Source organism: Drosophila mojavensis, unplaced genomic scaffold (assembly GCF_018153725.1).
Source record: "Drosophila mojavensis isolate 15081-1352.22 unplaced genomic scaffold, ASM1815372v1 contig_231, whole genome shotgun sequence".
Taxonomy (NCBI): domain Eukaryota; kingdom Metazoa; phylum Arthropoda; class Insecta; order Diptera; family Drosophilidae; genus Drosophila; species Drosophila mojavensis.
Window position 1 is genome coordinate 778,714 of NW_025318772.1, and position 251,456 is coordinate 1,030,169.

A 251,456-nucleotide genomic window follows, 5' to 3' on the forward strand; every position below is an offset into this window, starting at 1 on the left:
GATACAAAATATTGTATATCTTTCAAGCTGATTTAAAACTCAACGTTAAGGTATTTTCATACCGTGAATTGAACCCATTGATTGTGGGAAATAATATAAGGGTATAATGGTTTTGATAAACGTATGTAACTGGCAAGTTCCCTTGCAGCCTGATGCGCCCGATGCATGCGTGTGTACGTATGTGCGTTTGCGTGTGTATGTGCAAGTGCTGTTATTTGTGTCAGCAGAAAAATTAAGTATAAAGTATTCTAAATATTTTTTCTAAGTAATCCTACTATGTATTTGTTCTAAGTGTTTTCTTCCAAGTGTTTCCTCTAAGAATTTCTTTTATGTATGTGTTTAAGTATTTCCTCCCCTTCATGAATTTCCTCTAAGTATTTCTTCTAACCTGGCCTGGACGACTGAAGAAATGCTGCAGCTGCTGCCCATTATATAGAGCGCCATTCACTCAGAAACTAAGTCGCGCTCAAATGTTGAGCCCGACGCCAAGGAGAGATCGGGAACACTCTCTGCTGCTGCCAGCATTCGGGCTTCGTTTTACTCAAATATAAATACCGAATGAATACTGCTGCATACTTATTGACAACTTAAATTATGTTCCATAGTGTTTTGTGTTCGTCCCCTGTTTTTGTTAGAGAGAGAGAGAGAGAGACAGACAAACGGAGAGACAAACAGTAAAATAGACAGCGGGACAGGCAGAGAGACATATATACGAATAGATACATAGGTGAACAAACAATCATAGTTAAATTAGATTTTCTCAAGAATATATCTATATATCTATATGCTTGATGCATATATGATGTATTTCATCCTGTACATTAATATTCATAATTATCAGTGCTTATGCATAGTTTGCATAGTTCCCATACTCATGTAAAAATGGACCATAATCATCGATTGTAATTTCGAATCATAGTTAAACTTCATCTCCCTTCCTTTTTGCTTGAGCAACTCTTTCATCTAGTTTTCTCTCGTTTAGGAGTCGCAATTCAAACAGGTGCGGAATGCGAATTGCCCATATAGAGACTTGGCCAAAAACAGCGCTATGGCTGTGCCTTAAGCAAGATTAACGATGCCGTTGGATGCGTTGACGGCTGCCGAGAAGCACGAGAAGAAGCAGCAAAAGTGGTGACAATAATAATGTGAAGCAAGAAGGCAACAAGCCATGTCTGCTGGCAGTGCCACGCCCACGCCCAGCCATACGACGAGCCTTTCATTCGAGTGACATTTACGTCAACAATTCAACAAACAATTGGCAAATGTGGCCATAAAACCCATGACAGTTGCCGCCGTCGCTGTCTCTGTTGGGTTATACCCTGTACTCTTTCAAATTTTAAATGAAGGGTAGTTGTAGTGCATTTTAAAGGTTTAGAGCTGAGAGTTAAGAGTAAGTTTTTCTTTTCCTTTCAGCGAAGCCCGTTTACTTAAAAGAAATAAAAATTGATAATTATAAAAATCAGTGCGAAATTTTTAAATTTGCTTTAATTTTATATTAGTTATAATCTCTCATAAAAAATAACATAACATAAAAATAAATAAATCACAATAAAGTGAAGATAAAGATTTTTAGAATATGTATATTGAATGTCAAGCTTAGTCAACAATAAATCAATAACAACAATCAATAAGTAATGACAATCGATCAATATTGATTTTTATATATACATACATATATTATTTTCTGTATGGTCCTTCGACTTTTGTATCAATTGTGAACCAATTACAGAGTATCTGGCAGTTGAGTCAGCAGCCGTAGCCTTCAGCTGCTGTCGCTTATTATTGTTGTTGCTGCTGCCGGCTGTCATTTTGCCTACCACTCAGTGTCTGTTGCTGTCGTAATGTTTATGGGCGTGTGTGTCTGTGCGTGTCTGTTTGTATATGTTTGCTGCCTGTTTTCAGTTGCTTACCAATGCACAAAGCGGAAACGGATGCGGATGCGGAAATGCATGTATGCGTGCCGTTGCAACTGGCTGTTGTTATTGTTGTTGTTGTTGGTGCTGGTGCTGCCACTCCTGTTGCTGCTGCAGCTGTAGCTACTCCCAGACACACAGTCGGGCAGGCGTCAGCATCAACGTTGGCCATCGCTGTCAGCGTCAACGGCTCAGCCATAAGCCAACATGTCGCCAACAGACTAAGCCCCAGTGCGGCCGCACATTTTGCCCGGCTAAGCCTTCAGTCAATTGCATTCAAATAAACGATTCGCCGACTACTGCTGTTGCTGCACTTCAAAAAGAGACTGTCGAATGACTGGCTAAAGGGCTTCCATGGCGGTTATAGAAGCGCTTACTAGTGTGCCGAGATACCGAGAGAGAGAGAGGGAGAGAGAGAGAGACAGAGATATACTGGCAGATAGAGAGAGAGAGGGAGAAGTAGCTAGGGATATCTTTTGCCTGCTGCTGCAAGCCGTCAGAAGTGCGCTTTCGGCCCATTTACATAGAAATAAGCCAAACAGAAGCTTTCGTTAGAGTCAAGTCGACAACTCTGCCCGGCTACTCAGGGAAAAGTTCAATTTCCCAGGGAGAGCGGAGCGCCAGGAGCGCTTTCATGTAGCACTTTATGCTTGGTTGAGCGCAGCAAAGGGGGTTGAGGGGGTGTATAGCAAAACTGCGTTTAAAAACTTTAAACAACGTTTATATTATCTGACGCGCGCTGCGCAACCGTCTGGCACGCCCGGCACGCCCACACTTCAGCATTCAATCCCAGTTGGCATAAAAAACTGCGTAAATATGCCAGCAAGCAATACAAACAACAGCAGCAACGGCAACAACAACAACAACATCGGGAGTGACAGCCGTTTCGCTGGCGCCGCTTTAAGCTTGAGCTGCTGTTCTTGTGGTTGCTGCGTACTGTGTGTGTGTGTGTGTGTGTGTGTGTGTGTGTGTGTGTGTGTGTGTGTGTGTGTGTGTGTGTGTGTCTGGGTGTGTATGTAATATAGTTTGTTTCATAACTAAAAAACCATAAAACAAAATTGTGTACACTGAGAGAACACAGCCAGCTCAATGCTACACCACAACAATCGCTCCCCATGGCTCCCATGGCTCACTCTCGCTCCTGCCAGCGGATATGAGAATAATAAGCAGGCTACTGCATGGCATGCAGCATATACAATCATATACATTCATATCCACACTCATACACTCATGTACATGTCTATACATGTGCATTCTCTTTTTTCGGTAGTTACAGTGACGATAAGCTTAATGGAAATCTCTTAGCGGGCAACATGCTAAAGCATAAGGTAAAACAAGCATTTCCCTCAGCCACTCTCAGTTTGCAGAGTTTGCGAGGTATTTGCTTCCTCCTTTTTTCATACTGTTAGCAACAATTTTAACATAATGCTAATTAAAATGCATTTGCTTTAACTTTAATGAAATAACTCAAGCGTTCAACTGAGCGGAAGAAGTTTTTAGGTAACGCGTTTCATGAGTAACGGAAATTTGAGATTAAGGCTAGATTGAAATTGTACTTTAATTGCAGCAAGCGTGTTCACATCTGAGATTGCTGAAATGCACTATCAATTGTGAATCGGACAAAATTAGATATTATGACAGCCAAAGATATTTTAGTTAATTTTGAAATAATTACTCAAGTGCTTTGGAAATAGATAGCAATTATTTGATATGGCTTTAATAGCTCGCATGGAAGATTTTGGCTTATAATATATATTAGGAGAAATCCATTCAATTTAAAGCACAATTTCCATTAGCTTTAAGTTATAATAATAGAAATTGCCTTAAACATCTCTACAAGCTGAATACGGAGTCCGCCTTTGCCATATTTGCGCAAGATAATTTAATCTAGGGCAAGTGTGGAAATTCGGCTGAATAACATTTTCGTTAACTCCGAGCTATTCGTCTCTTGCACCGTGGGTCAACCGCAGACTGGGTTTGCTTTGTGTTCACGGGATTTAAGTGCCGGCTAACCTCCCATCTGTTGTAAGCCCCAGGCGATGGGATAAATTAATCACTCTGTCAAGTAATTCCTGATTGAATAGTCTCTGGTTTCGCTGTTTGGCTTTGAGCATAAAGTTTCATACAACATAATTATATTCCATTTATGTTGTGTGATCATTGAAATATAAATTCATTTACTTCGTAATTGCAGCTCATAGAAAATTGCGTAATGATTTTACTATTTAATTCCCATAGACTATATATATTTGTGTGCTTTCATCCTTATGCAAATAAACATGAAATTAAATTAAACAAATTTAAATTTATTTGGCCGTGCAAACACTCCGGCAGTTACGCGCCGTATTTACATTTCGTTATTTGATTTTTATTTTTTCGTAGTTATATATATATATATAAACTCGTGTATATATGTATATAAAGAGAGGCTGCCTTTGACTCTGCCTGCAGGGCTTTTCCGAGCACTTTGGTGTTGGATGATTTTCACACCGTGCTGGCTCCCAGACGCTGCCCCATGCCCCCCACCTGGACTGGTGTTAAGTTGGCGAGGTGTGACCGCAATCCAATTGACGGTGCATAATTGTTGAGGTGTTTGTTGACGTGTTTTATTTTTGTTTTGGGCAGCTGGGCAGCTGGGCGGCTGGGCGTGACAGCGTTGCGGACGATTCGCCATTGCAGGAGTTGCGGTTGCTTGAAACTCCAAAGGGAAACAATGGTAGCTGCGGCAATTAAGCCCGCATTTGACAGTCATCTGTGCCGTAGCCATCCATTTAGTTAAGTTGGCTTTAACATCGCACAGGAGTTGGTCCATATGCTAGATTTTCAAATAAGCCCCAGTTTATCGTTGGCTGTTTAGTTCCGTCCAAGGCTTTTCGCACTGTTTATGCTGTTTGTTGCCCGTTTTATACTCGGTTTATGCTCGGTTTTATGGCGCTTTGTCGCAAAGTTTGTTCAAAAAATTAGAATTCATTTGCAGCATGGGTACAAAACACTCAAAACTATGAGTGCTCATACAGCTCCACTCATACACACACACACACTCTCAGTGTGAGTGCATATATAAAACTGCGCAACAACAGTCACAACCACAACGAACAGAACAACAACATGAACTAAAACAGAGAGAACTTCTGAATCAAGGACGATGACATACGCTGTAAATATAAATATTTGAGATATTTTGCGCTATTTTTTTGGTTCTGATAAAACTTGTTTACGGCATAGTTTATATATATAACATATAACTGTAATTTATACCTTCTCTTCAATGTGCTCTCTCTTCACGTAAATGCACTAAATAATATATTAGGAATTATTATATATATATATATATATTTTTTTAGTTTTATGTATTTAATATATATTATTTTATTTGCTTTAATTGGCAATCTATATTTTATATCGCAATATGAATGCCTACAAATCAGTCGAGAGCTTTTACCATTTGAAGTGCAGATGATTCATTGAATGCAAGCGCCAAGAGTTGAAGTGGGGCTGCGCTGCGAGCTCTCCTAACCACGCAAAAGTAATTTATTCGTTCTATTTACTATTTCCAATGCCCAATTAACAAATGCAGCTTAGCCACAACCAATTAACCCCATGCTCCGTTCTAAGGGGTAGCAGCTGGCGCGTTGCGAAACTGTAGCAATTGGCATGGCAAACATATAAAGCTCTCATTCGGTTATTTTGCATTCATAAAATAGCACTAATTATACAGTTATACGGCTTATATAGGGCTCTATGTATATATTAACTGTGAGCGGGTGCGGGCTCTGGATGGTTTGTTGGCCTATAAAAATTTTTGGTCACATTTCCTGCCAGCTATTAATATCTGCAATGGGGCTGCCCAGCCAAGGGGCATGCCGGGCCGCAGTCTCTCTCTTGCTGCCTCTCTCTCTCTTTCCTTCGCTCGCTTTGTCTGTCGCTCTCTTATTTGATAGCGCCTCGAAACGGTAATTAACGAGCTCGAACGGAACTGGCGACTTTGAAGCACTGCCGCTGGAGCGCCGGCTGTGGCTGAGGCTGAGGCTGAGGCCGTGCCTGAGTCTGTGGCTGCGGCTGTAGCTGTGGCGTCAGCTGGCAGCCAGCAACAGACGCAGCTGCAACACCTGCAGGTCGTATACGTAACTTTTGTAATTAAAAGCAGCGCAGTGCAGCAGCAGCAGCAGCAGCAGCAACAGCAGCAGCAGGCAAGAGGCAATGGCAACGACAACAAAAGCAGCCATGCAAACGAGCTGCAGCTGCAGCTGTTGTGTTCCGAAAGGGGCGTGGCAGTTGAACAAAAGCATTGCAAAGGCTCACAATAGTATTGGGCTGTGCGGATTGCAGGGGTTTAAATGCGGTTTTGCGGCTCTGACTGACGCGGCGGACTTAGCTGCGTCTTAGCGTTGTTTGTCTGTGCAGCAGCAGCAACAACAACAGCAGCAACATCAACAGCAACAGCAGCAGCAACAGTAAATGCAACAGCCGCAGCTGCAGTTGCTACACTCAAAGGAATAAAACGTTGCTGTCTGCGTATTACAAAATTAAAAGTAAAGACGCTTTCACTGCTTCGGGCTCTCCTTCAGTTTATTTTTACTGCTCTTAGAATACAGTTAAAGCGCATAGAAGTTCTAAATATGTATTAGATTTGTTTAGACTAAAATGTGTATGAATTCTTGGCAAGATTCATTAAAAAGTTTATGAAACAGAAGTTTCTATCCGAGTGCTTTCCAGGCATTGTCTATACAGATATGTGATAGATCAATATTGATAAATGTGCAAAGTTATTTCGCCAAGTGTATTTCTTAAACTGCTGCACTGTGCGCTGCGTGAGCTGCACTGGGCGCTGAAACAATTTGTTAAAGTGCTGGCAAAGGAGTTGGCCAACGCACACCTTGGCAAATTCCAGTGAGTTTTCTCAAGAAAATCTAGCATTGCCAAATAAGCTTTGTTGCTGCTGCTGTCGCTGTTGTTGTTGTTGTTGTTGCATCTTAGGACTTACAGTTAACATCTGCTGGCAAAGCTGTCAAAACCTGATTATCATAATGAGGGCCTGCCAAAGTTGATTGGAAATTGATTTTGACCGATTCGAAGGTAAACAGAGCCAGTGCCTTAGCCTCATGTCTGTGGATCGATAATGTCCTATATCAGATACAAGCACTCAGCTAATCGGCTTTTGGTGCTGCATTATGTTTAAGTTATACTCGATACAATACAGCCCACACACCAATGCACACACACACGCACACACATACACACACACAGGCTAAGCAACATGCCTACTAAGCGGCTTGTATTTTAAGCAATTTGTGTCTTTGTAAATACTTCGAGCTCGGTCAATGGCCCAATCCACTTATATGGGAAATACCCTTCGCTTTGTCTCTATGTTACATTAATTTGATTTAAATTTGAGATATTTGCATTTCGGGCTCTTCGAATCTGTTGGAATACTAGTTTGACTTTTGTGGCAAACAGAAGGCAGATGTTGCGCATTGTTAGAGTTGATAATAAATAACAATGATCCATGCTTATTGTTCTCTTCAAATTCAAATTAAAGTGTTAGCCCCTTGAGGATAAGAAGTCGTCAACATATGTCCTGCTGCTGCTGATGCTTTTTCAAATTGAATTGAATCTTATGAAACTTTTATATAAGCATATCGAGCACTTGAAGTAGCTCAGCTGCCACTCTATCTCTATCTCTCCACCCTAACTAATACAACTGGTGAAATTAGTATACATTCTTATTATAATAAACCCTTGTCGGCTTGTCGCATATGAAATAACTCACATGTGTATAATAAAACATCTTATATGAAGGCCTACAAGGCTATTTTGCCATGGACGTTTAGCTATTCCCCTATTTTCATATGGACATTATTTATAGCTTGTTATATTTATTTTTTACATTTTTCAAATATTTTTATAGTCACGTCTAACGCGTCAGCATGTTGCGAGCACTTGAAAATTACACGTAAATCAAGCTGCTTTGCATACATTAAATGGGATTAGCTGCCATATTTATAATTTAATTTTCGTTTTTATAGCTGTGAGCAGAGATAAAGTGTGTGTGTATGTGTGTGGTTGTACGAGAAAATTGTCATCAACTGCGGAGCAACAGGATGTTGGGTGTCGCATCCACCGCTGGTCACATAGTATCAGTGGTTAAAGTCTGAGGGACATTGTGTTTTTTCTCCTGCTTTCACTCGTTTTCATTTACATTGCCTACAAGTGACCCACAGGCCTGCGAGCAGGACCTGTGCGCTGGCGTCCTGGTGTCAGCAGCTTGCTGCCATAGTTGAAAACAAGCTGCGGGCTGCGTGGGCAAAAAAAAAAAAAAAAGCGGAGAAGAAGAAGCAGAAAAAGCAGGCGCTGGCCAAGTTTAATTGATAAAGTTTGTGATGATGCCATGACGCCGCATTAAGTCCGCAACCAGGCGGCCCATGGCTCTAAGGGACGCGCAGTTGCCAGCACCCCAAACGGCCATTACCCGGCCAACTGGAGGTGGCCCGAAATAACTGTTTGTTCAGCTTTAAGTTAAAGCATTTACGTGTGTCCCGTGTGCGCATGCTATGCTCTGCACTGATTCCCACAGCGCTCGTTAAATCAATCGCATTCAAATGGCAACTACCAGGACTCAGGGTCTCCTGTCTCCAGTCTCCCGCCTCCCGCCTCCGCTTTCCGTTCTATTGCCTGCAGCCATTCCTAACCGGACGACGCAATCAATGCAAAACAACAACTACAACAAATGGAAAAAGGGAAAAACAAAAATAAAGAAGCTACAACAACAACATTGTTTTACCATCACTTCATTGAGGACATCAAAATGTATGAGCCTGTGTGTCCTGTGGAATGCCCATCAGGCGCACACGTGGTGTCATCGTCATCAGGTCGATCCACGAACTCCTGCGTCTGCCTCTCTCTCTCTCTCTCTGGCGCTGGCTCTGTCTCTGGCTCTGGCTCCGGCTGTTGCAGCTGGTCACGTTGTGCTCTGCTCAGCTTTGCTTTTATTAAAAACGCTATGCAGAGCACATTACAAGTTAATAATTCCCGTGCCGAGTAGCGCGTTTTGCCACGCACACACACAGCAGCCCACACACACACACATGCACACTTACTCACAGTTCAATATGGTTACACATGGCAGCTGACAGGCACGAACCGCGAGGGGCGCAGATGTGGCACATCAGGCTGGGGGCATGGTCACGGTCACGCTGCTGCCATATGCCGCATATTCGCCGCTGCTGAAATATATATTTATACTCCGAGCCCCCATCGAAAATGTATCAACTGGGTATAATAGTTTTCTGCACATGTAAACCACGAGCTGAAGCTGGGTCTAAGAGCTCATGAAAAAGCAAATGCTTCTATAAAACGTAGATGCCATAAATTGTCACTTTATGATCGTATGTCTATATCTAAAGATAATGTTCTCACATTTGCTTGATATTGGTATGATATAAGATGATTTTTGTGCAGACCTATATATAGCTGCAAAAATTAGTAAACATTACTTGAATGATCTATTAGAAATTGCTCAACTATGCTTGCCTTCTTTTCTATATATTTAGGGTATCTCTCTAGTTCATCATTCCCATTTACGGCTGCTTTGCCTGCTTGTGCTTTGCGCTTGCACCGCAGCTGCCTCAAACCTACTCACGATTTCAGCCCCCCAATTTGCTCCCAGCATCCAACATGAAACGAATAATTTTTATGATGCTCAGCTACACATTGCACGAACCGAATGAATGGCATTTGTGTTCGAAAATACATTTATTCGAAGGCGTTGCTCTATGGATATTTAGCTGAGTGCTCGACTATATACTGGGATCCCCACTGAGCTGCCCTTTGCTCTGCGGCTGCGGCAGTTGACACAAATTGTCAGTTCATCAACGCCTACCGGGCGTATTGGTGATGTGACTGGAGCTTCGTTAGGCAGCAACTCACACACAGAGACACACACTGACAGTCACAACAAGGGAGGGCGACTAAGTGTGTGACTGAAAATCATTGATGGAGACAGGGAGAATGAGACACGGAGAGAATGAGAGTGAGTGTTAGAGTCCGTTTTGTGTAACAAGCTCATATAAATCCTGCACGTTAGCCCATAACCATATTGAGGAGCCCTCCGGACACATTGTTGTTGTTGCAGTCAGTTTGATGCTGGCCGAAATGTCATTGTTATTAACTTTATATGGCTTATTACATAAGCAAGCGCAAATCCTCACCTTACGTGACAAACGTCGCACAATAACATACAGCAAGCAAAAACGAAATCTTGTACACTAATTAAATCTAATGCCAATCAGAGTCAACGAGCCAGACCAACTTCTCAAATGAAACCCAGAGAAGCATACGAAATGCAAAAGAGATTTACAGAACTTGGATTTGAGCTCAGCTCGTGTGTGATTAGGCAACCCATATAATTTTGGCACTTTAAGAAAATGTTAAACTTTAAAGGTTCTTGAATATCCTTTACTATGAGATTCGATTTTATAGCTCAAATTTTGATCAATTTTAATTTAGCTCTGATTTAATCACTACATATTTTATAGCTCTGCAAAATATGATAGTTTTCAAATGAAATCCCGTTTTACGATTTCCATTCTAGTCCGAGCTATCTAATATGCACGTAAAAATTTCTAACGAATTACCAGCAACAAGCTGTTGGGATGTTAAATTTATTATTATGCCAGAGATAGGTCAGGCTTAAATCGCTTTAAGCCAAAATCGATTTGCGGTGCGGCTCACAATTTATGTAGACCCACATTTGGCTGGCCGGGACTCTGGCACCCCGAATATAATCAATTGACAAAAGTTATTAAAAGTTTAAGCGAATCGTATAAAAGTTTTTTGTTGTGTGCCAGAAATCACAGCAAAAGTCGCACGCCTCCCATTAGATGGCAAACCAATGCAAATCAATAATGGACGTGAGGGGTGCGTGCCAAAGTGGGGCGTGGCTGGATTCGGGCTGAGACAAGTTTATATCGTAAATTGTGCGCAACGAAAATGAGATACGTAGAGCGCATACCAAAGGATTTCTAAGTAAAACATTTCTGATTAGCTCCAGCCCCAAACGTTTACTGTGGCTTCCAAGTGTTGGTCCTTGCGGAGTAGCAAAAGGACACAAAGCGACAGGAGCTGCCTGCAAGAGAGATAGAGAGAAAGAGAGAGGGATAATGAGAGAGACACAGATAGAGAGAGAAGACTACACTGGGTGCTACTGTTAGGGGGGTCCGGTCCGGTCTATTTGATGTTTTGTGCTGACCTCGCTGTGGTTTGAGCAGTGCGCAAGCATAATAAAATCAAGATAGAAACAACCCAAGGCAAGGACGTATGGAGAGTATCGAAACAGCACTGTAAATAAGATTTGGTGCAGGGCGCGTGCTAGATGAGTGGTCGTGAGTGGAGCTCGTGTGTAAATGCAGCTTTATATTACCTTAAATGAGCCATTCACAATGCGACTTATCCCGACTAATCACGACCCCACCGTGACCTACGCATTCCACTATCTACTCAAATCAGTTTTGTGGGAGCTTAACGCAACTATTTAATCGGCTTACAGGACTCATAACACCAATGCATAAGTCAACACGGCCCTCCATGTAATACAGCAAGATTTAACATGTCTTAAGCCGACTTTACACGACCTAAGCCAAGACTCAGCTCTATTTCATGTTATTTGACATGAGTTGAACATTGTAAAACCCAGCCAAAGCCATAATCTTAATAAATACATTCAGATTTGTAAAATAATTTTAGTCAAGTAATATTTGTTGAATTCCAGCAAACATAAAACGGGCGAGATTTCAGATATTCTCTGTAAAGTAAATATTGAGAAATATGTACTTCATTAAATACGACCATCTCTAGCTGAGCTCTGATGAGCGCAAGACGAGAACCAGGCCAGGATGAAGCTGTCTGTGGGGGGTGGGGCAGCTGCGTACTGGCTGAGGACATGGACTGCCTCTAATTGAGCTAGTGTGGGGAAACGTATTAAAGGCGATGTGTGAATGTTTATTTGTTGCCTGTCTGACTGCCTGCCTGACTGCCTGGATGGCTGGCTGGTCGGTTGGCTTCGACAGATTCGATAGTGCTTAGGGCTTTGTATGAATAAAAATATTGTGTTAACTCTGGTTAGTAAACTCCCAGTGAAAGTCAGTGGCCTGCGGGCATTGTCCCATAAGTGTGAGCGAGTCGCAGCCATACTCATCTCGCCGTCTCCGTCTCTAAGTGTATTTGTTTCATTGCGCTGAATGCTAATGATGGGAAAATTTGCGAATTTGTGCCAGGCGGGAGGGAAAACTCGCCCCTGAGCTGAGCTGAATTCAGTTGAGCTGCTCGGAACTGAACGAAACTGAAATGCTAATGATGTAAAAAGCTTCAACGCTGAAACAAACGACAACATTTCTGCCAGAGCGACAAGGGAACGATGGCGTGCAGGAGAGGGTGGCGGGGCCAGCGGCACACCCCAATGTTGTCCTCGAAATGAGGCAACTGACTTAACTTAATTGAAGTTGCCTCTGCTACTGTCGCCACTCTCTGTCTTGCCAATTGGCTGATGGACTCGCTGCTCCACTCGGCTTCGCTCTGCCCCGCTCCGCTCGGCTCCTCGCTTATTTACTCTTCTGGCGATGTCTTCTGCATTTAAAAGCCATCGCCACTCGTTCCATTTGGTACCGTTGGCCTGCCCTGTCTGAGCCATTTTGGATGATGTGATCGGATGCTCTCGCTCGATGTGATTTCGTAATTAATGAATCCAGGGAATGGCCGTAAATGAAGCTTAGCGGTTTACTTTGCCCGTTAGCCATCGCCTCTCAACGAGCTGGCCAAAACGTTTAGTTTGCCCTCACGAACCTGTCAAGAAAACGCACTACACCCATTCGTCGACCCGCCTAATGGGCACTTGGCACTCGCAAGTGTCGGCACCCAGTGGGATGTTCTTTGTACAAGTTTTCTATTTAATGTCAGTCAGTGTCATTAGAAGTCCAACTGGAAAGCGTTTAGCATTATGGGTCTTAATTGAATTGACTTCAAATCAAGGCGCGCTCTCTCAACTGGAGCGAGTAATTCGCTTAAGCAGACTTACAGCTGCAACTGGAATCGATTCGAATTGAATTATTTCGCATGTATGCAAATTGTGAACATGCGAAAACGATTCTCTATATACTCTTTTGATTCTCGCAGATTTTATATTCAAAATAAAACTTGTTAGCTCGTTCAGTACGTCTCTCACTTATAAATATATATGTGAATATATATGATATATTTAGCTCGTTCATAAGTGCAGCTTATCTTGTATACATTTCATGGTTTACTGCATGAGTTGAGCGAGCTTAAAAGTCTTGAACACATTATATGCATAAATAAAATATTTTTTCTTTTTAAAAAGCTCACCCATCAAAGTCGTAGAATAATGCGTCAGTTTCATGTTGCAAAGTCGTAAACTCTTAAAGTACTCTTAAGTTTTTCTGCTCAAAAGTCAAATTTGTTTGTTATTATTTTTTTCGGTGGCTCTTCTTCTGCTACTTGGCAGCTTCTTCTCTGAGGGCGGCGGGTCGCTCGACCAGGCCGGATGTTCGGTTCGCACTTTACTGCTTTCTCCATATTTTGTGACGGAGGGAAAGCTGCCTGATGACTCGACATATTATGATAAGCAATCGTTTGAAAGTCGAGCGGTTTTCTCGCTTATCGCGAACGCGTGGAATTGTTCTCCCCACTGAAATTTTAGCAAATGCTATTATTTATAGCTAGTTGATGAAGTGAGTGGAGCAGGCAATGACTGAGAAATGGAAAACACAATTTACATATATATGTTGTAATAAACTATAAATGTAAAGTTGTGGTGCGATAAGTCAGTTTCAAGAGAGTCCGATTTATATGGAAACATGAACATCAAACACTCTTAAATTGCCTTAGAGAACATCTCATTAAATCACAAAAAGGTACAAATATTAATTAAAATCATTAAATTTTCTTGGGAGTAGTCAGAGACTATAATATATTATATTGTACATTCCTATCTATTGTGGAGAGTAGACAAGTCAAGAGTAACAAAAACTCTTAAGTTGCATTAAATCACAATCAATTATAAATTTCAATTCTTAACTTTTCTTGGGAGTAGTCGCAGAATATAATCAATGCTTGTTCCGAGAACTGTTTTCGACAAATTTGCTTTCGCTCCACTACAGCTTCAGGCGAAACCACAAAAAACACTTGAATTGCAATTTGCAATTATGACGTTAGCAAATTTGGCTCGTCGACTGTTTCTAGACGTTGTCTGTAGAGGCGAATGCTGGGGGGCATCTCAGTATAATATTCTCGCTTCGGCTGCCTTTTGTTCTCTAGACGCTTTAATCACCCGACTTTAATAGCTTTTATCAACTAGATGCAGGCAGCAGAGTCCAAGTCCAAAAATGTGCAGCACTTCCGGCTCGTTAACTTTGATGTAGGTGCAGTAGGAGCAGCAGCAGCAGGAGCAGGAGCAGTAGAAGCAGCAGCAGGAGTAGCACAAATAACGTTGATGTGAATCCGGATGCTGGTCTGGCTATTCGCACTTGGCCAAGTGGCAAGCATTTGTGGCAGCCACTGACAATGCTCCATTAGCATGCAACATATTTTAATTAGCCAAATAAATTGTAAATGTCCGTTGAGCGAAACAAGCCGAGCGAATTTATGCCTGAGTGTGTGTGTGTGTGAGTGTGCGTGTGAGTGTATGTGTGTGTCCTCTGGCAGTTCTGCTAAATGCTCCAGAGAGAAGTTGAATTTGGACACAGAGTCGTTGCCTGGCGCTTCTCGAAGTCAGTTGAAGTTTAAGTACCTTTTTTTCCTACCTAAGATTTATTGTGAATGCCAGGCCAGGGGAAAAACAAAAAATGCAAAAACAAAAAGAGGAGGAAAAGTATTTTTTATGTATATACATGGTACAGTCGGCAGGGTCAGTCCCGGGCGTCTGTTTAATTTCACTTAACGTTTAACCTGATGTCATTAATTGAGCGCAATTAACGCGCCTTTAATGACGCCCTCCGGTCGTGTCCACGCTCTGTACGTATGTACAGTTATACCTACATATGTATATTTAATTAGCGGGCCACACAAAGTCAACACTTAGCGAGAGCAGCAGAAGGACTCGTTGCGTCGAGGCCACTGGCAGCTATGGCCGCCGACGCGTCGCTTGATAAATAGCCAATAATTCTTACAGTGCTTTAGAGGCGCCTCGCTGACTGGACGTATGGGGGCAGGGCACAGTCCAACAGGAGCCCCCTCCTGCCGGCCGGCCGGCTCGCGGCCTCCTGCTGCTGTGCTTATGCTGAAAATAAAATAAATGGTCCGGCATATAACCTTGAGCGTGTGTTGTGGCTATTATCATTTGTAATTTGCAGCAATTAGTTTGGGGCTCAAAAATTCTAAAGCAAACTTTGTCGACAACAGCAGCAGCAGCAACTGAAAAGGAAGCAGAACAGAAGTAGATGAGGGGCACTGGGGGGAACTGGGGGCACAGGAACAACAGGGACTAGAACTTTGCTAGCGGCCACGTGGCTCACAAACAATAAACGAAATAGAATCAAATAAGTCGGTGCTGATGGAGAATGCCAGACGGCGAGATACCTAAATTAGACTACTCTGTGCATAGACTGGAAAGTGCCTAAACTAAATTAGTGGACTCACAGTATATATTGTTTAAGCTACGTATTATCGATCGGCTGGTCATTAAAAGACTTTACTAAACACATTTATGATGTGTTTATTAGACTTGCTTAAATCATAGCAAAGTGCAATCGATCATCTCTGAGTTCTATAGACTAGAATACCCCATTTGCCAGTGCTAAATTGATTAAGTTTGTTTTAATTTTATATCAATTCTATACATATATATATATAATAAATAAAATAAAGAAATTTTAAAAGTTCTTTCACACATCAACACAGAGACGCCGGAGGACCTCTCGAATTGTTTGCCTTGTTTCCAGGGTAGAAAACTGAAAGAATTTATTGAGCTTAGGTCGACTTACATATTTATAAGGAACATTAAATTAATTTACGCATGTTTTGCCATGTATATACAATATACTTTGCTGTTGCCCAACACTGGCAGCAACCTTGGCACCGCAGGGTGCTTGGGCCAAACGGAACTTGTTTGCCAGCCTGTTTACACACGGAATCCAACCGGGGAGTACTTAAACATTCTGCGTAAATACGTGCACCAGCTGAATAACTACAATAACAGGCATAATTAGCTCCATTGATTGCCGAATATTTGATTAACATGTGAGGTTGCATTCCACACACACACACCCAAGCACACACACACACCCACAATGGTTACTTCAGCTCGCGTTGTCCTTTCCGCTGTGGCAACGCTTAATTTAAAGTCTCCGTTAAGTATTCCAGTCGCTTCTGGTGCTGCTTAATTGGTCTCTGGGGTGTGCTCAAAGTGTTCCAGTTCCCAGGCGAAAGGACCTTGAATATCATTTTTATTATTACAATTTTTCCCTACTTAACTTTCGCCATTTTAAAAAGTTATTTGTTTACTCCGGCTTCGCGCAAACTCATTAACTTGACATGTCTCAAGTTTATTGACTACACTCAATCTTAAAGCAATTTGTGCTCAGCTTTTGTTTTTCCTACACTTTAAATCTCATTAACAGCTTTTCGCGTCTATTTTGTTGCTCACGAAAGTTTGTTCAACCTTTTGAACTTTGAGTTTATATATTAAAATGAAAAATTAATATTTATATTCTTCTAAATTAAATTTGATTCATGTTTATTTTCAATTATATTTGACTATCTGCCTTTCTAAGAGATTCTTTATTCTTGTTTCTCAATCTCAATTGATTTAGTATCTCAAATTATTTCAATGAGTTTTTTAGTTGTATTATTTTAAAGCCATAAAACTACGACCCCTTCTAAGCGATATGAAACTCTTGCTATAAGCCTTTCTAGGCGATTCTCAATTCATGTTGATGCCATCAATAAACACTTTCCAAACGCTGCACAAGCACCTGGGCCGTAAACCCTTCTCAGTAATTCTCACGACTTAAATCAACTGCTGACAGCCTAATGAGGCAGCATTTGCTGTGCTCACGCTTTAAGGCTTAGCAGCAGCTTAGCGCTTAGTAAGGCATTAAGCCAGCAATCAATTGAACATCTGGCTGCCTGGGAGCTTTCTTTGAACTTTTTGAACTGCAGAGCCATAAGCCCTTTCTTTGCGGTGCCCAGCCCTTGGGGAGATAATCGACTAATCCAACAATTTACACATAAATGTTTCACTCGGCATGTGACTAAATACACAAGCCATACACACACATGCACATTTATGTTGAACGAGTTTGAGAAAGAGGGAGGCAGACATATGTTACACTAGCACAACAATTAGTTCTATTGATATATATGTATATATTTATATGTGCTACGACGAGTCGGGGCTTGGCCATATGACACATGGCTCCCCATATGAATAATAGATTCAAAGCCGCGCTGCACAGATGCAAAGTATTCGTATATGTCCATATATATACATATATATATGTATATTATATATTTCCCTATTTGCCCCAGTTAAATATATAGTCGTACCTCCCCAGCCTCTGTCTCAGCTCGAGTCGAGTCGCAACTCAAAGCGCAGAAAATGGTGTGCAAACTTATGCGACGTCCTGCCTCGCTGCTGCCGCCCCGCACTCGCCTCGGGCTGTCTAGATAAATTGCAGTTTAAACCCACTTGGATGCATGTGTCGGATCCTCGGTGTCCCTATATCCTGCTCCTGGATTGCCGTACAACATATCTGGGCGCAGCCGGAGCTGAGGCCAGGGGATGCATGCGCAAATCTACGCCAAACGTTGCATGCGAATGCAATTTTCTTCGTGCCGTTGCTGCTGCTTCTTATTATTATTTGAACCGTTGCCAAAAGTGGCAGGGCCAAGGAGGAGCAGGCCCAGATTGGAATAGACTTGTATTTTAAGCGGCTCAATATATTCTTAATATACTTCAACCAGTTGGCGGTAAAAGTTAATACGATTTAACTGGCGCACAATTTTCCGACAGCCAACAAAAACAGTCCCGAGGAGGGCGCCAGGGGCTGCGGTACGCCCACGCAAATATGCAAAACATGCCAAAAAAAAAAAAACCAAAAAAACTAAACAGACGGAAAGAGTGAAAGAGAAATTCTGGCTACGGGCTTTTAGAAGGTTGGGGTTAAAGCCACTTTGGCTTGCCAAAAATATGTATTAGGCCACTTGACTGCGTCCCGGTACGGGCGGCGGGGGCGCAACCTCTTAAGAAAGGGCTGCCCGAGGCTGGCAGCTGAGAGAGGTGAGTGGGAGGGGGAGAGGCGAAACGGATTTGTTGAGCTCATTCGCTTCATGAATAATTTGCGCCACAATGTCGCTGCCATTGCTTTCTTCTTTACTCGCCTCGGAACAATAAACAAATAGCCAACAACATATGCAAAACTCTACGCATAGGTTCTTTAGAGAAGTTGCCTCTGTGTGCGGGTGGGGCTCTCTGTGGGGTTTACACATACTACTCGAGTTGACAGGCCAAAGACAACAGCGCCGCGTGCGTGTCATCAATGGCGTCACACTGACCCGACAAAGTCAGGGTTCAAAGCAAAAGGAGATGGCAGTCAGGAGTCGCAGGCTGCCTAGTCGTCAAGTCGGCAAGTCATCAAGTCATCTAGTCATCAGTAGCGTCATCAAGCGCAGCAGCAGCAGCAGCAGCAGCAAAATAAATGACTCTGCCTTAATATACCCTAACTAAGAGTCTTAAAAAGAGAAAACCACTTTGAATATATAATCTATATCAGATGAATGGGAAACTTCAAAACTTTAGATTGCTCTGTGAAGAAATTTAATTTCAAGATCTTTGAATGTAATTTTGTATGCATTAAAATAAATATATGTAATAGCATTAAAGTAAACAAATTTAAACAAATATTACTATTTATTTATTGATTTATTATATAATTAAATATAAATTTTAATTTTTGGTAACGTCAGCTAAATGCAAAATATTTCTTGACTATTGCCAATTAAATTCATGGCTAGTCAAATCTCAGCTCAACAATATGTGCAATTTTCATTAGCATGTCAACTAGACTGGAATCAGATAATGAAATGTATAGTAATCCACAGCTTCAGACGATAAACATAGGAGCATATACCCAAGAGCATTAAGTATTCGACAGCCCGTAGATAATAAAATTCGTTCATGTTTAGTTTGTTTTCGTGTGCGATAAAAACGTGTGAAATGCCATTTGGCAGGCAGGACACACGAAACGGAGCACAGAGAGAGAGAGAGAGACAGAGCGAGGCGGACGGAGCTCAGGTGGATGGGATCACTTGGCTTTAACACTGGCCATCTTTACAGTCAGCTTTGGCAAATGATAGTTTTTATCTCAGGCGGCAAGTGTTTTGGCTCGATGAGTTATGGTTGCTGCATCAAAAAGGCTTTGCAGCACTAGCAACAGCAGCTCGATTGGACTGCGGGCTAGGTGTTTATGTGTGTGTGTGTGTGTGTGTGTGTGTCTGTGTGACAGCCCACATGAGCAGCAGCATAACCATCAGTCTCAGCCTCCATTTGGCTTGGAACGTGTGCACAATTCATCACATGCTGTCATTGTCGTCTTGGCAGCCTCCACAGCAGCAACAACAACAGCAACAACAACAGCAGCAGCAGCAACAGCAGCAGCAGCAACAGTCTGTGGCTTTGCTCTGCCAGGCTACAGTGTATTCAAGATAATGTTTATTGAGCTGCTAGTTGGTTAATTTTAATACCTTCTCTCTCTTACACACACACACACACACGCGCGCAGCTGATTTATGGCTGGCGCTGTCTGTTGGCCAATTGAAGTATCCGTCAATACAATAAACTGCACTTGCTGTCAGTTTTTCTTCGGTTTTCCTTTGCAGCACTTGCTTTTTATGTGCAAAATGTCTCATTAAGTAAGCAGCGAGTGGGTGGCAGCGGTCACGCCCCCTCTCCGCAGTGCCCTTTGGCTGGGAACATAAAAAGCTCGTTTACCTGCATTAAGCGAAACACTCAACAGACGGTTGGAGCATAAAGGAAATGTGACAGGACCAGCAGCTAGGGGCGCCAGCGAGCGGATGCCACAAGTGTGCCACGCCCACCGACCATAAGGCAAACGCTGCCAGCTGTAAGCTGAGCTCCGAGTCAAGCTGCTACAACAATGGCAACAACAACAAAGAGCCGAGCTCTTATGCGACGACTGCTGCCACCTGCAGTGCCTGCCCCAAAAATGCAAATCAGCTGTAAAGCGCGAGCCAAGCGGCTTCCTGCGACTTGCGTCCTTTCCTTTCGCATTCCTTTATTTCATTTTTCCTTTCCTTTCTTTCTTTTTTTTTTGTCAGCTTGGACTCCCGGGTCGTGCTCGTGCCACGTGGCTTGCCTGTAATTGCGCACACTTGGCGGTTAATGGGCGCGACACAGGCAATCTCAAAAGAAATGTATGAAATTTGTATGAAATTTCGACTGGCAAAAGTGCAACACATACACAATGGAGCAGAGCGAGGGAGTGAGAGTGGGAGAGTGGCAGAGAGGAAGGGAGAGAGCAAGTATGTGTGGCAAGAAGTGCTGCACAAATGAAACCCAGCCAAAACCCACTTCAATTTTCACACACGGCGTGCGGGCTTAGTGCTTGAGGCGAGCTCCCTCTCGCTAAAGGCAGCATATGGAATTGAATTTATGGAGTGCTCTGTTTATTTACATACCATAGAGTAAAGTATTGTTAAAGTGCGATGCGGTGCATGACAGCTGCCAGCTGAAGAAGTGTGCACGTAAATACTTATGGCCAATATGCAAAGTGTGCAGACCTCAACGTGCGATTCGATAAGGCTGCTGTAATTGCAGCAGATGATACAGATGCATATGATTAAGAGTATTAAGTGTACCAATTGGAGCAGGGCAGCAATAATTAGCTTACTCGACCACATATTAAACATGGAACAAAAACGATTCGTTATGCATTGAAGCAGAATCTAATTAGCATCCCACACAGAAATTGAAAAAAAAAAAGCAGAAATTCTAAAAGCAACGTCCGTTCGATGTCATCAATTGCACCTAATCAGTCTGTGTGTGTGTGTGTGAGTATTACGATATACATTTATGCGGATGAAGAGCGTTTTTTATTGCATTATGAGATACACTATCCTGTATATAACTTACTTAGCTATACGAATCGAAACCCTTTTGCTTTTCTGATAGCTCCGCTTAGTTGGAAAACTCATCTGTTACGCATGGCAAACTTATCTAAATTTTTGTATTGATTTTTCGGAATATTTTTCGCTGTTTTTTTTTTTTTCCTCTTCACATTTCTAAGATTTTTAGCCCCTTTTTTATTCGTCCGGCTTTATGGTTTGTGACTTTTCTTTTTGCAGAGCCGATTCACATCATTTGCATTTGCATTTGCGGGGCATTTGCCTTTATTGAGCATTTTAATATGACATTTAGTTCTTTCAACTGTCGTATATGCAATAAACCGATCGAAATTGGGTTAGCGACAGCAAGATATGGACTTTATTTATTTTACATTTTTATTTTTGTATTTTTAGATAATATGGAAAGCTCACACGTGCATGAATTATATGTAAATATTTAAATCATTTGAACACAGAAAGAGTTGACACATACAAAAAATAAATAAATAAATAAATAAAAATACTGTAAAAATAAAAGCAGTAGATATTTTATGCGCCATACATATTATAAATTAATAACAGTGAACCGAGTAAGCTTAATTGGCTTGCTCTACAGTTACACAATTCAGTTGAATTGTTTATCCTAAATTGTTGACGTAACTTAAAAATACTTAAAATAAATAGTATTAAAATAACCCAATTGTAAATATCAGGTGCATATTGATTGGCCAAGCGACAATGCATGCCATACAGACCGCAAAAAATGTGTTTACAAAGGAGAGTGCCCATGGAGCGTGCATATCAACTTGATGCAATAACAATTAGCACAGTCAGTGATATTTTTTCATACGAGCTCAATGATAGTCGAAATGCCCTTTTTGTGCTGTTGCCAAAATGGAGATTTCGATTGCACTCGGCTGGAAACTGTTTTTCACACAGCAGGAGCTTAGCCGGTGACTGTGTCGGGACTCCGGGCCGCATCCTGCAAAGTAGAGCCATTGTACCTTTTTTCCAGCTCGGATGTGAGTAGGTTTAATGTGCTTAGAATTATGCGGCAAGTGCTCCAGTTAGACGCTTGTCAGCCGCTTCAATTGGATGATGCTGTAAGGGAGACCACTAGTGCTGCAGGTCCCCTTACACCCATTCCCCACCCCACTCTCCCCCTTTTTACGTTGTTATTGTGCGCGTGCAACGCTGCGTATGCGTGATTTACATGAGTTTTGTTTACATTTGGCTCGCTGCAATGGCTATTGTTGTTGTTGCTGCTGTTGTGCGCCTGACCCTGTTGACGTGTTATTGTTATTGCAAGCGCACGGCCAAAGCCAAAACATGTGAGCAGCTCTTGGGAAACAAAAATTAGCAAAAACAAGACAAACATTTTGCCTGAACCTGATCCACTGACCCGTCCAATTACCGTCGGCCCTGTCATTTCGCTCTTCTGATGGTTGGGTGCCTTGGCGCCTTTTGTTTTGTCCTAGACATTGACTCGCAGCTGGATGGCAGCAATTTGTAAGCAATTTACAGTTTGCCACCTGCTAATTAACCAGCTTTAATTTCAATGAGCTGCAAAGGTTTCAATGAGCTGCAGTCGAGTGGGTAGCTACGTCATATAACCTATACGACGCATTCGGCTCTGACCCACTGACTCGGTGACAGAGTTCCATGTTAACCCGTAGATGGTGCAGCGAAGGACCGAGCTTAACACTAAGAGCGCAAGAGCGTAAGAGCGACACGCCGCTGAGAGAGAGAGAGAGAGAGCGACTGGGAGAGACGGCCAGCAACATGTTGCGGCTGAAGACGTTGGCAACATGTTGCTGGCTGCATTCAATTATGCGTTAGAAAATTAAAATAATGAACAGCAGCATGAATAAATGCACACAAATGACTGTATACCAATGTACACACACATACTAATACACATACGTATATAAATTTAAATAAATATATATACTTGTGGCGAGGCATGAAAAGAGTGCTGAGGCACATCTGCGCTCCTGCTCATGTATGCAAATAAATAGAATTGAGTGTAGTTCGAATTGAAAATGAGTGCGACATTTATAGGCAGAAAAAAGTATTTGTTCGGGCCATGGCCACAGCCGCATTCACAGTTGCTGCTCTATGCTGTCCCATATATGTGTAATTTGGCCAGTGCTGTAGCTGCCAGTGCCACTGCCACTGCCGCTGCTTTTTCCATTTACTTTACCTTTTTTTTTTTGAAGTTTTTCCTTTTTTTCACAGCTCATCAAGCAAAACATTTTCCATTTTGATGGTCTGCCGTCTGTCATAGGCACATAGACCCAAAATAAACATAATCTGAGCAGAGAGTGCGTGCGCGTGTGTATGTGTGTATATGTGTGTGGTGGTGTGTGTACATGGAAATTGTCCTAGTCGAGGTCTCAAACGCTAAAAGCGTCTGCCAACATCAACAACAACAACAACAGCAACAGATAACAACATGGCACATTATTTAATCAAGCGTAGAAATTGAATAGGCCCTTAAAAACTTGGCCCCGGGCACTTAACCCCGCTGTGAGAGTAGAAATTGACGACATCGCCAAAGGACACGACTAAGACACGTAAAACTTAGCCCTGAAACAGCCCGAAAGCCTAGGCTAAGAGCCATGTTGATGGCGGCATTGGCTTCTGTCTAAAGAAAAAATGAGCTGATAAGAGAATTTCATGCAAAATTGGTAAGCCAACAACCTGATTACTTAATTGGCGTTCAAGGTAGCGGGGGCGGGGCACACGGTGTGTCTGCCTGCCTGCCTGCGAGTGTGTATGTGTGTATGTGTTGTGAGTTATAAAATTTTGTCAGATACTGCATTAGCAGCTCGTTTATGGGCCCGCAGCTGTTGATGGGCCAGAAATTGTTGTTAGGGTTACGCCCAAAAGAGTTTCACAGGTATTCAATCTGATGTTTGCCCCTTTCAAGGCAACAGCACAAGGGACATGTTCTTTTTGTATATCATATAAATATAAAGAAATATATAAATATATATATATATATACATTGTATATATTTAAAAATGCAGGTAAAGCCAGAACAAAACAAGTTGCTGAATCCGTTCCGACAAAGATGACTTGAAACATGACTCTTCATACTCTAGATATATTATTTAATAAATTTATTTATAAAATGTTATTGATGAAAATATCTTTATTTCTATATACATATTTTATTTTACTTTCTAAGTGAAATGTAATACTTGTGTAACGTATTATATATTTATTTCGCATTTGTTGCTTTGCTTGCTTCCGAATAAAATAAAACTGTTTCAGCTTAATTGTATTTTAAAAGCCTGCAATTCTTCGAACATGCCTGTTAAGCTACAGAACTCAACCCACTTGGCGTGTTACTTTAGCAGGTTTATTTAAATTAAACAGTTGTCAAAATGCCAAACAGATGAATAAAACGACATCCGTTTCGGGTCGATCTAATAAAAAATGTACATGGCTTTTAAGGCGAATATGCATATTAGGCCGAGTTTCATTTGTAAGTCACTCGATACTTTTCCAGGAATTTGCCAATTTTCATTTGATACTGCAAAAATTGGACGCAACAGCGAACAGAGAATTATAACAACAAAAATATGAATGTCAGCAAATTAAATTTGCGAGAGTTTGCGTTTTCGTGAAAAAGAATATGAAGCACATTACAGCAGTACTCACAGCTCACAGGTCAAAGGCCAAATTTGGGGTATGCTAAAAATATCTTACGAAATTTGCTATATCAATCGGTGTTGGCCAACAATGCCTCAGCTGCGACTTAAGTGACTGACTTTATTTTCTATGCCTTATTTCCACTTCTTTATTTATTTATTTATCCAAATAAGTGAAGCTTTGTTAGGTGTGCGTGAAAAAGGTTGATCCCAAAACGAAGGATGCAGGCTTACTTTTAATTCCGACGCCCCATACATATGTACTTTAGAGCTGGCCGTTGCCTGGAGCCCCATGTCAAAAGAGCTGAACATTGGCAGGAAGGAGGCGGCAGGCGGCAGGCGCAAGTCAGCAGGAATGCTTTGCCCCTTAGGCGGGGACAGGGGTCACACTCAGCGAGCTAGTCCGGTGGCGTCGGCTGACCATTTCCCAGGCATCCGGTTGGCCCCGTCTCCGAGTGTAGGCTCCATATATGTATATGTACAAGTAGAAAACGACGAGTACTATTTGATTTCAGCATTGATTTATGAGCGCATCCGCTACACGTACGCTACGATTGGTAGGTACATCCACAGCTGCGGTCGAGCAGGCAAAGCAGGCAGAGAAAGCAGCGGGGCAGAGCGCGGCATGACTGTGCCTGCCGTTTACAGAACTTGCTTTGCACTTAACTTGGCCAACTGAGCTTGGTCTGTTCCAAGCCAAAGCTGACTACCTCGTCTGGCAGCTGATGGCCCGAAAGTCAGTAAATTAAAGTTCCCACTGCGTAGAAGCGGCCGCCTGTCCGTCCGCGTGGCTGGGCATACAATTTGTAATTTATACGTTGGCAAAAACCGCAAAAGCAAAATAGATATTCATTAACATATAAATTATGCATGTGATTGGGGCAGCATGAGCCTCGAGTAGCCAAAGCCTAGGCCCATCATTGCAAGATGATTTATTGACAGCTCCGCAGCTATTTAAACTGCTTTAAATTCGAGGCACATTGCATCTCTTAAATAAATTCAATTGACAGCTCTGCTGCCATTTGAGTCCTTTAAGCTCGTGGCGTTACGCATCTCTTCGCTAATTTGTGAGCGATAAGTGTGTTTTTTAAATTCCCGCTAGCTATCAACATGTTAGCCGCTCAATATAGAGGCGAGCGCATAGTTTTCGCTTGTCACATAAATCGGATCAATAAATGATGATATTATGCTACCGCAGGGAGCCATTGAGCTGCCAAGCGCACCAACAGCCAACAGCCAACAGCCAGATAGCAGGCGAGAGGCGATGCCACCAAGTTGTAGGTGGTAACACATTAAGATAAAGTGACAACGCCTTCGCTCTGCCAGGACGTTGCGCCCGAGTACCAGAAAGGGGTAGCGCGCATAGCACGAAGGACATGCTGAAATCAGACAGCAAAAATCTAGAGGGGCGACTGCTGGGCACACAAATGAATTGTCTGAATGTGTGTGAGCTGTGCTGTGCGTGTGTGCGTGTGTGCGTGGGGCTTTTATTTTCGCATGACATTTTATGCGCATCACGCATACGCACTGTTACACACACAAACACACTGCCATAGATAGATGTGTGTACACAGGCGACATGCATGCAAGCAAACAAGCTTCTCCCCTTTGCCAGTAGCAAAAGCAGCCACTAGAGTGGGCCAGGGCGGTGCAGGGTGGTGCTGGGCGATTCCCGGCTATAATGACATTTAGCTTTGGAACAATGTAAACAGAGGCCAAGCAACAGCTACAACGTCGAAGTTCAAAGTTGGCATGCTGTAGGCCGCCAAAAGTTTGCGCTAAGTATGTATATGTACATTCTACACACACACACACGCACGCCCACACACATACACAAATGCATAGAGAAAGCACAATATTGTATGAACTGTAAATGCTTCGCTCTCATCGCTGTTACACAGACTTTCCGACCGACCGCAAATAGTGACGCAGACCCAAGAGCAGAGCCGTCAACTCTGCCTACTTGGAGGCAGTTTAACTGGTAAAGCAACTACGAAGCCATAAATTCATAAAGTAAAGGTAACCCAACGTGGGCTAAAGGACCAGTTAAGTTCAGCCGGTGAGCGAAGCCAGCGGGCGGTTGACATTAATAGCGACTGATATGGAGACAAGTAGGACATGCACACGCACACACACACACACCTACACAGAGAGACACCCAGCCATAGCCACAAACACGAACACACTCTTGTAAACACATCAGTTACGGGAATCATTGTTTGTGCCAGGGCACCAAAGCGTTTAGTAAATGGGCCTCTGTTAATGGCGGCTTTATGCCCCATGTCTAACAAAATACAAGTGTAATTTTATCTACAAGTCATAAAAAATATATAAATGCTATTAAAAAATCTGCCACTGAGGTAAATAAATTAGCATTTAGATTGTTTTTAGCTGGGCGCTAAGGCAATCAAACACGTAAGCCTTTAATAATGTTTTAATTGGCCACCCCACAAAGCGGGCGGGTCGGCCTGACAGTTGGCTCTTGAAAGGAATCCCTAATGATTGCGTGTCAAACGAACGAGTTGCTGAAGGTGCAATATATAGTTGGAGTTAGTTTACCATTTCAGTAATGTCTGTATTCCCTCTCCGAGTATGCATTGGAATTGTTGTTTAGCAATTGGAACTGCTTGCTTAATTACCCTGCTTACAGCAAGCAGTAAAATTATTGTGGCGCACAAAAGTAGGCAATGAAATTTTTATGGCCAATTTTATTTGTCCATCGTGGACGTAGAATGCATTTGTACGAAAGCGTATAAATGTATTTAATGCTAACAGCTTTAGTAGCTCAACTTCTATCGTTATTATAAGGCTCGCACTGAATTCCAATTATGATATACAATCCACCAATAATTAAATGAAAATGTTCAGCAGTCAAAATTGATAGGCACACTACTCAATATTAGAATTGTGAGTTGAATAGCCTTTTATTTAAGCTGATTTGAATAAATAAGTTAAGCAAGCTCTTTTAATGCGAATTTGGGTTTTAAGTATTTGCATTCAGCTTCATCTATATTTTCGTAGCTCAATTTCCTATCACAATATTATCAGAGCTTGGCAAATATCGGTCTTTATTTCTAATTCGGGCACATTCTTTATCTCCATGTAAGTAGCTATTCTATGCAGGAGAAATCATTTGCCGGAACACATTTGTTGTGGTCAGATATGAAGTGGTCTTCGTTTGTTGTTAGTGAAATTGATGAATTGATAGCTGGGCTTTGGAGCATTTTATATATGCACGCTCCATTGTTGTCTGCCGTCGAGTGTGGGTCGCATTCAAATGACAAAGGAGATGCTCTCGTGTGCCCATATAACATTGTGAGAACATTTACAAGCTCGCTTGTAAATATTTCAATTTATTTTATGTTGTGTTTATATAACTTTTATGTGTAACTCTGATGCTCTCCCACTCAGGGTCTCTCTCGCTGAGTCTCTTCTGCGGCGCTGCACTTAGCGACTGTTAAGAGTAGGGCATAAAAAATGGGAGCCCATAATCATATGCCAATAAAAGTCGGTTAGCATGCCGCACGCTTATTGGGTGTGGCATTGACAATGTGTATGTGTGTGTGTGTGCTGTGTGTGTTTGTGCTTGAGTTTGGGGGTTAAATGATGCTCCGTTTTTGGGATAACATTCGAGCCACGTTATCATTATGCGCTACATCACATACGCATGTGGCTCGCTGCTCACAGTCTCCCAGACCCACAGACGAGCTGCTCGGAATGGTCAGCCAACTGCTGGGCTCAATGTGAATCTGAATGGGAATGCGAATGCGTTTGTAGTGCGACCACCTATGGTGCGGCTGCTGTATAATACATTCAATTCATGGCTAGAACAAATGATGTGGAAATGTAAAATAGATGTTGGGCTTACGACTGTGCGCCTGTCCGTCCGTCTGCCATCCGACTGTGCCTCCGTACAAATAGAACAGACGCGCGGCATGTGTGCAATGTGCGGATGATGCTGAATTCTGTGACTCTGCCTTAGGCATGTGGCATGCATAAAGCTAAGGCCAGGCGGAGAGTGCGGCAATTGTCTTTCGTGTGTGTGTGTGTGTGTGTGGGTGTGTATGGGTGTGTGTGTGGGTGTGGAAGCGACAAAGTGAAGCATCATAATGCTGGAATAATAGCCAACATATGCACACTTCAAATTAAAGTGAGCAGTCATCACACACGCTTCGCTGTCAGGCCTCAGGTCTCTCTCTCTCTCTCTCTCTCTCTCTCTCTCTCTCTCTTGCACGTCTGTCTGTCAGTCTGACTGACTGCCTGTCACGTCGTTGCCGTTGATTGTCTTTCGGTTTGGGTTTCATTAGCTGCAACCGGCAACGTTTAATTTTTATGCTCATGTGCCTAAATGCAATCGCCCCAAAAGCCAATTGACTTGGTTCAAATCACAACTTTTATGGCTTCGAAGCCATAACGACTTTTAATTAAACAGTACTAGGAAAAAAGGAACGCAATCAGCTGCTGCAAGTACAACCGTACAAAATCCAAAGGCAGCTACAAAAACAACCAGAAAACGACAACAGCAGCAACAACAACAATAGCAACAAGAACTAGGCAAACGGATACGGTGTCATGGCCAAAAGGCAATACCGGTTTCTAATTGGCCTGTATTGTTAAATGGATAATGGCCAAAAGACGGGCATTGATACAAAGCACAACATAGACAAGAGAAACATGACAAAAGGACTTCACATCCGTTTACCCTCTTCGCATATCCTGAGGCCTGTCCCCCAACAATTATTGAAGCTGCCTCGCCACTCAGCCCTAATGACGAAAGTCATTTTCAATCAAGAAGAAATAACAAAAATTCTCATTCTTATAAAATCACTTATCAAATTGAATGACAAATAAAAGCTTTGTTTGTATTTTTCATATTTCTCCGATGACGTCGACAAAATCTCTGAGAATTTTCAGAATGACAATGGCAAATGCTGCATTATTTATGCGCTTTTCGGTATTGATTTGTGCGTGAAGAGCTTTCACAAGTGACCAAACAGACGATTCCATGGAAACTCAATTAATGGTAATTGGGATACCTAAAGGCTAGTCATCCATAAATAGTTTATTGCAATCCTGAACGCACTTTATTGGTATGCCAGGAATGGACGATTTTTAAAAATAAAATAAAATAAAAGACAATTATTCTTGCCGCAAATTGAAAATTTACTCGTGCTGCAAAATGGCTTATGGATTGCTTCAGCTCTTGGGACTTAAATATTGCAAATTTTCATTTTCCATTTGGCATGAAATTGAAAGACATGCCAGCAGCTACAGTTACTTGCAGTCTTAAAGGATTAAAATACAACAATATATTTGATTAGAACAAAGCAATAGGCATTTTGAATATGGGCTTCCATTTGAAAAATATGAATACCTGTGTGTGATCCAATCAATGTGGTAAAAGCCAGAAAGCACTCGCACCTAATTCCATGCTATTCAATTTAATTAACAAGTCCACGAAATAACAGATTTATGTATCATTCGATTTGGCTCACATCCATCAAACACACATGCAGCTCATGACAGGTGAGCAGCTCGTTGGAAATATCAAGCGGTCGCTTTCATTTATTGACTAAATATTCATCCATTCAGCTGACAGAGCAGTGCAATATGCGCAGTGTATGTACGCAATGTTGTGTGCTGTTAAATCAACCATTTAACATTGTTGTAGTTTTATGTTTGCTTGGAAAGTGATTGAAATTTGCTGCAATTACTGTACTCAATATGGACATATTTATGGGAATGCCCAGCTGCGCATTAAATGCTGTCAAAGCCAGTCGTTGGGCATGTTACGCATACGCAGCGTGTGACAGAAAGAGCTTTAAGGCGAATAATGCGAAATGCGAAATGCGAAATGCGAAAAGCGAAAGGCGTCTGTCATTAAGTGCCATGACTGGGTTCTGGCTGCCGCTGCTCCTGGCTCGCTCTATCTCCTTTCTCATGCCTTTAATGAGTGATAACAAATGGCAGCATTCACGTGCCCCATAATCTTATTATGTATGTATCAATATTAGCAAATGTCTTACGGCCGCATTGTTATGGCCCCACTGCATGGGGCGGTGGGTCACATGCTATTAATTGTGCTTAGTGTAGTGTAGGGGTGTACTTAGTTGCTGGCATTTTTGTTAATCGCATGATGTACAAGCGAGCGCACAAACGCAAGCCAACAGGGGCTGTGCCGCCCGATAAGAGCCCATTGCTATATATACTTTTATATTTTGTATATTTTTGTGTCTTTGGTTTCCTCATATTCAGTCAGTCGTTGTTCTGATGACTTGCATATGAGCACCTAAGGGACTGTATTTGAGGTTTTGGCCAGGTTGCTTTGCTCACTCACACTTGACCGCATTCGACTGACCTTTAAACTTGTTTTCAATTAAAACTGCAGATCCAGTTGCTTCAATGTGCGTGTGTGTGGGTGTGTGTGTGTGTGTGTGTGCGTGGGTGTATGGGTAAGGGCCTCTATTTGTGTCTGGCTGAACCTTTTAGCATTTACTTAGCATTTAGTTTTATACCCAACTACCTACATTTATACATATATAAAACTATAAAACATGAAAGCAAGTTTCATAAATCACAGCTCAAAGCCGAGCAAAAGTGAAAAATCGTAGACCCCCATTTTAATTAAAAGCGTGCAAAACACGATACTCTACAAACACACCAACACTCCACACACAGACACACCAAAATTTATATGTATATGTATATATGTATAGTAAGAATCTGGGCAGCTCGTATACAATGTTGTTTTGGGGCCAAAGCCTTGGAAAAGCCTTTTCCTGAATAATGATTGAAAAACAAGCAATAAACGAGTTGTGCTCGCTCAGACTTCTTCGGTCTTGGGCTACGTGGGTCTGAATGCCGTCCTTAGTTCTGCCACAACCCCTCTCGGACGCCCCTCCCCGCCCAGACAGTGTCAAGCGAGCGGCAACGAGTTGTACAAACTCAAGAATGAAGTTTGCTTAAAATAATTTGCACGCTGTCCAGGCTTATGCCTTCAGACAACCCCCTACCCGCTACCTCACCCCATGGAATCGGAGGCTAGGCTTTGTTTGCTTATTTACAAAGCCCATTTGTTTCTGGGTACGTGCATTCTCTCAGAGCGTGTAGGCGACAAAAGTCTTTAATTTTGCCTAATAACAGCGGCGCTGGCAAAGTTTTCGAAAAGCCGCCAAAACGAGGGCGTTAACAAGCGCCAGAAACACACACACACACACACCCAAACATACACAAGCACACACATGCACAGGCAGATAAATACTAAGCAGAACTTGCTGTTTATTTTGCAACTACAATACTGATATTTACACTAGATACCCTGTAATAATAATCAGGAAAGTCTTGAGCCACTTGACGCAATAAAGAGCAGATAAATATATTCATGCACGTATAGAAGAGTTCATTAAAATTAAATATATTAATATTTTATTTACTAAATTTTATAAATTTTAATTTTCTATTTAACAACGTATCAACATTCAGCTTTTTAAATAAAACATGAAAATTCTAAAATATTTTAAAATAAAATATTAAAATATTTCAAGTGCTAACTTCATATTTAAGAAATGTGCAGCTCTTTAGCTAACGAAATTGATATGTCTGTTTCGTGCTCTATTCAAAAATTCAGTTAGTACGAACCCTTTTAGGGTATGCGAGTAGTCAAAGTAGTTCAAGTATTCCTGCTCAAGTACGTGAGCATAAGTACGTATAGAATTAAAGAGGCTTGGAGTCGCAGCGAGGAGGTAAAGAGGTACAGTCATCATCGTCATGCCATAATAGCGTTTTGATACCCGCACATAAACAACAATGGCAACAACAGCAACAACAATAACAATAAGAACAACAACGAACAACAAGAGGAACGACAATGAGCGCAACGTTTCGACAATAAAATGCAAAGAGCCAAGGAACAGAAGATACCAGCAAAGCAAAGACCATGCCCCCGCCCAGATCCAGCTCCGTCTCTCGTGGCAGGCTTCCTCATCGAGCTCGCCCATCTACGCCGAGTCTAGCCGCCCTCCGCCCATTCCAGAGCCGTAGCTCTGCTTCATTCACTTTTCTAACCCGCCTTCAAGGTGAACTTAACCTGATGCTGTCTGCTTTGTAGCTGCGGCTTTTCTATCTATGTCTATGTATTGTGGCTTTCCCTCCCTCTCTCTCTCTCCTTCTCTCTCTCTCTATCTGTGTCTCTTTGTCTATTTGTGTACATGTGTGTGTGCTTTGGCTCTTTGGGCGGGTTAATCGCAAATGGGCAACCGTGTAGGCAATGGATTACGTAAACTCAGAAGCTAACGTACTTATTATGCTGGCAAGCACAAGGAGCTGCGATTTATTGTTTGACGTTTGCCGCCGCGTGTTTGGTGCGACTGCTGCTGCTGCTGCTGCTGCTGCTGCTGCTGCTGCTGCTGCTGCTGCTGCTGCTGCTGGTATGCCAGCCGGCGCAGTAAACACAAATGTTGATCTAATCCGCAGTCCAGTCATGGCAAGGATAGACGCCATGACAGAGCCGAATAGCAAAACAAACTCTTCAACGAAACGCTTCAGACTTGATGAATGTATTCGGATTCTGTGAAATTGCAGGACGCCAATGAGCTGCATGACGCTGCAGCCAGTTAGTCAATCAGTCAATCAGTCCATTAGTCAACCGGGCAGGCGAAGGCCGGGTCAGGCCAGTCAGTCCAGTGAGGCAGCCAGCCAGCCAGCCAGGCAGTCGGGCAGTCGGGTAATCTACGGCCGTCCACTCCGTCCACTGTTTGGAGTGTTGAATTACCCTGTTAAATGGACAACACTTGCCTCACTCACACATTTCCGGCTAAACAGCTAGCTGAAAGTATACTCTAACAATGTTCTCCTTCAACATTGAGTGTATATTGCATTTAAGCAGAGTGTTGACAGTTCACTTAAGCATTGACAATATTCATGATCAATCGCAAAAATTCTTTAAAATTATTCTGTATGTGAAATGTAAATTTAAAATTGTCAGCATAATTTATTTACTCTGTCTTTGTTTATCTCCCTCGCCTTAGGCATTAATATTCATCTATTATGATCTCTCTATTCCACTCTCTCTCTCTCTCTCTCTATCTATCTATCTCTCGCTGTCTTTCTCTCACTTACTATTTTGCTTTGTCTATCTCACATAATTTTGTATCTCTGTCTTTTTTTATTAGAGATATACTCTTTCTCAAATATTACATCAGCAAATATACTAAATTATAAATAAATCATTATATACGTTTTTAAAATAAAACTATAAGATCATTTTAAAATATTTATATTTTTTATAAAATTAGTTTTTTGTTTATTTTATTTTTAACAATTATTTCTTTGGGGTAAAGATAAGAGTATTAACAATTTGTTGGTGGCAATAAAGTTTTGTGTGTGCACCACAGACACATCCTGTTGACGGTTGATGTTGATGGTAAGAGGGGCTTATTGCATGCAGAGCCGGCTGAAAATGCTCGTAATCGCTGAGATAATAGCCTTTCATGTGGGCATTCCAATCAATTCATAGGCTCCAGAAACGAAGCTAAAACAAAAAACAAAAAACGTAAAACAGAGCAGCAACTCGAACCACTTAATGTCACAATAAAAATGTAACTAACCATGAAAATTACATGTTTCCCAGCAATTTGCCGTTTTGACATGGCGATGTCAACCCAGTAATAACCGAGTCCAACCAAACCCAACCAAGGCATCAGCTGAACTCAAACCAAAATTTTGGTCAAATCGAGCCCAGCATCCGCCCACTTGTATTTGTCCTTGCTCGGCACTCTGGAACCAGTCACTGTCTGAGGCTACTATACACATATATATATATATCTATATCTATTTATATATATGTATTTTTACCCAATGTATGGCTTCATATTGGTAAGCCAATATTTATCAAGGAGCGTTCGTGTTCTCCGCCTGACGCAACTTCTTAAAATGCTTTCGAATTATAGAAAAAATCAAATAAAATCGCATAAAAGAAAACGTTGCAAAATAGCTGAAGAAATTTTCAATAAAATCGACTTTTGTTGGCTGCCAAAATGAAAATACATACGAAAATCTACAAACACACGCACATACACACACTCACACTGTTGCCCACACACTGTCTGAGGGGCACTCGCATATAGCAAATAAATGCGAATGGCACATTCCTGGGCATTGGTCTCTCATCTCCGCTCTTTGGCTCTGGCTCTGGTTCTGGTTCTGGCTCTGTTCTGTTTCTGGGTTTGGTCTCTGCTTTGCGCTGTTTCCTATTCTATTTGCCGATTTTTCGTTGATTTTCTTTCTTTGTTCACTTTTTGCCTTACGTTTTTCACTCCAGCTTTGCATCGCAGCTCGAGTGGAAAATTGACATATGTTTACTATGTTGTTCCTCCTGTTGTTGTGCTGCTGCTGCTCTGTGTGTGTGTGTGTGTGTGTCTAGTTTTTATTTCTTATTTTCATTTTGGACCAGCACCTACTGGAAGTCAAGCATCATTAGATTGGCACACCCCACCTGAAGCTGGGGGCATACGAAACATGCAAGTGCTGCAGGCAATGCGCCATAGCCAGATTCGCTTACCGATTTCACTCATTACGCCAATTTAGTTGGCTCAAACACAAGCTAAGCCATAAAACGGTAAAAAAGCTTGCAAAAATTAGCCAGAAGAACGTGACTTCTATGTGTATCTAATAAAAAGTAAGTAAAGTAAATTGCGTCACCAATCTGTTCATACGAAATGTTATGCAAACATAAACACAAAATATATGTATATTCTAATTTAATTTAGTTCCTATGAATTTCAATTATAAAATAGAATTTAAACGTTAAAAAATGATAGTATGGTATTCAAAATAAAGCAGAAAATTTATATAAATTTTACATGCTTAGTATATATATTTTTTGTATGTGTATATGAGATTGCGCTGATGCTGATGTATCCGCCGTAAGCATTTCCGTCTCAATTTTATTTTCTATTATTCAATCAGGCCCAGAACGTAGCGAGCTACAATTTTTTCTTGCCTCCATTCGAGTATGCCTGATCATTCAGCATTTTTTGTTAACTACATGAGAACTATTTAGAATTTCTAACATACACAATTGGCAGCGAAAAGTTGTTGGCACCTTTTGACTGCCCTATTTAGCACGTGCACCACGTTAAGCTCAACTATTTAGAAATTTCACAAAAAAAAAAAAAAAACAAGTAAGAAGGCTCCAGTCGAGACTGCTCGACTAGGAGATACCCTAAACCCTCCAAACTGATATTCTAATCATTCTGGACTTCTTTTATGCACACATACATACACATGCACGTATAAGCACGCGCTCTGCAAACTGCGCAGCTAGCAGCGGCTGCGCTTGGGCTGCACTGTAGTGTGGGCAATATAATGAGAATTTATTTGTTGAATAATTTCTTTTGTAGACATACGATCTTAATGCAACTTTTAGAGCGTAATCATATGGCTAAAATGTGTGTACATTCCAAAGCACAAGTTTCTAGTATTTGAAATCCGTTTTTTACAAATTGGGGGCGAAGGGGGCGTGGTATCCAAAATCTGTAAATTACAAAATCTTTGTATACATTAACTTTATATACAGCGCAAATTTGAAGTCTCCAGGTCTAAAAGTGTTCAAATTAAGCTGAAAAAACAATGTCGATTTTTCGATTATTCTCGATAAAAAAGTTATCGGATGAGTTATCGAAAAAATAAAGCAAACTTGTACTGCCTATGGTATACACGAGTATGCATGTCAAATTTCAGCTCTCTAGCTCTTATATCTTCTGAGATCCTTTTGCTCATACGGACGGAGGGACGGACGGACGGACGGACGGACAGACGGACAGGGCTATATCGACTCAGCTCGTCGTCCTGATCAAGAATATATATACTTTATGGGGTCTGCGATGATTCCTTCTGCCTGTTACATACTTTTCACAAAACCATTATACCCTGATTTCCCATTTTCAATGGGTTCAGGGTATAAAAAAACAAAAAGAGCAAATGCAATATGCATTTATGTTACATTGCAAAATGGAATTCCGTGTTTAGTAACTAAACTAAAACAAACTTTGGTCAAACGAGAGTTGTAAATTATTTATAATTTTTTATTTCCGCTGTGTGCCAACTGTAGCGTATATAAAATGCTCAAAGGAACTTTTTAGTTGTTATTTTGTAGGCCAGTAAAACGAAATGAAATTAAATTCTATTATTGAGGCATTTTATTAGAGTCGGGCGACCTTTTTTGTTATCGCTTTAAACTGCATATTTCGTAAGCCGCAAGGTTATTAAGAAAACTTATCTAGATATTTGCCACGAACGGAACAATGAATGGACCCAGCACGAGGCCAAAAGCCGCCTACCAAACTAACTATCTGCCACTGCTTCTGCTGCTTGGAGCAGAGACAACTCTATCGTTGGGGCCGAGTTGAATTGCCCATTGAAAGCGCCTGCCCCAGGCAAGCAATTGTTACCATGGCGGTCGTGGCAAGGCCACAAGTTGCAACAACAGCGTAAGGAAGCTGAGGAACAAGTAGAGGCAACTGCAATTTAAGCTACCGATTGCCATTATGTTAAGGTCCTGGCTCGCTCGTCCTTCTGCCAGTCCGGGCGTGGCCTATAAAACTGCATTGTGTGGCAGAAAAGTTGTTGAAATATATATTGAAAAACTGCTAAAGTGAAAACCTGAAAAACTGAAGCGCAGCCCATAAATGATTAATGGGCCGAGTTATGCGTTACGCGTTACGCTAGATGATGACCCGAACGTTCATGCACTTTATGCAATTTCCAGGCACTCGAAATTAGTCACACACAAATACACAAATACACACATACACGCATTAACTAGCATTCACATTAATGAGAATTTGCTGGAAATTTTGGCAAACGATTTTGAAATGTGCCACTGCAAATGAAGTGTAAAAGAGATAAGGGAAAGGGATGTGGCTGGGCTGGCTGGGACTGTCACATTCGTAAGTGCAAACGCAATGAAAATGTTTTTTAAAGTTCCAACAACGAATCAGAGCCAATTTACATAACCCAGAACAACAAATAGTTACAAATTGAAAACTTTTCTCTGCCAAGATTGTAAACGATTGTCTCCCAGTGTCTTACACGTCCCTGTGCCCCAGACCCCCCGCACCATCCCGCCCAGTCAGTGGCAGCTCTATCGCAGTTTCAGTTTGCCATTGTTATAATCAAAGTGGCACAAATAACAAAAAGAACCAAAGACTGAGGAAAAGACAACAACAACTACAACAACAACAACAAAAATAAATGTAAGACGAGAAAAAAACTGAAATTGACAGCAGAAGCAATATGAAAACCCCAGCAGATACGAGCCATACATAGCTCAGATACAGCTCCACAGCTATAGATACAGATACATTTGCAGATACGGATGCGCGGCGTACTCGCTGATACGTTAGATAGAAGAAGCAGAAAAAGTATCGACAAGTTTGACGCTTTATGGCATTGTTTAGTGCCGCACATTTCGCCAAAAACGTTTTTCAACTTTCACACAATTGCGCCATTTGCCGCGTCTTATGATGCCAGGCGATTGCTGGGTGCGCCAGCGTGGGCTGGCGAGGGCTGGCGAGGGCTGGCGGGGGCTAGCGAGGGCTGGCGTGGGCTGGCGGGGGATGGCAGAGGGTGGGCGTGTACGACACAAATCTGCTGACGGAAGCTTTGGATACGTTTGGACTAGAGCATTTTTTATACGTAAAACGTGCGGAAAGTTTGAGTGTCAGCTTAGAGGGCGTGGTGGGGTCTATTCAAGCAAAACTGGAAGCTAGGGATAGAAAAAGTTATAAAACAGTAGATAATAAAATAATAAAATATATGTATTTGAATTGCTCATGACGCGGCAACACACACACACACACACACACCCCACACTCACACAGGCACACACACACACGCGCATGCATACATAAAGTTTTCGTTTTTGTTTGCAGCGATAAAATTACATGTCAAATTGAATGTAACCTGCCATTCGAGCGCATTATGTTGGCCATAATTAAACGTCCAGTTGGCCAAAAGCCACCCGCCGTCAATGGCTGGTCAATCATTGGTTGATTTTATGGTCAACAGACGTTTAAGCTTTGGTGTGAATGGCTGGGGTGCTGGGACTCATTAAACTGGCGCCTCGCGTATGACCTCAGTAGATTCGCAAGAAACTCTTGTCGAAGGTCCTTGGAGTCACACTTCAAGCCCGCCTCAAAAGCGACAGAAACTTTCGCAGGATGCCAACTTTTCAATTAGTGAAATCATCCATTTCATCAGCGGTTGTTAAATTAATATTTTATGATTATGCCAGCTCCTTAAATTGGAGAGCAAGCGAATAATTTATGAATTTTTACACTTATATTTTGTTATTTTAATTAAGTCGATTCGCAATGGCAACAGCAATTTAAAATGAATTTTAATTTTATCATCAATTGAGGCAGTTACACGATTTATCTATTTAATTATGCTTATGGATCAATTTATTATTTATATGGTCAATATACGACAGAGAAGTACCCTGGATTCCAGAAAAAATTATAATACAATTAAAATTATTTAAATGAGAATTTAATTAAGAAAGTATTTAAATAATAATTATTAAACTTTCATTTAAAAGGCAGAAGAACTAGTAAAGATTTTTAAAGATTTCTAGATAGACAAACATATCCATTTCTAAAATGGGTGTGTGTACAGGGTATTTAAAAAGAGATAAGCTTTATTGTTCCGCTCGATTTATCGAAAATGTTTTGATTGTGTGCAATGAATTAGCACTAGGCAAAATATTGTTCCAAAAATATTCTAATAAATATAATAATTAAATACTCGAATTTCGCTTAGACTGAAATGGTAAATTAAATTCCAAACGTTCATTTCTTCATAAAAATAATATTTATAGAATAAACACATATACTCCACATTAAATTAAAGTCAATGGCTATTAAATATAATCAGCTTCAACAAAATGAATGCAACAGAATATAATTAGCATTCAATTTCAAGCGGATGACATATCCTTTTATGTCTTTTATAAAGAGCTTCCGGCATGAATCCCTTAAACAGTTTAACATTTTGATTTAACGGTTTTTGTTTTGCTATTCGCATTCGAGTTATTTGAAGATTGGAAACGACAGATTTTTTGCCAGCTCAAAGAACTATTGACGTAGGAAGGACATCGAATCCCTTTCTGATGGGTGCTCAAGTGAGCGAAATCAATGCGTTTTCTATGTTAATACAAATCAATCCGTCTAATCGAATCAAATGTTTTTAACAACTGAGCAGTTCCGTTGACTTTGTCTTTGTCGCAAACTTGTAAAACTAACGAACAAATCAGGAACAACAACGACAGCAACAACAATGACAGCAGCAATTGCGCAATATGCATAAAACTTTATATGGCATTTAAATTGTGTGCGTGGGTGTGGCATGAGGGGCGTGACTAGTTGGAGCAGCCAGACCCAGCGCCAAAACAAAAAAGAAGCAAAACAAAAGAAAATAATAATAATAGAGCTGACGCCGTGCCATCTTTCGACAGCTAACTTCGATTGTTAACTCAAGCATCACAAATACCGGAAATCGAATACAATTTGTAATTCTGATGAACAGTTGTGCAAAGCTTGAAGCGCACTCCTGAATCCTGGACCAGCAACAAGGACTCGCATCTGGATTTCCTGTGCTTTACGCAACAGTCTCTACTTGCCACAATGTCTCTTTGGACTGTAGCTATTGAAATACCCTATATTCAACTATCTACAAGCTAAGGTAGCAACAAAGCAGCTTCAAGGCTTCCCAATAGATGAGATGGCAGAGATGAGAGCTAATGTATAATTAACTAACTTCAAATGAAGCACTGCTACTGGGGACTTTGGCTGCAGATGGGGTTATATATATTTGCCAATATTATATTATATTTTTTTAGGAGCTATAAGTCAATTCGAATAGCTTTTAAATATTATTTGTAGTACACAATTGTTTTGAATTTATGTTTTACAAATTCTCTTATAATCTTAGAAACATAGTAAGTGATAGTGATTGCTCCGCAATCCATTAATATATATGTATGCATATGCATAGCCAATGAGCCATGAGAACAAACATGCATGTGAGTGATAGAGAGATAATGGAACGAATAACCGCAATCGCATTATAAATGTGTTTCTCTTAAAAAGCAACTTACAATGTCATACGTCTGCTGGGTTGCCCAACAGATGGTCTTCTATTTATGGGTAATATTCTTGGGCAATTGCAATACCTGATAATATTTTTAGGCAGGTGCGATACATAATATGATACATAGGGAATATTATTAGAAAAATACATTATACGATATGCATGAGCTTTGCAATTATTTCGTTAATGCCTTCTATTTCAATTGAAAATCTATTATTATCGATATTTCAATCGAACTGAAATAAAAATGCGATTGAAACAATTTCAAAGAATTTTTGTATGAGCTTAGAAACGAAGTTCATTGCACACTCTTAGCCAGTTTCAAGCCAAGTTAGAAAAGTCTGACATTTAAAATTTCCCTTAAGCTTCTTATAGGGTAACTTCTAGTCAGGCATAATTAATCGTTTGTTGTAAGTGTTGCTGTTGCTTGTGTTGCTGTTGCTTCAGTTGTTGCTGCTGTCCTTTTGTGATTGTTGTTGCTTTTGCTTTTATTGTTTATTTTGTGCGCTCCTCTCTCTCTCTCTCTCTCTCTCACTCCTTCTCTCCTTCTTTCTCTCTATGCGCTTTGCTCTCTATTTTCGATTCATTTCGTTATCGACTCAATGTCGACAACAATGGACCAAAATGTAATGCCAAATTGGGCAACATCGTTTTATGTGCTATTGCTGGTTGCTGCTCCTTGTTGCTGCTGCTCCTTGTTGTTGTTGTCAGTGCCGTTGTTGTTCTTGTTCCGGGTGCATTTCGCTTTTGAAAAAGTAAAGCATGGCGTGTGCGTCCACTCATCATCAGGTGCTCACTGTTAAATTTCGCACACGTAGCAGCATAAAAATTGACACCGATAATTCGCATGGTGTGTATGCGTGTGCCTGCGCGTGTGTGTGTGCGGGTAAGCAGAGGCAACGTTACGTATGCGCGATAAACACGCACACGTAACGCACACATACATCATGTCGAGTAAAATTTGTCGGTTCGACTGAGGGGTGGAGCTTTCCAGCTGTGGAGTGGTTGAATGTCGCGACGCTGTTTACACAAACAAAGTTATCAATTTTACACACGCCCCACATTCAATTTCCCCGTGGATGGGCTGCCCGTCGGGATAACAGCGTGTTATCACCCCATATCCCCCAGCACTGGGTCGTTTTCTACCCCCCTGTGGCCCGGCGGCGTGTCGGTATTTCCATCAATTCCGTATGCAATCAATGTCCAAATCGAAGACGCAGCGCGTCCAAGCCTCTCAGCAACAATAACAAATGGCGTATCAAAGGTCGGCCGCCAGGGGTTGCTCAACACATTCCCCAAAACAAGGGGAGGCCTACCAAATGCAGTTATATTTTTAAGCCGAAGTTTACACAGGTCAATGAAACCAAATATGAAGCTTTTCCATTCCCAATTTATTTTCAGGGCATCCATTTTTGTTCATAGCTATATTTACAGCACTTGCGTTAGGGTAGACTCTCAAGGATAATACCAAATTTATGTGTATTACATATCCAAAGTTTATGTACGAATACGCATTAAATATTTTAATATATAATTTATTTTGTTTCAATAACACATATTTTACAATGTCTGTAGACTCAAATTAAATCTTCTTTGTTTCTTTTGTAAGTTGGGTACCACGACAAATTTATACTGCTCAGCATGCTGACAAATTATTTTGCTTATTTTCTGCTATACCTTGGAATATTTTCTAATTTTGTTGCAAAACAAGAAAGTAATATATTGCTCGCAGACGAGCAATGGGCCAGAACAAGCTTTTTCCATCCATCTTGTTCTATGTTAATAGGTGTTATATCATTCCAGGCAGTTAAATTGAGGTCGGGCGGCTGCCTGCCCAGGAAAACGTTGCTTAAAATTGAAATACGCGCTCGTATTTATTTTGTTGGCCAATAAAAAAAATACATTCATATAATAATAATTAGTTTAAATTGTAAACAATTGCAAAGCAAATATGCAAACAATCATAATGAAACAACTTTTTTATCACTTGTGTTAAACTATTAACATTTAATTACAATGTTTATAGAAGAGCTGCAAATGGAATATACGTATTGCAATTAGATTAGATAAATATATTATTTATTATGGCAGTTATGATGTGTAAGCTACAGCTTAATTTAATTGAGCTGTTGGATAACTGGCATGAATTGTAATTTATTTAAAGCGATGCGCAAATGATTTCATAACATTTTTGACATTTTATGCGAGGAATGCTTATCCACCCGCGTACAGCACCCTCCCTGGCATTCCCCCTAACCTAATGCGGAAGCCATAACACGCGGAGCTACCCACTTGTGCATAAAATTTCACTTAGAGTATTGAGCGATGTGTTGCCAGGAAAGTGAAGAAGTGGGGGATACTGTGCACGGGAGAGGTGGGGGATGCGACTTTCTCTGGGGGGTCTTGGAAAAGTTGAGGAATGTTATCGTCTTGTTAGTGTAAAATAATAGATGCCAAGTGGGCTAGTGTACAGAGCATTGAGTGTCTTGGGTCGGATGAGCGGGCTGAGCGCCTGTTGGGCGACAATTTTTGGCAATTCGATGATTTGTTTTTCTCAATTTTTCTGCACGTTTTAGTGGCAAAACAACAACAAGCCGAGGAAGAGAAATATGTTGCCTTATGAAAAGGAAATGCGCGTAGGTAAAATGTGAAAAATTCCATTGAAATTACATTTATCCGACAAAATATTTATAATAACTTTGAAAATTCAATTTCTAAAGAAAATATGCTAAACGAATTGGCATTAAGGGCGACACGTTTATGTGCGTGTGTGCGTATGTGTGTGTGTGTGTGTATTGGTGTCGCTGTCGTTGTCCTTGTCGCTGTGTGCATGCTAGAAAATTAAAATCGACCATATGTTGCCTCATCGATTTTGATAAGGCGCTGCCACCAGTGTTGCCACCCAGCTGCGACAGGCTTCATATCCGTTTCCGCTCTAACATAATGGGTCACGGTATTTGCATATGCGTGTGTCACTATGTTCATATGTGTGTGTGTGTGTGTGTGTGTGTGTGTGTGTGTGTGCGCTTTCCGTTTTCAATTGAGACGCGCCCTGACAAAACTTGTAAAACGGGCCTTGTCATGCATGAGTTTTTGCCATTTTATTAATGTTGTTCCTGTTTCTGCTTCAATTGTTGCGCCTCCGCCCTGCTGTTGCTGTTGTTGTTGCTGCTGTCGCTCTTTTCATTGTTGTTGTTGCTTCTGTAGCGTGACACAAATCAAAGGACACTTTGAAAGTGTTTCTCGCTGCGTATTCCAGACCTTGTTAAATATTTCAAAGGCACTTCCTTCGCCAAAAGACGCATGGAATGCCTAGCTGCATGGGGGCCTTTACATATTTATATTTCCATTTATACGTATGAATATTCTCAAGCCGTAAGAGCCAACATCGCAGTGGCCTAATGGTATGTGTTACAATTAAATTACGCTTACGATAAATGTTGCTGCAACATGTTGCTGCCACACGGGGAGCAGGGCGCCTGCGCAGGAGCCGAAGCATTCGCAGCGCCACTCTTTGCGTAGGTTAGTTTTCTGAATGCTTTCAGTTCTTTAGCGCGCCTCAAGCCACACAGAACGTAGTTGTGCGAGGAGATAACTAAGTGACCCGGTGACTCACTGTGACTCGCCGTGACTCAGTCACGAGTTAAACACGAAGCAACACGCACCGTAACAAATCGGGCCGCTCGTTGCACTAGCGAGCGTTGTGTTCAAGTTCGGGCAGGCAAAGAAAAATCAAAGTAAAGCCGAAATTCGCGTAGCGTGTAACGTGTAACGTAATACGTGTACGACGTATAAGTAACGCAACGCGCTTGAATGCGTTACGTGACGCATGAAATGGCGGCACGCAATTCGCGCTACATTGAATCCGAACGCATCGTCCACAAATTGCTCTAGTCCCTCGCAAAAGGTAGAAATGAGAATATCCCCATACCGCACTCGAAAACTAAGACTCATGAGTATCTTTGAGTGTCTATGAGTGTCAATGAGTCGGAGCATGGGTGCTCGTACAATTAAGTGTATTAGTCGGACGTGACCAGACCGAAATTATAGCCACGGGCCAAAAAGTAAACGTCCACCTACCGACTGCCCCAGCAGCTTAGTATGTAATGAAGAAATTATTCAAGTTTGGCAGCTCCCCTTCCCCTTCCACTCTCCCCGCCTGCGGCCAACCGAATCACTCCAACGAGCTGCCTGCGGATGTCATGGTGATTGAAAACTCAACCGCAATGCGGCCTTGTCATCATTTCAAATGAATGGGACTCCGTCTCCGATAAGACTTAAGACTTAGAACTCAAAATCTAATCCCTTCCGCTGCTAACGCGTCCGCAAACGGCAATTCCTTCCCCTGCCCTCCTCCCGCCTACGTCGCTCGGAGTCGTGTGTCCTTATAAATCGAGTCTGGCGGTCGTCGGTCGTCGGTCCTTGGCTGACGGCTGGCAAAACAATATGGCGTTGACTCATTTAAGTCGCTGGCAGTGTCTTTGTCTTGAGCTTTGCGATTGCCATCATTTATTTTAATTAGTTTTTACTGTTGTCGCCTTTGGTTGCAGTCATAATTTAATAGCATCACAAATTGCGCATGAAATGTTGTTGGAATACTTTGCGGCGATGCTTGTGATCATGGGATTAACCACAACATTCGATAAGCACACAAGCCACATGCGACACTTTGGTAAGTATCCAGCAAACACATATATCTATATATGTATATACTCTATAAGTGTATATAGAGCAATTGCCAACTACAAACTGCAGAGCACGAACGAAACTTTTTGAGCGAGAAATGAAAGTGGTTTCGCAGCTTGAGCAGTTGTCGAAATGATGACTAATTTATCATGAGGCTTAAACTGTTTCAATTTGACCAAACGAACACGACAGATGCTCGCCTGGGCGGAAAATTATATTTAAGCTGAGTCAGACTCGAGTGCAGCTAGATTGAGCATAATTATTATTTCTCTCAGGAGAATGCACTTAATCAAGGCAGCAATATGGGCACTTGAGGTGTCTCAAGTGTTTCAGCACAGTCATCATAGAAAATAATAAGTCTTCATACTGCACTGAGCATTTAAATGTAGATAATTACATGAAGTGCTGAGAGCAGAGCTATATCTATTTGTAATACAGTCGAGTCCCGATAATTCGAAATGGCAAGGTGTTAAGCTTTTGTTTCGACTTACACAGGAATTCAAACTATCGAGAATTGTCGAGAACGAATTTTGCAATGGAAGCCAATTTTTTTCGATTTATTGCGATTTTTTATTTAGGGGTTCCATTTAAATTATATATATATTGCTCTTCTTATTTGTATGGGCTCTTCAAGGACTATGCATATTTGCATTTCTTTATATTGGATTTCTGTTATGTAAGCAGCCTATTTGCACAAAAACTTAAATGCAAAAAAAGAAATACAAAAAAGCTAATATTACATTTATATAATATTTACATTTATATATGTGTAACTTACATTTAAATGCAAGTGAGGTAAGTAATGGAAATATACGTTAAAAAATGTAATTTAAATTTATATATATTAGCTCTTTGAATTGTAAAACAATACCATTTATAACAAAAAAAAAGTTTGCATACCATTTTTTATTTTTGATCGAATTATAAATTACAATGTAAAGGCTTATCTAATTTAAAGTGAAATTCGATTTGTAATTTAAATCATTAATTGAAAAGCAAAGGATTATAGAACTCTCTTTCAAATACACATATATATGTTTTTTTATATAGTCAATACAATATGATATTATTATCAAGTATATGTATATACATTCGCAAGCAAAAATTTATTGTGTGTAAGATATTCATTCCAATGTCTCAGTTCAATTAATTAATGATTGTTTATACTTTAAACTGATCTTCCGATTTTTTTACTAAGTCATCCCAATAAATTGCTGCCTGAGTTCATTAACTCCAATGTGGCTTAGCATTACTTCTATATTGAATATAAGTAAATATCGTAATGCATTTTTGCATATCGACTTTTAAAAAGTGCTGTTAATAAATTTAGTAAATTTTGCTCATTTCGGGAACTTGTGAAAACAAAAGAGCTATTCGCTTGGGTGTTTATTTGTTTTTCTTTTGCTCTCGCAAAGCAGGGGCAATTTCTCATTTATTATTTATGGCACCTGGCCTCAGTTTTAGTGCTGACTGTGGTTCGGGCATGGTCGAGCTTGTTGCTGCGGTTGAACTCAACAGTTTGAAAAACCTACAAAAAAAAATACACACAGAGAGAGAGAGAGAGAGAGAGAGAGAGAAGCATAGGGCACTGGTTACTTTTGAACGGCGTCTGGCACTTTGTATGTAAATACAAAAGTTTTATTAAAAAAAGAAGAAGCAGCGCATTCCATATTTATTTTTTATATGCGTGTGTAAATTGTGTGAGTTTTATTGTGCAACACACACACAAAAAGCAATTTCATTTGTAAAATGTTTGGCGGGGGCGGCACGTGTGGTGCAGGTTGCGGCTTCATTGTAACTGTAACGAGTGTAGCAACAGTTTCAATTAAGTGTTTAGCGGCATTTTATTGCTCGATATTTGATAGCTCACATGGGCTAATGGGCGTGACAATAAATCAATACACTGAAACATATATGTGTACACACACACATCTATGCGTGTATGATGTATGTTAAGTAGGCCCATGCTCGCATTCTCTCTGTGTGTGTTTGTCTTTGTGTTGGTATTTGTTTAGGCAGTCGTGGATTATTAGCGGATTTGTTGGCTAATACAGAACGTTGATAAAGCGGCCTGCACATAAATCACTCGCCTCAAGTGAGGCTCCAATGATGGATCATAATGCGAATTGGTCTTAGCCATTCAGACACACTCACACACACACACACACAAATCCATATGTGAAGTGTATTACGAGTATGTATGCCAATAAGATGGTAAACTTTGGCATAAATTAAGCACAAATACTCGTTAATCAAATGAATGTTGATTCGTATGTAGTGTGGCCATTCATTCACTGGCACACAGACAGACGCAGACGCAGGCACAGGCACAGACACAGACACCCGAACACTCACACTCATTCATATCCATTTGCCGAGCTGTCTTTTGCAGCGTGTTGGCCCATCATTCCGATTTGGATAGAAACGTAGACGTTGATGTTGAATATAAATGCACATGAATACATTTAGATTGACATTCAGATACAGTTATCTAATACCCTTTTCAAGTGTCTAAGGGGTGTGTGTGTGTAAGTGTGAGTGTGCTTGATGAAGTGTGGCAAGTCTCGCATTGTTGTAGTTTTTAGGCACTTGACAAGCGTTTATTGACACCAGTCACTGACCACATTGCAAACCAACTTCTCCTGTCCATCCGCAGCACGGGCCGAGGAGCTCTCCAATCTGATACCGGACGAGTACGAGCCGCAGTTCGACAACAACACTGAGCGCGAGATAATTGCCGCCCTCGGCACCACGGCCCGCATGCATTGCCGTGTCCGCCATCTGGGAGATCGCGCCGTTTCCTGGATTAGGCAGCGCGATCTGCACATCCTGACCATTGGCATCATGACCTACACCAATGATCAGCGCTTCCTCGCTCGCCACATCGACAACTCCGACGAGTGGGTGCTGAAGATCGTGTCCGTGCAGCCGCGCGACGCCGGCGTCTATGAGTGCCAGGTCTCCACGGAGCCCAAAATCAGCCTCGCCTACAAGCTGATGGTTGTGAGTAAGTATCTACGGACCCACAGTGAAACCTGCTCTTGGGCTTTGTATGGGCCAAAAGCTCTAGAGACATGAAAATTTAATATCGAGGCAAGCATTGGCGTTTGACTCCTTAGCTAAAAATATGTAAGAGCTCAGCTTGACTCAAGTGACTTAACTCTCCCATTCGTTAAGTTAATTTGTAGTAGAGAAAATTGTTTTTAAAGAAAAACTTTAATAGGTAAGGACTTTTTTTCGTCTAAATTCATTTATTTCTTTGTTTATTATTATTATTTTTATTTTATTTATTAAATTGTTACAAAAAATCAATTCTAAATAACAATTTAGTTTGAAGACAGAGCAACAAAGGCCTTCAGGCTATTATTATTTTTTATGTTATATTTTATATATATTATATGTATATATATATATATATATATATATATATATATATATATATATATATATATATATATATATATATATATATATATATATATATATATATATATATATATATATATATATATATATATATATATATATATATATATATATATATATTTTTTTTTATATTTTTATTACAAGTAACTTAAACAACGTTGAACTTTTGTGGGTTGCACAGTATAATTATAATGAAGCAGAAATGCAGTCGAAATAGAAATATGATTATAGGAATGAATATATTAGAATATATCAGGTAAATATTCTAATTATTTCGAATTTTATACCCATTCTTAATTTTGTATTAATAAAAAAATAGAACAAAAACAAAATAAATTAAATAGATGAATGAATCAACCTTCAATACGAAATTCCTTGGAATTGTTTTGTTTTGATAGCCCAGTCATGTTTCTTTTCGTATTTCTTGTTTTAAGAGAGAAAATAAATATACCAAAATTAGCTGGTGTTGAGGGAATGACGCAGAGATTAATTGGCATCCTGTAGACAAGAAATAGTGATAATGAGATAAAAGTAAACTAATTATGTGCACTATGCATAAAAAGAAATCAAAGAAGCCGCCAAAACAGAAATAATAATAAAGATAATAATAAAAGAAAAGTGTAAGGCTATGCCAGGAAACAGACAATTGAGTCCGAGTATTAAGCAAAAAGGGAAAAATATGAACAGGCAAATCAAAGTGGGAAACAGGAAAATATGTGCAACTAGGTCAAAGGACGGCAAGAGGCAACAGTGAAATTACGAATGAAAAACAGAAATATATTAAATTTACTTACTTTGTATTACTTCTGTTATTAACAACACTTGGTTAAACTGATTAAAGCTCGGACCTTGGCTAGAATTTTAACACATCACATCATACTGAAACAAAACTAAAGCTAAAAAACTAAAACTGGAAACTAAAAGTGAAAACTAAAAAAAAAAAACATAAACTAGCATTTAATACTCGAAAAACTAAAGCTTTTGCATTTAAATTGAGATTGAAAACAATGTCTGTATGGCTACCTAGGAGAGGGCGGGACTAGGGAGTGGAGTAGGAGGCGAGGCTAAGCATTAGTTTAATGAGCTGTGCAGAAGCAGGTGCGATAGTGTAAAGCAGCAACGAATGATAATGAGTTTAGTCTGAAAAGCGATGTAGGACAGTGTAATTGACAAATGTCTTGCGTTCCATTGACAGCATCAAAGGCACAAATCCTGGCCAATCGTGAACTGTTCATCCAAAGCGGCAGCGACATCAATCTGACATGCATTGCGCCCCAGGCGCCAGGACCCTACACGCACATGCTCTGGTACAAGGACACGGAACTTGTTAGCGACTCGACGCGCGGCGGCATACGCGTCATCTCCGAGCAGCAAATAAAGACGAGCAATCTGGTCATATCGCGTGTACTTCACACGGATTCCGGCAATTACACATGCTCCGCGGATAACTCAAGTGAGTGCCCGATGACCCAACATATCCAGCACACACCCACTTTGACACACACACACACACACACACACACACACACACACACACATATACGCATATATATTACCCACAACGCCCCCATTCTCGTTTGCAGATAGCGACAGCGTCTTTGTGCATATCATTAAGAGCGAGCAGCACGCGGCCATGCAGCACGAGCTGGGCGTCAGACTGGTGGCTGGGCAGAGCCTGTGGCTGCTGCTCGGAATGGTGCTGCTGCTGCAGCATATGCCACGCCCCATACTTCAGCTGCAGCACCAGCTCCTGCTAGCTGGGGCCTAAGTAGTCTCAGAAGTCGCAGCTTATGTTTGATGTCTGCTTTGGCGTTGCCCTTTGGACGGTCGGCTGAATGGACGGGGGGAGGGTGAGTTTGCGCTGCGGTTGCTCTCATGGGACATTGCAATTGATTTTATTACTCAATTTACAGCTCTGGCAGGAAGAATGCCCACATGCCCACGCCGTCCACACCGCCCACACCGCCCACTGCGCTGCGCTGTACATAGAAGAGAGGCACACCTGTGTATATAGTGTAAATCGTATTTGGGTTTTTTCCGTTTAGGCAGCTTTAAGTATTTTTATACGTAATTAAGTCACTAATAATCGATAGGTCGATTTGTCGATTGATTCATTCAATCGTGCAATCGACTAGCCCATAAGCCATTATAGAAACAGAAACGAAAATGCAACCATAAAATCGAATAAATGTAAATAAATGTTTAATCTTAATTAACAAATGACAAAAGCCATGTTGAACTGTCGCTTTGAAGGTGCGCTCAACCCATGCTGACCCACACACACACACACACACACACACACACACACACACATACATACCTATACTGTCATCTAGATTAATTATGATTAATTATGCCAACGTGAGTGTAAAATTAAATTTAAATAGGCAAAGAAAAGAAAAACGAATGATTAATTGCAATATGAATGTGTATTTACAGTGAGAGTTAGGCCCGCCTTTTCCAAGCCATTGCACAACATTTACGACTCTGATTTCCCGCCGTAGATGCGACCCCGGGCAATAACCAAGATTATGTGACTTAATTGCACTGAGTTGCGCAACGGGAGGGCGTAGCTGGAGGGGGGTTGGCATGCCTCGTTATTTCGGTAATTGAAAAGCGATAAAGGCCTTCGCGCACCTGTACACATCCTACACATAAATACGAGCATGTGTATGTATGTGTGTGTGTGTGTGTGTGCTCGGACAAGTGTACAGAGAAACCTGCAAATTGAGCGCGGCCGATGCCTGCGGCGCAGCTTTGCCAGCCAACACTCAGCAACAACTCGGCAATTGATAAACGAGAAAACTCAGTAGCCCAAAGCAAACAACAACGAAAACACATTTCGAAAATAATAAAAACGTTTATATACATATGTATGTATGTGCATATATTTATTTGCGCTGCCTTCAGTTTGACATATTTATTTCAGGCCGTTAAAGGATTCGTTGTCGCCCTTGCAAATAATAATAAATATGTTGGCTGAACACGCAAATAATGAGCAGAGATAGTTAATTTTTTTAAATATTGATTAAAAGCTGAAAAGTTATTTAAGTTGTGCAAATATTTATATAAATATACAATATATACAATCTATATGTATATAAATTTGTGGCAATCGTAGAAGAGAGAGAAAGAGAGAGGCAGATTTTACTTTTGCAATTTTCACAAAAATTCAATGCATGTTTTATTTATTTATTTCATTTATTTATATATATAATTTTTTTCATTTAACTATTAAAATTCTATGCATATTTATGATGACGAACTGTGAAACTTTTAATGGATTACGTTCACAAAATTGTCTTAAATCCCATGGAAATTCATAACCGAGTTGAGCTGGCATTCGTCAGCAATGAGGCATTGCAGCGCGAGTTACGCCTCTTTATGGAAAGTCTCGAAATTGAATTTTAATCTGAGCTCAAAAGCGCACCACTTGCAGTACTTGCGCCACTAAGTAGCCGCAAAATGCATTTGTGGCATGCGCTTTAATTTGAAATACCAAAAACCGAAAGTTTCACGCTGCCACAGACTCTGCTAAGTAGGCAACCTATTGTCAACTAGACGGGCGGAGGGGCGCGGCTGGCACGTAGTGCTGCTTAAAGTTGCAGTGCATAAGCTAAGAGGGATGAGTAAGCGAGATAGAGATAAAGTTAAAGAGAGAGAGTGAAGAGTAAAGAGGATGAGCACTGCGGATGAGCCAATACTAATTGAAATGAAAGCCGTTATGAACAGTAAGTGAAGTATCATGCATAATGCTAAGAGGTAGCCACATCCATCACAATGGCCAAAACAAGATATGCCTGGCGGTTGTTGTTGGCCCGGTTAGCATGCTGTGTGCTGGGCCAGAGGCGCTTCAAATCTTTTGGGAATATTTTGCGTATCTGCAGTCGAGCGCGCTGACAAGTCCCAAGTAACATACATATTTTATACAGATATATGACTGTGTGTGTGTGCGTCTGTGTTGGTGCTTATGTATAACCCATTGGGCCATAGCCTCGGCTCAATGAATTGCAGTTGTTGTTGGTTTTATTGCTGCTGTTGCTTCACCTTCACTCATAAATTGTTCAGCGTGAAATAAATCAAACTCAGACTCTCCCTAGAACTGGAGCCTCTGCCTGAGACGCTGTCAGTAACAAATCATGCTCAGGGCTGCGGCCCACAACGAGCTCTATGGCCTGTAGTCGGAGCCGTTGCCGTTGCCGTTGCCGTAGCTGATGCTGGAGCATAGCCGTATACTTGTTTACGGCCTTAATACGCACCGACTCAAACAAGAAAACAAAAATTGCGTATACGCTGTGTGTGCCAGCAGCAGACGTAGACGCAGCAACGCTCCAACGGAAGTGCGGAAGTTCCGACAGTGCGAACACGATGACAGCAACAACAAGCGTTAAAGAACTACAGGGCGTTGTCGCTGCGCCGGAAAATATTTAATTACTAATGAGTTTTTCGTGCTGCAGCAAAATCAACATTTTCAAATACGTGGCAGGAAAAACAAGCGCGCACAAAAAATAAAAGCGAAATCTTTGTAACATTTTTAATTTGCTAATTAGCAGGCCCAATTTGATTGATAGTCCAACGTGCGGGTACTTCAACACACACACACAGATACATACATGTATATATGTCAGCTGATCACACAATTCATTATTTAGTTAGTGCTGTTAGTCAATTGATTATCAGGTATTATGCTTGACAAATTCCCATCCAGCTCTGCCTCCAAGGCAACCAATTGGTTTCAATCTGATGAATATTTGCTGGCTCACTGCGTAACGGCGGCGTGTTGGGCAGAGGGGGCAGTGAGGGCAGATTGGCAGGCCAAGAGCTAGAGGGTATCTAGCTATAATAAATTGTATGTACATGCATGTGTCATGAAATATAGTACACGCACATTCACAAAAGCACACAGACACACACGCACACACACACACACGCATACACATATACACATCCGAATACGTACACACGTGAATAAATTATGATTGGTATTCACGCAAGTTTGGCAAAAACAATGACAACTCTTAATGTTTAAAAAGGCCTTAGTCATCGTAGTCGTTAACTTATCCGAGAAAGAGATAGCAACAACAACAACAACAACAACATCTACAACAACAACGACGACGAGCGACACACTGGAAGCTGAAAAAGTTTATCTTTCGATATTATTGGGGCATAACTTTGCGGGCCATAAATCAAATTAGATGCCCGCTGACACTTAGCAACACATAAGAAGTGCAAACGATTTTATTAAATATATAATGCAAACCGCAAGGTCTACAAAAAAAAAAAAAAAAAAAAAAAAAAAAAAAAAAACATCCAGCAGCAACAACAATACCAACAACAACAAAGGTCTGATTGAATCAGTAGAAATATTCTTCCTAGAATTTTATTTGTTTTCTGCTGGAGTCCATAGATTATAGAGTTTGTGCTTAGCCCGACATTTAAATACTCTTTAACATAAATTATTTATGTGAAAGATAAAATAAATAAACAAATAATAAACTAATTTTTACTTTATTTTAGCTTATTATTTAAATACTCTCTAAAATAGATTATTTATCATAAATAAAAAGAAAAAAAATTACAAATAATTGTAATAAATTTTAGTTTCCTACTTAGTTGATTTATTTTTTATTTTTAATAAATATAAAATAAAATAAAATAAATTAGCAAATTGTGGAATACCTATATATGCTACAAGTTAAAATTTATTTGATGTAATTTAAAAAAGGATTAATGATGAACGTTTAAAATAATTATTACTAGTTAAAAAAAAAAAAAAAAAAAAAACATTTGTGTGTTTTTTTATTTTTTATTTCAACATAAAAATATATATAATTTTTTTTCTTTTTTTTTCATTTATTAATTATTTGTTTTTACTGTCTTTTTATTTACTCAAAATTATTATTATTTTTTTGTATTAACCAAGTCCAGTAACTAACAACCTTATCGAGTCTAGAGTGGCATACAAAATAATCTCTTTCTTTACCACAACTTTAAATTATGTTCAACAAAAATAATCCCTAAAAGCAACTGAATAAACAATTTGACTAAATAATCGGAAAGGGCTCTTTACAAGCGGTACAAATCGGATTAAATAGCAAAAGTGCCCGGAGCAAATCAATTAAACTGAGCGTAAATGCGTTAGAAAACATTTATCATGCGATTTGCTCAGCCGGAGAAGGCTTTAAGTTGGCAACGACTTTTGCGCAGAGAGAGATTTAAGTGATTTGCTGACTGGCTTTAAAATCCAAGTCAGTTGTGAGGGTAATAAATGGCCTGGCACTATTTGAATAGCCTTAGCACGAAAATCAACATTTTCGGTTTGCTTTCGTTTGGTTTTGGGTGGTTTTACTTATTTTTTTTATTTTTTTCTTTGGCTCTAAGTCTGGGTTTGCATTTGGATTTGGGTTTTCGTTTTCGTTTTAATTTAAGTTTTGTTTTAGCAGCGCACAAAAGTGCAAAGTGTCTGCAATTTCAGTTGGTTTTCATTTTATAGAAGAAACCACCAAACATTTTTTTTTTATTTTTACATCTGATTTTGTAGCTCGTTACTGTCAGTTTGTTGCATGCGACACGCGATGGCCGCGACGGAGTTTTGTAGGCCGTTTTAGCACTGGGCCCCAAGCGCCATGGCTCCAGCTGCAAACAATTGCTGCAATGCCTGCCGCATATAGTTTAATCTTCAAACAAAATCGTTTGATCCATATCGCACGGCCTGGCCGAACCAGGGAGTAAGGGTTGAATGTAGAAAGGGGCCGGCGGGGGATCTATGTGACAGCTAACTGCACGCTACAATTGCACCCGCTGGCAAGAGGTTAATTTCCCCCAGGAAGCGCACAACTCAATAACCTTAAGCAGAGAGCAAGAAATGGGGCGCTAAGTAAACCACAACATTAAGAGGACGCATAAAGATGAAAAAGGCCAGCGTTCGGGCGCTGAGAGGATGCTGCCCCACCTGGTCCACCCAGCCGAACAATATGAAATTACCGCTTTGAAATATGAACCACCCGCTGAGATTTTATAGCAGTCAACTTTGAATTATTAAATATGTATTTCCCAACCGAACACCAAATGCCGAACGCCGAATGCCAAAGCCAGAAACAGCGGCAAAGCAAGCAAAGGCGAAGAAACCTCTAAATGTGCTTCAACTTTTCGGTTACTTTTTGTGTCTATGTGTGTGTGTGTATTTGCATAAGTATGCATGCGAAAGCGGGAAATTATCGCCAGGGAAATTATTTGAAAAATTGCCCAATTGCCATAAATGTGTGCTATAAAAAGGAAGCTTTCGCAAGTTTTGTAACCTTTAGCCGTGACGCCATTGCCAGAACTTTACACCTTGGAGCTTTTCGCCTCAAGCTCATGTTGGCGCATAATGAGCAAAGCTTTTGAGAAACATAATGAGCCACAGCTTGCGACTAGCCTGTCTCTGTCCCTGCAGCTCTGATAAAATAGGAGCTACAAATGACAGCCCATTAGCCAGTTATTGCGACAGCCTGACGGCCAAAAGCACTAAGCACATTAACAGCTTTCGCTGACTACAGCCGGCTCATAAATATGCACCTAAGTAATTTTCATTAGGCCCAACCCTAGTATCCCTTGGCCTTATGGAAATTCATCACACACAGACAGACATACACACTACAATTTATATGTGAAATATATATACATATATTTATATGTGTATATAGGGGTGTGCATATCTGTTATGGTGCGCCTGCTAAAAATAGCTTCATATACATAAATTCTCATCTCTGTTGCATTTCCTCGATCGTCGTTTCTTTTCCTTTTTCGACTATTTTATCTTTTCGGCGTCTACATAATTTCTTTCCGTGTGTATGTGTGCGTGTATGCGTGCAGGGAAACTGCACTGCGCAAAAATGATACGTAGCATTGGCTTGTTTATTTGTCAAAGCACAGCTGACATTTTTCAGTTTGCTTATTTATTTGCTTAGCCGTGCTGTAGTAGATGTGCTTTGTGTGTAGAATAAATGTTGCGAGTACTTGTTATTTCTTTCTCTTTGCCCCCATGAACCACTTTCATTGGGAGAATCGAACAGTTGCTTGGCAGTTGTGCATTTAATTATCGCCTGGATTTGCTTTACACTTCCGCTCCAAGTGTCATCTGCAAACTTACTTATTCTATATTAAAAATATTCTTATTGTGAGTTTTATGGCTCTGAATGGGTTATATTAGCTGCGTGATGCCAAAGGTGCACAGTATATATTTTAATCATAATAAAATTCGTTGCATATGCATACATACATACATATTTAATTATTGGCTAAATTGATATGAATCTCAGATTTTATTTTCCCGAGCTTCCATTTGAGCTGCAGGGCAGTTTGTCATATTTTTTAATTGAAGCAGTTGCTTCAAGCAGTTTACTGCTTGACAACTCTAATTTATATGCATATTTGAGCAAGATTTTGTATTATTTATTTATATGCATGCATTTGTTAGGGCATTCGGTGGCTCGCAACACGCGCCCAGCTGCACTGTTGTTGTTTTTGTTGCTTTTCTTGCTGCCTTTTCTCACAGTGCATGAAGCTTGCAAGTGGCTGTTGCCATTACGTTAGTCGGCGCTGCCGCTGCTGCTGCTGCTGCTGCTGCTCTTGCTGCTGCTCTTGCTGCTGCCGTTGTTGTTGTTGTGTGTAGTTACTCTTATGCTTGTTCTCGTTGCCGTTATACTGAGTCGCTTTTTTCATTTGCAGCTTCGGGGCTGCCATAATTTTTTTCATTTCTTTCGTTTCAGTTTTTTTTATTTTTTTATTTCTCGTCTTTTTTAAGTTTTGCACAGTTTGCACGCATCGGTCCGTAAATTTATGCATTTGGCTATGCGAGCGTAATAAACAAGACCTTCAACCGACGTCGTCGACGACGTTCCGCTCTTGCTCGCTCGCTCGCTCGCCTGCTCGCTCCCCGTCTTTGTCTTGCTTATGTTCTGGTCAGGTCGCTGTCGCTGTCGCTGTCGCAGTCGCAGCTATGTTTGGTCACTTCCATTGCCGGTGCTGCCAGACTTTTATTTTTATGCGTAGATATTAAATGTGTTTCCTGGCACTTTATTCTTTAGCTGTTGCTATTGTTTTTTGTTGTTGTAGCTGTTGCTGTTGTTGCTGCCCTTCTTGTTGCTGTTGTTGGCGTATTGTGCCATTTTGCACCAACATCGGCGTCAACTGCGCTGCCAGCGTCGGCACATTGGCGCAAATGTGCGGATATCATTTTGAAAAAAAAAAGCGCAAAAAGTGAAAGAGAACCCCCGGTAGCAAAAACGCCAAAAGCTCAAAACGCATAAATAGGCAAACCGACTTTGTGGCTAAAATGGGGCTAAAATGGCTGCGGCTGCTACTACGGCAATGGACGCTCTGCTATATGATTTGAGCAGCAAGTCATGGCCACAGTTTCTATATACAAAAAAGGAAAAAATAGAAAAAAAAAATAAGGAAACAACTACGAGCGCACATAAAACTTTGCCAATTTCAATAACAACATTTCATTTTCAGTACGCAGCTCCGCAGTACGCTGCTCAGCCAAAAACGCACACTGGGGAGCTCGCGCCTCGACTCGACTCGACTCGAGCCGCATCGAAGCTATTGCCGGGCGTTTTTCAGCTTCTTCTTCTCGTTTTTTATTTTGAGGGTTACGCCTTGGCGCCAGTGTGCGTTCTGCAATTGCAATGCTGACTGTGCCACCGACTGTCATGCCACACCACATGCCGCGGCTGCGTTCGGCGCCCTTCTGCTGCTCCTTCGAACCGCTGACACCACAATGCGCGCCGCTGAAAGGAAATTCATAAAAATGTTAATTTTTCCGCCGGAAATATAATTTATGTAAAGCGCAGCGGGTGACCGAAGGTATGGTTGGGGCTGGGCTGAGCTGCAGCACCACCAGCAGCAGCAGCAGCAGCAGCAGCAGCTACCGATTGCAGCCTGAAAAATATATCCGGTGCGAATTACAGAATACAATCCGCGCAGTTGAGGCTCAACTGAATATTGCCTCACAATAAAATGCACATTAATTTGCATATAATTCAAGCATTTTTTCCGCACAAATATGCATGAAATACGGCCGCGCCCACAATTATCTAATTAATGCAACACGCCCCAACACACACGCACAGCTGACATACCATATATGTGTGTGTGAGTGCTGGTATGTGTGTGTGTGTGGCTCATTGTTAGCATTGCGGCAACATTTTCAAGTTGTTGCCATGACCATTAATCTTAGCAAGAAGGTAATTGCTTAGCAATTACCCTTTTGCAACTTTGCCCCCGATCCCTCCCTTCCCGCTCGCTGGCCTAGCCTTCCTACTTCCCAGGCCAGGCAGTTGACTTAAACCCATGCCGCACACCATGACGCAAAACCCAAGCCCTTAGCTGGCTTGCAAATTCGTCTGTCCCGGCCAATGCATAACCACGGGTTGCCGCTTCTACTATCTCTTTTCCTCGCTCCCTCACGCTCTCTGTCTCTCTCTCTCTCTCTCTCTCTCGCTCTTGTCCTTTCTGTGTGAATCTGTCCTGTTTTGTATCGCTCTCTCTGTCTCTCATTCTGGCATTATCTGACTCTCTGAGTGCCGCTTTGTCGCTGTTGCTGTTGCTGCCGCTGGCTCTGCTGTGGTTACATTTCAGCGGAAGTCCCACGCAATGCCCGCCGGCAACAGCTGCAGGCAACCAGCTGCCCCATCCCACGCCCAGCACACCCACCATGCCCACCACGCCCCATTGTTGCTCGCTTTGCCCACACTATGTACGACAATGTCGGTACATAACACGACCCGCGAATGCTCCGACTCCAGTAGCAGCTCCTGGTACAGCTGCATGTCCTGTGCTCCGAATCGTAGCCCTCGTCATGCTGCGCCTGCATTGTGTTAATGCTTTTTGTTAAACTGCAAGGAGTTGCGCGAAGCGGTGCGGGGCTCATGACGGGGACGAAGGGCAGGCAACTGGAGGCGTTGGCAGGCGACACGACGTGAGGCCGGACGAATGCGAAGCAATGAGGAGCTATGTGGAGCTCCATTGTACAGTTTTGCAACGTGTGTTGCTTTTTGCAAATGTTTGCAGCACACACACACACCCACAGACACATTTGCGCTCACACACACACACACACAAACACACAGGAACACACAGACAAAGGGAAAGAAAAGCGCAACGTCAACAATAACAACAACAGCTAAAACGAAGGCAACATTTGAAGATACTTTAAAATTCGCAGCATAAAATGCAGCTGCCTAAAACGGAGAGCAAAGCAAAAGAATTTCAAATCTGAATCAGCATTCGCATTTGCATGGCAAAAGCAAAGGCACGCAGGGAAACAGCAACAAATGTAATTTAAAGTGAACCCGTTCCACTAATCGGTTTAACGACCGGACCTGTGCACCCACCACCACCCCCACCAACAACAACAACAGCAACAGCAACAACAACAGTACAAGACTTTTTACATAACCCAGTTTGCTGAAACTAATCAAAAGAGTTGGCTGCACACTTGAAACGTTTGTTAAATTATTCAGAGTCGGAAAGTTGGACAAATTATGTAAAACACCTTGATGGAAACTGGGGAAAATGCCCCAAAAGTTAATTAGTTCACCCGTTGCTTAGTTGCTTAAATATTCAAATAAAATATGAAATTGATTTGGTTGCGCATGCCATGGAAATGAAATCAAAATGAAAGAACAAAAAAAATAAAAAATAAAATAAAATAAAAGACCCCAAGCGAACAGTGGTTGCTAAATAAATATGTCTAAAATAATTTACAAACTGCCTTCGAGTTAAATTTTCTATTATTTAGATCTTAAAAATACGCACTTCACAAGCCTGCATGAAATTCCTGGTATTTTAATTGAATAAATTAAGAGCTACATGGATTGCTGCCCGTGCCCCGAAAAGTATGCTACGAAAAGTGAAACACAATGCCTGCAACTGTTCGGCGAAAACTCTAGCACTTGGGCACTTTGAATATATGAAGCACATCAAGTTGAGCAAGTAAAACTCCGATTTATATAAGGGTCATGTACTTCAATAATTGAAATTCATCTGTGCTCAAGTAAAAACAGCTTCAATTTGCATATAATATCTGACATAAATGAATGAATTAAGTAACAGTAAATCCATAAAGGCCCAAAGCTTATGGAATTGATTGTTATTCAATATCGAATGAAATTATTATTACCAGCCAGTGAAGTATTTATTCGTATTCAGGCATCAGCATCAAATTTATATCTTACCAAATAAAATATCTGAGCCAGGCCATACGGTTGCACAATCCTGCAAATTAAATAAGCTGTTTAGTCTATATATTAATAATTGTAACATTCGGCTGAATTAAAAATGCAATCTAACCTCGCCTCGCATGCGGCATGCCACTCTGTGCTGTTGGCTATTATTTCCATGGAAATCGACAACGTTCTCTACTTACCGTTAATATTCAATAACCAATTTGTAATTATTGCCTCTAAAATAACTGACAGAGCTCTAATGGCATTTTATTGTAGCTGTACATCTGCCCTCGCTCACCTTTTTTTAATAATTTAAATAGTAAAGTATAATTTTAGGTTGTTTTAATGCCATTGCCATATGCTGGTAATTAAATGAAGCAATGCCTGCGGATATCGGATATTCTTGTTCAGGCTAATGAGATTTCTGCATACGCAGCGCGGCGCGGAGGTAAAATTACAGCATGTTCAAACAATTGCTGATGTCCAGCTTAATAGCCGGTTAATTCTAGACTTAACGCTGCATAATGGTTCACTTTGCCCTGAAATAAATATAAATTGTCGTCGCAATTAAGTTGACTCATTTGCAAGTCAGTTACATTGAAACTAGTTCCCTGACTCTGGGCGGAGCCTTTTCAATGGCTCTCATTACTTTTTGTTACGGGCACGCATCGTCAACGTGAACGGAGAAGTTTCAGCAGAATAAAATGAGTTTCATCTATTAAAAATTGAAGGTCAAGACTAAGGATACCCTGTTCTCAAAGCTAAAGTATATCCATAAGTTATAAAAGATCTGCCAAATACTTACTTTACTTACTTACTTTTCTGACTCTCTTTAACTTAATTTATCTAAAATAAGTAATGACAAATCTGTCAAAGATTGATATGCTCTACTTTATTTTCTGACTCTCTTGATATTGATTGATACTGCAAATATTCCACGTCACAAGAAAACATGCATATGCATGAGTATATTGTGAAAATATTACCTTTTTCCAGGGTACTTAGAAGGTAGTCTAGAGTGATTTGCATACCCTCGACCTGTTTCCATCGGTCATAAGAATAAAGCAAATTAAAAAATTCCTGCAATCAAAACGAGAATGAGAACGAGAGCGACGAGAAGGAGAGTGGAGGGCTGGAAAGTGAGATAACGCTTACAAATTACAATTGAAGCCATGAAAATAAAAGTTGAGTGTCATTGGCAAGCACTTAAAGATAAGCGAAAACTTTGTTCCACGCTTTCCCATTGTTCCATTCAGCTTAGAAGTATTTCTGCTGACCTTTCTTGATTTGTATTTTTTAATTACCCAAAGGGCGAGTAGCAAATACCAAAGACAAAACAATTCCAGATAATCATATAAATGTATACATATACACGAGTATAATACAAAATTCACTTTAATTCAATTAATATATGAAACGTTTTCAGTGTGCGTGTGTGTATGGGTGTGTGTATGTTTGGCTAGTTATATAACACAAGCAGGAATCTGTTAGGTAAATACCTCTCTGCGTCAACTAAACTCTGGCTGTCAGAAAGTTTTTGCGAGCGCCACCTAGTGTGCATATCTTTAGTTATTGCTGTTGTTGTTGCTGCTGCGGCTGCTGCTGCCGCTGCTCCTGCTGCTGTTAGTGCTGTTGTGCACACACACACATAAGCGCACACAAACAGACTCAAGCAAACACAATCACTCGCACGCACACAAGCAAAAACTTGCAATTTTCCAATAAGAAAAGGTAACGCCGAAAAATTGTTCAAGCACAAACAACGCACGTTATAATATTATAAAACGGCAGCAGGAGGCCAACTTACTGAAGCGATAAAGTCAGCTGGGATGGTGGTAAGCGGTAGCTGGTGGGGTTCCTCGAGGTGGGACCTGGCTTACTAGACAGTCCCATCAAGAACTAAAACAGCTGCTCTTTGGACAATGACTGGGCCACACACAGACTAACACACACACACACAAAGAGAGTGAGAGAGGATGAGCAGGAGTCTGAGCCTGCTGCTGTTGTCGTTTTGAAAGCTGGTTCTGGTCTTGGTCCTGGTCTTGGTCTTGGTCTTGGTCTTGAGTCTGGGACTGCTGGCTCTGTTTCGTCTCAGCCTGCTGCAGCTCCTGCAGCCGTTCTGCCCTGGCAACAAATCGTTGAAATAAATGAAGCGCACTGGGCGAAATCAGCAAAAGTTTTCTACAATTTTTCTTCACTTTGCAGCAGGCAGTTGCTTCGGCTGCTCCTCCACCCACACCGCCTCAGATTGCTCCTCCAGGTCGCATCTTGAAGTTGGTTTTACTTTTGGTTCTGCGACATTTTCGGATTTCGGCTAACGCTAAGCCCCAGCCCCAACCCATCCATTGTTGACTTACAAATTTAGGTTGCTCGACGCAAAAGTTTGTTTTGAATTGTAAGTAATTTTTGATACCTTACATACTTACGCCGCAAATAGGTAGAGCTGTTTCTATGTGGCGCTGCGCCACAGTGAGTCGCATTTTCCTCGGTCTGAGGGCAGTCACTCAATCAATTAAAGCTAAAACCTAACCGCCCCACGCCCATGCCCACGCCCACGCCCCAGGGCCTCACAGCGAAACTTATAGCTAGGTTAAAAGTAGCCCACCCAGTGTTTCTTGTTCCAGTTCCTCCATTAAGTCTCATAAATTTATACATAACTGTCAAAAGCAATTGCCCTTAGCTTTTGCAGCAGTTTAAACTTCGATGATATATTTGTATATGCTAACGGTGTATGTGTATATATATTTTCTTTATATACATGCATAAGTACATATAAATCTTAACAGCTCTAGTAAATAGCGTATGTGCGCGGGTCGATTGTAAAATTTTGGAAAGGAAATTTTATGAAAGTAAATGGATATGGAAAATGATGTATAAATCTATTTCTTGAAATCTTTACAAATAAAATATATATGCAGACAATTTATAAACTGCAAGTATATAAAATATTAAGTATTATAATATTAACTAAAGAGCCTTGAGTCTCACATCACCTCCAGCCCATCGAATGCCACATAAGACTTTTGGTGAATTAGCCCATTTCCCAAGCTCCTTCGCTCACATGCTATAGATATATCTGCGGAGCTGCCAGTCTGCTGCTTATGAGCTAATCGTAGCACACAATATCAATTACCGCCTGCCGCAATTCCTTGCAATATGCTAAACGCTTTAAGCAACCCTCGAGTGTAATGCAAATCGGCATTTTGTGAGCTGACAATAGCAGATATCGTGATATTATTGTTGTGGTTGTCGCTGTCTTTGTCGTCGTTATTGTTGGTGTTGTTGTTGTTGTTGTTGTTTTTGTTGTTGGTGCTGCTGCTGTTGTGGTCTGGCGTACTCGTTGCTCTATTGTCTCGTTTCCAGCATGGCAGGCCTATAGAGTGTAAGTGTGAGTCCATTTGTGTGTGTGTGTGTGCGTGTGAGCGTATGCCGCCTTTTGGTAGTATTGGTGAGCGTGTGTGGCACTCAACATGCCAGTCAATTTATACTAATTGTAAGTGTCAGATACATTTGTCAAAATTTAAGTTATGGTTGCGGCTCGGGCTGCTGTTTTGCGGTTTCCCCAGCGGATTGTTGTCCGTGCCTCGTGTCCTGTTTTCTCTGTCTCGTTATTGTTGTTATTGTTTGACAGGAAAAATTGTTTATTGTTAAATATGTGCTGTTAAGGAACTCGACAAAAAGATATATACACTCGAGCACGGCCACGACCACGACTCATGCAACAGCCGTCGCTCAAGTCCACTTTTGATGACAACTTTGAAGAAGGCCCTTAAATGCTATTGCAGCCTGTTTACCAAGTGCAAAACTTTTGCTCCATTCGCTGACAAATTCTCTTCTCAGAAATTACAACAAAAAGCCGTAAGTTTCATAAGCTGCTTAGCTGCTAGTTGCGATTAGCACACAGAATTCCACAGCAGCTTGTGGCTGCAACGCCCTGCGGCTTCCATTAGAAGAAAAAAAGAAAGAATAAAAAAATAACATAAAAAAAAATTAAATAAAAACCACTTTGCAAAAAAGCAAATTCAACACTCGAACAGCCCACAACAACCAGCAAAAAAAATTGAAATAAAATCTGCACACAGCAAAAAAAAAAGTACTCACTCCTAATAAAAAACATATGAAAATGCAATTTCCTCTAGTTACAAAGAAGAAGTAATACTCTAAAAAAATATATATATGAAATATAAATTTGTTATATTTTTTATACTTTTATTACCGTCTTATGCAATAATATTTTGAACATTTTAAATTTGAAGCGAATTTGTTAATATATTTATTGTAATTTCAACATGTAAATGTGTTTGAGCTATCTTTTTCTGGCAGTGCTATCAAATAATATATACATACATATAAATATATACTAAAAAGAACGCAACCAGTAAATGTTTTAAAATCAATTAAAAGATCTCTGTTAAAAAATAATTAAAATAAATAATAAATAATTTTTTATAGCTGACCCAGCCATTGATTGTCACTTTGTATTTCATTCAATATATCGGTATGTAATTTGCAAAGAATATTGTACTTCATTATTTGAAAGATTAATATAAAACAATATGTGAAATATAAAAAATATAAATATAAAACATAAAATACAAAATATAAAATATAAAATATAAAATATAAAATATAAAATATAAAATATAAAATATAAAATATAAAATATAAAATATAAAATATAAAATATAAAATATAAAATATAAAATATAAAATATAAAATATAAAATATAAAATATAAAATATAAAATATAAAATATAAAATATAAAATATAAAATATAAAATATAAAATATAAAATATAAAATATAAAATATAAAATATAAAATATAAAATATAAAATATAAAATATAAAATATAAAATATAAAATATAAAATATAAAATATAAAATATAAAATATAAAATATAAAATATAGAACATAAAACATAAAATATTAAGTATTAAATATAATATAAATATATTCATATCATTAATTTCTTTTTATTATGAGATTTTTCGCATATCTGAAATTATTTTGTATATACATACGTACATAATTTTCCTTTGAATCATTTGAGCTTATGAATGCTCAGTTAATGGTATTCTTTCTCATTCCAAACGCTTCGACTTAGCACAAATGCCTAAATATGTTTTTGGTATTAGTATGTGGCAAAAAGTTTTTTTATTTAAGGTTTTTTCTTTTTATGTGAGTGTGTTTGTGTGTGTGTGTTTTTTTTTTTTTTTTTTTTTTTGGCGGGTGGCTGGTTAGCAGTCGGGTTTGTGAAAACCGTTACCTCTGCCGCCCGTCCCAGCGCACTGGGCGAAATTTAAATGTTTTTAGTTAAAGCGGATTAAAAGTTCGCTGCACGCCGCACATACATAACCCATGGAATCGCCCAGTTAGCAGGCGAGGCCTGCTTCTGCCTGCTGCCTTCTGTTTTCTGCCAACCACGCGGTCCAGTCGGGGGCGGAGATGAATGTGGGGGCGCGACCCCTTCAGCTATAACCATGTGGCCTAGTTTGGCCCTGGCTGCTGCTCTGCTGCTGCTCAGTCTAACCCCGTGCATAATTAACGTGGCCAAGCATTTGGTCCGCTTTTTAGCCCAGAGAAATTGATGGCCAATACGAGCGGACGTGCGGACGTGCAGACGGAAGTACAGCGGGGCAAGAGAACAGACACCGCACGCTCTTTATTGGCAGGATATAAATTATGCAAGCGCAACCCAAAAACTTTGTAAGCCGCTGGCTAAAATTTTGATTGTCTTTTAAGAACTATGCAAGGCGCTTATCATAAAAGGGGGCGATGTGGGGCGGGGGGCGCGGCGGGATGGCGACTGTCATAAATTGTGCGGCTTACAATTGAAAATTAAATAGTGCGCCATCGACTATGGCCCATTGACAGGCTGGACAGGCGCTGATTTAAGAGTGAATCACATTGCATTTGCAATTGATTTAAAAATCCAACACAAAAGCCAGCGCTGACGTCGCTGCCGGCATTGACGCTAACGGAGAAGCTGACGTTGTCGCAGCCGCTGCCGCTGACGGCGACTGCACACTGTCAGGATGTCATTTGAAGGTACCCGACCAAAGCCCCTGCCGGCCCGCTAGCCCCACCCCCACCACAATCCCTTCCGGCGCAATGCAGTGATAACCGACACACAGCCAAAGTGTGAACCGTTGTTATTGTTGTTGTTGTTGTTGGTGGTGGTGGTGCTGCTCTCAATGTTGTTGTTGTGCAGCAAACAAAAATCGCAATTCTATGTGCTCCGCACGAGCTGGGTTATATCACAGGTGCCGGGCAGGGGCGCAGGGCCACGGCTGGGGGTATCGAAGGGTAAGTGCTTGCTGCAAACGTTTACAGTTTTCAATAAATACTTTTGCATATATGTGCGCCAGCTATCTATGCATGTGTGTGTGCGTGTGTGTGTGTGTGTGTGTGTGCGTGCACCCGATGTGTGGCCAAAAAGTTGTTCATTGCTCGCTTGACGGTTCCCCAGGCTTTTACCCTTGCTTTGTGGCCAACACATTGCGCTTTGCCACGATATTTGTACAGCTCTTGGAAACTACTTTCGGTTCATCATAATCCACACAATTCATAGTCCTGCAATATACCACAATATAACTAAATCGATATGTTCAACTACTTTTTGGACGCGCATTAATCACGAGTGGCCCTGTTCCCACAGGCTGTGTCGATTTTTGGGGAACACCTCTTCTTGCTCTCCGACAAGTTGGTGAGGAGAGAGAGAGAGAGAGAGAGAGAGGGAGGTGTGGGTATGCGTGAATTGCTTCGAAAAAAGTTGGTAATTGGAATATAATGAGAAACTAGTCGTGTGGTTACAAATCAATGAATTTATGAAGGCGGATTATGTGGACACGTGAGGTAAGCGACAAAAGTGCCAAGCTCATGAATATATAATATATTGAATTTGTCACATTTACGATGTCACATTTATAATACAATTCCATAGAGGCCTTTTCAATTTCAAACATGTTGCTTTACTGAAAAATGAGTAGGAAGTTGTATATAGTTTAGATATATTAAGATCCATTCCTGAGAACTGAAACACTTGGTCGACTTTCAGCTTAGAGAAAGCGAATTAATTATACTAAACTAAAAGCCATGAATGAGCGTTACTTAACGCAATTTGAGTTAACATCCATGATTGATGATAATTATATTTAAATTATTTTCAAATGTTTTCATACAGCTGCAGTTAGAGATAGTCGACTAGCACAGGATAATTATTGATTCAGGTGTATTTATATTACGAAATAAATATTACTTATGTATATAGTTATTTATTTTACTTTAAGCTTGCATGTTTATTCATATAAAGATATATTCAAGTGACTATTAACATCTTATTCAATTTATTATACTATTTATTTCTCTTTTACTCTTCAATAAATTTCCATTTTCAGGGCATTTCACAATTCGCTTGGCTGTAAAACTAATTTTCCTCACTTTCCGCATTCTGTGTGTTTTTTTGTTTTCCACGTTTTTTTCCTGTGTCGACTGCTCATTTCCATGACGCGCAGTTGGCATTGTACGAGGCGTGCCCATAGGGGGCTGGAGGCGTGGCGTGTGCTGGAAAACTTTACGCTTTGTAATTGTGTAATTATGGGAAATTAAAACTGTTGGCGAAACTTTCTGCACACGTGGGTCCATGGGCGCAAATGGGACGGAGGACGGGGAACGGGGTCGGGGACTGTTGCTGGAGCTGGGACTGCGTTGGCATTTACTGATGAACGGAAAGTTGGATGGCTGCGCTTCGCATGTGCGGAAATCTGCATAGATAATTTTTCGGGTAGAAATCGATAAATGTTTGTAAATGCAGCTAGTTAAATGTGTAGATGTGGCTAAGGGTATATTTGTGTGCATGTGCATACACATATGTATATATGTGTGTGTGTGTGTGTGTGTGTGTGAGGGGTTCCTGCTTACAGGGTTGCCAGGGCTGCCAGATCCATAGCAATGGCGCATTCAGTGTTCGTTTTTATGCAACTGCTTTCAATGAGTGAGCGATTTATGTTAAGTACACATGCTCTCATTGGATTCCATTGCACATACTGCAGACACACATACGCACACACACACACACTTGCATACAGTCTGAGAGAGACACACACACGAACATAAAGGACATCTGCAGAAAATGAGTGTCGCAAACACGCAAACAGATACAAGGACAACAAGCAGAAGAAGAAGAAGAAGAAGAAGAAGAAGAACGTGTGTGCCCCATAACAATAAAAATTTATCTTCAACTTTTTATCTCAGCCCCACCGCTCATCCCGCGCCACATGCAGCCCCATCCGCTCCTTCCGCCCCTTCCGCCCCTTCCGCCCAGCCCGGCCGGAAGCAGCCCTCCAGTCCGGCACTTGGCCCGTCCTTCTGTGCATACGTATACATATTATTATAACGCATACGCCTAGGTGTACCAGAGACATTCCACACCGAAGCTCAGCCGCCATCCCCATCAGCCAACGTGAATTGTGCTTAACTGTTTTCTGCTTGCAAGCGAGCATGTGTGTGTATAAATATTCCGACGCCTGCAGCACAGGACCATCAAATTGTATTTGTAGCCAATACAAATGAGCATACGCCAGCCCATTTGCCAAGTCATTTGGGCCAGTCAGTCAGACATTAAGGCACAGTTGGCCACATCCCACCAGCCAGCCAAGCGACCACCCATCGCATATTTGCTCGCTGCAATCCATGTATTTCACTCGGCCCAGCCTCCAGCCAACATGTCGTGGGCCAAAATAGAGCGATTCCGTCTGGCAGTTAACCCACTAACCAAGGAAATATTTTCTGAATTTACCAAAGACACAGCCGGAGCAACAACAGCAGCAACAGCATCAGCAGCAGCAGCAGCAGCAGTAGAAGCAACAGCAACAGCAGCATATCAAAATATATTGACAACCCTCTGCCATGCAGGAAAATTAGGTTAGGTTACGCCCACATTCAAGTAGATTTCTGGGAAGAGAAAAAAATCTCATTTTAATATAGGCAAAGAAGTTCAGAAAGAAATATGCAAATGAGCTAAGGGATGGCTAATATAAGCTCCTCTTGAGCACCAAAGTATAGTTGGAGCTGAAACTGAGACGAAGAAGTACAAAAGGAAAATTGAAAAAATTATTTGCTTAAATTAAAATCTTATGGGGTCGCAGCACTAAGCCGGGGGAAATGTTTTGTGATGGAATGAAACAAAGTCAAATAAATGAAACGTATATAATATATATTTATGTATTTATACGCACAATAAATGTAATGTATATAATATACACTTATGTATGTATATACCTATACATATATACTCGCATATATTATCTCTCTAACTGTACCTTTCACCATTCACATAACTCGACCGAATACCATTTTAATTCCAATTGCATTGTTATTCGCACCAATTAATTCATTAATTAACAAAAAATAATTATAAATCTTGTTTTTTTCACGCACGACTGTCCATAAATATTCGAATTAGCAAATAGAACGCAAACTTTATTAATGTGAACAATCGAACAAAACGTTTTACTAATTTTGACCCCACTTACTAGTAAGCCGCTTAACCAGCCCCAGCTGCCAACGGTCTATGCAATAAATTAATTGAATTTAAATATAACAAATGCAAATATGATGAATGAATAATAAAGATTATCATTTGGCTGAAATGTGTTAATTACAGATACCCAGAAAGTCGTTCGTACCAAATGCAGCGGACATAATTGCCATGTCACGTAGAATCAATTGAATATTCACAAACGGATTATATATTTATGTCCCGCTGGAAATATAAATATTTTCATATATTTCAATGCAAATACATTTATATACAAACGCAGATATGCATATATACGTATTCATGTGCAATGCTTGCATAAGTAGTTTGGCAAATCTGATTGGTTTAAGTCGCTTGATAATTCAATCGCTCAGCGACTGCCGAGCAGCTGTCAGGTCTTCCGGCGACAGCTTACCTCAAGACACGCCTACCGCCTCATGAGCCGTAGCCAGCTTTGTAGCTGATGCTCCACTTTCTATGCCCGCTCCCAGCTGAGCAGCTGAGCAGCTGCCCTGCCCCATCCATTCGTCATCGCAGCCGGCTGCAATTTGTTGCAATGTTGCATGTCAGCTTAGCTCTTGTTCGGTCTCTTTTCAGTCTTTCAGCGCGTACATCGTAATAAACGTCGGAGACATTTCTGCCGTTTGGTTTTTTTTCTACGCTAATTGGCAGTTTTTCGATGTTCAAAGCTGCAGAGGAAATCTGACATTTCGAATCGGCCAAAAGCTGATTTAGCATCTGGCTCTTCTTTTTTCGTGTTGGCCCATAAATTTTAATACAGTTTCAAACATTTACCCGTTTGTAGCAACCTGAACACGAGCGTGGCTAAATGTGCTGGCCATTCCATTGGCCATACACACTCACACACACACACACTTACACATAGACACATACTCATCCATTCAGTCACATGCACGCACACACGCACACACGTACATCGCTTGTATAGACGCATTTACGCACACCGCAATAATCCCTGGCATAAACATTGGCAAATCCGTTTGCGTTTTGTACAAACATGGTTAAAACGTATTGGCAACAAAATGCCAAAGCTGGCTAGGCCAAAACCAGGGTTAGTCACGGTCCAAGGGGCTTGCGAGGCAAAAAACCCAGTCCGGCGGAGTGCGGCACGGATAGGGCTAACAGCTGCACAATGAGCCAAGTCGACAGAAAAGGCAGACGATTATTTTGGCACGTGGGCGCGTTTGTTAGCATTAAGTCATAAAAACGTGTCCCATGGACAAAATCACACGCACACACGCACCCACACGCACACACCCATGCACACACACACACACACACACGCCGAGCGACAGACATATTCTCTGTTACTCTTACACACACATGAGCGCTTACAAATGAGCTATAGGGCCAAGTCATTGCCCGTTTTCTATGCAGTCTGCAAAATGGCCAAAAGCAAAGCACAGACCGAAACATGCCAACTGCTGTTGGCCTACCCTCCTCCTACACCTGGCCACGCCCCCAGCAGTCCCCAGCTACATCTGCTGCTGCCAGGTGTATTGGCACTTTGGCTCCTTATCGCTGCGCACAATTCGACAAGTCGCAAAGTCTCCTCAGCCTCCCCACACAATAGCAAACACTTCTTAGGGGAGCAGTTCGGCCTGCCTCCACCTAGTCGCCAAGACAACTGCTGTTGCTGCTGCTCCTGCTGCTGCTACTGCTGCTGCTCCTGCTACTGCTGCTGTTGTTGCGGCTTTCAAACTACGCAGCTTAAAAAGGTTTGGGGCTAAGGCGCAGTGCGGTGCCAGCAGCTGCCACCGCCAAGAACTTGAGCAAGATTCAAGGCTTTAGTATACCCTCTAATCAGCAATAAAATGGAAAGTGACTGAAAGCAAGATACACAAGTACTTGAGGTATATACAAATAAATTTGATCCACCTCCACGATCCACGATCCACCTCAGCATATTAAGCAGGTTTGCAATAGCTATAGATGATTTGAGATATATAGGTATGTAGTATATTTATAGCCCAAGATCTTTGCACATTTATATTGGACCTTTAGTCATGTCAATACTCATCCTATAATATACATTCATTAAAACATTTTACGTTCACCTTTAGTCGCCTTCACATATACTCATTTCGTCAGCACTTACAGGGTATTTCAAGTGCATGCTTTATTTTTATTGACTTATTTAATTTTGCTTGCAGCTTGTTTTGTTTTTGGTTTGCAGCTCTTATCTTATTATTTTGCTTATTGTGCTTCACTCATCGGTTTGGAATGCAATAAACTTCTAATTGGCCTTATTTGTGCGCTTTAAAGACTAAAGTTAATCCAACTGAAATATATAATTAAATTTCCATTAAGCTAAAGTTGGCTATCCAGTAAAGCAAGTACATTAACTTGAAGTGCTGCCCTTTGCCTCAATTGAATTATTGAATAATGGCTAGAAGCATCTTAAAGAAGAAGTACTTGCTTAACTCTAGGATTTTCATTTATACATCAAATACAATATAAACAATTTTATTTCGAAATGAAAACTTCAAAAAAAAAAAATAATATTTATACTAATAATAATATATAACAAACTCTCCCAGACGCACATAGACCTCTTAAAAGCAACGATGGAGACTATCATATCTTAATATGATGGATATTCATTTTTGTGACAAATCGATGGAAAATCTTCGATGTTTAAATATAATCGATATTCATATTTTTATTGAATTATATTATAGATTATTCTCTTCTACATTTTGCAAATAAATATCTATTTTTTATCAGTTGTACAAAAGAAAATAATTTCATAATTTCATAATTCATAATTTCATAGCGTGTCATAGTTGAGCAGGTAGGTCACTCGCTATGATTTTGCACCAACTTTTATAAAAAAGCCTTCATAGAATCCAATTCTAAGTTTCAAGATCCTTTACTTAGCAAATCAAAATCCACTGAAACTTCTGTTGCTTAATTCAGCATTTCGAAAGGATATGTGAGCCTGGCGGTAAATCAGAATGTCTGATAGATTTCTTAACCAAGCTCTAATTCATTTGCAAGTATTTATCGATAATATAATAACAAAAATTACATACAAAAAATCAGTTCGAAAGAAAATACTTTCACTTCGAGTAGTTGTCAGAAGGGCCGAGCGATTAACTTGATTGTCACAAGCTGCTTACACACACACACACACACACACACACACACACAAACACACACACACACACACACAGACACACACACACACACACACACGCAGACACACACACCCACGCACACTCAGTCACGCATGTTTCGTATGGTATCTCAAGTAATCTGATATCTGGCTTATTCAACTTTTGCCGGCTCGTGTATTGTGAGCTGTCTTAAAGCCTTGTTAACTGTCGCAATGGCTTTTGGCACATCCGTTGCTCACTTTCCATGCAATTGGCTTAAGCAATTTTCATTTGGTTGTGGTCTTAGCTGCTGCCAAATCCTTCTCTCGCACGTCCCCATTGTCTCTCTATGGGCGCCAACTCGTTTCAGAGCATTTCTTGCACATCCGATTAGCAATTTCCATGCACTTGCACAATTTCGATTTCTTTCACTCTCCTTCCGAATGCTGTTTCTCCCATTGGTTGCTGTCTTAGCTAAGGCTCATCCACAACCCACCTTTTTATGACCATGCTCTAAGCTGTAACTCTTTACCAAACTCTTTGCCAATGGCCTCTGCTCTCTATGCACCGTCGCATGTCCCCTCTCCCAAGTCCTATGTCCTCTGCCGTCTGGCGTCTGTCGTCTATCCTCTCTCCTCTTTCCTCTCTCGTCTGTCGTCTGTCGCCCCCTCATCCGTAAGTAGCTCAAGAAACATTATGCGCACATCCCACAAGCACTTTCCATGCGTTTAAACAATTTCCATTTTATTTCATTTTTCTAAATGCATATACCCAGCAAACGCGCTGCTTCTATGTGGGGTATATGCGACTTTTGATTCTGATGATAAGTTGAGATTTTTATTAAAATTATTATTTGTATATTATTTTTATATCCATTTTACTTAAGGTTTTTTTACTCCATACTTGGTATTTTCTCACATTTTGTATTTAATTTTGAGTATGACCTTAACTAGCATCACTTGAAGACTTCATGACAAGTAAGAGCCTAACCCAGCTGAGTGTTCCATTGACTAAAAGACGCCATAGGAACTCAAAGAATGTAGTATATAGAAACTTGAGTTTCCATTGAATACATCTTTCAAGCAATTATGCACTTAGTGCTTACAGGGTAAATAATACTACATATATACATACATATACATATACTATATACACAGATATATATATGTATACATCTTCAAAATTTGCTTACATACACTGCGTAGCCAATATTGCGGTTAGTTGCTGCTCTGCCAAGTGGGGCTGTTGCTGCCGCTCAAAAGCAAGCAAATATGTTGGTATTTATGGAACTCGATGCAGGGGCAGAGCACCCGAAATGTGTCGAATCTTGTTGTTGCATTCTTGGCTGGCTTTTTGAAAAATGATGATAAAAATTTCATAAATATGCCCATTGCGACGTTCGTTATTCGTTTTATTCCATTCTAAGCCATTAACTTGGCCCAAGCCTCATGCGTTCTCTTTCTCAATGTCCAAATATATATATTTATATATATATATATAAATGTGTATATATATGGGAATATATCATAAAATATTTAATAGCTTTAAGTGCTTGCTGGCGCCGGGCGCGAGGCGCAGGGCCGACCTGCTCAGCTTCAACTTCAGCTTTGGATTACCTTGGCCATTACGTAGTCGTGGCAACGCGCTGGCCATCATTTGTCTCCGTCTCAATGGTTGGCAGCAATTTTTTATTAAATTTTATAAAAATGGAAAAAATAACAAAAATGAAATGCATCTATAAAGCAGAGAAATATCGATATATGAATATTCTGACCTATCCCTCAATAAATTTTCAAAGCAACGCATTGAATAAGACGTGATTTTCAGCTCACGCACACATAGAGAGACACGCACGCACCCATACACACATACAAGCACGCAAGCACACGCTCATAAGCCACACCTAAACATGGCCAAGGTTTGAGCCGGAGCTTGTGGTGCTTTGGGTTGGGCTTCTGGAGTCAAGCGGCTGCTGCTGTTTACTACTGCATGGCACGTACTTTGGATTTCTGCTACATTTGAACTTAATATTTTGTGTCTCTCAGTGAGTTTGCGAAAAATTTCCTCTCTTTGAGTCAGCAGAACTGTGGGCCCGGTGTGCGGCTGCGGCGGGTTGCGGACTTTTAGCCAGGGGAATTTCGCTCTGGCGTGCTAATGCCTTTTGGCTATCAATTGGCCATTATACGCTGGATTCTTGAACCCAGCCGCTCGCTATTCCGGTGCCTCATCCGCTACATACCCATTACCAGTCTGTAATTCCGTTGTGATTTGGGATTAGGTCTGGACCTTGGCGCATGAACACGCTATAAAAATATCTTGGCCAGGGCAATTGAATAAATTGTGACCTTTACATTGATTCCGTTCGGTATTACCCTTCGACGCTCTGCCCCTACACACACACACACACACACACACACACACACTGCTCTCTCGAGTAAATAAGACTTGAAAAGCCATTTATTTCCTTTTGACTTCTGCACCCTTTTCTATTTTTTCTTTATTTTTTGATTTCATTTTCTTGTTGTGCTCTGCTTTTTGTATTTTGTATTTGCCGCCCCCCTCTCCCTCTCTCTTCTTCTTCTGCTTCTTCTCATTCTGTATTTTTCTGTGACTTCCCCTGCGGCACCGGCACGTAAGCTGCCAGAGAGTTTTATAAGTCCATTTGTGTGTTTGCTATTTTTAAATCGAAATATAAATAAATGGTCAGAGCTATGGCCAGCGATGTTTGTTGCTCTTATTTTTATTGTTATGGTAGCTGTTGACCCACACACACAGACACACACATACCCGCAGACACACACACACACATATGCAATCGCTTACACACAAGCCGACCACAAGTTGGTCTATTAATACGCACAAATAAGCCGCTTAATTAGTCTTTCATTTCGGGTGCACTTCAGCCGCAAAAACTGTCGGCTTTTTGGGGGCGAATAGCATGCGCTATATATCGTATACATAATGAAGAGGATCGAACTGAAAAGGCGTGCCAAACTCGCGCATTTGGCTAGTTAATTAAATATTGACATAATAGGATAAATAATACGCTCCGTTTTTTGCTCGTTAGCATCGATCATAAGGCCGCAAATTAATGCCGCCTGAAAGGCACACAAATTCCCGGCTTTAACTCAATTTGCCAATGTTACCTATTAATATATTATTTAACTCTGGCTAATAGTGCCATCTGGCACACATCTTGTTGCCAACTTACCTCCATTTGAAGCGCACCCACAAAATTCGCTTTGTGCAGTCAGCACAGCACAGCGGCTTAGCAAAACTAAGCGGCTTCCACTATTGAGTGTGAAATTTGTCGAGTTGAAATTTCCACGTAAGCGTGTATCGTCCATAGTGAGGAGCTTAAACTCGGTTGAGTATAAACTCTTATGATGAGTGCTTTTTGTAATTGCTCTGTGGCAAATAACAAAGGCGTTTTGACGCACGCAGCACTTAAATACATTTGTGTGCGACACACACACACACATATGCAGGTGAGTTGCTATAGCTGCTGCTGCATCTGACTCTCCCTTTTTCTTAGCGTTCATCTTAGGGCAGCTTTGCTTAAGAGCATCCAAAGCTTATCTCCCATATTGAATTTTCTTTTGCCTAAGCACCTAAAATCCAAACATTTGCATTTATATTTTAACCATAACCATACTTTTATTATGGGAAAACATTATTCATTTAATTATTCTTATTTCTTTTTTTTTTTTTTTTTTTTTGTATTTAAACAGAAAACATTATTTATTTATTATATTTAATCAATTTTGGTTTTTTTTTTTTTTTTTTTTTTTTGTGATTTGAAAGTTGTCGCTTAAAAGTCTTATCAAGACCGCTTAAAATCGAGCACTAAATTTACAGTTATTAATCATCAATTTTATAACTATTTTACACGTTGATGGACTACACAGAGCTTGATGGCAGACAACCAGACAAGATCTTATAGATATACACAGATTTGAAATATTTGTAAATTTTCATTTCGTATTTTCCAAAAAAAAAAATAATAATAATAATAATAATTATAATAAATAAATAATAATCAAAAGAACACTTAAATATCGTTATTATTGTGGTTCATTTTGTAGTAGGATTATCTTTTCTTTATTTATTTATTTTTTATTTTTTTTTTTTGGAATTTGTGTGCTTGTGTTATTATGCAATAGTTTTATTCAAATAATGAATGATGCAAGCCGATAAACAACAAATATTTATACTATATACACAGTAGCTGGCCGCACGATTCATTACATTTATTATTTCAGTATTAATGTTGCTATTATGCCTAGATCCAAAAGGAAAATCAAAATTAAATTGCGTGTAATTTGGCTGGACTTTGCTGTGAGCTGAATTGTTATATATGTATGTATTTTTACTATATATTATGACAAAGAATTACAGTTGAGTTTTGTATACAAAAGTCGCACAAAAGCTGAGCTGGAACATAAAACGCTTTTAACTCAAATTTGCAAACTTTTTACTGCACACTTCATGGGGCGCGCTCGAACAAGTTTTCCTTTCTCTTTTGTTGTTTTTGTTTTTCGTTTTTTCGTTCATATTTTATTTTGTTGTAACATAAGCTTGTATTTCCAACATTGTTTATGTATTAATTCTTAGCAAGCTGGATCAGAAAAGTAATAATGGAAATTGTTTTCTATATTTGCCAAAATTAAAAATGAAAAATGAAAGACTTTCATTTCTGGATTATATGCAATGGATGAATGCAATCTTAGAACTTAGCTTCGGGCTTATTCGTTTTAAAAATGTTGCATCTTAATACTTTTTTTAAGTCAACTTGACTGGCATATCGTATTTGGATTTCTTAAAGATAATACTCGTTAAAGGACTTTTGCATTATGTACACACCTTTTCAGTTGATGAACCGCATCGAGCTGCTAGCACACACATACACACACATTAAATGCATCATCATTAACACTAAACAGAAGATAAGTGCAACTGCCCCAACTAGGCCGGGGCTGCTGTCATTTAATGCGCCGCAACAGCTGCTCCACCATCAGCTCAGGCTCCAACTTCTGCTCCAACACCACTTGGCAAGCGCCGCCGGCAACAGTGCGGTTGATGCCACAAAGCAACCGCCGCTGCTCCAGTTCCAGTTCCAGTTTAAGTTCCAGTTCCATGTGACAGCCACCGCAGCTGTCGTCGTTGTGATGGCTAGTAAAGGCACTGGGCTCCACATCGAGCGCAAGGAGCTGGCGCTGCTGTTGCCATGCTGCATCGCAGCCGGATGCTCGCCGTTTATGACGTGCACCACCACCGAGGCGGAGTCTGTACATAGGTTCAGCATAAGATGAGGACATAAAGTAAAACACACAAAGATGCTGTTAAAGGAGAGTGCAACGTGAGGATGGGAGGCGCGAGAGCATGAATGACGCCTGGTGGTAACACTTCCCCACGATGTCTATGTGCTAAAAAAAACTATTTTCATAACGTGTTCGTGCCGCTTAGTGCAACACAAGAGAGGGCAAATATGAGTCTCTGTATCGCTCACTTTACTTACAATAAGCTGATAAATCTAATTTGTTGAGCTGACAAAATAAGACTTCAACTAAATGCAATCTGTGACAATTTTCTTGCAACTCAGCACGAGATAATGCGCGTCAAAGTGAGCTCATACGAGAATGCTTAACACGAAAGAAAACAACTTAGAAGCAGGCAAATTTATCTCAAATATCAGGACATTGAACAGATGGCAAAGCGCGAATCAAAACTCACACGACTCAACAAGGTATAATACGACTTAAACCCGACTCGGCACGAATGCCACACATATCAAAAGCGAGCAGAATGTAACCTAAGCACGACCTTTGCACGTACCCATCTTTATGTTTGTGACCTGCCATAAAAAAGCGACACGTGCGCATCTCTAGGGAGCGAGGGTGGTGAGGCGACACGAGGTGGCTGTGCTGCTTGTGTTGGTTGTGCTGGAAATGCCGTTGGCAAGCGACGTTACATTAATTGCCAGCGGGCATAGAACGAGACTTGCAACTGACATACAGACACTCAGACAGGCGGATAAGGACGTTGGTGCTAAACTAGATGAAGATGAAGATGTTGAAAGCGAGGAGAGCCAGAAACAGGCACAAAGACAGAGAGAGAGAGAAAGAGAGAGGAGGAAGAATGAGAGGGAGAGGACAGCGTGGATAGGGAAATGACAGTCACCGCAGCTTGGCGGAGACAACTCACCTGAGCTACTTGGCGAGCACGTGTAGTTGCCGGAATCGGCGGACGTGGCCTTGGCTATCAGCAGCTTGCTGGTCCGCGTCGAGCGCTCGGTGATGACATTAATGCCCCCGCGCTGCGAATAATTCATGACCCGCTTGCCTTTATACCAGTAGATAAACGACGGCGGCACCGGCGACTGCATCGCCAGGCAGGTGAGATTAATGTCGCTGCCGCTCTTGATGAACAGCTCCGCATTGCCAAGAATTTTAGCGCGCGACACTGTAAAAAACCGCACAATACAAATAATTGCTCCCGTGCTTAAAAGTAAAGGGCTTACACACACACACACACACACCCGCATAGCTACTTACCCACAACATTCAAGCGAAATCCTTGACTGATTTTCGGCTCTGTGGATACCTGGCACTCGTAGGTGCCAGAGTCCCGGGGCTGGGGTGAAGATATGCGCAACGTCCACTCGTCGGAGCCTTCCGAGTGCAGCGACTGAAAGCGCTGATCGTTCGTATAGGTCAATATGCCCACGGTTAAAATATGCAGGTCCCGCTTGCGTATCCATGACACCTGCACAGGAAAGGAAGCAGAGGAAATAAAGGAAGCGCCCACGAAATGAAAACTCATTTAACATTCAAACAAAAGGCAATTCAAAATTGTAAGCACTATTGAATCCAGCTTGAGCTAAGCCGATTATTCATATAATGTTGTCTTATATATATACGTATAATTAACTGTTCACAGACTCCGGCACTTAAGCTTCCTGTGGGGTTGCTCGTACTATTTTTTTACCTCTATTCAAAAGGGAGATTAAGTAAATCGTTAATTAATGGCAGCAAAAGAGTGGAGTGCTCTAAGGAAACTCGCTAGGAAAAATGTGTATGTATAGCTCCCTATTTAAATACCAAGTAAGAACCTTTTTATAAGCTTGCAAATATAAATGTATATATTTTTTGCAGTCAATAATGATTTGCAAACAGAATAAACAATCTGGGCACAAAATAATTATTTTGAGTTGCTACTTATGCAAACTTTAGGGCCTTACAAACGCGACTTCAATCCCGACAACTTAAGACCCCTATGAACTGAGGGGCTCTATAACTAAACTCAGCCAATTACCCCAAACTAAATCAAAGGGAAAATGTTGCGACCTGTGCTTCCATTTGTTTTAACTGAAACTCAACAAATTGAATTTAAGCCATAGTTTCAAGTTCCTTAAACCGATTTCAACTTTGGCAACTTTGGAAAAGGAAAAAAAAATTAAAAACTTTGTACATTTGTTTTAACCCCTTTTACTGAATGCAAAAAATTAAACCAACAACTAAAATAAACGTCAGGAGCGAAAGGATAAACTATAAGTCTTGTTGGCAAATGTTGCCCAGCAATTGTGAATAGTCATAAGCCGTTCTGAATAAATTCATGAATATTGCGCATTGGCATTTGTTTTAATTAAGAAATTTAATAGAACATTTATGAATGTGAACTATTATGTTGCTCCAAAAGAATATTTAAGCGTACCGTAATTGCTTTTTGGTACTATGAAATATTAAATAAGACTTTTCCTATAGCCCTTTTTAGTTTAAACATGGGGAATCTGGGAACAGTGTTTACGAAGTTCTGTTTAATTGGCATTTCATTTGGAATTATTTGTTTAAAAACACTTTTTGGTATACCTAACTCCTCTTTAAGTGACAGCACATTTAATCTTTGTCAGCAACTGTACTTTCCTGTGTTCTCTATCTCTGATCGCAGCTGTGATTGACACGCAGTTGTGTGCGTTCGCCTCCAATTAGCTGCATATAAGACGTGACAATGCGTTTGTCTTTGTCGAGGATTAAAAACACGTTGTCAACTAGCTGAATGGCTGAACAGCTGACTCGCTGACTAACTAGCTGGATGGTTGAATGAATGAATGGCTGAATGACTGGCTGATTGTCTGTCAGACTCGGTTTGTCTTGCAGTTCGAAGCGTTAATTACTCAATTCAACTGTCTGGGCGCAAAGTTGGCCCACACACAGAACGCACTCGCTGACAGCGCTGTCGTTGGGGTCAAAGGGCAGCGGGGCAACGGGGCAACGGAGCGGAGATGAGCGGGTCGGGACAAAACACGGACAGCACAAAATTTATTACACCGCATAATTGCACAGCCACAGCGCTTTTGAGGTAGCAACCAATGTGGTAGCAGCAGGAGGCGTGGCTGGATGAGGTTAGCTGGAGGAAGCGCCTGTTGTTGCATTTGCTAACAAATCGCTGAGAGCGGAAGCGAAGCCGTGTTACAAATGCGCGAACCAGAGCAAGAAACAACGGAAGAACAAACCAACAAGCGAGACAGCAAAACAGAGCGACAGAGAAAGGGACAAAGAAAATAAAGAGTGCGTGTGAGGGAGAGAGAGAAAGAAAGAGTACTGGTTACTTCGAATGAGTGAGACGGGTATAGTCAGTCAGCAGAGTTAGGGCTGTGGGTTGTGGGCTCGGTGGGGACTGGGGGCTGGGGGCTGCGGTGGTTAGACCACCAACTTTATGGCGTAATCTTTTAAAAGTAATCTACAAATCTGCCAGGCGCTCGCCGCAGGTCGTTTGTCTGCCCTGTCCCTGTCCCTCTGTAGGCGCGGTCCCTGTCCCACAGTCTGTGCGCCATGCATACATATATAATGTTTGGCTTTGACTCTGGGCGCATTTTAATTGCGTGCCCCTGGCTTGACCCCAAACATCGTTCAACTTACCGCCCGGTCGCCCAGATTCCGCACGCGGCAATGCAGCAGCGCCGCCTGCCCCACGGTCGCCGTGACCTCGCGTCGCGAGGAGTTATCAAAATACGGCTGGGAGTATGGGGTTTCCCAGTAATGTGGAGGCACTTCGCTGATGACCAGGCCGCTCTCTGTGTAGTAATAAAAATAACAAGAAAAATAATTAAGAAGGCTGTCGTTAAAAAGAAAACGACGGCGCCATACTCTGTGCACAAAGCAAAATGTCGAGGTGCCGGAAAGTATGCTACGCTTTTTTCCATACCCAAAGCCATTTGCCATTTGCTATTCAGCTCGCTGCCAAAATGAAATTTCTAATGGGCCACAGCAAAATTGTCAAGCTAAGCCCAAAATCACTTAACAGCCTTGTTAGGCAAAGCCCATAAAGCATTTGGCAAATTCTTTTATTATCCTGTGACTCTCAACCTGTGACGGTGTCTTTCAAACTGCAGCTAATATAGATTTATGCGATTTGCGTGAGCGCGCGAGTGCGTGCGAGCGAAAGGTTGTTAGCTTTGCATTCAAACGAGGAAATTAGTAAGCCAACAAAACATATTTCGTGACCCTAGCCCTGGAAAGGTTGTGAATCACTTGTGAACCGCAAAGGGGCGTGCCCCGCCATATTTAACACTTTATCTGATCTAAAGTTCGACAAATACAAAAGCAAATACATGCAGCTGAACAAACTGCCTACACTAGCCAATCGACACTTTGCGCAGTGTGCACAGGGTATATATGGATATATATATATATGTATGTTTATATAAAATAAACAGCAGTATTATGAGCTCATGCTACTTCGTGTCGATTTAAATGCCATGTCACTGGCATCTTGATCCTAGAAACTTACCAAACAGCAGCAGCAGCAGCCACAGTTGTGATACCCAAAGCACTCCGAGGGTGGGACCCCAACTGAATTTCATGTCCTGCGACATAATTCACGTTGATCGATGAACTCTGGCAGCTGATTTTCCTTTGCTTTATTAGTGTTGCTGTCTGCTCTGACCTTTAATGTGGCTTTAACAACGAGACCTAAGCTGTGCGAGTCTGGAAGAAGAATACAAAATAAATTGTTGACTTGCCATTACAATATGTACTAAGGACTCTAAGTATGTAATACTTAACTCACTGAATATCACATATATTATACTTATGGCATCAATGAATATGTAGGGATTAGAGATTATATTTATTGGGGTTTCTGGCGCAAAAATGTGTCAGTTGGAGTAATCAACGCACTTTGATCTGGTCAACCACACATTTACTTATTTTAATGCACTTTATATCAGTCTCCCGAAATGTCATCAATAATTCTAAGCTCTCATGTCTCTAAACTCCCATATACTATTATTAACACAATTCATTTGATCCGAAAACAATAAATAGATTACATTTGCATGACATCGCACCAGTGGATCATGAAATACACCACGCAAAATTAGCAATATGCTTGATTATCTTTAAATGAGGAATCAAATTATATTTGAGTAGGTTTTCAGCCATTTCATTTGATTAGCTAAAGGCACACATTTTGCAATACGCAGCGTCAAGAGCTATAAAAATGGCTGAGCTACAAACTTGGACCAGCTCTGAAAAGTACAAAAATAAACGAACCTTTTCTGGATTTTGGTTTCAATTTTGACTTACTTGAAAACTTATGCAAATGTTTTCCATTTTAGATGTCTCTTTTTACTTTTTAATTAATAAATATTTTATAATAGACATGGAGGATTCTCGGAATAGATTCGGAAAGAGAATACATTTTAATATGATATATAAATGAAGTTCCTAGAAACCCACATTAAGTTTAAACGTAAAATTCTATGGCAAACCAGATTGAGCAAATTAATAATGGGCTATTTGAAATGCTTTTAATCTCAAATTAGATAGCTTGTGAACAGTAAATGCTAATAACAGATTACGCATTGCTGATGTAAAATCCCCTTTATCGAATTTCGAATTTGTAACTTGAATATCCTTCACACACATTTCGAAAGCCAGATTGAATTAGAAATGAAATTGCGAATGTTCCCCAATTTCAGGGCAATTGAATAAACGAGGGCTACTCGAGCTCCAGCTGGTGCTGGGCCGCAGCTAGTGCTTAATAGAATAATTTATTGTAATTACTATTTCGGGGAGTTGCATGGTTCAGCGTACGGCTCTTAGATAAACGAGCCAGCTTTATCACCAAGTTAGTGCTTATTTATACGCTTTAATACTCATTTCTCCAGCAGGCAAGTACTCGTAATATTCAGTGTATTTGTTATAAATTACGTGTACAATTTATGATGGAATATTATGGCCATATAGCTATTTCACCCAACCATTGAGAGCTAAGGAACAGGCGAACAATTTTTTCTCTCCAGCTGCGACGGTGCAAGCGGAGAACGCAGAAGTACTAAAGTTCCATGAAAATATATTTAGCACGGGAAAATATTCATAATCCGGGGCCATAACTCAAAACTGAATATATATGTGAATATACGTTTGTATGTATGCAGACACACACACATATATATTTGTTGTCAGTCCAATTAGCTGCGTGACTCGGGTCAAGGGGTTCGTGTGGCCCGCTATTTGTTTTGGTCAGAACCCCGCTTAAAATATATATATTTACGAGCCTCAGTGTATCTGTGGGTGTGTGTGGGTGTATTTGTATTTATGTGTTTGCGCCTCTGACCGCTGTCCCTTTTTTGCATGAGCATTTTGCGCTGCTATTATAAAGAATTATCGCCCGAGGCCTGAATCGTCAGTTTTCCATGGAAATCAAACAAACAAACGTCAGGTCCGGACAGCCGCTAAGCTACAATTCTGAACGGCATTTGAAAACCGCATATCTGTCAATGTCACACGCAAAAGGGAGCTCTTTACAATCTAGACACCATATGGTGTAGAATTTTTTCAAAATATGCGCAGCTATTATTTCTTTAAAAGTCGTGTATTGTCCATTTTATGTTTCGTTTTTGCTAGCTCTCTAGATGTTCTTTGATGATCCTCTAAAGAAATTGCGAGCAGCTGTATCATCTTCTTTGGACATAAAAGACTGTATATTATATAGAATATTGAAAAAAAAAATTTATATATATATATATATATATATATATATATATATATATATATATATATATATGTATATATTTTTTAGAAAACATCCGAGCTTCTATTTGCTCTATTATAACTCTGGGGTCCTATTTTCATCGCACGTTTACGTTTTCAAATATATTTTTTTAAAAACCATATAATTTATTTTCATATATATTATATATTATTTTATAATATATATTGTTCTATAATATAATATTCTTTTGATTAAAAGTTTCTCTATATTATCAAGTTCAAGTACATTTTATTTAAACTCCTCGTTTTATCGAATAAACGTATTAGTACATGTTTTATATATTTTATATATTTCCAACAATTAATTAAAACGTGTTTTAAATTGAATTAGGTGTTGTTTTTTTTTTTTCCAAATGAAAGATTTGGAAATAAATTACCTGATCTTTGGATATTCCTGGCATTGCTTTTGTCCCGGTGCCATTTTCCAGCCCAATTCAGAATTCTATTTTTTGTGTAGAGTTGATTTATTTTGACAATCGATTGCGCAATGCGGAATAATTACTGGAAACTCGACGTTTACGTGTGCACACATTTCTCGCTTCAATTGCCGCTCATTTGGACTGGCATTGTTGCTTTCTCCGGCTCAACGTTTGTGTTCTTCTTTTACGTTCTGCTTTTATTATTCGGTTGCTTTTTTATAAATATGTATTTTCTCTGGCAATAGTCTGGACTACCAAATATTTCCGTTTAGCACTCGACCAACGACAATCAGCACGGACGCGAGTACGCGCGGGGAGCGGTGAGCGGTGAGTGGAGAGCGGCGGGCAGGGAGCGGGGAACAGAGACGGAGAGACGAGGTGAGCGACGACAACGTTGCCTTTGTGTTATTTTATTTGTATGTATATGTATGCATGGGCATATTAGGTACAGCTCTATAGGTATGCCATATAAGCACTACACACACCGATACAATCACTCACAATCTCACTCGCACACATACACACTCACAACACACACACGCGCGCGTGAGCTTCGCATTTTTGTGTATCCGTCTCGTACGTGATGAACGTTCGTGTTCTTATTGTTGTTGTTGGTTTGACTGGGAATACAGTTATTAAATAGCTGTTGTTGTACTTTATTTTCCTTTATGCTTAAGCTGATTTTTTCCCCTCTCCCTTCTTATTTGTTTTATTTTAAATGTGCCACAATATAAGCTACGAATGCAACGACCGTGCGTAAGCGTGCATCCTAGCGGCAGGATTCACGTATTGGAACTGATTCATCAGACAGGCAAGCAGCCAGCGCGTGTCGTTGTCTACCTTAGCCGAGAGCAACAAACAGCCGAATGCGAGCCGAAGCATCGTTCACGAGCGCCGCTGGCGCCGAGAGCGAACAGCGCAGTCGCGTCGAGCACAAACGAGAGATAGTGAGAGAGACAGAGAGAGAGAGTGAGAGGATGAAACTTTAATTTGTGTTTTTCTCTACATTTTTAATAAGCACCAAAGTGGGCAAAAAAACAACACATTTCGCCCAACTTTAAAGCTCTGGCAAAGGGGTTGACTTTGTTGCAGGTGGTAAAGCGAGCAACGGATAGGGGGAGAGAGAAAGAGAGATAGAGAGACGGAGAGAGTATTGAAATAGAGAGTGTGTGGCCACGATTCTAAGGTTAACTGGGTTATTAGCACAACCTGCCTCAACTCGACTCAATTCGTCCCGTCGCGACGTCGCATCACATCGCATCGGATCGCATCGCATCGCATGGCATCGGCTGGGCTGGCACTCGGAATGCGGACCCGAGAGCAACGTGCTCAATAGTCACGTACAAATGAATATTCGCCGTATACATGTCTTCGTTTTGGCATATTAATATAGTCGACATTTGGGGGCTTTGCAACGCACATGAATGATTTACGCTAGCCCACAGAAATGTGATTTTTACCGCAATATGTAGGTATGCAAGGCCCGCCGACGCGTCCCCCGACCCATGTCCTCGTCGCATGCGACAAAAACAATTGAACAGACAGTTATAGGCCAATTTGAGTTTATGTACACGCGTCGCAGTCATGAAAGATTTGTGAGGCCATTCCGACACCTGCCCCTCCCCTGCCCCTAGTGAGCACCTGCAATGCACAGGTGGCGCTTCTGCTGCTGCGGTCTACTCGGCCTACCGTGTCAAATGTTGCGTGTTATTGCCTGCAAATGTTGCTGTCGAAAGCGTATCCTCGTAGCCTCCTACACCCGCAACGAGCCGTCCAAAATATACCCACACAACATGGCCGGACAGCTGAGGGACGCGATGAGCGCCTGGCTTTACATCTGAGCCATGCTGGGGTCGGCCCTCGCCGGCCTGAAGGGCAGGGCAAGTCGGCGGAGCATTTCAACGGCCGGGGCTTACAGCCTAATAAATAAAGTGCCCAAATTTTCGGTCGAGAGTGCTTGACTAGAAAAACGCTATGTACGCGGCGGCTGAATGTAAATTTTTGCTTGTGGGCAGAACAATGCATAAATGCCAAAGTGCGACACCTAGCGGACAATAAGAGCACTCAAGCATTTCAAGTTCGCAGTTTCATTGCGAATTTCCCAAGCTGAATAGAATAAATAAATATAAATATATAGATGGCTATATATAGGACTAATAAGCAAATATATATAAATATACATAAATTTAAATAAAAGTATATGTATATCTATATAGAGGGAGTGGGAGAGGGAGACAGACAGAGAGACAGAGAGAGAGATAGGACAAAGACTGCTGTTTACAAAAGCAACTATTTTTGGCATTTTTGATTGTTGTGGCCACTGCGTAAATAAAAATGTTTTCTACACACATTATCAACTTTGATGTCGCAGATAGGTGCTTTAGATGTGGTCAACAGTTCGTAAGGAATAAAAGAAAATAAATGTTTGCAACTTACACAGCTTTGCTTGCTTTACAAGCCCTGGCCAGTCCATAAGGAATTTAGTTTAATCTGACTACATGCCAAGCTTTCTATAGCGTCTTATGCTAAGCTACACCTCAAGCCATCTTTGTGTTGTTGTATTGTTTTCTTTTCATATTCTTTTCTTCTTTTTTCAGATATAATAAAAGAAATCAAGACATCTAATCAAAGGGATTTTCCATCAACAAGTTTGGTTGATTATGTTCATTTTCTTGGTATTTTCGTGATAGTTGCTAAAATCTAAGTTTTCAAAAGTTTTCCTAGAAGCCTTGACGCCTTCGTAAGTTTGTTAAACTTTCTATTCGAAGCATCGTACGAAACTTAATGTATTTGCATATGGATTATTTGTCAAATAATGTATGATTGTCTTCAATATGTACATACGTATCGTAGAGTGACAAATATATTTTACTATTTGCTCTCAAAAATATTTTAGATGGTATATTGTTTCAATCTATAAATATATGTTATAAATCGTTATATGAAATATCCAATGAATAAAATCATTAAGAACTAAAACTCTAGAAAATTTCAAATGAAACTCTTCTTGGAAATTCCTAAGATAGTATAATAATAAAAGAGACTGTATTAACTGCCTAGAACAGAAGAACGTATTTGAACAGTTTAAAATATAAAATCTGTACATGGAACATATACATACCTATTCTCCTAATATTTGAGATTTATTGTAATAAAACCATTTAATTAAGAAATTAAAATGCAGACAGGGATTCTACCACTTCTCTCCCAGGAAACTTAATCTTGCTTTACCGAGAAATAGCGTGCGCCGCATGCCTTTTAGCTCTGGTGGGTGTCTGATATATATTAGGTGTATAACGGTGCTTAAGTGTCTGTCATTGAGCGAATCAAATTAGTGAAGCAATCTATAGCTGCTCCCCCCACCCACGGCTCCCTATCACATTCCAATTGCTGCAGAACCTATGGGCGATGCTATCTGCGCACCTTTTTGCAAGTAAATTTATTGTTGCCAATTAATTTGTTAAAATTAGTGGAGCAGGCGCACGTCTCGAGGCTCGAGGCTCGAGCGTGGCGGCAGCCAGCCTAGCTAGTTTCCGCAGTGCAAAGTGCCCGGGGGTGGGGGCGGAGTGTGGAGCCGTCAACTGCTTATCGATAAGCAAAGGCGCAAAGGACGACGGGTCTAGGAGCAAATTGTTTGGCTCGTCTTTTGTATTGCTCGCAAATGTATGCCACGTACACGTATTTATCCATTGCTTAGCTCTGCCGCTCAGCTTTAGGCGCCATATATTGCCCAAGCCACTGCTCCAGATACTGGGGCCCTTCGCTCTCGCTGCACCCCAACCCCCCTTTTGTCCACCCCGCCCCTCTATCGCTGCTGGTGCTGCTGCTGATGTTGCGTCTCTTGCGGCTGGCGCGTCTTGTGCCTTGCATGAATGCTAAATTAATTTCAAATGAATACAAATGGCTTTTCGCTTTTAAGACCAGGCCAGAAGCACAGCACAGCACAGCACAGCAAATTTACACACGCACACCAAGTGCACAAACATGCACACACACACACGTAAAGAGAGTCGCTTACGTTGTCTGTTTTACATTTCGCTGTGTTTTTCGCTCAGTTTTCAACATTTGAAATAACTCTTAGGCCCCGACGGCTGCTGACTCACTGGCTCAGCCTTTTTATGGGCCCGCATGTCGGCACAGCCACGTTTATCAGATGCACCGTTGTAAATTTACAGCTAGCCACGGCACAGCCGGACCCGTTAATTCAATTCAGCGTAACTCTGAAATTCGCTTGCGCCTATATGTCTAGAAGGACACTTCCCTCAAGCCCCGAACCACCAATTGGCCAAGCTACCAAAAAGCGGCAAGTGGCAATGGCTATTACCCAATAACTAGAAAACGCGGCTAATCGCGTGAATAGTTTTGGGGGCGGCGTAATTGATGTTTACAGCACAGCGAGGGTTGGTCAAAGGAGTGCGAATGGATGGGTGGGGCAGCAACACGAAACGTTGCGTCGCTCACAGTTCGTGAATTAAAATTTCGTACCCTGCTTTTTGGGGCACCTGTCCAATTGCACCGTGATGCAGTCATTGTTGCTGCTATTGCTTGTATTCCACTTGACGAGGGGCTGGGGCTGCAGCTAGACTCTCGCGACCAGAAGTTGCTTTCAACGATACCCTGATTTAATGCATTTCATTGAGCAGCGATAGCAATGGGCGGTAGCACCAATGGCGGCCACTCAGTCACTTTGCATTCATTATTCAATTTGAGGTGGATTTAGATGTGCAGCCCGATTGGGGCATCAGCCGTGGCCATAGTCGTAACGTCTATGCTTATTGATGGCTGTACATTACACACACACACACACACTAACAAAATAAAAGGATACATTGAAAAGCGAGAGTGTAATATAGACTATAGAATATAGAATATAGAATATAGAATATAGAATATAGAATATAGAATATAGAATATAGAATATAGAATATAGAATATAGAATATAGAATATAGAATATAGAATATAGAATATAGAATATAGAATATAGAATATAGAATATAGAATATAGAATATAGAATATAGAATATAGAATATAGAATATAGAATATAGAATATAGAATATAGAATATAGAATATAGAATATAGAATATAGAATATAGAATATGATAGAATATAGAATATAGAATATAGAATATAGAATATAGAATATAGAATATAGAATATAGAATATAGAATATAGAATATAGAATATAGAATATAGAATATAGAATATAGAATATAGAATATAGAATATAGAATATAGAATATAGAATATAGAATATAGAATATAGAATATAGAATATAGAATATAGAATATAGAATATAGAATATAGAATATAGAATATAGAATATAGAATATAGAATATAGAATATAGAATATAGAATATAGAATATAGAATATAGAATATAGAATATAGAATATAGAATATAGAATATAGAATATAGAATATAGAATATAGAATATAGAATATAGAATATAGAATATAGAATATAGAATATAGAATATAGAATATACGTTACATTTTAGCTCAGTGCATAAGCACTTATCAAAGATGTTTATAGACTTTAAATAACGTCGAAACCATATCAAAGGGAATCGCTAACCTGTATTCCTTTGACCTTTGACATACAAATCAACAATTCCTTTTATAGTTGTCTTGAAATGTCACCCATTCACTTGTCCTAATATGTGTCTGTGTGTGTGTGTGTGTGTGTGTGTACGTGAATGAGTCGCATCGCATAACATCGCATCGCATCGCATCGTATCGCATTGATTCAGTTGCCATTAAACTCACCTTCAGCTGGTCTGGATGTTGCTCAAGGTTACTGAAATACTCTCAGACATTTGCTCAAGCTCTTGCGATTCATATCGATTTTCATGTCTGATTTTCTAGGACTATCCAATTCGATTTGCATAGAGAAGCGAGCCATCTAATGGCAGTAATTCATTTGGGAAAATATTTCCGAGTCGACCCCTAATAGGATCAGCGCTGTCTATCCGCAAATAACGACGGCTCAATGTAAATTTCCGATTGAAGTGCAGGGGCGCACTAAACGCAGAATATTAAAAACCACTCTTAATTTTATTGCCGTGAGTACTTAAGCATGAGTGAATGCAGCATTCAATCATTCCAGTTATCTTTCTGTATTGGCCATCAAGCGCATTAAAACAAAGTACTACAAAGTTGAAATGAGGTTAAATGCGATGCTTTCACGCTGTCAGCCCAGATATCATTGCGGTTTATGGACCCTCATTTTGCCTCTCAATTGAAATTTTATATTTTATTATTTGCTAGAGACGACATTACATACGTGCCACCTGCTAGGTAATGCACGTAATGTATTTACACTTCCATTCAACTCGCTCACTCACAGTCCGTCTCTATCCATCTCTCTCGCTGTTGTGTACCCTCTCGTCACGGTCTCTCTTGCGCTCCGCAACAATATACCCTCTCGTCAATATAACGCTCACACAGTCATACATAGCAAATGTGCAAATGTACTCCAGCTCTGACATCTTTAATATAACACGAGAAAACTTTTGTGTCCTGTTTTGTGTCACATCTTTAACCTTAACTGGCAGCTATATCAGGTGTATTTTTAATCAGATGACCTTATAGAAAGCCCTGACATGTTCTATAATTAGATGTATAAATTGCGAATATCGAGTATGTGACTTGTGGGCTTCCATGACTGCAAGAGAATTCTCCCTTTTAAATGTTGCAATTAACACGATTATTAATAAATAAATGATTTGTTTTTCTTATTTTAATTGTGGAACTCAAAACTCAACTGGCGATGATAATTGCATTTCTGTGTATGCCATTAGGTGTGTGATTTATATAAAATCTGTGAGCAACATCCTTTAACGATTATTTGATTTGTTCTCGGCCCTGGAAGTGGGCTCACAAACTACTTAAATGTCACATGGTCAGTTAAACTTTAGCATTGCTTTTCCGCTTTATAATGATTTATGTTATGGCCAAACAAAGAAATCTGCATACGAGAACACATATATAATAATTAATGACACATATATATGTATATTGCGACATGTGTGTAGGTGTGTGTGTGTGTGTACGTGTGTGTATGTGTCGTATAAATATTTACATACATATATTTCCATTCGACTTTGTAGCACTCGCATCCTTTTTCCACTTGAGCTTAACTGCCCAACACTGAATTGAATTCCCTGCCTCCATCTATTTAACCCACGGGAGCATTTACAGAGACCACATACACATACACATACGACGTTTGGGGCGAACGGACTTTTTGTCTGTGTCTCGTTTTAGATTTGAGCATTGAGCATCTGATATGCATCAAATATAACTCAATTGCCGGACTGTTGGGCTCTTTGGTGCTGAATAACCAGGAAATGCTGGCGACTTACACCAAACTTGGGCCCCTGCCCACTCCTTTGGCAGCCGCCTCAATCTACACCCTTCAGCTTGCAGCCTTGGCTCTTCCTCGTGGCTCTCTATCTCTCCATCCGCATCTATATTTATATGTGTGTGCGCCCTCTCTCTAGCCCACCACAATCTCATCCTGAAATTTTCCATTCATTTTCGCAAGTGGCTACGGATTTGCTTTTTGTACTCTGCGTGAATTGAAATGAGCCGAGAGGGTATATTAGCGCGGCATATAATTAGTAGCCTGTCAAATTTTTATATAATTAGGACATACAACTTTATAAGTAACTGTAACAAAGCTGGAAATATATAGGGATTTAATATTTTTTTATAGATTTTGTTGTTGCTTAAGAAATTGCATAAACTCTGAAAAATATGAATACTTATGCCTTAATATACATATATAATATATATATATATGTATATTTATCCTCGTTTCGGAAACATTTACAACCAACAACAATATCTATAATATGTATTAAAAATATTAAAAATTAAGTATACGAATAGTTGAGCAAATATACTGATAGCTTCCGTTTTGTATGTATTTATGATCCATCTCTATAAATGTATCAATGTAATGCCGTTCGCTTTCCATTCACAGAGTATATGTTTAACATTTTCACTTGTTATATTGCCATTCCGGTGTCGCTTAACCAAACTCAGCTCTGAAGCACAAACAAATGCTGCGTTTTGTTTATTTACATAGGTATATAGCCAGACAGAGAGACATATATAGATGTACACATACATATGTATATATATATATATAACATACACTTAAGTATACATAGTATATACAACATTTAGGACTGTCTGTCTCTTGAAGATATTTGGCTAAAGGCTTTTAGGACCGGCTTGCCGTTAGTTGGCGCTTCAAGCGAACATAAAAATGTCCTTAAAAGCCGGCGCAGCGACACAGAGACACAAGACAGAAAACAAGAAAGTGGAAAAATAAAAACAGGAAAAAAATACGAAAACGAAGCAAATATAAAACTTATACCAAAAAGGGATTGACGGATATAAATGGTGATATGACCTAAGGTCATTTGTATAAAATTAAGTTGAGCCACATAAAAACTACCCCACAAACAAAATGACAGTAACAAAAAACTGGAAAAACCTGAAAAAAAAATAAATCGGAAATAAAAACAAAATACAATACACAAAAACTAAATAGCTCACAACTACGCCCCAAGTTGTTTTTACTGTACGGCCTAATCAAAAACTTCAAATCGATTTATAATAAAAGAAAAGCACGCACCCTCCCTTCAGACAGTTAGGACGAGTACGTGGCAGAGGCTAACTGAGAGAGCCAACTAAAAATGTAAAAAGGCCCACTCGAAAATCCTTGGCGCGCTTTTCATTTAGCCGCGTTCATCTTTAATAAATTTTTATGCCGTATGCTAATAAAGATTTTCTGTCGTGCCCCAAGCCATTTGCCACGGCCAGAGCGGTGGGAATGGCACTGGTTATGGTCGGACTGGCTGCCCCTTCGCCACCCCACGTCAGACCGTGCCTCCCTTCATCCATATCTCTCGGGGGCCGGGGCTACGTTTTAATATCCAGCCACGTATGTCATGGCACAAAACCATTAAGCACAAAAAGCAAAGTAAAATGCTAGAGCTGAATGCAAGCAAGAGCGAAACAACACAAAAAAGGAACAAAATATATATGTATATATATCTACAGTTTTACATACATATTTATGTATACTACTACATAGAAAAGATGTAGAGGAAGCAGTGGAAAAACAGGAAAAAATTATGCCCCAGACGCCGCTGAATTTTAAATGAGCCTTTATGGGCTTCATTTCAGCGTGTAAATTATCTCATTTGTCAGCAATTGCGCTGTGCGTGTATGTGTATGTACGGGGTGTGTGTGTGTGTGTGTGTGTGTGTGTGTGTGTGTGTGTGCAGGTTTCACTCAAGTGCCCGCCTAGACGTTTCCCCGCCTCCCCTTCTGCCCAACCTTCCCTCATATTCATATGCGACATGTAGTCAGCCATTTGTAAAATGATTCAATGCCGTCTCCTGACGTTTAATGAGATAAGCGCACGCTTTGTGCGATAAGATTGCGTTCTGCCCAGTCAAAGGCCAGCCGGTGCGTATCAACATGCCATCGCCAGCAAGTACAGTAAAAGCTCTGACAAGCGGACAGCTGCACGTGAATTCAATTTGAGCAGACCGTCTTGCCTTAGCAAACAGATACTTGGAAACAATTTCCAAGAATTGTCGTTTCTTTGTAAAAATTGAAAGTAATTTCTTGAATTTTTGGAATCCGAAAAACGTTTTCAAAGTGGGCTAAAAAGAGTAAGAAACGTCTTAAGTGTATTTTAAGTATGCAAATTCGCCTTAACAAACGAAAGTTTCATTCACCAATTTGCTTTCATAAAGCTCGGTTTGTCAACCTGCATTTCCAGCTTTACGAACGAACCACATTTTCATTTCTGAAGCTTTGGCTTATTAAATATTTTCCAAGGCCTAATGAAACAGTTAAGGAATTGCCACACTTACACATTTATATAAAATTCATAATTTCAGACTTCTTGGCATTTAATTCCTTGACTTCTTCAAGACAGCAACTTTCAGAACTCGGAGAGCTCTAAGTCCGCTCAAGGAAGCTGCCACCGTATGCCGCGTACTTAAATGTATTTCTCTTAAGATACCGTTATGTATGTGTAATTACACATGCGCCTCCAGAGTCAACAGCTGCAGAGCTTCGGTAACGGGATTCCGAGCATAATCGCATATCGGAATGCGTTTACGCTCCGGCATCTGCTTGTCGGTCACGCTGAATGACTTCGCAAAATGAAATGCAAACAAATCTTGAACAACGATATGGACACGAAAGGCGTTCCACAGAACGCAATCAGGAGGTCAAGAAACAAACCAGAAACAGACCGCATTCGGGCGAAAAGTGCTTCAAATCTATTTTTATCAGTTGCCACAAAAGAGATTTTTGGCTCTCTTTGACCAACATTTAGCTCAAATTTGGTCAATGCAACAATGTGTAAATCAGGCCGTTTGATTAGCCAATTCCGGACCCTTGTCTAGCAGATGAGGGCAACAAAGAAAAATAGACACTTTTGCTTTTTGGTTTATTCTGTGGCTTCAATTAAAATTTAATTTACCTCAATCAAATATTTAACGGAAGGAACTAACAAATTTAAATTAAAGGTCCTGAAAATGAATAATTTAATTTAAAAAACCAAAAATTTATAATTTGTGAATTAGGTACCATAAAAAATAGCCTGAAAACTAATATGAAACTATTAGTTTAAATCTTCTATACTAAACTATAAATTCAAGATAAATAATTATGAGTTAAATAATAATGAGAGAGCACTGGAAACATGTTTCATGTCTGGACCAAGTTTAGCATGATAAAATGCTATTAAGCAATACAAAGAAACACAATGAAAGAAAGTTCGTTTAACTCTTCTTCAACATCTTAAATAACCTTTTGTAAACTTTATTTGTTTGGCAGTCGACCGTCATATAAAACTCGCTTTATATTTTAGAAATGAGACTGAGTTTTCTATAGAAAATTGTTGGCCAACTGACTCATAAATTTAGCAAAAATGTTGTGTAACTCACAGTTCCAATTAGTACTTAAAAATTGATGTATGTATTTTCAAATGGGTTTCTCTACTTCTCCAGTTATTTCTCTCGCTTTCATTTCATTGTAACAAACTTGTGCTCGAGTTTTGTGTGGACAAACTTGACTGGACGTCGGCATGAATAGAAACATATCTACATAAGTATATATGTATAGAATATAAATGTATATATATATATATATATATATATATATATATGAATATAACAAAGGCAACGAAGTTGAGGGCAAACGAACGCCGTACCCACCTTTTGACAAGGGCATAATTAAAGCATAACAGGAGTAACAGCAACGCCCCGTAAACGTACCCCCAAACAGGCTCCACCAAATAAAAGAAAATAAAAATGGGAGAAAAAAAGGAGAGACGGAAAGCGCCGTCCTCTCGCCAGTCAAGGCGATGCGGATCAGGGCGTGCCATGGTGCTGCGGGGGGAAAAAGCGAGAAGGCAAGTCGTGGCGCGGAAAGGCGCACATAAAAGCGAAACCCACTACATGGGGTGAAAACAGGTTGTTACTTCCTTGCAAACAAGGTTCCGTTACCGTTATGCCCTTACGTATGCATGTGTGTGTGAGTGTATGTGTGTATGGCTGGGTTCGTATCTGTAGCTGGCGTATAAAAGAAAAGCACGTTATTGCCAATTTAACTTACATTGTGCATGTGTCTTTAAACAAAGATTTATGTACCCACTTGCATGCATACTCATAGCTAGCCCAGTGTAATATATACGGTAAGTGTGTGCGATTGCGTACGTGTGTGTGTGTATGTGTGTGTGTGTGTGGGTCAGGTGTGCGCGTAATAACTTGCTATAGATATGTCTGTGTGTGTGAGTGTGTGTGTGTGTGTGTGTGTGTGGCGGTTGCTACGTGCCGTGCTGCCACTTAAATCAGCATAATGATATGCACTTATTGTTGTGGCAAATTTGTTAGCGGATATACTGCGAGAAACCGCAGACCAAAAGCAACGCACACACGCACACATGCACAGATACACGCTCAGTCACACATATACACACATTGCAGCAAATATAGACACCCAGCAACCAGAAGCCTGTCGTAGTCGATTTCTTCATTTGCCTAATACGAGTCGACGCCATCATTAATCTAAAATATGGCAAAGGCACACGCACACACACACACGCACACGCACACACAACCACATATTCGACTAACGATGTGCATGTAATTATGCTCAGCCACACACGCACTCGGTCTCGCTCGCTCTTGTGCCGTCTTACTCTGGCACGCATTTTTGCGAAAGCCTTGTTAATCGTGACAAAAGCTTATTGCGGTTTATTTGGGCTACTTGTTTCACATCCGGCGTCAATGTCGCTGCCGGCAAAAACCAAAATCAACACATTCAAGCGCACACTCACACTCACACACACACACACACTCGAAAGCATACAACGTACTGATGTGTGCGCTGGCATGTGTAATACAGTTATATGGGCAAACATATGCGTGCGTTTGTCTGCCTTGGCCCGCTCTGGTCTCATTGGCAGAGCGCGCGTCACTTGCACACACATAATAAACATTTTAAACATTATATTCGTGTTTAGCTGGCAGCTTCTTGCCAGCTTCATGTTGTTCTTGCTTTTGTTGTTATTATTGCCAGATGTGTGACCATGCATGTGTTAGTGTGTGTGTGTGCATGCGTCTCTCTGTTTGCATGTGTGTGTGTGTGTTCGTTTCGAGCAAAATTTACGGGTTTTAACGAATAATGGCGCTTGTGGGAAATGAACGTTTTGTGTTCGCTTCTGCTTGTCATCACAACGCGCCGAACATTCGCAACGCATTCCGAACGCACACAGCCACACACAGCATTCACCACTTTATCAGCATTTTACTTTAGCTCTTATTACCACCCACGCTGAGTACATTACCACACACGTACACACACACACACACACACACACGCAGACACACTCGCATCTATGAGTTTTGCGAGTCTCTAAGGAAATTAAAAAACAACTAAAACAAATTAACAATGTAATGACAAAGTCTTATACCTCGCATACACATACATAAATAAACATGCACACATACATACTGAAGTAACTTCGACTGAAGTAACCTCACACACACACACACCCACTTGCACACATGCATACACACAGTCGCACATACACAATGGCAACTGCTAATATTGTATCGAGCATTTATACCAAAAATAAAATACAACAGAAATTGAATTGCCTAGAATGGGTCGCCCTATGCTTTTTGTGGGACGCCACCCACAACGCAGCGGCGCTCAGCGCAACGCCCATGTTAAGTATACGCCATGGAATCGAGCAATTCGCACTTGCGAAACGCAAACGCTTTTAATGATGATCGATTTGGGTAAACAATGAAATTTCCGCATTCAAATTTTATTGCCAGCAATCAGTGGCGCACTTTCCGGGACGTTCGCCTACACAATAAGTACGTAATGCTAATAAAGACAGCTCGTTATATACATTTATCTACTTAAACTGCATTAATCTATCAACTGTGCCGCCCTTTTGCTGTTTAGCTAGCTAATTTTCAATAGAAATTGAATGATTGTTATTGCCGTAGAATTTGTGGTCGGGTGGGAGTTTGTTTGTATGTGTGGCATAGGTGCAGCATTGAATGAATACGCGCCAATTTAAAAATATTTGTGAATATTACAAAAATAAACAATTCAATTAACTTGAGGCACCCTGCAGCTGAGCGCCTTAACACAGCTGTTCTCATTTAATACTAAAGTTCGGTATTTTTGCAAGGTATTTTTTAGCTGTTCGTATGATGGTCACACTCGCCAGCATTTGTAAACAAATAAAGATTGAACGCAAATACCACGAATTTTTTATTAAACCCAATACAATTGTGTTTTGTGCAAATAATTAGCTGCCATCGGTGGCTGAGTTACAGCTACTTGTTCTAACTGATGTGCAACACCAGCCGCAGAAGAATTAGCTCAAGCTACAGCCGCAGCACCAGTAACACTGGCATTCCAATGCACTTTCTCTCCATAGAGTAAAACCTGTCTTGCGGCTTTTTGTTGTTGTTGTTGTTGACATCTATTTCGATATCAATAGAAAAATACAGGCCAAAATACGTGTTGCTCGTTGTCGCGTTTGACTTTGCGTTTGCGTCGTTAGCAGACTACTAAGCACCTGTGTGCCAGCCATAACAAGAACACAATAAAATATAAGAAGAAAAAAAAGCAAGCTCGCTGATTGCCGTCTTCATTGTCCAGTCACATCTTGCCCGCTCTTGAGTGCGTTTCAGACAACTGGAGAGCCGCGCTTAAAGACTTTGTAATTTGCATAAAATTTTTGCTATATGCATAAGTTAAGCATGTTTCGTTCGATTGAGTCATTTCGCCACGGAATTTTGTGCTAAACGTAAGTTCGACTCAATTTGAAACCAAACAAAACAATCATTTCAAACACACTTTCACAATAGGTCACATCTAACTATATATAGAAGAGATATATACATATATTAGCAAGCAAAATGTCTTCGATTGAGGAGAAAGTGCGCAGCATACTGAATGCCAAAGATCAGGGTGATATAACACCAGAATTATGCGACTTCTCATTAAAAGAACAAAATGCTACGGCCGAGGCGCAGGGCGTGCAGCCATCGGCAACGAGTGACTTTGTGCCGAAAGTCGGGCAGACGATTAACTATATAGTGGCCTGTGTCATGTTCAATGAGCACGACGAGCTGCTCATGATCGAGGAGGCCAAGCCCAGTTGCGCAGGTGAGTTGGCAATTGGCAAATTGACATCGTTTGAAGCATATTTTCGTTGACGCAGGTAAATGGTATTTGCCCGCCGGTCGCATGGAAAAGGGCGAATCCATTACGGAAGCAGCTGCGCGTGAACTGTTCGAGGAGACTGGCCTCAATGCGGAGATGACAACATTGCTGGCCGTGGAATCGGCGGGTGGCTCCTGGTTTCGCTTTGTACTGACGGGTCGCATTACGGGTGGCCGTCTAAAAACACCAGCCGATGCGGATGCAGAGTCCATACAAGCGCTGTGGCTGCGCAGTGTGAAGGAGGTGCCGTTGCGGGCCAACGATATACTCAACATCATTGAAATTGGGCGTGCCTATCATCAGCACCAGAAGCTGGCAAAGTCAGCTGAGGGTGTGGCCAAGCAGCCGCTGTGGCATGCAAATGTGCTGCCGACGCGTTATCCGCACAAGCGCAACTATTTGCGAGTGCTGGCCGTGGCGCGCAAACGTGCCAGCAACTCGATGAACATACTCATCAGCGAGAAGAATGCTCATCATTTTCCGACTGTGGAGATGCATCCCAATCGCAGCCTGCACTCGACGTTGCGTAAGTTTATGATCGAAATATTTGGCGCCGAGCTGCCACAGCATCGTCCGCATGGCCTGCTCAGCGTGGAGCATGGCACTAACAGCGAGGAAGGCAGCGATGGCCTTTGCCTGAATCTCTTGGTGGCTTTCAGGCCGCCGCTCGAGGAAATTTCGCTGATTGGCAAATGCATTTGGCAAGAGCTTAGCTCGCCGCTGGACGAGACGCTGGCCCGCATACTCAGCAGCAAGAATGCCTCCATACCACTCAACGTGATACGTTAGCTGACTATCAACTAATTACTAGCCGTAACTCTCTTTCAAATGGTGCAAGCTTATATTATATGCCCTAGTATTTAAATATACCAATTGCCACTTGATTATAAAATTGTTGCATGTAAAATTTTATGACAATCCAGTCTTTTTTGGAGTTTATTGTTATTATTCTATGTCTTATTAAATGCCTGTGAAGCATTTTGCAGAGATATCCTGTTTTTATCGGCTACTTCCTATATATACATACTGGGACCATGACTTGAGTTACTGATTAAGTCTGAACAAATTCTAGCAATCAATTTATCATACAAGCTATGCATTCATATAATCTAGTGAGAGAAATTCTGAAAACACTCTTTTTAGTTTTTGAGCGAGCATTAAAATTAACCCTGAAGCAGGCTCAAGAGAGTTACACGGGTTTGAGTGGGACTGCTGCCTATATAAAGAAGAGCCTGAGACTGGTGTCGCACAGTGGCTATCCAAAATTACTGCTGTTCGGACGTGGTGCAGACTAGTGGTATTATTTTGAAAAAAAACAATTAATTAGCAGATTTACTATAAGTAATTAGGGAATCAATTAATATTATTAATACTATGTATAATTATGATAGTCATCTAATTGAAAAATATTGTTCTTAAGGAAGATTATGATCATTAGCCTGGGGAAGATGAATACAATATTGTCATAGTGCAATGTGATAATGACCTTCATGATGATGATAGTGATCTGAAATCAACATTTATAAAGCTCAGGATGATCTTTCGTAACCATGATAAGACGCACGACATTTATGATGCTCTGATATGTCATTACAATGATTATCTTTATTGTACGTAGATCATCATAATCAGAAAGTGTATGATGATCTTAAATGCTTACCAGTGGAATTTTAGTGGGCTTGACTCTTTGGTTTATCTAATCTTCAGTTTTGCCGTCTAGCATTTATCACTCTCTAGTTCCGAGCGTCACTAGACTTCATTGTTTAGACAGCTAGTTCCTGGGAAATAGAGATTCAATTAAATCGGCATAGTTCCTCGAAGCAAGAGTCAAAAACAATTACTACAACATTGAATTTTATTTCCTATTTACAATTCGTTGTCAAATGCTCTGGTCTGAAACTCTTACACGCAATTTACATATGACTCTACATTAAAATGGTTCACATTCGTTGAATAGGTCCGAACGATGACGACGTAAGATGCACGCCAATAACTACATATTAACTTTAAATTTAGTCCTTCCAAATTTTGTTGAACACGTCCATAAATGAATCGTAGATCATGAAGGTGATGCCTACATCCAGACATACACGTCCCAGACGGGGCACTGTACCCTTGTAAAATGCCGCCGGACCTTCGTTTCGTAATATTTGCAATGCACAATCAGCCGTATTTTTATACTTGGAAGCTTCGAGGCCCTGCATACGGGTCTTGACCACATCCAAAGGCGTATTACCAAATACGGAGGCAGCACCAGCTACGGCACCAAACGCGCCCACCAACAATTTGGGCACTGACTTATTTGGATCATCGCCCTGGAAGAAGAAGATTGTAAATTAAAGTTGAAATTTGCTTAGCTTGGGTTGGCTTCAACATGGGTAAGTTTTAGGTAATGCCTATAAGTTAGTCAAATTATAATTACCTTGTACAAGTCCTTCAGTGACTCCATAACGAAGAAGCGAATGGCCTGGTTGGAGCCCTGCTTCAAGATCGTTGCTGAAAGACCCTTATATATGCCGCTGATACCCTCCGCTTTGATTATCTCGCCGACGCCATGAGCGAAGCCTTTGAACCTGGGATTCGCACTGCGCTGATCATTGATGAACTTCACCTTGATCGTTTCCATGGGGGTGACCGCAACGATAGCCTCACAGACACCTGCGCCTAGACCACAGAGCAATTTGCCAGAATTGCTCAGTTGGCCCTGAGAGTTGACAGATTTAGAGCGCAGGTATTCGAAGGCGCCAAATCTGTCAGGGGGAACAATTAGAATAGGTGATCGAACAGGATATTTATTCCATCAAGCTCACCTGGCCGCCGACTTGGGTATGCTACCATAGATTAGAACGCTGAGGCCACGATAAAGTCCGAAAAATCCGCGTTCATTCACCGTCTTCTTCACACAGTCAACAATACCGTTGTATCGCTTATTGGCCCCCTTCTCGTCCAGCTGCAGCTGAGTCTTCACGTACTCGGTGGGATATGTAATGCAGATCTCAATGCCGCCGGTAATACCACCGGCAACAATGCCCTTCAGGCCCTTCGAGCCACCTGCCGCCGCAGCAGCAGCGCCATCATTGACCATCCATGGTCGGTTCTGGTAGGGACTTAACAGCAAGGGTACGCGGGACCGATCCATCTCTAACTATAAACTAATAATACAAACAAACAAAAAAAAAAAAAACATACAACAATTTAGTTGGGAGTACATAGTATAAAATATCGAAAATATACTAAATTTAGAAAATTCCAATTTGAATGGGAGTTTGTTGTCAAAGAAGACAAGTTCTGCGTTAAGGTGTGCGAGGGTGGATGGAAAAAATCGATCTTAAAATAGAAAATAACAAAAACAAAATAACTCAAAGATAGCTGCATCATAATATACATAATTATATCAGACTATAGACAAGACGAAAACAACTCAAATAAATATATTATTGTTACTTAAGCGACCGAAGCTCCATTCCATATAATTGGATTCTTATAAGAACATTATTCCTATAAGAATATTATTATATTATTCAATTATTGCACTTATAATTTTAGACAACATTATATAGGAAAATCACTGAAAATTTAACTCGCCTCATATACCCCATTCAAGAATTGAGAACATCATCGTATACAAATTCATATTGCAACTCTTTAGGTAGTATGTCTAGGTTATGTCTATAGCTAATCTATAACGTTTGCTTGTTTCGTGACAATTCATGATTTTATCGCGTCGATTTTCACCTTGAAAGCAAAGTTCAAAAACAAAACAAAATCGATGTTGTATAATTTCAATAGAGAGAATTTTCGATTGCCATGGAAACATCTGCAACTGATTGCGACTATTTAGGATCGTATGATAGTACTTTGAAACGAAACGAAAGAAGAAACTCATGAAGTACTCTATAGTAATTCTCTTTCTGTTTCGCTCTTTGCACTCGACTTTTTTTATTGTTATATAATTTCTGCGATGGCATAATAAATTATGGTATCACTTGCAATAATTATGCAGGTTAATTTTGGAATCTGATTTACAGTTGATATCAAATGAGCAAACTCAAACATTGCTGATAAAGATAAACAAAGTTGTATGATATCTTTTTATTGGAAATGGGCTCTCCCACACACACACACACGCACACACTTAAGCGAAAAATAACAATTCCAGTAAGCTTTCAGTTGTAGAACTGCTGCCGGTATTTGATCAGCTTTTTCTGATTGGAAATGTGTGCAATTTAGCACACAATAGTTCTAAGCTCAACTCACTTAATTACAATTGGAAGAAATGCAATAACTGGTTCACTTTGGCACTGGAGCTCTTTGGCTGATTTTTTTCTATCGAGCTGATTGGAATGCGACTGCGACGCGTTCGCGGCTAGGGCAGCGACTCAACTGAAAAAAATTTCATTTTCCAATCGCAGAGAAAGCTACAAAAAATTCAAATAAGCAGCACATTTGTAAACAAGCAGAAACTAACCAACTGCTGCTCGCCGCAGATCGCACGGCTGAGCATGGAAGCGAGAGCCAATTGCCGACGCGTCGACGAAGAGCAAAAGTAACGGCAATGGCGTGATACTGGATTGTGTTGCTGTTTTGACGACGCAGCAGAATGAAATAAAGTAAAACACGATCTGTGTCTCTTAATCAGCAAAACCCGTTTGGCTCGCCAAAACTTGCCGGAGCTTTTTCAACTGGAAAAGCTCGCCCTTGTGCTAGTTAAACAGAGAAACGTGCTTTTTGTTTGTGAACAGCCGCAAAATAGGCAACAATCATATCACGATTCGGTTTTGCAGCTATTACACAATGCGCTCTCGTACACTCCTATACTCTCAGTCTGTGTGAGTGTTGCTGATTAGGTTAAGTCATGCACCAGTTTATGCCTCCAGCCAGTAAATCGATATAATTGTTATCAATTTATAGCACACTATATACGGTTTTTATCATTTTTTTTCGTTTACCTACTTACTTTTCCTTTAATCAGCCGCCCATGTGGGCAAGTACTCGAATATACGCTGGAGCCGGCAAACTGGAACTGTGACTGCCAACCAAACCGCCAACCAATCACGATTTATCCGTCTCTCAACTGCGCATGACTCACCCATACAACCATAACTGTTCATATATACACATAGGTATATATGTATGTAGGTAGGTACATCTGTCTGCCTCGTTAAAGTGACGACAGCTCCAGAAAGGAAATGCGTGGGAGTGAGCGTTATGATGTACTGTGGTTCACAATGTTGTTGCATATGCCAGCAAATAACTCAAGCCTCTGGCAGTCTATATAAACATACATAGAATGTGCACTTGCACTGCAGATCATATAATCAAATTGTCTTTATTCCCACATCAACTTGATATAATATCAAGCAAAGCCGCCCACAAACAATATTAAGACCCCCAAATAGAGAATATGAGACTATCTAAACTGCAACAAATTTGCATCTGCATTTACACGTACATATTTTCATTTCGAGCACGTAATTCTATATTTAAGCGGTTTTCCTTATTAACATTTATATTCCTCATCATCAAACCCAAAACTAGATTAGTTAATTGTCTCCAATTAGGTTTTTGTGACAAATCTTGATCGGATTCTATTAGAATCTCTTGCTCATTCTAATTCAAAGCTGTTCTTTGGTAATTGGTTTTAAAAAGTACTTATTGGTTACTTATTTGAAAATAGTAAAAGCTTTTCTGGTTTCACTCCCATTTGAATATGATTAAGACCTATATTCCGATTTCTGTATGCTAAATTTAAATTAAACATTTATTCAGCCTTCACATAAACAACGCAAAATTTTCAATTTAAAGCGAAATAATAGTTTATTCAAATGCATTTTGAAAATTTCACATGTCATCTACACGCATATATATTGAATATATGCGTGTGTTTATAAATAAGCATTAGAATTAAAGTGCAGTTCATATTTTCATATTTTGTTGCGTTGTTAATCAATAACAATATATACTAAACTGGGAATCAGTTCATAATGCAAATATAGTTTAGACAGTTGATAGTTCAGTCAAGTTTGCAGTCGAAATGGATGCTTAGACTGCCTTGTAGATGCGCACGCTCTTGATGTTGCCAATGGTGAGTGTCTACGGGAGATAAGATATACATATAGTTAGATACGGCAACTGAACATTGGACTCGGGCTGGACTTACGGTAATCAGTTCGTTGTCGTTGAACTCGCGCACAATGGTCGAGGGCTTGTCGCCCTTCTGCTCCTGCGTCAGTTTGTTGCCATCAAGAGTGATCACGCTCTTGACTTTGCGGCCATCCAAAGTCTCCTCATCGAACTCCTCGCCCAGCTTGAAGCTAATGGCGGAGGTCTTGAATGTCGACGTGGTGGTCAGTGTGTAGGTATCGCCGTCCACGGTCACCTCCACAGTGGGGCTGACGGTGTTGCCCATTTTGCGCAAAACCATGCCAACGCCTGAAAAATATTAAAAATTAAATCAATCAATATATTTTTATTATTTATATATTCAATCAATAAATGTAACATAAATTCAATAAATTTATAAAAACCTCAATAATATTTCTAATATTCATAAGAAACATTGAAACTAGGCCAAGCTCTGACAAAGTACAAAGTTGCCGGAATGCAACTCACAGTAGGGCAAAAAGAAAACTTTATATATGTATATATTCTTATATATATGATATAAAGATATATAAGATTTGGACAGTTACTAATTGAATTATTCAGTCAAAGTTTGAGACCCACACACAATGCAAATCATATTCTATTTAATTGAAATAATAAAGCTGAATTGTGAAGTTGCCAGCAAGTAACCCAGACAGAGCTCAACCAACAGCAGATCAAGAGTCATACTCAAGGTTAACAATGTCGACCGTGCTGGGGGGTCAGACGCACAGCCTCCGGTACTTATCAATTGGTCAGCCTAAATAAATATACATATATAGCAAAACTGTACAAGCAAAGCGAGATGCAAGCGGACCTTATCGCAATGCACGTATGTAGTATATACATATACACACATCATATTGATATATATATTTATATACAAATTGTAGTTCCTCTAAAGAGAGCTGTGCCCCTGTTGACCATCAATTTGCAGAGACAAATCAATTATGTTCAATTATGTACTCTTTTAAGTGGACAACCGTTTGCTCTCGAGTGTTTTATGGCTCGATAGGTTCCCAGGGAAACTTTTTGAAATTTTTTGGTGTCCATCATTTGCTTGAGCTAGAGTAGATTAGAAAAAAGTTCGCAGAAATAGAAATATAAATAAAATAAATAGCTAATGACTTTTTGTTGCTATAGAGCACACCCGGTTATTGATAAGGTGCAAGGTGCAACAACAAAAGCACAGAAATTGTAATCTCAAAACTATACTATCATTATTATATGAACGTTATATACTATGTTGCTAAAAGGTTTATCGATTATGCTACATACGTTCAGGGTGCATCGATCAATCAGATAAAAACAAAAGTATTATTTGACGTGTCTCAACAGCCACTTATTTTACGTTGATAGTTATTTTCATTAAAAATCTGGTAATCCAAACCTCTTAAGTGTCGACGTTTGATGTTGAAAAATGAGATCTTGTTTGTGATTTGATTTTACACTCCAAACCACGAAAATAGACCGCAAATAATAACAAAATAACGGAAACACATACATATTCCGTAACGAATCAAATTTCCAAATCCTCCAACAACTTGAACCCCGGACTAGACTAAACAGAACAAAGTTCGACTATTGTTCAAATAATTTAATGGATGACTAGGCAGACTATTGTTTTCACACCTAACCTTGGGACGGCTCACTAATACATGCACTAAAAAATAAACTAAAAGAAGAAAATATTTCTTAACTGTATTTATCTTAACTGCTGTAGAAAAATATAAAGCTTAAATCTATTGTAAGCTTTTTATATTTCATCTTGAAGTTAAACCATCTTTGGCAGAAAATAATTAACTGTAAAGCTTCAATTTTTCCATTTACTCCTTTCCTCCTAATTATAGAGTATTATAAATTGAAAATAGCCATATAGCACTCCAAAGTGTTGTAAAATATAGTAATTAACCATAAAAGCTGTTTGCACGGGAATCAAAAACTTTCTTTGACTAAAGTGCGGACTTCATTTTAAGTAGTTTTTCGGTTTATTGCCCCATTAGCTCGTCCCCGATAAGGTTGCTTTTTAATGACTTTTGCACCTGATTCATAAACAACATTAGCAACTCCAAAAAAAAAACCAAGTTGTTTGAAACCACGTTTTTCGTTTCTATTGGCCCTGACACTTTATCATCTTTCTCTTGCACATCTGCAGAAAAAAAAAGCCGGCCGGTTAGCGGTTTTTTTTTTTTTTTTTTTGCATTTTTGGCTTCTTCTTTACACTCTCTCGCTTTCTCAATCGACCGGCCGCCTAATGGCGCACTTTACGTGTCATCACATGCATACGTAATACTATTCGCTACTATTTTAACAATAAATCAAATCCTAGCTACTCACCCAACTCCTTCATGTACTCATCGAAGTTCTCGGACTTGTCCAGTTTGTACTTCTTGCCAATGAAAGATGCCATTTTAATTCGTTTTCTTTGAAAATGCGTTCACTTCGTTGAGATACACGAAATCAGACCACCACTGCTGAAAGCTCGCTCAGGCCGACTGTTTTTATACGCGAGTGCAGCGTTACCAGCTGCTAAAAAGTAAGTAAAAGCTTCGCCTGAGTAATCTGAGAGAGCGCAAAAAAGAGCGCGAGTTTGCGCCAGGGGTTTATATATGGCAGCACGAATCAAACGTTATCGATATGGATACATCAATAAAATTACAAATAAAGGTGTAAATTTGTGTTTTATGCAGATAAAGATTGCATAAAACGAGCAAAAAGATGTGGTTTATATTGGGTAATAATTATATATCTGTGTGCAAATATTCAATAATTTCCAAGCTTTGACCGTTATATACAAACCTACATATATGATAAACTTGTTAGTAATTTTAGCAATTAGATTTTTTTATTGAATCTTAGTATATATATGACTTTGACATATATGTATATATGTATTTATATATTTATATATTTACGTATGTGTGAACAACCTCTGGTAACTTGACATGATCAATTGCTTGCAGTTAAATTGATTCAAACGTGCCGTCCGTAAGATTCGTGTTCCATATGCTGTGGGAACTGCAAGCTCAAGTGGAATCTTCTGATACTACAGAGGCTTGCATGTAGAAATACATATATCAATTTTATACATAATAGCCATTGTGGGTCAACAATAATAATACTTTGGCTATTATTCTTTGTGTGTGCACCCGCCTGTAGTAAATTGTATGAATAATCTAATCGAGCATTCAAATCCATAAAAGCCAATCGAATGCAATTCCACAAAGACCTTATATATCTTGTAGACCAAATTATATTCATATTTGCTTTCTTATCTCGTTAATTCAATTAACGTCTTCCACCTTAATGCGTTGCAGCTATCACTTGTTTCGTATCTAGAGCTATTTAAAGATAAACATATATATGCACGAACATAATGAAATTCTGAATGAGCACAACCAACCAAAACACACTTTTTTATCTATCGAATATTTTTCACTCTAATGATTTGTGATATTCTGCTATATGTATATATATGTATGTGTATATACTTTATTGCTTTTTTCTATACTTCATATATATTTAAAAGCCAGAGTGACCATATTCAACTATTCAACTTAAATTTCGTTTAGCGAAGTCTCAAACCAACTCATTATACAAAGCAGTGCAATTGCAAGTTGCGACCAACTTTGAACTGCACGATCAACAAATAGCTTTCGGGTGATTCGATTGGGGCTTTATGACTTGAAATATAAATTTAACCATCTACATTTATGTACCTACAGTCGACTCTTGTTATTTCAAACCTGCGTTATTTCGAACCTCTCATGAATTCAAAGTTATCACGAGTCCCCTACAAAATCTCTTTATACAGTCGACTCTTGCTATTTCAAACCTGCGTTATTTCGAACCTCTCATTAATTCAAAGTTATCACTCAGTAATTCGAACTAAAAATCATTGCTAAGACGCGGTAATTCGTACTCATATGGTTAAACCCTCGACAATTCGAATTTGCGAAGTTTCTTGGTGTGTTAGTAAGAACTTTGAATTTGAATTTTGGGATTCCTAACTTTACTGTTACGCATAAAACATAAGCACACTTTGATGCTCGCTTCCGCACGAATCGCTTCGTTAGTATACATATTAAAATTTTTATTAAATGAGTCCTAAAAAGTATAAAAGTTTGACGATTGCTGAAAAGAAGAAACTAATTGGAAAAGTAGAAGGAAGTGAGAAGAAAAGCGAAGTTGCAAAAGAGTATGTTCAAATGGATATTTAAGAATCCCTAACCGATGATGAAATTTTATCTGCGACAGATACGAATGAAAAGAGCAACGATGAAGTTGAAGACGATACATCAGAACCTTTGGCAACGGTGTCAGTTAAGGTAGCAAGAGCCTCATTGGATACAAAGCTTTTGTCTCCAAAACGAAACTGATAAAACAGCATATCAGGCACTTTTTGTCTTTAAAAAGATTATTGAAAATTCTGAGCAGAAGCAATGTGCTTCGAAGCAAACCCATATAAATGAGTTCTTTACAAATCTTAATTAATTTGAACATATGTATGTACATTACGTTAAATAAAAACCCTTGATAAAATTTCGAAACATTTAATATTTCAAGCATTCGATAATTCGAAATATTTTAAGAGTCCCTTGAATTTCGAAATAACGATAGTCGACTGTACATATACATATGTATGTATATAGTCGTCGATTATATTTAAATACGATTATATTTGTATGTAGTGTGTAAATATTAAGGCAGATTTTCAAAATATTAATATAGCAGATGTCACTTGCACTTTGTTCTTTAAAATATTTGCATTGATCATTTTATCAAAGGTAGCTGGCCGATTACATGCATGTACATGCAATCAATTCAGAAAACATGCCGGCCGGCCTCTGAGTTCAGCGACAAACCGACATTCGTAATTTGCAGAAAAAAAGAGAGAGAAAAACAGATAGCGCTATGAAGACCGCACTGCTTGAAATCTCAGCACAGCTGAGTGAGCGCGCTTCAAGCTCATTGCGCGTATGCTTGATGGAGCGGAAAGAGTAATCAGTTGTTGATGTTACTTTCAGCGCGAGAGAAATGAGCTGTGTGTTAGATCGAGTTTGGCGCTCGGAGTGTGAACAACGTCCGTTGGGTGAACGCGAGCTACGGGTAAAAATCTACTGCGCCGAACTTTCGTTAAATCATACAAACCAACGCAAAAATAAAAATTCATTATCAATATAAATACTCGCGCATGTACACAATAGTGATGAAATTATGTTATCGAGCTAGTGATAACGTGAAGGCTCGCACAACAGACATACACATAGTGCAACACAATTAAGCTATTTAATATCGATTATCTCTTATCCAAAACACAAAAAAGAAAAAACATGTGCTGTGGAACGTTTTCGTAATATCCATTCGAAAGTTCAAATATGGTTCGAATGGAAAATTTTGATTAGCTATGCTCCTATGTATCATATAAGTCAAAAGCTATTCAGAAAATAAATAAAATAATAATAAATTATACTAACGACAAGCGCGTGTCCGCTATGCCTGCTGTTGGGTGCTAATCAAGTCCACAAAAAAAAAGTCGCCAAATCCGGAAAAATATTTAAATATTAAATAATATAATTATAGCTATATAAAACAATAAAAACTTATGAAAAAAGTAACTTTGCAGCAATTCAATTGAAACACAAGAGAGAGCAAAATGCAATCATTAAAAGCCGATGAGCTCGAGGAGAATCCCGTCGAGCGTGCCAATTGCTTGTCGGAGCTGATGTTCTGGTAAGTCGAACTTGAATCATCGTTTCGAGCTGATAGTGACAAGTGTCTCGAGTTTGTTATTATTGTATTCAATGGATCGTTTAATTTACATAGCTAGCGCGCTCGAGCTGAGTCCCGCTTACTGAGGGAGCGGTAATAAAAATATATATGGAATGATATATACGAGCAATACATTTTTCAAGCCCATTGATATTTGCATGAATTATTTCAAGTTATTCAATTGGCTGTCACTTAAGGCAACTTTAATAGTGATCGTCAGCTAAACGTATCCATAAGCTAATAAATCCCGATCGGGTTTGGTCAACGTGCCATAAATATGTATGTACGGCCCTACATAGATGTACATATGTAATCTGATTTGTCGTTACTGACATTATGTCGTTATAACTTTGTTTTATGGCCTGCTGAAAGCATAGAGTTATGAATTCTATAAAAGTTAATGTTATCTTTCAAGGTGCTAATAGAGCCTATGCTAATACCCCAAATCAAATAAAATAGGTGGACTGCGAAAAATGACATGATTGTTTCGTTTATCTATAAAATATGATGGTAAAATAATAAAGATATATCAAATGCCCTAAATATTTACAAAGTTCATTTACAAATTTCTACGACTTATCAACAACATTTATATGTAAATTTATAAGCTAACATTTTATTGCTGGACTCTCGTCAGCTTAATCATTCCTGAATTATTTATATCAAAGATAGATCTTATGTCAACCTAGAGAGCATCTAGTAGTCGAGTAAACTCTCGTAGACCAATCTTGGTTGTCTTTACTTGCCATTGCCGTCACTTGTTATCTGTATTATATAATTTATATCTTTGTTGTTCCATTAAGCTTTGCCATGCCAGTTCTGTTTAAAGGACGGCAAAAGACACTAGAGCAAACTGATCTCTATAGACCACTCAAGACACACAAGTCAGGTGAGTGATACATCCAAGATGATTTAGTATTTTTTCATAATAACAACTGATAATACTTTCTTTAGACACGCTTGGCGACCGCCTTTGCTCCGCCTGGGATCAAGAAGTAGCAAATAGATCAGCTCTGAATCTGCCCCCACGCTTGGGGCGTGTGGTAGCCCGCGTATTTGGCTGGCATTTATTTGTGACGGGCCTTTTACTGGTTGCCCAGGAGTTTCTAACCAAGTTCGTAGCTTCTTGAATTATTGCCCGCATCATCCGTGTCTGATCGTAACAATTTTAGGGTAACTCAACCCATTTGCTTGTTTGGCATGATGTCCTACTTCGCGAACAAAGATGGCGATCTAATGAAGGCTGAGCTTTATGCAGCTGGTCTAATGGCAGGCTCTGTGTTGACTGTCGTTTGTGCCCATCCATATATGCTGGGTGTTCTCCATCTAGGCATGAAGATGCGCATTGCCCTCTGCAGCTTGATCTATCGCAAGGCTCTACGGCTAAGCCGTACCGCACTGGGTGATACTACCATCGGTCAGGTTGTGAATCTGCTGTCCAATGATGTGGGACGCTTTGATACTGTGCTGATCAATGTTCATTATCTTTGGTTGGCGCCTCTAGAGCTCATTGTGGTCACTTACTTAATGTTCGAACAGGTGATTACGTTTACAGAAGATAAGGCTAGTGATTACTTCTATAATGGTAATTTAATTTTCAGATAGGAATATCAGCGTTCTTTGGCGTTGCGGTTATGTTACTTATTCTTCCCTTGCAAGCCTTTCTAGGCAAGAAGACATCGGTGCTCCGTCTGCGAACGGCTCTGCGTACTGATGAACGTGTACGAATGATGAACGAGATCATTTCGGGCATTCAGGTGATCAAGATGTACGCCTGGGAGAAACCATTTGGAAAACTTATTGAACTAACACGACGCAAGGAAATGATCTGCATCAAACAAGTGAACTACATACGTGGTATACTTATATCCTTTGCCATGTTTCTCTCCCGTGTATTCGTCTTTGCCAGTCTGGTGGGATATGTGCTGCAGGGATACGTACTAAATGCTGAAAAAGCCTTCTATATCACCGCCTACTACAACATTCTCCGCCGTACGGTCACCATGTTCTTTCCACAGGGTATCGGTCAGTATGCAGAGCTGATGGTATCCATCAACCGTCTGCAGACCTTTATGCATCGGGAGGAGACACAAGTTCAAGACAAATCAATTGATGCTCCGTCCGCTACTGCTACTAATGATAAGGAGAATGGATCTCTAATAAAAAACGGCAGTGGCGATGTACCTAAGCTTAATGGCAATCCAGAATCCCTTGTTGAATTTACCCAATTCTCTGCCAAGTGGAATAGCAAATCAACAGAGAACACATTAGATAATATTAATCTAAAATTGGATCGCCGACAACTGGTAGCTGTGATTGGACCCGTGGGCGGCGGTAAGTCCAGTCTTATACAATCCATTCTTGGCGAACTGCCCGCTGACAAAGGAAGCCTAAAAGTCAATGGCAGATTCTCCTATGCCGCTCAGGAGCCTTGGCTCTTTACTGGAACTGTACGGGAAAACATTCTCTTCGGATTGACCTTGGACAAGCATCGTTATCGGACGGTGGTCAAGAAGTGTGCCCTCGAGCGGGATTTTGAACTACTTCCTCAGGGAGATAAGACGATCGTTGGCGAGCGTGGAGCTTCGCTATCGGGTGGACAGAAGGCACGCATCAGCCTGGCCAGGGCTGTTTATCGTAGGGCGGACATTTACCTACTTGACGATCCACTCAGTGCTGTGGATACACATGTGGGTCGTCATCTATTTGACCAGTGCATGAGGGGGTATCTGCGAAGCGAGTTGGTTATATTGGTAACACATCAGCTTCAGTTTTTGGAACAAGCTGATCTCATTGTTATCATGGACAAGGGCAAGATCAGTGCAATGGGAACATATGCGACGATGCAGCGTAGTGGCCTGGACTTTGCACAACTCTTGACCGATCCCAACAAGACAAAAGATGGGGAGAGTGATATGGATAGCGAGCCTGGTGATATTTGGGATCGTCTTAGCTTAGCTTCACGTAGCAGGCGTGGCAGTAAATTGGACATGTCGAAGCAACCTTCGCGCAATGTTAGTTTTACATCTTTGAGCTCTTTTTCCGAGTCTATTGCCCAGGACTCAGCCATAGCACCACAAGAGACACGAGTTCAGGGCAAAATCAGTCTAGCTCTATATAAGGAATACTTTACAGCAGGAAGTGGATACCTAATGATATGTTTTATGGTGTTCCTCTGTTTGGGTACACAAATTGTGGGATCCTCAGCAGATGTCTTTCTCGCCTATTGGTAAGATATAATAAGTTTTCTATCAAACGCAAACGTATTGACTTTTCTTTTATTTCTAGGGTCGACAAGAACCAAGATGCTGCAGAGAAAGACTCAGATCCCATAGATATATACTACTTTACCGCTCTTAATATAGCTGTCATTGTATTCACTCTGGTGCGGACTATGCTATTCTATAAGCTAGCCATGCGCAGCTCCACAAAGCTCCATAATGCCATGTTCCGTGGCATTACCAGAGCAGCCATGTACTTCTTCAATACGAATCCTTCGGGTCGAATATTAAATCGGTTTTCAAAGGACCTCGGACAGATAGACGAGCTGCTGCCTACAGTAATGTTGGATGTAGTGCAGATCTTTCTCACTCTGATTGGCATTATTGTTGTTATCTGTATAACCAATCCGTATTATCTCATTCTCACTTTTGGTCTGGCGATCATCTTCTACTATATTCGAGAGTTCTACTTGAAAACATCGAGAGATGTCAAACGATTGGAGGCAGTGGCCAGATCTCCTATCTATTCCCACATCAGCTCGTCACTTAATGGACTCCCTACGATCAGAGCTATGGGAGCGCAGAAAGCGCTTATTGCAGAGTTCGATAATCTTCAGGATCTCCACAGCTCTGGCTATTACACTTTCCTGTCCACCAATCGAGCCTTTGGCTACTACCTGGACTGCTTCTGCACCTTGTACATAGTGATAATCATACTCAACTACTTCGTAAATCCACCTGAAAGCTCTGGAGAAGTGGGATTAGCCATTACTCAAGCTATGGGTATGGCTGGCATGGTACAGTGGGGCATGCGTCAATCGGCTGAGCTGGAGAACACCATGACGGCTGTGGAACGTGTCGTGGAATATGATGAGATCGAACCGGAGGGCGAATATGAATCCCAGCCAAGCAAAAAGCCCCCACCGACATGGCCAGAGCAGGGTAAAATCGTAGCTGACGATCTGAGTCTTCGTTACTTCCCCGACCCCCAATCCAAGTATGTACTTAAGTCTCTCAACTTTGAGATCAAACCAATGGAGAAAGTGGGCATTGTGGGTCGCACAGGAGCAGGCAAGTCCTCACTCATCAACGCCCTTTTCCGCCTATCCTATAATGATGGCTCCATCATCATCGATGGTCGGAACACTAACGAGCTGGGACTTCACGATCTGCGCAGTAAAATTAGCATTATACCTCAGGAGCCAGTGCTCTTCTCGGGCAGCATGCGTTACAATTTGGATCCATTTGAGGAGTATAGCGACGCCAAATTATGGGAAGCATTGGAGGAAGTCAAGTTAAAACCTGTCATTAGCGAACTACCAAGTGGTCTTCAGAGCAAGATTTCGGAGGGTGGCACTAACTTCAGTGTGGGTCAAAGGCAATTAGTATGCCTTGCTCGTGCTATTCTTCGCGAGAATCGTATTCTAGTAATGGATGAGGCCACAGCCAATGTGGATCCACAGACAGATGCTCTCATCCAGACGACAATAAGAAACAAGTTTAAGGAGTGCACAGTGCTGACGATAGCTCATAGGCTAAACACGATTATGGACTCCGACAAGGTGATAGTCATGGATGCTGGTCAGATGGTTGAGTTTGGTTCGCCCTATGAGCTCCTGACGGAATGTGAGACGAAGATCTTTCACAATATGGCTATGGAGACCGGTCAGAGCAACTTTGATAGGTTACTGAAGGTTGCGGAGAAGGTAAGCACTCAATTCTGTAACTTTAAAGGCTCGTTATGACTAATTTTACGAAATTACAGGCCCATTTGGATTCACAAAAGCAGAAAACTGCCTAGAAGCAATGAATATTCACTTAAATATTCTCATTGATTAACTTTAAGCAAATTCCTCATAGAATGTATACCACTTATAATTGTGTAATTTTGTATATGTTACTTAAAGTATTATTTCTACGAACTTTAATAATGATATATTAAAACTAAAATAAATAAAATGTGGACTCTATGTTAAAATCAAAAAAATACTAGTACAGCTGTTTTCATTTAAATGGTAAACAAAGCAGTGCAGATGAAATCTGAAAAGCTTCTTTTCAGACTAATAAATATTTACTACTTTGTTCCTGACCACTGACACTTCGTTTATCTTATCCGCCAGTGTTAAATGTTAATGACTGACAAAACGTTGCACATGATAGGACGACCGAAAGTGATAAGATAAGATAAAGATAAAACCATCTAATCGGTCAGCTTGTGAGTTTGAAATCACATTCTGTGGCCGTTGCGCTGAGTTGGTTGATCAAACTAACTGGGGTCCGATGAACTATTTTGCAGTATGGTGAAATTATAATAAATACTATATTAATTGCTTTAATACTTCAATGATATACATACATAAATAAAATAATAGATAATGAAAAAAAAAATATTATTATAAATATTTATTGTTATATACATATATATTATACTTTTTTGTATGCTTAAAGCTTAAAACCTTACTAAATACCACAAATAAAATCAGATGATCTGCCGGAGAACCCACGAGAGCGGAACAATACCACTGTTGGCGCTTATGTTCTGGTGAGTCTTAATTGGTTCATCAATGAGTCAATTTGGACAACGTTAATTCTTTATTAATACACAAATGTGTAAATAAAAGCATACAAAAAATTGTGAGTCAAGGTCGATGTAGGTTTCACTCCATTATGCTCAGTTATTGATAATGGAAGCATATACAAAAGTTTCAGATTTATGATAACTTATCAGCCGGCTATGTTCTCTCTCCAACACGTGACAACACGTAATTTGACGCTTCAGAAGCACAGTGTTTTCTCACAAGAGAAGGTTTATTATACTTTTCTAATGTAATATAAAAAATAATAAAAGCAAGTAATAATTACAAGATTTTAAAGATCGTTTCAAATATTAGTGCATATCTTAACAAATCTATGAATAAACAAAGCAGTTTAAATTCAATTTACACTTACACCTTTTTTATACAGTGTAGTAAACCACACCTCGGAATATTCCCGCCGTTTGCTGCCATAAATCTAAGAGCTCATATTCAAACACAGTAACAAGACTGAGCATTGCTCAGTGAGTGAGTGAGCTACTGTTAAAAGCCTCAGTCAATCGTGATAGTTGGCTCTGCTAGATCTTTTTATCATTGTGACGTTATATTTTCGTAAACTTTGGGCGCGCATTCATCTTTGTTTAAAATCCAACAACTTTTATTCTGTTGGAGCTTAGTATTCATGTACTTAATTTTCAGTTTATAAGAAATATGGACTGGAGACTATTAGAGCTTCCTATTTAAAAATTCTTAATTATAATTGGAGTTCCTGTCAGAGCTCTATTTCATTGCCCGCCAAACTTCAAATCGGATAACAGTACAAGACGAAAATGTGACGTCACAACAGAGCTGTTAGCTAACATTGAATGTAATGAAATGCTCTTGCATAACCTAAAGAGTCATTTAACAGTGAATGTCCACGGAGTTTCTTAGCAGTGGATCTCCTTCTCTAAATGGCGGCATGTGGACCAGCTGTTGCTTAGAACGTGTTCGGCGGTCGGAATGAACAGTTACATATATCAATATTGTTGTCCGGTAAACTTAATAAACTGTGAAGTGAAGTGTTTAACGCAATCAAATATATTGATATTCTTATGCGAATGTTGCGTTATAAAATTAATTGATTACATACATATGTACAGTTAGAATGAGTTTATTTTGTTTATTTATGTTATTCATGCTTTCTAACATACGGTCTACGTAGCAGCATCACTGACACAATCGTTAATCGCACTGCACAGTGGAAAATATTCGTAGTTGTTAAGTGAAATTTTGCAGGAACTTTTTTATGTATATAGTGTGTATATTTAGTTAAGGCCAAAAATAAGAAAAAAAAAAAGGAAAATAAAAATGCAATCAATGAAAGCTGATGAACTGCCTGTAAATCCACGCGAACGGAGCAATCCGTTTTCGGAACTATTTTTTTGGTGAGTTGGAATATCAACAGCTCAGTTTCAACAACAAAATGAATGAGTATAAAAACAGGCTGTTACATTATAACACAATTGAATATAAATTAATGATAACAAAACTAACATATTGAGCTTGGGTTTCATGTTATTCCATTATATTATCTTTCATAGTGCTAAAATATATAGAAAAATATATCTTGAATTGAACGCTTACTGAAAACAATTGCAATGTAAAATTCCAACTGTTGCTCACACTCAGCTAAGGCTGATGTACAGATATAACACATATGGTTTTCCGTATAGACTAGGCAAAATATATAAGTAAAATATATTATAAATCATATAATATATTAGAGTTATCTTTTTATTATAACAGTTTTTATTTGACTGACCTTAAACGATTTTATTCTTATCTTCTATGTATGTCTTAAAGCTTTGTGTTTCCCGTAATGTTAAAGGGCCGCAAGAAGACTTTGGAACAGCCTGATCTGTACCAGCCACTAAAAGAGCACAAATCTGGTGAGTGTGTTTAAATAAGATATTTCTTGAATAGATAATAATTATAATACCATGACTTGCATTTTTCAGTATAAGTTTTTTAAATAAATCGTTGATAGTGTAATGTGTGATAAACAAATTCAAATATATTAAACTCAAATAGTAGCTATCGATAGCTGCAAAACTATCGATTCGTTGGAAAATATAACAGTTATTTAAAGCATCCCTTTCTCCCCTCCCTGTAGACACACTCGGTGATCGCTTAAGCGCTGCTTGGGATAAGGAAGTCAGTCAAAGAACGGCTCAGAATAAGCAACCACGTTTGGGCCGCGTTATGATTCGAGTGTTTGGTTGGCATGTGTTTATAACTGGACTACTGCTGGGACTGCGAGACTTTGCAACGAAGTAAGTTCATTTTAAGGCACTATGCGACATTTATTTATGTGGAACTCTTTATAGAATGACCCAGCCAATGTGCCTATATGGTATTATGCAGTACTTTTCTGGCCAGGATACAGATCCCGTAAAAGCACAACTTTATGCAGCAGGCCTCATAGGTGCCTCAGTGCTATCCGTTGTTAGTGGGCATCCATTTTTATTAGGTGTTCTTCATCTAAGTATGAAAATGCGTGTGGCGCTGAGTAGCTTGATGTATAGAAAAGCATTGCGCCTGAACCATACAGCCCTGGGGGATACATCGATAGGTCAGGTGGTTAACCTATTGTCTAACGATGTCGGTCGCTTTGATTTATTTCTCTTTACCGGACACTTTCTATGGCTAGCTCCAATCGAACTCTTTGCAGTTACATTTTTGATGTATCAAAAGGTAAGTCGTTGAATGACCGTTATAGCGTATCAATTTATTTTTAAAATAATTACAGATCGGCGTCGCGTCCTTCTTTGGAGTTGCTATAATGTTGCTTTTCCTACCCTTTCAAGCCTATTTGGCAAAAAAAACATCAGGACTACGTCTGATGACAGCATTGCGTACGGACGAACGAGTACGAATGATGAACGAATTTATCTCCGGCATTCAAGTAATCAAGATGTACGCCTGGGAGAAGCCTTTGGGCAAACTAGTCGAACTAATGCGTGGCAAGGAGATGAACTGCATCAAGAAAGTCAATTATATAAGAGGAGTCCTTATTGCCTTTGGCATGTGCCTATCCCGCACCCTTACCTTTGTCAGTCTGGTGGGCTTCGTGCTGCTAGAAAGCGTGTTGAATGCTAGCGACGCATTCTTTATCACAGCCTACTACAACTTTCTGCAGCGAGCAGTCACTAACTTTTTCCCACTAAGCATCACACAACTAGCGGAAGCCAAGGTATCAATCAAACGCCTGGAGACGTTCATGAATAGAGTAGAGACTCAAGTTCAGGACAAATCGAATGCACTAACAGAATATGATTTTGATAAAGAAGTCGATAAAGAAAATGATGCAATGATAAGCAAAGACAATGGAAATACAGAAACAAAAGATATCGATGAAGAGACGCTCGTAGAGTTCAATCAGTTCCATGCCAAGTGGGATACCAAAGCCTCAGAAAATACTCTAACAAATATCAATCTAAAATTGGGTCGCCGACAACTGGTTGCAGTTATAGGACCCGTTGGCGCAAGCAAGTCGAGTTTGATCCAATCGATTCTTGGCGAGCTTCCTGCTGAAAAAGGCAGTGTCAAAGTCAGCGGCAGATTCTCCTATGCCGCGCAGGAACCCTGGCTCTTCACTGGCACTGTCCGCGAAAACATTCTCTTCGGATTAGCCCTGGACAAGCATCGTTATCGGACGGTGGTCAAGAAGTGTGCGCTAGAGCGAGATTTTGAACTACTTCCTCAAGGTGACAAGACGATCGTTGGCGAGCGAGGAGCTTCGCTCTCGGGAGGACAAAAAGCACGCATCAGCCTGGCCAGGGCTGTCTATCGAAGGGCGGACATTTACCTACTTGACGATCCACTCAGTGCTGTGGATACACATGTGGGTCGTCATCTGTTCGACCAGTGCATGAGAGGGTATCTTAAAAACGAGTTGGTTATATTGGTCACACATCAGCTGCAGTTTCTGGAGCACGCCGATCTCATTGTTATCATGGACAAGGGCAAGATCAGTGCAATGGGCACATATGCAACGATGCAGCACAGTGGCCTGGACTTTGCACAACTGTTAACCGATATAAATAAGGCCGATGAAAAGGCGGTGGGGGAACAGAAGGGCGATGCAGGCGACCATGTTAGTTTGCACTCAAAAACCAGCCGCCAAGCCTCACGCACTGACAGTTTCGCATCTCTGAGTTCTCTGGCAGACTCCGTTATACAGGACACAGCCCTGGTTCCGCAAGAGACTCGCGTTGAAGGCAAAGTCAGTTTAGGTCTCTATAAGGAATATTTTTCATCGGGCAGCGGTTGGCTCTTGATATTATTTATGATTGTTCTATGTATTGGCACACAAGTTGTCGTCTCTGCAACGGATGTATTCCTCTCCTACTGGTTAGTAACTTGTTAATAGTTTGATTGATAATAACGATCTTCTTATTAGGGTTGACAAGACAAAGAAAAACTCAGACGTCAATTACGATCCTATCGATATGTACTACTTCACTGCACTCAATGTAGCTGCAATTGTACTCAGCGTAATGTGTCCAATTCTCTTCTATACAATGGCGAGGCGAAGCTCCATACAGTTGCACAATTCCATGTTCAGGGGCATTTCCAGGGCAGCTATGTATTTCTTTAATACGAACCCATCGGGTCGTATACTGAATCGTTTCTCCAAGGATCTGGGACAACTAGATGAAGTGCTGCCCACAATTATGCTGGATGTGCTGCAGATCTTTCTAACATTGGCAGGCGTCATTGTTGTCATCTGTATAACCAATCCATATTATCTAATACTAACTTTTGTATTAGGTGTCATCTTCTATTATCTCAGAGAATTCTATCTTAAGACGTCGAGAGATGTTAAACGTTTGGAGGCAGTTGCCAGGTCTCCCATCTATTCTCATCTGAGCACTTCACTTAATGGACTTACCACAATCAGAGCACTCGGCGCTCAGAAGGCACTAATAGCCGAGTTCGACAATCTTCAAGATCTACACAGCTCTGGCTACTACACTTTTCTGTCCACAAGTCGTGCTTTTGGTTACTATGTGGATTTCTTTTGTGCCTTATATACAATCATCATTGTACTTAACTACTTCATCAACCCACCTACCAAGCCTGGTGAGGTTGGGTTGGCTATTACCCAGGCCATGAGTTTGGCAGGAATGGTGCAGTATGGCATGACCCAATCCGCCGAACTAGACACCACAATGACAGCAGTGGAGCGCATATTGGAATATGATGATATTGAGCCTGAAGGCGAGTTCGAATCCCAACCAAGCAAAAAGCCCCCACCCACATGGCCAGAGCAAGGTCAAATTGTGGCTGACGATCTGAGTCTTCGTTACTCACCCGATCCTCAATCCAAGTATGTACTTAAGTCTCTCAACTTCGAGATCAAACCAATGGAGAAAGTGGGCATTGTGGGCCGCACAGGTGCAGGCAAGTCGTCACTCATCAACGCCCTATTCCGCCTGTCCTATAATGATGGCTCCATCATCATCGATAGCCGCAACACAAACGAGCTTGGACTTCACGATCTGCGCAGTAAAATTAGCATTATACCTCAGGAGCCAGTGCTCTTTACGGGTACCATGCGCTATAATTTGGATCCATTTGAGGAGTATAGCGACGCTAAGTTGTGGGATGCTCTGGAGGAGGTCAAACTGAAACCTGTCATCAGCGAATTTACAAATGGACTTCAGAGTAAGATTTCCGAGGGTGGCACCAACTTCAGTGTGGGGCAGAGGCAATTGGTATGCCTGGCGCGCGCTATTCTTCGCGAGAATCGCATTCTAGTAATGGATGAGGCCACAGCCAATGTGGATCCACAGACAGATGCGCTCATCCAGACGACTATCAGAAACAAGTTCAGGGAATGCACAGTGTTGACGATAGCCCATAGGCTGAACACAATTATGGACTCGGACAAGGTGATAGTCATGGATGCTGGTCAGATGGTCGAGTTTGGCTCGCCATACAAGTTGCTAAAAGAATGCGAATCGAAGATCTTCCACAGCATGGTTATGGAGACGGGTCAGAAAACCTATGAAAATCTATTTAAGATAGCGGAGAAGGCGAGTATTTAATTCTGTGACAACAATACAAATGCAAGGAATTATATAAATATTTTTAATATCTATTTATAGGCCCATGTGGAATCCATAAAGTTGAAAGCTGCGTAGGGCCTATGATTGCTCAATATGCGTGTTAAAGCTCACTTTAATTAGACTTAAGTGACAACAAAACGGTGGAAAGTTTTCTTAAGAGACTGTTATTAAATAAATGTATTGAATACATAACTAAAGTATTAAATGTTTATTTTATTCGTAATTTCAGTTGCCAACATACAATTTAAATTTGTTTATGTTATCACTTATTCCAAATTCGGTTTTTTCATTAATAAATATAAACATATTATCTGTTCCCATCATAATATCATTTGAATATCTTATCACCCGTCAAATTAAAGATAATGACCAATAAACGTATTGCCCGATAAGAATTACAAATAATCTAGGAAAACCTGCGAAAGGCAAGCTTAAAAGCTCCCTTAAAACACACACGTTCGAGAGAAGCTTTACATAAAGAGTGAAAGCTTTAAAGAGAGCGTCCGCAACAGTTGGCTGTTCCAATAAAAGGCGGCAGTCGGCCAGCTGGCACGTAGAACGTATTTGGCGGCGGGAGAGTGAACAGCTGGGCATAAACAGTTTTCAACACAATTTGTAGTTTCTTTAAATTGTATAATAATGTTCTTATCTGGATATTTTCTTGTGTAATTAAATGACTTATATATATGCAAATCGTGATCTTGTTTTTATTGTGAAGGCAATATTGTTTGATACCGGTATTTTACGATAAGCGCGGCATCTCTGACAAAATTCGACTGGCACATTCGCACAGTGGAATAGTTCTGTAATTGTATATAGAAAATTCTATAGAATGGCCTTACACACGTACCCCAACTAAATGTATATGTGCATATACACAATCTCAAATCGAATATATATTTGAAAGCGTGTGTTTGGTGTAATTCAATACTTATATGGTTGAGCAGAAGTGCAAATTGGACTCATCTGCTCGATGTAAATAAATAAAAAGAAAACAAAATGCAAACAACAAAAGCAGATGAGCTACCTGAAAACCCACGCGAACGAAGTAATCCACTTTCAGAACTTATGCTATGGTGAGTCTGCAATCTTGACACAAATCCTGCTATAGACTTCTATGACAAGATATTTCGTGGCAGATTATTTGATATCATGAAATTTTTATGATAATGATTGTCTAGATATAACATTATCTTATCTTTAATAGTGTTAAAATAAAAAATTACTGTTTTTGTAAGTTGTTGAGGTATGTATGCAAATACATCCATACAAACATGTGTTTGACAATTGCTCGTCATTGTGACCTTGCATATACATACATACATAGATAATATTCGGATGCCTCTTATATGAAAACCAAATCTCTCAATTCTAGCAATCTAGTGAAATAGGACTACAATTTGTATTTATGTTTATTTCTTAACAGTCTCCATATTATACATCTTGTAATCTTTGTTTGAATTTATCTTTATATCCCTTTATGTTTGTCAACGTACAGCTTTGTCTTTCCGGTTTTGTTTAAGGGCCGCAAGAAGACATTGGAACAGTCAGATCTTTACCGGCCATTAAAAGAGCACAAGTCAGGTAAGTAAAGCAAATATCTCCTCAATGACAAGCATCTTAACCGTTTAAATTTATAAATATAACTAGCTCATGAACTAATTCTTAAGCCTCAGCTCATTTTCAAAGCAATTTTTCCTGAACATCCTGGTTCTGTTATCGACGATTTCGATACTATCGAATGACCTTACTATGTTTTTATTTACATATTTAAAATGAAGTACCTGTTGATTGTGGTAGACTCATTACAGTTCGATAGAAAATAATCTACGGTGATATTATCTAGATTTGCATTTGAATATATATATTTATTTTTGTGTTAACAGATACACTAGGCGATCGTTTGTGCGCAACTTGGGATGAGGAAGTTAGCCAACGATCGGCGCAGGGAAAACAACCACGATTGGGGCGCGTCGTGATTCGCGTATTTGGTTGGCATCTATTTGTAACTGGACTCCTTCTTGGAATCAGAGAGTTCGTTGTGAAGTAAGTAGATTTATCACGTTATCTTTTACCTTAGACAAATATTAATAATCTTATTCATCCTAGAGTAACTCAGCCAATTTGCTTATATGGTATTATGTCGTACTTTTCGAATGAGGATATAGACCCTTTAAAAGCACAACTGTATGCCGCGGGTCTTATCACTGCCTCTGTACTTTCTGTTGTCACTGGGCATCCGTTTATACTCGGTCTCCTCCATCTGGGCATGAAAATGCGTGTGGCTCTGTGTAGTCTGGTCTATAGAAAAGCATTACGATTGAGTCACACATCCTTAGGGGACACCTCGATAGGTCAGGTGGTGAACCTCTTGTCCAACGATGTGAGTCGCTTCGATGTGATCTTAATTAATGTTCATTTCTTATGGTTGGCCCCGCTGGAGCTGTTCGTGGTTACCTTTTTGATGTATCAAAAGGTAGGTAAATGAATAAATGTCCTAAATTTCTATTATAATACAAATAATTACAGATCGGCGTCGCGTCCTTCTTTGGAGTTGCTATAATGTTGCTTTTCCTACCCTTTCAAGCCTATTTGGCAAAAAAAACATCAGTGCTGCGTCTGATGACAGCATTGCGTACGGACGAACGAGTACGAATGATGAACGAATTTATCTCCGGCATTCAAGTAATCAAGATGTACGCCTGGGAGAAGCCTTTGGGCAAACTAGTCGAACTAATGCGTGGCAAGGAGATGAACTGCATCAAGAAAGTCAATTATATAAGAGGAGTCCTTATTGCCTTTGGCATGTGCCTATCCCGCACCCTTACCTTTGTCAGTCTGGTGGGCTTCGTGCTGCTAGAAAGCGTGTTGAATGCTAGCGACGCATTCTTTATCACAGCCTACTACAACCTGCTGCAGCGAGCGGTCACTAATTTCTTTCCACTGAGCATCACACAACTAGCGGAGATCAAGGTGTCAATCAAGCGCCTGGAGACGTTTATGCATAGAGAGGAGACTCAGGTCCTGGACAAATCTAACGCACTAACAGAATCAGACTATTCTAAAGAAGAGATCCTAAAAGAAAATGGAGTGCTGATAAGTAATGAAAATGGAAACAAAGCTCAGAAGGGTAACGATGAAGAGACCCTTGTTGAGTTCAACCAATTCCATGCCAAGTGGGATGTCAAAGCCACAGAAAATACTCTAACCAATATCAATCTAAAACTGGGTCGCCGACAACTGGTTGCAGTTATAGGACCCGTTGGCGCAAGCAAGTCGAGTTTGATCCAATCGATTCTTGGCGAGCTTCCTGCTGAAAAAGGCAGTGTTAAAGTCAGCGGCAGATTCTCCTATGCCGCGCAGGAACCCTGGCTCTTCACTGGCACTGTCCGCGAAAACATTCTCTTCGGATTAGCCCTGGACAAGCATCGTTATCGGACGGTGGTCAAGAAGTGTGCGCTAGAGCGAGATTTTGAACTACTTCCTCAAGGTGACAAGACGATCGTTGGCGAGCGAGGAGCTTCGCTCTCGGGAGGACAAAAAGCACGCATCAGCCTGGCCAGGGCTGTCTATCGAAGGGCGGACATTTACCTACTTGACGATCCACTCAGTGCTGTGGATACACATGTGGGTCGTCATCTGTTCGACCAGTGCATGAGAGGGTATCTTAAAAACGAGTTGGTTATATTGGTCACACATCAGCTGCAGTTTCTGGAGCACGCCGATCTCATTGTTATCATGGACAAGGGCAAGATCAGTGCAATGGGCACATATGCAACGATGCAGCACAGTGGCCTGGACTTTGCACAACTGTTAACCGATATAAATAAGGCCGATGAAAAGGCGGTGGGGGAACAGAAGGGCGATGCAGGCGACCATGTTAGTTTGCACTCAAAAACCAGCCGCCAAGCCTCACGCACTGACAGTTTCGCATCTCTGAGTTCTCTGGCAGACTCCGTTATACAGGACACAGCCCTGGTTCCGCAAGAGACTCGCGTTGAAGGCAAAGTCAGTTTAGGTCTCTATAAGGAATATTTTTCATCGGGCAGCGGTTGGGTCTTGATATTATTTATGATTGTTCTATGTATTGGCACACAAGTTGTCGTCTCAGCAGCGGATATATTTCTCTCCTACTGGTAAGTGTTATTTCAAAGAATTTCTTAACTGATTATAAGTATTTAATTTTTAGGGTTGACAAGACTAAAAATAACACGGACATCCTCAATAATGATCCCGTCGATATGTATTACTTCACAGCACTCAATGTAGCTGCAGTCGTACTCAGCGTAATGCGCCCAATTCTCTTCTATACAATGGCGAGGCGAAGCTCCATACAGTTGCACAATTCCATGTTCAGGGGCATTTCCAGGGCAGCTATGTATTTCTTTAATACGAACCCATCGGGTCGTATACTGAATCGTTTCTCCAAGGATCTGGGACAACTAGATGAAGTGCTGCCCACAATTATGCTGGATGTGCTGCAGATCTTTCTAACATTGGCAGGCGTCATTGTTGTCATCTGTATAACCAATCCATATTATCTAATACTAACTTTTGTATTAGGTGTCATCTTCTATTATCTCAGAGAATTCTATCTTAAGACGTCGAGAGATGTTAAACGTTTGGAGGCAGTTGCCAGGTCTCCCATCTATTCTCATCTGAGCACTTCACTTAATGGACTTACCACAATCAGAGCACTCGGCGCTCAGAAGGCACTAATAGCCGAGTTCGACAATCTTCAAGATCTACACAGCTCTGGCTACTACACTTTTCTGTCCACAAGTCGTGCTTTTGGTTACTATGTGGATTTCTTTTGTGCCTTATATACAATCATAATTGTACTTAACTACTTCATCAACCCACCTACCAAGCCTGGTGAGGTTGGGTTGGCTATTACCCAGGCCATGAGTTTGGCAGGAATGGTGCAGTATGGCATGACCCAATCCGCCGAACTAGACACCACAATGACAGCAGTGGAGCGCATATTGGAATATGATGATATTGAGCCTGAAGGCGAGTTCGAATCCCAACCAAGCAAAAAGCCCCCACCCACATGGCCAGAGCAAGGTCAAATTGTGGCTGACGATCTGAGTCTTCGTTACTCACCCGATCCTCAATCCAAGTATGTACTTAAGTCTCTCAACTTCGAGATCAAACCAATGGAGAAAGTGGGCATTGTGGGCCGCACAGGTGCAGGCAAGTCGTCACTCATCAACGCCCTATTCCGCCTGTCCTATAATGATGGCTCCATCATCATCGATAGCCGCAACACAAACGAGCTGGGACTTCACGATCTCCGCAGTAAAATTAGCATTATACCTCAGGAGCCAGTGCTCTTTACGGGTACCATGCGCTATAATTTGGATCCATTTGAGGAGTATAGCGACGCTAAGTTGTGGGATGCTCTGGAGGAGGTCAAACTGAAACCTGTCATCAGCGAATTTACAAATGGACTTCAGAGTAAGATTTCCGAGGGTGGCACCAACTTCAGTGTGGGGCAGAGGCAATTGGTATGCCTGGCGCGCGCTATTCTTCGCGAGAATCGCATTCTAGTAATGGATGAGGCCACAGCCAATGTGGATCCACAGACAGATGCGCTCATCCAGACGACTATCAGAAACAAGTTCAGGGAATGCACAGTGTTGACGATAGCCCATAGGCTGAACACAATTATGGACTCGGACAAGGTGATAGTCATGGATGCTGGTCAGATGGTCGAGTTTGGCTCGCCATACGAGTTGCTAACAGAATGCGAATCGAAGATCTTCCACAGCATGGTTATGGAGACGGGTCAGAGCAGTTTTGACAGTTTATTATCAGTTGCAGAAAAGGCTAGTATCTTCTCATATTAAATGCTCGTATTATAACATAAATAACGAATTCTATTATCCCATTATAGGCGCATTTGGAATCACAGAAGCTGAAAACTGCCTAGTACTAATTTCTTATTGTTTTAGTTAAGTCAAAATGAGATACTTAAAGTGTTATCGTGGCGATAATTTGAATATATACCAGAATCTTTAAAAATACAATGTGCCTTTCGTTTCAAATGGAAAAGTATGACAATCCAATTGAACCTTTATTCAATTCATAAACACTTAAATTTTCGGAACATTCAAAATGGAACTGAGACACATATTTAAACCTGACTTTGACCCAGTTGTGTCATCTTTACGTCCTTCTTCCAGTTGAGCATGGGCAGCATGGTCAGCGGTATGGCGCTCAGGAGTAGATTTGGTATGAACGAAAATGCGGCCAACAGCATGGGTACTCCATGGGCGATCAGCTGCTGGGAGAGTGACTCGCGCACATTGCGCCAGGAACCACTGTTGCGCACAAAGAAGAAAAAGTACAGACATAATACATCACAGATCAGGAACAAGCAGATAAAAATGCCGCACAGATTGTGGCGGACATAAGCACGGAAGGCGCACAAGCTGCTCATGATAATAATTAGGGGTATCATCACCTTCAGCATGTAGAGCAAAAAAATTAAAACCGTCGAGCAGTCCGAAACAAAGATGTGGGCAAAGCTCGTATCAAATGCACTGATATTGAGCAGATTTCCGGTGCCAATCATCGAGAAATAAGCGTAGACAAGTATGAGCACAGCATAGCGATAGATTTTGTTGATGTGATCCTCCGAAGATAAAGATTTGTCGGGTTTCGCCTCGTCCTCAACGCCCTCACTGTCTTCTGAATCTGTCAAATTCTTTTTTCCCGTGTCCACCTGCATGCCCAGCAGAAACTCGGTGCAGAGCAATTGCATAAATATCGACTCATAGCTGACGCTTAACAATGTGTATACGGTGCTCAAATTGAAGAGAATCAGCTGAACACGACGACGCGGTGTCTTCGTATTGCTGTAGGGTATAGAGATGAATGCATATAATACATAGAACCAGGCAGCGCCCTGCAGCACACAGTTGATCTCATTCTTGGAAAGGCGCTCATAGGCTAAATAGGTGGCCAACAGCAAGGCACTGCCATTGCTCAGCCAGACTCTACAGACATGTCGCTCGTTCATCAGCAGTGGACGCAGTATGGTCACGAGCATGCTCAGGAATAGCAATACTATTGAATTGCATCCAAAATCGGGGCGCTTCACCGTGAATCCGGTCAACAGGGCAACCACCGCGACCCACAGCCAAAATCGTAGCCTAGGTGCCCGGGTAAAGGCGTGTCCATTGTTTGCACAAACCACGATCAGATAGCCCAACGCGATGAGCGGCTTGAAGAAGTACGTGGCAATGAAAAGCACCACGGCAGCGCCGATCCAGGCCAGCTGAATGAGCGGAGCACGCATGCAGCTGTACTGCAAGCCCTGCTCCCGCAGAGCCAATGCCCACATGGGCACTGGCACCAATAGATAGAAACTGGTACTGCATGGGACGCTATGCAAAAAGCACGTCAGAGCCACGAGCAGCTCCATCATCAAGAGAATCAGATTTGCAATAGTGAACCATCCCCGTGTGGGCTCATGCTCGGCACGTCCCTGCTTGGCCAGCAGATAGTAGAACCAGCCCAGATAGGTTAGCATGCAGGCCACCACCAGTGGTATACGATAGTATAGTCTATAGTATTCTAGGCATTCCAATGCCGAATGTATCATCCTCTGGCTACACAGTATTGCCTCATTAAGACAGCCGCTCTGTATCTGGGTGAGGATCTGCTCATGAAAGTGTGCTATGCGATGTCTATCCAGGCGCTCAAATCGGGGCAGCCATTTCCAGATGTAGCTGCGCTCTTGCCTATTCAATACTTGTTCAACTTGCGCCAATATCTGGCGTGCATTCAGGTACATTGAGTGTGCCTCATATGTTCGGCTGACATTCATCATGCCCATGAGCAGCGTGGCCCGATTATTCAGTGGCGGCGGCAGTCCAATCAAAGCGGACATCAAAGGCGCGAGCTGTTCCTGCTTCAGCTCCTGGAATTGCATTGGAGTTCCATTTGTCTTCGCCGCGTAGATATCTTTAAAGGGAGACTCCAGTCGCTCGATACCTGCGCCCCAAAAGATGAATGGCATCTCAATCTCAAATAAACTGTCTTCGCCGTGATCACCTGCAAAATCAGTAACAATATCAGCCTTATTAACAACTCAATCCTGCTCAGCTTAAATCGATGCACAGTCTACCAATTACATAGTAAAAACTAACATGAACTTCATAACAAACAAAAAACTCTTTTATGATTATGGTAACCTACGACCTAATTCATATTGTAAATATGTAAAAGAGATCTGAGAAAAGAAGTAATTACCGTTATCGGTCATTCCATGATCGGATGTCAGAAGATACACCGTTCGCTGATCCCCGAAGTATTGTTCAAATAAATTATATAGCTGATTAATGACCGTCTCAGTATTATTGAGAGCCTTCAAAAACTCATCGCTGTTCGGCTTGAGCACAATCTCATTTCCAACGAGACTATTAAAATCCACAAGATAGACTGACGGCAGCGTCGAATTGTCAAATGATCCAGCCAAAAACTTACGCACTTTACTGTGCAACAACTTATGTGTAAACTTGTTTCCCGTGAGCTCCGATTCGGTATGCATATCCAAATACATTTCATGGTTTGGCAAATATTTTAAGAATTGCAATACAGACTTGGAGCCCCAAGCCCACGAGGCGCCCATCGTCCGATTAAATACCGTATCAAAAACGGAAGGATTTCTTTTGAAATTGCGCAAGGCTGCTGCAGCATCTTCCTGAAAGCCACCAAAGATGGAAATGTGGCCGGGACGACTCTCGGTTGGAGCACTTCCGTGCGATATACCAATCAGACCATGGTCCATAAATAGATGTTTCAAATTGGGTAGGACGTTCCATTTGTTGCTGTATAATGATTCAGCACGCAAGCCATCGATGAGAAATACAACCAGACGATCTGCTGGCGGTTGCAAGCCTAAAGAGCGATGTCCAACCTGTGGTTGCATTCCATTGATAACCGAGCTTTGGTAATAGATCAACGAAATATATCCAAGCAGCAATATATGCACCAACAGAGCCAAATATTTCCACATTTTCGAAAAATAACAATAAAAATAAGAAACAGTACTGTTTCTTCTATGACCTATTAATGATTGAGAGTTTTAATGGAATAATTCACATATGTAATGGAGCAATGCTTACTTGACTTGGAAATATCCCACAGCCTACTTTGATGGGTTAATTCTGAATGATTTTTTAATAACACAAGATTGCTGCCAAAACCATGTTAATATTTATTAGTAAAGCGTTCAAGATGGAGTCTGCAGTAACATACACTGAAAAATTCAGGTTTTTCAATTTGCCAATTTTATAATTTAATAAAGCTGTCCAACAAGAACTATTATTCATAAAATTTTTTGTTTCCATCCACATGCAGTAAATGCAGTTTTTAATTTTTGGTTGAAAACCCAATATATCCCAAATTTGAAGTCTAAAGAAACTTATGTAAATAATTAATTATTTCTGAGATACACTACTTTCCGATTTGCCGCGCCAATATACATATGTAACAAATTACTCTTTCAAATATACTTTATAATATATAAATAAAATAAATACTATGTACATGTATATAAATATTTACTTTTTAAAATCCATTAACTTTTAGCTTTTTCTTGTGTTTATAATTAATAACTGTTGGAGTAATATATTAGGTAAAAATATTTATAAACAAGTAAGAAAGCTCTAGTCGAGACTGCTCGACTACGAGATCCCCTGAACCCTTCGAGCAATAGCTAGTTTAATAATTTTTTTCGTATTTCTGCTTACACAAGAAACACGCACAAACACATACACACACACACCGAAATTGTGTAAAATGCATCTAAATATACATTCAAAATGTGGAGACTGTAGCTCCAAAGATTTAGGAGATATAATTTAAGAACTGATTTTCGATAAGGTTTTTTATCGATAAAAATAGATCGAGATGATTTATCGATTTTTAGTGATAAACTCCATATCCGCGCTGTAAATACGGACATTTAAAAAATTTGAAGTCTCTAGCTCTTATATCTTTTGAAATCGACGCGTTCATACATACGGCCTGTAACATACATTTCAACAAAACCATTATACCCTGATTTCCCATTGAAAATGGGTTCAGGGTATAAAAATAATACTTAATATCTAGACATGAGTTAGCTTAGAATTCTATATCTAGCTCGCCTAGAAAGTATTTACTCCATTTGACAACATTTGACAATTTATTTTATTTTTTGTTGGTATACTTTTCATTATGGGCATTACCTACTGGTATGCTTGCGCTGTGCAGTTGCTACTGCTGTTCTCCGTGTACGTCATCTACTTTCGGCGCACGCTGCTGAGTGGGTTGGAGCCACAGAAACCGTTGCTGGAAAAGCCGCCAGCCAATCGTTTGGTCATCTTTGCTGTCGATGGACTCAACGTGGAGTCATTCTTCGAGCAACGCTGCCGTAATGTGCCGCATCTGAAGCAGATATTTCTGCATCAGGGTCTGGTTGGTATAAGCCGTGCGCGTGTGACTAACAGATGCGACACTTTTACGACACTTTTCTCTGGCTGCCATAAGGATGTCCTGGAAGCAGTGCATAGAATACCCATTGACACAATCTTCAATCGGAGCGATTCCAGCCATGCCTGGTGCTCAGCGGAGCTGAAGGAGAACTTTCAAGGCGATAACACCAAAAAAATCGTCCTGGACGAGTGGACATTTAGGGCAGTGAAGACTCATATTCTAATAGCATCCCACCACATGCAGAACCTCACCGGTCAGGTATTCTTTATCCAGGCGCAGGGCCTTAACCTGCCCAATTTATATCGAACCTATCAGCAACACTTGAACTATACACAACGTGCCATTTGGGAGACTTACAACATATTTGAACGGGCTTTTCAGGATCAGCGCACTGCATATTTGCTGACCTCACGTCATGTGGGATCACCAGGTAAGCTGCCTCAATGTATGGAACTCATTAAACTTTTACCACTGATCATGTTCTAATAGGGGACAACAATACCAGCAACAACGGGGAGGTGCAGATGCCATTTGTATTATGGGGAGCAGGTGTGGCCAACTGCTCGACCCAACCAGGTCGCAGCTTTGTGGCCACTGAAGAGGGACAACGCCTACCGCTACACGTCCTGGACGCCAAACAGTTGGTCTCAGTCATGAGTGGTCTATTGGGTCTGCCGCTCCCAATGTACAATCGCGGCCAGCTGCCCGCGGGTCTGCTCAACACCAGTTTCCATGAAGCACATGCCACTTACTTGAATGCGCTACAGTTTGTCAACCTGGCGCAAACGGCACTAGGCCGACATCAACGTGGTCTCTTGACCAAGCTCCTACCCAGTCATAAGCTAAGCGACGTGAATATCCACAAATTCGTCAGCACGGCCGATTCGATGTGGCATCAGCAGCGGTACATCACGCTCACGGAGTACTGCAGTAGTTTCATGCCCAAGCTTCTGGAGTTGACCGACTACTATGTCCACTACTATCGCCAAGCGCTGCTTTGGGCCAGCGCCTTCGCCTTTCTGGGCTGGGTGCATCAGTTACGTGGCACGAAAGCCGGATCACAAAGTGTGCTAAATCTAATATTCGAGGCACTGGTGCGCCTGGTGTTCTTTCTGTTAATCATATTTGTGCTGTTGCAGCGTGTGCCCTGGCTCGTTAGTGGTATCCTCCTGCTGCCGACGCTCCTTTGGAGCTACAAAGGTGTATTTCATGAGGAATACTTAATATCGTATCGCCAGCTGATAATGTTCATGCTGTTCTCCATTTGCTGTTTTGTCGGATTCTTCTTTCGCAGCTTCATTGGACTCATCTACTTTGGATTTGCCTGCTACCATAATCGGAGCGCTTTTGCGCAGCGTTCACCAATCTGTGTCATCTGGGTTTTGCTTCTTTGTGCTCTCACAGCGCTATCGTGGCTGCCTCCGGCACTGGGCTATTGGCAAGGTAATTGGCTGCTCGGCAGCCTATTCATCACCGCAGTGCGTCCGTTTATTTGCAGCCCGCAGCAGATAAAGCGGCGATATTGCATTTTCAATGGACTGGTACTGCTCCTGGCTGGACTGCACGTCCTCTTCAGCTCGCAGGCGTGTTTACTTCAACTGATTGCTCGTGCATTCGCTTGCTATGTGTTTTTTCCACGTCAAAGACGGGACGGTGCGAAGCAGCTCCTCTTCGATTTGTGTACACTGTATGCGTTGCTTTCCACGTCCTATGAGCCACTGGTCATACAACTACTGGCCATGGAACTACAGTTGCAGCTGCGTCTCAACCAAGACATCGGAACGGGCATCAATCGGAAATCCACACTGGCAATGTATATACTAATTTATAGCTGCTACTCTTTGTTTGTCATTGGCAACATTGATGCAGTAGATCAATTTCGCTTCTACATGCGATTCACGGGTTTTGGTTTCTATTCGACGCTCATAAATGGACTTCTGATCACAATCAAAATTCTATTGCCGATCTTCCTTCTGCTATGCATCATTTGTGCGAACTGTAATATGACATGGCTAAGTCGACGGCACATTTTCTGTAGACTGCTCATCATGTGCAATTTCATGGCGATAATTGCTCTATTTCGAATACGTTCTGAAATTATCTCTTGGCAAGATTTGGTTCGAGTCATCCATTTTTTTATTGTGCAAGGATTACCATTTTTATTGCTGGTACTATGTCAACTGGCACACTATATGCTGGGCGATCATAGAAGAGAAAATTTTCAACTGCCGAAGTGGAATGTGCCCATCTATTAAAGATGCATTTTGCTTAAAATTATTTTTAATATTTAACGAACTAACATTTTGAATATTCGCGCTAAATAAACTGTTAATGCTCCTCACACAACCGATTCTGTTAATGTTACATGAACACCTGCGCCTCGCCTATCGAAATCTATGCAACACTGCTTTCGTACAAAGACCAACGAAATGTCATCGCTAAGTGCTCGGCTGTTCACTCGCGCAACACACGTAGCTCCCAAAAAAAATAATTGTATTTCTTGTGCAATTTTTGCTTAAAACACGTCAAAATAATTACAATTTGTGTGCCAAAGCAAAAAGTGCGGTTGAACAAGAAGCAAACGTGCTTTAACGCGTAAACAAGCAAATGAGAAACGAAAACAAGTGTCATTCCGATGGCTACCTCACCCTTCCCAGTTTGTATAAGAAATAAACAAAATCCAATTGGAAAATAGTGGTTCCACTCACACAATAAATGCAACACATTTGTGCGGGCGCAAAGTGTGTGCGTAAATGTGAAACAAAACGAATAACACAAGAAAGCATAGAAAGTTAAACGTGAAAACAACTATTGCGCATTCCACGGAAGCAGTTCAGTGGCAATAGGCAACAACAACAGCAACCAGCCAGAACCAGCAACTCGAAAGGTAAGCAAAAAGTGTACGTGAATGTGTATGACGGGAGCAAGCAGGCGACAGCGTCGCGTTAATAATAACAATCGCTTAGTATTGTACGCACACACAGGCAACCACAGCCGCCATAGTATCATACAGTGACACTTGCTTTTGGAGCGCTCAAGCAATATGGCAGCCAAGAGCAATGCTAGCACTGATGGTGGGTGGGCCGCAAACCGCCTGAGCTATGTTCATGTGAATGTGTTTGTGCGTGTCTCTTTGTGAGTGTGGGTGTATGTATTATATTACTCAATAAAACCTTCACAATTGACTTGGGCTAAGTAGACACCAATTTTCAAAATATGTGTTGCTGATAAGAATTGTAGTGATTCCAATTCGTCAGCCGCAATTCCCACCAGATTTTTGTCACAGCGACTTTCTTTTCGCCCTGCAGCTGCGCTGCATTTGCACTTTTATTTGCTCACTTGCGTAGTTGCTCACTCGCTTTTTGTTTTGCAATTAACCATTCAGTAGGTTATTAAAGTCAACTACATACACAGTTGCCTCAATTAGTTAGTCGCCTGTCATTAGCCACTCGAACTGACAATGCACTATGGGTCAAAAGCCCGATTTTTTGGAAAAAAGTCTTATTTTCAAGTTGAAAAAATTTACAATATTTTAATGCCAATCCATTAGGAATACCCTATATGTAAATGTTACATACTCAGAATTTCAACAGAGGCGCGATCTGCTAACAAAACTGCTGTTAAACAGAGCTGTTATGCATGACACGCACATTATCAAGTTTGTAAAAAACTTTATATGAATTTCAATGGCCAATTGAAATAAAAATAATGGCAATTAGATTCAAATTTTTAGTGGAAAGTATGGAATAGGGCTTGTTCTTTGTTTTTACGTGTTTATATTGTCCAAAATCTTTATGTGATGTGAGGTTTTGTGTAAGTCAAAAAGCTGTCTTTGACATCATTTAAAACAAAAATGTTTGTCTTTGATAAGAGATAACTTGTGTTTGTAGCATTTTGTAGCAATGAAACTACGCCCATTTTATAGAGTACTCAATTCCGAACTAAGACCTATAAGTTCAACGTGCACTTTTGCGCACTTTTTGCGCAATTTCATTTTTCAGCAACTAACCTCGTTTCAGATGAGGAAGACGAAATAAGCATGTCCGAAAGGCAGGACTTTTCAAATTTATAGGTTTATGGCATGCTAGCTTCAGATAATGAAGAATACGATGATTAACAATAAAAGAGATGTATTTTAATGTTATTTGTGCTTCAAATCATAAAATATAACCTTTTATTCCATGAAAAATTTTTTCCCCAACTTCTACATATAAAAACTATATGATATAGTTAACCGATATTGATAATTTTTTTACAGGGTCTTTAAAACATGACAACACACCTAATATATGAATTTGGTGTAAATAACTTAAGAAATAAAAAAGTTATGACAGCTAATAATATGAAAGAGGGGCGGTGCCACACCCATTTTTTCATCACAAACGCGTGTTGCGAACGAAAGTCAACTGCAAAAAGACAAATTTAATTATCTTGACTGGTTCAAAAGTTATTAATTAATTCCAAAAAAACGGGCTTTTGACCCATAGTGCAATGCTTACGTCTGAGTTGACATTTGAGTTGCATCTTCCGGTGTCCAATTGGAAGATCACTCTTATAAGAGGTCGCAAATCCATGTTACACTTCCCTCTTCATTTGTGTAACTTAAATTTGTTTCTATATTTGTATTCTATTTCCACTTAATAAACTTGATATTAATTTAAACAAGTTGAGCTTAAATGAATATTCGTATTTCAGAATAGGACCACTATCAGAGACATCACTGTATTGTAAATATTGTAATATACATTTGTTGTAACAGTTTATTTATATATCGCTAATTAGTTGAGTTCTTTGTTTACGTTTTATATTATAGATTACTATTTCCTTTTTACGTCCGTTGCTGACTAATTGAGTAAACATTATAAATGCCGTGCTCCTTCGTAAATTCTTTGATTTTGTATTTCACGTGCTGGTTTATATACATGCATACATATGTATATAACTCAAAAACAGTTGTGCCGGCTGTTCTGCCGTCTGTCCCTTTTGTGTGTCTTTCTAGCAATTTATTTAAAACCTTTTTGGCATTGCATAGACGATTTTTGAAATAGTTGCAATGGTTCCGTTATTTCGCACGCATCAAAAAAAACGAAGCGCCAGCTTGGATAAGCTCCTTCAGATAAACCGACCAAGGTGCGCATACAGAAAACCAAATAAGAACTCAAATCTTCAAGGTTTTATTATCTAAGTGAACCGCTGATAAGCAAACGTTATAAATAAACAATAAAAATCATATCTGTAGTTAGCTAAAGTCATGTATATATGAAATTTTAACATATACATATATGTATATATTTATGTGACTAATATGTGCTAAACGAAAAAAATATATATTGAGAGAATGATTGAGAAACCGTCAAAAATTACGTTGATCGCACTTAATTGCGCAGTTTTTCATTTTTACAAATACAAACATCAGATTATTAATGCAAATTGTCTTCGCTTTTTGTAGTTGGGTGCGCTCTACCTCTCTTTCGCTCTCTCTGTCTCTCTTATCTCAATATCGTAGCCCTCTCTCACAATCCACCTACACTTACCCTTACAAATATCTTAAGCTGTTTTTCTTTCATAATATACCTTGTTCCCATTCAAGAAAGTTTAATCGACTATAAAAAAAAAAAACAGAAAAAAAATTATTTTAAAATAAATAAGAAATGTCGAATATTCTGGTTTAATTGTGAAAATATTTTTTATATACTTTTTCCCATTTTAGAATATTAAAAAGTAGCGCTGTGTATAGGGCATCTACTTGTTGAGCACTCAGGTTAAATTGCTTTATTGTGGGCGTATGTTAGTGTTGTAATAATTTATGGATTTAGTTTGCAATCGTTCTGCGCAGCACAATTGACACAGATGGCAACGCCACCGCGAGCTTTGGATACCATCTCGCTGTGCTCCACCGTATCCAGTTGCCCCGATCGCAATGGTTTCTATGGCGGCTTTCAGCGCAGTGACAAACCCAAAGAGCCTTTGTCCAAGGCACAAATCATAGCGCGTGAAAAGAAATGGCTCTACATGATTGACAACTGGTCCATTTATATGTCCAAGAACTACAAAAAGGTTAGTATGCGATACTTAAGTGAATTAATTAAAATATTAATTACATTTTATTCCACTTCACATCATAGATACGTGACAGATGTCGTAAAGGCATACCTAAATCGGTGCGCCCAAAAGCTTGGTTCTATCTATCCGGCGCTTATTTGCTTAAGAAAAAGAATCCCGATGTCTATGAGGAGCTGCTGAAGAAGCCCGGCAATCCATCGACCATAGAGGAGATTAGAAAAGATAAACATCGTCAGTTCCCATTTCACGAAATGTTTCTCGACGAGGAGAAGGTGGGCCAAATCGAGCTATTCAATGTGCTCAAAGCCTATTCGATATATAATCCCAAGGTTGGCTTCTGTCAAGCGCAAGCGCCAATAGCCGCATTTCTATTGATGCATTTGCCTGCAGAGGATGCCTTCTGGGTATTCGTGAGCGTATGTGATGTGTAAGTCTCGCCACTCCTCATTTTGAGCTATGTAAAAACTCATACCTGTTTCTAGCTACTTGCAGGACTATTTTATACCTGGTCTCGAGGTGATACAAAATGATGCAGGCATCCTGGAGGGACTGCTTAAGAAAACCTGCCCACCCGTCTATCGTCACCTGCAGAAGCACAAAGTGGAGCCGCTGCTCTATATGACGGACTGGTTTCTGTGCGCCATGACACGCACTCTGCCCTGGGAGACGTTGCTGCGAGTCTGGGATTGCTTTCTTGCCGAGGGCATCCGAGTAATGTTTAAGGTGGCCTTGGTTATCATTGGTGCCTCACTCAGCCGACACAAGGTGCGCAAAACGTGCACTGGTCTGTGCGAAACACTAGAGGTGCTACGCTCCCCGCCCGAGCATATCATGGAGGAGGAGTTCATCATCAACAATATGATGCGGCTCAACTTGCGTGTGGAAGACTTCCAAATCGAGCATACCCGTCAAAAGGCGCGTCGCGCCAAACAAAAGGCACAACAGGATGGGTTAGCTTCTGGAGGAGGCGCCAGCAGCAGCAGCAGAAGGAATATGCCCACGCTGTGAGGCTGCAAACATAAAAATAATAAAAACAGAACCATTTACTATTACTTCTACAACAAAGAGAAACCAATTGTTACTAAACACACACACACACACTCAATGCATGAGTTTTGTATCAATTCTTAGGCAAAGTCGAATAGTGAGACAGGCGTGCACAAAAGAGAAAGGAACTGACAAATTGCAAGCTTCGAAACGATAATGGGGTAAACCACAAAGGAAAACTGTTTAAAGAACAGTCAATTAGATAACGTTCATTCCATGCGCAAACGAAAAGTATTTGGCAAAAGAAACAAACAAAAATGAAAAACAGCAAAAGTTTTGTTTTATATTGAATAAGAAAACGATTTTTGTTCTAATTTGTATTTTTATATATTTTATTATTATTTAAATAGTTGCAATTATTACATGCGTGCAATTTGTTTATGCTTTTCAAAAGTATTCATTATTATTTATTGTATTACATAACATTAAACGAAATACACAAAAATGAAATAAATTTTAGATTTAGGATTCTATTAAACAATACATATCGTATTATTATCGTACTAAATTGGATCACATTGCACTGTCAGCTGCTCGATATGTCTGGCATTAAAATGTATATAAATAGGTATATCAATATACATATTTTATTACTTTTCAAATTGTTTGTCTTTTTTCTTTCTTTTTTATTTATTTTTTTTTTTTTTACTCGTGTTTGCCAAATTACAAACATCGTTGATAAATACATATACACGCAGTAAAAATTCAAGGAAAAGAAAACACTTTTGGGATGTTATATGGGTTTTTAGTCGAAATTAATAATAAACGAAAATACTATTACTAATTAATAATAACTCGTGTCAATTAATATTCTATAAATAATTCGAGTACCTAAGCCCCTCGCCCGATCGGCTGTATGTCATTGAAGTAGTATGTACTGTGCTTACCCTCATTGATAGTAATTTTCGATTTATAATCTTATCAGAATATTTGTAGCCATCATCTCACTTTGAATCTTTTAGATGTTTAACAGAATGTTAAGAGGTACTCGGGTAATATTAGAGTGGACGAATGTATCGCTCCAATTGGTCGAATGATATTCTGCAGTTTTGAGCCAAGTTTGATTCAATAGAGAAACACAAACAATTTTTTGTCATATTCAATTTTCTTATTTATTTTCAGTATATTAACGAAAGGCTAAAGTTAAAACTAAAAAGGGGCGGGTACAAGTTTAAAGCTGCTAAAAATCACTAAAAAGAGAAAAATACAATCTGTACTCCCCATTTGAAGGAAATAGTCAATTACATAAAATTTGAATTCGTTTTGGAATAAAAAGAATAAATTTTCCTAGAGATATAATTTAATTTAATGTTAAATATTAAGTTGCTAATTTTTTTCTGATTTGTGTTTCTAGAACTAATCCAAATAGAGACCAATCATTGTAAAATGAGATACTAGTTAATTGTCATCGAACAAATAACTATAAATTAGGACAAAGTATAGATTGTACATTGTCAATATATGAATTATTTATGTATCAGTAGCTAATTCAGAAATCTCATAATAATTTCACGGTTAGCTTGTAATGTAATGTATATCTGTATGTGGTACTCGACTGGGAGATTAGGGCATGGTGATAAATAATAAATAGTTGCAGTGTTATTTATAATCTACTTAAGTAATTAAATGAGAATTCTTAAGGAAATTTCAATTCTTATGTGAGTTGTATAACCATAAACTATCTATAAATACTTATGTTCAGCTAGATATATCATTATATGTAGTTATAGAGATTTTAAATTGTAAATGGGGTCTCCTATTGGCAGACTTGCAGATTCTGTTGTACACTGGGCTGGCAAGATTTGGCCAGTGTTTCTGTTTAACCTAGCAGATACTGTTCCTCAAACTCCATATCCTCTGCAGCATCGTCTAGCAAATGCGGCGGCAGCGGCATATAGAGTCCGCTATCAGTTGCTTCTCCGCCAACAGCCAGCTGCTGACTATCTTCCTCCTCGTCCAATAGCACTTGCATTTGCTTGTCCTGCGCCACCACATCCGGATGTACGTCGCGTATGTGCTGTTGCAGTTCACGCATACTGTGTAATCCGGCAGCCGCCACACCATGACTTACCCCATCCGGCAACTGCTGTTCGCATAGCTGGCAGCGTATATATGCGGCATAGGGCAAATGCTGGAAGCGATGCTGCTGCAGCACTCTCAGCTGCTTCGTTTGCAACTGCTCTTCACAGTCCGTGCAGCGATACAATTCGTCGCCCAGCTTGCGCATGTGCAGCATCTCCCGCTTGCCTAGACCATGATGGATGTTAATGTGCTCTCGCCACAGAGCTTTGCTGCTAGTGGTGAACCCATCACCGCATTGAGGACACATCAAGCGATATGTCGCGACATCGAGTGTCTCTTTTGCGAGCATGGGAGGCGGCCTGTCTGACTGATCCGTTGTATCTTCATCATTCTCCTGGCCAGTCAATGGCTTGTTGTCGCAACGATTAGTGTCGCGGTTCAAGTGCTTGAAGAACATTTGCTTGCGAACAAACTCCCCGGAGCAGGTCAAGCACTTGAAGGAGCGATAAGGCAGATGTCGGAACTTGTGCGACTGTAGCTGCCCAATGGCGCCCTTAGTGTGCGTCACTGTCACACGCTTATAGCACTCCAGGCACAGATAGTGATGAATGTCAATCTGGCGAAAATTCAAGCCTAGCCGACTATTGTAGTTGTGTACCTCAACGATGTGCTTGCGCCAAAAGGCGTGCGAGTCAAAGTTCTTATTGCACTTGGGACAAAAATAGGTGATGAAGTCCAGATCCACGGCATTGTGATACGATATACTATCCTCCAATGTGTTGAGTCCAGCAGGTCTCGTCGGCAACACGCCCGGCTGTGGCTTGAGCGTGCGACTGCTACTGGGAGTAGGTGAGGCAGAAGCTGAGCAGGTGGCAGCAGTTGCTTGCGTATCCCCATCCTTATCTTTATGCTTGTGCTGCTCGTGGCCATTCTGGGACTTTTGGTGCTGATCACGCCAAGATGAGGGCTCCCGTTCATAGATGTTGTGCCGCGTGCGCAGATGCGCTGCGATGTTGGGCTTGTGATTGTAGCAGGTGCCACACACCAGGCACTTCAGATACAGCCGATAAGGCAAATGACGAAAATGATGATCCTGCAAGCCTTTCAGCTTAGAATTGCACACAACATCCTTACAAAGGGTGCACTGATAGCGATATTTGTCCAGCTGGCGCATATTTAAATACTGCCGTTTGTCGAAGTTGTGCTCTTCGTTGATGTGGCGACGCCACTCGAACTGAGTCTTGTAGGCCTTGCCGCACGACGGGCACAGGAATATATAATTCTGCTCTATGGTGGAAGCTCCCGAGGTGTTCTTTACAGGCAAACTAGCTGCAGTGGTTGAAACGGCAACCGGCACTGCAGCAGCCTCCTCCGTGGGCTCCGCATTGTCAAACTTTTTGGCACTGTATTGCGTGTCCATAAAATCATGTTCCTCGCTGATGTGCGTCTTTAATGCGATCTGTGTGGCAAATAGCGAGCCACAGTCTACGCATTTATAACGATTCGGATTAGGAATTGGTGCAGGAGCGACAGCAGTCGGTGCTTGTGGCTGGCGACCCATTAAGCCACTGGTGCTGCCTAGAGCGTAGTCATCGTCGTCCGCTTGCATTTGCTCGCCGAAATCATTCTCATCATTTATATTGTTGTTACTAGGCGGTGATTGCTCCTCATCCAAATATATAATCTCATATGTCTCATTGGCCACGGTGACGATTTGCTTGCGCGGCGTGTGTGATTTGTTTGGCGTTAATGGTGCAACACCTGCTCCTGATCCAACCACTTTGCGCGGCTCGTAGCCCACACGATGGTATGTTGCCAAGTGTTTGACAAGACCCTTTCTGTCCGTGTAGGACTTATGGCATTTGCGGCATCGCGCGTACGCCTTGTAGGGCAAATGTGTTATTCTGTGCTGCTGGGCATTCTGTATGCCATAGGCATTTGTTATGATCTTCTCGCATTCGGTACACTTCAATTGGCGATCGTTGATCACCTCGAAATTCAACTTGGTCAGATCATTCATGCCATGCACTTGTACAACATGGGTGCGCCAATGCTTCTTCTCTATAAACTCTCTGCCGCACTGCGGACAAAGATAATCAATATGAGGTTCGTACATATCATCGCTACCGATACGACCACCACGACGAGGCACATCGTCCCAATGCAATGAAGTCTCATCATCGCAACCAATGCCAGGATTCTCCTCACACTCATCACCCACACTGGATATAGCCAATGGCTGCTGTTGCTCCTCCTCCTCGTTCTCAGGCATTAAGGTTTCCAAATTATGCTGTTTAAGAAGATGCGTCATAACTTCATGATGCTCTGTAAAACCCTTATAGCACAGCTTGCAACGCATCCACTCCGGTTGTGGCAAGTGGCTGAACTTGTGTGTGCGCAGTGTCTTAATGGTGTTCGGGATAACAAACTGAATAGAGAAAAAATATGGCAATATAAAGCAATCTCTGATATAATCATACCAAGTCTCACCTGCTTGCACTCGAGGCACTGCATTTGCATATCCACGCAGCGAAAGTTCAGCCCCCTTCGACTGACGTAATCGTGTACAAACTCAATGTGCTGACTCCACTGGGCGTGCGTATCACAATCGGTGCCACAATCCGGACACATATAGTGTATATAGTCCTCGCAAATATCCGCTGCACCACTGCCATTGGCTCCCACAGAAGTGGTACGCTTCTTTACAGCCGCTTGGTTGGAACTGTGACTGTACTCATCATCGAAATCATGATGGGACTCTTGAGCTGCCTTCGCGCTGCCTTCTGTTTCCAACACCTCGTTTTTCACCTCAATGCCGTCGTCGTCATGAGCCTGTCCGTAATGTTCGCGGTGCTGCTCGATGCGCGGCTCACGAACACGCGTCTTGCGTCCGGCACTCAGTTTGCCACCACGCATCATGGCCACCACTTCATCACAGTGCACCATTCGAAGATGTACCATCAGGTCCTGCCTGTATTTGTACTCGCGCTTGCATATGTGGCACTTGGTGCACCTAAATGGCAAATGTGTGAACTTGTGCTTTAGCAAATTCTCTCTGCTGTGCATCGCGATGCGCTTGTTGCACTCCAAGCAGCGGTGATACAACTTGTCAATGGCCACGAAATTGAGACCTCGTCGGGTATTGTACTGATGCATCTGGTTCATATGACGCTTCCACATGTCCTGCTGCCTATACTCTGCGCCACAGGCGGGGCATATATAAGTAACGCCGAGTTCATAATTGATGGGCACGCCGTTCTCATCGGTGGCATTGATCTGTGAGGTTGTTGGCCGTGTGGACGGTGTACCTGCACCGCCACGAGCCATCATAGGCTGAGAGCTAAACGACGCTGGCAACGACTGGCGGTGCTGGGGTCGGATGGCCGGACCCGTTGGCATTGGGGGTTGCAGGGAGACAGCCGTTTGTCTGGGCAACGGTTCCAGTTCTGGTTCCGCAATGTTAACAATAGGCTCTAGCTCAAAATCAAATATGGCATCGTCATCGGGCTCGTGTCCTTTTTGTTTGCTGCCCCTTTCGTCGGCCGAGCCCTCATCCTCTTCAGCCTCCTGTTCTTCCTCGTCCTCTTCTCCCATAAACTCGTCTGCCAGCGCGTTATCGCCATTATTATGGCCCTCCATCTCACCACCGCCTTCGTCAAAATCTGCTGAAAACATTGACGTCCACAGATCCATACCTTCCATTTTTGGGAAGCTGTTTGCAGCTCGTGCGTGTGTGTGTGCCGTTTTATGAGAACTAGTTTTTGTATTCAAATCTTAATCACGAACTTTCGACACCATTTTATTTGTACAATCTTCCTTGTAATACCTATGTTGTTCTCGTACACACGACCATTTAAACTTATATTTTATTTCCTTCATTTTACTCTAGTGATTGGCATTTTTATATTGCGAAAATTCAAAATGAATCTTTTTTAGTCTGCAAAAATCAGAGCCATTTTGTTTGCGGCGTTGCAGAGTTGCAAGCCGCTTATAATCGGTTTGTTGACGGCGTTGATTTATTGACGCAAAGTCTGTAGTCGTTATTCATGTCGCTTTTTTAAATTAAATAGTAAAATGCCAAGTCGTGCCAAGCATATTATATCAAATTTTATGAGTTCCATACGAATTAACGGCACCCGCTGCCGTAAGATGGCAGCAGGGGCAGCTATCAAAAATGCCCTTTTCAAATTATTGCGCGGCGCAGGCACCACTTTGGCGTTGCCAGACTGCAGTTCCTTTTGCAGACAAGCTGGCAGCATCTGTAGACACCCTCGCAACTATTGTACAAAAACAACTATTGGATTTCGACAGCAAATGGACCACACGATACCCCCGAAAGAGTACAAATGGACACCAGGAAATCTTATTAGTGACAACTTTAAACTTGGTTCCAATGGCCATGTTTGCATTGTGCTCAATCGACAAATTCAGGTTCCACCTCACGTGGTCAAACTGTTATGGAAGAACGGTAAATCTGAAAACGTACATAATCAAAACATAAGTTTTTAAAATAAGGACGTCCAATATTCTGTTTACAGCGACCTTGCGGTGTGCCGTCGATGGAGGATCCAATCACTTGAAAAACTTTATCATATCACAGACAGACGGTAAGAAAAGTAGCAATGGTGAAACTGCGGCGAGCGACATTGAACCACCAGATCTGATAACAGGCGATTTTGATTCAATTACGGAAGATACGATTGAATATTTTAAGGGAATACCGAAAATAAGCACGCCCGATCAGGATGCTACGGATTTTACCAAAGCCTTCGCAGTTCTACAGCCTGTAATGGTACAGCGCAAGGTTAAGGATGTGGTAGTGTTTCATGATTGCTCTGGTCGACTAGACCAGGTGATGGCCAACCTGAATACACTGTTCAAAGTGCAGAAAGAAAATTGTAATGTATACCTTCTGAGCGGTGATTCTATCACGTGGCTGCTGCGACCAGGCAAGCATACTATACAGGTGCCTGTTGACCTGGTCACCAGTCAGCGCTGGTGCTCTCTAATACCTGTTGGCAGAACAGCTCACAATGTGACCACACAGGGTCTCAAGTGGAACTTATGTAAGTGTGTCATGAGTACCCGATTGCCCATAGATCCCTTAATGTACTTCTTTCATTTGTAGATCATGCACAATTGGAATTTGGTGGTATGGTCAGTACTTCGAATACCTATTCCACGGAGTTTGTGCAGGTGGAGACTGACAGCAATTTGATATGGTCCATGGGTGCTTATGATTTCGAGGAGAAATTGCGTTCGATCATCAAATAAATTGGCATCGATTATTTTTTTTTTTCTGATAAGAATTGCCGCTTGGAGACTTAAAAATTAGTATAGCTTAAGCTTGTTGTTGGTTAACAAAGTGACAAAACAAAAACATGTTTATTGTTCTTCTGCTACCGCGATCCGGGCATCGGCATCAATTGAAAGCCGGTGCTGGTGCCCGTTTTCTTACCCAACCAACTGGACGCACCGGTGGCAGCACCTCTCCTGGATGTCGCTCCTCGATTGCTGCTGCTGGCACCTCGAGTGCTTCTCACCGGCGTCGCTTTTTTGCGCGGTGATGCGGTGCCCTTGTGGCGCTTGATAGTGGTTGTGGCCCGTCCGCGCCAAGCCCGCTTACGCTTGCCGCCACGCATTCCACCCGCCGATCCTCCACTTCCCTGTGATGCCGCCGCCTGTCCCCAGTCATCATCATCACCACCTTGAGCCGCCCACGATGCACGGGCGCTACTTGAAGTTTGGGGAGTCGCAGCAGCCGCTGCAGCTTCAGCAGCTTCTGCGGCCTCTAAGTCGTACATGACCTGCAAGCATTCCTTCTCTGAGGCATATCCGCTGGTTATCTCCAGCAACTTGGCTCCGTATTTATCGAAATTGGCTTTGGTTACGTGTGGTATGGCGCACATGTCCTTCTCTGTAGTTGGGAGCTGCTCGGCCATGGCCTTGAGGGCCTGCATATTCATAATACTAGCCATGGTCACATTACGTGCAGCGGCTATGGTGCGGCACAGATCGAGCAGATCTGCATAACAGCGTTCGTGTAGATTACTTATTTCGGGCCTGCCGGCTGCAGCTGGTTCAGAGACACTGGCCACCGTCTTAGAGCCACCGCTACTCTCCTTACGTGACAAAGCGAATTCTATTTTCGGTGTGCCATTCATAAGCGATGTTATGTTATTGCCTAGATAAATATACGCCTGAGGAATGTCCTTTGTAAAAATAAGATCCTCCTTTAGATAATCCTGCAACACCATATGCCGCAGTAAACGCTGTACATCCGTCTTGTCCCAGTCTTTTAGAGCGCCATGATGCGGTGTTTTATTGTGTCCAAAATCAACAATCTTCTTGATCATAGAGCCTTTCAGTACATCGGCTATATGGAGCAGTGTGAAGCGTGACCGTCCGCTGCACAATTCCCGCACAGCACACGCAGCTTTGCGACATTGCTCCAAGGCATCAATCTGCTTATAAGTGCGCTTCTTCAGGCAATTATCACAGGCGGTACGCCGATCCTCCAGGCACTGTTCGCTTGTGAAATGCTCACCAAAGTAATCCAGCTGCTGAGCACGGCGGCAATCGGTAATATTCTCACAATAGCCAACAATGCGATTCAGATTTTCTATGTGTATCTTCTTGACGTGATACTGAAGAGCTCGATCAGCTGCAATAGAACAAGTAGTGAATTTTTTATTGTGATCTTTATACTGAAGCTCCCACACTTACCATCCATCATCTTTTTCAGGCGCTGCATATCGCTATAGTTATAGTAAAGGATACAGTCGGCTATTTCTCCATCACGCCCTGCGCGACCCGCCTCTTGATAATAGCCTTCGATAGACTTGGGCAGCGAATAATGCAGGACAAAGCGCACATCGGGCTTATCTATGCCCATGCCAAAGGCGATTGTGGCGCATATTACCCGCACCTTGTTCGTTATCCAATCCTTTTGGCGGGACTCTCGAACCACGTCCGTCAAGCCGGCATGATAGGATAACGCTCGAATGCCCACAGCGCACATTTTCTTCGCCACCTCGTCGCATTCCTTCCGCGAAAGACAATAGATAATGCCGCTGGCGGTCGCAGGTCGTGACTGTATAAAGTTGCGCATATCGTCAAGCGTAGAGACTCCCTTCTTGGGTAGCACCTGATAACGTAAATTGCGTCTATTGAAGCTGGACAAAAACCATTTGCAATGCGTCAGATTCAGCTGCTGCAATATGTCTTGGCGCACACGAGGTGTCGCTGTGGCAGTCAGCGCCATTGTTGGCACATTGGGAAAGCGCTTACGCAGAATGCCCAGCTTCTTGTAGTCGGGCCGAAAATCATGGCCCCATTGGGACACGCAATGAGCCTCGTCTATGACAAAACGACTGATATAATTATTGGCGTTCAGTTGGTCCAATGTATCCTGGAAACGCGGCGAGCTGGAAATTTTTTCTGGTGTAACGTATAGTAGCTTTACCAGCGGTGGATGACTTTCTAAGTCTCTGTATATAGTCATCACCTCGTCCAAAGACTGATCACCGGAAATACTCTTGGCGCAGATCTGCAATGGATATAAATATGATGAAATACATTGATTCGCATACCCTTCCCACTCTACTCACATCTAGCGACGACAGCTTGCTAACCTGATCAAAGATCAGAGATTTTAGTGGACTTATGACTATGGTAACGCCTTCTGTGAGAATCGCGGGTAGCTGGTAACACAAGGATTTGCCGCCACCCGTCGGCATAAGGACAAAGCAATCATTGCCCAGCAGTGCTGCGTTTATAACCTGCAATTGATTGGGTCGAAAGCTCTTCAGACCAAAGCTAAAGCTAAGTGCCTGCATCAGACGTGTGGAGTGCTCATATTTCTGGCCATCGAATTCGCCAGTAATGCCATCGTTATGTACATTAGAATGGAAATTAGCCTCGATCTTTTGAGCTGTCACTGCTACTGGTGCACTTGTAGCTCCGCTTGTGCTAGGCGTAGCCTTGGACTGGGCTTCGACCATCGGGTTGGAAGTCAAGTCAATAGTTTGCGACGCCAGTATATGAGCCTGCTCAAACAGCGCCTCATCGTACTCTGGAAAGCCGTCATCATCAAGAACAACCGTTGGAGTCTGGCTAGCGGTTTGTAAACTCTTTGCTGGTGGCTGCTTAATAGCTTCGAAATCAGCATAGGCATAGTTATTAAATTCCGATTTTCGTCCCTTCAGCGCCTCGTGCTCCTCGCGTATTTGCTTCATTGTCTCCTCAAAATCATCGTCGGACTCAATAACAGTCGTGGGTTTGTCTGGGGCAGCTAATACAACTGGGGAAGGGCATTGTGTGGAGCTGAATATTTCGCCCTCATCGAGTCGCATTGTCTGAGCTAAATAATCATCCTCGTCCGACTCTGTTGGACCATCTACAGCCACCAGCTCATCCAAATCATCAGGTGGGCCATTTGTATAGTTTCTATTCGAAGATGTTTTTGTTGATGTGGCTGTTGTTGTTGGTTTTCTGGTAGTCATTAAGACCAAATCGTTTACCTCCTCCTCGTTCGCTTCCTCTGACGGACAAGTTGCATGACTGTAAGGCGTTTCTGCCGGCGTGTGATGCTGCTCCGCCTGGATCTCGCGTTCCTCTTGCTCCAGTGCATCAAAGTCTGGCTCTTCCGGCTGCACATTGCGCTCCTGACGCCTGCGCTCTATTTGTCGTTCCAGGAGTTGTGTACGCGCCTTAAACTTTTGACGCATGACTTTCAGCTTGAGAAAAGTGTTTGCCTCGAAGCCATCGATTTCATTAAACTGCACCGCGGGTATCTGATCAATCACCTCGCAGTATTTCTCCATTAACTCTATGTACTTGCTCTTGTACATGCCCATTGTGCTCCTTAGCATTGTCTCATTCTGTTGTCCAATGTCGGTCTTGGCCATTCCTATATCGTACTGGCCCAAATCTCGCAAATAGTCAGCCAGGGTATTATCAAACACTATCTTAAGTCTGGGCCTGACCGTTGCTGGCTCAGCTGAGGGCTTCTCTGTGTTGACCACTAGGGAACCTGGAGTATTCGATTCCGTTGAAGATGGGGCCGACTTATTGGGCAACACGAACAGTTGAGTGGGCGTGTCAGATAGGGGCTCCTCTTTGACGTTTTTTTTCACCATTTTATCAAAACTGTCGTCCAGAGTGTTGCTGGAACACGAGCTGTTTATTTTCGATGATCCAATGCCATTCAATTCAGCGCATTTGTTTGGAGATTGCGACAGTGAAAGTGTTTTGCGTGGCGATTCGGACAATTTATTTATATGGCCATTGAGCTTTGATAAAGTCGCTTGGTAAGATGCATCCTGCCTGAGCACCTCATCAAAGTTATCAAAGTTCAATTTCAAACTCCCAGCCACGGTTGCCTTCGGGGGCGACTGTTGCTTGTTCACAGAATTTGTTGGCAGTGGAGCTAGTGGCGACTGGTTGGCATTTTGAAAGCAGTACCTTTTGATAAGCGCACTGCCATTGGCATCTTTGTCAGGCGCCTTATTCGTAACTGTCGCTGTAGTAGACGATGGCACTTGGCTTTGAGTCTGTGCATCATCTTCATCGGATGACGATGAGTCGAGATAAATGGGATTATAAAACTTTGCCTTTGCTGTCCTTGCTGCTAAAATATCTAAGACAAAAATACAGTTTCACATTATTCTATTATTCATCTGAAAATATATATGAAGTACTTTTTCTTGCGGGCTTCGTAAGTTGGCTCGATTGACTCTGGCTGTTGCTGTCCAGACCAAGGAATGCAGACATTGTCAGCTGTTTGTTCTGATTAGCGGCCTTTCTAGACATTATGTTAGCTTGTGCACAATTCTAAGCATCTATAAAACTAAATTTAGTGAACAAATATGTAAACAAACATATATAAAATAAAAATAAAAAACGCGGGCAAAAGTCATCCTTTTATTTTACTTGAATAGAGTTGCCAGAATTTTGCAATCAAGCAAGGAAGGGATAAAAATATATCGAAATTCAGTAAGTAGAAAAATAGTTCTATTTCTTGTTGTTTACAAATAAGACATTAGATAATAAAGTCCAATCGATTCTATTTGAATAAACCAGCTCTAACGAATAGCAGAGGTCAAAATCTTTGACTAACAAATTTAAGAGCACTTATCGAAAATTGCGCGGAAATTCATAAATCGATATCTGCGAATCAAGATGAATTATTTACATATCCAAATGCCGCTTGATAATGTGGTGTTGATAAAAACAGAGGATCTGTTCATACCAGGCTTGGTGCATCAAGTTTTTAATAAGTATAAACGAGATAATGGTGTAATTTTAACTAAAGGTAATCAATACGGTCCGTTTTCCTTTACTTAGCTATAACGATTATTTTCATTATAGAGGAACGCTCGCAGCTATTTTCAGAGTTGAGCGCCTTGTTGGGAGACGGTCTTCTACAGCGCGCATTACATATACTTGATGAGTGGAACTTTATCACCTACTACACATCAGACCGCTATCGCAGTATAGTGGAATTGTCTAGCAAGCGAAACTTGGCGCATGTTGTGCGCGTTGTACCTGGTGTTAATTATTGCAAGTGCCGCTACTTCCAACGTTTTGTGTTGCAATTGAAAGAAGCAGGAGAGCAGGAACGCAAAAAGGAGAAACTGAACAGCAATCAAGTTTCTTTTACGTGTGAGCACATATTGGCACAGTGTTTGAATCAGCTATTACATCCAGAACCACGGACTCAGATCTTGACGCTTGATCAGTTTAGGTATTTTCACATTGATATCTATGAGGATTGATGCAGCATTCGAAAGTGCTGTACGAGAAGGGCATCATTAAAAACCGTAAAATGTTAACACAATCACAATATGAAAACTATAATCTGGTGTGTCGCTTGGAGCACATTAAGACCTTATACTCATCCATCAAGGCGATTTGTTTTAGTGATGTAAAAAAGTCTACTACTATTATATTTATACATTTTTCATCAAGTATTTTATGTTACAGTTCGGTACTCTGCAAGCCAGTGAAGATGGGCTACTCATCACGGTGGAGCAGGGCAAATCTATACAGGCCACATTGTTTATAGCTCCAGCATTTTTTGCCGAATTCAAGGTCGACGGCTCGCCGAGCTTCAGTGTGAAGATGAATGTGCTGGCGGAGTGCCTGAGCCTGTTTGGTCTCTCAGATTGCAGTATTAAAATACTGTATAAGGGCGAAGGTGCACCATTGCTGCTGTTGTTAGAGCCTCACGACGACGATCAGGTTAGCACAGAGTGCTCCATTAAAACTACCAATGTGGAGGAGCCAATGGAGTATGACCTGGATGCAAATAGTTCTAGTTTGAACACCATATTTATGCGTGGCCCAGATTTATCCAACATCTTTCACGAGCTGGACAAAGCAGCTGATGAATTCGAGTTTACCATATCACCGTTAAAGCCACACTTCAAAATCACCACTTTGGGTGTCATGCAAGCAGAGTCCAGCGTAGAGGTGGCCAAGTCAAGTGATATGGTTATATTGTTCAACTGTCGCGCGACAACGGTGGCGAGATACAAAAGTCAGCAAATAAAGCTGACAAACAAAGCCATGCAGGTGGCATCAAAGGTGGCAATAAAAACTGATGCCAGCGGGCTGTTGGAGATGCATTTCATGATGCAGTGCGATGATCAGGAGGAGATGTATGTTCGATTTTTCATTACACCATTGTTAGAAGTTGACGGCAATTGAAATACGTTTTCATGGCCATCTGGCAACACTGTAGGGTTCCATTTCTTTTTCTTTTAATACCCTGTATACAAAATGTATGGCAAAGGCAAGCGATAACCAGGGGTTAAAATGTGTGAGTATAATAAATATGTACATAATATTTAAACATCATCCCTAGTTAAATAATATTAAAATTCCTGCAGCTTAAATAATTAAATATTTCTCTGAACATTAATATCACATATTACCTTGATTTCAACTGTCAGGCCTTTTGGAATCTGTTCTATATGTGAGTACAGGGTGTGACATGGCATAAACTGTAACTTGTTACTGTATTACTGTTACTGTTGTTGTTGCCATGCCATCAGCTGTGTGCGCTAGGCATGTGTTTTGTTGTATGCGGTGCTTCCTCTTGCTATTCTTGGGTTTGGGTTGTTCTGGCGGAAAAAAGCGTGTTCAGTCTAATAAAACCAGGAAAATTTTGATTTTAGGTGATTCCTACTATGCTTACGTAAGTATTTATTTATTTTTCGAAGAAATAATAATTAATTCAATTAAATATAATCCATATGATGCACAGGCATGATTGTTTCAAGACTCCTGCAGATGAAGATGAACTCGATGACATCGATGACGATATGGTAGTTGGTGTAATAGCTGAAATTGAGCAGGAGGTACTCAACGAATCCGAAAGTGACGACGACGAATACGATTTGGCAGACATGGGGGCGCCAGAGCCAGAACGAAATGATGGTAACATCAGCTCTAACGAGAGCATCAGCAGCGATGGTAGCTTCGATCCGAATGCGGAGGACACTGACTCCGATGATTCAATGTTGGATGAGGCTGCAACGGCTGGCGCAAGCATTGCAAAGCGGCGCAAGGAGCAAAATGCAATGGATGGAGCGGAGCCCAGTGGTTCAGGTCCCAGTGGATCTGGTGATTATTCACATTTGGATGAGGACGATGAGACGGATGAGACTGTCCGTGCTATGATTGCGGCTATAAAGAAACCACGCAGTGCTCCCCCAGAGATTAGACTGGAGGATTTCATCACAGACATCTGCTTCCATCCAGAGCGAGATATTATCGCCCTGGCGACCATAATTGGTGATGTACATCTGTACGAATATGGCAATGAGGAGAACAAGCTGTTACGCTCAATTGAAGTGCATGCAAAGGCCTGTCGAGACGTTGAGTTCACCGAGGATGGACGCAGTTTGATTACGTGCTCAAAGGACAAGTGCGTCATGGTCACCGACATGGAAACGGAGAAGCTAAAAAAATTGTATGAGACAGCACATGATGATGCCATCAACAAATTGCATGTGCTCGATGAGCGTCTATTCGCCACCGGGGATGATGCCGGCACAGTAAAGCTTTGGGATTTTCGCACCAAAGATGCCATATTCGAACTGAAAGAGGTGGAGGATCAGATAACCCAAATGCTAACTAACGAACAGAACAAACTGCTGTTGGCAACCAGTGCCGATGGTTATTTGACCACCTTTAATATTGGTGCTCGGAAGTTATATGTGCAATCGGAACCGTATGAGGAGGAGCTGAACTGCATGGGGATTTATCGGGGCAGCTCTAAGTTGGTGGTGGGTACCTCAAAGGGACGCCTTTACACCTACAATTGGGGCTACTTTGGCTACCATTGTGACATGTATCCGGGCGTCAAAAGTCCCATAAGTTTGATGATACCCATTACGGACCGAATTGCTTGCGTAGCTGGCGAGGATGGTAACATACGTGCCTGTCATATTGCTCCCTATCGCAATCTGGGCGTTGTGGGCCAGCACAATATGCCCATTGAATCGCTGGACATCAATAGCAGTGGTGAGTTATTGGCATCTTCATCGCACAACAACGATGTGCGCTTCTGGAACGTCAAATATTTCGAGGACTTTGGCGACATTAAATACAATGAGAAGCACAACGCCTACAAGGATAAGCGACACAATTTGCCATCCTCGAAGTGCACAAATGCCTCCGACTTCTTTGCCGATATGACTAAGGAGCAGGACGATGACGACAATGACGATGGTGGAAATAACACTACAGCAGCTGGGTCCAATAATGTTACCTAGATGCTACCAGTCATTCAATATTTGTAGCTCGGCATTATAAATATATATCATTGTTAAACATTTCTTAACAATTTTTAGCTATAGTATTGTAAGACCTTGTGCTGTAAAGGCTTAATAAAAGTTAGCATGTACCTAAATACATACCAGTTCAAATATCGAATTTTTAGATTGATAAATATATAGAAATATTTCTGCTCTAAAATGTGTTACAAGCTTGGACTGGAAACTGAAATTCGATTTTATTTAAATGAAAATATAGAACGAAAAATCCTGAAATATAATTTTTAGATCCACAACCTCCTAAATCTCCACAGTCAAAACTGGTTGGAGTCTTATGGATTCCTGTAGCATACCGGATTCTCAATAAGTTTTATCGCACAGCTTTCTTAGCTGAGCTATTGTAATTTTTTAATCCTTTATGCAGAAAGTCCTTCATATCTAAATAAAAAACATTTTAATTTTCTTTTTATTATTTGTATTTGATTTGCAATTCAAGTTTATCAATATATAATTATATAAGGGTCTATTATCCTTTTTAATTGGGTTTTATATTACTATTATTTTTCTTGGATTTACCCAAAAGAGAACTTAAGAGATTAATTAAAATTATTTCTTTTTAGTGACTGGCGTCACACAACGTTTCAAGATCAGATCGGATCAGGTGAAGTCAACCAGAAAATCGATTACATATATATGGCAACAAATAGAATTCAATAGAGGATTAAAAAATGCAATTGAATTGAATGTTTAGTTTTTGTTATTTTTTATCGTTTTCTTTTTTGTTCATGGTACCACACTTTTTAATTTCGTGACAAATTATAAAATATGTGGAAGAGAGAGTGGAAAGCGTCGGGGGTTTATAATAACAATTATTGTTTGGTACATTAAATAATTATTAATCATGGGGAGGCGGCATTTCACAATTTAACAATACGTGGTACATGTCTGTAAATCACAAGAATTTCGTTTCATAAAACATGGACATAATTTTATAATGTAGGAATAATAATGATTCGGTGATTGTGCCAAAAAAGAAAACACCTATCAATAATTTTTATATATTATTGACATATATATATATATATATATATATATATATATTATGATAATATATATATATATATATATATATATATATATGTACGTAGAGTTTGAGCCAAAGTTTTTGCTTTTTTTAAGTTAATTTTTGTCCATTTTGTTTATATATATATATTATATATATATATTCACATATATATATAGTTTAACGCAACGCAGCAAATTTTTTACACCTGATTTCGCCTGTTATGGTGGGTTCACAGTTCCAATTGGCTGACGTTTGACGATTTGTTTTCGTGTGGTTTCCAGATGCACCAGTGTATCCACGGCATGCAATATTATTATTATTATTATATTTTTTTGGCTTGTTTTTAAAACATGGTTTCTCAGTGGTTATGGTTCTTGTTGCTTTTGCTGCTGCTGCGCCTTGCTGTCGGCCCTGACAAGAATGTTTAACATGACGGGCTCAGTCCGAAAATCATATCCTTTTACTGCATTCTGCAGCGGATTTAGAGCCGATGTTGTGTTTGTTTTTGTCGTTATTAATGTCTTACATGAGTAAACCATGTACACAATGTCATAAGGCGGCAGTGCCAGCTGCAGCAGCCGCGGCAGCTGCTGCAACGCCACTGGAGCTGGCTACCAATGCATCCTTGGCCATATGCGTTTCAATGTCAACGCGACAAATTGGACAGTGCTTATTGGTAACGAGCCATTGATCCACGCAGTCAGTGTGAAAGAGATGCATGCAGGGCAAACGTCTGAAACGCAACGCACATATAAATATTTAATGAATGATAACGAAACGACCTAATTTCCATTACTCACCGCACATCATTCTCAATCTCGAAGAGCGACAAGCAAATCGCGCACTTTTCCGCATCTTCATCCGATTCGCTGGGCCGGCGCACTCGACGATATTTGTGAGGCAAAGTGTTGCGCTCAATAATCTCCTGCAAGAATTTAATTCATTCAATCAAGTTGCAATATTTCAGATTTTTTCTGCATGCTTACCAGTGTAGCGCCACGATTGGGTCGGGGAGGTCCAATCAGTATGCGCGAGGAACCCAAGGAGAGCGGCGTGGCCAACCCGATTTCCAGGTGTAGCGGTGAGTAATGATGGAACATGTGATGGTGCACTGCAGCTCGACGTCGCTGTTGTTGATGTTGCAGTTGCTGCTGTTGTTGCTGCTGTTGCTGAATCTGTTGCTGCTGCTGCTGTTGTTGCTGTTGCTGCTGTTGATATTGTATTCCCAGCTGTGGCGGCGGCGGCGGCGGTGGCTGATGGGCATCGATTGGCCCAGTGGCCGTGGAACTCTGCTGTTGTACAGCTGCGTCATAGGCCGGATAATAGGCAGGATCAAGGCTGGAGACGGGTCCATTGCGTGCATGCACACAATTGCAAATGCTGTGCAAATAACGAGTGCGCAGGCTGCTCGTCAGATTCAATGGATTCGAGGAGAGATCAATGGGCGTGGGTGTCATGTGACGACGGTGCAGCTCCTGCATGCTCTGCTGTCGATACCACAGATTCTGATGCACCGGATACGGTGGGGCCGGCGTCAATGACGTAGCCACAATCGCACTAGCCCGATGTGGCGGATGTATGTGTGCATGCATTTGGTTCTGCGGCGCCTGATGGCCTTGATGCGGCTGCGGCTGATAGTGCTGGCGATGATTATGGTACGCATCTGAGCGCCGTAGGCTAAACGGTGGCGAGCCGCAATACTGCATTGTTGGCCGCCCGGAATACATCTCGAGCGGTGGCGGCGGCGACACAGCTGCCGCTACAGTAACTATGGAGGACATCACCGGCGGTGGACCTGCGGCTGTGGCAACGGCAGTGGCAACAGGTGTAGTTGCACGGTTTAACATTTGGCTACGATGATGATAGTTATCCTCCATGCTACTGTTCTCCATGCTGGTGACTGGGGATGCCAAAGATAACAGATCATGGAAGGATTGCGCTTGTGCTGCGGCCACAGTAGCTGCCACAGCAGCAGCGTTTAGTGCGCCACGTATTGAGCTCCGACTGCTGCCCGTGGAATTGGCCAGACCTCCCTGATAATGTGGATTGGTCACCGGTCCCGGCGAGTAATCGCCATTGCTCTGGCTGGCTGGTAATGTTGTAATTGTATAGTGCGGCACATAGTACGGCTGATAGCGATGGTAATAAGCGGCGGGACTGCCATGTTCACTTGGCACCGCCTCGGGAGTCGGCGCCACTGGCGTTGCAATAACCGGACCCGCTGACGTATGTTGCACGTAGGAGCCCGCATTAGCACTGGGCGTTGGCGGCAGTGCCTGTGGCGGGGGTTGCCCCTCTGGCAACGGCGCAAAATGCCACATGGGTGGCGGCGTGATGGGCTGGAAATAGCGCTGCGAGTGCGCCGCCGCTGCCTCAGCTTCAAGGCCTGGACATCGTGTGGGCAACAAACTGATAATTGGTCCCATGGCGGCCGGCGTATGATCATAGCTGCTATAGTTGTGATCGGTGATGGCGACGCGATCCGTTAAAGCGCCAGTATAAAAAGCAAAGGATGTGCCCGCCGCCGGGCGCTGACGTCGTCGATCTTCGTACTCGCTAGCCGAATTTGGACGCGGTAGGAGGGTTGCTGACACGGAGGCAGTATTGGAACCAGCTGCAGGCGGATTTAAGCTTTCGCTGTTAGGCGCCGTTCGACTGGCGAGTGGCTCATCGCGTATAAGCCGATGTAGTTGTTGCTGCTGTTGCTGATGTTGCTGCTGTTGCTGCTGTTGCTGATGTTGCTGATGTTGCTGATGTTGCAGCTGACGCTGCTCTTGTTGCTGCTGCAGTTGCAATTGCCGCAGCTGTTGCTGTTGCTGTTGGTGTTGCTGCTGTTGTTGCTCCAGTCGATGACGATGTCGTGTTTGCTGCAACTGCTGCTGGATCGCCGCCTCGTTGCTGGCACCAAAGCCATCATCATCAGATGTCAGATCGATGGAGAGTATTGGTTCACGTGTGGAGTGCACAAATACCACATCGTCATCATCGTCATTCGAATCGGAAGACCAATCCAATAGCTGCAGGTCCGGCGCCGTGAGCACCGCATCTTTGTTATTGGTGTGTGAACCAGAGTGTTGTCGCCTGCCTGTCGAAGTGGAAGGCAGGTTGGGCAGCTCCATTGTGCTGGTTGCCGCTCGGCTGCCATCTGTATCACGCGGCCTACCTACATAGGTTATTACGCAGGAACCGGCACTTGTTGGCTGACTCCCCGGCTGCAGCGGTTGCGCCATAGACTGCTGGGACTCCTAAATTACAGAAAAAATAGTAAATACAATTATTGAGGGATTTATTTCGAATTCCTAGTTGATTAAATACCCTTGCAGACATATGGCATATATTAGTTTCAATAAAGGATTGCTCCACCTACAAATATTACTCAAGTTTATGGATAATCGTATAATCTGTAAAGTCTATCATACCAAAACGAAAAAAATAACAAAAATAATAATATCTCTAAGCGCCTATTTTGTATTAAAATAACTCAACACTGACAGAAAAATATTGAAACATTTAACAATGTCAGTTTCTAGTCATATACAATATTATAATATATACATGGATATTACCAAAATACTTTCATATTTTGTTTATTTATCATATAGATCACCGTTTTCCATCAGTATTTAATGTGATTCACTTACCTGTTGTTCATTACTCCGGGCCAACTCCGCATAGGTGCGATGGCGATGACGGCCTGGCTGAAATGCATAGAAATTCGTTGGCGACAGATTGGACATGGTGGAGGAGGAGGAGGACAGTCGCACATCATTTTGGGCTTCCAGACGTGACAGCTTCCTGGGTGGCAGATTCAGACTGTGATTGCTGCTGCTACCGCTGCTGCTAGCCGCCAGAATAGGCTCGTCCATTGAGCGTACACGGGAACGCGTGCGCACAATCCCGCCCGAGCCAAAGCAAAATTTAAGCACAGCTGCTGTTCGTTGCTGCTGCTGTTGCTCTGCGATGGGTGTGTCGGCACCCCTATCACTGGTCAGACGATGAACGCCACAGATGTCCCGACCACCATAGTCTACGCTGCAGGTGGTGTGAGTAGCTGTAGTGCAGGATGCAGAATTGGAGCGCATAAAGCTGCTATCTGATGGCGGAGGTGGGGGCGGTAGACCATTAAATGTAGAGCCACGACTATTGAAATACGTGTGATCCGTATGGCGGGCCTCCAAATCGCTGTGGGCACTATGCGGCCGTCCAGCTGTGGATTCAGTTGCTGCATTACGCATGCGAAGATCCCAGCCATCGTCGCTGCTGTTGTCGCCCGCATGATCTAGCTCGCTGGGATACCGTCGTTGCCGATAGACATGACGGTTACGATGGTGCTGTTGCTGCTGTTGCGCTTGGGCACTGGTGCTGGGCGTAGCATCCAGATCAATGACCGATGAGGAAGTCGCAGCGGAAGCTGTCGCGTCAATGACTGTACCATTTACGGCCGCAGCTGTTGTATTTCCACTTCGACTTCGACTCGATTGATGCTTTTTCTTTTGCAGCGCTGACGTTGTTGTGGTTGTGTTGGTTGTGCGCGTATTGGCAAACTGCACGTGCTCCGTATCCGATGCACTGGATGTGACATCATCAAAAGCAGTGGCATTACCATTAACCAGATGAGAGTTAATATTATTATTACTGTTGCTGCTGCTTGCCTCAAAGGAGCTGTTTGTGCTGCTGCTGTTATGGGAGCTTAAAACCGAACTGCTGGGCAGCTCATAGCCCGCCGATGATGTATTATTTCTAGACTGCTGCATTAATTGCTCATCAACAGCATGGTCATCCATGGCAGCGGACCAGATGCTACCTAAATGCGACACACTGTTGCTGGGATTTATGTTGATGTTGTTGGTGCTATTGTCATACTCTTGATGTTGCGTGTGTGACTCATGCTGCTGCTGCTGCTGATGCTGTAGTTGTTGTTGTGCCAGGACACCCACTTCAGTCTTACGTTGCGAGTGATTTGGAATGAATGCGCCGCTGTCACTACGGCTATTGCTGGTACTATTCGCCGACGCTGACAACGTGGATGTGGCACTTGCCGTTGATGTTGAGCTGAGTTCAAAGAATTGCGTTGGCTCACCTGCGCCATTGCCATTCGATTGAGTGGAATGCACATGCTCCATGGGTGCCGCGTAGCTGCTATTGCTTTCTACCAGCCGACTGCAATGGCATACATCGCGAATGACATTACATTTCCAGCACTTGTTGCCAGTTGAGCTCGCTGGCTCCGCATAGGACTCGCGATTAACACTCCTGGACGTCGGTTGATACTGAAACAAGGGTACATAACCACCATTGGGACCACCACTAGCACCAGCACCAGCACCGTCACCACCGCCACCACCACCACCACCACCACCACTACCACTACTACCAGCTCCACCAACAGAAGCAGTAGTAGTCGCTGTTTGCGGCTGCTGCGATGTTGATTGAAGATAGGAGGGCACAACTACATAGCTGTCCGGCAGCGATTCACGTGGCTGTTCAAAGTAGACGGCATATGGTGATCGTTCTAGAATGCAATCAAATCAAATCAAGTGAATTATAAATAGTGATGCCATTATTCTATTTAGTTTGCAAATCCACTTACGGGCTTCTCGGGAGCCAAGCTGTAGCATGACATCAGAATATCCAATCGGTACGCCGTGATGCTGGTTACGATGCTGGTCCTGCATGTGCTGTCGATGTCTGAGTTCATCCTGTTCATTTTCCATGCTTACGCTTTTTTTTTGTTGGTTTTTTTTTTACTTTTAAAGAGAAACATAAATTAGAAAAATGATTAATGTGTCTACGCGATCACGTAAATATGAGTATTATGAGAAAATCTAACCAACAAATTTAGAATATGTCTATTTAAATCGCCTACTGTGACTATAATCTACCTGGCCAATAAACTACCAAAGATCCGTTAAGCCGTTGTTGCTTTAAAAAAAGAAGCATTTTGTGTGTCCTAACTATAAGGAAAATTCTTAATTATTTACATAGTACGATTGAGTGTTTAACAAAATGTGCATAAATTCATGCTTCCATTGTGGTACCGAATGTTAACCTGAATTAACCATTGCTGATTATCACACTCTTTTAATTTCCTGGAAATTCGGACTGGTGTACTACAACTTTTATTTGTTTTGCAGAAAGGTCTCTGATAAGAAATTGAGATCTTTTCCAAAAACAGCTGTGAGTGAGGAATAAGACAAAGAGAGCTAAATATTTTGGTAGTCAATGAGAATGAGTAAGTAAGAAAGAGAGGGAGCGAAATAAAGAGAGCAGCATAATTTAGGTGAGCACGCAAAACGGAACAGGGGGAGAGCGAATGGAGCTTACCTGCTGCCCGAAGCCCGACAAGACACCTTAATGCCAATGTAAGGGAATCGCTAATTTGCAAATAACGCAGTCATTTTTATAACGTAGTTTTCTTTTTAACACATGCGGTAACTTCCCCAGCACCGGTTTAGTAATATAAAAGTGCGATTAAATCCCCAGAAACGTTGTTAAAATTTCATAAATAGCACAAAAATATTAACGTCGTAGGGAAAAAATCACACACACACACTGACTGCTATGAGTATCGATGTATCGATACGTGAACAATTGCAGTGGACGATATCGATAAGTAAACGCTAAGAAATATGAGAAGCCGTTATCCAAAGCATTTTATCAGTGCAGTCATTATAAAGCTACACAATATGAGGCGGTTTCTAACTTTTTAAGTTTTCAATTGCAAAAATTGAATAATAATCTCAAATGCGCCACATATATAGTGTTGCATAATGACCAATTATCAAACGTTGAATAGCACTAACAAATAGATCGAATCACGAGTCTATAAATATCGATAGCATATCAACAACCCTACATTCCGCAGGCATGAAAAATCTAAAAGTTAAAGTAAATTGTTTATAATAAAAGTGCCAGACATCAAACGAATTAATATTACCAGCACTGAAACGGTACATACATGTGTTCATATATATGTAAAATGCTTCATAAACATATATGTTTAATGCAACGCATACGTGTATTCAATTGACTTTAAACACAGGGGTGGGGTGTGGTTTGTGGCTTAAAATTCGTGTACGTTAAAAATATGTTTACATATAACAAAAAATAAAAGAAGAAAGAACAATACGAGCCGTCTAATTACTTATGCCAATCACAAAAACCCGAGTTATATTAATTGAAAGCTTCAATTATTTGTAGTATGCAAATCAGTTTGTGGCAGGCGGCCAAAGCGGCTGGCGACTGCGATTGCTGTTGTGTGTATATGAAAACAAAAGAGAAATACAATAATAACAACAACAACAGTATTGTTTTATTCGTTTTGTGCTTTTACTTTGTAGATTTGGCAACGAAAATATCCGAAACATCGGCCCAACCACACACTTACACACACACTCACAAACAACTGCACTCACTCACACACACATACAGCAACAACAACATACTATAAGAGTCACCCAGTTCCCCTCAGTTCTAAGTTAGACTGCAATGTGCAGCTGCAGTGTAAGCGTACGAGATGTCCCGGCTCGCTGATTACTTTGTAATTGTTGGCTACGATAACGACAAAGAAAGTGAGTGTCACATATACGCATGCATTTATATGTATATTTAAATATGTATGTGTACTTGGAATATAATATACATTTGTTTTATTTTTTCTGCAGAAACTGCCGGCAATGTCTGCGGTCAGCCAATATGCGGAAAAATTGTGCAACGCTTTCCCGAGAAAGATTGGCCCGACACGCCCTTCATCGAGGGCATCGAATGGGTGGGTATACATTATTTTGACACACATTCCCACACACACATTATTTACTCAAACTTATAATTGTAGTTCTGTCAGCCGCTCGGCTGGAATTTATCGTACGAGAAACAAGAGCCGAAATTCTTTATATCCGTGCTCACCGACATCGATGCAAATAAGCATTATTGTGCGTGCTTAAGCTTTCATGAAACTCTGGCGATCACCCAGACCCGCACGGTGGACGATGAGGATGAGACCATTGCCAACAATAGCAATGGCAACTGTGGCAATCGCGGATTGCTGGGCACTCCTCCCGTTGAGTCCATAACACATCACAGCATTATGTATGCGCCCAAATGCTTGGTGCTAATATCTCGACTTGACTGCGCAGAGACTTTTAAGGTAAGAGTTAAAGACTGATATGTATATATTATATGGATATTCAATAAATTTATTTATTGCACAGAACTGCCTGGGTACCATCTACACGGTGTACATTGAGAATTTGCCATATGCCATGGAGAATCTTATTGGCAACATTCTGGGCTGCATACAAGTGCCACCGGCAGGTGGGCCGCAGGTGCGGTTTTCGATTGGCGCCGGTGACAAGCAATCGCTGCAGCCACCACAAAGCTCCTCCCTGCCAATGACGGGCAGTGGTGTTTACTTCCTGTTCAAGCAGCTGGGCATTAAGAATGTGCTGATATTACTTTGCGCCGTGATGACTGAAAACAAAATACTCTTTCACTCCAAATGCTATTGGCATCTCACGGATAGTTGCCGGGCATTGGTTGCGCTCATGTATCCATTTCGCTATACTCATGTCTACATACCCATACTCCCCGCCCCGCTCACGGAGGTGCTGTCCACGCCAACACCCTTCATTATGGGCATACATAGTTCGCTGCAATCGGAGATCACAGACTTGCTGGATGTCATTGTGGTAGATTTGGATGGTGGTCTAGTGACCATACCAGATGCACTAACGCCACCAGTGCCCATATTTCCATCACCATTGTGGGAGCAAACGCAGGATTTGCTCAGCATGATACTCTTTCCCAATTTGGCGCAAGCTGATCTCGCCTTTCCTAATAATGAGCGGCCCAACTCAACTATGGTCAAGACCGAAGCACAAATTGACAAGGAGCTGCGCGCCATATTTATGCGTCTATTCGCACAGCTGCTCCAGGGCTATCGCTCTTGCTTGACCATCATACGTATTCACCCCAAGCCAGTGATAACATTTCACAAGGCTGGATTTTTGGGTGCTCGCGATCTTATAGAAAGCGAGTTTTTATATCGCGTTCTTGATAGCATGTTCTTTACCACTTTTGTTAATGAACGTGGACCACCTTGGCGGGCTGCGGATGCCTGGGATGAGCTGTACAGCTCGATGAATGAATTGCTCAAAACGGAGTCACAAAACCGGAATCTCGTATGTAATAAAAACAAAGAAGATTTATAACAAAGCTAAACCTTATTTATCTACCATTGCAGATACTCACACATATCCAGGAACTAGGTCGCACACTGTACGAAAATGAGGCATCTAATGCTCACACAACCTATGCCCAAAAGGTGCTCAAGCCGCCGCAAGGCTCTTTTCAACGCATTCACCAGCCGTCATTTCCACGTATAAACGTTGAAAAAGTAGAGCTAATCATACAGGATGGCATACGCAAGAATGGGCAATCACAGCGGTTTCATGTCACCCGCAATCAACCCCGAATTATACCCATGGGTCCGCGACTCCCCGAAGCACTGGAGCTGCGACCCACAACGGTACACAATTCAGCCCGTCGCTTGGAGGTGCTGCGCACCTGTGTCTCATACATATTTGAAAATCGCATTGCGGATGCGAGAAAGCTACTGCCTGCCGTAATGCGCACACTAAAGCATCGAGACGCACGTCTCATTCTTTGTCGTGAGCTGTTTGGCTACGTACATGGCAATAAAGCGGTGCTGGATCATCAACAATTCGATTTGGTAGTGCGCTTCATGAACAAAGCGCTGCAGAACTCATCGGGCGTGGATGAGTATACTGTTGCAGCTGCGCTGCTCCCCATGTCAACTATATTCTGTCGTAAGCTTTCTATGGGCGTGGTACAATTTGCCTATACGGAAATACAGGATCATGTCATATGGAAGAATCTGCAGTTCTGGGAATCCACATTCTTTCAGGATGTGCAAGCTCAAATCAAGGCACTGTATTTGTTGCAGCGTCGCCAGAACGAGCACAACAAGGAAGCCAACTGTGTACTGGACGAAGTGCCGCTGGAGGAGCCAACGGCGCTAGAAATAACCGCAGAACAGTTGCGGAAGAGTCCCACCATCGAGGAGGAGAAAAAGGCTGAGCTGGCCAAATCGGAAGAGTCCACGCTCTATAGCCAGGCCATACACTTTGCCAATCGCATGGTATCCCTGCTAATACCGCTCGACGTCAATGTGGATGCGGCCAGCAAACCTAAGCTGCCCTTTCGGCTCGAGGAGAACCAGAGCGTTTCCAATAGGTATTATAAAATAGATCGAACAGAACGCATTTTTCTTCAATCGACAATTTTTCTTTTTTCTTTTTAGTATTATGGGCTCGCATAGCCTGAGCGAACATTCCGATGAAGGTTTCGAGGAGAACGATGCCTCTGAGATAGGCGTTACTGTAGGCAAAACAATATCTCGTTTCATTGATTGCGTTTGCACGGAGGGCGGCGTCACCTCGGAGCACATACGCAATCTGCATGACATGGTGCCGGGCGTGGTGCACATGCATATTGAATCGCTGGAGCCAGTTTATCTCGAAGCCAAGCGGCATCCGCATGTGCAGAAGCCGAAAATCCAGACCCCTTGTCTACTGCCCGGAGAGGAATTAGCGAGCGATCATTTGCGTTGCTTTCTCATGCCCGATGGACGAGAAGATGACACCCAGTGCTTGATACCCGCCGAGGGTGCGTTGTTCTTGACGAACTATCGCATCGTTTTCAAGGGCTCGCCCTGTGATCCGCTCTTTTGCGAGCAGACAATTGTGCGTGCCTTTCCCATTGCCTCACTGCTCAAAGAAAAGAAGATATCGATGCTGTATTTGGCCCATTTGGATCAAACGCTGCCGGAGGGATTGCAGCTGCGATCCAGCTGCTTTCAGTTGCTCAAGATTGCCTTCGATACGGAGGTTACACTCGAACAAATCGAAACGTTTCGCAAAACCCTAAACAAGGCGCGCCATCCATTTGATGAATTTGAGTATTTCGCATTTCAATCGTATGGAACTATGCTACAAGGCGTTGTACCTTTAAAAACGAAGGAAAAGTACTCCACGCTCAAGGGCTTTGCAAAGAAAACGCTGTTACGCACAGCTAAAAAAGCTGGATTCAAGCAAAAAGTCCAAACGAAACGTAAATTGGTCCCGGAGTATGAGATGGGCGGTGGGAGCACAGATGCACTCGAAACCCACTCCATAGACGATGAGCTAGAGGATGGAGATGAGTTTGAGACGCAGCAGAACGAAGCACTGCCACGTCTGCTCACGACCAAGGACATCGAGCGCATGCGTGAGCGTAGCTATGTACGTGATTGGAAGCGTCTGGGCTTCGATGCAGAGGCACAACTCGGATTTCGCATCAGTAATGCCAATGCCAACTATGCCACGTGTCGCACTTATCCGGCCATTATAGTAGCGCCGGTCCACTGCAGCGATGCGGTCATGACGCACCTGGGACGCTGTTTCAAGAGCCAGCGGATACCCTTGCCCACGTGGCGGCACAATAATGGCTCGTTGCTCATACGCGGTGCACAGCCAAATAGCAAATCCGTAATTGGCATGATCAAGAATACAACGGGGGCAAATACCATGGCGCATAATGATGTCACTCATTATCCGGAACAGGACAAATATTTAATGGCGCTGATTAATACAATGCCTGTATTGACGCCGCTCGACGCACTCAATCAGTATACCGATATGAATCTCTCCATAAACTCACTGCTCGGACATGGCGAAGAACACCAATCGTTAACACCAGAGTTTATGCGCAAGCAACGAACAAATTTGAGTATGACGGAAGGTAGTAAAGGCAATGTCGGCGGCAACAAAGGTGGAACCATGAAAGGCAATGAAAGGACTGCAGCGAACGCCTTTCGGAAGATGCGGCTCTATGTCCTAGGTAGGTTTACACATACCAAAGTTAAACTCTTCTAGCATCTAATATATTTTTGATTTTTTTTTTCTGGGTAGGTGAAAAATCGCAAGCCAAGTCGAATTTGAATGGTGACTTCTGTGCGGATTTTATACCAGTGGATTATCCGGATATACGGCAATCTCGATCAGCCTTCAAGAAACTGATACGTGCCTGCATGCCCTCACATAATATCAGTGAAGCAGATAGCCTTAGCTTTGCCAAGATGGTTGAGCAATCAGATTGGCTGCAACAAATCTCTACCCTGCTGCAGCTATCCGGTGCCGTTGTGGACCTCATTGATTTGCAGGAAAGTAGCGTCATGCTTTCACTGGAGGATGGCTCCGACGTGACTGCCCAGCTGTCGAGCATCGCACAACTGTGCCTTGATCCTTATTATCGCACGATCGACGGCTTTCGTGTGCTGGTCGAGAAAGAGTGGCTGGCATTCGGACATCGTTTTGCCCATCGCAGCAATTTGAAACCATCCCATGCCAGCACAAATATTGCCTTCGCGCCCACATTTTTGCAGTTTCTGGATGTTGTCTATCAGCTGCAGCGACAGTTTCCCATGGCATTTGAGTTTAATGATTTCTATTTGCGTTTTCTGGCCTATCACGTGGTCTCGTGTCGATTTCGCACATTTCTCTTTGACTGCGAGTTGGAGCGCTACGATTCCGGCATTGCGTCCATGGAGGACAAGCGCGGCTCACTGACCACCAAGCATATATTTGGTGGTGGCGGTAGTGCTGCGAATGGTTCGGATGATGAATGTAATGTTTATCCGCTCGACATACGCAGTCCACGCACGCCTAATCAAATGAATCGCATTGGACATTCCATTTTCGATTATATCGAGCGACAGCACAACAAATCGCCAATATTCTATAATTTCCTGTACTCTGCCAACAGGGATGTGGTACTGCGTCCGCAGAATAGCGTGGCTGCCTTAGATCTGTGGAGCTTTTATACCAACGAGGAGCTGGCACAGGGACCGCCCTACGATCTGGAAGTGACCAATGTCGATGATGAAATCGATCTGTCTGAGATCAAGGGCAAACGCATGGTGATTAGCGCCGGCTATGACAACATTGAGAAATGCAATCCCAATGCCTATGTCTGTCTGCTCAGCGAGGTGAAACAGGCGGAGACGGAACGCGGCCATCTGCCACAGAAGTGGCAATTGGTGTGGAACAATATGGTCGTACCACAATCAGAGTCCATATCGCGCAAAACTTCAATGAACAGCATGCTGGTCCAGACGCATCAACACAAGCGCTCCACGCTCGAAATTATAATGAAGGGCCGCTTGGCTGGGTATCAGGATAAGTTCTTTCATCCGCATCGCTTTGAGAAGCATCCCTATACGACGCCCACCAATTGCAATCATTGCACTAAGTTGCTCTGGGGGCCTGTTGGATATCGTTGTATGGACTGTGGCAACTCCTATCATGAGAAGTGTACGGAGCTCTCCATGAAGAACTGCACCAAATACAAGGCCATAGATGGTACTGTGGGGCCGCCAAATGTCAACATATCCCAGGGTGATACCGCCAGCATTGCATCCAGTGCAGCGACCACCGCACGCACCTCCAGTCACCACTTCTACAACCAGTTCAGCAGCAATGTTGCCGAGAATCGCACGCACGAAGGGTAAGTGTTATTTACAGATCCAAATTATCTAGAGATCTTTATTCATAATATCCATCCTATTCCCAGACATCTCTACAAACGTGGCGCTCTGCTGAAGGGATGGAAGCAACGCTGGTTCGTCTTGGACTCGATTAAACATCAATTGCGCTATTATGATACATCCGATGATACAGCGCCGAAGGGTATTATAGGTAACATGTATTTTGGTAATTGGTAAACATAAAAGTATTCATGACATATAATGTTCGTCTTTCAGAGTTGGCCGAGGTGCAATCGGTGACTGCCGCACAGCCCGCACAAATTGGCACAAAACGCGTCGATGAAAAAGGTTTCTTTGATGTAAGTACAGTTATTGCAATAAGAGCAGAGAGAGACAAATGCTCAGAGCTGAAGTCTATTAGAATATTGATTAGAGGATTTTAGTTCAAGTCACAATTTTCTCAAATGCTTTAACCTTGTATCCTACACAAAATCCATTAAATCTCTTACAGCTTAAAACCTCGAAGCGCACCTATAACTTCTATGCGATGAATGCGAACCTGGCGCAGGAGTGGACAGAAAAGTTGCAGGCTTGTTTGCAGTAAACCCGAAATTCATCCAGCAGCGGCAGATATCGTTTGTTATCCTGGCGATCTATTTAGTGCTCCTACTTGCTGCGGCTTCTACAAACGCTTACGTTCAATGCGTGTTCTGCTCTTCTTCCCTCTGCTACATATATATATATATTTATATATATAAATTATGCTGAATGTTCTGTTTTATTTAGGACAATCCAATTAACGTTATTATTCTTATTATATCCTATATATATTTTTTTTTATATGTGATAGAGTATTTATTTGTGAACGCGTGTATTACTCTGGATCTGTAGTAGCTCTGTGTGTATTATTTATAACCGAAATATTTTTACATATATAAGTTGAATTAGTGTCAAACGTTGTTTATTAACACTCGCATATTGCATAAATTACATGAATATTTAGCAACAATTAACGTAGCGACAAAAGCTAAACAAATTATATAGTAAAATGGAAAAAGTAACTACAATTAAAAAAAGAGAATATTACTCTAAATGTGCATATATATATAAATATATAAAAGGATACTATAATATCATGTGATTATACGTATAATGCTGACAAGAATGAAGGAACAATTATAATTGAAATGGAGATGGAAATGAAAATGGAAAGAAAGCCACGATAACAACTTTTTATATACATTTATACATATTTATATTCATATTTATATATATAAATACCTATGTATTTGCTATATGTCTAAACTCTACATACATACATACTTATATAGTAAAAATACCAAAGATAATTCCACCTTTGTTGCGCAATTAAAATGCATTTCTTAATTTCTTCCTTTGAATTAAATTTAATTAATAAACGCCTTTTTTTTATTTATACAATAAAATAATATACCATATATGTTATATGTATATTATATAATTTACTTGCAAATTCGACTGTGGCTTACAAGCTATATACATTTTTAAACAAATGCGTTTTGTATTATTATTGTTATTAATGTTTTTAAAGTTAACATTAGAAGTGCTCCACATGGTTCTATAGAAAAGTTGTCCAGTAAACAATGTTGAGTATGAAGAACGAGAAGGGGAAGAAAAAGCGCGAGAATTTATCAATATAGATGGCGGTTGCGTGGCCATGACAGAAGGTATCATATTGTGGTTCTATTATGGACTCCCGATGATGATGCTGTAAGACACACTACATGGTTTCAGTTTCAACCAATTTGGGAAGCGATTAAACGATGTCCAAACTCACCTTCAGATCATCTAGATCTGTGATGTTCTCATCCGAATAACCCTTCATGGCCTTGGTAGCCACCGGTCCCATATAGTTGTTAACTACAGCAAACTCCATTAGAGATAAAAATACGAACACCGAACAGGATGACATCCAGACATCAATTGCCTTTACATAGGACACCGGCGGTAGCGATTGTTGTGATTGTGTGTTCTGGGTGGCCAGCGTCAGCAGCGAAGTAACGCCCAGGGTAACACGGGCCGGTATTGCCTCGGGCTTAATCCAAAACGATATCCACGACATCACCACAATCAGCGCCGAGGGTATATAGGTGTGAAACAAATGGTAGCCGAGGCGTCGACGTAAATTAAAAACTATGGCCAAACAGGTGAAATTACCTGAGAGGAAGGATATAGTCTTAGATTGACAATAGAGTCGGAACAATAGGCACGCATACCCGTTGAGTACTCGATGGTGCAATCAGTTGTATAGTTGTTTGATATGTCCAGTTGTGGCAGCTCGATTTCAGCATTCACCACTAGCGGATCGGTCATGTTCCAAATGAATACCAAATCCTCCACAGTGTGGGATACTAGAAAAATGTAATGTCTTAAGCATATGTCTTCCATTAAGAACACTCCACTTACAACTCTCTATCATCATGGAACAGATTTGTGTATCGTGCGGATAGGATTCGAATTTCATAGCGCAGGAGAGCACTAGCGTCAGCTTGGACATATAGAGCAGAGTCTTGTCGTGGTAGAGCCAAAGATAGTGATTGGGTATGCTCATCTCGTGGAATGTCACCTTTTTGGCATTCTTGAAGAAGCAATCGGGACGCCAAATGCTGTGCAGCCAATCAACATCCAAGATCCGATACTGTTCGCTCATGTTCTCTGGCAAACGCAGACGAGGATCGCGCCAGCTTTGTGCTAAAAAGATGTCCGTCACATAGGTCTGTGAAAATTTAGCAAAGCAAATATAGAAATCATAGATAGCTTGAATATCCTAAACAGCTCGAATATCATTACCATGGACTCCTCATTGATTGAGTCTAAGGAAAGTACGGTGACGTGGAAGTAAACAACGGTCGGCTGGCCCAGCAGCTTGGGTGCACGATTTTTGTCATAAGTCTTCGATGGTATGGGCAATATGTCTGGCAGCGATAGACTTGATTCATAATGAGATACCAGCTCGGCACTCTCTGTATTGTTTCTACAGGTAAGCGTAAGTAAATAGCAAACAAAAATATTTTTTAAGGTTATGTTAATACATTCTAATCACAGACATTGCATGTTATGGATCATACAGCTTGCATTATTTTACTTGATTTGTAAAATGAAACCATAACGCTTTCTACACTGGTTTCATGAAATGAAGTAAAAGTGAACAACATATTTGACTATTTTTCTATTTGAGGTTATGTTGCGGCCATGTCTGATGCAATGTGCGTTTTTAGTGTTTGCCAGCTTGGCAAATGAATTGTAGTTAATTATTATAAACTATTACCTGTAACCATGAACACAATCACATAATTGAATGGACTTTTCTAGTATATGCATATAGATTGCAACTGCAATCAAGAAATTATGTTGTCTCAATTGTCTAAATATGTTTGGCATTTGCATTTTGAACACACGCCTTTGGTTATTTTTTTTCGTTTCCAATATAAATTATTTTTTAAGTAACGGCTATTTACTACATTTAGTTATGTTGCATAGTTTTGCGCGTTTTCCCGTGTTGTTTTTTGCGTTTATATTTCAGTTTCATAGCTTTACGGCACATTGTTCTGGTGTGGTTGACATTTTTCGATTGAGCAACAGAACTGGAACATTTTTTTTTTTAACTCGATTGACGCATTCGAATGATTTTTATTGGATTATTTAATAAATGCAAGACGATTTTTTGTTCGTTTTTTCCGTTTATACGGCAAAGAGGTAACCGAAAATAAATATAAAAGAGTTATATACACGTTTACCGTGCGCCGCTCAAGGTGTGATAAATTCAATTTCTATGGTTTCATTCGTTTTCATTGTCATTCCTCTCTTTGCTATTGTACTTTTCAAAATTGACATGCCTAAGGTATGTGCAAAACAAAGACACAGACGGAATGCGTATTGGGAGAAACCGATACACATATACCCCTCAATCCCTCACGTGTTGCATAGATTGACTAAGCTCTGAAGCCAAGTTTCTGGTGTGGCGTCAAACGTTTCGACAAATTCGATATGCCCGCTATTATCTAAAAGATGCGTAATGCCTGACATTAAACTGATATAGTCTGTGTATGCGTACATGTTAATGCAAAACTAATACGTTCACTATAAGGAATCAAAAACTAATTGTAGGCACTGCTTTAGTTTGAATTCATATAACGTACAAAACTGTGCGCCAAAGGTATACACCTGTTGTAAACAGCTGACAGCGCTGCCAGATGTACGCATAACTACACACAGCTGTGCGCAGGAGTTGCCCATAAGTTGGGCCTTTCAACTTGTTGGCAACGTTTAGTTTTTATGATAATTATTGATTTGTTTTACTTGTGTGTAGTTGTTATTTTAAAATGTAACTATAAAACAGTTAAAACTCAAATATATTGTAAAATCTAAGCTACTTAATTAATGAAAAGCGCCGAGCACAAGCTTAGCATGGAATTTTCGCACCAAATTGAAGGTGGGTTCGTGAAAATAGGCCGTTAAAATATTGCGGGTGTTGAGTTGGGGCTGTTTTGTTGGGTGCGCTAAAAAGGCGTGTGGGAGGTGAGGTCGTGGGGTCGTCATCCGTGTACTCCTTTGTTGCACAGTGACGTGATGTGACTGCGGCGCAGTGTGCAATCGGTGTTAATATTGATTACTTGCCAGAAAACTAAGATACCGAAAAATAGCACGAAACTTAAGAAAATAACTAATATAATAATTTCTAAATATATATGTGTATATGTATATACAAAATTGTCTGTTTTCTCATTATCATTAAAGTGCGTTACGAATTGGCATAAAACCAATAAGCAAATTCTCCTTAAAAAGCATTGTTACACAAAAAGGTGATATACAATTTAATCAGCAGAGACGCTAGTCGAGACATATGCTTACGATGTCGTAATGGAGTCACCACTATATCCCAAGGTCAACAACAATCTGAGTGCCAAGGTCTCGCCCGGCGGTGGCGGTGACAAGATGAGCCTCAGTATGAATACCAGTTGTAGTTTAGAGGAGGACACAACACCCAGTGACTCTGGCGTCCAAATGCTGGATAGCGAGAATAGCGACATAATGCTGGAATCTCTCTGCTCTCAGTCGGGCCTGGAGTTCGAGGAGCCAGTGAAGACACAGATTTTGCCTATCAGTCAACCAATCGATGGGAATTCGAATGTTGCTGCCGAAGACAACATGACAGCCAGCGCCTGTTCGACCTTTGACACTGCTGAAAAGATCGTGTACAGGCGCAAAGTGCACAAAACATCATCCACGCCCAAGGCGCCCAAGAAGCGCGTCTCATTTCACGAAGATATCTTAAAGAACACACGCACTGACAACATACACATAGAGCATGGCTTTATCACATACAAAAACGGACGCAAATTGGCCGTGATGGGCGGCAATTCTGCAGGCGTGGCTGGCGCCGCTGGTCGCTATTCCTGGTGCGCCGAACGGGACCGCGTGCAGGCGCCCTCAGAACTGAGCGCTGCTGGCCGGGATGCAGGAGAACGAGAAGCCGGCAACGGTGCTGTGGGTCACAATCGTCGTCTAGTTTATCGCAACGCCTGTTCGGATGTCCTAGACTATGGCAATACAGACATCTATGACACTAATGAACCGGTTGGACTGCAATATGACAATTCCGGAGTCTTTGAGTATGGGCCCAGCGCGGCGGATACTAATCGCCGGGATGATCGTTTGCTCTATCGCTGCGCCTGTAGCAGCTCCAATTCGAGCCTGGACTCGGATGAGCAGGACAAGAACTCAAACAGCAACTCCAATACCAATCGCAAACAATATGAGCAGGCCAAAAGCAGCTCCTGCGATTGCATTGGCATGAGCAATGCCAACAATAACTTAATTGGTGAGTCTTCCACTCTAGATTTTCTGACTGTTATATAACGTCTTATGTTCTCTATTTTAAATAAAATCCAAGGCGACAACTGTTACTACTCAGAGCCAAATATTGGGGATGCCGGCAGCCCCAAGCAGAAGTCTGTCTGGAACAAGGAGAAGAAGCCCAAGTCCAGCTGCCTGAAGAAAACCAAACGTCACACAAATATTATTCACGAGCAGGATCTCAATGAGCGCGTCAAGAAGTTCAATGTGCACGACATAAAACATCAGCTGCTCGACAATAGCAGCAAAATGATATTCGGATCGCTGAAGAGCATCTTCACGATGCCGCTGCCCGAACGTGGTGTGCCCGAGGGATCTGAGGATTTGCAATCGGTGGTTGAGTGCGTGCCGGAGCTGGAGCAGACGCCCGAGCACAAGCCGAAGGTATATGCGCAATGCGAATCGCCCGACTCTCCACCGGTCAAGGCCAAACCCTTTCTAAGCAAGAGCCTGGATGGCACTAAACAGACGCAGAGTGTCAAGAAATTCGTGCACAATGTTGACGAGCAGCTGCGACGCAAAAACGATGAGCAAAACAGCTCAGCCGAGGCGTCACCCCTAGAGCAGCAGCCACATGTGCTGCGACGCCAAGATGAGTTTGATAATGAACCAGTCGTTGCGGCACCAATTGTCACCAGCACACAGAACGAATTCCGCAGCAAGTTTATCATCAACTGCGAGAGCACAGTCTTTGAGCACACAGGCGTCTCCTACGAGACCAGCGAGCCGCAACAGGAGACGGAGCGGCAGTTATCCACCACACAGCATAATAACGTGGCCGGTCTATTGGAGCGGGACACACCCATTGCACAGCCGGCGAGTCAGCTGCGCAGTTCGTTTATGGGCGCACCCATAGCCAAGACATTTAGCAACTTCTTTCGCAGTCTCAAGGAGAACTCCAGCAGTTCGGCAACTGTGGACAAGGAGCTGCAACAGAAGCGGAAGGTTGAAGAGCAGCAGCAGCAACTTGCAGCCACAGATAGTTACTTTGGTATGGAATATAAAAGAATTTTAAGTCAATTCTATGTAATTCAAATCAAATCTCGTTCTCTCGCTTAGCTTCAAAAATGTCAAAAACGCCACAGCAGTCGCATCAGCCGCAGCAGCAACAGTATCAGCCTCTTAGCACCAAGATGCCCACTACTCAATCCTCATCCACCATATCTGAGCTTAGCTCAATCAGCAACAATACCAACAGCAATTCCACATCGTGCACTAAACCACAAACTCCTAACACAAACAATGTCCATGGCTTGATGTTGGGCAACGTGGACCGTCAGTCCCGTCATTTGCCGTCGCCCTTAAAGAAGCGCAGCGGACAGCCGCCACGCTATGGCGAGCCACCTCAGCAGCAGCAGCAGTCGATGCACAGTCGCAGCCTGCACAGTCCGAGTAGCTATTTGGGCAGTGCAAGAGGTGGTGCGGCAGTTGGCGGGAGTGGACGTGACTCGAAGAGCACTATACTCAGTGAGGAGTTCGATGATATACTGACCATAACCACCACCACGGATACGGCCAATGAGCGACCTTCCACAGAGAGCGATCTCGTTATTGTGGACTACAATGACGTGGACTATGCGCAGCTCCTGAAACCGCCTGTACCGCCAGCTAAAACTTCGCTGATCAATCGCTTTCTGCGTAATGTGACCCAGAAGAAAATCCTCGAATCGTCTATACGAAAAAATGACTTCTTTGCGGACAAACTGCGCAGCGAGCATAAGCATCTTGGTTCCAATCTCTATGTGCGTGGTGTGCGGCCCAAGAATTATGAACTCATCGACGATTTGAATGCCGAGATCGCCATGGAGATAGAAATGTCTGGCGCTAATTCGCCGCGACGAGAACTGGCTGTGGGCATGGATCTGGATTTGCCGGGAGATGTCTCCCGCTTCGAATTGGGCATTGGCGAAATATCCATTGATATATTCAATGGCAAGCATTTGCCTATGCTCCGTGAACCCAATGAGCAGCTGTTGAAGGTAATCATTAAGAATATTTTGTGTATATGGGGTCAACAGATAGTTGCGAGGGGTATCTGCTAGTCACTATCAACTAATTAACTTCATTTTGTTTTACTCAACTTGCCTGTGCAGGTCTTCAAGCTGTATACTGGCTATAGTCGCGAGGGCTTCATGACGCCGGTCTTGGTACTGCTCACGGATAAGACGCTATATGTAACGGACCTGGTGCGAAATTGTCTGTGTGCAAAGTTTGTGCTCGCCTACAAGGAACTGGATGTCATATTGGTAAGCAGCAATACCTTATTGAGTCCAGTCTATATAATAACCACAAAATCACCATCTGCACAGATGGGCCCCTTCGGTAATACGGTGCTACTTAGCAACAGTATGCGGGATATGCAGCAGGTGCTGCTAGCCGGCGGGCCATATCCAGCGGATGCACTGGTTGCCAATCTGGAGCTGTGCGCTCGTCGTAGTGGCTCAACGTTGCCCGCTGTGGGACAATTGACGTTGGAGCATCTGGCACCATTGCAGGCTTTTGTTCGTGCAAACAGCTGTGTGAGCAAAGATGAACGATGGATGTTCTATGCGGTAGTCAATATGCCAGCGGGCGGTGCCCTGGGCCGGGGTTTGGATGGTGAACAGGAGCCGTTGGGGCCGCACATCAAGGGCTTTCTCATGCATCGACGGGTGCGAGAGACGGCCACAGCGAACGCAGCGGCTAAAATAAGCTGGCAGCCGGGGTACTTTTTGCTAAAGTAAGGTTTAGTTATACAAATAGTGCTTGGTATATCATTAATATGTTCCATATTGCAGAGCCGGTGTGCTGTACATGTTCCATGACTCCACACAAAAGTTGCCCAGCTGGGCCATGGCCTTGGCAGAGTGCCAGGGCGCAAGGCGAGCGGTCAAATCAGCGCGTCCGCATTGTTTCGAGATTATGTTGAAAGGCGAATTATTACAAATGGCTGCACCGGATGAGTATGTGGCCTCCGAGTGGCTGCAGGCGCTGCTGCAGTCAGCAAGTGGTGTAAGTTATATGACAACCACCCAAGAACTCGCATTACTTAATATCGAATTCATATTTCTTGACAGCTCTTCGAGCTACAGGAGCGACACAAAGCGTTGGGCTGCACTTTGATCGTTACCCAGAATCATTTGATTACGCTACGCGAGGACTTTACGGCTCCCTTGCGACAGCTGAACAGCCAATCGGAAACACCGCCAGCTGCTGCAGAACAAAAGCAACTGCTACGGGATGAGGAAATGTTGTGCATCTTCGAAACCAGCAGCTTGGTGAGTAAACATTTGGGCTAATAAATCAGCACTTCTTAATATATATCTGTCTATCCTTAGCTGAGCTCTACCATGAGCACACCCACACGTGGCACACAACAGTCCTGTTCCTCGCTTAACTCGACACCCACCAAGCAATCGGTGGACACTTCCAAAGCTGTACCAAAGGGACAATCGCATAATATGAGCAGTGTTTACGGCAAAAACTCGGGCTTGGAAATACTTACATGTGCCGACATAAAGGCAATGACAGGCATTAAAATACCCTCGCATAGTGAGACCTGGTGGTGCATACTGGAGTTCTCCTGTCAGGAGGCGCCGCTAGAGTGTCTAGATGATTTGGTTATATTCTTTGCAAGCAGCGCAGAAATGCAACGCTTCTTACGGCTGCTCGAGCAGCTATGGCAGGCCAAAAATGTGAGTAATTGATAGCTGCAACTATTTAAAATTATAAAATATTAATATTGTGTATCATTGTGTGTATCATTGGAACAGAATGATCTCTTCCCTATAACTATATTGGACGACGATGAAACGATCGCTGAACAGTGCACAATGCTATATTTGGATATAAATCGCGCTTGGGAGCCACTATTATCAGCTGCCCTTGGTTATCCGCTATAAGCCGTGCTACTATATACACGTAATATATCCACATAAACAAAAAATTTGCTAGCTCTGCGCAACTAGAAGTCAATGCTTAATTAATTGTAATACTCGAGCATATTTGCTGAAAAACCAACAAACAGAACATATATTAACTATTATTCGTGCTCTATACTTACATATATCTCTCTCAATATTTATATATGGAAAATCGATATTCATATACCTTGTATTCTGATCTGTAATGTGAACATTCGCTTAAACAATTCATTAATTTGCGCTGTTATAAACATCTCTACATATATAATGATTTTTGTGATATTAACTTTTAAGTTGCCAATTAACACGTTTATTTTGGGTTTACAAAATTTACCTTAGTTTAACTTTACATTTTGTTGAGTTTGTTTTTTGTTATTCATATACAAACACCGTGTAGAAATATGCACAAAAAACCCCAAGGCTTTACAATATGTAAATTATATTTTGATAAATAATCATATATATATATATATATATATATACGAATATATTCTACATATATATAATAATAATATATAATATTTTGTAAACATTCGTTAGTAACAACCAAGACAGAAACCAAACCGTTAGCAAATCATTGATCATTTCAATATATTTATATATATACTCTAGCTAAAAGATATTATACGTAAAATATTCTATATAAACTATATATACACACTATTTGTACGGCAATGGTATGTCAAGTCGTTATTTTTTTGGTGCGTATTGAATGGAATGGGCATATAATGACATTAAAAGTATTTACTTACATACTGTAACCTCTCAATATACAAATATATATATAAATCGGAAAATATGTACGCATTATAACTATATGATGTTTTCATACGGCACAAACTCAAATGCCTTAATTGAAGTTTTTTGTAGAGTAGTTACCAATAAGTATATCATACCTTTAATTTGCCAAATATGTTATATAACCGGATAATATATGATTGTACGCATCAGGTTCTTTGAAAATGCTTAAATGGGGATTCAAAACAATGATGCCCCAACTCCAAAAATAATTTGCTTATGCAATTTTCAATTAGCAAGGCTTAAGACCATACCTCACAAAATATCTCAACCCAGAGAACTGTATGAAAACATCAGATAAAAGCTCATAATAATTAATAAAATTGATTAAACACAACAGTGCGGTGATATTTTTTTATTTTTAACACAAAGCTCCCTGATTGATGACCTCCCCTTTCAAATTCTGCTAGCGAAAAGTTTGTAGGAGTTCTCCTGCCTTATTTACTGTAAAGGAGCAAAGATAATCATATTAACAGCTCTTTAGAGTGCAGAAAACTAATGTGGAAGTGGCAAACAAGCACATAAATATGTATGCATGTATGTATATATGCATGCATTTTGTACATACATATGTACATATATAATGTACAGACAGAATCGATGATGACATGGGCTGTGCCTGTGATTAATAGATGGAGGTCGCAACCAGCAGCATGAGAAAATGTTTGTGTATATTCATGTATGCGTAAAAACAAATAGGCAAAGCATGCTTGCATGTGCGTATAACTAACTGTTCTACTGCGCCGTCAAATGGGTTATAATTATAAAATAGCTAATAATTAAAGCACCTAATAAAAACATAAAGCACGTCTTCACATACCTATACAAGCAAGCTCACACACATTTATACATGTGGTCGTGAAGTAAACGCGTAATTGGAAAATGTGCATGGAAATGAAAGATAAACACACATGTAACAATAAGAGCTCTGAGAGAGAGATGCAGCCTAAACACAAAGGCATTGCATTGAAAGAGACACCAAACACAAAAACAACAACAAGAGTGCACAGAATATGGGAAAGAGACGCGCAAGAGATTGATCGAATATGAGTTAAAAAGAACGCATGGAAAGTCAAAAACTCCAACCCTCACAATAAGTCAACGAATAGAAGACAAGAGCAGGAGAAAAAAGAACAACAAAGGAATACAAAAGAAGGAAAACGCTTCAGCGATATAAGAGTCTATGCGGCTGTTTGTTGCGCTGCAAACCAGTTTATTGGGAATCATACTTGATATGTGTATTTTTGTAAGCTAAAAAAAAGTTCTTAAGCTTCTACTGCTGTTGTTTACGCTATGTGCGGTGTAGGGCATCGGTACAATAATACAACACTTGCACGCCGGGCACAGCCACAGGCACAAAAACAAATACATGTGAGAGTGCCGCTAGCTGAGAGGCTGCTGCTTCTGCGAGCAGCGGCTACTGCTCTCTTATTAGAGCGTCCCGTCCTCGCACACACGCATACAGACAAGTGCTTATGCTGATGCTGCACTCACTTTCATTAACACAAGTCCCAAAGGCAGCGCCGGCAGAATGAAATGCAGCGACTGCGACTGCGACTGCGACGCGCCGAGAATGGTGCTGTGCGTTTCTAGACATCCCAAAACATACATACATATGTATATACATACATGCATACACACGACACACACAATCTCATAAACGTACGTCTGCAGCAACGTTAATGCTTACATATAAACGTACGTATGCAGCAACGTTAATGCTTACATATAGACGCGTGTATAAACAAACATTTATGCATATGTATGTATGTATATACAATCACATAGTACATATATAAATGCACTGGCCGTTCGTTGCGGCTGCGACGGCCAGGCCACACAACCCTAAAAGTTGGAAAACCAAATAAAAATACGACTACAAGGCACGCTGTTTGTGAGTTTTCTGGTTAGCGATGGTCCACTTGTGAATGCCCTGTACCTGTAGAAATTGTACGAGTCTGGCATTTTGTATTTGATTTAATCAGTGTAATATTCTTAGTTGGTCTTTTATACATTAACATAATTATATTTTAGTCGAATTCGTTAAATTTACCACGCCTCACAACAATATAATATTATTTATATAATAATTTTAATTTGATATAATTTGTATAAGAATATGACTCATGGATTTAGTTTATATATTTTCAAATATTAGTTATACTGTATCATAGTTTAATTTTTGGCTAATCAAGTGTAGGGCATGTTTGTTGTCATATGACCAACCAAAAACGCATTGTAAAGAATGTACAAATAAACGCACATTTTCCAGAGAAGTAGAAAAACTTCCACCCTCAAAACAGCGCACACAAGCACTGTGCACACATGCACACACAAGCATACATACACATGTACGTATGTACACACATATTAGCGAACTAATACAAAAAAAGAGAGCTGCGCTGTCACTGTCATTTGTCCATTGCGTCGCTGTGCCGCTGGCGACTGTGTTTCTGTTTCTCTGTCTCTAGCTCAGTCGCAGTCGCAGTCGCTGCCTGCGCCTGATTGCCGTTGCCTGCCCCAGTGTTTCCGCTTTCTTTCGTTGTAATGTTACTTTTAGTTTGATGTCGGAGCCTCGACGAGCCGGTTGTAAGCGTGACTTTCGTTTAATTCTACTTTATTATTGTTGTTGTTCGACGTCGACGTCGTCGTCGTCGCGCTCGACGTTGCCTCGTGTGTGATTGTGTGTGTGTGTATGTGTGTATTTGAGTCTACTGGTGTTGTGTGTTTTGTCTCTGTGTGTGTTTAGTTTAAGCGAAATTGAAAGTTGTACATTTGCTACCCCCAAAAGCAAAGCGCTGCATACAATCGCGCGCTCATACAAACGTGTGTGTACGCGAGTGTCAGTTTGTGTGTGTTCCTCGCTACGCCACGCCACGCCACGCCACACCAACCAAAAACCAACCCCCACCAACAAGAGTAGCAACAACAAAAATAACAACATCAGCAGCTACAACAACAAATCCTGCCAAGTAGCACCACCCACAGCTAAAAAGCGCCGCATAGTCATCGACATCGTCATCGCACATCGCCTGTTTCTGCTTCTCTAATTCGATCGTATTTCAGTTGCTCAGGCTCGACGCAACGTTTATGTTACAGTTACAGTTGTTGTTAGTGTTGGCTAGTGCAATTTGAAAACAGCCAACAAAAAAGCGAAAGTGTTACACAAGCCCCAAAATCAAATAACGGCTAGGGAGTAATCTCCACAAAAAAAGAAAGAAAAAAAAAAACAAAAGGCAGCAATTACACACAGGCAGCTCGGCTCCTGCCTGTGTGTGCGCGCGTAAGTCGGCGGCCTGTGCGTGTATGTGTGAAGCCCTGTTAACAACATAAAACTGTCATGATGAATTTCTCCGCGTTCGGCGGCCCCTTCTCTGGTATTCATCAGTTTGCTGCTAAATTTGATGCACAAACACCGGGCGCATTTGGTACGCCGCCGGTGAACGCTGCAGCTGCTGCAGCGGGCAGCGATAATCATGTTCAGCGCTATCAGACCAATGGCAATCATTTCAATCAGAATGTGCCCAACGGTAAGTGCATGCATTCATACAAATTGATATACATATACATATATAAGACTAATGCACATATGTACATTTTTATATATGTATGTAGACACATGCATGTAAATAGAGACATGTGTGTGCATGTGTGTATACAACATAATCACTAAAAATTTATTTTATTTTTATCGATTTATTTTCGCTTGCTGCTGCTGCTGCCAACGTCGCTGTCGGTCGAGTCGCCAGCGACGCCATGGCTGGCGTCAGCAGCGGCAGCAGCAGCAACAACAACAACAGCAACACAAGTAGCGGCAGCGATTTGCTTTTTCCTATCCCATCCACTACAATTCGTCGTTTGAGGCCTTATGAACATGTGTAACTAGCACAACATTCATGTTTTGATTGTGAAGAAGAACAGCGCTGAGGATCAACTTGAAGAATACCAAAAGAAAAAAGCCAACAACTGCGCATGTATAAGAGAATTAATGTTTGCATTGCTTTTGGTTTCGTTGTGCGCAGCATACGACATGCTATTGGTTAGAGCGAGAGCGCAAGTAAACAACAAATCAGCCGCTTAATGATTCGTTTGCTGCTCACAGAACTAGTTCGTATTGAAAAAAATGCATTATAGCCATGTTGCGCTCAAAAGAGAGTTGCCACCTGTCAAAAAACGGGTTTTTATTTGAAAATCAGTTATAGATCTCAAATTAATTCATAATATTTAGTATGTATTTCATTGAACTGATTTTAGTAATGGAATAATCATTGTTTGGTTTCCATTTGTAGGATATACAATATATATATATATATATATATATATATATATATATATATATATATATAATAATAATAATATTAAGTCTGTTAATTTAAAGAATATAGATTTTCCGATTTAAAGTTGTACTGAATATTGAAATATGAAAAAAAATGTATACAAATCTTCTTTGTGTATGTTAATCTTGAGTGAAATTAATTAATTCATAGGGTAAATCATGCACACGCTCAATTTGTGTGATATTCTACTATTCGTGGAATATTAAAGCGGGTCCGCCTGTCATCATAACCGAATCTAACGATTTTTCGCTGTTGTTGTTCCTGTTTTTCCCTTCGCTTGTGCTATGTTTTGAGTCATTACCACCCACCCCCATTTGGCAACGAATACACGTGTATATGTGTATGTGTGTGTCTGTGTGCGTGCCCGCTACTGCTTCCAGTTTTTCTCGCTCTTCTCCTCGTTTTCGTTGTTGTTGCTTAGCTTCGCTTGAAAATGCAATGAACTCAAATAACTTTTGAATTTGCTGCATTTTACTTTGTATGGCCCTGGGGGTGGGTTTTGCTGTCGTTAGCTACTCAACACACGCACACACACACATACAATTAAATGGGGGAGTTTGAGCATGAGTATGTGTATGAGTGTGTGCGTGTATGCGTGCGCAGTTTTCAACCCCAACCCCCGTTTGTAAACGGGCAGCGTCGCTGCCTTTTTAATTGCACTGACTTCCTTTTGGCCAAGCTGCAACACTTTGTGGCAGGGTGACTGCCAGCTCAACCCCTAAAATGCAACGCAACGCCTTGTACATAAGCTGCTCGTCCAGATAAAGTTTCTATCAACTAATCTGCAAACTCAAATGAGACTGCATATGGATAATATAAATATTTTACATTATATTTATTTTCTTTAATTTAATCTAATGCAGTTACAAAGAACAAAGAATCTAATATTGTTCATGCCCTTTTGATGCAGGTCCAATCGAATCTTTATGTCAATAGGCCAACTAAAGGATTCCCGGATTCAGTAATTTTTGATCAGCCACTAATATGTTACAGGATTTTTATCTATTGTCTAATTTAGATTACAAATTTAATGTAATATCTATTTTGTTAATCGGTTTTCTGATTACGCATAGTTTCGTTATTGTTTTCAAAGTTGCTTGTTAAAGTTTTCAGTGGAATCCCTAGGTACAAGGATCAACAGGTTATTTGAGGCTTAAGGTACTTCAACTTTTATAGTCATAATTTCAGTTGCATTTGAACTAGTTCACAGTTGCGCCGCTGACTTGCCTAGCCTCTTTAGCGTTTAACTATTGCTTTTATAAAGATAGAGAACTGACTGCCCCTTACCTATGTATTTGACTCGCTATCTCTACCCATCAATACCTTTGCCAATCCTCTTTGGATTCTGCACAGCCATTGTTTATATTAATTATAATTAGTTGCATTCACTTGCATAATTAGTTGATCATTCTACGCATTTATTTTCATTTTTAACGCATTTTGCCCCCAGTTGAAGAACGCAAAACTCAAACCTGAACTCCCTCAAACTCGAATTCGAATATGAACTCAAACTCGAACGCGATGCCATTTGCCACTGTTTTCTATAGTTCATTGATCCCAGCTTTTTTAGCTCTACGTATTACATTTCCCATTTCCAGTTTAACGTTTTATTTTATTTCATTTTGGTTTTTCATTTTCATTTTATTTATTTCTTCTTTTTTTTTACCTGCAACAACGGGAAAATGTGGCCATGCGTGTGTCTGAGTTGTTTGAGTGTGTGTGAGTGGGTCTTTTATCTATCTATATGCGTGAGTGAATGTGTGTGTGAGTGTGTATTTGTGTATGGCTGCAGCTAGCTCATGCAGGTAGACCGCTGTCACCCCGACCTCTACCCGCTTTCCGTTGCTCATCCAACTACCACATTTTCTTGTCGCATATTAGTTAGATTATCAACAACAAAAACAACAATAAGAGACCAGTTTTTTTTTCGGTAGATAGAGCTGACGATAGAATTTCTTATTTCATAAATCATCTGAGATATCGAATCAGAACAGACAATCTTTGATTTGTCCCATTCTTTTTATTTGTCCTGGTTAAAGTTGGCATATCTACGTAGAATTTTAGCTGATTATTTAGGAAAAACTCAAAATTTTTTTTGTATATTTTTATTAGTTATTATTATTATATACCTATATACAAAGGGGTGTTGGTTTATCCTAATAACTATATACAGTAAAGATTCAATGACGAAGAAAGAAGTTGAAAAATGTTACATAAGAGTGAATTAACTAGTGTGGATTAATAAACTTATATATGTGCGTGGTATATGTCACATATACCGTTCAGGTGGGTTACATAGGCTACCACAAGGATGTATGCCAACTTTTCATTTTTCGAATTAATAATATGGTTAGAAAGCCTAAGACTTAAACGCAAACGTTTAGACAGCTCTGTCTCGCTGCTTTTGAAGGCCAACTATTTTTTTTAAGCCTAAATTTGTCTTTTATGATTGGAATTTCAAAGATATACCATATTTCATTACTTGAAAATTTATTGACTTTTTTTTAGAAAATAACCAATTCCAATAACCAATATTACAGTCATATTTGTTTACAAATTTGCGTTACATTTATATGTAAATCTTGCAAATAGTCTAAATATTGTTTGCAACTTTCCTTAAGTTGTCCGTATGACATTAGCTTTTATTTGCTCTTGAATTTCTTTCAAGTTGAAGCACCTGATGTAAATATTTGTTTACTTTCTTCTTTTTTTTCTGCGCACAATTTACATAATTCATCAAACCCTGGGGCAACTCTTTAAGTGAATATAAAAAATGCAAGGCAAATAAAGGATATTCTTTAGCAAAATAAAAAAACATAAAGGGGGATACGAAAAACAGCAAATAAAAGAAATCATTTGTGGCTCATTGATTTTTCCGTTTAAACGATGACAAAGCATCGGGGTGTTTAGAGGGATGAGTAGAAAAATACACAAAAATGCTGAGAGAGTGAGTGTGGGAGAGAGGTAGAGCTTCAGCTAGGGGTTGGGTTGCTCAAAATTAGCCATGTGCTTAGGTTACATAGAATACAAATCTATTAATATGATCTTTATTATAACACGATCCGTATGTCCGGCAGGTAATTCTATATGCCATGCAAATGACCAGCCGAGCGTGCGAGTGTATGTGATAATATTGCGGTTTGTCAAAAGGGTCGCAACCCCCCATAAATTATTTGCACTTATGTACTCATTTCTATGTGTACATAACAGAGGATATGTGGGTGGATGTGTTGATGTTTCTGTGTGCAAGAGAGGAAGTGTGAGTGCGAGTGTGAGTGTGAGCGTCTGCTGGCTGGGCTTACACCCCCACGAGGCAGCAGCGCCTGGCGCTATGCAACACTAAAAATGCGCGTGCTTATAAGTCTGTCAGACTTTAGATGTAGATGTGTACCTAAGCACATACAGTAAAAACTCTAAGCAATGGACAAGAATGAAATATATGAAAACTATATAGACTATATATAATAATATATTTTGATAACGCAGAACCAAATGAAAAAATAAAAATTAAATACAACTTTAAATGTAGTTGTGTACAAATTCGTTATTAGAGCTTTCACTGTTTACATGTACATATGTATATATACACATATATGGAGTTAATACATATGAGCCCAATGAGTGTGCATGTAATTGAGTTAGATCTACCCTTGCCACTGTCTACCCCCAAAGCCGTTCGAAAAAGCAGGCAAGTGTAAAACAATAAAGCCAAGCGAAGCTTTTTCATATCATATGGCAGCTTTAAGGCTTAAAGCTGCCTCTGGCAACTCTGTTGTGGTTTGAGTGGCTTATTGCTGTTACTGTTGTTGCTGTCGTTGATGACTCAAACTCTGGCGACTGGCGCCGCGTCGCGCTACATACGCCCAAACCCCGAGCAGCGGGCGTTAAAATCCCCAACTCTAATAGGGGTTGCAGTTTTTGCTAACATCGCACGCTCTCTCACTCTCTTCTTTGTTATATATATATGTATGTTTATATATCTATATATATCTGTATGTTGATATATACATATATATATATATATATATATATATATTTTTTTTATATTTTATATATTGCTGTTGCGCGCGCGCTCTTTCTCTCACACAGTCTCTCTCACTGCTTTCACTGTGTGTGCCGGCACTATAAACACACTTAAAAGTAGGCACACAGAGCGCAACGCCATGTTTCACATTACGTTCTCCAAACCCAGCGAATTCCTTTCCATTTTGTTCCACTTTGGATATACCACTCAAATCTAAGGCAGCCGCCATATTGTGGGTTGGAGAGTGTGCGCCCAATAAACACACACACTCTCTCTCTCTCTGTGATTACACACGCACACATAGAAAAGCGCGCGCGCTCTTCTCTCACTCACTCTCTGCCGACACTCACGCTCTTTTCTAGTTGGGCGAGCTCTCACTCTCGCTTGGCCGTGTTTCAGTTTTCACCGACTTTAACTCGTTGCTAGGCAGCATTTTCATTTACCGTTTCTCTAGCTCATGCCGTTTTGTGCTCGTCCTGCCACTATTTCTGCCGTTGCTGGAGCTGGAGCTGGTGCGCTGGTGCTGCTGCTGCTGTTGGTGCTGGTCGTTGTCGTGTGGCCCATGTGAAAGTGAAGTGAAAAGTGAAATGTTACAACGACAATGCCGGCTACGCTGATGATGGAAAATGGAGCGCATGCTTTCAGCATTGCTGTGTGTTGTCAGTGGCTCGACGTAGTCATGGCTCCACACAGGCTTAGCCCAGAATTTCCGTTCGTCTGTCAATTCTATTCTTCTTTTCTGCCGCCTGATTTCAGTACCCGTTCCATGTTCCATTTCGTTTTTGTCATTCCTTGATTTGTGTGCGTGTGTGTGTTGTTTCTGTTATTTCGTGTTTTGTCATTTTTATGGGCTGTTGGTTATTTTCTGTCACTTTTCGTTGTCTACATTTCGGGGCATGCTGTTCGCTCTGTGCACTCATTCTGTTTAGTTGATTAATTACCGCTACATAAGTCTTGCATTTGTCTAACAGCTTACATTGTTTGCTGATGGGGATGGCAGAATTTAATTGCTTGGATAATATTTGATTATCTCGGCCTTTTTACTTTACTTATTCTCGTTCGCTGTGCCGCACTTCGAGATTTTTTTGTGTCTAATATGTAAATCGATTTTTCGTGCGTAAGCATTATGCTTAACCTGAATAGTTTTCGTATTATTAAAATAAACCATTTGAATTAATTATTTGTCATGATATCTTTTTTGATATAATTTGAACAAATAGAATGAAATATAGACATTTCATTATTCCAAATTTATTTGTAAACGCACAGTAAATGAATATATTAATCAAATTTTTTAACACTAAAGCTAAAGGTTTTTATATACTATTTATAAATTTATATACTATTTTCCCTGTTGAAATGCAGATGTGTTCATCTGCAATTAGTTCCTCTAATTAAAGAGAATTTTTCTTTTGAGCATACTTTCGTTCGTGAAATAAATTTCCGTTAAGCTGCTGCTTTGGAAGGATGCCTTATGGGTGCCTTTTATGGTTCGCTAGTCAATTGTTTCAGCCTAATCCTCCTTTCGGACTGCTTTCCTTTATTAGATCCCATTAGCCGGTTTCCTTTATTTGCCAAGCAGGGCAATTTCTCTTCCTCTCACAACATCCGTCTGCACACATATGACCTGGCTAATTGAGGTTAGCGTATTAAATTCGTTTACCCCAAAAGTATGCTCATATTATGAGACTGTGGCATCACCGCTCACAAAGGGCATTAAAGCATAAGAAATGTGTTGAATTATAATGCAAGGTCACAAGTTAATTTATACGAGGGTCTGCTACCCGTTTGACTCACACTCACACCCCCACACACACGCTTACAAATATACACACAAAAAAGGCACACCCACACAAACACATACATACATTCCTTTTAAATATTTCGTCTCTTTTTATTATTATTAAATTTGTAACCTTTTTAGTTACTACTTACCAAGCTACATGCAATGTGTCTGCTGCTTTCTCTCTGTCTCGCTCACATTTCATCAGGAAAAAGGAAGCAAATATAAAGAAAAATACTAACAAAAAACCGGGCCAATTGGCAACAGCCAAAAAATATTTATTAATAAAAACGAGCGCCCGGCAAAATGTTGCTGGCAAAGGCAATGCCGAAAAATAAGCACACATACATACGAACTCATGTATATGTGTATGTGTAGCATACATTTGAGGCGCGTCGGCAGGACCGGCGTTTTCAATTTTAATTTCCTTTTTCCTATGTATGCGTGGCTCGCACGTGTGTGTCTCTCTCTGGCTTTGGCTCTGGCTCTGTGTGGGCGCTAAATTTGGCCTTGGCAGACGGCAACGCGGCGACGAATAAAGGAGGCAGGCAGACATGCCCACAGCTGCCTAAAAGTAACAGCAGCGGCTAAAGCAACAACTCACGCATGTCAGCCGTCAGCCGTCAGCCAGCCAGTGTTGCCAACGACTAGGAAAGCGCCAACAGGCACACGAACACAGGCACACGCACGCATACAAAAGCAGACAGGCAGTAACTTCATGTATGTATATGTATGCAAACACAGACACACACACACACACACCCGCACACCCACGAGGTACAAATCGTGCGGCAGTGGGACACTGCCAGACATCGTGCATAAAAACGAACAGCCGTCCGCTTTCAGCCGGCACCCGATCCTCGTTCGTGTGTCGCCGCTGCCGCTGCCGCTGCCGCTGCCAGCTGTAGCTGCTGTTCAGCCAGACGCCAGGCCTCGAGTCAGTTGTAGTTAGTCGTTGCTGGAGCTCGCTTGCGGCGACCTCGTACTAAACAAATTTAACAAATAGCTGGAGTACACATCTAATATACAAAACACATATACAAAAATATATTGACTAAAGTTATATATATATACAGATACTTATAAAGTAGCTAAATAAGGCTGTGATTCTAGCGCAATTTCGAGCATGTGTAAATATCTAAACTAACCTCACAAACTAACTAAAAACAAATGAACTTTCCCAATATTCAAGCTATTAGTTTCTAATGTTACTTTTTCTCTTATATATTACAGTTTCGGCGGCCAATAATATGCAATATGGTCAAAATATATCCATACCATACTCGCAACCTCAGAGTGATCTGAACTTTTTGAATGCAGCCGCAGCAGCGGATCATAAGGGTAAAATCCATCCAAAAATTGAACGAGACCGGGAAGAAGGTGAGTCGGCGACCCAAGCAGCTGGATGGGGATTTTCATGGTAGCCGGGGGCAGAGGGCCTAACATGACGGAGGGAAGGAGCTTCATGTGCTTCACTTTTCCTTCCCTTTTTTTGTGCTTCCTTTTTTTTTTTTTTTTTTTTTTTTTTTTTTGGGTTGCTATCTGTTATACGGCCTGAAATTTCAAGGACGCACATTACATTTCGTGCACACCGGCCCCGTTCCGCTGTCTAGCGTTCGGCTCGCATCGGCTCAACTGTTATTTAAATAAAAAGGCAAAACGAAAAGAGAAAACTTGAGCCCTGTCTGGATTGAGATTTTGGACCGTTCAAGAACTTTTATCTGCCAACAATTTATGAACCCACTGCGTGTGTGTGCGTGTGTATTTCCTATTAGCAAGTTATATGAAATGGTGTTTACTTGTTGTCGAACAGAAAGTTTTCGCACACGCATTGACATTTTCCACGTGGGCGTATTAACTTTAAAGGAGCAGCTAGAATGCCTGAGCCCATGGAGCAAGCAGAGGGGGGCCTGGAATGGGCTAGAAAATTAAGGTTAGAGATGCGGCATGTGAGCTGTGTCCTTGGCGCCAGTTACTGCAGATGTAGGGCTGGGGGACGGCCAGGGATTTTCAAGAAAATAGAATTCAGCATATTCGCACAGACTCATACACACACAGACAAACAATCAGTCCCTCACACACCCACGACTGTGTGTGTTGCCAAGCCAAAGCTTTTTGTTGTTGGGGTAGGTTTTTTCTTCTTGTGGCGTTGCTTTTCGTATTTCATATAGCAGGAAAATTATCCAGGAAGCTATTAGATAATGCATGAACTGCTAGCGTTGAGGTGGGCGTGAACATATTTAGTACAAATGCCTGTTGTCTGGGCGTGTTGTCGTGTGTGTATGTGTGTGTGTGTGGGGATAAAGTAGCAAATGTGAAAGGGAGGGCTGCAGGCTGGATTTGTGTCCTGGGTGTGTCCATTAGCAGCAGCAGCATCATCATTATCTGAAAACAGCTAGACCATGAAAAGTCTCATATTCTGAATCTATCGTAACTAAGTTACCCTAGCAGATATTGTATCAAGACCTCATCGGAACTCAATTTTAGCTGAAGCTAAGGAATAAATGGTTTAAATGAAGAGCTACCACCGAAGAGATTCTGTCTGATATTGTTTTACAATCTGCTCACAATTGTAGATACACTAAATAATGAATAATAATATCTGATCTTATCCATACACATATATACTCACATGTTTTCCAACTGTTTTGGGCTTCCCCGCGCGCAGTGCTCAATCAGCAAATCTTACAGAATGTGAACCAATCGTGGCAAACGCTGGCCAATACGGCCAACACGGTCGACTACTCATCCCATTTGCTATCCGCAACACTGCCAATCTCCATACAGCACTTCCTCAAGTATTCGGAAACAATAAAGAAGGAGTCTACCGGCGATGTCCTGAAGAATGGCACCAATTTGGCCAGCTTGGCGCTGGGAGGCGTGGCATTGACGCCCAGCAATAATGGCGCCAATGGGGGCCATCATAACGGGCTGGTGGGCATGGACCATGGCGGCCACATGACCAACATGACAGATGCGACTGGCGCGGGATTGGCCAACGGCGGAGCCACCAACGGCGTCAATGGCAATGCTAATGGTGCGGTCAGCAATGGAGCCGCCGTTTCCAGCAGCGGAGCGGCAGTGGGCACCACGAATGCCGCTGGCGGCACCACCACCACCGGCAAGAAGACCAAAAAGAAGAAACCCCCAAAGGAGAAGAAACCCCGGCCGAAGCCCGGCGAAATACGTGAAACGAAAGCGTTGGACGGCTCCACGCTCTACTGCTGCCCCGAATGCCAAATGGCCTATCCGGACCGCAGCCTGATCGAACAGCACGTCATCTCGCATGCCGTGGAGCGGCGCTTTGTCTGCGATATCTGCAATGCGGCGCTCAAGCGCAAGGATCACTTGACCAGGCACAAGCTCTCCCACATACCGGACAGGCCGCATGTGTGCAATGTAAGTGCCGATTTAATACCTCCCATATAGTTGATGAAATTAATCCATTGCTACTTTCGCCCATCGCCAATCTAGATCTGCATGAAGTCCTTTAAGCGCAAGGAGCAGCTCACCTTGCACATTGTCATACACTCGGGTGAGAAGAAGCATGTCTGCATCGAGTGTGGAAAAGGTAATTTCAATGAGGAAATACAGAAATCAATCATCAATAGAAGAGTAAGCGCTTGCTCCCGATAGATCAATCAGACATTATTATAAGAGTAAGCGCGTACCTCCGATAGATTATAGATCATAACGCAGGCGTTAATATAAGAGTTCACAACTACTCTGCTTCTCACGGTGGCATTCAATACCGTTCAGTTCACTCAGTTCTCGATTACTTCGAGTATAAGGCTTCAATGAGCCAATATAAGAGTAAGATTCAACATTGAATTGGAATGCTTTCTGGAGAGCGTCACTGGCGATCACTGCTTATTATTTAACAAGCAATTTACTTCATCTAATGCGAACTTATATAATTCGGATCCAATTAATAATATCTACTCTTTCTCTCTTCATTCAGGTTTCTACCGCAAGGATCACTTGCGCAAGCATACGCGTTCGCATATTGCGCGCCGCGTCAAATCTGAGGTCTCAGCACAGAATGTGAGCGGCAGTGGCGGCGGCGGCGGTGCCGGCGCCAACAATGCCCAAAATAATACGCTACACGGTTCCTGAGGTTCGTACAAGGACTTTTGGTAAATTCTTAAATACATTTCATGTCACAAAGGGCGGCTAAATTGTTGCCAACAGACATGTAAGCTGTTGGCAACAATTTAGCTGCTTTTGAAATGTTTTAAGAGTTTACCGGAAGTCCTGCTGAGCGTCACCCAAATCCAATAACCCTCTCAACAACAACAACAACAACAACAACATATAAAAAAAAAAGAGAAACACAGAAGAGAAAAGTTTTAATACTAAATAATATATGCAAAGTATTAGTTGAATTTTGTTTTCGACACCTTCAGTTCTTTAACTTTGGTTCTTTCAGTTCACTTTTTCGCACAAACAGTTTAACAAAGTATAGCAATTCAAATGTACAAATGAAAAACACTGTATGTAAGCAAAGAAAAATGAAAATAATTTCGAGCTAGAGTTTTTTAATGAAAATATGCGCATAGTTGGCTTTCATTTTATTTCTGAGGATCTGTGATCTTTGCTGCAACAACAAAAACAAATTTAAAAAAAAAAATCAACACAAAAATGATACAACAATGAAAGCCTTTAAGTGTAAGCGTATAATTCTTAATGGAAAACAATTTAATGTGCAATTTTCTTTTTATGTTATTCCTCTTTAAGTTTTCGCTTTCTTTTTCTTTTTGTTTCGTTTATTTCTTGCAACAACTTAAATAAATGTATCTAGAATAAGTTTCAGAGTTAAAAAAGAAGCAAAATGAGAAAAACGAATTCATTTGAGGCGCATATTAATTAAGTCAAATTGTGACGGATATATATATATATATATATATATATATATATATATATCTAGATATATATATAATTCTAGTCTTATACTTTATTTGAACAATTACGAAAAATGTCATGTATTTTTAAGAAATTTTAAACTTAATGTTCAAAGCGAGACAAACAAACTCTAAACAGTTGAATGCAATACAAGCTAGCGTCTTTGCATGCGCAACTTCCAGTCATCGTTTGAATCAAATTAACTATCCATTAAAAAATCCGAACTACTATACACCATATAAGACATACTCTACAGTATACTACAGTACAGTATACTACAGTATACAGTATACAGCTATAGCCAACCTCCTCTATCATGCTTACCAAACGAAACACAAAATACTATTAAATACAGTACCACAGATATATATATAGATATGTCTATAAATACATACTATAGATATATATATATTTAACCACTACAAAGCAACAACAAAATATCGCTCTAAAGGAATGCAAAATAGTAGAAAACAATAACAAACAAAACAGCTAACCAAAAACAATAACTGCAATAAAACTCAATAAATAAATATTTTTATATAAATGCAAATGAAAAACAGAAAAACTTATACCAAATACAAAAAAAGAGAAGAGACGAGGAGATAAGATTGTGGATAAAGTATATGATGAATGAAAGGCATAAAACAATAACCGAAATAAAGTGCAAACACTTCATGCAAGTGAAAAAGTAATTAACTGTTCAAATACATAGCATTTTTTGAGATTAATGTAAAGATCTAAACAATACCAATATACGTTTTATCATATGATGTACCAGCATATTTACATATAGTTATACGAAATGCTTCAAACGAATATACAATGAAAAAAAAAAAAAAAAAAAAAAAAAAAGAAATCTTAATACCAAATAGTTGTAAAGCTTTCGTTTTGCATTTCCTTCAATTTTCACATATATTATATTTCAAATATCACACAAATGTGCTTTGAGCAACAAGTTTCTGATAAAGTATATTAAACTCTTAGAGCTTTTATAAGGACAACTCTTAAATTTAAATATGTGATAAAAGAGAACGTGTAGAGATATCTTTTATAACTAATTTGAAGATCAAAACTATTGAAAATGTATGCTTATATATAGCTGAATATTGACAAGCTTACAGAATATAAACAAAGAAAGGAAAGAGAGAGAGAGATACGAATATAGTAATTAGAAATTTTGATTGTGCTCACTTTCTGTTTACAATATAAGACTATTGGCAAGAGTACTCTTATATTTTAAATGCAATTAAAGTCACACAATATAATTTTATTATCTATTCTCTCTTTCTCGCATTCTCTGTTGATCTTTTGTTGACTTTTTCTCTAATAACACCATTGCTAAAAGCTTTTCAAATACTAAGCATTTAAATACTAATAACTTGTTGCTCATAGCAGCATTTGCACATAATTCCCAGTATTTTGTTTAGCTTTTGTTTTCTTATGCATATCCAATTGAATGTAGGTTCATACTTTGCGTAGTTATCAATGTTCTAGCTATATACAGTATATATATATGTATGCTAATTAAGTTCCAAGCATATATATATATATTTAAAGTAATGTGTACGTGATTGAAGAATGCAGCAGCTTAAAGAAAGTGCAAAGCAGATGGGAAATTCTTCAAAGGGATTTTCGCTTCTTTTGCGGCTTTGTGCGTTGCCATGGGATAATTCAAATACTTGCAGTAAAGTACAAATACTAATTATAAATACAAAAATGAAAACACAAAACCAGATGATGAAGAAAATGCAGCAGCAGCCACTCAAACCACACAAAAGGCAATTAAGCCAACAAAAAGTATTAGCCAAACGTTACATATAACAAATAGCCAGAAAAAATCTTTAAAAAAACATTTAAAAAAAAAAAACAACTTTAATACAGTTAATACTTTATAGTATATATATATACATAGCACATTTTTGCTACACTTACGTATCTTGCCCAACAACAATTATGAAGGGAATCAAAAGTGTGTCAAGAACTGTAAGAAAATCACTTCGCAGAGCCCATCAAGAAATAAGCAACCTTCAAAGCCCACGCAGAAATTATCTAATTCGCAATTGTTTTTGTTCCGTTAGCATACTCTTGTAAATCACTCATATAAGAAGTTATAAAACAATAAGTTTATAAACGAAAAAAAAATGCAATAAATGACAAACAAAGGAAATTAAATCACTCAGGGATGAAGCCTCCAAACAAAAAAACAAAAAAAACTTAAACTAAATACAAACAAATATAAAGTAAAAATGCAATATTTTAAATAAAACTAAATACGAAAAAAAAATACAAATAAAATTTATAAATAAATGCAAAAAGGTACATTTTAAAGTTAAAAATATTTTAGTATAAAGCAAAAAAAAAAAAAAAAAAATGTAAGGAAAAAGAAGAAATCTAAAAAATCATTAAAAATTTGCACAAATTTTTGGCATTTTAAAAAAAAAAAAAAAAAAAAAAAAAAAAATGAGCATAAAGCAGCAAATAAAACATAAACAAACCCGAAAACTGGTAAACAACACAAAACATATTTTTCCAAAAATTAAAATTTAACAAAATTGGTTTAACAAAGGTATAAACGTCAGCAAAAGAAAATTTAATTAATTAAATTATTTAAAAGATGAAAATTGAAAAACAAAATAAGAAAATATATATTTAACACAGTCCGTGCAACTCTTAGTGAATTTAAATTAAATGTATTACAATTTACATATTTACAAACTAACGGAACGGAACGGAACGGAAACTGAAGCGGAAGCGAAAGCGGCCAAAGATGAGGTTAGAATTGTAGTTAGAAGTACAGTGAAGCCGATGAACATTATTCAATTCAGGCAGACAGGCAGTTTATATTATGTAAACATTTTTATATATACCCTAACTAAAGAAAACGAAAAATTGAAAACTTAAAAAATATGAGAAATTAATGTATGTCTGCATTGTACTGTATTTATGTTTAGTGTCAGCAGCAACTATATTAAAAATGAAAATGAAAACAAAAACAAAAAGAAAAAGATAATGATGATGATGATAAGAGAAAAACATAAATTGAGAAAGCTTAATACATTTTAAGGTTAGGTTTTCTGCGAAAGGACTGAAGTTAAGGCAACGTAGCGTTTAAAACAAAATTGCGAGTGTTATGGACAAGGATGTGGACGACAACAAATTAATAATTAAAAAAAAAAAATAAAAAAAAAAAAAAAAAAAAAAAAAAAAATGAACGCACGCGCAGATGAAATTGGTTTAAGGTTAGGCATACTTTCGAGCTAAAAAATATTAAAAACAAAAGAAAACTTGATGAAAAATAGAGAGATTAACAAGTTACCAGCAGCAGCTACACTATTTTTATAATTAAAATACTTCTTTGTTTTAACTATGTTTGATTCAATTCAATTTTTCAATTCGTTTAAGACAAATTTACTGTTTTGTGATCCAAACAAAAAAAAAAAAAAAAAAAGAAGACAAACAAAAAATGCATTGACTTTAAAAGAAAATTTAGTTGAAAAATTCGCTGTTGTACGGCAATAGGAGAGCAAGGATACAGTAAATTGTACTTACACAAATATACACACAGCCACAGAAAAAACATACACACTTTGAATTATATTTACTTGAATTAAATAATAATAATGAGTATATATAACTTTGTACTTGAATAATATTTTATTTATATATATACATATATATATATATAAAACTTAAGTCAATAAAAATTCTAATAAATTATAATCACCTAAAATATTGAATTGTTTATTTGGAATTGAATTTAAAGTATTTAGAATTGAAGCGCGGGAAAACCCATTTTGGACCATTTTCAAATTACCTAAATAATAAAGGGACTTAGTTTTCAAGCTCTTCTGCTCTGTTCCAGTTCGATACTTTATGTAGCAACAAGTTCCTTAATAATATAAATCGATTTAAAAGAACTTCATTACGATAACTATTCCTAGCGATGGCAATTTGCCAAGTTATTTATCACTATTCTCTAATTTATTTATTTTTATAATTACAAATTAAATAAACCACAATGTTATTAGCTTTATTCGATTTTTGGCATTATCTATTATTACAAAAACGGATTCAATTCATTTTAGGTGTATTGAATGCAGTAAAAAAGTAAAAGTAATCTTGCAATTTAAAATGCAAATATAATTCAGTTTAATCGCTAACCAGTGGTTTAATTTAATAAATGGATTTTCATCAATATATATATTAAAAATACTTGTAAGCTAGTGAATCATCGTGAACTATGTTAAGTTAACAGTGAACTAAGTTAATCTGGTTAAGCTATCATGTGTACAGTGCCAATCGAGTGAAGTTTCTCATCTGCTTTACGCCTGTCCAACAGAACTGATTAATTTTTGTTGATTGTTAGCGGCGGTGGGACGTATTTTTTTTAATTCAGACCAAGTTGCACGTGTACAATAAACGTGGTTGGGTTGGCCTAACTCTGGGATAAAATATATATAAAAAGATATCCGTAATTATAAAATGGTGACAAAGAGTGAAGATCAGATGAAAGCGCTAGCGCTTAAATTATTTGAAATTAATGCATTTAAATTTGGGGATTTCAAAATGAAGGTCGGCGTCAATTCTCCCGTTTATTTCGATTTGCGCGTTATAGTGAGCTATCCAGATGTGATGGTAGGTAATAGGGGGAGGGCGGGACATAATTTGACAACTGCTTTACTCTTGCAACTATTGCAGCAAACCGTTTCCGATCTGCTGGTGGCGCAGATTAAAGAGTTGAAGTTGAGCTCTAAGCACGTTTGCGGTGTGCCCTACACCGCTCTGCCGCTGGCCACCATTGTCTCGCTGCAACAGCAAACGCCCATGCTGGTGCGTCGCAAAGAGGCCAAAGCCTACGGCACCAAGAAGCTCATTGAGGGCATTTTCCAGGCTGGCGACACTTGTCTCATTGTCGAGGATGTGGTAACATCGGGCTCCAGTATTTTGGAAACTGTGCGTGATCTGCAGAGCGAGGGCATTGTGGTCACCGATGCCGTGGTTGTGGTCGATCGGGAACAGGGCGGCGCTGCAAATGTAGCCAAGCATGGCGTGCGCATGCACTCCCTCTTCACGCTCTCCTATTTGCTCAACACGCTGCACGAGGAGGGACGCATTGAACGGTCCACGGTGGATGCGGTAGCCAAGTATATTGCGGCAACGCAGATAAACACCGATGGTTCGTTTATTGGCGGCGATAAGGCCTCAATTCGTAAGTAAAAGCGAGCTCTAGATATGAACCCATCATATAATATAGGCACACATACACATACAAATATATATATATATATATCTGCATGTGTGTATATATAAACATGTGCGGCGTGCATGGTAATTTAGTTTATGATTACGTTGACATCTAAACCAAAATCTCAATGTCAGCTCCCCTTTCCAGCTGTTTCAATTAGGGCAGGTTCATATACATATAAATATATGTATATATATTTATATTTTTGCCTGTTATCCACAAGTCATTAATTCGACAATTTTCCTTAATTTGACTGGTCTCAACATGCTAATCATATCAGATATGATATATGACTGTATATAAAATATATGATGGATGGTGTTAAAACTAATTATATTAACGTTTCAAATATGTGTCGAGTGAATCCTAATTGATTTATGCAATTGCTTCATTGATTTTCATGTGCTATTTTTCTGAACTCGAAATGCAAATATATGCTATATATAGATATATGTATACTATATATTTAGCACTTCATTTAGATTAGCAAAATACCTGCTTTGAAGTTCAGTTTGTTGTATCCATTCATAGGTGCATGGGGCATATTGTTTTTATGTATGAGGATGTAGCAAACAGACGAATTTTTAGTTTGTAAAACATACAAGCTCCATTAAGATCATCTCTAGGGATTTAAAATAATACAAATTTCAGGGTATCTTAAAGTCGGCAAACACATTAACAGCTAGAAGACTCTTTGTCAGCTGTAGGCACTACAAAAAGGCGTTTCTATCAGTCGCTTACTTTTACTACCTTATTTTGAAGTATATATAAATATATACATATATGTATATTTGATATCAACTGCTGATAGCTAATCGCTCTATTGTTGTTTTTCAATTTCAGCCAATGACTTTTCGCGCACTAAACTGACCTACGAGATTCGCGCCAACTTAGCCAAGAGTCCTCTGACCAAGCGTTTGTTTACTCTAATGGCCACAAAGAAGACGAATCTGTGCTTGGCCGCCGATCTGAGCAAGGCCGATGATGTTCTGGATTTGGCCAACAAGTGTGGACCGTACATTTGTATGCTGAAAACCCATGTGGACATTATCGAAGACTTCAGTGAAGCTTTCATTACCAATCTTAAGACGGTGGCCAAGAAACACAATTTTTTGATTTTGGAGGACCGTAAATTTGCGGACATTGGCAACACGGTCTCTCAGCAGTACGGCAAGGGCATGTATAAGATAGCCAGTTGGGCGAATTTGGTGACAGCGCACACGCTGCCCGGACGCAGCATTGTGCAAGGCCTAAAGGCGGGGCTTAGCAATGACAATGCGAGAAAGGAGCGCGGCGTGTTCCTCTTGGCCGAAATGTCAGCCAAGGGAAATCTGATTGATGAGAAGTACAAGGAGAGCAGCAACAAAATTGCCACAGAGGGCGGAGATGCTGACTTTGTATCTGGCGTTGTCTGCCAATCGTCCACCTGCTTTGGTTTTCCTGGTCTTATACAGCTGACGCCGGGCGTGAAGATCGACGAGGGCGTTGATAATCTGGGCCAACAGTATCAAACACCCGAACATGTGGTGAAGGAGCGCGGTGCTGACATTGGCATCGTGGGTCGTGGCATACTACAAGCTGCGAATGTAGAGAAGGCGGCGGCTACCTATCGCGATCGTCTTTGGGCAGCCTACCTGGAGCGTGTGAGCAAATAGAAGAATGGCTTCATCAAAAACTTATATTTCTAACTTACCTCCATTCGACGTATTTGAAAAGTTTTCCATATTTTTATACCGCTAGTCGGTTATATTTTAAGCGAAGTCAAAACACAAAAGAATTTTAAGCATTTAAAAGGAATATAGTTTAGAGTTTGCACAACAATCCTTTAATATTAAGTTAAATGTTTGCTAAAAAACGAAAAATGTAACAAATGATGAAAAATATTAATTGATGTACTATGTTTAGTATGAAGCCAAACACTGCAGCACGTAGCTGTAATCGCCGGATATATCATCCTGTAAATGAAACGGAAAAAATTTGATTCTGATTTAAAAATTCGAGAATTCCAAATGTCATACTTTGGCTCTTTTTTTATTTTTTGTTAATAGCACAAGCACAAAATACTTTTATGTACAAATAAAATGTATACAAAATATATTAAAATGGATAAATAAAAAATTTATAATTTTTTGTTCGCAATTAGAAAAGAAATTTAAACGTTAGACGTTATTACAGAGGCTGTCTTTAAGAAATATTAATACAAAATAGAAATCATATTTCAATGAGAATTATACATGGACATTTCACAACACTAATAATTTCAGGTTTTTATATTTCTGACTTCGAAAATGCATTTTTTTGGCATTTCTATTGCACAGTTGTATAAGTCCCTACAACTCTTATACTTGGGCATACCGCACAGCTCTTCTACCAAGCGACGAGCGTCACAAGCAAATGTCCAATTTCACTGTTTGCATCCTCCTGTGGTTTGTTTGTGTGTTGAGAGATTGCGTAAACACGTCGAAAAGAGAAGCGTAAAAAGAGCAAGAGCGAGAGCGTTAAACGCGTTATTTTGTATACATTTTGAATGTTGTTGGTTTAGTTGCTTTGTGCTTAACAAAAATAACCGCTGGTCCCGTTTTAAGTGTTATGTTAAGCGCAAAGAGTGCGCTGTTAGTAACATGGCAGGCAAGAAAGCATTGCAAAATGCTGCCTCTGTACATACAAGCAAGCAGAAGCATCTGGCAACGGCAAATACAATTCAAATGCTAACAAAATGGCGCCTAATAATTGGATTTGATTTTCTTTTATTGTTGTCATAAGAATGTTTTTAACAATATTGTAACTTAAAATTTTTGCAAAATGAGACTCGAGATATATAGTATAAAAAACAAAAACCATAAGTTACATATATACATATGTATATAATGTTATATATAGTTAAGAGATAAAACTATGTGCAATGAGTGTGCATAAGACTATGTATAATAATAATTAACATGTGATGCGACTGTAGGCCTCAATAAATGCACTGCGTTGCTTGTAAAAATTTGTTCCAATTTTGCATTAGTCGATTATTCTATAATATAATGTATATGCGTTTCGACTATTATATAGTCAAATTTTGTACAATATGTTTGTGCTTAAGGCATGGAACAGACACGACAGTGACAATATTTTATTTCTTATTAATTTTGTGTTTGCTTTGTATTGTTGGTTGGGGCATGTGATTTCTGTTTTATTTTTTAGAATCCAACAATAGCCAACAGGGCACGCTTATAATCGCCAGATGTATCGCCCTAAAAATATAGAATATGGCAAGTTTTAATGTTTTATGCAGCACACAAATGAAGTAGTAAAAAAAAGCGAATCATGAGTGAGCAATAGATGAGTGGGAACATTTTGGAATATAATGCTCTGTTAATTTATATCTATGTAATTAACAGAGCGCTTTTGGCTAAAGCTCTTTTTTGAAAAGTTAACTGTTAACTGCTTTCAAGTATACTAGACAATTTTGAACTGATATACAATATAGAATGTACAATCAACAGGTGCATAGTTCGTGCCCAACACCATAAATGCGTTTAACATGCTAACATATATATATATATGTATATAAACAGTTGAGGAAGGGTATTTACCTTGATCCAGGATTCCAGGCTCTTGCCATACTTGTTTTGGAATGCTTCCTTGATATCTCCCAGATCGATCTCGGAGCGGCTAACAATGATGCGTATCAGCGTCTTGTCCTTGGTGCCCAAACCGGCCATCGCATCATGCAGACGCTCAGAGAAATAGTCAATCTTGGACTTGCAGCACTTGACTGAGCAATTGAATATATAATATATATTATATGAGTACATGATGAATCATTATCATAGCTATAGAAATGACTCACCGATGGCTAGGAAACCCTTCTGTACAGAGCCGCTGAACTCACGCTTGATGGCAGACTCGATGTCGTTTCCGGTGAGATTCTCGTATTCGATTAAGATCTGACGCAGCTGCTGATACGGCCGGGTGATCAGAATCGAATTGAAGGTTGACTCATCTGTGCCCCACTTGCCCTCACCGGCATCATACAACGCCTGGGCATCGGCAATGGCGGCCGCCTGATCAACACCCTGGTTTTCATCCCGATTGCCCTGCACCAGCGAGACGCACAGACGCTTGAAGTGGCCGCTGGTATCGCCCTTCAGATCGGACTCTAGGGACTTGCCGAAGCTCTGCTCGTAGAACTGAGCAATGGTCTTGATGCCATAGTTGGACAACGTGCACAATATCTCAATGATGGCCTCCTCATCGGTGCCCACGCCGGAGATGGCATCGTGCAACTCTTGGGCATAGAACTGGGGCAGCGGCGTCATCAGTGCCACAATCACATCCTCGAACTTGCCGCCCAGCTCGGACTTCAGGTCCGAAATCAAGTCCTTGCCATAGGCAGTCTTGAAGGCCTCGGCGATCTCCAGGCGCTGGACGATGCCGCGACGGGCGAGAATCTCGATGATGGCCTTCTCATCGGTACCGAAGCCCTTCATGGCCTTGCGCAGAATGGCGGCATCCTCAACGGGATCGAAGGGATCAGCGGGGTAAACGGTGGGTGTGCACTGCGAATAGAGCAATGAGTAAACATTGCATATAAATAAATCGTCTGGCTAATGCAATGAATACGTAATCAATACACAAATATTCATGAATAATCGCGCGTTTAAATGCGGGTACAGCACGTACTCTACAAACAATTGACTCAACAAAGTTTCCTTATAAATGTAATTCGAGGTTCACGCACTTAATTGTGCTCACGTATTCATATCCAGAAATATTGTAAAAATTCTACTCATATGCAAGGTTTGATTACTGTATTAACAAATATATTAGCTTTCTATGATTCAATAGGTTCTTAAATTTTTTGAGAGCTATATATTTCTTATCTGACTGCTTAAAATATTTATAGGTACAAATATACTACAAGATTTGTCATGTAGAGCACTCGAAACAAATCGATTAAATGTAATACAATTAATTATCAATAATTGCGTCTATTCGTCAATCTACGTCTAGCGATGTTCAAAACTGATGTATTATGTATTGTCACTCACCTTGAATGGATAATACTCAGCGGAGCTCATTATTGCTTCTTTTTAAGTTTGGTTTGGTAGTTATTTAAGATCTGTAAATGCAAAGCAGACAAGGAAAAACATAATTTATAATGATCTAATGATTAAAGTCGAGGCGCGTTGATTACAAAGGGAGGCCTTTGGCAATTGGTTTGCGACAAGGCCGCGCTATACATAAAATAGCTATGGGAATGTTCAGAAACCTGCTGCCCGAATGACATCACCAAATATGAGGGGCAAACCTGCCGTTCCGTGCCGTGCTTCATGTTTGCGGCTATTACGCATACGCCTCGCAGTATTTGTGGCGCCACAAAAAAATCGACATGCTTTTGCTTTCCTATGCAGCTACTTTTTATAGAGGTCAACGAACAAAGTTAGAGTGAAAGTTTTAATACAAAAAAATGGCCTGGGCCTAGCGTTAGTTGATAACTTTAACATTTGTGGGTGCAGTCAACGTTGCGTATGTGTAAAAGTACGTCTGTTATGGATACCAAACCAACCGGGAGCTCGGATGAGCTCATTCTTTGTATGCTATAAAACATGCTGAAAATATTCCATATTCTATTTTACTTGTCGATTTTTATCACAATAAAATACTTTTGTCGCTCTAAATTTAAACATAGAGAGTAACTGCATTCTATATGACCAAGTAATTGATAGATTACAGGTCATAAAAGAATCGTCTGCTCAAGTTGCAAGCGTGGAAAATCAACAATACCAAAAGAGAAAAAAAAAAATGACGTGGCAGTGTTCAAAAATCACTACAACTACAACTACGCCTCTTCACAGCTACAAATAAAGAAAAAAATATTTTGTCTGTTTCCAAACGTTGGCGCTGGAACCGGTTCAAATTTAGTTTTACATGCACGACAGACACGCACTCACACATACATGTAAACATTTGTTTGTCTGTTTCTCTTTTGAGCTATAAATTAGCATGCTATTGTGGAACACGCATCATAAACAAAAAAACAAAAAATGTCTTGGAATAGTTGGGAAAGTTGTTTGGAATGCGTAATAACAACGCTGATGTCTCATTCTAGGCATTTTCACAAATATGTATCTGAGTTAGCTGTATGGATTGAATTCTAATTATATAGTTATTAATAGTCGTACATTCATATGATCACAATTCATCTCATTGAGACTGCGTTCGTGAATCATAATGGGCATGGGCTGATTGGCAAGCGCGCCTTACTGTGACGTCAAACGTGGCTCGTTGTGCGGGCGAAGTGCTTCGCAAACAGAGCATAAGACTGGAACTGAATGATCTGGAAAGTTGTTTACGTACTGCAATGTTTAGCGTTATTTTTTCACTTATTTCTGCAACATATAGTTTTTTTTTATTTCTTTATGTAGCAGTTAAAACCTCGTGACCTGGTAGAAAATGTGTGAATAAATTTAGCTTATAAAATTGTGTTGTGACTGACTGACTGTACCTTTGAAGCTATTATTATTATTTTTTTTTTCTGTTTTAATTTGTTACATTTTTCTGCTAACAGTTTTGCTTTAAGCCTTGATGACGCACCTTATAAATGCATGCAATTATATCAAATGTGTATGTTTCGTACGAAATGCTTTTGCGCTATACATGTGCAAAGGTTTTACTGTGGTCAGAGCAGCTTCGCTAAAAGCACTTGACTTGATTGCCACTGAAGATAGCAGAAAAAAGATGGAAGCTCTAAGTAGATAAATTCAATTATAATTTGCCAGTGAAACGTCTATCAAGTACACACATATATACGTACATATTATGGAAAAGTCACACGCGTCTGCGAATGAGCAGACATACTGAGACCTACAGAGAGAGAGAGAGAGAGCGCGAAAGAGAGCTCGTGCTAAGAGAGCTTCAAAACGCTAAAGTTCGGGCAGCTTCAGTTGAACACTTGATGATGTCATCTTTTTTTATCCAAATCAGTCTACCAAATTTATATGTACACATACACCCACATGTAAATTCGTTGTAAAAGTATATTCCTATGTTTATATACGTTTGTATGTTTATTTGTATTATTGAAAATAATACAATTATTTTATTTATGGCATATACATATATGTAGTCTATACATATTTTGAAAACTTCTCATCTGCCGCGCCCAAAAATTATTATAATGCTAAAAACATTGTATTTATACACTTTGTTTGCACTCTTAATTACTTTTCACTTGAATTTCTTGTTCACTTCAACCTTAGGAGAGACGACAGTGTGACATTTACGTGTATGTATATGTACATGCATGCATATAAATTTATATATGTATGTATAAAAAGACACAGTGAAAATAAACAAAATAGTAACTAGAGAAGAATGCAAAAAATTTACCAAGTGATATTCTCAAACGTACAAAGTGTGGTCCGTTAAGCGTTGCGAACTCTTAGCGATGTGAAATAAATACTGAACTCGCTGCTCGGTGCTCAGCTGGTTTTATATGCGCTGCAATAACCGGCGAATCGGATCTGAGAGTAATTGCAAAGAGCGTAACGGTACTGTAATAGTGTTGGTGTGGTCAGGGCCGTACAGAATGGAGCTTTTGATTATCGTTTATTTAGTTGCTCTTTTAAATTAAGATGGATTTCTCAATGCAAAATAAGCAAATAGATATTTTTTTTTTTAAATTATAAAATAATTATAATAATAATTAAAAGTGAATCAATAAGTAGTTTTCCTATTTGAGGAGCCCTGGTAATTTTCTCGCAGTAAAAGTTTAAGAGAGTTAAAAAGGGAAGAGCGAATCGCAGACCCATAATTACGTCATGACATTATAATTAAAAGTTCTCTTAATTATACATAGGATTGTATTGTAGGTATATTTGCATGTATGTTTGCAGATGTATGACTTATCTTGTTAGAATTCGTCCGCTCTTGCTATTTTAGATCTAAGCTTCCGACTCATACAAATGTATATGCAGATATAATAATATAAATGTATATAGCAAATAACTTAAATTACGTGAAACAGCAATGCGTGATTCGAAAGAGTGGAAGCTGAAAGTGACTGATAATGATCTTATCAGTAGAAGAATAAAAAATATTTTGTAATAATGTGTTGTGTACTGAAAAAATAATATTTTTGAGAATATTTTATTCGTGGTCATTTAAACCGTTACCGCGCAATTTGTATTATATCGCTGTTCAACACTGACTGCGATGGGCGATGTAGTTCACATGAGCGAAAAGAAATCGATTTCTCAAGTTCGATTAATCAGCCGGTTCATTAACAATAGCTCTTTCGTTTAGGGCATTGCATTTAAATTAATTGTTTAAAGCTTTAGTTTTTCTAATTTAAGTGTTTAAAAATTGGCTAGCTGCCGTGCAACCCTTTTAATATACTTAACACATGTAAGTTACATGTAGAAAGGCTGCCATTCAAATTCCACAGAACCAGCCCCTCCCTACACTATAATTATTTTTCGAAGAAAAAACCTGTCATTGTTTTTATCTTTGGTGCCAACGTTGAATGTAGATAAGAAGTAGCCATTATGTGGAAAGCAACTGCCGGTCATCAAATACAGGCAACTAGCGCCGCCGAAGACGATGACTGGGAAACGGATCCTGATTTTGTAAACGATGTCAGCGAGCAAGAGCAAAGATGGGGCTCCAAAACAATTGATGGCAGCGGACGCGACGGAGGCGGCGCCATTGAGTGAGTCATTTATATTTAGGTCATTGCACCATTAAAAAATCTTGATATTAACATTAAAAATGAAACTCAATAGCATGAACAAACTGCGCGAGGAGACGGAGAAGTCGGATTTGAATAAGAAGAAACAATTGCTAAAGGATCAAAATGCTGGCTATGGATACGGCGGTAAATTTGGCGTTGAGAAGGATCGCATGGACAAGTCGGCGGTAGGCCATGATTATCAGGGCAAAGTAGACAAGCACGCGTCACAGGTGGACTACAGCGAAGGTTTCGGTGGTAAATACGGCGTGCAAACAAATCGCGTGGACAAATCTGCCGTGGGTTGGGATCATATCGAAAAAGTGGAAAAACACGAATCCCAAAAGGGTACATTGTTAGAACTAAACTATATAACATATATTATAGCTATGCGCTTTTTGCAGATTACTCCAAGGGCTTTGGCGGAAAGTTTGGCGTGCAGGAGGATCGCAAGGATAAATCGGCATTGGGCTGGGATCATATCGAAAAGGTTGAGAAGCACGAGTCGCAGAAAGGTAAGTTTTTGTTAATTTTTGTTAAAACTTACTGACTTATCCATTTCAGACTACTCTAAGGGCTTTGGTGGTAAGTTCGGCGTACAGGAGGATCGCAAGGATAAGTCTGCCGTCGGTTGGGATCACATTGAGGCGCCACAAAAGCACGGTAGCCAAGTGGATCATAAAGTCAAGCCCATTATTGAGGGTGCGAAGCCCTCAAACTTACGTGCCAAATTTGAGAACTTGGCGAAAAACTCTGAGGAGGAGTCACGCAAACGTGCCGAAGAGCAGAAGCGTTTGCGCGAAGCTAAGGACAAGCGAGACCGCGAGGAAGCAGCCAAGCAAACGGTTGTCGAAAACACGCCACTACCATCTGCCGAAGAGGCACGTACGCCGCCGGTCAAGGGCAGTCGCACAGCTATACAGACGGGACGTTCCGGTGGTATTGGCAATGCCATCAGCGCATTTAATCAAATGCAGTCGCCGATAGCTGAAACGCCGCCGGCACGAAAAGAACCAATTGTCATACCGAAGGAGCCGGCGCCCGTGGAGTCAGCAAAGCCTTCCGTGGCTGAGCAGCCAGCGGCTCCGATAGCTGCTGTTGCTAAAGAGGTTCCGGCTGCAGCCGAGCCGAAAGTTTCTGCACCACCACCAGATGTGGTGCCCCAAATTGAGATAGAGACTGTCGCCACGCCACCATCAAGCGAGCCCCAATCGCCAGCTCACGTCGCAGCTGTGGAGCAAACACCCGAGCCACACTCGCAACCGCCGGTACAGGTGCAATCCCAGCCAGAGCCGCAGGCGGAGCTGGAGCAGGAGCCGCTTTATCAAAACCAGGCAGAGTTGAAATCTGTGTCCCCATTGCCAGCTGCTCAATCGCCAATACCAGAAGCAGCCTCAGCGGCTGCAGCTAATGGCACATCGGAGGAGGCCATCTACGCAAACTCTGATAATTTGGCGGACTATTTGGAGGATACTGGCATACATGCAATTGCATTATATGATTACCAGGCAGCTGATGATGACGAGATATCTTTCGATCCCGACGATGTGGTTACGCACATTGAGAAGATCGATGATGGCTGGTGGCGTGGCCTGTGCAAGAACCGTTACGGCCTCTTTCCTGCCAACTATGTGCAAGTTATTAATCAAAGCTCCTAATCAGCAAATACTTCCATTTGAAATTATTATCAGGAACAAAATCAAATTATACACTAAATATTTAATGCAGCGAAGAACCCATGTTGAATCAAACTACTGAGTCATAATTTACAATATAAAAACTCATGTTTCCACTTGCAACTTAGAGAGGTTGATTGAATTAACAAATTATTGTAACTTTTCATTTTTGTAACTTTTCGGGTTTGAGCAACGCTCTTTCATGTCACATGCAATATATATTCCATTATATATATATTTATATATATATATATATATATATATATATATATATATTTATTATTTATCAACATTCATAATCGATTTTTAAAAATGTTTAACATGTTTATTTACATTCTTCTGTATTTTTGTGCGTATTTTTGAAAAAATATGCTAAAACCATAATTATTTATAGTCTTTTTATACTACTAGCAGAAGCTGTTTTATTTTAAATTGTTCAAATTTTTAAATAAATGTAATTGTATGTGTTTTGGAACATGTCTGAAATGTTTAAGTAAATGTGTCAAAAGTATGCTCACTTGTATAAAGTTTATGAATGTTTTATGAATGTTAGACAAGAAAAAGTCTGTTTTATTAATAAAATAACGCAAAATAAAGTTTATTAGTAACTTAAAAAATACTATTTTAAAACTTAAACTTGTTTAATTATTATAATTTTTGAATTCATATCACATATTTATTATAGAGCTATCACGAAGTAGGATACGATATGGGTGTCAACACTTACTATGTATATTTTTCATTCATTTGTATATCGGCATGATACGGGTTTCATCAGTTGTGAAAAGAGTGAATCATATCTGGACAAAGAAGCATGTGACTGAATGAATTAAATGGGGTTCTTTTACATTCTACATACAAACTTATAGGCTACATGCATAGAAACAAAAGTCGAGTTGTATATACTTATATAGCAGGTACTTACTTATATAGCAGGTATATCTGTGACACAATATTTACGATTATATATAATTTAAATGGAACTTTGATAAACTACATTATTATTGATATGGATTTGATCAAACAACTGTTAGATGTTGAGGGGGATTATGATAACAAGTGCGTGCATCAAAAAACGTTTCTTGCTATCAGTATGAATTGTCTGTCAAAATGATTCCAGGCAACCCAGATATAATATATACGTACATTTAAATATAGACTTGGAGAGAGACAAGCAACATGTATTGTTAAGCCCGCTTAGTGTTCCAGCAAGCATTCCGTTACAAATATACCGCTATCAGTAAATACTTCAAAGCAATCCCACAATTCGCATAGGATCTTGTAAAACATTGTAAATATTGATAAGTACAATGTATGTAATGTCGAATGCAGTTTGTCTATGCGAATCCTTTCCTGAGGAGCGTGAAGAAAGTCACCAATCTGAAATTCCCCTATCGGACGCGACGGACTTGCTCTCTCACACATGCATACGCTCGTAATCAGTCTCTTTGGTGGAATTGCGCTCAGTATACTATGTATGTATATTTTACACATATGTATATATATATATAAAGAGGCAATTGCTAACTTCGGCAGTCAGTCACTCGACGTCAAACGACGACGACGGAGCTCACGACGGTTAATGCACACGGCTGCTCGCTTGGACTACATAAATCGATGTATCGATATATTTATTGATAGCACATATCGCTGATTGAGTCGAATTTCTTCAACGTGTGAACAGCTGATATTTTTTGTGTAAATAGCCTAACCGTAAGTGCGAATGAAAAATAAAGTAGTGGGTGCGTGAAGGAAGAATCAACAATGACAATATTGCTCAACATAAATTAAAAGAAAACAAAGAAAAAATACATATATATGAAATATAATTAAAGCAAACAAAAAGTCGAGTTGTTTATGTTGCGCGTACGATTGATTGAATATAACTCTCGCAAAATTAACAATTGTTGAGTGGCAGACGCTACTCAAGTTTTGACGCTGGCAAATCGTTCCACAAGCTGAGCCGAACAACAAACGGTCAACGTCACCGAACTTGTAATTGGTTCCAACACACAAAGAGAATTACGTACAATCGGCTATGTATTGCTGAGAATTAAACTACTAGTTTGTTCGCTTTGCGGCTCTGTGTTAAATTAGCAACTGCATTTATTTACTAATACAAATAATCTAAAACGACGCAGTGTAGTTGTTAATAGTATAATCTTTTCTGCCGCCTACAAATCGTCAAGCTGTCGCAAGTATGTGTTGCTAAAGTAAATTGTTTCTTAATAATTTTTTTTTTTTTTTTTTTTTTTTTTTGCATACCATGTTAGAGGTTATTTAAGAATATCCCATTTGCTACTTGCTACTTGTTCACATCTTATGACTTTTGCAAGTGTTTTTTTATTTTTTTTAATTTGGTTACTTACACATGTTGGTTTAATGTGCCTCTGTGTGAGTGCAACGGTGATGACAACTGTTCAAAGAGCACTTTTAAAAAACACGCATACACCGGCTAACTAGAGTTAAAAAGAAAGAGATGTTACAGCGCGAGAAGATAGTGGAAGTTCAATTAGGAGAGAGTTCCAGCTTAAATTCCCTTACAAAAGTTAGTTATTTTCACTCACAAAGTGTAGCCATTTCATGTAAAGAAAGTAAGTCTACAAGCTGTCTTCAGGGATTGCATCTCGTAGAGGGTATTTAAGGTGCGTTAACTGATATCGTATTTAGCATGTGCTGTGGCTGCGTAGCAGTTACCAGGCCTTCGCCTGTTTGGGGCTGTTTAATAATTTATTATGTTGATAAGCATTGCTCTAATCTGAAATATCATACCTGAACAATAGGACAAATTCCCAAGTGTATAAAATGAACGCAATCATTACGGTATGCGAATGAATATGTGAATTTAAAAATGATTTAATTCAGCTTTTTAGCTACTATTGTTGTCTGGTGCAGGAAATTGTCAATCAATAATTAAATATGACTAGAATAAAAAAAAAAATATTATTAAAAAAATTTCATTAATAATTGTTAACTAATAATTCTCTAACTCTTTTTTTTTTTTAATTAAATGTTATTTATTTAATATAAATACGATGTTTAAATAGGATGACATGCTTTATATATACATTTCAATATTTATACACATATGTAAACACATATAAGTAAACATTTTAGTTTAAAACACAAAGAAATGGTAACCAAAATATATATTTGAAATGTACAAAAATAGAAAGTATGGTATTATATTTATTATTGTATTATATTTAAATATGTCTCAAATTGTTGAAAGCTTGTTAGTTGATTTACAAGTGACTATTATGCATAGGTTCAAGTTTGTTGATACACTTATCGGTATTTATGAACCCAAGTTGATTTGATAACTGGCAATCGTATCTGCTTCGCCAACTGTATAAACAATATTGTATAGAGACAGACAAAACATATGTGTTCCACTGAACTTAACGGATGAAATTGTGACAATTCACCATAAAATGAAAATCCTTTACTCAATTGAGTGAGCAGCCGAGGTCTTAAATTGGCGCCAAACATAATTAGACAATTCAACGATTCGATGAAGCGATGTGGAAGGCAGCAGCAGCCGTAACAGCGGCGCAACGTTTTGTCAAGGTGAACCAGACAACACCTCGTGTTTCCAACTACCTCTATACTTGCCCGCGGCACCTACATATTGATATACATTTATAAATACACAAATGTTCAAGATGTGCTGAGCTCGGCCATAAAATGTCTGTGTGCTTGCTTTGAAGCCGCAAAATCAGCGATAAAACTTATGCATCAACTTTTTAAATTGAAAAAAAAAAAAAAAAAGAAAACGATGTATTAAGTGTATGTAACATATTTGTTTTTTTTAGCAGGTTATTAACCTGTGCAACCTGTGCTACAGGTAACCATAGTCGTGTTGGTATGTTTTACTTTTGTTATTGTTGATATAAAGATTTTTCGAATTATCGGAGAAAACAGCAGGAATAAGGGCCAAAAATACCCTAAGAAAGAGTTTCGCAAATTTCTTTTATCTGTTTATTGTCTTATTCATATACAATTTCGTTATTAATTATAACAATAAAAACAATTCTCGAATTTATTTACTGATTGTGCTTAAGTGTTTACTCAAAATTCTTATCAATCAACATTTAAAAACTTCAATAATCTAATTGAGGCGGAACAGACGCAAAATATTTTTAGTTTCCTTATGCGTTCTTACAATGAAGCTTTGCTGCTGTGGAAGATCATTCCATACACATACTGCTATGCAATATAGATGAACATGTTGATATACTTCATTTAATATCAGAATTTTAATAAAGGTGATGACCAAATGCTGATTTAGTAATTATTATGTAGTCTTATCTATATCAGCTAATCCAACGTCTGATTCAAATAGTATATCTTAGCAATAAATAGAAATATATTTAAAGTAAGTTTTTTAGTGTTCGGAGATAGCATAGAGGGTATTTCCTAGTCGACGCTGTTCAGCAGCTCCGACTTCTTTATTACTTGGTCATTACTTTTTCCGTCATCTCATTCTATTTGTGTCTCATATGTTTCAAATGCAGATAATAACAAAATTATGGCATTCGTTAATTTTCTATTTGTTTGTTATTCAGATTTTGATAATATAAATGGCGAAGTACAGAGGGAAATTGCACAATAAAATTAGTATGTGCGAATTATATGAAAGCAATGTTAATTTCAGGCAACTTTTTTATTTGCTTATGTTAGCAAATAAATTGTATATAAATATTATTTATTTGAGTATTCAAATTGCAGAGCTGTCTGCGAAGCGTCACGTGCTGAAATGTAAACAAATACAGAAAACTATAATTTATCTGGACGCATTTTGTAATTTTCTGCTTGATCAGGGCCACTAATTGAACTTGTCACGCACAAGTGTTAAGTAAATAAAATACAGTAAATAATCAATTTAAATATTTTATGTTTTCTCAATACTGTTGCAGCATGTCTTCAAACGAGGGCTATCACAATAAAATAGAGCCAGGCGGTGGGTCCGCTGGTGATGAACAGTCCTCAAGCTCGGGTGCGCGTGGCAGCCATGGAAGTGCTGCAAGTGCCGCAGCGGCAACCAGTACGCAACTGCATCAGCAGATACTGAATGAGAATACATATCTGAAGGCCTCGAAGCAGGCCTACTTCAGCGATGAGAAGGTGCTCATACCCGACGATGACCGCACAAATGTGAGTAAAAAAGAAAGAACATATTTACACTGTATTCAAAAATAATAATATTATGTAACTGATAAATATCGAATGTCTGCATATCGATTTTGTAAGAGAGAAAGTTCAATTTTATAGTATGTAATTTTTATGGGGTACAGGGTATGTTCTAGTCGAACTATATTTGATATGTTGAACTATGTTGATATTAATATGTCTTATTTTCACACACAGATCGGTTTCAGTTTTCGCAAGCTGTGGGCCTTCACTGGCCCCGGTTTTCTCATGTCCATTGCGTATCTAGATCCGGGCAATATTGAATCTGATTTGCAATCGGGCGCCGCAGCCAAATATAAAATACTCTGGGTGCTATTATGGGCCACAGTTTTGGGTCTGCTCATGCAACGCTTGGCCGCAAGGTAAGAGTGTATTACAATTCGAACTATATGTGGAGTATATACAATAATTATTTCATTAACGTTACTAGGCTGGGCGTTGTCACTGGTCTGCATTTGGCGGAGATGTGCTACAGACAATACAAGCGTTTACCACGTTGGATACTCTGGATAATGATAGAGATTGCCATTATTGGCTCGGACATGCAAGAGGTCATAGGCACAGCCATTGCCATATATTTGCTGTCCAATAAAGTGTACGTTTGTTTATCTAGACTTTATCAAATGTCGAATGATATATCGATTTTGTAATTCCCATTGTAGTGTACCTTTATGGGGAGGCGTACTTATCACCATTGTCGACACATTTACGTTCCTATTTCTGGATAAGTACGGTTTGCGTAAACTGGAGTTCCTATTTGGTTTCTTGATCACTGTTATGGCCATCACATTTGGTTATGAGGTAAGTTATACTCCTACAAAAATACAAAATACATAAATACCCAACTAAACTTTCTAAAATAATTCAATCTGAAAAAGTTCCCCCAGTGCAGTAGATCCCAAATGAGTTATCTGTCAGGCATGCAAATAAGTACGAAATGTATGTGGACAAAACGCTCGAGTCGTAAAAAACAAACGCAGTTTATTTTACCCATTTTCTACAATAGTATTTTAATGTTTTTTTTATTTTTATTTATATATTTTTTTTTCTGTCTATTTCTATGTCGCAAATTGCAACAGTCAATTGTCAGGCACGTCTGTCAGGGGCGTACTTTACGTTCATATCTTTCAATTACGGCCGTTGAGGTCTTCCATTCTCTTTTCAATTCTTGTTTTAGCATATTTGCCATTTCGTTCCGCTACTTGACAATGTGTGAACATATCTTTGTATCTCTGTTTAGAGACTATCTCTGTTTGTATTGAATGCAGTGTTCCATTCTATGTCTCGTCATTTAATGACTACTTGTAAATATTTGCTTATAGCTGTGTGTAAAAATGACGGAAATGGACCAGAACTAAGTTGGGGATATACCCGGGGCTTATCTGAAAGTCATTTGCAAAAAGCATTTATCAGGGGATTTCCATTTGTGTACAGAGATTTGCATTTATTTAATTTGACTCTTCTTGGCATTTTTGTTATATATTAATTTGATGATTAATTACGTTGCTTTTCAATTCTTTACATTTTTACATATTTAATTCTCAACCTCGTTAGCTGAAATTTGATTTTTCAGCACTGACAGCTCATTATTTTAACCGATTCAGTTTTGTTCTAGTAATATGTTCTGGTAATATCTTCTCAGGTTCAGGCTCTCCGTTCTCTTTTCTTATTGAACTTTTAACACTCTCCTGTTAAGGGATTTGTATTTGTTTATTATTGATTGCAAAATATATTTTTGTTTATACTTGTAGTACATTGTGTCTGCACCCAATCAGGGTGCGGTGATGGAGGGAATGTTCGTGCCATGGTGCTCCGATTGCAACTCGGATGTGTTGCTACAGGCAGTGGGCGTGGTTGGTGCCGTTATAATGCCGCACAATCTCTATCTGCACTCTGCGTTGGTCAAGGTAAAGTTGGGTTAAAAGCCAAATGAATCCCCAAGTAATATCACAACTACAATTTCATTACAGTCACGCGAAATTGATCGACGCCAACCAAAGAAAGTGAGCGAAGCGAATTTCTATTTCTTCATTGAGGCCTCCATAGCGCTGTTCGTGTCTTTTATCATTAATCTCTTTGTTGTCGCCGTCTTTGCGCACGGCATGTACGGAAAGACCAATCGGGACGTGGTAAGTGACTTATTGCACACTCATATCTAAGCTGTTACTAACTCTCATCTCTTTTTAGCTGGACGTGTGCACCAACAAATCGATGTATGAGGATGCCAAGCTATCGTTCACGGACAATCACAATCTCACGGACATCATCAATGCCGATTTGTACAAGGGCGGTCTGTTTCTGGGCTGCACATTTGGGGCCGCCGCAATGTATATTTGGGGCGTGGGCATTTTGGCTGCCGGCCAGAGCTCCACCATGACAGGCACATATGCCGGCCAGTTCTCCATGGAGGGCTTCCTCAATCTGCAGTGGCCCCGCTGGTGTCGCGTGCTGGTCACGCGCTGCATTGCCATCATACCCACTTTCTGCCTGGCCATGTTCAGCAAAATGGAAGATCTGACCAATATGAATGATATACTTAATGCGGTGATGTCGCTTCAATTGCCATTTGCAGCGATTCCCACCATCGCGTTTACATCGTGCGCAGCCATCATGGGAGAATTTGTGAATGGAATGTAAGTAATGAAATGAGAATTATTAACTAGCAATCGAAATAATGAAAACTGATTTTCTGCTCTGCAGCGGCAACAAAATCGTTGCCATTTTATTAACCATTGTGGTTATTGGAGTCAACCTGTACTTTGTTGTGGTGCAAGTGGAAGCGCTTCAAATTGAGGGCGGCATGCTGGCACTAGTCTGTGAGTAGCCCAAGTCTTAACTATTCAGAATTTACTTGAGTAGCTAATGCTTCTCTTTCATCTTTTGCAGGCATATTTGCTGTACTATACATAATTTTTTGTATATATCTTGTGATACATATGGCCGCGTGCATGGGCAACAAGTGGCTGATGAACAGTCGGGTAAGTTGCTGAAAAAGTCAGAAGTTCCTTATCAATAGTCGTGACAAAAAGCATTAACTGTTTAGCCAGTCAGTCATAAATTGTAGCTATCAAGTTGAATTTTATCAATTTACGTGACTGTCGGTAGCCACCTAATAGAGCTTTAGATGTCATATGCTGATGACAGCTTCATCTAACCTGATGTTTTTCCCTTTACAGTGGGTGCAGCGTTGGGTGTTACCAAGCCAGAATAGTTTTTCGATAAAGAATGCCAACTCTACGTATGCCAGGTATGTTTACACATAATATCTCATTCATTGCTCAAATACATACGCCTACACATTCACTGCCTACGTCTCCATATGGGTAAATAATCTACAAATTTAACTCTGGTCTGTACTATCCTAATATCAATTGGTATTTTCTATTTTCCCAGCACTCTAAAAGCTCTCTACTGATATCTTTTAATAATTCTTTAGTTCCATTCTGTTTTCTTTCTGTTTCTTCTGTTTCTCACTCTTCGTAATACTTGTAACTATTGATTGATACTTAACCGAAAACATATGCCTATGCTCTTATTCTTTTAATTATTCACAGTGATGTTGCCTTAGTTGTAGGCGATAAAACTAACACTACTGACAAACCTCTCGATACAGTTTCGGAAAAAATAGCTCAATAATGCATTATGCATTTAATTGGCTGTGGTTCAGTAAATAACTTTAGGATGTCCTCCACTTTTATGATATTAATACTAACATCACACGCTTTACAGCACTAACAATTCACTAACAAGAATTTACAATGCACTGTTCAGATGTTTATTACTAGCCAATCGTTTCATATCTTAAATTAAATTATTTATAAGTTCTGGTAAGTCATAAGTTGTTTATATTGTGCCCACACAACGTTCGCACAATCGGTATTATCAGGGCTAATAATATAAGCTAGCGCGCTTAGTTTAAACAAATAAAGTATGCATTTAATGGCAAATTATGGGATAAAGTATTTCTCGCCTTTTGATTTATGGTATATTGTAGACATAAGCTATTTTTTAAGTTGCAAATCGCAGACTGGAATGAAAAGAAGAGCAGCAAAACCTGGACTTACCGAAGATATGTAGATTTTAAATTCATAATTGACAATTTGGTATAACTATCATCCCTTGCATATATCGAAAGGGCGTGGCTAACTTAACACAATAAAGCTTCAATCATCGAAAAACGTGCTGCTAATATTATTTACCTGTTATTTATGTATCATAAAATTCTCTTTTATTATATATGTGTGCGTGACTACCACCATTTGTTCTGTGTGTCTTATACTAAATACAAATACACACACATGCACATGCCCTACTACTCTTATACTGCTCGCCACTCTACTATTATTATCTGTGTGACGTTGACTACCACTGTAAAAAATGTACGAAAATAAAAATAAACTATTGGATTGACTGATCTATAAATTACGGCTAATTGAAAACTGTGCGAACAAATTTTGTTGTAAATCGGCAAACGATTTTCTTGGCATTGGTACAAAATTGTTCTCAAAAGTTTGCGATTGGCAAGCACGCAATAATAACATGCCAAAAACTGCTAAATGTGCAAATAAAGAAAAAGAAGATTGTTTGGGACCACATATAAATAAATTTGTTTGGGACCATATATAAATTAATAAGAATTTCGACATTTTGACGCATATTAAAAAAAGAAATACGAAAAACATTTATTTTTTAAAATCGAAAATTCAATGCGGTTTTCAATTGTTTATTTAAATCTGGAAATTCGCTGCTGTACGTGCCGGCATATCTGCTAATCCATTTATACTAATGGCGGCAACATCGAACCAACAAAAACCACCGAACACAACTCAACCACATGTGGACGGCATTCTCTATGCAGCGAGCTGACTCTGAACGATAATGGAATCTCCATAAACTATTTCAATAATTTGCAGAGAAATGTCGCCTCTTAATTGTCTATGGCTATTTAAGTGTTAATTTTGTATAATAAAGAGAAACTCTTGTTTGTGTCGTTTGCCTATATCAAAGTGATGTTAATTATAATAAGAATAATTATTGATAGTTCTGTAGACGTAATTATTTATAATAAATGAAATAACATAGCTTTGTTTTATAAATAGCTTTATTTGTAAATAGCTATGAAATAATAAAAATGATCGTAAAACCTTTCGACCCTGGCTCACTCCCACAATAAAGAAAATATGTCACATCAGTTATATCTGCTGGGATATATGCATGGTTCTTTCTTAGTTGTATTTTTATTTGAAAACCTCAAGTCTTCTAACTGTTAGTAATTGTGTCTCTATGTTTCGTATGTAGTTCCCTTTTTTTATGTGATGTTGTATTCCTAAACTCTTACTAACAAATTATTGTAGATAGTAACAGTAAAATGTTGTTTGTGTAGATAGCATATGGCTCTGTTTGAATGTGGAACTATGTAGTTTCTAATTGATTTTGCTGTTCTTTAAGAGATTCGAATCGTATCAGTGTCAGCACATGCTGTGCCTCTTCTCCCATAGGTCTCAGGGCAGCTCATCATATAGACATATACACACACTTACACACAAACACCTACAGTTATGTAGTCATTCATCCAATTTCATAATATCTTCCATTTGCAGAATTTCCACCAATGCAGACACAGATGCAGATATCATGGACGGTGAGGATGCGTAGCCATTACTGTTCTGCACTGATTCCGATGGCAGCGAGGAGGTTTGTTTTAGCAGCAATAACAATGAGCTGAATTGCCACAGCAGTAATGTGGATAATGCCAGTAATGGTCATGTAATCATCAGCTAGCATTCGGTTCAGGTCTGCCCCGATAATAACAATAAACCATCCCGTCGCAAACAGCGCAGCCTATCCACAGACCCTATCCCAGCACCTAGTTCATCATATCAGAAATTGGGTCGCGCTTTTCGCGCTGTTCGCTTGAAAGCCGAAATCTTGGGAATCAGTGTAATACGATTGCATAGAATAATTTTTTCAACATGATGTACACAGTATACCAAAAAATCCAAGACAGATTTTCTTAGCAACACCATACCATGTGCATACATAAACACATAACTGTAAAATGCATCGATAAAAGATAAACGTGTGGCATTCAAAGTAGACTTAAGTTCCCTGTACGGTAATCGATAATAATTATTATAAACACACACACATACACACACACATATACATTAGTATATATATTTTAAACTATATTTATATATTACTTATAAGGCTGTGAACTGAGAAACCGTAAACAATTTTAAATAATATATATGTTAATATTAACGGGCCCTCTTCAAAAATATTTCCTAAATTCTTTTAAAAATTATTTCATGTTGTGTGCTTTTATTGAACAACTATTTGTAATTTATGATATATTTATATTTATTAATTCACAATTATATATATGTCATCATTGGGAGAGCACAACTTAAAAATTTGTCTATACCGTTTTAAGGCATGTTTCACCTTTGCCATCAAATTGTTTTCTATTGTTGGGTAAATCACATAAAATAAAGATAATGATGAGATAATATATCCATAAGGCTGCATGCATCTGTTTCGTATATTGTGGGATATATATATCTATTTATTTCGTTTTCGACTCATTTCTTTGTCTTGTCTTCAAGTCTTAATGAGTAAGATGTAATCGTCATTTAATTGGATGATATGCAAACGGAAGCTAAATGATATATCTTTTTAGCTATGAATCACTTGATAATTTAGTATTAATTACGGTGTAGGCGACGGACAGAATAATAAATGTTTGCTTAACATTTTATTATTTATAGTTGACTATAGAGGCGTTGCTTACTATACGACAGGAAAGGCGTAAATCGATTTATGACACTCATAAATGAGAAACTCATATTAATATGTATATGTATGTAAAAAGTATATTAAATATTATTTTATTTTAACCCAGAAAATGCTGAAAATATGTAGATGCTCCATTTGAAGACAAGCTCTTAAATACATAAATAATATCAATAGTCAGGGTGATTCCATTATTAATGGGAATAATAGTGGTCTTAGATAAGCACAAATTAAGTGTTATTGTATATTACATTCTCCTAGTATTTCGATCAGCTGTATAATCTAACTAGAAGCTGTTCGGTAGCAAAGCTCACCGACCTGATCTAGACAGAATATAAAGTGACTCTAGTAGTAGGTACTAGAGCCGGTTCAATTTCTATCATATGGTGAGTTACTCAGAACAGGTTATGTTAACCGATATACATACTTCTATTAGACTAAAAATAAAAAAATAACTTACTGGGATTTACTTGAGTGCCGACTGCCCGGAACGATGCAAGTATTTGCATTGGTCTAAAATGCGGAAACTTTTGATAGTATTGATCGGACTGCAGCTGACTCTTAGTTCGGAGTGCTCAATATTACGTGCGTAAAAAAAAAAAATAAAATCGTTACCTTTTTGACTGAGGTGTAGATTGGTGATCTCTACTTTTAATTCTCAGCTCAGCATATCAAGAAGTGCCGCTTTGGGAATACCACTTGTATTCGGGATATTGCAAATGCGCTGATACGTAATTTTCCAAAGGGAATACCTTCGGTGGGTTTGAAGCCATTGGATGTGGTCCATGTGAAGGATACGGTGCTCATTGATGATCGGCAAGAGGGTGTACTTTGGTATTTTTTTCAGCTGCTCAATCAGATCAATTACGGCTTCGAGAATACAACTATAATTGATATTAAGGGCTTCGACGAAGATCCCACATCATCGAAAATAATAATCAAAGGACAAATACCCAGACTAATATATAAAGGCATATATAAAGCCATGGGCCGATTGCTTTGGATGGTGCGAATCAATTCAACTGGCGAATCTGAATCGGAATTCCTAAATTTTCGTTTCGATTTCACATTGAAAGTGCAAACGGAATATCGTAATGGTAAGCGATATCTGAAGATCTATCAACTGGTGCCCAATGTCTATGTGGATCGGTAAGTAAATTCTATGTATATTTAGAAAAAATTATGCATTGTCCCACTTGCAGGTGGATACAATGGCTGGAGAACTTTTTTCCCGAAAATACAGACTTGACCATTGCCATGAATAGAATTTTCAATGCGAATTGGGTGGAGTTTTGGAATGAACTGGAAAAGCCAATATTGGAAGTATTTACGAGTGTATTTTTGAGCATGATCGAAGATATATTTTATAATGTTTCCTACGATGATATGTTTCTATCGAATAATGAAAATGTGAATTGAAACTTTACATCGTTGATTACTCAGCTATACCAAATATAAACGATAAATAGATTTAAAGTAGCAGTATATTACCATACATACACATAAACTCGTACAGGTTAAGCTATCGCATTTAGTATTAAATGACAATTCGAAACCCAACATCGCATACTCTCCACTAATTTTATGGAAACTAGAATTGATGTACGGAACTTAGTTTAATTCCTTTATTTTATTCATTTCTTACAAATAACCGGTTTATAAAACTATGATAATTGCGTTTTGATTTGCTGAGCTTATAAATGTTCTGCTGAAAAGGTATTCGTTTTCATTGAATACTTAAACGCTGAGGCAAATACAAGAGGATTATTCTCTGAAAAACATTGGACTTGTATGTATATATACATGATATATATTTCAAGTATGCGTAAAACATTTCTTATTGTGATCGGGCTCCATCTGTTTATCGCAATAAAGTGTCAAACATTACGTGGGTAGAAAAAATACAATTGTGTTGCTATAAAAACAAATCTCTTTTTGCGTAGCAAGCAATATAAAGAAATGCCGTTTTGGCGATTCGAAATGTATTGTTGGATCAATGAATGCTGTGATACGACAATATTCACACGGATTGTCTGCAATCGGTATGAAGCCCATCAACGTTGTGAACATTGAAGATTCGAATGTCTGGAATAATGCCCAAATAGGTAGTGTTTGGCTCCAATTCAAGCAATTAAACCAGACGATTTATGGCTTTGAGAATACGACAGTAAAGCGTATCAAAGGTTTCGGGAAGGATCCAACAGCCACCATAATGGAAATACACGGACAGATACCAAGTCTTATTCACAAGGGTAACTATGTGGCCAATGGACGGGTTTGGATGGTTGCCCTAAATGCGACAGGAAGCTCAACATCGGATTTTCAGAATCTACGTTTCATATTGAAGCTGAAAGTCATACCGGAATATCGGAATAATAAGCGCTATTTGAAAATATATGAACTGGTGCCAGTTGTCAATATAAGTCGGTGAGTTCTCAAAAATTATACATATACAAGGGTGGTCTGAAGATAGGAAAATATCTGGAAATTGGAATTTGTTTAATGTATACAAGAATAGAATATATTCTTGTTAGTTGCAAAGTTTTCAAACTACCCCTTGTAGATATTATATGTATATATAGACAACACACTATATGATCAAAATCAATTTGACAGCTGGATTGTGTGGTTGGATAATTTATTTCCCGAGAACATGGATCTAACAATTGCAGTCAATGAGTTGCTTAACGCGAACTGGTTGGAGTTCTGGAATGAACTGGAACCAGCTATTCAGAATATTTTCAGCGGTGGATTTACGAGTATGATTGCAGATATATTTGAGAAAATATCCTACGACGACATGTTCCTCAAGGATAATGAGACTTAATCTGCAATTAATCTAAGCTCAGATTTATATTAGCTGTGGAAGCCTTAATTAATGTAACAGGAAATATATATTTTTTTTTTTTTTTTTTTTAATTATATACATTCATTTAACTGACAATCCGGTTTTCCAGATAGTTGTCTATAAGTTTAACTCTAGCTAAAGTCATGACTTTATTTACAGCCGAGCATTAGCTGACGCAGGTGCTAAGTGAAATCGTGTCGTGATTGTAAGCAAATGTAATAGGCAAAAAAAAAAAAAAAAAAAAAAAATAATAATTAAAAATAAATAATAAATAAAAATAATAATATATAGGTACATTTTTAAATAGTATTCATAACAACTCCAAACGTACTGGAATTGGGAATGCATACATTTTCCTTATTGCTCGTCATATTGTTAATGCTATATAAAACTTCATTGGGAATAGAGCTGCGTGAGTAATCAAGTTTTTGCAGCAATTGTTGAGTTCAATTAGTTAAACATTGGTATATGTATATGCAGCCGATGATATCAAGAAATGCCACTTTGGGGACTCCCAATGCCTTATCCATACTATGAACGAATTGATTAGACGTTATCCAAATGGTATACCGGGAATTGGCTTGGCTCCGTTGAATGTAACCCAGCTGGACGATATCTCGATTGTGAACAGGCCCTATGGCGCTTCAGTTTGGCTATCATTTTACTTACAAAATTTAACCAACCAGGGATTCAACAACGCAACCATAACCCAAGTCAAGGGCTTTAATAAGGATCCGAGTAGTAGCAGCATGATAATTAGAGCTTATATACCAAGGCTCATTCATAAAGGCACTTATAATATGCAGTCTCGTATTTTGTTATTTAGAGCAAATGCAACGGGAAGTTTTCGTTCAGAATTTCTCAACTTTCGCTTGGAAATCCTGTTAAAGGCTATACAGGAATATCGCAATAACAAGCGATACTTGCGTATCTATGAACTGAAGCCCAAAGTCGACCTGCAGCGGTAAGAAAATAGAATAATAAAATATCTCACAATATATATAAAAAGCTCTTCCTGTTTTATAGATGGATAATTTCGCTTGATTCATTATATACTGAAAATACGGATATGACAATTGTGATGAACAATGTTATCAATGAAAATTGGCTAGAGTTTTGGCAAGAGCTTGAGCCAAGTATGCTGAAAACCTTTGAACTATGCCTTACGTTAATACTGAAAAGGGTCTTTGATAATGTCGCCTACGACGATCTGTTTCTACCAGACGAATATTAATTGCATGTATTTACATATATATATACACTGTTCTTAATGAGAAAGAGAGTATATTGGTTTGTTGCTTTATTTACTTGTATTATTTGAATTTTCTTTAGCTTAATGAAATGAGTTTTTCTTTCTTGTTTGATGGGTTGTGTTTGAAAATAGTTTTAGGTATTAGAATTCAGTAATAGAATTTAATTGTTAAAATTATTATTACAATTATACCTATAGAATAAATTGGAGTTTTGTTGCAAAAGCTTATATTGGATATTTATTTATATTTATAGTGAATGATTAATGGTATATTAAAGAGAATTTGGAATGGGCATAGGTGCTGCCAATTAGTTTCCAATTTTAGCTTTCCCCAGATTGTGGTACTGACCATCAAGTTGGAGCTCATCGTAGAAGATATGATCGTTGTAGACCTCATCGCGATGGTACATGTGCTGGTAGCCCTTGGAGCTGTTGCCTCGCTTAAATTTCCGATGATCCGCGGCCAGTTTGAGCAGCTTTTGGCGGCTATGTGGCTGGCCAAGGTATGAAAGTGGGGTGGCCTGATCCTGGGCTGGTGCGGTGTCCTGGTTGTGGCGTTTGCTGCGACGCTGACGCCAGCCCCAGCGCATACGTTTAACGGTTGTTGGTGGCAGTGGCATGAGGTAAGTGCGGGCTGGCCGAAGCCTTTTGGATTTGTATCTGGAGTGCCGGGACTTATCTCTGTAGTGGTCCACCACTTGGCAGGTCTGCATGTCCCTGGGCTTGGGTATGATGTCGTCCAGCTTGGGCGGACACTGTAGCACATAGTAGAGGCCGGCAGTGGAAGAGTCGTTTGCATGAGGCCTGGCCAAGTCGAGCAGCCGCAGAGGCACCTTGTAGTAGGCAAACATGTTGCGCTCGACAACAATTGCCGATGCGGCACTCAGCAGCAGCAATCCCAACTGCAGCATTGCGCGAGAAGTGTTGGGATAGACTTGGGCAAAGTCACATTTATAAATGTAAGCAACTTTTCAGCTTCAATGAGTTGCTTTGCAGCCGCTTTGCGGTTTGCCGGCAATAATTGGGCTTTAATATTTATTACGAGCGAGCAACTGGTTTTCCTAGCAACCGAGCAGGTTGAATGAACCGTTGCTGCACCGAGGCCTAGGCCTAGGTCAATCATAAAAAAATAGAAATAGAAATAGCAAAAGTTTTTGCATACGGAAGTCATGCAAGAAACTGTTGCTCGTTTGCGTCTCAGCAATGTTGCTACGGTTGACTTGGCAACATTGCTGCGCCGGGCGCAACAGTTATTTGTTTATGTTTGTTTATAGCACCTTGACGCTTGCGCCTCAAATGTGCTATAAACTTGAAATATGTAGGGGAAATTTGGCAGAGTGGGGCTTACTCTCAGCAAACACAGTTGTTGCACATATGCAACAGATTTTGGCGTGACTGTTGCGAGTTTTCCAGTTCATTGCGAATTCATATTCTAAGCGTTTGTGGCTTAGTTTTTGACGGCTTGCCGACACTGTGGCATGCAACAAGCCTAACAACTTAGACAATTACAACCGACAAGCTGTTATAATTAGGCGCAAATGGATTTATTGATAAACATTGCAGTGTTTTAGGAGCTCATGAATAAAGTGAAATAATATTTATATTATGAATAGATTATATAAGGCGTCTGAGTATATTTATGTGTTAAGCAATCAAATTGTGCCTACGCTACTTTTGTGGCATGACAAACTGATTAAATCATCGATACACTGCATATCGATTGCTAACATTCCGAGGGAAAAGTAAATTGATCACCGATGCAATAATCGATATATTATGGCTCGCTTGCTTATATCGCAGGGGAAAGCTGAAAATGGATTTGTTTAATATTAATAATATATTTCAAAAATTATGTTAAGATAAGACATATTATTTATACAAAATGAGATAATTATTTGTAATAAATTATTTATAATATTGTTAACAGAATTATCTCTTCTATGACTGTTCGTCCAAAGGTTTCTCTAATCTGATAGGTACACATAAATAAGTAGTCCTTATAACCTTTCATTGTATACATTCTCTTTTTACGTAGCTAAGTTGGCAATAAATAATTGAATTAGCGTCTAATCAATTCCCAGATTACCTGCCGAAAGCCAACTTTATTAGGCAACGTGCCAAAACGCCAAGGCGTTTGCGTGCAATGGCAACATAAAATGGCGGCGCAACAATTGGCCGGAAGTAAGCGTGGCAACGTGGCTGACAACCAAATGTTATGGCACAGGGGAAATCAACAACGGTAAAGGTGCAAAATAAACAAGTGCCTAGCAACCGGGAGCTGCCACGATCAGTTTTTCCTAACTGGCGTACGTTGTTGTCGAAGCACTTCCTTTCAGTCAGCTAACGGTAGCGCAGGTGAGCAGTCGCAAAGCGGAAATAAAAATAAAGCCAGAATACTAATAGACAAAATTGAAAAAAAAAATATATATATATATATATATTATAGAATAGTATAACTGTAGTCCAGCTATTTAAAGTGATTTAAAATAGGTTAATTTTGTAAAAAAAAAAAAAAAAAAAAAAACCATTAAAATATACATGCAAAAACGCCGTTATGGCAGTTATGCTTACATAACAGCTAAAAAAGTGATGTCTGCTATGAAGAAAACTTACATAATCTATATATTACATAAGTATTTAGGGCTTCAAAAGTATTTTGTTTTACACATAGGAAATTTTGGTATAATTTTAGTAAGAATATTGATTTGATAGGATATATATTGATTATATAGTTGTTACTGGTAACAAGGTCAATCAAACACTAACACACACGCGCTCACACACAGCCACAACAACCAACAACAACATCAGTGTTAACAACAGCAAACAAACACCTGGAGGGCGCCTTCAATGGAGCAGCCCTCCACAAGTGCCGAGGCAGCCGCTGCCGCTGCAGCCGGCGGGCCGGATCCACGTCTGGAGTTGATGGGCTCGTTTGTCATCAAATCCCTTAAACTGAAGCCAGAGAAGTGGACGCGTGTCATCACGGTGGAGGAGCACAAGGGCATAATTAAAGAGTTTCTGGATCGAAATACACCTGTGGTGTTAATTATCATATTGACGCCCGCTGCGCAGCTGGTGCCCTCCACCACGTTTCCCCTTTCGCAGCTGAAGAGCAAAGGAGTTTACTTTATCAAACGGTATGCCCAGCCCATACCACGTGAGAATTGTGGTAATTTCATTATCTTTGGCGACCTGGCCACGCGCACAATTGACCAGCTGTCCGCTCTGGTCGAGGAGGTGCTGGTGCCGTTGCTCTCCAATGAGGATAACTACAGAAGCTGGCCCATCATGGTCGCGCAGGATGTGCAGAAGCATGTGCACAGCTTGAAGAGCACCGTGCATCAGGTCAAGGGTCAGGTGAGCGGTGAAACCATACTGGCCATGCCCGTGGGTGTTGAGAAAATAGTTAAAGCCGCCAAGGAGCTGACCGAAACGCAGCATTGCCAATTCGATTTGTATCTGAAGAGTGCCATCGAGGGCGTGGTCATCAAGTGGGCGACTCAGATACACGAAGTCATCAAGGAGAGTCCAACGAACGCTTTTGCCAATGGCCAGAATCCCACACCACACACAGGTGAGCCTCAGCCGTAAGCTCTAGTCATACGTGCATATATTACTTTGTTGCTGTTATTTTTGGCACAACTTTATTTATTATTTATTGATAAAATTCAAGTTTTGCAGTTGACGTTTGTTTTGATATATCCTAGCAACGTGCAGGCATTGGCCAAATTTGCATGTTTATTACCCGCGTACCTAGCCTGTACCTGTCTGTGTGTCATATGGGTAAAAATGTCTTCAAAACTAGCTTTTATTATCTGTTTGGTGAATGGTGACAGGCAACATTTCCTTATGTCAAAACAACACTTACTTTTTGGGCCTTTTTATTATCAGTCGACATCTAATCGTCAATAGTTTTCGCCATCTGCAAGGCCTCACTTGAGGACGATGACGGCAAAGCCTAAAGCGATTATAGCCTAAAACCTATGCGATTTTCATTATTTTAAAAATAACCACACTTGGGAAGTTTTCTTTTTGTATACAACTACTAAATATAAAGCCAATATTGTTTAATATTTATATATTATATTCATTATATAATATATGTATATAATAATACAGTTTCCTTACGTTCCTACTCATACTATACTATATTATACCTATAATTTAGTTAATCGAATTATATTTCAACTTTTATCACCCAAATCAACTTACTCATAGAATTTACATTTTGGAACAATCGACTTAAGAATCTATCCTTTATCTATGACCAATTGCGCAATGAGCGCATACGAGCCATGGCCTTAATATTGGAATACTCGTCGAGTGCTTACCATCCGTGCTTTCAGACGCTCTTCAAAAACGTTGTCACGGGTGAGTGCAGTCGATTAAATGGCCAAACAGCATGCCATTGCTATTGAGTATACTCAATATACATACATATGTGTATATATTTGTCTATCTTTGCCTTTGGCATGCCAACAAACTGTTTTGAACTTGATTGGGCAATCGCAGCACTTGCCGAAGCAAAGGATATAACGCTCTATTTGAACCCATTGAAACGTCCACTGCATCAACTGGAGGAAATAGATTTTGCCGAATTCAAGCCACTACTAATACCTTTCATGCACACCGTCTGCACGCTTTGGGGCAACTCACGCTACTATTGTCAGTCTGCGAAAATAACCGTACTTTTGCAGGAAATATGCAATTTGATTATACATCAGGTATGTACTTGTATATATATTGTATATGTGCAGTATGAGTGGCAGTCAGTCTGCCAGAAATTTATTCACTTAGTTGATGGATAACGATGACAGTTGAAAATGTAATCAATCAGCAATTTGCCTTTCTGTAAAATGGAATTAATTAAAGTTTAAATAAATCAATTCAGTCAACTGATTGCCAATCATATATATTCATATACTAATCAGATACAAGTCCATATACTACATTATTTGCTCTCTTTTTAATTCCAGGCTAAGCGTTATTTGGATCCCTCGTCGATATTTCACAGCGATATAGACGAGGCCATGCAGCGCCTCACACTCTCTATACAGATATTGAAGTTCTTTCGGGAACTCTTTGACTATTACAAGGAGCGCTTGGCTGCCTTCTTTACGGAGCCTGAGGAGCGTCCACCGATTTTGTGGACTTTTCATCCAAATTCAGTTTTCAAGCGCTTTAATGCGTTCCTCGAGCGTTTGACAACAATTCAGTGGTATTTACAATCTAAAACTACATTTAGTTTATATATACATAGATAGTGTATTATATTTGTGATTTTTACAGGTTCTTCTTTACTGTGATTGAATTCCTGAAATTAGAGAAAGTCGAGATCGGTGGACTGCGTGGCCGCCAGCTAAGCACCAGGATAACCGATGTCTATGTGGAGTTCAATCAATACTTTACGGCATTCGCATCGAAGAGCTACGACGTGCTTGATCCCGATGACCATGAGTTCGATGAGGACTTTAAGGGCTTCCAAACGCGCATTCTGGAGCTAGACATGAAGCTGGCCGCCATCCTCTGTCAGGCATTCGATGATTGTCATAATCTAGAGAGTATATTTAAGGTGAGACTATATTTAGACTCTATTCCTTTGCTAAATACTTAAGTATTGCACTCTTTGCACAGCTTATAAGCATCGTGGGTAGCGTGTTAGATCGTCCAAAAATCAAAGAGGAATTCACACAGCGCTATGCGGAAATAGTTCGCATGCTCGACGATGAGATGACAGTCTGTGAGAATATTTATGACAAGCAAATGGAGCTAAACCGAGTCAGTGATACGCTATACCCGAACTACAATTGTCCCTCGGTGGCGGCCTTCATACGCTGGTGCTATCAGCTGGAATCCCGCATTACTGCCCCCGTCAAGAGCTTCAAGGCACTACAGCATGAGTGAGTTATACACAATTTTTGGAAATTCTGAAAGAAGATTCAATATGATCTAGAATGTTAAATGTTAAATTCTTAGTTAAGGTTTTTTCGTACAACATCTATAATAGCTCCAAATCTTTCACAGCATAACTAAGACCGAAAAAGCTCTGGAAATTATGGAACGTTATGAGTGTTTAATGGCCAAGTTGGGAGCCTGTAAGAGACAGTTCTTTGAGGATTGGTCCGTGCAGCTTGCTGCCCAAATTGAGGAGGATCTGAAAAAGTCGCTTATTTCACGCGATCAGCACAGTCACTCATTGATCCTCAACTTTAGTTCGGCCCTGTTCTCCATACTGCGCGAGGTGCACTACATGCAGCAGATGAAAATTGATGGCATACCGGAGATTGCGATTGAGTTTGCAGAGAAGAGTGATGTCTTTCGCTCGTATACACTGAACCTGGAGAAGACCATCGATTGGTACAACAGCATACAGGAGGGCAGCTCACCAGTGGAGTTAAAGTTGATTGAGCCCGAGATAAAGATGATTGATGATCTGGTTGAAATTGGTGTGGATCAGCTCGTGTGGAATTCAGCAGGTAAGCAGTCGAGCGGTTTTTTTTTTATAAATAATCTAATTATGATTTCCTCTCAGATATTATGAGTTATCTGGAGAAGTTACGTCAGCCGGTGGCAGCCCTGCGTAATCGCATGAATCACACCCAAGAGAATCTACGTCAAATACGGAAAATTATGGAGGTTTGGGCCAAACAACCGCTGTTCGAGCGCCGCGATTGCAAAAAGGATTCGGTACTCTCCATTGATGAGCGACCAGATCGCACTGCCAAGCGGTATGCGGAAATCCAGGCGGCCTCTGTAGAGATACATAAACTGCTCCAGGATAATATGCTACAGTTCGACATGGCGGATAAGCAAAACGATCCTGTCTGGCTAAGCTATGTGGATTTTGTGGATAATATTGTGTACGAGAACATTCTGCGCACAGTGGGCGTAAGTGTGGGCTATCTGGCAGAGAATATGGACCCAGATAACAACTATGCACCGCTATTTGAGTCGCGCCTGGAGCTGGTGGAGCCCAACTTGGTGTTCGTGCCCTCGTTAGATCCCGAGGATCCCATGGGCTTCAACAATATGCTTATTGAACTCATGCGTGACATTATGAAAATGGGTTCGCTTATAAAGCGGCTCAAGCCCAATGAGAAACGCAATTATGTGGAGCTGATTAAGGAGAATCAGGACATTATTGATATGCGACGGGAGATACTCAATGGCGTCGACTTGGTCATGGAGGAGGCGTCGCGCTTCTGCCGTCAATTCGAGCGCTATTCGTACCTGTGGCTGGATGACCGTGAGGAGTGCATGGAATACTTTTTGGAGTATGGCCGGATGTTGGATCCAGACGAGATCGAGCTGCTGCAAATGAATGATCCAGCTGCACCGCCGCCCCCACAGCCGTGTCAGCCCACGATTGAAGCATTTCGAGAGCAGATAGACAACTATGAATCGCTGTTCACCGAAATCGAGGATATACCCGCATTTCAGGTGTTCAGCTCCTGGTTTCAAGTGGATGTGCGACCCTTTCGACAGGCGCTGCTCAACACTGTCTGCAAGTGGGGCAACATGTTCAAGATGCACCTGGTGAACACTGTGACGTCCAGTCTGATGGATCTCAGTCACTTTATACGCAAGGCCGACGAGGGCTTGCTGCAGACGGTGAAAGAGAAGGACTACGAGGGCCTGGTCAGCATCATGGCCTATCTCATGCAGGTGAAGGAGCGTGCGGCCAATACGGATGAAATGTTCGAGCCCATGCAGGAGACAATTCAGCTGCTGAAATACTACGATATGGACATTCCCGAGGAGGTGAATGTGTTGCTGCAGGAATTGCCGGAGCAGTGGGCAAACACCAAGAAGATAGCCACAACGGTGAAGCAACAGGTGTCGCCACTCCAGGCCACCGAGGTGGTTAGCATACGGAATAAGATAACGCTCTTCGAGGCGCACATCCAGCTCTTCCGTGAGGTGTTCAAGCAGTACGACTTCTTTCGCTTTGATTGTAAAAATCCCTATTTACTAATGGACCGGATCAACGATGATATGTATCTTTGCGAGCGCGAAATGGGCGAGATACAAAAGTCGGGCAGCCTCTTCGAAGTGAATATTCCGGAGTTTAAGGTGCTCAAGCAATGCCGTAAGGAACTGCGCATGCTCAAGGTATCTACCGAGATAATGAATTCATTAACTAATTTTTTTCATGTTTCCTATATAGTTCACTAAATCTACTAAATTTTTACCCTATGTACTGCATGCTACATTTGGAATTTTGAGCTTTATAACATTTTAACTAGCTACAAATCCTAACTAAACTATAGATCGATCATAACTCTTGTTAACTAAACTAAAAATATATTATATCAATTAATCACAGCAACTCTGGGATTACGTGAATATAGTGCAAACCAGCATTGAGGATTGGAAGACCACGCCCTGGCGCAAAGTCGACGTGGAGAACATGGATATTGAGTGCAAAAAGTTTGCCAAGGATATACGCTTGTTGGACAAGGAGATGCGTGTGTGGGATACGTTCATTAATCTGGAGTCGACGGTTAAGAATATGCTGACGTCGCTTCGAGCTGTCGGAGAGTTGCAAAATCCGGCCATACGCGAACGTCACTGGAATCAATTGATGAACTCCACCAAGGTCTATTTTTCAGTTTATTTCTTCTTCTCACCTCTCATGCTGAGTTTTCTTGTGATAAATTTGGCATACTGTAAATAATTGATCGAAAATTTCTTTTTTAATGCTAGCACCAGCCCGTTTGTATAGCAATGAAAATCTATTTCTAATTCAAATAAGTAACTTTCTTATTTTTAATCCTAACTTGATTTTAAAGAGGCCCATGTGTATATATACTATAGAGTTACGCCTCGACTGTACAGTTTCTTGTAAATACCATTTCATTCCAGAGTCTGGCAGCCTTGCCCAAGGAAGTGACCGTAAGTGCTATGCATGTTGTAAAGAAATTCAAGTAGAAATCGTAGCTCAACCATAATTGTATACGCGTTGAATCTATAGTGACTGATAGATTTGGTAATGTATTCTAACAGGTAAAATTCATAATGGATCACGAGACCACACTGGCCGAGCTTCTGGGCTTGAATCTGCACGAATGCGAGGAGGAGGTAAAAAATATTGTGGATAAAGCGGTAAAGGAAATGTCCATGGAGAAGATATTGAGGGACTTGAACTCGACATGGTCGGCCATGGAGTTCGACAATGAGCTGCATCCGCGCACAGGGTGTAAACTCCTTAAGGCATCGGAAGAACTCATAGAGACGCTCGAGGAGAACCAGGTGTGCCTACAAAATTTAATAACATCCAAGTACATCGCCCATTTCCTCGAGGAAGTTTCAGCTTGGCAAAACAAGTTAATGATTGCCGATCAAGTTATAACCGTTTGGTTTGAGGTGCAACGCACTTGGACCCATCTTGAGAGTATCTTCATGAGTTCGGAAGATATACGCAAACAGCTGCCGGTCGATTCGGACCGTTTCGATAATATCGATGCCGAATTTCGTATACTCATGGATGAGATGTCCGTCTCATCGAATGTGGTGGCATCAACCAATCGAGCTGGCCTGATCGAACGTCTGGAGCATTTGCAAAAGGAGCTAACGCTATGCGAAAAGGCACTGGCAGAGTATTTGGAAACAAAACGTTTGGCTTTTCCTCGTTTCTATTTTGTATCATCGGCCGATTTGCTCGATGTCCTTAGCAATGGCATACAGCCCGATATGGTTACCAAGCATCTCACAAAACTATTCGATTCGATAGCACGCCTCAAATTTAACCGCGATGCGGCCAATGAGATAGAGACAGCTTCTGGCATGTATGCCAAAGATGGCGAATATGTGGAGTTCAACGAGTTGGCCAGCATTCGTGGCCCGGTTGAAGTGTGGCTAAATCGCATACAAGCGGCAATGCGCGCCTCACTGCGTCATTATGTTACGGAAGCTGTTGTCGCTTATGAGGAAAAGCAACGTGAGCAATGGTTATTCGATTATCCTGCCCAGGTATCGCTGTGCGGCTCACAGATCTGGTGGTCCACCGAGGTGAACATTGCGTTCAGCCGTTTGGAGGAGGGCTACGACAATGCGATCAAGGACTATTATAAGAAACAAATCTCACAACTCAGTTTACTCATTACACTTCTGCTCGGCGAGCTGACCAAGGGAGATCGTCAGAAAATCATGACGATATGCACCATTGATGTGCACTCGAGAGATGTGGTCGCTAAGATGATTCAGGCCAAATTGGATTCAGGCTCGGCTTTTATGTGGCAATCGCAGTTGCGGCATCGTTTCGATGATGTGGAAAAGGATTGCTTTGCCAATATTTGCGATGCTGAGTTCCAGTATTGTCACGAATACTTAGGCAATACACCACGCCTGGTCATCACGCCGCTCACAGATCGCTGTTACATAACACTTACACAGAGTTTACACTTGGTGATGGGCGGTGGGCCAGCCGGGCCGGCCGGCACGGGCAAAACGGAGACAACCAAGGATCTGGGCCGGGCCATCGGCATCATGGTCTATGTATTCAACTGTTCCGAGCAGATGGATTACCAATCCTGTGGCAATATTTACAAGGGTCTTGCCCAGACGGGCGCCTGGGGCTGCTTCGATGAGTTCAATAGGATTACGGTGGAAGTACTCTCCGTTGTGGCAGTCCAGGTGAAGTCCGTCCAGGATGCCATACGCGATAAGAAGGAGAAATTCAATTTCATGGGCGAGTTTATCACGTGCGTCCCCACGGTGGGCATATTTATTACAATGAATCCGGGCTATGCCGGACGCACTGAGCTGCCGGAGAATCTGAAGGCGCTGTTTCGTCCCTGCGCCATGGTGGTACCGGATTTTGAACTTATCTGTGAGATCATGCTGGTCGCCGAGGGATTTCAGGATGCACGTGTTCTAGCCCGCAAATTCATTACGCTCTATACGCTCTGCAAGGAACTGCTCTCCAAGCAGGACCACTATGACTGGGGCCTACGTGCCATCAAGTCGGTGTTGGTAGTGGCTGGATCGCTAAAGGTGAATGTGCTGCCTCTTCATTTATTTGTCTTGCGCTAAATGCAAAATTCTAAAAATTCTTACAGCGCGGCGATCCTGGGCGGCCGGAGGAGGAGGTTTTGATGCGCGCTTTGCGCGATTTCAATATACCGAAAATCGTAACAGATGATATGCCAGTGTTCATGGGGCTCATCAGCGATCTGTTTCCCGCTTTGGATGTGCCCCGCAAACGTGATCAGGACTTTGAACGCACCGTAAAACAAGCTGCCTCCGATTTGCTACTACAACCGGAAGATAATTTTATACTGAAAGTAGTGCAACTGGAGGAACTGTTGGAGGTACGTCATTCTGTATTCATTGTTGGCAATGCGGGCACCGGAAAAACCCAAGTGTGGAAGACGCTGCTGCGCACCTATCAGAACATCAAGCGGAAGCCCATATTCAATGACTTGAATCCAAAAGCGGTGACCAATGATGAACTTTTCGGCATTATCAACCCGGCGACGCGCGAATGGAAGGACGGACTGTTCTCAGTTCTGATGCGGGATCAGGCAAACATAACGGGTGATCAACCCAAATGGATTGTGCTCGATGGCGACATCGATCCCATGTGGATCGAGAGCTTAAATACCGTTATGGACGATAACAAAGTGTTGACTTTGGCCAGCAATGAGCGCATTGCGTTGACACCTTCGATGCGTTTGCTCTTTGAGATCTCCAATCTGAGAACAGCGACACCGGCAACTGTCTCCAGAGCTGGAATATTGTATATTAATCCCCAGGACTTGGGTTGGAATCCGTAAGTAGCAAAACATCTAGCATACAATCATATATAAAGCAAAACAGGTGTAGATTATCCTACACCTGATTAATTGACTGTCTAAGAATTGACTGAGTAGCTGAATGGTAGATTATTTAGAACACGCTGCGATTGCTTAAAAGATGTATTTATATACCAAGTTATAGGTTTCTCATTATTCGCTTCAATCCCTTTGCAGCTATGTGACCAGTTGGGTTGAAACGCGCAAAATTCCAGCCGAAAAGTCCAATTTGGTCATGTTATTCGATAAGTACATACCGCCCTCATTGGACACGATACGCGTGCGTTTTAAAAAGATCACGCCTGTCGCTGAAATGGCCCACATACAAATGCTGTGCCATCTGCTAAACTGTTTTCTAATACCAGCTAACACACCGGCCGACTGTCCAAAAGAGTGGCACGAACTGTATTTCGTTTTTGCCTGCATTTGGGCATTCGGCTCGGCCATGTTTCAGGATCAAGCCATTGACTATCGCGTGGAGTTCAGCAAATGGTGGGTAAATGAGTTCAAAACTGTTAAGTTTCCATCGGGTGAGTAGCAAAATCGTTTGGAATTTCTCTTGGGAATCACGACGAATTAATAATGCGAATTTCAAAATCCACAAAATGCAGGCGGAACGGTTTTTGATTATTTTCTGGATAGCGAGACAAAGACTTTCCTGCCCTGGACCGAGAAGATAACGAAATTCGAGCTGGATTCGGACTTGCCGTTGCAAGCTGTGCTCGTGCATACCTCCGAGTCAATACGTTTGCGTTATTTTCTGGATCTGTTGATGGATAAGAAGCACCCGGTGATGCTAGTAGGCAATGCCGGCTGCGGCAAGACCGTACTGGTCAATGAGAAGCTTCAATCGCTTTCTGAGAATTACGCTGTCACCACAATACCATTCAATTTTTATACCACGTCCGAAATGTTGCAAAAGATACTCGAGAAGCCGCTGGAAAAGAAAGCGGGTCGCAACTACGGACCGCCTGGCAATAAGACCTTGATCTACTTTGTTGACGACATCAACATGCCCGAGGTGGACTGTTACGGCACCGTGCAGCCACACACGTTGATGCGACAACATCTCGACTACGGACACTGGTACGATCGCAACAAGCTGACCCTTAAGGATATACACAACTGTCAGTATGTGGCCTGTATGAATCCGACCTCGGGCAGCTTCACCATCAATCCCCGTTTGCAGCGGCACTTTTGCGTGCTAGCCGTTAGCTTTCCGGGCACGGACTCCATCACGGTCATGTACTCGGCGATATTGTCGCAGCACTTTGCGAATGCCGAGCAAAAGTTCATGCCGATCGTGACGCGAATGACGCCCAATATAGTGGCGGCCACAATTGCCTTGCACAACAAGTGCCTGCAGGTCTTTCTGCCCACGGCCATCAAATCCCACTATATCTTTAATCTTCGAGACATCAGCAATGTTTTTCAAGTGAGTATTGCATAGGATTCAGATGATTGCAATTAAATTCATTGTATTCTATTATACTTTGCAGGGTCTTTTATTTAGCTCGACAGATTGCTTGACGAGCTCTACAGATCTTATACGTTTGTGGCAACACGAGACACAGCGTGTGTACTCCGATAAGCTAATCGATGATAAGGACATTGATAGCTTTACGAAAATGCAGCATGACATTGTCAAGAAGTCGTTCGAAGAAATTGACGAATCCGTTATATTCGACAAACCGAATATTTACTGTCATTTCGCTGGAGGAATTGGTGATCCTAAGTACATGCCCATCAAGGGTTGGCCTGAGCTTCACAAACTCCTTCAGGAAGCAATGTCATCGTATAATGATCTAGTCGCTGCCATGAATCTGGTGTTATTCGAGGATGCGATGATGCATGTCTGCAGGTAAGGCTTATCGAGGCTTATCAAGTTCCAAACGATAAACTATATTCGGATTATTATTGTCTGATTCGTTTAGAATCAATCGCATATTAGAATCGCCGCGTGGCAGCGCTTTATTGGTTGGTGTTGGTGGCAGTGGAAAACAATCTCTAGCGCGCTTGGCAGCATTCATATCCAGCTTGGAGGTTGTGCAAATACAGCTGAAGAAGGGCTACGGTGTCAATGATTTGAAGGTCTGTCCTCTTCATATATTCTATTTGATATCTAACAATTTCTAACCGCTTTTAACATATCTGCAATACTTAGAACGAGTTTTCCGGCTTGTATTTGAAAGCTGGCCTGAAAAATGTTAGCATTATGTTTTTAATGACGGACGCCCAGATACCTAGCGAGGATTTTCTTGTCTTAATCAACGATTTGTTAGCCACTGGCGAGATTCCAGATCTATTTCCGGATGACGAAATCGAGAACATAATCGCTGGTGTGCGTAATGAGGTCAAAGGTGCGGGACTGGTTGATACGCGTGAAAACTGCTGGAAATTCTTCATCGATCGTGTGCGCAAACAATTGAAGATAGTTCTGTGTTTTTCACCAGTGGGTTCAACATTGCGTGTTCGGTCGAGAAAATTCCCTGCCATCATCAATGCAACATCCATCAATTGGTTCCACGAATGGCCTCAGGAGGCACTCATCTCGGTCGCCATGAACTTTCTGGCCCAAAACCAAGTGCTGCCAGAGACTCATCGCGATTCTGTGGCCAAGTTCATGGCCTACGTACACACGTCGGTCAATACGACGTCCAAGGTTTATTTACAGAACGAACGTCGCTATAATTATACCACACCCAAGAGTTATCTTGAGCAGATTAATCTCTATCTGAAGCTACTCAATCACAAGCACGAGGACTTGCAGAGCAAAATTGAGCGTCTGGAGAATGGATTGGAAAAGCTGCGCTCCACCGCAGTGCAGGTGGCGGATCTCAAGGTCAAATTAGCCGTGCAGGAGGTGGAGCTGAAGGAGAAGAATGACGCAGCGGATGCCTTGATCGAAATTGTGGGCATTGAAACGGAAAAAGTTCAAACGGAAAAAGCGGTTGCCGACGAAGAGGAAATGAAGGTCGCTTTGATAGCCGACGAAGTGAGCAAAAAGCAGCGCGATTGCGAGGAAGATTTGCTCAAGGCTGAGCCCGCCCTCTTGGCCGCCCAAGAGGCGCTCAACACGCTCAACAAGGCCAACCTGACAGAACTCAAGAGCTTTGGCTCTCCACCGGGTGCGGTGACAAATGTGACCGCTGCCGTCATGGTCCTGCTGGCACCTGGGGGCAAGCTGCCCAAGGATCGATCCTGGAAAGCGGCCAAAATTTCCATGGCCAAGGTGGATGCTTTTCTGGATGCCCTGATTAACTATGACAAGGAGAATATACATCCGGAAATTATTAAAGCCATACAACCTTATCTCAAGGATCCCGAATTCGAGCCAGAATTCGTCCGCTCCAAATCGGGTGCTGCTGCCGGACTCTGTGCCTGGGTCATCAATATTATTAAATTCTATGAGGTCTACTGCGATGTGGAGCCGAAGCGCAAGGCCTTGGCTGCTGCTAATGCAGAGCTGGCAGCTGCACAGGACAAGTTGGCGGGCATCAAGCGCAAAGTCGCGGTAAGTCCGTAAATGTAAATATTATAAATTGAAAATTATCTTTCATTTCAATTACGCGCAGAGTCTTGAGGAGCAGCTGGCCAAGCTGACAGCGGACTTTGAAAAAGCGATTGCGGATAAGCTACGTTGTCAGCAGGAGGCGGATGCCACACAGGCAACCATTGCGCTGGCCAATCGTCTGGTCGGCGGTCTGGCCAGCGAGAACGTACGCTGGGCTGAGGCAGTCAATAAGTGAGTAGTACTCCCACAATAGATCTCTAATGCAAACTTATGCAAACTATTTTTGTTTTCAGCTTCGTCAAGCAGGGCATTACCTTACCCGGCGATATACTACTCATTACCGCCTTCATTTCCTATGTCGGTTGTTTTACGAAGGGTTTTCGCATTGATCTCTTGCAAAAGATGTGGACACCCTTTCTAAAGAGCATTGATCCCCCCATACCCACAACTGAGAATCTTGATCCGCTGACGCTGCTTACCGATGACACGACCATTGCCATCTGGACGAACGAGGGTCTGCCCAGTGATCGCATGTCCATTGAGAATGCAACAATATTGTCTAACTCGGATCGCTGGCCGCTCATGATTGACCCTCAGTTGCAGGGCGTCAAGTGGATTAAGCAGAAGTACGGCGAGGAGCTAAAAGTCATACGGCTGGGTCAACGCAACTATTTGGATATCATTGAGAAGTCCATTAATACCGGCATAACGGTCCTGATCGAGAATATCGATGAGAATCTAGATCCCGTTTTGGACTCTTTGCTCGGACGCAATCTTATCAAGAAGGGCAAGTGAGTGCAGCGTCGCTTACTTAAGGCAAGTGAATACTTCTAACACCCTCTGTTTTGCAGAGCTATCAAGATCGGTGACAAGGAAATCGAGTACAATTCCACATTTCGTTTAATTCTACACACTAAACTAGCTAATCCGCACTATAAACCTGAAATGCAAGCACAGACCACACTGATCAATTTTACTGTCACTCGAGATGGACTGGAGGATCAACTGCTCGCCGAAGTTGTGAAGGCCGAACGTCCAGACTTGGAAGACCTGAAAGCCGAGTTAACTAAGCAACAGAACGATTTTAAGATTATGCTGAAGAAACTGGAAGATGATCTGCTCTCGCGTCTATCATCAGCGGGTGAGAATATTTTAGGTGACACCGCATTAGTGGAGAACCTGGAGACAACCAAAAGCACAGCTTCGGATATTGAGGAGAAGGTGGCTGAGGCTAAAATTACGTCGAAGGAAATTGATAAGGCTCGGGAATACTACAGGCCAGCTGCTGCCCGAGCTAGTCTCTTATACTTTATACTCAACGAGCTGAACACCATCAATCCGATCTATCAGTTTTCATTGAAGGTTTGCTTAAGGCCTCAGCAGCAAATGATGAAACTCAGAAGTCAATAATCGTCTCTCCGGCAGGCTTTTAGTGTAGTGTTCCAAAAGGCCATAGCCAAGGCTGAACCGAGCGAAACTTTGGCATTGCGCGTTTCAAATCTGATCGATTGTATTACGTATTCGGTCTTTCAGTATACTTCGCGTGGTCTTTTTGAATGCGACAAGCTCATCTTTGCCTCGCAAATGACTTTTCAGGTAAGCCACGCCCGACATTAATAGATTCCTTTATTGAAGCTTTTCGCTTATTTTCGAACAGATACTGCTGATGAACGAGGAGCTCTCATCCGCGGAACTGGACTTCCTACTCCGCTTCCCGATAAAGCCACATGTGACAAGTCCTGTGGATTTTTTGAGCAATCAGTCGTGGGGCGGAATTTGCAGTCTAGCGTCCAAAGATGAGTTTCGGAACTTGGATCGGGATATTGAGACATCATCGAAACGCTGGAAAAAGCTCGTGGAATCTGAGCTGCCGGAGAAGGAGAAATTTCCGCAGGAATGGAAAAATAAAACCGCCTTGCAGCGTCTATGCATGATCAGAGCTCTGCGTCCCGATCGCATGACCTATGCACTAGCGTAAGTATTTTCTATAATAATAAAAATGAAATTTTAATGTCATTCACTTTATATCAAAGTGACTTTATTGAAGAGAAATTGGGCTCCAAATATGTGGAGAGCCGCGCCATGGAGTTTGCCAAGTCATACGAAGAGGCTAGCCCATCCACGCCCATCTTCTTTATACTCTCACCAGGCGTCAATCCCCTGAAAGACGTTGAAGCTTTAGGCAAGCAACTAGGCTTCTCCATGGACCTGGGTAACTTTCACAACGTGTCCCTGGGCCAGGGCCAGGAATCGATTGCTGAGGCAGCTATGGACACGGCAGCCAAAAGTGGCCACTGGGTTGTCCTCCAGAACATTCACTTGGTACGCAAGTGGTTACCCATGCTGGAGAAGAAATTGGAGCACTATGCCGATGGCTCACATCCTGACTATCGCATGTTCCTGAGCGCAGAGCCTGCCTCAACGCCATCGGCGCATATTATACCACAGGCAAGTGTTGGGTAGAGTATTAAATAAAGTGAGTGAACGATATTTTTTGTAGGGTATATTGGAGTCCTCCATAAAGATCACCAACGAGCCGCCAACGGGCATGTTGGCCAATCTGCACAAGGCCTTGGATAATTTCACGCAAGAAACTCTGGAGATGTCTGGCAAGGAGGCCGAATTCAAGGCTATTCTTTTTTCGCTGTGCTATTTCCATGCTGTGGTAGCTGAGCGCCGCAAATTCGGCGCCCAGGGCTGGAACAAGATCTATCCATTCAATGTGGGCGATTTGAATATCAGCGTATCAGTGCTGTATAACTACTTGGAGGCGAATGCCAAGGTACCTTGGGAGGATTTGCGTTATCTATTCGGTGAGATTATGTACGGCGGCCACATTACTGACGACTGGGACAGACGCTTGTGCATCACCTATTTGGAGGAGTATATGCAGCCGGATCTGGTTGACGGCGAGCTGTTCCTGGCGCCCTCCTTTCCCGCCCCACCCAACACGGACTATGTGGGCTATCACAACTATGTGGATGAAATGATGCCGGCCGAGTCGCCTTACCTGTATGGCCTGCATCCCAATGCAGAGGTTGGTTTCCTGACCACCCGAGCGGAGAACATATTTCGCACCGTCTTCGAGATGCAGCCACGGGATGCCGGTGCCGGCGGCGGTGCCACAGTAACGCGCGAGGACAAGGTCAAGCAGATTGTGGACGAGATCATTGAGAAGCTGCCTGAGGAATTTAATATGGTCGAGATTATGAACAAAGTGGAGGAGCGTACGCCCTATGTGATTGTGGCGTTCCAGGAATGCGAGCGCATGAACTACCTGACCAGCGAAATGAAACGCAGCCTGAAGGAGCTCGATCTAGGCCTGAAGGGCGAACTAACCATCACTTCGGACATGGAGGTGCTCGAGAATTCGTTGTTTTTGGACCAGGTGCCGCCGATATGGACACAACGTGCCTATCCCTCGCTGCTAGGGCTCAACAATTGGTTTATCGATTTGTGCCTGCGACTGCGAGAGCTGGAAACATGGTCCACCGATTTTGTGGTATGCCGACCCGACCCGACCCAACCAGTTTGCAAATATTTATGCTTTTTGCTTTGTGTCCCGATTGCAGCTACCCTCCTGCGTCTGGCTGGCGGGCTTCTTTAATCCCCAATCATTGCTAACGGCCATCATGCAGAGCACAGCGCGTCGCAACGAGCTGCCGCTGGACAAGATGTGCCTACAGTGTGACGTGACCAAAAAGCAGAAGGAGGAATTTACGTAAGTGCCGGCCGACAAAGAGCGACACACACGACTTTATTGAAACGCAATTTTAATTGACTTTGGCGCTGACCCCCAGCTACGCGAAACAGATATCAGTAGACTTGTGACCGATTTTAAAACCATTGTCTGGCATTGCATTGGAGATGACCATTTGACGGCACTCAATAGGACATATATTGGTATATATGCGTATATAGTATAATTGTTTTCCTGCTGCGGAAAGGCCTTCATCAGTTCAAGTTCTCGACTGATAGCTATAAAACTGCTAAGTGCTCAGTACTGACAACCCAATTAGGCGACACAGGCACACACACATGTGCATACCTTACTCTAATCATTGCTAGAGAGGAGCGCATGAGCGACTGCAATAAGCTCGTGTTGACTCGTGCTTACACTTGTTGAGATTGTGTAAAGTTGTGCTGAGTCGTGCTGTTGAGCTCATGGTTAGCTTGTAAAGACTGTGTAGAGTCGGCTGAGTCATCCGCACATAGCTAATCGGCATGCTAATATAATCAGAAACCATTATATTTATAATCCGTGTTTTATCATCTTAAGATCTCTCTGGGTTTTCATTAAGCCGTTCCCAACCACATCGTGTTAGACCGTCCCATTGAACACGACACGTGCTCAGCACTACTTGTCGTATCAACTATGTAGCTATGTAAATCTACATGACTTGTGTCAATACTTATACTGGGAAGATAGTGTAAACAGCGGCTCATCCGGCCAACGGCTTCAAGCTGAGTCTAATAATAGCTGCAATGCTATGCCATGAGGGCTAATTTTAGACACAGCACCAATACACACACAGCGAATATTTATAAATAGCAATTAATAATTAAGTGTAGTTAACAATTGTCTATTTGCCGACTGTCTTGAGTCTTGATTGTTGATAGTTGATACACGGATTGCTTATTAAGTGGCGCCCAGTTTCTCGTATTTTGAATTTGGCGTCAGACAGAGGCGCCCCACTAATTGGCAGAGCTTAGTGAATAATCCATGCTTAATCGATATCAATTGCAAATCTCTGTCTGAATTTAATTACAGTACGGCACCGCGGGACGGCTGCTGTGTGCATGGCATCTATATGGAGGGCGCCAGATGGGATATACAGCAGGGCATTATTATGGAATCACGTCTCAAAGAACTATATCCCTCAATGCCAGTGATCAATATTCGAGTGAGTTTGTAATGCAAATGCCGAAAAGCGAATTCTAGATAGAAATACCCATTTGAATTTGGAACGGATCTGTGGCGTCTAAAAAGCGGCGCATGTTTGCATAAATTCAATTCTAAAATAAATATCCATATATCTCTCCACACCCGCAGGCCATTACCCAAGACAAGCAGGACATGAGGAACATGTACGAATGCCCCGTATACAAGACACGTACCCGTGGCCCAACCTATGTGTGGACCTTCAATCTGAAGACCAAGGACAAGCCAGGCAAATGGACACTGGCGGGCGTTGCTCTGCTTCTGCAGACTTAAGTTTAGCCTTATTTATTGGACAACAATTTATTTATTGGAATATACTTATAGATTTTCCTAATATTGTTAGCATATTAGAGTAGCAAATCAAATTGTATTCCTCCATGTAGTGTAATTTTTCAAGCAAAAAACTTCTGTAGAATACGACTAAAAAGATTTTGTGACCTTAGTAGATATCTCACATATTTTTTCATTATTCTTAGCACATGTTTTTTCTCAAATAAAATCACTTTCTTCGTAGGAATGCCTTAGGCGCACTAGCATAAAACCCAAAATCCAAACTCGTATTATTTACAAGGGTATCGAAGTTGTTTCATGGGTATGAACATCATAAACAATAATATGATTACTTGTTTGTAAATTGCATTGTCGCAGCATATATAAACAAATGTGTAAAAACGAACCAAATGTGTAAAAAATCCCATGAAAAATCAAACAGCACATTTATTGTTTATAGAGCGTGCACCTTGTGCCATTAGTCAGAGTATTTTGATAATACTTAAAATAAAATAATCTAAATGTCTTGAATGAGTTGTGAGATAATCGTGGTCTATATGTAAAATACGTCTGTCTATAAGTAAGCTGATAAGACAGGAAAAAAAAACTTCTACAGACGCACAAAAATGTGAATCTAAATCAAAAAT

At 40.7% G+C, this 251,456-nt stretch overlaps 31 protein-coding genes and 1 long non-coding RNA gene across 48 annotated transcripts; 21 read left to right on the plus strand and 11 right to left on the minus strand.

The window, feature by feature from the left end:
* Positions 1-44,401: 44,401 nt before the first annotated feature.
* On the plus strand, positions 44,402-51,261 carry LOC6574512 (hemicentin-2). The gene is made up of 6 exons (XM_002000519.4): positions 44,402-44,759; positions 45,403-45,524; positions 48,195-48,545; positions 50,160-50,417; positions 50,548-50,814; positions 50,878-51,261. The coding sequence occupies exons 2-5, from the start codon at positions 45,437-45,439 to the stop codon at positions 50,730-50,732; spliced, it is 882 nt and encodes a 293-aa protein (XP_002000555.1). The 5' UTR covers positions 44,402-44,759; positions 45,403-45,436; the 3' UTR covers positions 50,733-50,814; positions 50,878-51,261.
* A 27,232-nt stretch (positions 51,262-78,493) lies between these two features.
* On the minus strand, positions 78,494-87,120 carry LOC6574513 (limbic system-associated membrane protein). Its single transcript, XM_002000520.4, has 6 exons — positions 86,275-87,120; positions 83,631-83,827; positions 82,760-82,914; positions 80,396-80,606; positions 80,046-80,303; positions 78,494-79,127 (listed from the first exon to the last, which is right to left on the minus strand). Exons 2-6 carry the CDS (start codon positions 83,713-83,715, stop codon positions 78,856-78,858), a joined length of 981 nt encoding a protein of 326 aa, XP_002000556.1. The 5' UTR covers positions 83,716-83,827; positions 86,275-87,120; the 3' UTR covers positions 78,494-78,855.
* Positions 87,121-100,097: 12,977 nt separating this feature from the next.
* On the plus strand, positions 100,098-102,100 carry LOC6574514 (8-oxo-dGDP phosphatase NUDT18). The gene is made up of 3 exons (XM_002000521.4): positions 100,098-100,694; positions 100,756-101,056; positions 101,112-102,100. Exons 2-3 carry the CDS (start codon positions 100,807-100,809, stop codon positions 101,900-101,902), a joined length of 1,041 nt encoding a protein of 346 aa, XP_002000557.1. The 5' UTR covers positions 100,098-100,694; positions 100,756-100,806; the 3' UTR covers positions 101,903-102,100.
* An 850-nt stretch (positions 102,101-102,950) lies between these two features.
* On the minus strand, positions 102,951-106,167 carry LOC6574515 (putative tricarboxylate transport protein, mitochondrial). 3 transcript variants are annotated; one of them, XM_044007931.1, is made up of 4 exons: positions 106,071-106,167; positions 103,924-104,265; positions 103,536-103,863; positions 102,951-103,428 (listed from the first exon to the last, which is right to left on the minus strand). In XM_044007931.1, the coding sequence occupies exons 2-4, from the start codon at positions 104,250-104,252 to the stop codon at positions 103,126-103,128; spliced, it is 960 nt and encodes a 319-aa protein (XP_043863866.1). In that variant the 5' UTR covers positions 104,253-104,265; positions 106,071-106,167; the 3' UTR covers positions 102,951-103,125. The 3 variants fall into 3 exon arrangements, with proteins under 3 accessions (XP_043863866.1, XP_002000558.1, XP_015022972.1); XM_002000522.4 differs by lacking the exon at positions 106,071-106,167 and adding an exon at positions 105,582-105,689; XM_015167486.2 differs by lacking the exon at positions 106,071-106,167 and adding an exon at positions 105,371-105,505.
* Positions 106,168-107,017: 850 nt separating this feature from the next.
* On the minus strand, positions 107,018-109,744 carry LOC6574516 (fatty acid-binding protein, muscle). Its single transcript, XM_002000523.4, has 3 exons — positions 109,595-109,744; positions 107,274-107,545; positions 107,018-107,206 (listed from the first exon to the last, which is right to left on the minus strand). The coding sequence occupies exons 1-3, from the start codon at positions 109,665-109,667 to the stop codon at positions 107,156-107,158; spliced, it is 396 nt and encodes a 131-aa protein (XP_002000559.1). The 5' UTR covers positions 109,668-109,744; the 3' UTR covers positions 107,018-107,155.
* A 2,553-nt stretch (positions 109,745-112,297) lies between these two features.
* On the plus strand, positions 112,298-118,239 carry LOC6574517 (probable multidrug resistance-associated protein lethal(2)03659). Its single transcript, XM_002000524.4, has 7 exons — positions 112,298-112,990; positions 113,833-113,918; positions 113,984-114,143; positions 114,202-114,568; positions 114,631-116,258; positions 116,318-117,956; positions 118,016-118,239. The coding sequence occupies exons 1-7, from the start codon at positions 112,914-112,916 to the stop codon at positions 118,049-118,051; spliced, it is 3,993 nt and encodes a 1,330-aa protein (XP_002000560.1). The 5' UTR covers positions 112,298-112,913; the 3' UTR covers positions 118,052-118,239.
* Positions 118,240-119,728: 1,489 nt separating this feature from the next.
* Positions 119,729-125,097, plus strand: LOC6574518 (probable multidrug resistance-associated protein lethal(2)03659). Its single transcript, XM_002000525.4, has 7 exons — positions 119,729-120,211; positions 120,630-120,715; positions 120,940-121,099; positions 121,154-121,520; positions 121,576-123,179; positions 123,229-124,867; positions 124,940-125,097. Exons 1-7 carry the CDS (start codon positions 120,135-120,137, stop codon positions 124,973-124,975), a joined length of 3,969 nt encoding a protein of 1,322 aa, XP_002000561.2. The 5' UTR covers positions 119,729-120,134; the 3' UTR covers positions 124,976-125,097.
* A 345-nt stretch (positions 125,098-125,442) lies between these two features.
* LOC6574519 (probable multidrug resistance-associated protein lethal(2)03659) lies at positions 125,443-130,929 on the plus strand. Its single transcript, XM_002000526.4, has 7 exons — positions 125,443-125,976; positions 126,399-126,484; positions 126,787-126,946; positions 127,010-127,376; positions 127,430-129,036; positions 129,090-130,731; positions 130,800-130,929. The coding sequence occupies exons 1-7, from the start codon at positions 125,900-125,902 to the stop codon at positions 130,833-130,835; spliced, it is 3,975 nt and encodes a 1,324-aa protein (XP_002000562.1). The 5' UTR covers positions 125,443-125,899; the 3' UTR covers positions 130,836-130,929.
* Positions 130,930-130,934: 5 nt separating this feature from the next.
* On the minus strand, positions 130,935-134,010 carry LOC6574520 (GPI ethanolamine phosphate transferase 1). Its single transcript, XM_002000527.4, has 2 exons — positions 133,163-134,010; positions 130,935-132,964 (listed from the first exon to the last, which is right to left on the minus strand). The coding sequence occupies exons 1-2, from the start codon at positions 133,926-133,928 to the stop codon at positions 131,040-131,042; spliced, it is 2,691 nt and encodes an 896-aa protein (XP_002000563.1). The 5' UTR covers positions 133,929-134,010; the 3' UTR covers positions 130,935-131,039.
* Positions 134,011-135,046: 1,036 nt separating this feature from the next.
* LOC6574521 (GPI ethanolamine phosphate transferase 1) lies at positions 135,047-137,737 on the plus strand. The gene is made up of 2 exons (XM_002000528.4): positions 135,047-135,821; positions 135,881-137,737. The coding sequence occupies exons 1-2, from the start codon at positions 135,134-135,136 to the stop codon at positions 137,644-137,646; spliced, it is 2,454 nt and encodes an 817-aa protein (XP_002000564.1). The 5' UTR covers positions 135,047-135,133; the 3' UTR covers positions 137,647-137,737.
* A 79-nt stretch (positions 137,738-137,816) lies between these two features.
* Positions 137,817-142,759, plus strand: LOC6574522 (TBC1 domain family member whacked). Of its 3 annotated transcripts, none has more exons than XM_015167489.3 (4): positions 137,817-138,278; positions 141,102-141,448; positions 141,517-141,881; positions 141,937-142,759. In XM_015167489.3, exons 2-4 carry the CDS (start codon positions 141,242-141,244, stop codon positions 142,460-142,462), a joined length of 1,098 nt encoding a protein of 365 aa, XP_015022975.1. In that variant the 5' UTR covers positions 137,817-138,278; positions 141,102-141,241; the 3' UTR covers positions 142,463-142,759. The 3 variants fall into 3 exon arrangements, with proteins under 3 accessions (XP_015022975.1, XP_015022974.1, XP_002000565.1); XM_015167488.3 differs by having other exon boundaries at positions 141,208-141,448; XM_002000529.4 differs by having other exon boundaries at positions 141,228-141,448.
* An 828-nt stretch (positions 142,760-143,587) lies between these two features.
* Positions 143,588-148,488, minus strand: LOC6574523 (zinc finger protein Xfin). The gene is made up of 2 exons (XM_002000530.4): positions 147,014-148,488; positions 143,588-146,951 (listed from the first exon to the last, which is right to left on the minus strand). The coding sequence occupies exons 1-2, from the start codon at positions 148,223-148,225 to the stop codon at positions 144,321-144,323; spliced, it is 3,843 nt and encodes a 1,280-aa protein (XP_002000566.2). The 5' UTR covers positions 148,226-148,488; the 3' UTR covers positions 143,588-144,320.
* A 58-nt stretch (positions 148,489-148,546) lies between these two features.
* Positions 148,547-149,905, plus strand: LOC6574524 (thiamin pyrophosphokinase 1). Of its 2 annotated transcripts, XM_015167490.3 has the most exons (4): positions 148,547-148,991; positions 149,062-149,130; positions 149,194-149,589; positions 149,652-149,905. In XM_015167490.3, exons 1-4 carry the CDS (start codon positions 148,598-148,600, stop codon positions 149,795-149,797), a joined length of 1,005 nt encoding a protein of 334 aa, XP_015022976.3. In that variant the 5' UTR covers positions 148,547-148,597; the 3' UTR covers positions 149,798-149,905. The 2 variants fall into 2 exon arrangements, with proteins under 2 accessions (XP_015022976.3, XP_002000567.4); XM_002000531.4 differs by having other exon boundaries at positions 148,567-148,991; positions 149,062-149,589.
* LOC6574525 (Bloom syndrome protein homolog) lies at positions 149,881-154,452 on the minus strand. The gene is made up of 4 exons (XM_002000532.4): positions 154,225-154,452; positions 152,134-154,163; positions 151,250-152,072; positions 149,881-151,187 (listed from the first exon to the last, which is right to left on the minus strand). The coding sequence occupies exons 1-4, from the start codon at positions 154,334-154,336 to the stop codon at positions 149,923-149,925; spliced, it is 4,230 nt and encodes a 1,409-aa protein (XP_002000568.1). The 5' UTR covers positions 154,337-154,452; the 3' UTR covers positions 149,881-149,922.
* Positions 154,453-154,706: 254 nt separating this feature from the next.
* LOC116803707 lies at positions 154,707-155,427 on the plus strand. The gene is made up of 2 exons (XM_032728034.2): positions 154,707-154,838; positions 154,895-155,427. Exons 1-2 carry the CDS (start codon positions 154,727-154,729, stop codon positions 155,299-155,301), a joined length of 519 nt encoding a protein of 172 aa, XP_032583925.1. The 5' UTR covers positions 154,707-154,726; the 3' UTR covers positions 155,302-155,427.
* On the plus strand, positions 155,301-156,380 carry LOC6574526 (cell cycle checkpoint protein RAD1). The gene is made up of 2 exons (XM_002000533.4): positions 155,301-155,450; positions 155,510-156,380. Exons 1-2 carry the CDS (start codon positions 155,301-155,303, stop codon positions 156,233-156,235), a joined length of 876 nt encoding a protein of 291 aa, XP_002000569.2. The 3' UTR covers positions 156,236-156,380.
* A 149-nt stretch (positions 156,381-156,529) lies between these two features.
* LOC6574527 (WD repeat-containing protein 55 homolog) lies at positions 156,530-158,444 on the plus strand. 2 transcript variants are annotated; one of them, XM_002000534.4, is made up of 2 exons: positions 156,530-156,725; positions 156,795-158,444. In XM_002000534.4, exons 1-2 carry the CDS (start codon positions 156,718-156,720, stop codon positions 158,305-158,307), a joined length of 1,521 nt encoding a protein of 506 aa, XP_002000570.2. In that variant the 5' UTR covers positions 156,530-156,717; the 3' UTR covers positions 158,308-158,444. The 2 variants fall into 2 exon arrangements, with proteins under 2 accessions (XP_002000570.2, XP_032583924.1); XM_032728033.2 differs by lacking the exon at positions 156,530-156,725 and having other exon boundaries at positions 156,787-158,444.
* Positions 158,445-159,486: 1,042 nt separating this feature from the next.
* On the minus strand, positions 159,487-165,938 carry LOC6574528 (AF4/FMR2 family member lilli). Its single transcript, XM_002000535.4, has 6 exons — positions 165,698-165,938; positions 164,964-165,120; positions 163,015-164,885; positions 160,360-162,618; positions 160,174-160,298; positions 159,487-160,106 (listed from the first exon to the last, which is right to left on the minus strand). The coding sequence occupies exons 2-6, from the start codon at positions 165,085-165,087 to the stop codon at positions 159,923-159,925; spliced, it is 4,563 nt and encodes a 1,520-aa protein (XP_002000571.3). The 5' UTR covers positions 165,088-165,120; positions 165,698-165,938; the 3' UTR covers positions 159,487-159,922.
* A 249-nt stretch (positions 165,939-166,187) lies between these two features.
* LOC6574529 (myotubularin-related protein 13) lies at positions 166,188-174,137 on the plus strand. Its single transcript, XM_002000536.4, has 11 exons — positions 166,188-166,323; positions 166,714-166,944; positions 167,038-167,141; positions 167,208-167,519; positions 167,584-168,552; positions 168,615-169,627; positions 169,695-171,271; positions 171,343-172,936; positions 173,003-173,127; positions 173,193-173,275; positions 173,428-174,137. Exons 2-11 carry the CDS (start codon positions 166,890-166,892, stop codon positions 173,518-173,520), a joined length of 5,925 nt encoding a protein of 1,974 aa, XP_002000572.1. The 5' UTR covers positions 166,188-166,323; positions 166,714-166,889; the 3' UTR covers positions 173,521-174,137.
* Positions 174,138-174,377: 240 nt separating this feature from the next.
* LOC6574530 (glycine receptor subunit alpha-4) lies at positions 174,378-176,829 on the minus strand. 2 transcript variants are annotated; one of them, XM_044008023.1, is made up of 6 exons: positions 176,224-176,829; positions 175,746-175,929; positions 175,362-175,671; positions 175,172-175,306; positions 174,733-175,112; positions 174,378-174,675 (listed from the first exon to the last, which is right to left on the minus strand). In XM_044008023.1, exons 1-6 carry the CDS (start codon positions 176,340-176,342, stop codon positions 174,514-174,516), a joined length of 1,290 nt encoding a protein of 429 aa, XP_043863958.1. In that variant the 5' UTR covers positions 176,343-176,829; the 3' UTR covers positions 174,378-174,513. The 2 variants fall into 2 exon arrangements, with proteins under 2 accessions (XP_043863958.1, XP_002000573.1); XM_002000537.4 differs by having other exon boundaries at positions 174,378-174,663; positions 176,224-176,818.
* A 405-nt stretch (positions 176,830-177,234) lies between these two features.
* On the plus strand, positions 177,235-183,848 carry LOC6574531. Of its 2 annotated transcripts, none has more exons than XM_015167491.3 (10): positions 177,235-177,387; positions 177,693-178,776; positions 178,849-179,802; positions 179,871-180,790; positions 180,905-181,057; positions 181,121-181,530; positions 181,589-181,802; positions 181,868-182,068; positions 182,129-182,485; positions 182,564-183,848. In XM_015167491.3, exons 2-10 carry the CDS (start codon positions 177,816-177,818, stop codon positions 182,690-182,692), a joined length of 4,299 nt encoding a protein of 1,432 aa, XP_015022977.1. In that variant the 5' UTR covers positions 177,235-177,387; positions 177,693-177,815; the 3' UTR covers positions 182,693-183,848. The 2 variants fall into 2 exon arrangements, with proteins under 2 accessions (XP_015022977.1, XP_002000574.2); XM_002000538.4 differs by having other exon boundaries at positions 177,781-178,776.
* Positions 183,849-186,055: 2,207 nt separating this feature from the next.
* On the plus strand, positions 186,056-197,962 carry LOC6574532 (zinc finger and SCAN domain-containing protein 2). 2 transcript variants are annotated; one of them, XM_002000539.4, is made up of 5 exons: positions 186,056-187,041; positions 194,889-195,035; positions 196,324-197,054; positions 197,130-197,226; positions 197,617-197,962. In XM_002000539.4, exons 1-5 carry the CDS (start codon positions 186,852-186,854, stop codon positions 197,769-197,771), a joined length of 1,320 nt encoding a protein of 439 aa, XP_002000575.2. In that variant the 5' UTR covers positions 186,056-186,851; the 3' UTR covers positions 197,772-197,962. The 2 variants fall into 2 exon arrangements, with proteins under 2 accessions (XP_002000575.2, XP_043863957.1); XM_044008022.1 differs by lacking the exon at positions 186,056-187,041 and adding an exon at positions 194,637-194,785.
* Positions 197,963-202,877: 4,915 nt separating this feature from the next.
* On the plus strand, positions 202,878-206,057 carry LOC6574533 (uridine 5'-monophosphate synthase). Its single transcript, XM_002000540.4, has 3 exons — positions 202,878-203,192; positions 203,256-203,766; positions 204,646-206,057. The coding sequence occupies exons 1-3, from the start codon at positions 203,040-203,042 to the stop codon at positions 205,455-205,457; spliced, it is 1,476 nt and encodes a 491-aa protein (XP_002000576.1). The 5' UTR covers positions 202,878-203,039; the 3' UTR covers positions 205,458-206,057.
* LOC6574534 (annexin B9) lies at positions 205,605-211,306 on the minus strand. Of its 4 annotated transcripts, none has more exons than XM_015167494.3 (5): positions 211,205-211,306; positions 208,842-208,912; positions 207,641-208,349; positions 207,384-207,565; positions 205,605-205,757 (listed from the first exon to the last, which is right to left on the minus strand). In XM_015167494.3, exons 2-5 carry the CDS (start codon positions 208,869-208,871, stop codon positions 205,704-205,706), a joined length of 975 nt encoding a protein of 324 aa, XP_015022980.1. In that variant the 5' UTR covers positions 208,872-208,912; positions 211,205-211,306; the 3' UTR covers positions 205,605-205,703. The 4 variants fall into 4 exon arrangements, with proteins under 4 accessions (XP_015022980.1, XP_015022981.1, XP_015022979.1 ...); XM_015167495.3 differs by lacking the exon at positions 205,605-205,757 and adding an exon at positions 205,806-206,223; XM_015167493.3 differs by lacking the exon at positions 205,605-205,757 and adding an exon at positions 206,533-207,041.
* Positions 211,307-212,046: 740 nt separating this feature from the next.
* On the plus strand, positions 212,047-214,827 carry LOC6574535 (hematopoietic lineage cell-specific protein). The gene is made up of 5 exons (XM_002000542.4): positions 212,047-212,199; positions 212,324-212,503; positions 212,577-212,869; positions 212,926-213,036; positions 213,086-214,827. Exons 2-5 carry the CDS (start codon positions 212,340-212,342, stop codon positions 214,177-214,179), a joined length of 1,662 nt encoding a protein of 553 aa, XP_002000578.1. The 5' UTR covers positions 212,047-212,199; positions 212,324-212,339; the 3' UTR covers positions 214,180-214,827.
* Positions 214,623-215,734, minus strand: LOC122757014. Of its 2 annotated transcripts, none has more exons than XR_006356903.1 (2): positions 215,344-215,734; positions 214,623-214,997 (listed from the first exon to the last, which is right to left on the minus strand). It is a non-coding gene; the product is annotated as an uncharacterized LOC122757014 (long non-coding RNA). The 2 variants fall into 2 exon arrangements; XR_006356902.1 differs by lacking the exon at positions 215,344-215,734 and adding an exon at positions 215,123-215,337.
* A 6-nt stretch (positions 215,735-215,740) lies between these two features.
* On the plus strand, positions 215,741-225,913 carry LOC6574536 (protein Malvolio). 4 transcript variants are annotated; one of them, XM_032733700.2, is made up of 12 exons: positions 215,741-215,910; positions 219,117-219,354; positions 219,568-219,752; positions 219,821-219,985; positions 220,053-220,191; positions 221,142-221,297; positions 221,361-221,519; positions 221,578-222,023; positions 222,091-222,206; positions 222,277-222,368; positions 222,567-222,637; positions 224,249-224,389. In XM_032733700.2, exons 2-12 carry the CDS (start codon positions 219,118-219,120, stop codon positions 224,319-224,321), a joined length of 1,839 nt encoding a protein of 612 aa, XP_032589591.1. In that variant the 5' UTR covers positions 215,741-215,910; position 219,117; the 3' UTR covers positions 224,322-224,389. The 4 variants fall into 4 exon arrangements, with proteins under 4 accessions (XP_032589591.1, XP_032589593.1, XP_032589590.1 ...); XM_032733702.2 differs by lacking the exon at positions 224,249-224,389 and adding an exon at positions 223,901-223,940; XM_032733699.2 differs by lacking the exon at positions 224,249-224,389 and adding an exon at positions 222,945-223,352.
* A 658-nt stretch (positions 225,914-226,571) lies between these two features.
* LOC6574537 (circadian clock-controlled protein daywake) lies at positions 226,572-227,661 on the plus strand. Its single transcript, XM_002000544.4, has 3 exons — positions 226,572-226,770; positions 226,848-227,334; positions 227,388-227,661. The coding sequence occupies exons 1-3, from the start codon at positions 226,704-226,706 to the stop codon at positions 227,602-227,604; spliced, it is 771 nt and encodes a 256-aa protein (XP_002000580.1). The 5' UTR covers positions 226,572-226,703; the 3' UTR covers positions 227,605-227,661.
* A 228-nt stretch (positions 227,662-227,889) lies between these two features.
* On the plus strand, positions 227,890-229,012 carry LOC6574538 (protein takeout). The gene is made up of 3 exons (XM_002000545.4): positions 227,890-228,073; positions 228,129-228,612; positions 228,802-229,012. The coding sequence occupies exons 1-3, from the start codon at positions 227,977-227,979 to the stop codon at positions 229,010-229,012; spliced, it is 792 nt and encodes a 263-aa protein (XP_002000581.2). The 5' UTR covers positions 227,890-227,976.
* Positions 229,013-229,358: 346 nt separating this feature from the next.
* LOC6574539 (circadian clock-controlled protein daywake) lies at positions 229,359-230,336 on the plus strand. The gene is made up of 3 exons (XM_002000546.4): positions 229,359-229,445; positions 229,514-229,997; positions 230,060-230,336. The coding sequence occupies exons 1-3, from the start codon at positions 229,376-229,378 to the stop codon at positions 230,265-230,267; spliced, it is 762 nt and encodes a 253-aa protein (XP_002000582.2). The 5' UTR covers positions 229,359-229,375; the 3' UTR covers positions 230,268-230,336.
* A 98-nt stretch (positions 230,337-230,434) lies between these two features.
* On the minus strand, positions 230,435-231,956 carry LOC6574540. The gene has a single exon (XM_002000547.3). It carries the CDS (start codon positions 231,194-231,196, stop codon positions 230,594-230,596), a length of 603 nt encoding a protein of 200 aa, XP_002000583.1. The 5' UTR covers positions 231,197-231,956; the 3' UTR covers positions 230,435-230,593.
* Positions 231,957-233,082: 1,126 nt separating this feature from the next.
* Positions 233,083-251,125, plus strand: LOC6574541 (dynein beta chain, ciliary). Its single transcript, XM_032733600.2, has 27 exons — positions 233,083-233,862; positions 234,507-234,659; positions 234,801-235,012; positions 235,265-235,506; positions 235,578-235,860; positions 235,923-236,188; positions 236,313-236,764; positions 236,821-238,400; positions 238,615-238,887; positions 239,154-239,183; positions 239,295-241,283; positions 241,349-242,061; positions 242,261-242,613; positions 242,695-243,518; positions 243,583-243,944; positions 244,018-244,174; positions 244,248-245,597; positions 245,659-245,828; positions 245,891-246,388; positions 246,449-246,959; positions 247,023-247,193; positions 247,255-247,571; positions 247,631-248,045; positions 248,098-249,099; positions 249,170-249,318; positions 250,369-250,501; positions 250,651-251,125. The coding sequence occupies exons 1-27, from the start codon at positions 233,136-233,138 to the stop codon at positions 250,810-250,812; spliced, it is 13,494 nt and encodes a 4,497-aa protein (XP_032589491.1). The 5' UTR covers positions 233,083-233,135; the 3' UTR covers positions 250,813-251,125.
* Positions 251,126-251,456: the final 331 nt, after the last annotated feature.

Bases quoted from the DNA above. Each gene is read 5' to 3' on its own strand.
- LOC6574522 (XM_015167489.3), top strand. From the start codon at position 141,242: ATGGCAACGCCACCGCGAGCTTTGGATACCATCTCGCTGTGCTCCACC. The intron at 141,449-141,516 runs GTTAGTATGCGA...TTCACATCATAG, and splicing joins TGTCCAAGAACTACAAAAAG to ATACGTGACAGATGTCGTAA. The intron at 141,882-141,936 runs GTAAGTCTCGCC...ACCTGTTTCTAG, and splicing joins TTCGTGAGCGTATGTGATGT to CTACTTGCAGGACTATTTTA.
- LOC6574525 (XM_002000532.4), bottom strand. From the start codon at position 154,336: ATGTCTAGAAAGGCCGCTAATCAGAACAAACAGCTGACAATGTCTGCA. The intron at 154,164-154,224 runs GTACTTCATATA...TTTTTGTCTTAG, and splicing joins TACGAAGCCCGCAAGAAAAA to ATATTTTAGCAGCAAGGACA. The intron at 152,073-152,133 runs GTGAGTAGAGTG...TATCCATTGCAG, and splicing joins GCAAGCTGTCGTCGCTAGAT to ATCTGCGCCAAGAGTATTTC.
- LOC6574528 (XM_002000535.4), bottom strand. From the start codon at position 165,087: ATGGAAAATGAACAGGATGAACTCAGACATCGACAGCACATGCAGGAC. The intron at 164,886-164,963 runs GTAAGTGGATTT...ATTGCATTCTAG, and splicing joins GCTTGGCTCCCGAGAAGCCC to AACGATCACCATATGCCGTC. The intron at 160,299-160,359 runs GTAAGCATGCAG...AAATTCTTGCAG, and splicing joins CCAATCGTGGCGCTACACTG to GAGATTATTGAGCGCAACAC.
- LOC6574514 (XM_002000521.4), top strand. From the start codon at position 100,807: ATGTCTTCGATTGAGGAGAAAGTGCGCAGCATACTGAATGCCAAAGAT. The intron at 101,057-101,111 runs GTGAGTTGGCAA...TCGTTGACGCAG, and splicing joins GGCCAAGCCCAGTTGCGCAG to GTAAATGGTATTTGCCCGCC.
- LOC6574534 (XM_015167494.3), bottom strand. From the start codon at position 208,871: ATGAGCTCCGCTGAGTATTATCCATTCAAG. The intron at 208,350-208,841 runs GTGAGTGACAAT...CTCTATTCGCAG, and splicing joins CTGAGTATTATCCATTCAAG to TGCACACCCACCGTTTACCC. The intron at 205,758-207,383 runs GTAAATACCCTT...TTTCATTTACAG, and splicing joins GCCTGGAATCCTGGATCAAG to GATGATATATCCGGCGATTA.
- LOC6574535 (XM_002000542.4), top strand. From the start codon at position 212,340: ATGTGGAAAGCAACTGCCGGTCATCAAATACAGGCAACTAGCGCCGCC. The intron at 212,504-212,576 runs GTGAGTCATTTA...GAAACTCAATAG, and splicing joins GACGGAGGCGGCGCCATTGA to CATGAACAAACTGCGCGAGG. The intron at 212,870-212,925 runs GTACATTGTTAG...CGCTTTTTGCAG, and splicing joins AAAACACGAATCCCAAAAGG to ATTACTCCAAGGGCTTTGGC.
- LOC6574529 (XM_002000536.4), top strand. From the start codon at position 166,890: ATGTCCCGGCTCGCTGATTACTTTGTAATTGTTGGCTACGATAACGAC. The intron at 166,945-167,037 runs GTGAGTGTCACA...TTTTTTCTGCAG, and splicing joins CTACGATAACGACAAAGAAA to AAACTGCCGGCAATGTCTGC. The intron at 173,276-173,427 runs GTAAGTACAGTT...AATCTCTTACAG, and splicing joins ATGAAAAAGGTTTCTTTGAT to CTTAAAACCTCGAAGCGCAC.
- LOC6574516 (XM_002000523.4), bottom strand. From the start codon at position 109,667: ATGGCATCTTTCATTGGCAAGAAGTACAAACTGGACAAGTCCGAGAAC. The intron at 107,546-109,594 runs GTGAGTAGCTAG...AATATTTTTCAG, and splicing joins TGAGTACATGAAGGAGTTGG to GCGTTGGCATGGTTTTGCGC. The intron at 107,207-107,273 runs GTAAGTCCAGCC...TATCTCCCGTAG, and splicing joins ACGACAACGAACTGATTACC to ACACTCACCATTGGCAACAT.
- LOC6574519 (XM_002000526.4), top strand. From the start codon at position 125,900: ATGCAAACAACAAAAGCAGATGAGCTACCTGAAAACCCACGCGAACGA. The intron at 127,377-127,429 runs GTAGGTAAATGA...AAATAATTACAG, and splicing joins CCTTTTTGATGTATCAAAAG to ATCGGCGTCGCGTCCTTCTT. The intron at 130,732-130,799 runs GCTAGTATCTTC...ATCCCATTATAG, and splicing joins TATTATCAGTTGCAGAAAAG to GCGCATTTGGAATCACAGAA.
- LOC6574517 (XM_002000524.4), top strand. From the start codon at position 112,914: ATGCAATCATTAAAAGCCGATGAGCTCGAGGAGAATCCCGTCGAGCGT. The intron at 114,144-114,201 runs GTTCGTAGCTTC...TAACAATTTTAG, and splicing joins GCCCAGGAGTTTCTAACCAA to GGTAACTCAACCCATTTGCT. The intron at 114,569-114,630 runs GTGATTACGTTT...TTTAATTTTCAG, and splicing joins CTTACTTAATGTTCGAACAG to ATAGGAATATCAGCGTTCTT.
- LOC6574540 (XM_002000547.3), bottom strand. From the start codon at position 231,196: ATGCTGCAGTTGGGATTGCTGCTGCTGAGTGCCGCATCGGCAATTGTT.
- LOC6574526 (XM_002000533.4), top strand. From the start codon at position 155,301: ATGCAGCATTCGAAAGTGCTGTACGAGAAGGGCATCATTAAAAACCGT. The intron at 155,451-155,509 runs GTAAAAAAGTCT...TTTATGTTACAG, and splicing joins AGGCGATTTGTTTTAGTGAT to TTCGGTACTCTGCAAGCCAG.
- LOC6574539 (XM_002000546.4), top strand. From the start codon at position 229,376: ATGCATACATTTTCCTTATTGCTCGTCATATTGTTAATGCTATATAAA. The intron at 229,446-229,513 runs GTGAGTAATCAA...ATGTATATGCAG, and splicing joins TTCATTGGGAATAGAGCTGC to CCGATGATATCAAGAAATGC. The intron at 229,998-230,059 runs GTAAGAAAATAG...CCTGTTTTATAG, and splicing joins CCCAAAGTCGACCTGCAGCG to ATGGATAATTTCGCTTGATT.
- LOC6574513 (XM_002000520.4), bottom strand. From the start codon at position 83,715: ATGTCGCAGGACATGAAATTCAGTTGGGGTCCCACCCTCGGAGTGCTT. The intron at 82,915-83,630 runs GTAAGTTTCTAG...ATTACTACACAG, and splicing joins GCTGCTGCTGCTGCTGTTTG to AGAGCGGCCTGGTCATCAGC. The intron at 80,607-82,759 runs GTAAGTTGAACG...TTTCCTGTGCAG, and splicing joins GGAATCTGGGCGACCGGGCG to GTGTCATGGATACGCAAGCG.
- LOC6574532 (XM_002000539.4), top strand. From the start codon at position 186,852: ATGATGAATTTCTCCGCGTTCGGCGGCCCCTTCTCTGGTATTCATCAG. The intron at 195,036-196,323 runs GTGAGTCGGCGA...CCCCGCGCGCAG, and splicing joins TGAACGAGACCGGGAAGAAG to TGCTCAATCAGCAAATCTTA. The intron at 197,227-197,616 runs GTAATTTCAATG...CTCTTCATTCAG, and splicing joins CTGCATCGAGTGTGGAAAAG to GTTTCTACCGCAAGGATCAC.
- LOC6574530 (XM_044008023.1), bottom strand. From the start codon at position 176,342: ATGCAAATGCCAAACATATTTAGACAATTGAGACAACATAATTTCTTG. The intron at 175,672-175,745 runs GTAATGATATTC...AAATTTTCACAG, and splicing joins CAATCAATGAGGAGTCCATG to ACCTATGTGACGGACATCTT. The intron at 175,113-175,171 runs GTATGCGTGCCT...CCTTCCTCTCAG, and splicing joins CACCATCGAGTACTCAACGG to GTAATTTCACCTGTTTGGCC.
- LOC6574515 (XM_044007931.1), bottom strand. From the start codon at position 104,252: ATGGATCGGTCCCGCGTACCCTTGCTGTTAAGTCCCTACCAGAACCGA. The intron at 103,864-103,923 runs GTGAGCTTGATG...TCCCCCTGACAG, and splicing joins ATACCCAAGTCGGCGGCCAG to ATTTGGCGCCTTCGAATACC. The intron at 103,429-103,535 runs GTAATTATAATT...TTCTTCTTCCAG, and splicing joins CACTGAAGGACTTGTACAAG to GGCGATGATCCAAATAAGTC.
- LOC6574518 (XM_002000525.4), top strand. From the start codon at position 120,135: ATGCAATCAATGAAAGCTGATGAACTGCCTGTAAATCCACGCGAACGG. The intron at 120,212-120,629 runs GTGAGTTGGAAT...TATGTCTTAAAG, and splicing joins TTTTCGGAACTATTTTTTTG to CTTTGTGTTTCCCGTAATGT. The intron at 120,716-120,939 runs GTGAGTGTGTTT...CCCTCCCTGTAG, and splicing joins ACTAAAAGAGCACAAATCTG to ACACACTCGGTGATCGCTTA.
- LOC6574531 (XM_002000538.4), top strand. From the start codon at position 177,336: ATGAAAAGCGCCGAGCACAAGCTTAGCATGGAATTTTCGCACCAAATT. The intron at 179,803-179,870 runs GTATGGAATATA...TCTCTCGCTTAG, and splicing joins AGCCACAGATAGTTACTTTG to CTTCAAAAATGTCAAAAACG. The intron at 181,803-181,867 runs GTAAGTTATATG...ATTTCTTGACAG, and splicing joins TGCTGCAGTCAGCAAGTGGT to CTCTTCGAGCTACAGGAGCG.
- LOC6574512 (XM_002000519.4), top strand. From the start codon at position 45,437: ATGTTGTTGGAATACTTTGCGGCGATGCTTGTGATCATGGGATTAACC. The intron at 45,525-48,194 runs GTAAGTATCCAG...GTCCATCCGCAG, and splicing joins AAGCCACATGCGACACTTTG to CACGGGCCGAGGAGCTCTCC. The intron at 48,546-50,159 runs GTAAGTATCTAC...TTCCATTGACAG, and splicing joins CTACAAGCTGATGGTTGTGA to CATCAAAGGCACAAATCCTG.
- LOC6574541 (XM_032733600.2), top strand. From the start codon at position 233,136: ATGGAGCAGCCCTCCACAAGTGCCGAGGCAGCCGCTGCCGCTGCAGCC. The intron at 241,284-241,348 runs GTGAATGTGCTG...AAATTCTTACAG, and splicing joins TAGTGGCTGGATCGCTAAAG to CGCGGCGATCCTGGGCGGCC. The intron at 246,389-246,448 runs GTGAGTGCAGCG...TCTGTTTTGCAG, and splicing joins AATCTTATCAAGAAGGGCAA to AGCTATCAAGATCGGTGACA.
- LOC116803707 (XM_032728034.2), top strand. From the start codon at position 154,727: ATGCCGCTTGATAATGTGGTGTTGATAAAAACAGAGGATCTGTTCATA. The intron at 154,839-154,894 runs GTAATCAATACG...TTTTCATTATAG, and splicing joins TGGTGTAATTTTAACTAAAG to AGGAACGCTCGCAGCTATTT.
- LOC6574520 (XM_002000527.4), bottom strand. From the start codon at position 133,928: ATGTGGAAATATTTGGCTCTGTTGGTGCATATATTGCTGCTTGGATAT. The intron at 132,965-133,162 runs GTAATTACTTCT...CTGATTTTGCAG, and splicing joins TCATGGAATGACCGATAACG to GTGATCACGGCGAAGACAGT.
- LOC6574536 (XM_032733699.2), top strand. From the start codon at position 219,118: ATGTCTTCAAACGAGGGCTATCACAATAAAATAGAGCCAGGCGGTGGG. The intron at 219,753-219,820 runs GTAAGAGTGTAT...TAACGTTACTAG, and splicing joins ATGCAACGCTTGGCCGCAAG to GCTGGGCGTTGTCACTGGTC. The intron at 221,298-221,360 runs GTAAAGTTGGGT...ATTTCATTACAG, and splicing joins TGCACTCTGCGTTGGTCAAG to TCACGCGAAATTGATCGACG.
- LOC6574521 (XM_002000528.4), top strand. From the start codon at position 135,134: ATGGGCATTACCTACTGGTATGCTTGCGCTGTGCAGTTGCTACTGCTG. The intron at 135,822-135,880 runs GTAAGCTGCCTC...ATGTTCTAATAG, and splicing joins ACGTCATGTGGGATCACCAG to GGGACAACAATACCAGCAAC.
- LOC6574538 (XM_002000545.4), top strand. From the start codon at position 227,977: ATGTATATATACATGATATATATTTCAAGTATGCGTAAAACATTTCTT. The intron at 228,074-228,128 runs GTGGGTAGAAAA...CTTTTTGCGTAG, and splicing joins AATAAAGTGTCAAACATTAC to CAAGCAATATAAAGAAATGC. The intron at 228,613-228,801 runs GTGAGTTCTCAA...TCAATTTGACAG, and splicing joins CCAGTTGTCAATATAAGTCG to CTGGATTGTGTGGTTGGATA.
- LOC6574533 (XM_002000540.4), top strand. From the start codon at position 203,040: ATGGTGACAAAGAGTGAAGATCAGATGAAAGCGCTAGCGCTTAAATTA. The intron at 203,193-203,255 runs GTAGGTAATAGG...CAACTATTGCAG, and splicing joins TGAGCTATCCAGATGTGATG to CAAACCGTTTCCGATCTGCT. The intron at 203,767-204,645 runs GTAAGTAAAAGC...TTTCAATTTCAG, and splicing joins CGGCGATAAGGCCTCAATTC to CCAATGACTTTTCGCGCACT.
- LOC6574523 (XM_002000530.4), bottom strand. From the start codon at position 148,225: ATGGAAGGTATGGATCTGTGGACGTCAATGTTTTCAGCAGATTTTGAC. The intron at 146,952-147,013 runs GTGAGACTTGGT...TTCTCTATTCAG, and splicing joins AGTGCCTCGAGTGCAAGCAG to TTTGTTATCCCGAACACCAT.
- LOC6574524 (XM_002000531.4), top strand. From the start codon at position 148,598: ATGCCAAGTCGTGCCAAGCATATTATATCAAATTTTATGAGTTCCATA. The intron at 148,992-149,061 runs GTAAATCTGAAA...TTCTGTTTACAG, and splicing joins CAAACTGTTATGGAAGAACG to CGACCTTGCGGTGTGCCGTC. The intron at 149,590-149,651 runs GTAAGTGTGTCA...TTTCATTTGTAG, and splicing joins GGGTCTCAAGTGGAACTTAT to ATCATGCACAATTGGAATTT.
- LOC6574537 (XM_002000544.4), top strand. From the start codon at position 226,704: ATGCGGAAACTTTTGATAGTATTGATCGGACTGCAGCTGACTCTTAGT. The intron at 226,771-226,847 runs GTGCGTAAAAAA...TTTAATTCTCAG, and splicing joins TTCGGAGTGCTCAATATTAC to CTCAGCATATCAAGAAGTGC. The intron at 227,335-227,387 runs GTAAGTAAATTC...TCCCACTTGCAG, and splicing joins CCCAATGTCTATGTGGATCG to GTGGATACAATGGCTGGAGA.